At 43.3% G+C, this 288,358-nt stretch overlaps 1 protein-coding gene and 2 non-coding genes across 3 annotated transcripts; 2 read left to right on the top strand and 1 right to left on the bottom strand.

Annotated features, from left to right (window-relative positions):
- Window positions 1–11,567: 11,567 nt before the first annotated feature.
- Trnar-gcg lies at window positions 11,568–11,642 on the bottom strand. Its single transcript has one exon. It is a non-coding gene; the product is annotated as a tRNA-Arg (tRNA).
- A 59,558-nt stretch (window positions 11,643–71,200) lies between these two features.
- Window positions 71,201–208,150, top strand: LOC124804812 (RNA-binding protein MEX3B). Its single transcript, XM_047265151.1, has 3 exons — window positions 71,201–71,315; window positions 198,520–198,773; window positions 200,847–208,150. Exons 1-3 carry the CDS (start codon window positions 71,255–71,257, stop codon window positions 201,951–201,953), a joined length of 1,422 nt encoding a protein of 473 aa, XP_047121107.1. The 5' UTR covers window positions 71,201–71,254; the 3' UTR covers window positions 201,954–208,150.
- On the top strand, window positions 181,967–182,040 carry Trnat-ugu. Its single transcript has one exon. It is a non-coding gene; the product is annotated as a tRNA-Thr (tRNA).
- Window positions 208,151–288,358: the final 80,208 nt, after the last annotated feature.

Here is a 288,358-nt window from a genome sequence, read left to right as displayed (position 1 = left end):
AAACACCCAAATAATATCAACCGAAAGGAGGAGGGCGTGAAATTAAACGGTATATGGATGTCGGTGTTAAAGAAGATGTGTACCATCCGTCCACTACTGGGTGATGGCAAAGGCGATCGACGGCGACGGACAACGGCCAATTGCACTGACGTTTTCAAAACACGTGACGTCACGCCGCGGCGCGGGAGCGGGCGGACATGGAATTTAGCGGCAGTCAGTAGCGAGCCAGTGGGTGTGTTGGACCTTCCATCGAGCTACGGACCCCCTTGAAGATGTCTCCCGCAGTCGGAGACGAAACGTTGGGAATTGACACATAATTCATCAACCGACCACGGTATAACAGCCCGGATAATTATAATGGACATGACACAACTAACTGTTACAAATACGTAGCTTACTTCAAGGACACCTACAAGCCTACTCCCTGTAGCGTGCATTCCACTGACCTCAAATCACCGCAATTTGCTACTTTCGTGCCGACCGCTGTGGCCAAGCGGTTCTAGCCGATTCAGTGCGGAACCGCGATGCTGCTGCTGCGGTCGCAGGTTCGAATCCTGCCTCGGGTATGGATGTGTGTGATGTCCTTAGGTTAGTTAGGTTTAAATACACTCCTGGAAATTGAAATAAGAACACCGTGAATTCATTGTCCCAGGAAGGGGAAACTTTATTGACACATTCCTGGGATCAGATACATCACATGATCACACTGACAGAACCACAGACACATAGACACAGGCAACAGAGCATGCACAATGTCGGCACTAGTACAGTGTATATCCACCTTTCACAGCAATGCAGGCTGCTATTCTCCCATGGAGACGATCGTAGAGATGCTGGATGTAGTCATGTGGAACGGCTTGCCATGCCATTTCCACCTGGCGCCTCAGTTGGACCAGCGTTCGTGCTGGACGTGCAGACCGCGTGAGACGACGCTTCATCCAGTCCCAAACATGCTCAATGGGGGACAGATCCGGAGATCTTGCTGGCCAGGGTAGTTGACTTACACCTTCTAGAGCACGTTGGGTGGCACGGGATACATGCGGACGTGCATTGTCCTGTTGGAACAGCAAGTTCCCTTGCCGGTCTAGGAATGGTACAACGATGGGTTCGATGACGGTTTGGATGTACCGTGCACTATTCAGTGTCCCCTCGACGATCACCAGTGGTGTACGGCCAGTGTAGGAGATCGCTCCCCACACCATGATGCCGGGTGTTGGCCCTGTGTGCCTCGGTCGTATGCAGTCCCGATTGTGGCGTTCACCTGCACGGCGCCAAACACGCATACGACCATCATTGGCACCAAGGCAGAAGCGACTCTCATCGCTGAAGACGACACGTCTCCATTCGTCCCTCCATTCACGCCTGTCGCGACACCACTGGAGGCGGGCTGCACGATGTTGGGGCGTGAGCGGAAGACGGCCTAACGGTGTGCGGGACCGTAGCCCAGCTTCATGGAGACGGTTGCGATTGGTCCTCGCCGATACCCCAGGAGCAACAGTGTCCCTAATTTGCTGGGAAGTGGCGGTGCGGTCCCCTACGGCACTGCGTAGGATCCTACGGTCTTGGCGTGCATCCGTGCGTCGCTGCGGTCCGGTCCCAGGTCGACGGGCACGTGCACCTTCCGCCGACCACTGGCGACAACATCAATGTACTGTGGAGACCTCACGCCCCACGTGTTGAGCAATTCGGCGGTACGTCCACCCGGCCTCCCGCATGCCCACTATACGCCCTCGCTCAAAGTCCGTCAACTGCACATACGGTTCACGTCCACGCTGTCGCGGCATGCTACCATCCAAGACTGCGATGGAGCTCCGTATGCCACGGCAAACTGGCTGACACTGACGGCGGCGGTACACAAATGGTGCGCAGCTAGCGCCATTCGACGGCCAACACCGCGGTTCCTGGTGTGTCCGCTGTGCCGTGCGTGTGATCAATGCTTGTACAGCCCTCTCGCAGTGTTCGGAGCAAGTATGGTGGGTCTGACACACCGGTGTCAATGTGTTCTTTTTTCCATTTCCAGGAGTGTAGTTCTAAGTCTAGGGGACTGATGACCCCAGATGTTAAGTCCCACATTGCTTAGAGCCATTTGAACCATTTGCGACTTTAGTGGTGTCAAGCAAGAGTTCATCGGAGGTCAGGTTGGAGGTCTGTTGTGTTGTGTGATGAATGCTGGTTTTGGCCGGCGCGGCGACGGTCACGTTTTGGCTAGGAGAAGGGCAGTGGGGCCCTGCAATCAACCTGTCTGCACGCTGGACACATTAGTTCTCCCTGCACTTTACGGTCTGGGGTGCGTATTTGTATGACAGCAGGAGAAATCTCGTGGTTATCTCACGCTCACTGACTAAAAATTTGTACGTCAGTTCGGTGATTCGTCCTGTTCTGCTGGCATTCATGAACAGCATTCCATGGGGTGTTTTCCAACACGATAACGCTCGCCCACAATCCGCTGTTGTAACCCAGCATGCTCTACATAGTGTCGACATGTTGGCTTGGCGTCCTCGATCAACAGATCTGTCTCCAGTCGAGTACATATGGGACACAATCGAGCGAGAACTCCAGCGTCATCCACAAACAGCATTAACGGTTCTTGTGACCTGCATTGGCCGGCCGAGTGCAAATGGCATGTAGCTCCATCCCACAAACTGACATGCGGCGCCTGCACAACACAAATCATGCACATTGCATATTTCTGGCCGCTACAACGGTTATTACCGTAGCTGCATTTCAGATTTTCAATGGCTTACCTAGCGCTTACATTAACCTGTGATCTTGTTATCTTAATCGCTTAAATATGTTACCTGAACAAATATATTCCCGAACTTTAATCGCTCTACATTACTTATTTTTTGGTGTTACGATTTTTTTCCTTCAGTGTATTTACAGTCATACAGGGACCCTAGTGGAATCCTGAAGAAGACGTCTTCAGAAGTATCGAAACGCCGAGCATTGGATAAATTTGAACGACTCAGAGGATTTTACAATCAGTGCCAACGTCTACGAAAGTCTTCACAATTATGCTAATATTGCATATTTATAATGCGCTGGTGAAACAAATTGACAATGTCTGATGTGAGAGATCGGAAGTGTGTATTATAACGCGATTTTTGGAATAGTCGCGGAAATCCATCCACTCTCGTTTACTTTCTACGAAATGCTACTGAACGCGAATTCGTAATTACGAAATAAATCCTAAAAAAAATGGTTCAAATGGCTCTGAGCACTATGGGACTTAACTACTGAGGTCATCAGTCCCCTAGAACTTAGAACTACTTAAACCTAACTAACCTAAGGACATCGCAAACATCCATGCCCGAGGCAGGATTCGAACCTGCGACCGTAGCGGTCACGCGGTTCCAAACTGACGCGCTTAGAACCGCACGGCCACACTGGCCGGCATAAATCCTATGTGCTTTGAGTGCGAATATTACTAGAGTTTCCAATCGCTCTCTGCGTTCTGTTGATCGCCAGTTTCAACTGTATTGGTAAGCTTTCTCGAAAATTACAGTCTGAAACTGCAATGCAATGAACTGAGAGCTCGGTGGATGTTAGGGTCCGCAGTTACCGGGCAATCAAACTACCCAACAAACTATACAATCGACAAATGGCGCACACGAAACCACAGGACCCACAACTGTGAACTATCGACGGTAGTTAATCTCTGGAAAGTGCTCGGTGGAGCGTGCTAACGTGTCCGGCAAGTTGGAAACATTCGCTAAGCTCCCCTCCGGTGGCCAGCAGAATTAACCCGTGGAGCTCTACGAGTGCTGCAGAGCCACGATTTGCTGTTTGCACGCGCGCAGACGTACTTTCTGCAGGAGTTGAAACCGGTGGGCGACGGTGCCTGTAACCAGTTTCACCGACAGATTCTGCACCGAACGGACAAGCACGTCTCCCCAATAACGGTTACGTTCTACAGTGGACTACAGAACACGTACATGGTGCAGGTGAGAGCCGTAACGTTCAGATTTCTGTCCTGCTGTGTCCTGGAACGTGTATCAGCGTACACTGACCTAAAAGTTTTGGGCGGTTATTTAGTTTGCTTGTTACACATTCCACAGATCATTCAACATTTCTTTGTAATCGAAACGATTGGAACGAGCCAGTTTACAGGTTATGTGTACCTGACTAGTTTTAACATTCCGAGCATATTTTTTTCAGACCTGCTCATGCAGTTACGCTTAAGCCTGGTCTACACATACCGTTTCGTCGTCAGTCTTGCATAATCATGCTGACACAAATCGCACAGCTACACCCTTTTTTTTTTTTTTTGCTTAGACGTTCCGAAATCAATCATCATCCTATCATGGAGGAAACACTGTGTAACGTCGCGAGTCAATCCGCGGTAGTGTTTTAGTGCAGTACGGGCTCGTAGCTTTGGAGCCGGTGGCGGTGACAGCCGCTTGTATCTAGGCGTGATTCACTCGCACCTGTCGCTAGCACGGCCGTGGGAGGTGCTGCTTGTGTCAGTTCCAGCAACAGAATATTCAAGCCCCTAAGAATCTAAATAAACTATACTAAATATTATTCAATTTTGATAAAACTTAATATGTAGCCTTTTGTTAACAAAAAGTAGCTGGCTGCAAAATCTCAGCTTTCTGGCTGGGGTATTTTCAAAATTAGAGAAAATTACCTAAAATGCCAAAAACCGAGACTTAGGGAATTAAATTCAATTAGGAACTATAATAGTTTATATTCTGGTATTATTTTAAAACATAAACAGAACTCTCAGTGTGCAAAATTAATTAATTGAGACTTTCATATTAAAACTTTAATTTTCATTTTCGTAATATAAAAGTCAGACAAAATTATTATTTGTGTCTTATGTCGTTGTGGGAGTAAATGAGAGTGAGTGAGAGTGTGTATGTGGGACATACGTTAAATCTCAAGATAAATTTCATGTAATACATTACGCAATCATAGCGTGGGAAAGATGTTTGTACCCACATTGCTGATGACGTATATCCAAGCGTACGTGTTTTTGTAAGAAGGCAGCCAGAATGGTTATTTGTAGGGTAATGTTTTCCTAAAGTTATCTCAAGATTAATTTTCGTTTAGTTTCGATTAATAAACGTTATAGTAATAATTTGCTTGTCGAAGTGACGCCAATGAATCTTATGTAGTGATTGGCTCAGAATAGTTTAGGCGCGAATATGATCTTGAAAGATTGATCTGACTGACTGTTCATTTGATCAACCAACCAGAGCGAAATCTTTCTCGCGCTCTATCAAGTAGTATATGCGCTGTGAGCAACGGCACTGAGAGAGTCGTGGACTATCTTTTCAGACGCGAAGGTTATGTTAAATGTGGCCGTCCGTAAAATGTGTAAGATGAAGAAAAGTTCGGTCCTTCACGTTCAGATGGATTTGTAATGGTAGCTTTTGTTGCTACGAACATTTTGTAAAAGTTTGAGAGTCGTGGGATATTTTGTTCGGGAGATATACGCGTGTGACTTGTTGGACTTAGAAAACTCCGCGTAGCGATGTTCTGTGTTCTACTACTGAATATATTTGGCGAGCAATCTTTGTGAAAGAAATCCACTGAATGACTTATGTAAGAAATCAACGTCATGTGCGGAAAGTGACTGTATATTCGCTTGATTATTCTCGGTATGGACTTAGGTGAATTCTGCCTGCTTTACGTGCGACATAAACTGGGAACTTGTAATAGCAGTTTTGCATACTAAATGTGGCCTGATGGCACATGTTTTTTCAAAGAAAATAGAACCCACTTTTACCAGATTTCCGAACTTTCAATGAAGATCAGGACTCCGTTCTCCGCCCGAAAAGTTATTATGAATATTTACAGGAACAATCATAACGAGATTTACGCGGCCTTAGTAATTATAGATATTAGGTGCTGTTTTCATCAACGCTGCTTTTTCATCACCTTGTAAGTATCTACGTTGCAGAGTGAAGGAACACTGAGCAGGCGGCGATCTGAAGTAGGTGAATATCAATTTGCAGCTTGCTTCAATGACAGTGAAACTCAGTTAGCTCGCAACTGCTATTGATGACTGCTGCACTACGTGTTCTTAAACGGAACAAGAAGAAAGTCTGCACGTCGTTCATGATGGTCCCAAGATTGATTATTGAAGAGAGGGACATTCACCCACGTGATTCTTCTCCGAGAACTACGGCAGGAACCAGAAGACAAAAATGGTTCAAATGGCTCTGAGCACTATGGGACTTAACCTCTGTGGTCATTAGTCCCCTAGAACTTAGAACTACATAAACCTAACTAACCTAAGGACACCACACACATCCATGCCCGAGGCAGGATTCGAACCTGCGACCGTAGCAGTCGCGCGGTTCCGGACTGAGCGCCTAGAACCGCTAGACCACCGCGGCCGGCCCAGAAGACAGGCACAATTACTTACGTATGGACATACACTGAAGCGTCAAGAAAAATGGTACAGGCAAGCGTATTCAAATACAGAGATATGTAAACAGGCAGAATACGGCGCTACGGTTGGCAACGCCTATATAAGACAAGTGTTTGGAGCAGTTTTTAGATCGGCTAGTGCTGCTACAATGGCAGGTTATCAAGGCTTGAATGAGTTTGAACTTGGTGTTGTAGTCGGCGCACGAGCAATGGGACCTAGCATCTCCGAGGTAGCTATGAAGTGGAGATTTTCCCGTACGACCATTTGACGAGTGTACCTTGAATATCAGGAATCCGGTAAAACATCAAATCTCCGACATCGCTGCAAGAACGGGACCAACGACGACTTAATAGAATCGTTCAACGTGACAGAAGTGCAACCCTTCCGCAAATTGCTGTAGACTTCAGTGTTGGGCCATCAACAAATGTCAGCTGCGAATCATTCAACGGAACATCAGCGATATGGGGTTTCGGAGCCGAACGCCCACTCGTGTACCCTTGATGACTGCACGACACGCAGCTTTACGCCTCGCGTGGGCCCGTCAACATCGACATTGGACTGGATGATGACTGGAAAAATGTTGCCTGGTCAAACAAGTTTCGTTTCAAATAGTATCGAGCGGATGGACGTGTACGGGTATGGAGACAACCTCACGAATCCACAGAGCCTGCATGTCAGCAGAGGACTGTTCAAACTGGTGGAGGCTCTGTAATGGTGTGGGGCACATACAGTTGGAGTGATATGGGACCCCTGACACGTGTAGATACGACTCTGACTGGTGACACGTACATAAGCATCCTGTCCGAACACTTGCATCCATTCACGTCAATTGTGCATTCCCACGGACTTGGGAAATTCCAGCAGAACAGTGCAACAGCCCACACGTCCAGCATTGCTACAGTGTGACACCAGGAACACACTTCCGAGTTGAAACATTTCCGCTGCCACCAGGCTGCCAAGAAATGAATATTATTGATCATATCTAGGATGCTTTACAACGTACTGTTCAGAAGAGATCTTCACTCTTACGGATTTATGGAGAGTCCTGCAGGATTCATGGTGTCAGAAACACATTGATGATCTGCTGAAACGTTTGAGTTCAGCTACTTATGCAATAAGGGTCATTGCAAATTTTGGTGATAAACATCTTAGTAAATTAGCTTACTACGCCTATTTTCACTCATTGCTTTCATATGGCATCATATTTTGGGGTAATTCATCACTGAGGAATAAAGTATTTATTGCACAGAAGCGTGTAATCAGAATAATAGCTGGAGTCCACCCAAGATCATCCTGCAGACATTTATTTAAGGATCTAGGGATATTCACAGTAGCTTCTCAGTATATATACTCTCTTATGAAATTTGTTATTAACAACCAAACCCAATTCAAAAGTAATAACAGTGTGCATAACTACAATACTAGGAGAAAGGACGATCTTCACTATTCAAGATTAAATCTAACTTTGGCACAGAAAGGGGTGAATTATACTGGCACTAAAGTCTTTGGTCACTTACCAAATAGTATCAAAATTCTGACAGATAACCAACAAGTATTTAAGAAGAAATTAAAAGAATTTCTGAATGACAACTCCTTCTACTCCATAGAGGAATTTTTAGATATAAATTAAGAAAAAAAATATTAAAAAAATAAAAAAAAAATAAAAAAACACAGAAAAATAAAGTTGTTATATTAACTTAAGTATGTTGTTAAATTAACCTAATTATGTCATGTATTGGAAAATTCGACTCGTTCCACATCATTACGAAATATCGTATTCATGATCCATGGAACTAGTATTAATCTAATCTAATCTAGTTCCCTCCAGCAGTACTTTAGATATTAGTCGAAACCATGCCACGTCGTGTTGCGGTACATATGCGTGCTTACGGCGGCCCTACACGACATTAGGCAGGTATACCAGTTTCTTTTTGTTTTCAGTGTAGATGCGTACTGTAAACTGTGAGCGCTTGTAACCCCAGAAATTGAAAAAGATGACATGTCATGAAGGTGGCTATCACACCCCCCCCCCCCCCCCCCCCCCTTTGGGGGATAAGACTGACGTGCGTCTACTTGTGCAGATTTGTCGGCAGTCTTGCATGTAGACGGAGCTCCAGCCCAGCAGCCTTTCAAACTTCATACACGTCACGGAAGACCGTCAGACTTCCGTCCACACTTGGCGTTTTATTTGGCAAATCTGGCACGATCATGCAAGACTGACGACAAAACAGAGCGTTCGACCAGGCTAAAAAATACTTTTTTCAGGCAACTAATTTTAAAATAAAAGTCTGTTTATGGAAGCGTTGGAACTATGCACAATAAATGACATTAAGTTCGATTTAAAACCTACTTTGCTACCTGCCAGACATTTTATGTTATTGAAAACAACGAACAAACATTTGTATTGAGCCACACTGAACTACACTACTGGGCATTAAAATTGCTACACCACGAAGAAGACATGCTACAGACGCGAAATTTAATCGACAGGGAGAAGATGCTATGATATGCAAACGATTAGCTTTTCAAAGCATTCACAAAAGGCTGGCGCTGGTGGCGACACCTACAACGTGCTCACATGAGGAAAGTTTCCAACCGATTGCTCATACACAAAAAGCAGCTGACCAGGGTTGCCTGGTGAAACGTTGTTGTGATGCCGCTTGTAAGGAGGAGAAATGAGTAGATACCATCACGTTTCCGACTTTGATAAAGGTCGGATTGTAGCCTGTCGCGATTGCGCTTTATCGTATCGCGACATTGGTGCTCGCGTTGGTCGAGATCCAATGCCTGTTAGCAGAACATGGAATCGGTGGGTTCGGGAGGGTAATACGGAACGCCGTGCTGGATCCCAACGGCCTCGTATCGTTAGCAGTCGAGATGACAGGCATCTTATCCGCATGGCTGTAACGGATCGTTCAGCCACGTCTCGATCCCTGAGTCAACAGATGGGGACGTTCGCATGACAACAACCATCTGCACGAACAGTTCGACGACGTTTGTAGCATCATGGACTATGAGCTCGGAGACCACGGCTGTGGTTACCCTTGACGCTGCAACACAGACAGCATCATGATGGTGGCATCCGAGTGTGGTGACATCGCGGTGAACGCACATTGGAAGCGTGTATTCGTCATTGCCATACTGGCGTATCACCTCGCGTGATGGTATGGCGTGCCATTTGTTACACGTCTCGGTCACCTCTTATTCGCATTGACGGCACTTTGAACAGTGGACGTTACATTTCAGATGTGTTACGACCCGTGGCTCTACCCTTCATTCGATCTCTGCGAAACCCTACATTTCAGCAGGGTAATGCACGTCCGCATGTTGCAAGACCTGTACGGGCCTTTCTGGATACAGAAAATGTTCGACTGCTGCCCTGGCCAGCACATTCTCCAGATCTCTCACCAATTGAAAACGTCTGGTCAATGGTGGCCGAGCAACTGGCTCGTCACAAGACGCCAGTCACTACTCTTGATGAACTGTGGTATCGTGTTGAAGCTGCATGGGCAGCTGTACCTGTACACGCCATCCAAGCTCTGTTTAACTCAATGCTCAGTCGTATCGAGGCGGCTATTACGGCCAGAGGTGGTTGTTCTGGGTACTGATTCCTCAGGATCTATGCACCCAAATTGCGTGAAAATGTAATCACATGTCAGTTGTAGTATAATACATTTGTCCAATGAATACCCGTTTATCATCTGCATTTCTTCTTGGTGTAGCAAATTTAATGGCCAGTAGTGTACTTCCTTAGCCAGCTTTGATCATGGGTAACAAAGACAATTTTTCCTTTTGGAGTTGCAGGTATAGACATCAAATTCTTATCAGGTTATCAAATATTATGTGTGACGAATTTCATTAGCAGCTGAAATGCCTAACTCCTTGAAGAGTTGATTGCAGTTGAACGTGACATGTTATTTTTACCGCTCGCTTTTGTGCAATCGGTGCTTTCTTTCTGCGTGGCAAGCTACACCAGAAAATTATTCCATAAAACATTATCGAGTGGAAATACACAGAAAATGTCAGATTCGAATGGTGTAACTAGGCTCAGCAACATGGACATTGTCCCGGGAGCTTCGAATATGAGGGGCCTCGGCGTTCGAGGAGATTACAAAGAAAAATTAAAATGTAAAGAAAGAAGCTGGCCAGGTATGAGTAGGACTCGCACACTGGGGATTTCGTAAACACTTAATTACGCACGTAGACAGTTCATCCATTTCGCGTATCGAGGATATTGACGATGTCTGCCAATTTTCGACGTTTACACTGGCAAGATATCGGTCCCACATACTTCAAGACTTTCAAGAATGTTTCTGTTTCACGTATGACGTCGGATAACAAATGCCAAATGAAATGTTTTTTGTGATAATAACAAATTAACAATTTCGGATTTTTCCCTTTATTTGTAGTGTGAAACCTTGCTTCTTGCCAAAATTTATGATTCTAGGTCAATGGGAAGTGCCCTATAAGCTTTTATGAGTTAGTTTTCCAGCATCAAAATATGTGACATAAATGTCGTATCTTTTCATTGAATTGACTTAGAATTTTTACACCGTCAATGCATCGTACAGCTTAACACGTGAAATAAATTATAACCTGATAAGTCAACTCGTTCCTGAGCAAAAGGGTACTTAACACCTGGACCAAAAGGCAGACACGCAGACATCGTAGCGACGCTGTAAAGGTTCCACTTTCTACAGATTGATGCACAGAACAAACTTCAGAGGTAAAGACATATATATCACATACGGCCTTCTCAAAGATTGATTTGCATTAAGACTCTAACATCAGTGAATTAGATTTATAGAGCGAAGGGGATCAGTTGGAGTACATGATACGGCCAAGGCTTCGAAATGTGTTTGCGAAATACACACTGAAAGGATCTCCACAATACATTTGGTATGAATGAAAACTATAGTATATAACTTAGACACAAGCTTCTTATTTTTGAAAAGAGTTGTCCTAAGCATTAACCTGTGCAACTAGATTAAATGCTACTAAAAGCCGGCCGGCGTGGGCGAGAGGTTGTAGGCGCTTCGGCATCGAACCGCGCGACCGCTACGGTCCCAGGTTCGAATCCTGCCTCGGTCATGGATGTGTGTGATATACTTAGGTAACCAGAATGAGATTTTCACTCTGCAGCGGAGTGTGCGCTGATATGAAACTTCCTGGCAGATTAAAACTGTGTGTCGGACCGAGACTCGAACTCGGGACCCTTGCCTTTCGCAGGCAAGTGCTCTACCAACTGAGCTACCCAAGCACGAGTCACGCCCCCTCCTCACAGCTTTACTTCTGCCAGTATAGCACTTGCCCGCGAAAGGCAAAGGTCCCGTGTTCGAGTCTCGGTCTGGCACACAGTTTTAATCTGCCACGAGGTTTCATCCTTAGGTTAGTTAGGTTTAAGTAGTAAGTTCTAGGGGACTGATGACCTTAGATGTTAAGTCCCATAGTGCTCAGAGCCATTTGAACCATTTTGCTACTAAATCCCAGACTGCATATAGAATTAAGCAACCATGAATAATAAGCATCTAAAGACATGCACGATTGCAGTGTTTAGTCACTTTACAGATTGAACTGCAAACTTCGAAACAAAATTGTCATTGAAACAACCTTCATGCATTTTCAAACAAGCAAGAAAGTTTATGATTTTACGTCCGATAGACGACGAGTTCGTTAGAGACGGAGAATAATCTGGGATTGGGGACAGACAAGGAAGAAAATCGGCCTCGTCATTTTCAAGGGAAGCATCCCAGCATTCGTCTTAAGCGACTTTGAGGAAGCAAATAAAATCTAAATCTGGAGGATACAATGGCGATTCGAACCGCCGTCATCCTGAATAGGAGTCCTTTGTGTTACATCCACGTACTTTCATGAAAAAATAAATTCGTTCAGTAACAACATAAAGATTATTTAGAATGTAATACAAAAGTGAGGCAGGAAAACAAAGAACAGGAATGCGAGGAAAAATTTTAAGGCCAACAACAAAGTGATCAAAGGAAGTCCCAGAACTTTGGACATTTTCAGTAAGTTTTTTTTTATTGTAAACATTAGATAGTGTAAGTCCGAGAACTTCCTTAGACAATAAATTACAGTTTCGAATTAAAAACATTCCAAAATACATTTAATACCTTCAAGTTCTAGTTTTCAACGAGTATTAGCCAACATACGCAATTTTGCTATAGACAGCAGACAACTGTCGATAAATGAACCTTCCGACGTTACAGAGTTAGGAGTATTGGTTGAGGTAGCTTGGTAAAACCCACGTAAGTTATCGATTTCAGGCGATATTTCCCGCGAGATTGCCGGCAATATATCGTTCGAGTTTGGGGAGCTTAATGAGTTTGTCGCCGATGGAACTACACTGACGGGAAAAAAAGCTCATCAAGAAGTCGCGCGAAATAAACGAAAGTCTCTGCTCAAATTTCACTCCAGTGGGATAAGAGTAACGCCAATAGCGCCACCATAAGTACGCAAATCAGGTTTGCCTTAAATGCACGCTTTGAGGTTGAAACTTTCCCCTAGAAAACTTAATGAATTACTGTGCTGATAAACCTCTTACATTATTTGATTTTCAAACAGCTGAGCAGAACTGAACGTACTCAGACATTTCGCTCTTTACCTATTCTGATCAACACTAAACTGACACACAATATTTTCAGCGCAACGCAATCTGTCTTTCAATAACCCATACAAAAGAATGACCCTGACTAACATTAACCTATACCTTTCACAAATCACTTACCTCACAAAAATCTTCGTTACTCGAACTACTGCAATACAGCGAGCGCCACTGCTGCCAGCTAAATAAAAGATTCAAACTACTGAAGGCACTAACAACTGATAGGCATAGTTAGCAAATGAAAGATTTTGATAGAGAACAAACAATGTATTTACCTTAATAGTGTGTAAAAGTCAAAATATATATATTGCAGTTCATGACATCCAGTCCTACAAATTTACTGTCTCTGATGGACACACATCCAGATCATCCGCTCTCAAAACTCCGCCATTTCTCTCCCCACATCCACCACTGCTCGCGGCTCACCTCCAACTGCGCAACGCTACGCGCTGTTAACAGCCAACTGCCCAGCACTACAATAGCGAATATTACAACAATGCCAACCAGCCACAGACTTCACACAGCACAGCCAGTGATTTTCATATAGAGCGCTACATCGCGTTACCAACATAACTACCTAAACAGCCTATTTACAGTGTGTAAACTTTTAGATGGCAGACCTCTCCCTAGTCCTGAATCGGTAGAAGTCGGTAAGCGTCGGCAGGCTTCGGTAGGCACCCAGTGTCGACTGCTGCCAACATTACGTAGCTGACTGTGTTGTACAAGGTAGCCATTGTCGTCTGCTTCGTTATTGTTTTGCGCTGTACTGTTCTGCGTGTTTTTATTGTGCAGGTGTGCTAAACATAATCAAAATGAGTGAAGAGGCAGTTTCTGGCCCATCTCGGGAGTCGCCAACAACCCCTACCGGTAGCCCTACGGTTAGAAGGTAACCAGTATTACGTAGCGATGCTCGCAAAATTACCGGATGAATGGTTTGTGAGTGCATAGTAGACAAACATGCATACATTCATTTATATATATACACTCCTGGAAATTGAAATAAGAACACCGTGAATTCATTGTCCCAGGAAGGGGAAACTTTATTGACACATTCCTGGGGTCAGATACATCACATGATCACACTGACAGAACCACAGGCACATAGACACAGGCAACAGAGCATGCACAATGTCGGCACTAGTACAGTGTATATCCACCTTTCGCAGCAATGCAGGCTGCTATTCTCCCATGGAGACGATCGTAGAGATGCTGGATGTAGTCCTGTGGAACGGCTTGCCATGCCATTTCCACCTGGCGCCTCAGTTGGACCAGCGTTCGTGCTGGACGTGCAGACCGCGTGACACGACGCTTCATCCAGTCCCAAACATGCTCAATGGGGGACAGATCCGGAGATCTTGCTGGCCAGGGTAGTTGACTTACACCTTCTAGAGCACGTTGGGTGGCACGGGATACATGCGGACGTGCATTGTCCTGTTGGAACAGCAAGTTCCCTTGCCGGTCTAGGAATGGTAGAACGATGGGTTCGATGACGGTTTGGATGTACCGTGCACTATTCAGTGTCCCCTCGACGATCACCAGTGGTGTATGGCCAGTGTAGGAGATCGCTCCCCACACCATGATGCCGGGTGTTGGCCCTGTGTGCCTCGATCGTATGCAGTCCCGATTGTGGCGCTCACCTGCACGGCGCCAAACACGCATACGACCATCATTGGCACCAAGGCAGAAGCGACTCTCATCGCTGAAGACGACACGTCTCCATTGGGGCGTGAGCGGAAGACGGCCTAACGGTGTGCGGGACCGTAGCCCAGCTTCATGGAGACGGTTGCGAATGGTCCTCGCCGATACCCCAGGAGCAACAGTGTCCCTAATTTGCTGGGAAGTGGCGGTGCGGTCCCCTACGGCACTGCGTAGGATCCTACGGTCTTGGCGTGCATCCGTGCGTCGCTGCGGTCCGGTCCCAGGTCGACGGGCACGTGCACCTTCCGCCGACCACTGGCGACAACATCGATGTACTGTGGAGACCTCACGCCCCACGTGTTGAGCAATTCGGCGGTACGTCCAGCCGGCCTCCCGCATGCCCACTATACGCCCTCGCTCAAAGTCCGTCAACTGCACGTACGGTTCACGCCCACGGTGTCGCGGCATGCTACCAGTGTTAAAGACTGCGATGGAGCTCCGTATGCCACGGCAAACTGGCTGAAACTGACGGCGGCGGTGCACAAATGCTGCGCAGCTAGCGCCATTCGACGGCCAACACCGCGGTTCCTGGTGTGTCCGCTGTGCCGTGCGTGTGATCATACAGCCCTCTCGCAGTGTCCGGAGCAAGTATGGTGGGTCTGACACACCGGTGTCAATGTGTTCTTTTTTCAATTTCCAGGAGTGTGTATAGATTTTAATGTACATGACGATTTCAGTTTCGTTTACGAACAACATTTAAAGCGAGTTTTACTTCCAAGCCTTTCGTCTGCTTTCGTGTAAGCATGACGCGCAATTTGTAGTGCCAGCACTGCAACTGGTAGGCCTGCCTAGCCCCCTCCCCCCCAACGGCTCCACTCCCCTCTCCAGACAATGCTTGCTTCCTCCTCTCCCCGCACTCCCCGCGCAACTCTGCCGTCTTTCAGTTAACACACCGTACAACCTTCGTGAGCGTTAGTTACCTTTGAGACTGGACGCGGTGAGATGATAGTCAAGAATGCGCTTAAGGCGAGAAAGAGACCGTTATGAACTCCTCACTGAGTTTGAACGGGTTCGTGTAATAGGGCTACGAGAAGCTGGATGTTCCTTCTGCGATACTTCAGAAAGATTTGGCAGGAATGTAACCACTGTACAAGACTGCCGTCAACGGTAATCACGAGGATGTACAGTCGCAAGAAGACCGGGCTTCGAACGGCCACGTGGCTCTGTCGACAGGGAAGACGGCCGTGTTCGGCGTATGGCTGTGGCGCATCGTATACTGCATCTGCAGCAGCAACCTGAGCAGCAGTTGGCGCCACAGTGACATAATAAACTGTTACAAATCGGTTACTTCAAGGGCAGCTCCGAGCTAGACTCCCTGTAGCGTGTCTTCCACTGACCCGAAACCACCGCCATTTGCGACTTCAGTGGTGTCAAGCGAGAGCACATTGGAGGGCAGGGTGGAGGTCAGTTGTGTTTTCTGATGAAAGCTCGGTGCCGGTGATGGCCGTCTGTTGGTTATGGCGAGGCCAGTTGAGGGCCTGCAACCAACCTGTCTACATGCTGGATGCACTGGACCTGAGGCTGGAGTTAGGGTCTCGGGTGCGATTTTGTATGACAGCAGGAGCAATCTCGTGTTTATCTCACGCACCCTGACTGTAAATTTGTACGTCAGTTGGGTGATCCGACCTGTACTACTGCCATTCATGAACAGCATTCCACGGCGTGTTTTCCAACACGATAGCGCTCACCCACATACCGCTGTTGTAACCCAATATGCTCTACAGAGTGTCGATATATTGCCTCGGCATCCTCGATCGACAGATCAGTCGAGCACATGTGGGACATAACCGTACGATGACTCCAGCGTTATCGACAAACAGCAGTCGTCTCTGTGGCCTATACTGACCGACCAAGTGCAAATGGCATGCAACTCCATCTCACAGACTGACATTCCGCACCTGTGCGGGTCAGTGCATGCGTGTTTGCAGGCTCGCATTCAATATTCTGGCAGTTACAACGGTTATTACTGTAACAGCATTTCAGAATTTCAATGGTGTATCTCGCTCTTACATTAACCTGTGATCTTGTCACGTTAACCACTTAAATATGTTACCTACACAAATGTATTCCCGAAATTTCATTACTCTACATTAATAATTTTTTGGTGCTGCAATTTTGTCCCGTCAGTGTGTTTGTAGTGTCATATCAGACGGAACACAATGGTACATCATGTACAGATGCTGCTTACCGTTACAGATCACTCATCACTGCACTGAAGCAGCGCTAAGGAATGGTGACTTTAATTTCGGGGCAATTGCGCACAGTATCACTCGATCGCAACACAGTGTAAAATAAATGTCGTGTGACTAGGGGCGCCGGCCGGGGTGGCAGAGCGGTTCTAGGCGCTACAGTCTGGAACCGCGCGACCGCCACGGTCGCAGGTTCGAATCCTGCCTCGGGCATGGATGTATGTGATGTCCTTAGGTTAGTTAGGTTTAAGTAGTTCTAAGTTCTAGGGGACTGATGACCTCAGAAGTGAAGTCCCATAGTGCTCAGAGCCATTTGAACCATTTGATTTGACTAGGGTCCTCCCGTCGGGTAGACCGTTCACCGGGTGCAAGTCTTTCGATTTGACGCCACTTCGGCGACTTGCGAGTCGATGGGGATGAAATGTTGATGATTACGCTAACACAACACCCAGTCCCTGAGCGGATAAAATCTCCGACCCAGCCGGGAATCGAACCCGGGCCCTTAAGATTGACATTCTGTCGCGCTGACCACTTTTTTTTAACTCATTTTGTACGTTTCCATTCGTTGTATCTGCTCTTGGCGGACGTCGAGACACCCGTTTCAGTTCGTTATTGATCCATTGACTCAGTTTTTTTTTTTATTACAGAGGGCAGGTAGCCCTCTGACCGAACACGCTGAGTGAGCTACCTTGCCGGCCGGCCGTTTTTTTTTTTTTTTTTTGTTCGTTTTCGTTCGTTGCATCTGGTCGGGGCGGACGTCTTAAGGCACCCTTTTAAGTTCGTTGTTGATCTATTAACTCAATTTTTTATTACAGAGGGGGGCTAACCCTCTGTCCGGGCACGCTGAGCTACCGTGAATTCCAAACAGCGTGAAACTTCCTGGCAGATTAAAACTGTGTGCCGGACCGAGACTCGAACTCGGGACCTTTGCCTTTCGTGGGCAAGTGCTACCCAAGCATGCTGACCACTCAGTTATCGGGGGCGGGCATCGCAACACCATGATACGTACTAGTGGTGGGCAGGAAATCGCGTATGTTAGAAATCACAGTGACTGAGAAGTCGCAGATATCACAATAACAACTTTACAGGATCTAACTGCGATTTCAGTCACAGTTAGCAGTCACAAGAAGTATTTCACATTCAAAGATGTGAGCCATCTATTGGTCGAATTTAGCACTGCTTTCTGCGATTTCAGTGACAAGTCGCAACTAAGAGTCGCAAGAAGAAACTAAAAAGCGCAGTTAACAGTGCCATCTGTTGGCGAAAGTTCGTACTACGTCCATCTCTGCGATACGATATCGAGTCTAACTGCGATTTCCGTGACAAGTCGCAACTAAGAGTCGCAAGTAGCAACTAAAAAGCGCAGTTAGCAGTGCCATCTGTTGAGCAAAGTTCATACTATGCTATTCGCTACCGAGAAACTGCGATTTCTGTGACAAATCGTAACTAAGAGTCGCAAGTAGCAACTAAAAAGCGCAGTTAGCATTCTTTTCCTAGTGCCATCTGTTGACCGACGTACGTACTTCGTTATGAGATTGTGCCTCACGAGATCGGTGTGCTGTGTGTGCATATGAAGCACTTATTTCATTAGTGGTACAAGTCCATTTTTGTTCATTTTGAGATACAGAGTCGTAAAGTTAAATGAGCGCTGAAAAATCTGCAGTTGAGATACCAGAAATATTCAAGCATATGGCTTCTTGCTAGAGATGAACCTTTATTTATGTTTGTTTGGATCATTAATTTCAGAAGCATTATAGACAGAAAAGTGGAGGTAATGGACTTGTACGACTATTGAAATAAGCCCTTCACATTATATAACGACATGCACATTCAGCATCAGTTATGGTTGGTCAAACACAGCTGTGACTCTGAACGTATTATATTAATAAGAAGCAACATTGCCTTTTTCTCCTGAAAATATCAAGTAACGTAACAAATGTGTTTTATTCTGCTTCCAATATGACAGTTTTGCTTAATACTCCACATGCCTACAGGACTTTGCAGTGTTAACACAGAGGAACTCAGACATCTGTATAAAGTAGTGAAATGAAAACAGTATTATTGGGTCATATGAATGCCCCGCTTTTGTTCCGACACAGTTAAAGACTCGGGATAAAAGTTTTACACCTGGTGTTCTACATGGCAACTTCACACACAAGAACTTTTTGCCAACACTACTACCACCTACATAAGTAAGCTTTTCCTGTGTTACTTTCAAGTAATGCACATAAGCTATTACTGATTTAAATGGAAGATCTGTACTTCCCACTTTCATATCAACAGCCTCAAAATGCATATTGTAGACTTTGGGATATGTTACAGGTCAGTGTCACACCAAGATTGTGGAGAAGGGGAGGGGGGGGGCGGCATGTCACTCTCCAACTAGTGTTTACCAGTAAATAAGTGGCGGAAAATTACGGGTATAGGACGGCTTAAACATGTGGAAAATGAGATTTTCATTATTCACTCACTGTATTTAACATTTATTATTCCTTTAAAATCGCACAACAACTTCAATAAAACACAGTTTAATCACTCATCTGCACACTTATTTCACAATTATGTCACTTTTAAACTGCAAAATCTTCTAAGAGCTGTCTTGAATCTTCACGAGTCTCTCTCAACAGCCTTGATGTGGATAGATACGTACAGCAACCAGTAATCAGTGTCTGCAAAATCACAAGGATTATTAAACAATTTTTGCTGTCACTAACTACGAGCAATATAATTGACAGAGTAGATTGCTAAAATTTGCTCTAATGAAAGCCTCTCAATGGGGTATATTTCACATTTGCAAGAACGATCTCACTGAAGTAATTAAGTCCATCGAAACACTAGAAACTAACCTCTCGTCTGACGAAAACGGTCTAAAGACGCAGTGGCAATTTCTCCAGATATGTTGACAATGATATTTTGAGTTATCACTTTACTGAGTGACTGAAATGTAGTTCGGTAACCTGTGAACATAACAATATGTTAGAATTCATTTTATAAACACGAACTATTACGCTACTGTATGGCTACTTACATATTAATTACACTATTAATATTTTCACAGTTGTTTCTTTAATACAAAATTAAAGCCAACGGAAGAACAAACGTAAAACATACTTACCAATGACAGGTTTGTTGAGATGAAATTTTCTGTGCTACCAGGCAACAATGTTTCCAGTCGTCAACAGTCCAGTGTCGGTGGTGCTGGGCCCAGGCGAGGCGTAAAGCTTTGTGTCGTGCAGTCATCAAGGAAGCACGAGTGGGCCCTCGGCTCCGAAAGCCCATATCGATGATGTTTCAATGAATGGTACGCACGCTGGCACATGATGGCCCAGCACCGAAATCGGCAGCAATTTGCGGTAGGGTTGCACTGGTCCCGTTGGGCCGCAGCGATGTCGGAGATTTGATGTTTTACCGGATTCCCGATATTTATGACACACACGTGAAATGGTCGTTTGGGAAAATCCCCAGTTCATCGCTACCTCGGAAATGCTGTGTCCCGTCGCTCGTGTCCCGACTATAACACCACGTTCAAACTCACTTAAATCATGAAAACCTTACATTATAGCAGCAGTAAACGATTTAACATTTGTTGACTTATATAGGCGTTGCCGACAGCAGCGCCGTACTCTCCCTTTTTTCATATCTCCGTATTTGAATACACATGCCTATACCAGTTTCTTCGGCACTTCGGTATATAATGCGAATTCACTTCAAAAACGGTCGCATACATGACAGTTCCGAACGTTCTGAACACATCTGACGGTAGTAACGAAGAATGTTGGAACGTGGTGCGCCAGGAAGTCACGAAATGGCGGCGAACTACTGTAATAGGATGCCTCCAAATTGTACGTTTCGAGAACACTCCACCGTGTGGTTTCCTTTGCTTCTTTATTACCGTCACGCCGTTGGTTTCTGAACAGTTGACGTTAAGCATGTAACTCAGAAAAGTTCAGAAAAGGTTTGCAATTACGTTTAAAGAATGTTGGAAGCCGCTACGTGCTCTCATTATCAAACAGTGAATCAGTGTAGTCTGGGTAATTTGCCCTTCGTTTTAAGCAAAAGCTGGTTTCCCAGGCATCTCACAGTTTATGGCTAATGTCTACTGAGCAATGTGTCGTACAGTGTTATGATTTTGCAAGTATATTTAGTGGTACATGTTGCTACCGTCTGCAAAATGTTGGCAGTGGAGAAGTAACAAACTAAAACGTCGTGACTGATGCATGCGCAGCCAAAATTTATTACGCGATAAACTTTTCTCCTTAATTTATGGGCGACTCAGCGAGGAAAACGTTTGTACAGATTCGAAATTTTCTTACATTGAGTAGATATGTGTTCTCATTTTCAAACACTTGATTAATGTAGTCTGGGCGATTGGTACACCAAGTATAATGCTGCCTCGAGACGTATACAGAGTTTCTACTGTCATATTTGTCTTCCTGTGTTCCATCTTTAGCATAAGATTATACCTCTTAATAAGTACATTATGACAGCATATTAAACTTTCCGACAATAAAAGAATGAATTATTTGTAAATCAAACCTTTGTTGTCCGTGGAGGCCGATAGATGGGCAACCTGCAAGTGGATCCGTGCACTCGGTTAGCCATTTGGTAACATACAGCGGTTGGATAAAAATTGGGAAACACCAAAACATAACAGATTACTGTGGTGTAGGAAAACCGGTAGCATTCAGAAGAGCTTCCAGTTTTCTCTGAATGGATAAATACAGGACGTGTATGGTTTTCAAGGGAGTCTCATAGCATATTTCCTGCAAAATGGTGGGAAGTTCTGCTAACGATGATGGAGATGGATAGCGGTCACGGATCCTTCTATCCTAAGCAGAAGACAAAAGATCAATAATATTGAGATCTGGCTATTGTGGCGGACAGGGTAGACGCGAAGATTCGCCCTCGTGCTCACAAAACCAGTCCTGGACAATGCGACCTGCGTGAGCAGGGACCCTTTCGTGCTGGAAACTAGTATCAGTACTGGGACACCAGTATTGCACCGCGAGATGAACCTGATAAGCCAAAATGTTCACATAACCAACGGCAGTAATACGACCATGAGTAGTAACCATGGAGCCCACGGAATACCACGATATGGCCGCCCAAATCACGACCGAACACCCGCCAAGTTTCAGTCTCGACTGCGACCAGTCTGCGTCGTAGGCTCGGAACGGCGTGAGCCGGACTTAAACTCGGCCAGAAGTTGGAAAGTGTGAAACAAGGGTCTACGTGACTTCCTTCCATCGCTCTACAACCCAGGTTTTCTGGCTTCGGCACCACATTTTCCTGTTACAGGCGTTTGCATCACTGCTCAGTGCTTCTGGAACACCAGCACGCCCTCCAGTTCCCAGATTATGGAGCTCCTGTCGTGTTGTTGTGGTGCTGACAGGGTTCCCCTGTGCGACATTCAGTACTGCAGAGGCTTCAGTAGCTGTTTTCCTCAGTTTTCGTCACGATCACTGAACACGAACTTTCGTCCGCATTGTGATTTAGGTAATGATGTTTTTCCAATTTCCCCGTACGCGGTACAAATCTTCATACAGTGCCTCTTAAAACGAAATACTGCTACTGCCTTAGTTACAGAAACAGCCACCAATTGAGCATCAACAATTAGCTCTCATTTGAATTCACTTAGCTCCAACATAATGCACTAACAACTACCCAAAAAGTGTTTTGATAACAACCGATACTTACAAATTTATTGAGAACATTGCACAGGTACCTTTCATTGTTAAATACAACAGCCCCACTTTGGTATATAATGCGAATTCACTTCAAAAACGGTCGCATACATGAATGTTCTAGTCACAACTGAGTTATAACCGGTTTCTTATCTCTAAATACGACAAGGACTTCCGGTGTCAGGTGAAGCCCCTTTCGCCTCTGCCCAGGGACTCGCGGCCAGCCACGCACTTCAGGCAGTTGTACAAGGTCACCCCGGAGAACCACCGTCCTACCCTTGCTCCCACCACCCCGCTCTTCCCCTCTGCACCACGAACATCGAGCATCCACTACATCTATGTTTACATCTACATACATACTCCATAAGGAACCGTGTTGTGCATGGCGGAGGGAACTTGTACCATTATTACTTAATTCTTTTCCTCATCAACTCACAAATAGAGCAACGGGAAACTGATCCTCTATATGCCTCTGTATGAGTCCTAATTTCTCTTACCTTATGTTTGTAAGCTTTATGTGAAATGTATGTTGGCAGCAATGGGACCGTTCTGCAGTCAGTTTCAAATGCCGATTCTCTGAAATTTTTCAACAGCATTTCTTGAAAAAAACCTTGCCTTCCCTCCAGCGACTCCCATTTCAGTTCCCGAAGCATCTTCGTAATATGTGAATGTCGATCAGACCTACCTGAAACAAAAATGGAAGCCAGCCTCTGAATTGCTTCAATGTCTTCCTTTAGTCCAACCTGATGGGGATCCCAAACACTCGAGCAGTACTCAAGAATGAGTCGCACTAGTGTTCCGTACGTGGTCTCATTTACCAATGAGCCACACTTTCTCAACGTTCTTCCAATAAACCGAGGTCGTCCATTCACTTTCCCCATTACAGTCGTTACATGCTTGTTCCACTTCACATTATTTTGAATTGTTACACCTAGATATTTAATTGACCTGACTGTGTCAAGTAAAAAACTACTAATGCTGTATATAAACATTATGGGGTTGTTTTTCCCACTCATCTGCATTAACTTACATTTTTCTACATTTAAAGTTAGCTGGCATTCATCACACCAATTAGGAATTTAGTCAAAGTCATCTTGCATCCTCCTACAGTCACTCTGCGTCGACATCTTACCATACACCACAGCATCATCAGCAAACAGCTGCAGATTGGTACTTACTCTGCCCAAAAAAAAGCAGTCCTATCATACTTCACAAGGGCACTCCTGACGATATCCTTGCCTCTGATGGATACTCGCCACCAGTGGGCAACATACTGAGTCCTATTACTTAGGAGGTTCTTGAGCCTCTCATGTCTGGAAACCTACTCCATATGCTCATATCTTCCTTAAGAGTCTTCAGTGGAGCGCAATGTCAGACGCTTTGCGGAAATCTAGGAATATGGAATCTCCCTGCTGCCTTTCATCCATAGTTTGCAGGATATCATGTGAGAGGAGGGCAAGATGAGTTTCCCACGAGCGGTACTTTCTAAAACTGTGTTGATAACTTTATTATGTTCGAACTAAAATGGTTCAAATGGCTCTGAGCCCCTAGAACTTAGAACTACTTAAACCTAACTAACCTAAGGGCATTACACACATCCATGCCCGAGGCAGGATTCGAACCTGCGACCGTAGCAGTCACACGGTGCCGGACTGCGCGCCTAGAACCACGAGACCACCGCGGCCGGCCTATGTTCGAACTGAGAATATTATCAAGTGTTCTGTAAGAAACCAATGTTAAGGAAACCTGTCTGTACTTCTGTGGGACAGTTCTTTTACCCTTCATATATACATGAGTCACCTACAGTTTTTCCAGTTGCTTCGGACTTTGAAGTGTGTGAGACATTCACGATAAATGGAAGCTAAGTAAGTCGCCAGTACCCTAGAGAACTCCTTGTCAAACTGAATTGGGATTCGTTGCATGCATGTCTGAAGGAACGTTGCATCATTCGTTTAAACAACACAGCCACTGCAGCATCGTATTTATCCTGTGATACCAGACAGTGGCTTTCAATTAAAATGCCCTCCCCTATACAGGAATTAGACAATGTTTTTATGCGTACAGGTTGTGACCTAGGAACTCAGACATATGGGCCGTGAGTCGTGCATGGCTAACCAAAGAGGTCAGTAAAACAGGAAACCTGGGTTCAAGTTCCATTCCGACACAAACTTTCGCTGTCGCCACTCCCTTATACACAGTCGTGGTTTTTTATATCCACAACTGCGAATACATGTCAGGTGCTTATTACTTTGTCCTCTGTGTCGGAGACACTGTCCACATCCTTTACAAGTACGGCAATTGCAGAGGCCTCTTCATTCGAGGCCTGTGCACCATAGAGATAGATTAAGGTTTGTTTGGCGTCATGGTGTGGGTTTTATTACAAAAAATAGTAATAACAAATTAAAATCATTGTTATTCCACTTACATAAGTTTCGTCATTGTAAGTCAGTGCCCCATAATGAGAGGACCAGGCCTTTGGTATTTGTTATAAATAATAATAATAACACCAAATGAATTTTATTATTATTCCAATTATGTGAGTTTCATCTCACTGCACTCAACGTTATGTCAAAGTCATATCTGAATTATTGATCAGCCATGCGCAGTTGCTTCCTATTGGATGTATGTGTTCTGTGGTGAGAAGTGGATATTTGTTATAGAATACAAATTCATTTTATTATTATTCCAGTCGCGTGAATTCCGTAATTTGAAGCTCCAGCAGAGACTAGGCACCACACCCAGGCAGGATAAGATGACGTGTAAGTAATGTTGTACACTACTGGCCATTAAAATTGCTACACCGCGAAGATGACGTGCTACAGACGCGAAATTTAACCGACAAAAAAAAGATGCTGTCATATGTAAATAATTAGCTTTTCAGAGCATTCACACAAGGTTGGCGCCGGTGGCGACACCTACAATGTGCTGACATGAGAAAAGTTTCCAACTGATTTCTCATACACAAACAGCAGTTGACCGGCGTTGCCTGGTGAAACGTTGTTGTGATGCCTCGTGTAAGGAGGAGAAATGCGTACCATCACGTTTCCGACTGCTGTCCTGGCCAGCACATTCTCCAGATCTCTCATCAACTGAAAACGTCTGGCCGAGCAACTGGCTCGTCACAATACGCCAGTCACTACTCTTGATGAACTGCGGTATCGTGTTGAAGCTGCATGGGCAGCTGTACCTGTACACGCCATCCAAGCTCTGTTTGACTCAATGCCCAGGCGTTTCAAGGCCGTTATTACGGCCATAGGTGGTTGTTCTGGGTACTGATTTCTCAGGATCTATGCACCCAAATTGCGTGAAAATGTAAACACATGTCAGTTCTAGTATAGTATAGAGGGTGTTACAAAAAGGTACGGCCAAACTTTCAGGAAACATTCCTCACACACAAATAAAGAAAAGATGTTATGTTGACATGTGTCCGGAAACGCTTAATTTCCATGTTAGAGCTCATTTTAGTTTCGTCCACCTACGCTCAATGGAGCACGTTATCATGATTTCATACGGGATACTGTACCTGTGCTGCAAGAACATGTGCCTTTACAAGTACGACACAACATGTGGTTCATGCACGATGGAGCTCCTGCACATTTCAGTCGAAGTGTTCGTACGCTTCTCAACAACAGGTTCGGTGACTGATGGATTGGTAGAGTCGGACCAATTCCATGGCCTCCACGCTCTCCTGTCCTCAACCCTCTTGACTTTCATTTATGGGGGCATTTGAAAGCTCTTGTCTATACAACCCCGGTACCAAATGTAGAGACTCTTCGTGCTCGTATTGTGGACGGCTGTGATACAATACGCCATTCTCCAGGGTATCAGGGATTCCATGCGACGAAGGGTGGATGCATGTAACCTCGCTAACGGAGGACATTTTGAACATTTCCTGTAACAAAGTGTTTGAAGTCACCCTGGTACGTTCTGTTGCTGTGTGTTTCCATTCCATGGTTAATGTGATTTGAAGAGAAGTAATAAAATGAGCTCTAACATGGAAAGTAAGCGTTTCCGGACACATGTCCACATAACATATTTTCTTTGTTTGTGTGTGAGGAATGTTTCCCGAAAGTTTGGCCGTACCTTTTTGTAACACCCTGTATTTGTCCAATGAATACCCGTTTATCATCTGCATTTCTTCTTGGTGTAGCAATTTTAATGGCCAGTAGCGTAATTAATTTATATTCTGAATTAATTTCTTACAACTTTTACTAATTGTTTCCACAACCAACATCTCTGTGGTAAATACGATATTAAGTAATCACCGCTTTATTCAGCAACAAATATGCTCAAGCAAAGGCTTTAAATGTTAAAGACTTACTGTAGTGTTGACAGATTGCCAACACTACGCACATTATTTAAGGGAGGCGGCCGTTAAGCAAGCAGGCGGACTTGATGGTCTGAAACAGGATACTTATAAATGCTGTAAAGAAAAGTACGTTTCTTTTGGAATACTTAACTTTAATCCATCCTTTTGTATACAGCGTTCTTGATGAGACATTTCATACGATAACTATCAAACTATGTAAGGCTAATGGCGCCTTGCTAGGTCGTAGCCATTGACTTAGCTGAAGGCTATTCTAACTATCTGCTCGGCTAATGAGCGATGCTTCGTCAGTGTAGTCGCTAGCAATGTCGTCCGTACAACTGGGGCGAGTGCTAGTCCGTATCTCGACGCCTGCCTTGTGGTGGCGCTCGGTCTGCGATCACACAGTGGCGACACGCGGGTCCGATATGTACTAAATGGACCGCGGCCGATTTAAAGCTACCACCTAGCAAGTGTGGTGTCTGGCGGTGACACCACACTTACCACAGAGAAATATATAAACAAATTAACTCTTGGTAAGTCATCCCTACATTACTAGTGCGTGTGACATCATAGTGTATAAGTTAAAATAGTACGTTCTCCTGTTTGTTCAAATAATGACGTCACAGCAGAATCCGCAAATTTTTGGGAAATATTAACACGCCACTGATTGCCTCTATCTCCGGCCCACTTGTTCGTTCCGTGCTTTAGTTTGTAGTGAGCAAAAAACCGTAGGAGGCAGCTCACTCTCAGCTGTTCGCACAATACTCTCAACGTTCTCAGTTCATTTACTCATTGGAAATACGACTGGTAAGTAATTTATAGAGTATGAACCTACTTCGAAACACAGTAAATAGAAACAATTTGAACGGAACTACATGCTAGTTAGGTATGAGGATCTTCAAAAAGTAAATTACTCGTGTCGTCAACCATTAAAGATCATTTGCGGAAGAAGAATGCCCCATTGCAAGAACAGAGAACGTTCCAAGGGGTTCCTGCAGACGCTGTTCTGCGACGATACGGATAAACTGTGTTCCACAGTGTGAGAGTGAAATAGCGCAGCAACTGGAAACGCACTCAAGAAGTGGAAGTACGCGGGCCAGTATGATTCTTGTGGGAGAAACGCCTAAACTGAAAACAGAAATACTGTGGAATTCTAGTGTTATATTTAAGATATGCAATGTCGAATTCCGCCGTAGTGAAATGATGCCAACAATTTGTCCAAAGCCATGAATGTTGTTGATGGAGAAGGAAGTCGTCGATCTCGGCCACAGACAACGTCCAGGCAGTCGCCGAACTGATTCGCAGCATTCGCAGCATGGTTTTGTGATCAGGAAGCAGACTTTTGTCGTCGAGAAACCGGACGATTGGTAGAAAAATGGTTCAAATAGCTCTGAGCACTATGGGACTTAACTTCTGAGGTCATCAGTCCCCTAGAATTTAGAACTACTTAAACCTAACTAATCTAAGGACATCACACACATCCATGCCCGAGGCAGAATTCGAACCTGCGACCGTAGCGGTCGCGCGATGATTGGTAGAACTTTTCGATCGTTGTTAAGTCTTGGTGACTATGTTGTCAAATAGTGTCTCATATCTGTGTGACTTTGAAATGTATTGCAGCATTCAAAAAATGTTACTTGGTTTGCCATAACAGTGTGTAACTTATTTTTTGAAGTCCCCTCACACATTAAGTAACTTCACTAACAAGCCTAAGTATCGATACGTGGTATGTGTTAAATTTTCGTTATTTTTTTCGAATGTGTAATCCGTTCATCGTAAGAACAAACTTGATGTAAACTAACACAAACGCGATGATTGGTCAGAAGCCGTAGCACACGTACTCGCGTTGTTACGCTCTTGGAAGTAGGTCGTACTTATGTATTAGATATCTTATTACTACATTACGTTAAATAAAACTTTAAGATATTCAAATGTTTTAAGAGACATCAACATTTTTCTTAATTACGCTTTAGCTACGTGGTTTTTATTTCAAAAATTTTGTACAGTCACAGCCATTGCAGCGTTGTGCTCTGATTGTCGCGCTGTTAATGCGAAGTATGAAAATGGCTGAGGCTGCTTTCTGTTCCGTAGTGATACACGCGCGTGGAACGCGGTTAAAAGTGCCGAGAAATAGGCTGTTCCTAATGTTTTTCGTAAGTTTACGGAGAAAATCGGCTTTGAAGTTTTCCCAGCGTTGTATATACTGCAGTACGTTGAACGTGTAGCCGCGCGGGATTAGCCGAGCGGTCTGAGGCGTTGCAGTCATGGACTGAGCGGCTGGTCCCCGCGGAGGTTCGAGTCCTCCCTCGGGCATGGGTGTGTGTGTGTGTGTGTTTGTCCTTAGGATACTTTAGGTTAATTAGTGTGTAAGCTTCGGGACCGATGACCTTAGCAGTTAAGTCCCATAAGATTTCACACACATTTGAACATTTTTTGAACGTGTAGCGTAGTTTGTAGGGTAATGGACTGTGAGCGATATGCGGTTATTCGTGCGTTGGTTCAAACTTTCCCCCAATTATTTTCTCGTTCAATTTGAAATACCTGTATCCCTTAATTATAAAATTCATCATCATTTTTAACGAATAATGCACATCTTGTTTCTAATTACATATTGGACGTGAACTTCCTGTTTCAATTGCAAATACAAATTGTTAATTATCGATGTTTTATGAATGACTGTTCATAAAAGTTGCTTGAATTAAGAAGACATAACAATTTATTTTTTTAAGGCAAAAATTAAAAACATATCCTCTTTATTTGGACTATGTCCATCTTTTTACACCACAGATGTAGATAAGTATCGTAGAAACATGAAAAACAATCATTTTCACAGCATCGAGCACATCATACAAATGCTGCATTTGTACATTTGTTACTGTACCATTACAATATGAACCCAACAGAACTGGCATGGAGCAAAGCTGCGGGATTTGGCCCGAGAAGTGACAAAGACTGTTAAGCTGGCAAACGTACTGGAACTAACGCACGCATCTTTTTCACACGTCACTTCCGAACGCTGGCGGGATATAGGACGGCTCGTCATAAAAAAAGAAGAGAAAAATGCTGCGCCTGGTTGGCTTCGTGGATTCTGTTATTGATGGGCTCGTTACCAACGTAGCAGGTGACACTTCCAGGACTGAAATGTATTTCACGGATTCGAATAAGGATGGAGCTAAGAGATTGCCAGACAACTGTAAGCAATACCTTCAGTGTCTTTAATATTTAACTATACTGTGAAATCCTTCACTACTCTCTTACAATTAGCCTGTGGTTAAGTAAGGAATTTTCATCATCCTTGTTTATAATTACAACAGTACGTTAGCTAAAAACGATAACGTGTTGCAGTTTTCGTATAGTGTCTAAGGAGAGTATTGTGGGAGATTTGCAGTGTATTATTTCATTCTGCTTGAAAATTAAATGACATTCGTAGCTGCATTGCTCCTCCGCTCGTCTCTTTCTACGTGTGAACTGCAGCTGGCCATTTCACTGCAGGCTAACTGTACCAGCTGACCGGCCAGTGCTGTCCAGGTTAAATGCGCCGGTAAAGCTGTTGTCCCGTATTATAGATGTGCGCGTAACGCCGCTTTCACACTATACGGTTTTGACCGTACGGCAAAAAGCCGTACGAGTTTTAGCCGTGCCTGTGTTGCTTTCACATTACACGGCTTTTTGACGTGACCAGTTGTTGGTGTCTATTCAGTTTGCTTAATGTGTGTATCAAGATGAACCGTAAACGAGTTGTTGCTTTGTGGTTGCTTCATCGTCGCCGCAAAAGAAAAGGTCGTCTTTTGTGGGTACACCCCATTAACCAGAGAAGAGACGAAGTGGGTTTATTTTATACACTCTTTGAAGATTTGAGGAACGACGGAAATAAATTCTTTAACTATTTCCGAATGTCTATTACCTCGTTTGACGAATTACATAGAAAACTAAAGGATGTGTTACAACGACAAAACACACAATTCCGCAATTGCATCCAACCTGTTCAAATGCTGGCTATCACGTTAAGGTAATTTAATACATAAAAACTAGTTCTGTTTATTTACTTATTTATTTGTGTTTTACATTTTTATTACGCTCAGATTATGAAGTAGAAAAGTCAATATCAATATCAGCAGTTGAAACCAAAGAGTTTGTAGCAGGACTGACTGTACTGTCACTTTGTGGCGACAGGCTCTCTGCAAAAACGTTGTAGAACTGCGTTGTTGATGGTGGGCCTTCATGGCTACTTGTGGAAGGCGAAGGGTATGGTGGTGGCACTTTATTAATTCGTTGATAAGAACTGCGACCTTGAGAAGTCTGTAATGGTTGTTCGAGAAAAGTAGTTGGGTTTGGTGCAGCTGGAGGAGGACGAATCTGATGCGTATGGTAAGAGGATATTGGAGCAGCATTTTCCATAGGTGAATAAGAATAAGCTTGAAATCTATTATTATAGGGCATGGGAGGTGTGTAATGGGTAAATGGAGGAGGTTGAGCTGTCAATATATTTCTCCTTTCATATATATTTTCTATAACTTTGAGGACTCCCATCTGAAACTGAAGATAATCCTGTTCATCAAATTTTTCCAGATGAGGCTTCAGACTAAGTAAAAATGACATTTTGCTGCAAGGTTTGTCTTCTTCCAGAGCTCGTAATATTTTCATTTCGATTGCATCAGGTTTTCTATGTTTTCTGTTTGTATGGCACTCGCTTTTGGATGTTTGTTGTGTGGGTGCTGTATCAAATGGCCCAGAAACATTCTCAGTATTTTCGACGGAGCCCTGCGTTTCTATATCTTCTTCCAGTCTGGCGGTGCGTTCCGATTGAAAACTGTCCTCCGTCTCTCGAGCATCATACAGCTTTTTTAGAAACTGCAGCTGATCAGAATATACATACTTTTTCATTTTCTTTGCTGCTGAGCCACTTTTTTTCGCAGCTTGAATTTTTATGTTTGACTTCACAAAGGAGTCTCGTAGATTGGTCCACCTCCGTATTACTTCTATACCTACATCAAAAGAAAACAAAACTGTATGAAAACATTTTAATTTTGTATAGAAAAAAGCAAAACTGTAACAAAAAATGTCCACTGCAAACTAAATGTCACTGATTTTTTTTCGTTTTGTTCAGGTATCTGGCAAGCGGTTGTTCCTTCACTGACTTACATTTCCAGTACAGAATTGGGATTTCTACAGCAAGTAAAGTGGTTAATGATGTATGCACAGCAATTTGGTCATCACTGCGGGAAGAATGTATACAAAGACCGACCAAAGAGGTATGGGAATCAATAGCGGCTGGATTTGAACGTACTGCTAATTTCCCCCACTGCTTAGGAGCGGTGGATGGAAAACATATCCGTCTTACTGCCCCATTTAATAGCGGATCAATGTACTTCAATTACAAAGAATACTTTTCTGTGGTTCTGATGGCTGTAGCGGATTCCAACTACAGGTTCATTTATGTCGACGTAGGAAGTTATGGCAAAGACTGTGACTCTTCAGTGTTCAGACGGTCCAGTTTATGGAAGTCAATAGAAAGTAATTCCCTGGAATTTCCAGACGTCCAATGTCTGCCTGGTACGGAAGGTCCAAAAGTACCCTACTTCTTCGTGGGAGACGCAGCATTTGGCCTACACACGCATTTGCTCCGGCCTTTTGGGGGAACAAACTTGACAGTTGAGAAACGTGTATTTAATTACCGTTTGTGCAGAGCAAGGAGGTATGTGGAATGTGCTTTTGGCATCCTCACCAATAAGTGGCGGTTGTTTCACCGACCTTTAAATGTTCATCCAGATTTTGCAGTAAAAATGGTTAAAGCTTGCATTGTTTTACACAATTTTGTACGTCAGAGAGATGGATTTATAATTGAAGACACCACATCCTTCACTGGTTTGGAAGACTTAGCCCAAGATGCCAACATAAGAGGAGGACTGACAGCCAACGCCATAAGGAACACTCTTTGTAAATATTTTATGACAAATGCTGGAAGCGTGTCATGGCAGATGTCAAAGATATAAATTAACAAGCCTTTTCCTTTTTGTAGATTGTTTGTGAAAGCCTGCGACTGTATAGTAAATAGTTTTCTTTATAAATAAATTACTGCTACCACTCACGTTTTTAATCGTTTTGTTTATATTTTGTACGACGCGTTTCGGGAAATAATTCCGATCTTCAAGTGCGTTTTTTTCTCTAAGTTTTCATTATGTGTAGTGTTTTTTTATTTGTGAGGTCTTGTGCGTGTTTCTCTTATAAATTACAGTAAAGAAAACAGAATGCAAGACCTGACACATAAAAAGACACCACACATGATGAAAACTTAGAGAAAAACGCACTTAAGGATGGGAATTATTTCCCGAAACGCGTCGTGCAAAATATAAACAAAACAAAAAAAACGTGACTGGTAGCAGTAATTTACTTATAAACAAACGATTTACTTTTAGAATAAAATTTATAACGTTAAATAAAAACTGTTTAAAACGTATTAAATGTAATATTAATATATTAAATAAATACTTACCAAACGCATTTTTATCTTTGTCTTCCATCTCATCAAAATCTTGCTTCAGTGCTACGCAAACTTCCCGCCAAGCATTCTTTGTAGCAATACGATCTCTATACGCATCTAGAGTTTTGTCCCACAGAACAGGTCTTACTTCCACCAAGGTTATCAAAAGTTCAGTATCAATTTCATCCATTCTTCTACACTTTTCAGTAAACAAGAATAAACACAAATGAATAAAACGACACTACAACGAACTAGTCGACGCCGTACGGCTCAAAACCGTCCAGTGTGAAAGCATGCACTTAGTCACGTAGGCCACTGTTGTCGAACTTGCCGTACGGCGACCGTCTGTTGTAGTGGCAAGACACGGCTGCAGCACGGCACGGCAGCGGCATTTTGCCGTCGCCGTATAATGTGAAAGGCGCCATACATTTCTTCACACCTACAGCCGTACGGCTTTTTGCCGTACGGTCAAAACCGTATAGTGTGAAAGCGGCGTAACACACAGCACAAAACGTACCCTTATTATCTTACTTGACAGTACTCGAGACAGCTTGGCTGGTCCCACGTGAAACGGAAATGCAATGAGGTTCCAGCAAACGCGGAAGAATACATAGTGCACTGTTTACATCAGGTTTATTCTTGTCATGAACGGATTATAGTAACAGAATGGTACATTTAATTCAGGCCAAACATCCACTGGAGCGGAAAAGCGTTAACCGGCTACAGTTCCTAAAAAGTAGTTGTTTTCACGCTTGTTTGACACTACTTTCAAATGGTGACAATGTAATAAAATGTAGCAACGCTGTAAGAACTAACATATAGCACTTGTCGATCCGTGCACGACAATGTACGATACCAAAATGTTCAACAAAGCTACGCGCAAAAATGCGATTTTTCAGGGGGTCATATCTCTGGATCAGAGAGGTAACGGGTCAATTATTTTGGATAGCCTTTGGCATAGAGACTATTTGTACACCTTTCGGAAGAACGGGCATACTATGGCTATCCCACATAACAGGGTAAAAATTTAAACACTATACACTTCTGCCAGCCCACGCATCTTGAACGTTAGGTGTGATCTAGGGTGGACCTCAGGCGCATTATAAAAACACCATTTTTTCATGGGCGGTTCCTGAGGAAACCAAAGAGATAATGAAGTCTGGTATATTGTTGGTAATATTAAGCGCTACTTCTTTGTTGTTTATATATGTGAAAGTCCCCCCAAGAACCATGGACCTTGCCGTCGGTGGGGAGGCTTGCGTGCCTCAGCGATACAGATGGCCGTACCATAGGTGCAACCACAACGGAGGGGTATCTGTTGAGAGGCCAGACAAACTTGTGGTTCCTGAAAAGGGGCAGCAGCCTTTTCAGTAGTTGCAGGGGCAGCAGCCTTTTCAGTAGTTGCAGGGGCAACAGTCTGGATGATTGACTGATCTGGCCTTGTAACACTAACCAAAACAGCCTTGTTGTGCTGGTACTGCAAACGGCTGAAAACAAGGGGAAACTACGGCCGTAATTTTTCCCGAGGGCATGCAGCTTTACTGTATGATTAAATGATGATGGCGTTCTCTTGGGTAAAATATTCCGGAGGTAAAATAGTCCCCCATTCGGATCTCCGGGCGGGGACTACTCAAGAGGATGTCGTCATCAGGAGAAAGAAAACTGGCGTTCTACGGATCGGAGCGTGGAATGTCAGATCCCTTAATCGGGCAGGTAGGTTAGAAAATTTAAAAAGGGAAATGGATAGGTTAAAGTTAGATACAGTGGGAATTAGTGAAGTTCGGTGGCAGGAGGAACAAGACTTTTGGTCAGGCGAATACCGGGTTAGAAATACAAAATCAAATAGGGGTAATGCAGGAGTAGGTTTAATAATGGATAAAAAAAATAGGAGTGCGGGTAAGCTACTACAAACAGCATAGTTAACGCATTATTGTGGCCAAGATAGACACAAAGCCCACGCCTACCACAGTAGTACAAGTTTATATGCCAACTAGCTCTGCGGATGACGAAGAAATCGAAGAAATGTGTGGTGAAATAAAAGAAATTATTCAGATAGTGAAGGGAGACGAAAATTTAATAGTCATGGGTGACTGGAATTCGGTAGTAGGAACAGGGAGAGAAGGAAACGTAGTAGGTGAATATGGATTGGGGGGGGGGGGGGAAGAAATGAAAGAGGAAGCCGCCTGGTAGAATTTTGCACAGAGCACAACTTAATCATACCTAACACTTGGTTCAGGAATCATAAAAGAAGGTTGTATACATGGAAGAAGCCTGGAGATACTGACAGGTTTCAGATAGATTATATAATGGTAAGACAGAGATTTAGGAACCAGGTTTTAAATTGTAAGACATTTCCAGGGGCAGATGTGGACTCTGACCACAATCTGTTGCTTATGAACTGTAGATTAAACTGAAGAAACTACAAAAAGGTGGGAATTTAAGGAGATGGGAACCTAAGGTTGTACAGAGTTTCAAGGAGAGCATAAGGGAACAATTGACAGGAATGGGGGAAAGAAATACAGTAGAAGAAGAATGGGTAGCTTTGAGGGATGAAATAGTGAAGGCAGCAGAGGATAAAGTAGGTAAAAAGACGAGGGCTGCTCGAAATCCTTGGGTAACAGAGGAGATAATGAATTTAATAGATGAAAGGAGAAAATACAAAAATGCAGTAAATGAAGCAGGCAAAAAAGGATACAAACGTCTCAAAAATGAGATCGACAGGAAGTGCAAAATGGCTAAGCAGGGATGGCTAGAGGACAAATGTAAGGATGTAGAGGCTTATCTCACGAGGGGTAAGATAGATACTGCCTACAGGAAAATTAAAGAGACCTTTGGAGAAAAGAGAACCACTTGTATGAATATCAAGAGCTCAGATGGAAACCCAGTTCTAAGCAAAGAAGGGAAAGCAGAAAGGTGGAAGGAGTATATAGAGGGCCTATACAAGGGCGATGTACTTGAGGACAATATTATGGCAATGGAAGAGGATGTAGATGAAGATGAAATGGGAGATACGATACTGCGTGAAGAGTTTGACAGAGCACTGAAAGACCTGAGTCGAAACAAGGCCCCGGGAGTAGACAACATTCCATTAGAACTACTGACAGCCTTGGGAGAGCCAGTCCTGACAAAACTCTACCATCTGGTGAGCAAGATATATGAGACAGGCGAAATACCCTCAGAGTTCATGAAGAATATAATAATTCCAATCCCAAAGAAAGCAGGTGTGGACAGATGTGAAAATTACCGAACTATCAGTTTAATAAGCCACGGCTGCAAAATACTAACGCGAATTCTTTACAGACGAATGGAAAAACTAGTAGAAGCCGACCTCGGGGAAGATCAGTTTGGACTCCGTAGAAATACTGAAACACGTGAGGCAATACTGACCCTACGACTTATCTTAGAAGCTAGATTAAGGAAGGGCAAACCTACGATTCTAGCATTTGTAGATTTAGAGGAAGCTTTTGACAATGTTGACTGGAATACTCTCTTTCAAATTCTGAAGATGGCAGGGGTAAAATACAGGGAGCGAAAGGCTATTTACAATTTGTTCAGAAACCAGATGGCAGTTGTCAGAGTCGAGGGGTATGAAAGGGAAGCAGTGGTTGGGATGGGAGTGAGACAGGGTTGTAGCCTCTCCCCGATGTTATTCAATCTGTATATTGAGCAAACAGTGAAGGGAACAAAAGAAAAATTCGGAGTAGGTATTAAATTCCATGGAGAAAAAATAAAAACTTTGAGGTTCGCCGATGACATTGTAATTCTGTCAGAGACAGCAAAGGACTTGGAAGAGCAGTTGAACGGAATGGATAGTGTCTTAAAAGGAGGATATAAGATGAACATCAACAAAAGCAAAACGAGGATAATGGAATATAGTCGAATTAAGTCGGGTGATGCTGAGGGAATCAGATTAGGAAATGAGAGGCTTAAAGTAGTAAAGTAGTGGGGAGCAAAATAACTGATGATGGTCGGAGAAGAGAGGATATAAAGTGTAGACTGGCAGTGGCAAGGAAAGCGTTTCTGAAGAAGAGAAATTTGTTAACATCGAGTATAGATTTAAGTGTCAGGAAGTCGTTTCTGAAAGTATTTGTATGGAGTGTAGCCATGTATGGAAGTGAAACATGGAAGGTAAATAGTTTGGACAAGAAGAGAATAGAAGCTTTCGAAATGTGGTGCTACAGAAGAATGCTGAAGATTAGATGGGTAGACCACATAACTAATGAGGAGGTATTGAATAGGATTGGGGAGAAGAGAAGTTTGTGGCACAACTTGACCAGAAGAAGGGATCGGTTGGTAGGACATGTTGTCAGGTATCAATGGATCACCAATTTAGTATTGGAGGGCAGCGTGGAGGGTAAAAATCGTAGAGGAAGACCAAGAGATGAATACACTAAGCAGATTCAGAAGGATGTAGGTTGCAGTAGTTACTGGGAGATGAAGAAGCTTGCCCAGGATAGAGTAGCATGGAGAGCTGCATCAAAGCAGTCTCAGGACTGAAGACCACAACAACAACAACATATGTGAAAGTATGTAAATGTGTCGAAGTATATAAATATACTGACAAAACTTTACTGAGCTACAGGTTTCGTTTTATATAAGCAGCACCCCTGCTGTAGCATATAAATGTGTCGAATTATATGAATAAACTGACAAAACTTTACTGAGGTATAGAATTCGTTGTATATAAGCAGCATCCCCTGCTGCAGCAGGGAAAAAAGAGGAAACAGCGGAAAAATGCTCCTTTCGGAGTAAAAAAAAGGTGAATACTCCTTTAAAAGACTCTGACAGAAACGTGGGAAACCAACTACCTCAATCCCCATTCTGCCCTCCTCACCAAAAATTTTGACATGCTAACATATTCGCGCTTTTGTGCTGAAAGAGAGTAGCAGCAAGACAGTAAAGATGAAAGAGAGGGGAGACAGTACCAGCCTTACAGAAAGAGAGAGGAGACACTAATGGTGCGACAGAAAGAGCGGCACTGAAGGAGAAAGAGAAATGGATCAAGACTATAACAGTGGGAGCAAAAGGGAGAGGAGATATTGATGGCCAATGGGAGATAGTGGCAGTAAATGAGGAAGAGAGATGGATGGGGATGCAAGCAGTGGGAGAAAACGAGAGAAGAGGCAACGGAAACGAAAAATACAGGTGAACCGAGACCATACAAAGGCTTTGGAAGGGGAGGGGGGGGGGGGGGGTTCTGGATCCTCCCAGACCGAAATTTGAAACATGTGGGTATAGGAGAAAGGAGCAGTTGGATACCCCAGAATTTTCGAGCTGCCGACGTATGGTGGATTCAGTGGCAGACAGAAAGAAAGACAAAATGAGGCAGTGTAACAGAGAGGAGACAATAACAGTGGGATATACTGTATATCAGCGGGGAAGAAGAAGATGGAGGGAGAGAGACATACAGACAGAGTAAGTAAGAGGGACGTGCTGAGTATGAAGGCTTAACTACAAAGGGAGACAGGTTAAAAGGATTTAGAATGTTCTGTGTGTTAAAAGAGCGCAAATATGTTCGATGTCAAAATTTCTGCTGAGGGAAGTGGACTGAAGATTGAGGCGCCTGGTTCCCTCTTTTTTGTAGGAATCTTTTACAGAGGAACGCACACTGACGGAAAAAAATCGAAACACTAAAAAGGAGATGTGCGACTTAAACGATTACTGGTAGGCGTGTTTCTAAATCTGAAATATCATGTCTACACAAATTTTGCGGCAGTCACATAAGAGTTGCGCTAGCAGCGCAGGTGTTGACAGATGTGAAAATTACCGAACCATCAGTTTAATAAGTCACAGCTGCAAAATACTAACGCGAATTCTTTACAGACGAATGGAAAAACTGATAGAAGCCGATCTCGGGGAAGATCAGTTTGGATTCCGTAGAAATGTTGGAACACGTGAGGCAATACTGACCCTACGACTTATCTTAGAAGAAAGATTAAGGAAAGGCAAATCTATGTTTCTAGCATTTGTAGACTTAGAGAAAGCTTTGGACAATGTTGATTGGAATACTCTCTTTCAAATTCTGAAGGTGGCAGGGGTAAAATACAGGAAGCGAAAGGCAATTTACAATTTGTACAGAAACCAGATGGCAGTTATTAGAGTCGAGGGGTATGAAAGGGAAACAGTGGTTGGGATGGGAGTGAGACAGGGTTGTAGCCTCTCCCCGATGTTATTCAATCTATATATATTGAGCAAGCAATAAAGGAAACAAAAGAAAAGTTCGGAGTAGGTATTAAAATCCATGGAGAAAAAATAAAAACTTTGAGGTTCGCCGATGACATTGTAATTCTGTCAGAGACAGCAAAGGACTTGGAAGGGCAGTTGAACGGAATGGACAGTGTCTTGAAAGGAGTATATAAGATGAACACCAACAAAAGTAAAACGAGGATAATGGAATGTAGTCGAATTAAGTCGGGTGATGCTGCGGGAATTAGATTAGGAAATGAGACACTGAAAGTAGTAAAGGACTTTTGCTATTTGGGGAGCAAAATAACTGATGATAGTCGAAGTAGAGAGGATGTAAGTTGTAGACTGGCAAGGGCAAGGAAAGCGTTTCTGAAGAAGAAAAATTTGTTAATATCGAGTATAGATTTAAATGTCAGGAAGTCGTTTCTGAAAGTATTTGTATGGAGTGTAGCCATGTATGGAAGTGAAACGTGGACGATAAATAGTTTAGACAAAAAGAGAATAGAAGTTTTTGAAATTTGGTGCTACAGAAGAATGCTGAAGATTCGATAGGTAGATCACATAACTAATGAGGAGGTATTGAATAGAACTGGGGAGAAGAGGAGCTTGTTGCACAACTTGAGTAGAAGAAGGGATCGGTTGGTAGGTCATGTTCTGAGGCATCGAGGGATCACTAGTTTAGTATTGGAGGGCAGCGTGGAGGGTAAAAATCGTAGAGGGAGACCAAGAGATGAAAACACTAAGCAGATTCAGAAGGATGTAGGCTGCAGTAGGTACTAGGAGATGAAGAAGCTTGCACAGGATAGAGTAGCATGGAGAGCTGCATCAAACCAGTCTCAGGACTGAAGACCACAACAACAACAGAAGCGCCACTATGAGGATACAAATCAGGTTAGCTTTAAACACACGCTTTAACGGTCGTGAGCGTTAGTTACCTTTGACATTGGACGTAGTGAGTTGATATTCGTGAAGAATGCATTTAAGGTGACAAAGACGCCGTTACCTGCTTCTCACTGAGTTTGAACGTGTTTGGAAGAGAAGCTGGATGTTCCTTCTGCGATAGTACAGGAAGACTTGGCAAGAATGTAGCAAATGTGCATGACTGCTGGCAGCGGTGATCACGAGAATGTATGGTCTGAAGAAGACCGGGTTGCGGACGGCACGTTACACTACCGAGAAGGGAGACCATCGTGTTCGCACTGTATCTGCAACAGCAATTTGAGCAACTGTTGGGACCACAGTGACATAACGAGCAGTTACAAATCGATTACTTCAACGACAGCTCCGAGCCAGACTCCCCGTAACGTGCGTTCCACTGGCCCCGAATGACAATCATTTGCGACTTCAGTGGCGTCAAGCGAGAGCTTATGGGACATTAGAGTGGAGGTCTGTTGCGTTTTCTGATGAAAGCTGGCTCTGTCTCGGTACCAGTGATGGCCGTGTGTTGGTTGGGAGAAGGGTAGTTGAGGGCCTGCAACCAACATGTCTGCATACCGAACACACTGGAGTTATGATCTGTGGTGTAACTTCGTATGATAGCAGCAGCACTCGTGGTTATCCCATGCATCTTGACAGAAAATTTGTACGTTCGTTCGGTGATTCGATCGGTCGTGCTTCCATTTATGAGCAGCATTCCACAGGCTGTTTTTCAACAGGATAACGCTCGGCCACATACCGCTATTGCAACCCAATATGCTCTACAGAGTGTCGACATGTCTTGGCCTGCACGATCACCATACCTGTCTCCAGTCGAGCAATTATGGGACATCATTGGATGACAGCTCCATTGTCATCCACAGACAGCAATAACCAACCCTTTATTGACCGAACAAGTGCAAATGACACGCAACTCCATCCCAGAAACTGACATCCGACGACTGTGCGACACAACGCATCCACGTTTGCACGCTCGCATTCGACATTCTGTTAATTACACCGGTTATTAATGTAGCAGCATTTCATATTTGCAATGGCGTATATTGCGCTTCAATTAATCTGTGATCTTGCAGTGTTAATCGCTTAAATATGTTACCTAGACAAATGTATTCCCGAAATTTTTTGGTGTTGCTATTTTTCCCCGTCAGTGTGTTAGGCTTCTTTTGTGTTCCGACAGGAGCATTTTTCTGCTGGTTTAGAATATGTCACAAAACGGCGTTTAACTCTGGTACAATTTGATGGGTGGCACTTGGTGTCCTAAACCTAATACAATGAAATTTAGATAATTTATGATCCAAGGGCCTGCAGCGTTGGAGATCTCCCTTAGAGACATTGTGTAATGAAATCCAAATTTTTGCTGTATTGTGATGAATCAATATCGGCTAGCAGTCCATCTTCAGACCACCTGCGAAAGTTACATAATATTTTTATTTTATTTTATTTTAATTTTGGTTATCTTATTTTCAGATATACAAATTTTGTACATACGTCCATACATCATTAGTGGTAGCCATCACTCTGTATTCTTTGCAGCGTGGTGTACAGTTAGATGTTTTATGGTTTGCTGCTGTTAACCGTTCGTTGTCGTTATTTTTATAGTTTAACGTTTTATCCTCTGATTTAACAGCGTGACTGTTGTGACAGTTGGCCAAAGATGCTATATGGTTACAGCTGCTATGATTTGTTGATGTTATCATTCTGGGCTGTGTGTATGAACTTTGTAGTCGATATGCCTGTGGGTAGTTGTTTGTATCTATTCGTTTTGTTTGGTTAGGAATTCATGAAATTTTGTATGAAATGTTTATGTTTTAAATCCAATTGTTCATTTAAAATGGCATCAGGGCGTTGTATTGTGTGTATGTAGATTTCTATCTCTTTAATTACGTTTATTATTGAACCTTCAGGTAACATGTGTAAAATTTTCGTTGCTAACTCAATTCGTTCTGCATTGTGGATATCGTTTTTTAAGTGGTTGATGAATGTAGAGGGATTATTTTCGCTAATTCTCGTGTGCTCTAGTCATCTTATACAGAAGTTGCGCCCTACCTGTCCTATGTAAAATTTATTGCAGTCCTGACATTCAGTTTTGTATACGCCTGGGTTTGTGTATTGTCATAAGTGTGTTTTTCATCAGTGAAGTTTACGTAATTTCCAAGAATGATTGCCTATCGAAGTCGCTGGGTCCAAACGATACATATCGAACATGTGACCGCAAATCGATCATGCGACTCTGGTGGTGGGCGTTATGAGTATGTTTACGTTGGTCGCTACAGCAACGACAAAAGAAGAGCGTTACAAAAATACTTGTAATTGCAAAGGAGACGACTTACCTTATTCGTCGTCGGTGTTGTTGTCATTTGGAAATCCATTACGGTGGTCTGGATGGATAATTTGGAAGAGTCGAACCATGTATTCTTCCTGAAACTCTTTCGTATGCCAATTTGATACTTGTGTTCTCCGTTAGTGCGTGCCATTTGTTTGCTATTATACCTAAATACGCTGCAGGTGTTTATCTCGGTTTAGTCTTGTTTTCTGGATAATTGTATGTCCTTCTGAATTTTTGGTTGTATAAGTGTAGTTTTTCTTCCGTATGTCTGTATTACTGAGTCTGGATTGAAATTATTTTGTTGTGGTTCATATTCTAATGTAACGAGTTATCTTTGTATGGCAGCTCGGTTTAGTGGTACATTTGGTACTCTATTGATTAGGGCGTGGAAGTATGCGTGGTTCTGTGCCTTTGGGTGACATGAATTAGCATATATGATGCGGTTAGTTGTTGTGTGCTTTCTGTAAATTTTGAAAAATTTGTGAATTATTGTTGTTAGTGATTGTGAGGTCCATAAAATTAACTGATTTGTTCGTTTCTGTTTCCATGATGAAGTGTATTTTAGGATGTAGTGCTTGCTGGATATGTTGGATGTCAAGTTCATCTAAATCTATAAGGGCAAACGTTATTCACATCTCTAAAATAATATATAATTTTCTTGGTTAGGAAATTTGTGAGTGCAAACGATTTTTCTTGTAACGTATTCAAGAAAATATTTGCTAAGGTGCCGGCATTACAGTAACACGTGGCTATTCCATCTATTCGGGAGTAAATATGTATTATTGTTGAATCCAAAATAATTTCGTGTTATAACTAAACTGAGTAGGTCTTTTATTTTTTGCATGCTTACGACTGTGTTGTGAAAGGCTATTCCAAGCTATGATCAACAGAATAGCTACAAAATACACCACTAAACAAAGCTGCTGTACAAAAAGATCTCGATACATTACGATATATAGCAGACCTCTAACACTGTCAAATCTGACGATAAAACATCAAACTACAAAAATTACGAGAAAGCACGATTAACAGCAGTTTATGTTGTAAGTGTCCTAAATCTGCTCCACATTGTAATAGAATACAGAGTGACAGCGACCCTAATGATATATACAGATAAGTACAAAATTTGTATATTTTAAAATACGTGAACCAGCATTGTAATAAAATAAAAATATTGTGTAACTTTCGCAGATGGTCTGAAGATGGCAGTCTAGCCGAAATGGGTCCGTCACGATAAAAACACTTAACTCCTATACCAGAAATTTTGATTTCATTACATAAGGTCTCTAAGAGAAGTATAAGTAATTTCATTTATATTATCAGTATAACTGATAGTAGTGATTACAGACACTTTTGATAGACGAATTACCCTGTAAATAGCGACTGCTAAGTCGGAAGGTAATCAGAGGACTGTACTGAGCTAGCTGTGGGCACTCAACTCAGTTGCCGAACTGCTGGTTGGTAACTGTCTGGTGTACACGGAGCGTGCTGTTTTGGTACCTTCTGACGGAAGGATTTCCATGTCTGTCAGTACAAGGCAGATAGTGGTTGACAGCGTTCCTTGTGGCGGTTGCCTAAACTATTGGCGGACATACATGTACACAACGCACTGAAGAAAGTAGGTATGGGCTAGACTGCGATTTTCAGATATCAATGAGTTCTGTGAATGCTTCTTTTCGGTAACTGCGAGTCTTAACGGCGATTTGTCGCAGTTGAGAATCGCATTTAACGAATTCACAACGTAATCCCTCCGCTATTTCTGCGATTTTTGCTACTTCTGTGGTATCTGTGACTTCTGAGACTTCTACGCTATACGCGATTTCTGCTATTTATCACCGTAGATGTTACACTATCATTAGTCGCAAGTAAGAAATGAACTGTGTCAGCGCAATCGAGAAATATGTTCTCGCCTGTATAGGCGATTATTTGGCAGTGCCTAAGGTTAACGTTTCAGTAACTCAACTCAAAAAAATTACGTGAAATGCTATTATTAATATTTCCAACAATTCTTCCTCAGCTGTTACATGATGTACGAAAGATACGCTTGCCCACTGACAAAATTTCATCGCAACATAATAGTCAGTAGTAAATATATTTTTCCTACGTTCTTCCTTTGGCTTTAATTTTATATTAATGGGACAAGTGTGAAAATATAGTGTTACGTTGAGAATTATAACACAAATTACCGTACAGTACTATAAGAGTTTATATTTACAATACGGATTCTAACCACTTTGTACGTTTACAAGTATCTGAACCACATTGTCAGTCACTCGGTATAGCAATAATACAACATAGCAGTGACAGCAGGGCTGGAATTGTTGCCACAGCGTCTTTACGCATTCTTCGTCAGAAGCAAGGTTAGTTTTTAAGATTGTGAATGCATGTGGGGAAATCATTTATGCAACGTGTTAAACCTTCCCCTACTCAAATGCTTTCATTACCAGAAATAGCAGTTGTATAATGTGAATTATATTTTTAATAATTAGTAGCAGTATAACATTATTAATCCTCATGGTTTTCCGTACGCAGTTCCCATTTCGATTACTGGCTTATCTATGTACGCATCCACTCTAGAAGAGATAACCGTGAAGATTCAAAACGACTCTTGAAGAACTCGCAGCCTCGAAGAGCCATAATTGATAACATAACTATGCAAAATGAGTACTCCATACTCATCTTGTATAAACCATCCGATACCCCAAAATGTTGTGCAGAGCATTTAGTGACAAAGACTTGCTAGAGTGTGATATTGATCCGTCCATCCCACCCGCCTTGAATGTTGGCTGTGAAGACAAACAGAGCTGTAGGTCCAGGTTAGGCTGGAAGGTTGTGTGTTTGACGGTAAAAACAGTGGAAAGCACTGATCTTACAGTTAAAAATTGAGATTGGAATAGTATTAATGCAATATTTGAAAATACAGACAAAACTTTAACTGTATACTGTCGGAAAAAAATATCCGTCTTGTGAATACTGTTGTTAAACTTTTGGTAAAAGTTACATAGGAGACATCGTATTGTACAGGGTGATTCAAAAAGAATACCACAACTTTAGGAATTTAAAACTCTGCAACGACAAAAGGCAGAGCTAAGCACTATCTGTCGGCGAATTAAGGGAGCTATAAAGTTTCATTTAGTTGTACATTTGTTCGCTTGAGGCGCTGTTGACTAGGCGTCAGCGTCAGTTGATGCTAAGATGGCGACCGCTCAACAGAAAGCTTTTTGTGTTATTGAGTACGGCAGAAATGAATCGACGACAGTTGTTCAGCGTGCATTTCGAACGAAGTATGGTGTTAAACCTCCTGATAGGTGGTGTATTAAACGTTGGTATAAACAGTTTACAGAGAATGGGTGTTTGTGCAAAGGGAAAAGTTCTGGACGGCCGAGAACGAGTGATGAAAATGTAGCACGCATCCAGCAAGCATTTGTTCGCAGCCCAGGAAAATCGACTCGCAGAGCTAGCAGAGAGCTGCAAATTCCACAATCAACTGTATGGAGAGTCGACTGTTTGGAGAGACTACCCGAGACGATGGATCGGCCGCCAGGCAGCCCGTGACAGAGCACTTCATCACTGGCCTCCAAGAAGCCCTGATCTTACCCCCTGCGATTTTTTCTTATGGGGGTATGTTAAGGATATGGCGTTTCGGCCACCTCTCCCAGCCACCATTGATGATTTGAAACGAGAAATAACAGCAGCTATCCAAACTGTTACGCCTGATATGCTACAGGGAGTGTGGAACGAGTTGGAGTATCGGGTTGATATTGCTCGAGTTTCTGGAGGGGGCCATATTGAGCATCTCTGAACTTATTTTTGAGTGAAAAAAAACCTTTTTAAATACTCTTTGTAATTATGTATAACAGAAGGTTATATTATGTTTCTTTCATTAAATACACATTTTTAAAGTTGTGGTATTCTTTTTGAATCACCCTGTATTTTAGTAGAGTGTAATAGGCATCAAAATACTCATTAGACCCTTATCCATTGTATGTTTTCTGAAATTGCTCTGCAGATTTAGCTTTTATGATGAAAACGGTGTTTAAATACATCACGAAACTTCCACGCCACGCTATAGGTCTGCACAACCTTTATTCGACGTTCAAGTTCTCAGCTGCACTATTTCTCACCGAGTATAAAATTTTTCTCAGAGCAAATTAGCTTCTTGGTTCATTTCTTCGACTGTAAGTATGTAATACAACCATGAGACACAAGGTTCTTAGGACGAAGTACGGAAGTAAGTCATCAGATGGCATACGGCTTCTAATATTAACTGCGGGTTTTAGTTGCGATTTGCCACAGAAATCGCAGTTAAACTCGATAGCGTGTCAAGTACGAACTTTGGCCGTCAGACGGCACACGGCGTTGAACGTTAACTACGCTTTTCAGTTGCTGCTTGCGAGTTGTCACTGAAATCGCAGCCAGACGGAAGGTTCTCAGGAAGAGGTATGAAATCGGACCAACAGATGGCACACGGCGTTGAATGCTACTTGCGACTCAGTTGTGACTGAAATCGCCGTCTTTCTTCTTTTAGTGTTCAACCCTGAGGTTGGTTTACAGCAGAGCGCCATTCTTCTCTTCTGTCTGCCTTCCTTTTCATTTCCACATATATGTTACGTCCAACGTCATTCATGGTCTGTTGCATGTATGATATCCTCGGTCGCCCCCGCCGATTCCTTCCCTCAATAGCTCCTTCTGCTATTGTTCCAATGATATTGTGCCGTAGGATGTGCCCTACAAGTTTCTCTCTTCTTGTTTGGGTGTGCCTCCACAGACATCTGGTTTCCTGTACTCTTCTAAGCACCTCTTCATTTGTTACTTTGTCTCTCCAGCTGATCATCATCCTTCTATAGCACCATATCTCCAGGACCTCTAGCCGTCTTCTCTCTTCTCTTCCAATTACCCAAGTTTCACATCCGTATAGCGCCACACTCCAAACGAAACCTTTTTGTGAAACGTTTCCTTATTTTCGGACTGATGTTGTTGCTGGTAAGTTCCTTCTCCGATTAAATGCAATTCTGGCCTTTTGTATTCTGGTCGCAATTTCTTTCCGGCTTCTACCATCTCTTGTGATTTTGCTTCCCGGGTAAGTAAATTCCTCTATTACTTCCAGCTCCTCTCTTCCAATTCTTATCCTCAGAGGTTCATATTCTTCTCCTGTATTGCATACCATCACTTTAGTCTTTTTCTTGTTTATTCTCATTCCATACTAATTGCATAGAATTTTTTCCATTGTTCTGAGGACTTCCTCTAGATCTTCTTTTGTCTCCGTGGCTATAGCAATATCATCTGCATAACGTAGCATGTCTATCTTCTGCCCATTAATTTTGATCCACACCTCAGTAGCATCCCGAACTTGGTCTATAGCTTCTTGGATGTAAGCATTGAATATAAGAGGAGAGAGACCACATCCTTGCCTTAACACCTTTTCTAATATTTGCTTCTTGTTCATGGTGACAGTTCCTAATCACTGCCACTTCATTCTTATAGAAACTGTGTATCACACAGATGTCTTTGTACTTTATTCCACTTTTCCTCAGCACTCTGAACATCTCTTGCCAGATAACGTTATCAAATGAATTTTCTATGTTTAAAAAGGCAATATAAGTTGGTATATTTTTCTGTAATTGCTTTTCGATAACGAGTCTCAGAGCCAGAATCGCCTCCCTTTGAGAGGTGGCATGAGCCCCCTCTCATATTTCTATCTTACGATTTTCCTCTCTAATTGCATGCGGTGAAAAGTTGCTATTCCTTCACACGCGGACTACCCACGCAGCGTCTCTCGTCACCCGGGTGGTCCGGTGACAGTCGGGCTATGCTGATCTTGAAAGGGTAAGCCGACGGGTGTGGGGAGTCGAGTGAATGCTTTCCAGACGCTGACATTGTAGAATAGCGGCGGAGACACGCTCGCAGGGGCCTGAAGTAGCGGCTGGGCTAGAGGTTCCGTTACTTCGCAGAAACTTAGCGAAAACACTTTCTGGCGGGCTACCAGCGAGGCGTGGGAATGATTTGTGTACCCAGGCAGTTTTGTCGGGCAAATTCCCGCGCTTTCTGCAAAATCGTAACTGTGATTGGCTTGCTCAGGACATAACTCCGTGACGTAGCAAAATCGGCGCAGAAATTGGCGCCAAGAATCTCCATTGGTGGAATAGTAGTGCTCTGGCAAGAGAGTGGAATTTCCCGCCGGTTTTCGAGTTGCTGATTGGAACAGTTAACAACAGCCACTGTCGTGGGGGCGGGAATGTTCTGTGTTCGGTTTGTATGGGTGCTCTTGTGGGGAGTCGGCTCTCGCCTTACAGTCAGAGTAGGTTACAAGACTGATCTCTCGCTGCTCTGGTCAGCCTGCCTTCTGTTGGCTGTCTAATATACTTTTATTTAATTGTAACTGTTTGACGAAGTTGCTGAAGTTTCGACTTCAACGTAACTTTCCGAGTACAGTTGCCAATTGAGCATTCTGCGTACAAGAGGCCTATGTTGTCTGTCTTGAGCAGTTTTGGCTAAAGTTGACTCTATCGGAGTTACTGGGTGTCTTCGCTTGTTAAAATCAATCACTATACCGTCAGTGATTGTGTGGCGAGCCTTCTTCGTCTCCCTCAGAGGCGAATTTGTATTGCTAGGAAGTCTTTACTCTGGAACAACCAGGCCAGGATAATTTGTTTCGGGGTATACTCGCGACATTATCATCACCACGACGGAACGTCGAAGCAACCAACCATCGGCTCTGGTATGCCAGATCGTGTCCGTGCAGTTAAGAAGACAGCTCGGTAATGTACATTCACAGCACCAGCAAAGCAGGCAATTTTGCTAGGTGATAATCCGAGCTCAGCAGAGCGCGCCTGTTTGTCTTTTCTAACTTTGATCTGTCTTGGGTGTTCATTGTCTGAGTTCTCACTAATGTAGCAGCAATTAATGCTGGGTTGGCTGTGTGTCTCTCTTAAGACCTGAGTTGCAAGGAATTGGCTCCACATACCACTTCGTCATAAATGTCACAATCTAGTTTAGGGACAACTTCACCTTCACAGCATTTATTTGAGTATCCAATTTGAGCCAATTTGATGTATTGTAAACGTTTCATGTGTTTTTGTTTATTATTTTGAGTTATAATAAATCATATTGTTATTTTGGACAGAACTTTCATTGTGTTAATCGGTAGAGCAACCCTATCATTTCTCACTACGTTAATGAAACTTTCCTTTATTTAACTTATTTATCAAATGACATTATTGCAGGTGCCAAACTCTTTTCTACTCCACTTGCAGTGTTGATTACAGTCAGTTCGCGCTTCTTTTTAATCCATGTGCAACAGCAAAAGTCGGAGTTAGAATAGGGGGGGCTTAGAGCATAATTTACATATGTAGATTCTAGAAGAATTTAGTGTTAAATACACTGCTAGCCCCGGCACCTCGCATAAAATGGCGACCCTTAGCCTCGGATCTTTCCTGTGAATCACTAATAAGCTAACAGTGTTCTTAGTAGGAACATTCAAATTTTTTTTCTCAACTTTTTTTTATTGATTAGTGCCCAAGTTCTTTTTCTTGTAATTCCAAGATTAGTTTTTATTAGCGGCGCATGATTTCAGTTTTTGTTTTCAGTGTATATATTTTTTGTTTGTTCATTGTTTTTTGTGTTTCTTTGATGTGGTGTCCGTACCACATCACACTTTGTCGGGTTTGTGTGCAGTTTCTGTACCACAATAAATCGTGATTGTAGTTACAGCGCTGGAACGGCGTTGTTGAAATTTTATGTCTATGTGGAAAAATATTGGGAGTAGATGATTTTTATTGTGAATTTTAGATAAATTTGTTTTTTCATGAATGATCACGAGAAGTAAGGCACGACTACTAGCGAGCGAAACTAAAACAAAAGAGAATAGCATAATGGATAAGAGGCAGGTTACTGACGAGGATAGGTTCGGAGATGAGATGGGCACATTTTTAGCAGCACCGGACGACATGGTCATTGATGAGGAAGGTCGCGACCATGATAGTGAGGTAGAGGATGAAACAGAGACAGGCACACAGGTCGAGACGGCAGCAGAAGTTTATAATCAAACGAACGAGTACAGACAGAGGCCAGCTCGGTCACGCCAGAGCTCTAGCGCCCAGGTGTCCAGAGTTACATCACTCATGTGTGACGAGGATCAAAATGATGACATTAACCCAATACAGAGCTTCCTACGATCAATGAAAGAAGAAGCTGACGATCAGCGTAAGAAGGAGAAGGAAGAAGATGAGAAACAACGCAAGAAGGAGAAGGAAGAAGATGAGAAACAGCATAAGAAGGAGAAGGAAGAAGCTGAGAAACAGCGTAAGAAAGAGAAGGAAGAAGCTGACGAACAGCGTAAGAAGGACACTCAGGCAATAATTTCGCATATAGGAGAAATTCGAGGAGAATTACTAACAATAAAGAAAGAATGTGGAGAAGTAAAATAAATGTCAATGGCTGCGAAGCAACTTCTAAACTCGCAGGGCGCTTGCGACGTACAACACAATCCCACTCAAAATCCCTAGCGTTCTTAAAAACTCAGGGTAATATCGCGGTTGCGAACAACACGAAACGAATGGGAGAAGTAGAGAGTCGGACAGCAAAACTAGAGCAAATCGGGCACACGAGCACTGCGCGTTCGGATACCAATGATGGAGTACACAGAATTGTGTCTCCGAGGAAAAGCCCGCCGTGCTCTAGCCCAATGACCGAGTGCGGAACTAACAATGCACACGCAGAAACAGCGAGTAATAGCTCCAATAATTGTAGCCCACTTAGGAGAGTGAATTCTGAGTGTCACTTCCACTGTGATACAGAGGTAGCAGATTACAGTTATCAGCAAGATAGAACAGGACACTCAGCAGACGTGCAAGTATCGGAAACGAGTGACAACACCAGTGCGAGGATCAGACAGGATTTTGATCACAATCACTTCCTGTCGATACTAAAATTCCAGAAGTTCAAAGAAAATGGAGGGTCGATGCATCCGAAGAGCTGGGTGATGCAGTTTACAAATTCATTTCCGGCATCATGGCCAACCCAGGAAAAATTAGATTCATGTGTGGACACATCGAAGGCCAAGCCGCGGAAAAGATGCGAGGTGTGGCAGCGACGTGTCGGACTTATCAGGAATTTGTTGGTGCATTCCTGCGGACCTACTGGTCAAAGGAAACGCAAGACAGGATTAAAGAGGAAATAATATTTTGTCCTGAACTGGAAGTGTCCGGGCATAGGAGTGCAACGAAATTTCTTGATGATTTACTCAAGAAGAATCAATTTTTAGATAGTCCATATAGCAACGGAGAAATCATTAAATTTTGCTTTTCCAAATTGCCAGTTAGGTACCAACAGACACTTGTCGGGAAGTGTGGATCTAACATAGAAGCATTCAAGAGTCTATTGCGCGAACTCGAAGTAGTCTTTGATAAACAAGACGCAAAGGACAGGAAGAAAGGGCAAAGTAACAAATACCACGGGCCCTGGTCAGTTAGGAAACCAGGGTTACGGAAGTCAAGGTTACGCTATTCAAGGTTATGGAAACCAAAGACACGGAAACCAGAACATCAGGGAGCAGGGTCAATCTAGACAAGGAAACTGGGATAGGAGGAATAACGAACGGCAAAGCGGCTGTAATTGGAGAGAGCGAAATCAAGGACAACAGTGGAGCCAGGAGATTGAAACTAGACCCGCAAATCCTAATGCACGTCAGAGGAGGGGGAGCTTAACAAGGGATTGTCGCCAGACTAGTGCGAACACAGGTCGCCGGAATTTCGCACGTAATCTCGGACCCGGCCAACTACGGATCATAAATTATGAAGATTTATCAGAAATCCTGCTCTAAGAACATAAAACAACTCCTCGACAGGATCGGCAGCCTCTTATCACAGTAGCAATAGCTGAAAAGAGTATGAATGCGATAATTGATAGTGGAAGCTACATAACAGCAATATCTGAGGCAGCATACAAGAGGTGCTCTCAGGAGATGGACTGGCCTGTCCTATCGGTTAAGAAAACCAAAATAAAAGGGGCATTAGCGGGTAAATGTACGGAGGTCACCCAACAAACAAGACTGGTATTCTCCTGCCAAGAACACAAAATAGAGTCTAACTTCTGGATCGTGCCAAAGCTGGCGATCGACATGATAATAGGAACGGACTTCCTAAATGAACATGAAGCGACAGTTGATCTAGGACGAGGTGAAGTGGTTTTGAGGAAAGGGAATCCTGTACACATTAAGTTCGACGACCAGTTGATCCCAGCTCAACTACCGTCTAACTTTGTACGGATAAACTATGCGTGTCTGAAAGACAGAAAGGAAGATCAGGTTGACGTTGCGGGTAGGGGAGAGGACACGGATGAGAATGAAGTCGGAATAATGGGAGAAATAAAGGAGAAAAAGTGGAAGCAATAAAGAACATAAGGTGCGACCACCGCAAAGAACTTCATAAATTACTAGTAGAACATGCGGAGGTCTTCATTCCCAAGACATGATCAATAAAAAACTTCCAATATGAATTCCGTGTACGTCCGCGCAACCAGTTTCGTGTGCCACCTATGGCATATCGACAGAAAGTAGCAGCTGAAATTACGCGAATGCTGAGTGAAGGAATAATAGAACCTACGGCTTCAGCCTATAACCCGTTAAGAGTAGTCGAGAAGGCAGATGGTAGTATTCGTTTAGTCTTGGACTCGCGACAAATTAATACCATAATAGAACCCGAAACAGACAGACCGGAACGATTAGAGGAACTCTTACAAAACTTCAATGGAATATCAATCTTCTCATCAGTTGATCTAAAATCGAGTTTCTGGCAGATCGAGCTCCATCCAAATTGCAGACAGTACACAGCCTTCTTAGCATTTGGAAGATGTTACCGGTTTCGTCGTCTACCATTTGGTTTGAACATTTCGTCTGCCGCATTCATTCGGGGGCTGGACGACATACTAAGCGATAATTTGAAACGTCATGTCACCAGCTATGTGGACGATTTGCTGATCGCGGGGAAATCTTGGGGAGAGCACAATGCGGTCCTCGGTGAACGCCTTGCGACATTCAAGGAATACGGAGTGACTATTAATATCGAAAAATCGAATTTTGGGACGTCCTCTGTCAAATTTCTAGGACATATCATCACGAGTGAGGGCATTGCGCCCAATCCCGAAAAGATCGAAGCGATTGAAAAGTTTCCCATTCCTACGACAAAGAAGCAGTTAAGGGGGTTCTTGGGGATCATAAATTTTTACAACCGCTTTATACATGTCAAAACTCAGAGCAGTCCTAGGTTGCATCAACTTACTGGAAAGAAGGTTCCTTGGGAATGGGATGAGGCGGCCGAATCCGAATGGAAAGCATTAAAATTCGCATTATTACAAGCACCCATCCTCTCACACCCTAATTTAGCAGAAGAGCTTTGCATAGTCACGGACAGTTCATACTCAGGGCTGGGTGTCATGGTGTTCCAAGACTATGTACATGAGGGAAACAGGGTGTGGAAGACAATTGAGTTTGGTAGCAGAGTATTAGCCAAGAGTGAGAGGAATTACTCAGTAACCGAGTTAGAGGCGCTGGCTATTGTATGGGCGTTTGAAAAATTCAGATACCTTCTGTTTGGTCGCAAGATGAGGGTCTACACTGACCACAAGGCACTCGAGTTCCTGATGACTGCAAAGCTTAATCACAGGCGGGTCATTAGGTGGGCATCATATCTGCATCAGTACAATTTTTCGATAGAATATATCCCCGGAAGTCAGAACATTGTTGCAGACGTCTTATCATGGTCACCGATCGGATTTGAGCACAACATGAAAGATCTGGAGGAAAATCAGTACTGCCTTTTCTATATGCAGAAAGTAGCCTTTGAAAATTTTATTACCTGTAGTATGCAGGACATCAAGAAGGAGCAAGACAAGGACCCTGCCCTAGTGTTATTGGAACAGAAATGGATAGACAGAAGACACGCCACCGTCAGGCAGTTCTACCTCTTGCGGAAAGGCATAATTTTCCACCGAAATTATGCCAATGACACTGAATGGGGGGTATGCATCCCTGAATACCTAACAAACAAGGTTATATGGCATACCCACCTCAGCTATGGACACTTCGGACCACGTAAGTGCAATCTCAAGCTAAGGACCATGTGTTACTTTCGAAACATGGAGCGTCGAATTCGGAGGGTACTGTCGGTGTGTAAAGACTGCCAAAAGGCTAAGCACACCACTGTGAGCATGCAGGCACCATTATACCCAATCGTACCGACCAAATTAAGACAATTAGCAGCAACAGATTTGATGGGATCTTTGCCAAGAACAAGAAGAGGATATACTTACGTATTAGTGTTTGTTGAATTAACGTCCAAATACGTTACCTTTACGGCACTGAAGAGGGCGACAGGACGAATTGTATCACGAGCCCTAATCCGTGATTTCCTACCACAGGCTGGTCATGTGACTAGAATTATTTCTGATAACGGACCACAGTTTAAGTCAAAAACATGGAGGGAGACGTTGCGTCGATGTAAAATTGACCCCATTTTTATATCTTCACACCATCCGAACTCGAATGCTGCAGAACGGGTTATTAAGGAACTCGGAAACTTGTGCCGGTTGTACTGTAACAAACAGCACACGACATGGGACGTTTTCCTTAAAGACTTCCAGGAGGTGATCAATGTGGCACCCCATGGGATAACAAAATTGGCACCCATTGCAGTACTGAAAACCGGATTCCTAAGGACTTGATAACCGAAGTCGTAAACTTCCCACCAAGGGCGCGAACACAGCACCGAGCCATAATGGATTTGGCTCTCAAGAGGATACGGGCTGCAGCAGAGGTCAGGAAGAGACGTGCCGACGGGGGAGCTCGTCTACGACACTTCCAAATTGGACAAAGGGTGCTCGTGAAGTCTTTCCGACTCTCTAACAAACAAAAAATGAAATGCCAAAAATTCTATTCTGTTTACAACGGCCCGTACCTATAAGGAGAGCAGCTCACCACAATGCATATAAATTGGAGACGCTGAAAGGAAAGAAGTCCATAGGACTCCACCACATCTCTCACATAATCCAATCCCCTTCTGAAACCAAACTGATCTTCACTCAGCATATCCTCCACCTTCTCTTCAATTCTCTTCAGAACTATTTTTAAGAGAATTTTTGATGCAGTGATATTAGGCTTAGAGTTCGGTACTGTTCGCATTTTGTAGCTGCTGCCTTCTTTGGTACAGGAACAATGATACATTTCTGGAAGTCTGTCGGTATCTCTATTGTGTTATAGATGGACCTAATAAGTTTAAGCAGCATCGTTTTCATGCTGTCACCAGCATTCTTTATTAGTTCTGCAGGGATGTCATCAATACCCATTGCTTTGTTGTCCCGTAGTTCTTTGAGAGCTCTGTCACATTCTTCTTGCAGAATGTCATCTCCCTTGTCATCTTCGTATACTTGCTCTTCTCTTCCTATTACTTCCTCCGAAAGAAGTTTTCCGGCAAACAACTCCTCTATGTATTCTTTCCGTCTCTTCACAATGAGCCGGCCGGTGTGGCCGAGCGGTTCTAGGCGCTGCAGTCAGGAACCGCGCGACCGCTACGGCCGCAGGTTCGAATCATGCTTCGGGCATGGATGTGTGTGATGTCCTTAGGTTAGTTAGGTTTAGGTAGTTCTAAGTTCTAGGGGACTGATGACCTCAGAAGTTAAGTCCCATAGTGCTCAGAGCCATGTGAACCATTTTTCTTCACCATGTCTTCACCAAACAGCATTTTCCCCTCTTTATTTTCTATTGTGCCTGAGAGTGTTGCTTTACGTTTGCTAAAACATTGATTTGCTGTTCTGTAGGCTAAATCAGTTCCGTTTTGCATATTTTCTTCCACTTCTCTGCACATTTCTTCAAGAAAATTTTCTTTTGCTTTCCTAGCTTTTATATTAACTAAATTCCTTAGTCTTCTGTATACAGCTTTTCCTTGTTCATCAGTTGCATTTTTGTATAATCTCCTGTTTTCTATAAGCTCAATAATATCTGCTGTAATCCATTTCCTCTTGTTTTTGGGTTCAGTTCTTCCAACTATCTTTTCTGCTGCTTTGTATATACCAGATTTAATTTGATCCCAGTCTTCATTTACTCCACCATGCTGAAAATTCTTAGCTAGGTTGTTTGTTTCATGAGCATAGCGCTTTGTCAGTCCCACAGTTTTTAGTTTTTCTAGTTCCCATTTAAGTTTTACTGGCTTCTTCTTCAAACGTTTGAATCTCAGTGAACCAGGTTATGATCACTGTCTATGTCTGCACATGGATAGCTCCTGCAATCTTTTATCTGGTTCCTAAAACGTGCTTTCACTAGAATGTAATCAATCTGTTGTCTCCTCAGGTCCTTCCATGTGTGTCTTCTTCGTTTGTGATGTTGGAAAAATATGTTTGCAACAACTAACTGGTTCCTTGAGCAGAACTCGGTAAGTCGATCTTTTCTTTCATTTCTTCTTCCAAGTCCATATTTGCCAACAATTCCTTCCTCCGGTTCTTCACCCACAATCGCGTTCCAGTCCCCTATGGCAATCAGGTTTTCATCTCCCTTAACATTTCTCATTGCATTATTTATTTCTTCGTATATTTCGTCACTGACTGCATCTTCTTCTTTGGATGTTGGCATGTACATTTGTATTATCACAGTGTCCTTTGGTTTAGTTTCAAGTTTGACAAGTATTATTCGAGAGCTGTCTTGCGAACCATGGATGAAGGGCATCAGACGGATGCCATATTTCTTGACTTCCGGAAAGCGTTTGACTCGGTGCCCCACTGCAGATTCCTAACTAAGGTACGAACATATGGGATTGGTTCCCAAGTATGTGAGTGGCTCGAAGACTTCTTAAGTAATAGAACCCAGTACGTTGTCCTCGATCGTGAGTGTTCATCGGAGGTGAGGGTATCATCTGGAGTGCCACAGGGAAGTGTGGTAGGTCCGCTGTTGTTTTCTGTCTACATAAATGATCTTTTGGATAGGGTCGATAGCAATGTGCGGCTGTTTGCTGATGATGCTGTGGTGTACGGGAAGGTGTCGTCGTTGAGTGACTGTAGGAGGATACACGATGACTTGGACAGGATTTGTGGTTGGTGTAAAGAATGGCAGCTAACTCTAAACACAGATAAATGTAAATTAATGCAGATGAATAGGAAAAAGAATCCTGTAATGTCTGAATACTCCCTTAGTAGTGTAGCGCTTGACACAGTCACGTCGATTAAATATCTGGGTGTAACATTGCAGATATGAAGTGGGACAAGCATGTAATGGCAGTTGTGGGGAAGGCGGATAGTCGTCTTCGGTTCATTGGTAGAATTTTGGGAAGATGTGGTTCATCTGTAAAGGAGACCACTTATAAAACACTAATACGACCTATTCTTGAGTACTGCTCGAGCGTTTGGGATCCCTATCAGGTCGGATTGAGGGAGGACATAGAAGCAATTCAGAGATGGGCTGCTAGATTTGTTGCTGGTAGGTTTGATCATCACGCAAGTGTTAAGGAAATGCTTCAGGAACTCGGGTGGGAGTCTCTAGAGGAAAGGAGGCGTTCTTTTCGTGAATCGCTACTGAGGAAATTTAGAGAAACAGCATTTGAGGCTGACTGCAGTACAATTTTACTGCTGCCAATTTACATTTCGCGAAATGACCACAAAGATAAAATAAGAAAGATTAGGGCTCGTACAGAGGCATATAGGCAGTCATTCTGTTTGGGAGTGGAACAGGGAGAGAAGATGCTAGTTGTGGTACGAGGTACCCTCCGCCACGCACCGTATGGTGGATTGCGGAGTATGTAGGTAGATGTAGATGCACATATCCCTAGACACGTGAGCCATAGTTTTTCCTCAAAATTATTCCAACTCTTCCCATTCCTGGTCTACCTTGCTCAGTTCCGGTGTGAATGACTGTATTCTCCAGACCAGAAATCACCTGGTTGTGGCCATCTCATCTCCGATATGCCTAGGATACCGATTTCCACTCGTTCCATTTCAAGTTTTACCTTTCCTAGCTTGCTACACTGAAGCAATGTTCTCATTCCAAGTGGCTATGTTAAAATTGGGATTATTTTCCTTCACGTTGTCTGTATCTCTTGCACTCCCCACCAGGAGATCCGATTGGGGGACTATTTTATCTCTGGAAAATTTTACAGAAGATACTGACAGATTCTGTAAAACTGTTTTTGTGATATCTGTGACTTCTCAATCACAGTGATTTATAACAAATACGCGATTTCTCGCTCAGCGCTAGAAGCAAGTGATGCTGAAACAGGAAGAGGTCTGGGATTGTGAGCGCCATCTGGAGGCTGCTGCAACGAACTGAGGCGTCACGTGAGGTCGTGGTATTTGTTGTGTCTCTCTTACCTGGTTCACAATAATTAGTAGTCTTAAGAAATGCAAAGCGTATCATTGTAGTTATGGTGCTGCATACATAACCTGTTAGGCCACGCTTCTTGTATTCGGATTTTTTTTTGCAGACAAGCTTATGAGTTATAGACGTAAAGACAACTAATGAAAAAATCCAATTTTATGTTTTTATATTGGTGCATTTGATAAACAGAACAGTACTTTAGGGCACAGCTGTACCAGTGTACTAGCTTTGTTCGTAATATTCCTTAAAGAAATAGTTACCTAATGATTGAGAATACATATCTTTCTTGTCTCGACTTTTTGTTTCTGTCTCGATTTTTAAAGGTATCAGTCGTTAAACTTAGAGTTTCTGTAAATTCTGTCTGGCGCCTCTAATAGTCGCGTACTTAAATTTGAGTGTGTGGATAGTGAGTCATATGCGGGTGGGCCAGTCCGTACTGTAAAAGGCCAGTTCCCAGGTTCCAGTCTACATCTACATCTACATCGACACTCCGCAAACCACGGTACGGTGCGTGGTTCAGGGTACCCTGTACTACTACTAGTCATTTCCTTTTCTGTTCCACTCAGAAATAAAGAGAGGGAAAAATAACGCCTCCGTATGAGCCCTAATTTCTCGAATGTTATCTTCGTTGCCCTTACGCGCAATGCATGTTGGCGGCAGTAGGATTGTTCGATAGTCAGCTTGAAATGCCGGTTCTCTCAATTTTCTCAATAACGTTTCTCGAAAAGAACGTCGCCTTCCGTCCATGGATTCCCATTTGAGTTCCCGTAGCATCCCCGAAACACTAACGTGTTGTTCGAACCTACCGGTAACAAATGTACGCGTGGTGCCTCCCACGGATTGCGTCCTTCATTGGGCCAAACATATGGAAATCCGCCGGTGCGAGATCGGGGCTGTAGGGTGCATGAGGAAGAACAGTCCACTGAAGTTTTGTGAGCTCCTCTCAGGTGCGAAGACTTGTGTGAGGTCTTGCGTTGTCATGAAGAAGGAGAAGTTCGTTCAGATTTTTGTGCCTACGAACACGCTGAAGTCGTTTCTTCAATTTCTGAAGAGTAGCGCAATACACTTCAGAGTTGATCGTTTGACCATGGGGAAGGACATCGAACAGAATAACCCCTTCAGCGTCCCAGAAGACTGTAACCATGACTTTACCGGCTGAGGGTATGGCTTTAAACTTTTTCTTGGTAGGGGAGTGGGTGTGGCGCCACTCCATTGATTGCCGTTTTGTTTCAGGTTCGAAGTGATGAACCCATGTTTCATCGCCTGTAACAATCTTTGACAAGAAATTGTCACCCTCAGCCACATGACGAGCAAACAATTCCGCACAGATGGTTCTCCTTTGCTCTTTATGGTGTTCGGTTAGACAACGAGGGACCCAGCGGGAACAAACCTTTGAATATCCCAACTGGTGAACAATTGTGACAGCACTACCAACAGAGATGTCAAGTTGAGCACTGAGTTGTTTGATGGTGATCCGTCGATCATCTCGAACGAGTGTGTTCGCACGCTCCGCCATTGCAGGAGTCACAGCTGTGCACGGCCGGCCCGCACGCGGGAGATCAGACAGTCTTGCTTGACCTTGCGGCGATGATGACACACGGTTTGCCCAACGACTCACCGTGCTTTTGTCCACTGCCAGATCACCGTAGACATTCTGCAAGCGCCTATGAATATCTGAGATGCCCTGGTTTTCCGCCAAAAGAAACTCGATCACTGCCCGTTGTTTGCAACGCACATCCGTTACAGGCGCCATTTTAACAGCTCCGTACAGCGCTGCCACCTGTCGGAAGTCAATGAAACTATACGAGACGAAGCGGAATGTTTGAAAATATTCCATAAGAAATTTCCGGTTTTTTCAACCAAAATTGGCCGAGAAAAAAAAATGTGTTGCATTACTTATTGAACTGCCCTCGTAGCAACCCGCCTCTGAATTGCGCCGATGTCTTCCTTCGATCCAACCTGGCGCGGATCCGAAACACTCGAGTAGTACTGAAGAATACGTCGCATCAGCGTCCTATATGTGATCTCCTTTGCAGGTGAACCACATCTTCCTAAAATTCAACCAAAAACCATTCGCCTTCCCTACCACAGTTCCCACATGCTCGTTCCATTCCCGGTTTGATTCCCGGCAGAGTCAGGGATTTTCACCAGCCTCGAGATGACTGGATGTTTGTGTTGTCCTCATCATTTCATCATCATAGAGAGATTGGACTGAGCAAAGGTTGGGAATTTGTACGGGCGCTGATAACCGCGCAGTAGAGCAACCCACAAACCAAACATCATCATCAACGTTACGCCCAGATATTTAAAGGACTTGACTGAGTCAAACAGGACACTAGCAGTACTGTATCCGAACATTTATAGGTTTGTTCTTCCTACTCATCCGCATTGACTTACAATTTTCCAAATTTAGAGCTAGCTGTCATTCAGCACACCAACTGGAAATTTTGTCTAAGTCGTCTTGTATCTTCCTACTGTCTGACTTTTGTTTAAATACCATTGGAAGTCTGAAAACAGCACGTACTCCGCTGCAGGGAGAAAATACATTCATGTTCTTTCTGCATGTATTAGGCATTAGCTTCTTAGCCCTCTTAGTTGAAATCATTGATCTTCATAAAGATCTTTTTCTCATCGAGTAATAAGTCATCATTTGTGTGACATGACCCAGTTTTTCAGTATTCCTTAATCTGCTCATTTAGGCCTTCCACTCTTAGTTTCTCCGTGATGTCAGTATTCTCCTCCTGCTGGATAGTGTGTACCCAGCTACTCTTCTCGGAATTCGCATCTCCGATGCTGGTATGCCAATAACATCGAATTTTTATTCAAGATACTTCAAGAAAATAAAATAGATATAGTTTCAACAACAAGAAGAAAAAAGAAAATTCATTCTGGAACCCTTAAGGAGAGATTCCGTCCAAAAAATTTAACTCTTCTTCTACTTTACCCATATAAACCTAATATTAGTCATGTCTATCACGTACAGATTTAGCAAATACCCGAGATTGTAAGTCCAGTACTTCATTAGATTTTGAATTTTTGATATTATTGTAATGGTATTTTTGAAAACCAACTTTTGATACTCAGACCTTAATTTTTAATTCCAGATTTTTTAGGAACATTCGCAAGACGTTGTTCAACACCTGTAAGCATTCGTTTTATGAGAAATGTTATTAATACACTCAGTATTTTTTTTCAAGTTTCAGACATACGTTTTCTGTAATTGTCGGCGCGTAAATGTGATAATAAAATAAACACAGTTTCGTAATGTTAATGCATAAAAGCGTCGAAATACCGCAAGAGTAGTTCCTGCAAAAATTTCATTCAGAATTTTAGGATACAGAAGTTGGCATTGAACTCAGAAAAATAAAGTTACGAGGAGAGAGATTTTCAAATTGTATTAAAAAATGAACTTTGGTATAAGACACAAAACCCACTAAAATTCACAAGCACCTTCTTGGTCCTGTAAGGTTTCTTCTATTTGCGATTTCAAGACCACGATAGCCTTTTTTCCAGGGTGGATCTTGTGGACTGCTTGACACTCGTTGATCTCTAGATACGGAGATCTTCTTCTTGTAGGGTGATAAAGGAGCGCTGGGACTCCTGCTTTCTCCAGTTTTCAAACATCTCATATCGAACAGAGAAATGTCTTTTGCGAGACCGGAAATTTATTTATTTATTTACTTATTTTATTATTTAATTTTTTTTTTTTTTGCAAACTTCCATTTGCACAATGTGTCGTGCCATTAGTGTATCTTGGCACTAGTGCATCAGATGCAAATCTCTGATAGACACTTACTATTCTAACCACTTTGGCAGCTGTCTGTCTACCACGGCCCCCGTGCAGTCAATATTTAATTTTTTTCCCTTAAACGTACTTGCCATTCATATGCAGCCAGATTGTTTCGGGATCTGAGACTAAACATTCCAAAGATATGACTATCCATTAGTTTTTTTGTAATTGAAGTTTTAGGGTGGAGTCTCCTCTTGAGGTTGGTTTGCTACCGCTAACCACTTGAGGACAATATTATGGAAATGGAAGAGGATGTAGATGAAGATGAAATGGGAGATATGATACTGCGTGAAGAGTTTGACAGAGCACTGAAGGACCTGAGCCGAAACAAGGACCCCGGAGTAGACAACATTCTATTAGAACTACTGACAGCCTTGGGAGGGCCAGTCCTGACGAAACTCTACCTTCTGGTGAGCAAGATGGGTGAGACAGGCGAAATACCCTCAGACTTCAAGAAGAATATAATAATTCCAATCCCAAAGAAAGCAGGTGTTGACAGATGTGAAAATTACCGAACTATCAGTTTAATAAGTCACAGCTGCAAAATACTAACGTGAATTCTTTACAGACGAATGGAAAAACTGATAGAAGCCGACCTCGGGGAAGATCAGTTTGGATTCCGTAGAAATGTTGGAACACGTGAGGCAATACTGACCCTACGACTTATCTTAGAAGAAAGATTAAGGAAAGGCAAACCTACGTTTCTAGCATTTGTAGACTTAGAGAAAGCCTTTGACAATGTTGATTGGAATACTCTCTTTCAAATTCTGAAGGTGGCAGGGGTAAAATACAGGGAGCGAAAGGCTATTTACAATTTGTACAGAAACCAGATGGCAGTTATAAGAGTCGAGGGGCATGAAAGGGACGCAGTGGTTAGGAAGGAAGTGAGACAGGGTTGTAGCGTATCCCCGATGTTATTCAATCTGTATATTGAGCAAGCAGTAAAGGAAACAAAAGAAAAGTTCGGAGTAGGTATTAAAATGCATGGAGAAGAAATAAAAACTTTGATGTTCGCCGATGACATTGTAATTCTGTCAGAGACAGCAAAGGACTTGGAAGAGCAGTTGAACGGAATGGATAGTGTCTTGAAAGGAGGGTATAAGATGAACATCAACAAAAGCAAAACGAGGATAATGGAATGTAGTCGAATTAACTCGGGTGATGCTGAGGGAATTAGATTAGGAAATGAGACACTTAAAGTAGTATAGGTGTTATGCTATTTGGGGAGCAAAATAACTGATGATGGTCGAAGTAGAGAGGATATAAAATGTAGACTGGCAATGGCAAGGAAAGCGTTTCTGAAAAAGATAAATTTAACATTGAGTATAGATTTAAATGTCAGGAAGTCGTTTCTGAAAGTATTTGTATGCAGTGTAGCCATGCATGGAAGTGAAACGTGGACGATAAATAGTTTAGACAAGAAGAGAATAGAAGCTTTCGAAATGTGGCGCTACATAAGAATGCTGAAGATTAGATGGGTAGATCACATAACTAATGAGGAGGCATTGAATAGAATTGGGGAGAAGAGGAGCTTGTGGCACAACCTGACTAGAAGAAGGGATCAGTTGGTAGGACATGTTCTGAGGCATCTAGGGATCACCAATTTAGTATTGGAGGGCAGCATGGAGGATAAAAATCGTAGAGGGAGGCCAAGAGATGAATACACTAAGCAGATTCAGAAGGATGTAGGCTGCAGTAGGTACTGGGAGATGAAGAAGCTTGCACAGGATAGAGTAGTATGAAGAGCTGCATCAAACCAGTCTCAGGACTGAAGACCACAACAACAACAACAACAACAACAACAACCACTACTCCTGTCGCTTGCTAGCCGTTCCCTTCATTTCGGTGTTACTACTGCACTCCACATGACCGACGATCTGCGTTATATACTCACATCCAGATCTGCCCTTGCGATCCTTTCAATTGTTGCTTTCAGCGACGACTCGTAACGCAATATGTACAGAATCATCCTATCTCGTCATTCCATTATGTTCTGTATTAACCATTTTTACCGATGACTCATTGCAGAGCTGCTGAGACTAGCAGTCTAGTGGTTCTAAAAGGAGTGGTGAAGAGGCTGGAAACCGACAGGTCGCTCGATCGCGTCCCAGTCGCACCACGGAAATTATCAGTTTGCCTTCAAACTAACCTTTACATCTCAACGATGTAAGGAGTCGCCACGAACGGGACGTGTTTCGAATTCCACTTTAAACTGTGTGTCCCCTTTCCCTCGTTGGATAACTGCGTTAGGGAAATGCTAGACGGCGAAGTGGGGCCCAGTTGAAACACACTGGTGTCAAAAATCGAAGCAACAAACCACCGTTTTCCCGTCCCGCATCTGATTCACGATGTATTCATACAAACTGTCAACAGAAGTCGCCGGCCGCGGTGGTCTAGCGGCTCTAGGCGCGCAGTCCGGAACCGCGCGACTGCTACGGTCGCAGGTTCGAATCCTGCCTCGGGCGTGGATGTGTGTGATGTCCTTAGGTTAGTTAGGTTTAACTAGTTCTAAGTTCTAGGGGACTGATGACCACAGATGTTAAGTCCCATAGCGCCCAGAGCCATTTTTGAACAGATGTCGTTACGGTCGCGTCCTGCACGGAAGATGGCATTCCGGTCAACGGACAACCACGCCAACGATGACATCAGGGCACCTACCAAACGAGAGAGTGTTTGCCGGGTAGTCCAACATCCATAGTCGCTGTGTACACAGTGACAGACGGTGCAGTATGGATGGCCCTGCGATGGAGGGCCGTAGGAAGAACGGAAGCAGGACAGTCGCAGACTGATGCGGCCCGATGACTTAATGTGAATCGTTCTGTTGTTTCTCTGATGTGGCGACAGGTTACAGATATCGAAAATGTATCCTGATGACCAGGGCGGGGCCGATCACGTGTAACAACAGAAAGAGAGAACCGTCATTTGGATGTAAAGGCCCGACGGTATTGCCTCAGTACCGCACGCCAACCTGCATCTGACCTCGCAGCATCCACTGGGTGTGTTGCAGCGAGGCAAACGGTGCACACAAGGCTTTGGCAGAGTTGCTTTTATTACCGGAGACCTGCTGTATGTGTACTTCTGATGTGTCTTCACAGAAGAGGACGTCTAGAGTGGAGCCGTCAACATCGAACAGGCCAATGCTCTTTACACAGGTGAGTCCCAATTTGGCCTGGACAGTGATTCGCATCAAGTGAAACACGATTTCGGGACTCGAACGTTGTTGAAAGAGGCCGATATCGAGGAGGATCTGGAATGGTGTCTTCATGAATTTGTACTCTCAAATCGGCAATGTTTTACTGCTGCCAGGAATCGTGACGAGATCTCATATGCGGTTGCTGCGAGGTGCTGTGTTCCCAGACTTCGTATTGCTGGACGATAATGCTCAACCTCGAAGAGCATGTGAGGTTGATGTTTCCTTGGAAACGGAAGATATTACACGCATGGCGTGGCCTGCTCGCTTCCCCGATTTGAATCCCATAGAGCACGTCTGGGATGCACGAAGGACACGGGTTGCATCACGTAATCATCCACGAACCATTCTCCAAGACTTGCGAACAGCCCTGTAGAGCCGGCCGCGGTGACCGAGCGGTTCTAGGCGCTTCAGTCCGGATGCTATGGTCGCAGGTTCGAATCCTGCCTCGGGCATGGATGTGTGTGATGTCCTTAGGTTAGTTAGGTTTAAGTAGTTCTAAGTTCTAGGGGACTGATGAGCTCAGATGTTAAGTCCCATAGTGCTCAGAGCCATTTGAGCCATTTTGAGCGCTGCAGAAAGAATGGCTGTTATTGCCTCAACATGAGATTGATGGCATCATTCACAACATGCTCCGTCGTTGTCAGGTCTGTACGGCTGCCAGAGGTAGTCAGATCCCATACTGAGCGCATTAAACAGTTGTCGGAATGTGTGTGTAACTCCTCTAAGTTGGAAAAAACGAAGAACATTTTGGTCTAGCGTTATGAATGTTGCGGTTGTTTACATTCTGTGTTCTTTATATTGTTTCTACTCTACTATCACCTGTTTATACCGTTTTGTGGCAGAATAAACGCAACCCTACAAAATTTAGGTTTGTTGCTTTACTTTTGGTCACCAGGACATTGAGCCACACGCAGATTATCACAGGTTTTCTTCGTTCCTTATACAGGCAACCGGATCTTGAGTAATTTCCTTAACACCAAGTTTGAACGGTTCCTAATCGTTTCATTTCTGTTGCTCCTATTGTCCACCTTTCGACTCGACCGATGCATTTATGCGCGTTCCCGGCAGCCCGATTTACCAAAGTTCAGTCAGCGTGCGCTAGTCTCTACTATCTGTCACCAGCGCGCGGGTTGAGTTGCCTTGTTCCCTCGAAATGGATGCTCATTACGACTTTTTTTCACATGATCAAATATTACTCTGATGTTCGATGTGTTTTTTATAGATGGATGCCTCTTCAGTAGCTAGCTGTAGGTGGCAACTTTACATGGAGGTGAATGATAATCATCATAAAAGTATTCAAGAAGTTCTTCCGGAAGTCCAAAATGTTCCAAATGGCTCTGAGCTCTATGGGACTTAATTTCTGAGGTCATCAGTCCCCTAGACTTAGAACTACTTAAACCTAACTAACCTAAGGAGCGCCTAGAACCGCTCGGCTACTCCGGCCGACTCTTCCGGAAGTTCTGTTAATACTTCACTGTTGGTTTTCTTTACTGGTGAAGGTTCATAGTCAGCAGAACTGTTGGCTTCTCTTTGAGGAGGTTTCCAACATTGCCACTAACGCTTCAATCTTGAATACTATTTTAATCGCGTTGCGTCCATAAAATCGTTTTCTTCGTCCACTGTCTGACCCAATGCAACTTCAGTTGAGCAGTCAAATTACTGTTCATGTTTCTGAATAACTAGATCCAGCAAAAACATTGTGAAAGTTTCACCATTCCTACACCGTCTTCCGTTGGATGAGAGCTTATTAACATGGTTGCCACAATACTTAAAACGCTCCAAACATTAGTAGTCGCGTTCATTTTTGCTGTATATGTGTGAAAATGCTGACACAGATACAGTAAACATGTGAACTACTTGCCTGACCTGCTAAGCCCCGTCCTGCAACACAGCGAACACTGTCGAGTACAAACCAAGAGCAACACTATCACCTGTTGACGCAGGCGTGGTTAAAAATCTGAGATCGATCTGTGTACAAACATTTAAAGAAGAATTCCTGTTCGAGCTGAGAGACTTCCCTTGTAAGATCAACCCCCGTCGAAAGGTAGCCGATACTAAGCCATATTCTGCCCCCTGGCCTCCAACGAAAAGTGGCCCTTCTGCGTGAGTTTAAACGCATACAAGACAAGCCGCAGCTCTCTATACATCAATACACGGTTATCATAGAAAGAGACCAACTTCATTCAAGAAAACCATTAAAAAAAGAAAAAAGCTATGGAAATGCACACGTCTCAAATCAACCTAATCGACTCATGAGAAATGAAACAGGGCAAAACCTTGACATCCAGACTCTCAAAACATGTCCTGCAGTAGAAAAAGAAAATCCTGTCTTCCATCACTCGCAAAGAACATGGACAATGAGCAACAGAATACGCGCCAATCATTGCAGAAACGCAGACACTGTCCCTAGGTGCGGTAAAGACTCCACTCCAAAATGCGATTACAGGACAGCCAGGCAAACCGTTCGCCGCATTGTTACGGAGGCTTACCGTAGAGCCGGCCGGTTCTAGGCGCTTCACACTGGAACCGCGCGACAGCTACGGTCGCAGGTTCGAATCCTGCCTCGGGCATTGATGTGTGTGATGTCCTTAGGTTGGTTAGGTTTAAGTAGTTCTCAGTCCTAGGGGACTGATGACCTCAGATGTTAAGTTCCATAGTGCTCAGAACCAATTGAACCATTTTTGAGCTTACCGTAGACTTTCGACGACTTCCTGATGGCAATGACCGACGCATTTGATATTTAAATGTCTACTTGTAAATTACACGTGTTACTGTTCGTATTTCGTTTAATATTCTGCTTAAAAATTATTTGATAAATAAATAAATTTAATAATACTGATTTGTAACTACACCAAAAATTAATTTGTAGGAATGTCTTTGTTCTCTTCCAACATCACTCTTATTTCCTGGTGTTAAATACCGGATTAGATCGCGCAGAAGTGGGAAAGAGTAGTATTTATTTCGGAAAGTTCATGCGACTATGTCTCAATAGGCGCAGATTCAGTGATTTTGTACGGAAAGAGGAGATACTCAGTTATTAAAACTGTTGGCACCGGGGACGTGTAAAATGGAAAATGCTTTCATACGATATACAGTGCGCAACAATTCGTACTACGCATTCAACCGCGACCCAATCATTGACTCATGAGAGATAAGTGTTTGCCATTGTCCTGTGGTCTTTGGAAGTTCCATGTATTCACGAACTTCTACGTGGGGATTTAAAATCGTGCCACCGCTTAACACTTTAGTACAGCCATACTCTGCAAATCGCTGTCAAGTGCATTATTTGGGCTTCTTTCCGTCCCTGTCACGTATAGAAATGACTGTGTGAAATGCCTCTGTGCGCGCTGTAATTCATATGACCTCCTCAGAATCACTGCAGCAGCGATACGTAGTGGGTTGTGGTTTATTCTCAAAGCAATCATTTAAAGACGATTCTTGAAACGTTTTAAAGTAGACTTTCTCTTCTGGTGTCTGCCAGTTCACTTTCGAAGCCATTTCGGCACAAGTGATTAGTAGGCAATCTCTCTGTACACTGCATTTCCCTCGTATTCTACCAGAAGTCTGGCACCTGCTTTGCCTATGAGAGAGCTTACGAAATCGTTACATTCCATACACCTAAAAAGCGTTACGTCCATATACAGCGTAGTTGACACACGTAGTGAAAATAGGTAACAAGAAACAATGGTGTTATCCGTACGTCGCTGGGCACTATCGGTGGTGAAAAATCTGAGTGGTCACGTGGAGATCGAAGAAAGCAAACGCCCATAGCAGCGAGTGTGTCAAGGGGAGTAACGTACACTAACAAGTGAAAGTGTTGTGCGTGTCTCTCTCCTCTTAGCTCTCGGTTGCGTAACGGAAGAGAACTGCCTCCGACGAAAATACCGGAACGGATATGTCCAGCTTTGCCGTGGGCTCCCGAAAGAAATATTTTTTTCCGCAGGAGGAGGAAGCAGCTGCACAGCCAGCAACAGGGGATCCGAGCCTCCGACCTATTTACTAGGAAATTCTTACAAAACGCCGGGTCCACCGAAGACGGCGCGTACGCACACCGACAGAAAACACGTGTTCGGGCCTCCTTTGTCTGCAGGCTCGGTAATTTTAGCACCGGCCCTAGCGCCCCCTCTGTCGGTTCCTCCTCTCCCCTTCCTCGCCCCTCCCGCAGCCGGTCCACGCTCACGCAGTGCCGCCCATAAGCGAGTCCAGCGGCCCGCAGCAATGGAGGGGGCAGGTGCCGGCGCGGTGCATTGCGCGTGCGCGGGCCGGGTCACGTGGCAGCGGCCTACCGCCAATGGCGAGGCGCGCTTCGAATTTGCCGCCGCGGCGCTACTGTAGCACATGCTGCGCAGCCGGCCGGGCCGCGACGGGACAGTCGCATTGCGTCGCCACCGCAGGGTAGGGGCGCACTCAACTCCTACGTTCATTCGACCTCGCACGCTGTCGACAAACAGACGGGCGACCGGTGCACCTACAGGAGAGACACGACACGCGGTGCGCCAGAGCATTTATATTTTTGTACAGGAGAGTGACAGGCAATCGGACTGGAAGTGCTGTATATTTTTTCGTTCTCTCGCTGCCGAGCGAGCGATTTTGTTTCTACGTGCATGTCATCGAAATAAGGGGTGAGCACCCCCGTGCTTTGAGAGGAGGGCCACTGCCGAACTCCCCTCGCGACCGAGCAGCAGTGTGTCGCCGGACGCCGAACGAGCTCTTCCCGACGACGCCCCCGTTACCCGGTCGGCAGCTGCAGTAGTGTGCGGCGATGCCGGCTAGCCTCTTCTCGGACATGGAAGGCGGCCGGGGTGCCGGCGGCGCGGGCGGCCTCGAGGACCAGCGGGCGCTGCAGCTGGCCTTTGAGCTGTCGATGCTGGGCTTCACGACGGACGTGTCGCCGCCGCCCGGAGTGGTGGGCGGCCCTGCGGGGGCAGGGCCCGGCGGGGGCGGCGCCGCCCCCGACACCTCGACGACGGCGGCGGCCGTGGCCGCAGCAGCCGCCGCCGCCGCTGCCGCCGCCGCCGACGCGGCGCACCACCATCTGCTGGCGCCGCCGCCGCCCGCCGCCGCCTTCCCCGACGACGCCCGCTGCCCGCCGGGCAAGAAGTCGCAGAACATGACGGAGTGCGTGCCCGTGCCCAGCTCGGAGCACGTCGCCGAAATTGTTGGCAGACAAGGTAGGCCACCGCCCTGCTCCTAACTTCTCTATTACTGTGGCAAATCCAGAGCAAGATGCTGATCAGACTGCGGGAGTGATCTTCCTTGACGTAGATCTGCTGTAGTGGCCGTGCACGAGTTAAAGTTCAATCGGTAGGAAGGTATATTTTCCGCTCAGTTCTTTCATCTCGATTCCGCCTAGATCTGCTCTATGTCCATTGTTGCTGGGTAGTTTCCACTAGGTTGACGGATATTGCTCAACTTCCGCGGTTGTTACCAGTGTTAAGTGGTATAACATGAACTGCCGGTTACTTTTCGAATGAGCAATTTTGGTTCATATCTACCCGTTACTGCCTGGTGCACAACAACTGCATTACGACTCTTTCATGAGTGGAGGGGTATTTTGCAGTAGTGAGATGAATACTTGGTCTTCAAAGTTGTCCATTAGTCAGCACGTAGTTTGGATGTAATACTTTTGAGCGTATCATTTGAGTTACAAATGGGTCAAAAGTAGCGAACGAATTATTTATATCCATTGCAGTTGTTTGTAGACTTTTTTTATACCGACAGTGACTTCTCAACACTTGTATCGATGATGTTGCCTTTTCACCCAGCATACAACACTTTGCTTGCCAGCTATTAGGTCAGAGTTGATTCGAGTAATTAGATGTACCAACGGAAGAGTTGCCCATTCCACTGTAGTTTACATTGGGGTAGCGAAGCTTTTAGACTAGGCAGATCAGTTTTGTGCAGTGCGCTGAAAGACTTTTCCTCGATTGTTCCTTTCGATGATAAAAAGGTTTTTCAGTGTCAATTTGGAAGTAGTCATTCTGAGTTTCCGCGTTGCCTATAAATGAAACGTAATTTTTCACATGATACAAATATATGGGAAGTTTTTCAGACGTTCGGGACGGTATGTTAGTGTCATGTAGATGTTCCATTTAAAACGTAGGTCTTAGCGGAGTGCAGTTTCGACTGCAGTCTGAAAAAGCTGTCACATGCAAGCATTTTGCATTAGCCCCCACAATTTGTCATTACCGTGACACTAAAGGTGGTTTATAGCTTTCGTACTGAATACGTAAGTTGGGATGACAATATTGCTACTTTGGTCACGAAAGAGGAAGCGATGTCGTCGTAATGTGGTTAATGGAAAGTTTTAATGGGATCCCTCGTATACTTAGCGAATTGAAATTTTTTTCTGCTATTGCCTTGTTTCGTGAAGAAAACTAAGCAGAACAGTGTCGGTTTATATTGATATACATGTCACTAAAATCATTTTTCCGTTCTCGTCTGTTTGGAATGTTTTTCATGACGGTGGCGCGGATGGATGTTATTTTGACAGGAGTACCGCTCATTGCGACTTGCATACTCTTAACATCGAAGCTTCTTGGGAATATGAGCTCGTACGGAAAGATACAGGTGTTCGTTCTTTCCGTGCGCTATACGAGATTGGAATAATAGAGAATTGTGAAGGTGGTTCGATGAACCCTCTGCTAGGTACTTAAATGTGATTCGCAGAGGATGTGGATTTTGTCTTTTCGCTCATTGTTGGCTTCTATGTTATGGAATAAACTCTTCAATACAGGTGCCGGCTCGTGTTTGAGGTTGCTTACCACGTTTCCACTTCGAAAATATGCTTGTTACGGATCTTTGTGGGTACAAACGCCCACAGATTTGTGACACAAAAGATGTTTTGGTAGGGTTTTCATTGTCGAAAATCGGTTAAGCCTCAGGCCACTCGAATAGCTCGAATGCTAGATCACTTCATCACAGGGGACGATCGGGTACGCTTAATGAGCTTGCAGTGACAGTCTGGTATCAGCTGTTGATGAGGTCCTCGGTGTAGGTGAAGCCGCGTGGCGGCGGCGCGCCGGCGACCACGTGGTCGCGCGGGCAGCTCCGTCTGCTGCGTTCGCCTCTCCTCTCCCTACCTAGCTTCCCCGCCGTCCGCTCAGACGCCGACCTTGGAAGCGTTCAGCCAACTTTCTCTGTTCCGCTCTCGTCCGGTGCACCGGGCCGGTCGCCACGGCCGCCACACGAGACCAGAGACACATTGCGTAACAAAAGCAGTCATCGCCGCCGCCGCCGTCTGCTCGCTGCCTCGCCGCGGTAGGTCCCCAGTTCGCGTCCCGACGACCTGTTCTTTTTTTCAATTGTCGAACGTTCTGGGTATGGACTGGCGTATTCGTCGAGGCAGTAAATCGACAACGCTATTCGCTTCAAAGACTATCAGCTCGGAATTGTTAGACATAGCTAGAAGCCACACGATTCTTCGTGTCACGTAATGTCATAATTTCTAAACTCGGTCGCAGCTAGCGGTGCCGTCGGCCGACCTTGCGCTCCATTGAGCGCAATGAACAACTTCCTTATTTTCAGCGAAACTCGCGAGCGATAGGAGGCAACCGCTGTATGCTAGTACAACTCTGCGATGGCCGCAATAAAACACAAACATCTCGTTCGATGCTCGAGCTCTGTCGTCGGCTTCTGAAGCCTCGAAGTAATCCACACAATTCCTTGCAACGATAGAAACTGGCAGCACCGAATATTGTTCCGGCTGCGTAACCATTCACAAGAAGAATATGAAGCGTTACGTGCCCTTACTTGAGTGGTGCAGACAGGTGACCTGTCTGTAAACCAAGCATGTCTGTTTAACGTATTATAATCTACACTTAAGAATGGGTACGCAACCGAAACTGCATTATAATGAACATTATAATAATGGTTTAACCTTAACAATAACAGCTACTTTGGTAGATGTAATTAGACATACCTGTATAGCCTGCTGCAGCTGAAATACGGTAGCAAATTTCATAAAACTTAATGAATTTATTGTATCTAGCGTGTGTATTCACCACAAGTTCAAAGGCAGAACTAGTGATTGAAGTACCATTTCTTTTTGTAGTGGACATCGTAAGATATCCCCCGATTTGTGTACGCAACTTTTCAGCCGTAAGTGGTCCTATATTTCTTTGCTTAGTGCTACGCGCAGGGCCGAATGTCTTGCAGAAGTGATTCCACACAGTTGTGCGTCTGAATTTATACGAAATAACGTGACGTGCGCGTTCCTGCTGATCTTTCAACGAACTGACTGCAGGTTCAAGTAAACAGTGCGCCAGATCAGGACGCACTCCGTTAATCTTCTGCGCAGTACCATCTTCTACGCAGTGCCATTTAGTATGTAACACGTGAACGTAGAAAGTAATATGACGCGGGTCCCGCAATACAGGTAAAACTTGTATGCAGATAATTGTTCCTTCATGTCGTAATGTTACAAACATGGTTATAGATGTAGGATAACTGACTTTAGGCGGCAATAGCCACAACGAAGTTAATAATTCGGTTGTGTCAAGGCCACGCCACTGGCTCACTTGCACCACAGCTTCCGAGGTCCCACGTACTCTTGACCAGTCAGTTTCCACGGCGACCCTGGCGTCGGAGGGCCGGCTGGCACCCGTTGTCAGACAACAAAGGAGCAGATGGCCGGAAGAGCGGGCCTGCTAGCAGGCACACACGATACCCGAGCTGGCCGGCGTTGTTCGGTTAGGCTCGCCGAGCGACCCCCGAACAAAGCAGCAGATGTTCCGACCTCCGGGCGCTCCTTTTTCCCTTTTTCGTCTTCCTATTCCTTGTGCCCCTTATGTAGGACCTTCTCTTCCTGTCGTCCCGCGCTGCGCGCCAGGTTCTTTGTGTGTTAGTGCCCGGTGGAGGGGGTTCCGACATCCGTTTACCGCCGCGTCGTCTCTACCGGGGTTCCTCTCGTCTCAAAGGACCTTTCAGGTCGCCGAACCAGTCATCTCAATCTCCACGTACGTCGTTAATACCAAATATGAGTGGCTTAAATCTATACTAAAGGTGGACGTATACACCTACGAACTGCAAGCCGGAGAAGCATTTACATGACAGTTCTACACATAAGTCAGTGTGTGGCTGACGGTTCGTTGAACCACGTTGAGACCCCACAATTCTAGAGTAGCACTTGGGACAAATAAACACTGAAATTCCGTCCGAGCTCGAATTTTATTGCGGTGCCCATTTGCGCAAGGTAACTGGGAATCTTCAAAATAGCGCGGTATGGACACAGTAGTGGAGGCCCTCTAGGCCGTCTAATAAGGTCATCCGAAGACCAGTATCAGTTGCAAAGCGATTTAGGAAAGATTGCTGTATGGTGTGGCAGGTGGCAGTTGACGCTAAATAACGAAAAGTGAGGTGATCCACATGAGTTCCAAAAGAAATCAGTTGGAATTCGATTACTCGATAAATAGTTCAATTCTCAAGGCTGTCAATTCATCCAAGTACCTGGGTGTTAAAATTACGAACAACTTCAGTTGGAAAGACCACATAGATAATATTGTGGGGAAGGCGAGCCAAAGGTTGCGTTTCATTGGCAGGACACTTAAAAGATGCAATAAGTGCACTACACTCGTTCGTCCTCTGTTAGAATATTGCTGCGCGGTTTGGGATCCTTACCAGGTGGGATTGACGGAGGACATCGAAAGGGTGCAAGAAAGGGCAGCTCGTTTTGTATTATCACGTAATAGGGGAGAGTGTGGCAGATATGATACGCGAGTTGGGATGGAAGTCATTAAAGCAAAGACGTTTTTCGTCGTGGCGAGATCTATTTACGAAATTTCAGTCACCAACTTTCTCTTCCGAATGCGAAAATATTTTGTTGAGCCCAACCTACATAGGTAGGAATGATCATCAAAATAAGAGAAATCAGAGCTCCAACAGAAAGGTTTAGGTGTTCGTTTTTCCCGCCCGCTGTTCGGGAGTGGAACGGTAGAGAGATAGTATGCTTGTGGTTCGATGAACCCTCTGCCAAGCACTTCAATGTGAATTGCAGAGTAGTCATGTAGATGTAATAGATTCGTTATCACTTTCTACCGTCTGGAACCACGCGACCGCTACGGTCGGAGGTTTGAATCCTGCCTCGGGCATGGATGTGTGTGATGTCCTTAGGTTAGTTGTTAGGTTTTGGTAGTTCTAAGTGACTGATGACCTCAGATGTTAAGTCCCGTAGTGCTCAGAGCCATTTGAACCATCACTTTCAACCAGTAAAACGCAAAATTTGATTCGCCTTCCCCAGTACATTTTTTATGTGATGGTTCCAATTTGTTGTTAGTGATAAGCTCCAGGTATTTGGTTGAATGGGCAGTCTTCAAGAAACCTTGTCCCCATAGTTTTGCAATTCGTTCTTATCTTCTGACGACTTTGTTATACAAATGTGACAGCATCACCTGCAAAAAATTAGAGCTGCTCAAATTGTTGTAAATAGTTCCTGTATATTTGGAGCGGCAGGGGCGTCTAACATTTCCATGCGGAACCGCAGATATCACTTTCTCGGTGACTTCCCGGCAATTACAACCAATCCAGTCGCACAATTGGGACCATGCTCATTAGAAGCTGATTGTCAGCAAAGGCGTGAAAACCCTCCTTCGAATTTAGAAACATGATAGCAACCTCACATTCCATCACGATAACTGCCATTACATCGTGTGATTTAAGATCCAGTTTTTTGATAACAACGAAATTTTCTGCGCCAGTACTGGTTGTGATAGTTTCGGTGAAGTATTTCGTACGTTCGAACGCAGTAGATGTTCAAAAATCCCACTGAAAATAGGTACATCAGGTGCAAGCGTACGCGACCGTCTGTAGGATAAGATTTGCGCTGTTAAAGCTGCTTTTGACTTGAGATTTTGAGTTATGCAAGCTCGTGAACGTACACACTTGCACGTGTTTGTATGCAGGCTTGTATAAGCAAACGTCAGTTGTGAGGCAGTCTTCGTAGCAGAAAATGTCCAGCGATGTTAGCAAATAAATTGCAGATTGCTCCTAGAGGTTCTTTTGGAGAATTTTGTACGTGTACTAAATCGAAAGCGTTTGACGATAAGCGAAGAGCATTTCCGCATACGTTGTATTTGGAAAATTATACAAAACAATTGGCCGTCGCAGACGTATCGTTATTAAAAAGTGGAATGAACGTACGGCCTGACCATGTAAACGTGAACCGTGAGACCGTTATAAGCAGTTCTTTCAATTATCTTGCTCAAACACCGAAGGACCGCGATACACGTTCCTGGGAGCTTTGTCAAGGTTCCATTGTCGTAGAGCAAGCATGAGCTATTAAATGTGCTTGAAAACACTTTTGGGCGAAAAAGAAAATGTAAGATAACTACAGATATGTCGCATCACAGGCCTGTATGATGTCAAACTTTCATAAAGAAAGTGACATAAGGTTCAAATAAATTTTCCGTATATCCTAACATAATTCTGCTAATAACTTAAGTTGGCATAGGAATCTGGACAGAGCTGTACTGATTTGAAAACAAAGGCAGTTAATAAATTCTCTTGTTGTTGAATATCGTCAATTTCTTTGTGTAACAGTACTCGCAGATGTATTGCAGCATGTTTCCGGTAATTTTGACTAATGTAGTGAATTTAACTTGCACCACCCTTTGCACATTTATTAAGATCCATTGACAGATAGTGGACAATGTTCCCTCTTCACCATACCTTAATTAGCCGTAAACGGCGATACGTCAATGTAGATTCAAAATTCTGTAACTAAAGGGTGTAGAAGTTTCTAAGAGGTATTCTACTCCTGCCATTCTGATGTCTTCTTTTGCGGGATTTTTGATAATAAAAAATACTTTAATGTTTGGCTGACCCTTCAATAATTGTAGGGATTGATATGCCCTCTTCAGCAGTTTACATGTTAATGAGACTTGAAACAGATTGTAAATACCTGATTGACCTCCATTTCAGATATTTACTACCTATCTTCCGGTACAGTTCTATTATAGATAACTCTAGCTAATCCAGAGCTTCCTGGTGCGATATTTTATTTACATGTTTATTGCATAAAAACTTTCGTGTGATCAGAATTACGTAGTAAAAGGATAGCTGCTGGTTTAGGGAAATCATACGCACACTGACATTACGTGTAATGCGATGCTTTGTCGTACAGTTAATTCTTTAGATCTGGACATGTGCATTCCAGATCGTTATATGCTCGCGCCTTTTATTTTAAAATATGCAAATATCGCTGCGAAAGTTCTCATTTGCTTTTGGCGGCATTCAGTGGATGCGCCGTTAATCTCGCACACTGCGGTCTGTTGCTGTACAGCACTCTTCTTGTGATAAAGCCTATGCCAACAGCTTTTCGAAACTATAAAGTGCGTTTTCTCGATGTTTTTCATTTGTCGTTCCTACGAAGGGTCACCCTTCACGGATCATCTTAAAGAAAACGCCAGTGTTCGAATTCTGTCATTGTTGCGAAACATTTACAACCTGAAAAAATAAATGACTGAGAAATAATCCACACGCACTTACCTCCATAATCTACTAACCAGTGTGAAGTGCACGGAGTACGGGAAGAATATGTAAACATGACTGTACGAGCTGTACACGAGATCTACGTAGAGGTTGTAGTAATTCTATATTGATCAAATAAAACTGGTGAACATCCCGTATTAGTCATATTTGGTACGGGTCCCCATAGACTTAGGGACGCACAATTACCATGTACGCTATCTCCTTTGTAGACAGGCGTTTTCCTAGTATTCCACTGATTTTGCACCGCTTTGAAGTCCTATAATAATCCGTGAATGTTATTGCAGTGATTTAAGCGAATGATTGTAAAACTGTCACCGGTGAAATGTTGTTACTGTTAAGTGCCTGGAAGGTCATTAATATACAACACGAACGAGAAGGGTCGCAACACAAGTGAAGTTCGTCTGAAACTTTCCATCCAAGATCATCCTGCGTCCCCCTTTCCAAGAAATAGTGCAGTAAGAAATTTCGCTTGATAAGAGCAAAACGAGGATCATTGAATGTAGTCGAATCAAGTCGGGTGATGCTGAGGGAATTAAATTAGGAAATGAGACACTTAAAGTAGTAAAGGAGTTTTGCTATTTGGGGAGCAAAATAACTCATGATGGTCGAAGTAGAGGAGATATAAAATGTAGACTGGCAATGGCAAGGAAAGCGTTTCTGAAGAAGAGAAATTTGTTAACATCGAATATTGATTTAAGTGTCAGGATGTCGTTTCTGAAAGTATTTGTATGAAGTGTAGCCATGTATGGAAGTGAAACATGGACAATAAATAGTTTGGACAAGAAGAGAATAGCTTTCGAAATGTGGTGCTACAGAAGAATGCTGAAGATTAGATGGGTAGATCACATAACTAACGAGGAGGTATTGAACAGAATTGGGGAGAAGAGGAGTTTGTGGCACAACTTGACTAGAAGAAGGGACCAGTAGAGGGAGACCAAGAGATGAATACACTAAATAGATTCAGAAGGATGTAGGTTGCAGTAAGTACTGGGAGACGAAGCAGCTTGCACAGGATAGAGTAGCAAGGAGCGCTGCATCAAACCAGTCTCAGGGCCAGATCACAACAACTGCATATGATAGTACTTTCGTTAATAAGCGTACAAAGTCAAATGCCTTTCGAAAATAAAGAATTAGTGCATATACCTTGATCCGTGGCTTTCAGGATGTCTTGAGAGATTTCACGTGATATTTTCGGAACCGATAATTGCCATGGGGAATATATATAGACGTATATCATTGTCTGAGCAGAAGTTTTTGTGTAGCAGCGATTTTATTTGGGTTCCAGCATAAATTATTTGCAGCGTGGTGCTCAACATATTGTGGCACGGACAGTGTGTCAGATGCAGTGGGTTAGTTTGGCTCCCGGCCGCGGAGCCGGCCGGCGCAGACAGGTCCTTTATTCCGCAGTCAAGGCCGCCGGCGAGGAGAAACCGCGTCCGTGGCGCACACGTGGGAGGAATTCTGTTAACGCAGAGTCGCGGGTGCGAGACTTCCTGCCCCCGGACCCCGGCCCTTATCACGCAGATAGCCCACCCGCTCCCTGTGCATACTTGTTTTCGCGTACTGCGAGGCCCTAATCTTCCCCGTTCCAGGAATCCGCCACCTGCCTTTTGCTGGGCCCTGGACGCCGCCTCCAGCGTGCCGGCGTGTTTGGCAACAGCGCGGCGTCGATTCATTGCCTCTATCCTGTCCGCTGATAGGATTGCATCGCGCCGATCCCAGTAGCTCAACTCGGCCCGTGCCACACGTAGGCTGCGCCCGCATTCGTGTCGGCGCAGTTCGGAGCAGTCTTCTGCTGTGTGTCCCATCGGCTGACCTCCACGACTGCATAAACACATCGTACAGAACCTACCGAGCGAGGTCGTACGTTCGGGAAAATGGATTCGGCCATCCTGATTTTGGTGTACCTTAATTTCCTTAAGTATTTTCCACCTTAATTCCTTAAATACCGGGTGATCAAAAAGTCGGTATAAATTCGAAAACTCAATAAATCACGGAATATTGTAGACAGAGGTACAAATTGACACTCATGCTTGGAATGACATGGGGTTTTATTAGAACCAAAAAATATAAACGTTCAAAAAAGTCACACATGGCGCTTCATCTGATCAGAATAGCAATAATTATCATAACAAAGTAAGACAAAGCAAAGATAATGACCTTTACAGGAAATGCTCATTATATCCACCATCATTCGTCATCAATAGCTGTAGTCGAGGAATAATGTTGTGAACAGCACTATAAAGCATGTCCGGAGTTATGGTGAGGCATTGGCGTCGGATGTTGGCTTTAAGCATCCCTAGAGATGTCGGTCGATCACGATACACTTGAGACTTCAGGTAACCCCAAAGCCAATAATCGCACGGACTGAGGTCTGGGGACCTGGGAGGCCAAGCATGACGAAAGTGGCGGCTGAGCACACGATCACCACCAAACGACGCGCGCAAGAGATCTTTCACGCGTCTACCAATATGGGGTGGAGCGCCATCCTGCATAAACATCGTACGTTCCAGCAGGTGTTTATCAGCCAGGCTGGGGATGATGCGATTCTGTAACATATCGGCGTACCTCTCACCCGTCACGGTAGCAGTTTTGCTGTCCAGCGCAATCTGTCGGACATTTAGTGAACTTTTTTTTTTTGTTCTAATAAAACCCTATGTCATTCCAAGCATGTGTCAATTTTTACCTCTCGATGTACATTATTCCGTAGTTTATTAAGTCTTCAAATTTATACTGACTTTTTGATCACCCTGTATTCTCCGCAAAAAAAAAGACGGTTGGTTCCTTCCTGCATTCCTGTCTCGATTTCACTTACCGACAGCTGATGGGAAGGAAAACCCCAATCTTGGTACTTTCCTCAGTCTCGTGTATGCTTTATGGTCCCTTATCTGTAAGCATTACGATCTCTGGTGCTGCTGTTGGTTTTCAATATCCACTCACCTTCTGTTACGACGTTCCGTTCTTTTAACTACTGGAATCCGGCAAACCACTTTATTTCGGAAGAAAATTATCTTACGTTCCACAGATACCCCTATTTCGCTTCACTGGCTTCGATAAATCAGTAATCTTAAGAAGCCTGCCAAATTAGAGGTATTACAGATCATTAGATCTTAGCTTCGTGTAAAATATAGTAAGTCTCGCACAGAAACTATCTGAGCAGTCGTCAATAACTTATTCACAGAAACATTGTCATATGTTCGTATTGCATGTAATTATTGTAACCACCGACAAATTAATAATTTAGAGGATGAATCACATTTGTGTATACGTCGAGCGGTTGTTCCAGCAGTGGAAGTTGTAATTATCCGTTCTCCTGGTTTTATGACCTGTACTGCTCAGTATCTTACTCATTATCCTTAAGTCTTCTACTCGAACATGTTCCTTGACACGTTAGTTCATTTTCCTGTTTCGTAAAAATTAGCAACATGCACAGCTCCAGTGATTTGCAGAGCAACCTTGTTTACAGAATAGTTTTCATACCGGAAGCCCCGGTCTGCCTTTTGTCAAAACAGGTGATGAACAATGATTTTTAATTGTGATTGACATCTTAGATGTACGGCATCAGTATTTATAGTTAGTCTGATAGCCTTGTAAGCCGGAAACAGTTTGACTAAATAAGTTCTCTAGGACATGTACAATATTCTGCTTTTCATTTGTAGTTCTGTTTTCCCAAGAAGCGATAAGACAGTTAACATACTGCATTCAATTCAGACGAGAAAGGATATAAAATTACAATTACATCAGAACATTCTATCAAATGTTACACCTGCGACAAATGTTGGCCAAATTTAACCCCCGACGAAAGCTTGTCACTTTTGGTAAATTCTAAACATGTTCTGTTTCCAGAATCCTGCACATATATTGATGTGGATTGTTGTGTTCCTCTGTTAAGATCTAAATAAAGGTTTATAAATGATCAAAAGTAAATCTTTTGAAATTTCTAGCCCTTGTTTTGCCAGCATTACCTCTAGTGTGGTGCACAACACGAATGTAAATGTAAACCCTTAAAATAATTACCCGGAAGGGAGGCGTAAAGTCACTTTCAAACATATAATTATGTAACAATCAAAACTATACTAAGATATAATGTGTGTACGTAAATTAAATGTTTTGTAGAGTGATGTATTTAGAAATTACAAGGTGAGCCGTAAGGCAAAACAACTATTGAATTAGGAATATTGTTGGACGTGCCGTTTTGTGTCGGTACGTCGTAGCTTATTGTTCAGGTAACAATTACATTTTGTAATGTACCCAACAGTAACTGCGACGCAGTTAATATCAAGACTGGCAGCTTTGTTGAAATGCATATGCTTTATTAAATGGTCAGAAACATTCGCCGAACTTACATGTTAGTTTTGATGGATTTGTCACAACCATTCATCTTTAAAGCGAGAGTAATGAAGATTCCTGCGACGCTACGTTCTTCTAAGTTGCGTAGGAATTAAAATACTCAGTTGTGAAGGAACAGCTAGCCCTTTATAAATGTCACCAAGCTATATCTAGAAAAGGATTAATCTTAAGTAGGCAGTAATCATGCTACGTTTAGCAACCATAGGTTGGCTGAATATGGGAGTACCGTTTCACTATGCGCGTATACACACAGGTCGCAGAAATTATTGAACTTTTGTCTCATTAGTGCAGAGAACATTGATAGGGAATGATGTCTTAACTTTCACCGTTTGGAAATCTTTCTCTTCACGAAATTGCTGATAAAATTTTGTATCTGAACTTTTTCGGCTGAGATATGGTCTTACGTTATCGGTGCAGTTAGACATTCTCATCTAACCAGAGCTGCTTTAGGCTGCCTTCAAATTGATTACCACGTATATACCGTTTAATCTTGCTTCCTCGCAACTAGAACATTTGTACAGTGCTTTGCTCGAAGGGAGTGTAATGGGGTCGCCAGAGCTGCTTTAGGCTGCCTTCAAATTGATTACCACGTATATACCGTTTAATCTTGCTTCCTCGCAACTAGAACATTTGTACAGTGCTTTGCTCGAAGGGAGTGTAATGGGGTCGTAAAGTTTAATTTACTTAGCGTGTAGTATTAGCGACAAACTGAGGCTTTACGTAGATGAAATTACCGGGAATTCTGACGTGTATGAAATAAAAGCAATACGCAGTTAAGACATCGATGAAATAGCTATCTGGTACTGAGCAACCAACTGTGGAAAGGAACGCGTAGCTGTTGCACGAAATATACAAGCGTAGTGTCATTTCAGTAGTGAGGTATAAGAACTCGTGTCATGAATATGTAGGATTGGCTGTGTATAGAGTAAGTTGAACGATTGCATCGAGCAAACGGGCGACTAAGAGTAATTGCAGTGTGTCTACAAGAGGGGTTACCAACTAAACGCGGGTACAGCTCACACATGATTACTATTAGTGTAAATATCTTGCAACACTTCACCCGTAGACATCATGCAGAATAGCTCGAAAAGAGGCGTTCAGTCTCTTCCCAAGCCCCGTCCTTAAGTAGAACAGCAGAAATTTTAATGTGTAACGGTTTAATACATAGCATACTACAAAGTACCACTGTAACGCACTTAACGTTCAAGGGACTCCGTGAAAAAGAATAATTGAGTTAGCTTAAATGAATCTGACTGATACAGGAGGAATAGTCTAAGGGTATCTGTCTAAAAAGTAAAAATATTATTGTAGTTTCAATGACATGCCGTATTATTGCTCAAAGGATCAGTCAGAACTCTGATGTATATTCTTCAGTAAGTTTATTAATTTTTATTTTCAAATTTCAAACTACTACTACTACTACTACTACTACTACTGCTACTGTTACTACGGATATCCGGAAAATAAGAAAATCCAGTCTTCTTCTGCTTCCATGTCCTCGAGTTTGCTTGGTCAATCGCATTTTCTATTGCCACCAGTGCCGAAAATACTCATTCGCAGTGTTTCCAGTGACGACTGAAGAAGTTACAGATGGACTCTACTCTTTTAATTTGCTTCTTCAAAACTCCGAATACGTTTTCGATTTATCATTTAATTCGATGTGAGGTTCGAACTAAGAGTTTGAAACACCGCTTCTCCTTCCAAAACTCATCTGTCAAACAACAAGACTGCGACACAGCTAGACTTATTATTAGTACTTTCTCGTCACACGATTCCATGTCTTTGCGGACGGGCAATATTTGCAAGGTGTACACTTTAGAGTGCGAGGCAGACTAAACAGTCGCGTGAAGTTCACACGAGAGCTGGAATAGTATGGACGTAGCGTCGGTTGCCGCCGTATGCTAAGTTAGCGCAAGAAGTTACTTCTTTCATTGTCCATACAAGTAAATGTTTTATTATGCTATACCACGATTATTGAGGTTAAGCTTCACAGCTTTAAAGTTCACCAGTTTCGTGAATTTATCACTAAGAACACGAGGGTTATTTAATACCTCGAACCCAAAAGTATGCATATTCGCCTGTGTAATTTAAGTGCCATAGTGAAATCTATGAACCGTACAGTAACGGTCGTCGAGAACCTAGCTGAAAGCACGACCCCCGTAATCCTGCTCTTTTCGGGACGTATTGCCCGTTTCTGGAGCGGAGCAGTTTGGCTGGCCGGGTTTTGGGCCGAAGGGGGCGTGCGTCAACGAGCTGTAATCCGGATGCCGGCGTCAGCACCGGCTGGCGCCAGTATCGCCTGGCACGACTGCGGCTCGCTCCGCGACCTTGGCCGTGGTGGGCAGAGGGAGGGGTTCAAGACCCGGTCAGCGCCAAGGCCCTCGTCTGAGCCGTAGGGCTCCGGCAAGCTGTACTAGCGTGACGGTAAACTGTTAAACTGCTTGAGGCCTAATAGTTTGGGCAAGTATTACCAACGTGCACAATGTTAGTACCGACAATGTGCAGGCATTTTACAAGCAAATACCATTTGTGTCGTAATGTTCACTATGGCACTTTCAGAACAGTGTGGGCCACATCAGTTGTAAATGTTAGTGTCTGCGAGGCAGCCTTCCATCATGAACACCAAATCTATGGCCTATTGTGGGGAGGCAAAGTGCGATGTTGAGAACGTTATACTTCTAATGAAATAAAAGCCTTTGTTAAGAGTGTCAGGTGATTTATTAGGAAGATAAATTCTCGTTAACAAACTACTCGAGGAAAAACGGTATTAATAAATGTGGCACAGGAGGCAGATAAAACACGCAAATTGTTTCTGTGGTGTTAGCTGCTTTTAAAGTGTTAAGTGGTTCGAGGTTAAAATGTTTCTCAATTGATCGTGATACTATTGTACCAATCCTGTGCATACATCTGAACCCAGTCAGTTCCTAACATTGTTTCATCAACAAAACAGACATGTTCGTGATGTCCGACGAGGACTGATAAGTACTCATGGATACGAGAAGAAAGATAATTCGAAGCAAGAAGTCTAGTAATCATGGGCTCTAGAATACACACCTTACGAGCTATGAGCACTTGTTCATCTTGGCTAATATTAAACTCATCTCTTCTACTGAAAAAAATGCCATAGCTCTTGAGGTGTGCATTTTAGAGGCCATTTCACTAGGTTTTTTGTGTGTGTGTGTGGGGGGGGGGGGGAATCGTTCCTGTAATATCCCTAAATGGTGCCATTTTCCTTGTACACCCTTTATAACTTGTCATTTCTTTTTTCGCGTCACAGTAGCAGATCAGGCCAAAATTAGCAACTTGGTTTCAGAGCGCCATAATCTGAAGCACACAAAGTTGAAGTATTCTTAAATCATGTGGCTGTGAAGGAAACTGCATGCGTGTTACGTTCAGTCGCCATTATGCAATGTTGTGTTGACTCGTAGAAGCAAATGTCAGTGGAACTTAGTGATTTTTCTGAAAATAGTTTTAATTTACTTGCCAGCCCACAGTAGGTATTTTCTAATTCTGACCTTTTTACAGAATGGTTATTTTCACAGAATGGTTATTATATCTGTTGCCTTACTTCGTAGCAAACATATCAAATCTTAATGTGTCGTATCAGTAGGTACGTGCTATTGTGGTAAGTAGTCTAATTGGCATTTGGAAGTTGCCCATTCAGCCAGCTCAAGAGTGGACTGTCGATTACGCCGATATGAATGTAAGGACAACAGAACACACTGGCACGAGCGGAGAAAATCTACCCCGCATGGAACTGAACCCCTGTGGTAATTTCTCAGAACACAGCCAATAAAACAAAATTGCTGCTACGGGGAGTCGAATCGCGATAGCAGGGTTCCGGGAAAGCCCCAGTCCGGTACATAATTACAACCTGGCAGGAAACTTCGAAACAGTGCTGACCCCGCTGGAATGCTAGCCAAGAATCTTAGGTCTGAAAGATGTAAACCGACCATAGTTTTTCAGTACTATAAAAAAATCATTGTGATATTTTACACCTAGGGCAGCTACAAACAACTCGCAATTTCTATAGCTTCCGCACATTTGTACTTCACGAAAACCACTTGAAAATGCAAATCTTAATTTGTCGTAAAAATTCAGAGCCACACAGCTGTGACAAACATTCTACTTAGCTCTTGTGCTGACAATAGAGGCACAGTGGTTTTATGTTGATGCGTCACAGAGATAAATCAGTATTGACGATAATATAACAGATTCGCGTATTCGAGTCCTATCCGAGGTGTGTGTGTGTGTGTGTGTGTGTGTGTGTGTGTAGTATAATTGGCCAGTCGAGCGAGTTCTTTGTTTCGGAATTAGGTGTAAACAGTTTAGAAACAGCGAGACTAAAAAAGTTCATGCGGGAGGGTACTTGCGTTATCAAATCGTTAGTTAAGTGGTTTTGTTAAGGTCCATATAGGTGTCAGGGAATAGTTCTTTCGAGAAAGTTGGTGGATTTTGAGTTTTGTTTGTGCAATTTGCCTTAGAAAATACTGGGAGAGAACCTGATGTTCAGAAGGGCTGAAGTGAAAATCGTTGCTCTCTGATTCAATAAACAATCATTGACACTAAAAAGAATTGGGCTAATTCTGGTCAACTCCATCCCGTAGAAGCTTCGTCATCTCTTCTGAGGCAACATCAACATACCTAGTTCTACTTGATTATTGTATTCATCCCTTCGTCTCCCTCTACAATTTTAACCCCCCCTCCCCCCCCCCCCCCCCACACACACACACACACACACACACACATATACCAGATTTGTAGAGTCATTGAGTCCTGTCAACAGATCATTTATTTCCGTCAATTTACTTCCTTTTCCCAAATTCAATTCAGCACCTCCTCATTAGTTATTCGATCTACCAATCTAATACTCTGCATTCTTTTGTAGTAAGACATTTCAAGAGCTTCTATTCTCTTCTTGTTTCAGCTGCTGACTTTGACGCGTTACATGCGCACAAGGCTAGTCTCCAGACACTTAGCTTCAGAAAAGAATTCTTAAAGTTACTTTCACTTCTGATTCCCAGAAAAGTTTTTTCTTGCTAGAACGGTTATTTTGCTGCGCAAATAGCGGAACTCCTCTGTTTTTAGTGTCCAATACAGCGAACGGCGTTACCGCGTTGGTAACACCCGATGGATGACCGCCCAGGGAAAAATGGGCGCCATTGGCTAACGGACTCGCAACTCGACCAACTGGCATCCTATTGAAAGACTTGTACCAGGCCTTGTTGTCACTTGCTGTTGTTGTTGTTGTTCCCAGTATCTTAATAAAATTTCCTCCATACCTCCTGGTTTAATTCAACTAAAACTCATTATCTTTGTTTGACTTTTGATATCTAACAACCTCTTTCCAAGACACTATCCATTCCGTCCAACTGGTCTCGAAAGCCCTTTCAAGTCACTTGACATAAATAAATATCACCGGCAAACTTTAAAATTCTTATTTGTTCTCTCTGCACCTTTAAGTCCCCCACCTTGGTCACCCTTACAGTTTGAAAAACATCGGCGACGCGCTGCAACTCTCTTCCTAGTCAACAAGTGCTTGGTTTCTGTAGGGCTAAAAGTTGTAAACAATCTTTCGCTCCTTGCGTATTATGCCTCACGCCTTCAAAATGTCACTGTATTCCACTCGACAAGCATTTGTCGTGGTCTAGAGGCTAGCGTTGCCTTTTTCTCGATCATAGGATCCCGGGTTGGATTCCCGTCCGGATCGGGGATTTTCTTCACCCGGGGACTGGGTGTTTTGTGTTGTCATCATTTCATCATTCGGGAAAGGGGCAAGATCGGACAGGGAAAAGATTCAGACTTCGTACAGACGCTGATAACCGCGCGTAGTTGAGGCCCCCCCCCCCCCCCCCACACACACACACACACACACACACACACACACCAGATGACATCGACAAGCATTTCTCTAAATTTACAAATGCCATAAACGTAGGTTTACCATTCCCCCCAACCTATCTCCTAAGAAACTCTTAGGGTGAATTTTGCTTCACTTGTTAATAAATTTCGCTGGAGCCCAAACTTGTAGTTCTCCGGTGTCAACATCTACCAGCTCTTCTATTCCTCTGTAAATAATTCTCAGTGTTATGACTCATTAAAGTGATAGTCTGGTAATATTCATATGCCAGAATGAAGTTTTCAATCTGCAGCGGAGTGTGCGCCGATATGAAACTTCGTGGCAGTTCAAAACTGCGCGCCGGGCCGAGATTCGAACTCGGGTCCTTAGCTTTTCGTGGGCAAGTGCTCTACCATCTGCTAGTTCTGCAAGTTTCGCAGGAGAGCTTCTGTGAAGTTTGGAAAGTAGGAGACGAGGTACTGGCGGAAGTAGAGCTTTGAGGGGGGGTCGGAGTCGTGCTTCGGTAGCTCAGTTGGTAGAGCACTTGCGCACGAAAGGCAAGGGTCCAGAGTTCCAGTCTCGGTCCGGCACACAGTTTTAATCTGCCCGGAAGTTTCATTATTCATGTGTGTCAGAGCTTTGTTTGGAATTAGATTACTATTTTCTTCTTGAAGGCTGAGGATATTTGGCGCGTCTGATGTCTTCAACAGGCGTAATAGTTCCCTAATGCTTAGAGAATAGGGGAGAAAATGGATTGGAATAAGGTAACGGCATACTTTTCCCGAGTGGGTCACGAATTACTTACGGCAAACACAGCGAATCGGTATTTATTCAGTGGCGACTGCATACGAGCTGCAGAATCGGAGTAGTGAGGGCGTGACGTGATGTGGTGCGGGCAGGGCTGGCTGCGGCGCGCTGGCCCGGCCACGGGCGGGCAGGAAGCGCGGCGTGGGAGGAGGTATTTTCCGGCAGGCTGGCGGCTGTAGGATCAATGTCCTCGCGCCAGCGCCGAGCCGCGCCGAGCCGACTGCGCTCACGGGCGGCGCCTCTCCGAGCAAGGGGTTTAACCCCGTGTGTTTAGTCCTCACTGGAACTACTACTAAGAGGGTCGTCAAATAAGTAACGCTCCACTTTTTCTCAGAACGTATTTGTTGTTGTTGCTGTTGCGGTCTTCAGTCCTGAGACTGGTTTGATGCAGCTCTCCATGCTACTCTAACCTGTGCAAGCATCATCTCCCAGTACTTACTGCAACCCACATCCTTCTGAATCTGCTTAGTGTATTCATCTCTTGGTCTCCCTCTACGATTTTTACCCTCCACGCTGCCCTCCAATGCTAAATTTGTGATCCCTTGATGCCTCAGAACATATTCCTACCAACCGGTCCCTTCTTCTTGTCAAGTTGTACTACAAACTTCTCTTCTCCCCAATTCTTACCTCCTCATTAGTTATGTGATCTACCCATTTAATCTTCAGCATTCTTCTGTAGCACCACATTTCGAAAGCTTATATTCTCTTCTTGTCCGAACTATTTATCGTCCATGTTTCACTTCCATACACGGCTACACTCCATACAAATACTTTCAGAAACTACTTCCTGACACTTAAAAATCTATACTCGATGTTAACAAATTTCTCTTCTTCAGAAACGCTTTCCTTACCATTACCAGCCTACATTTTATATCTTCTCTACTTCGACCATCATCAGTTATTTTGCTCCCCAAATAGCAAAACTCCTTAACTACTACTTTGTGTCTCATTTCCTAATCTAATTCCCTCAGCATCACCCGACTTCATTCGACTACCTCCTATTACCCTCGTTTCACTTTTGTTGATGTTCATCTTATATCCTCCTTTCAAGACACTGTCCATTCCGTTCAGCTGCTCTTCAAAGTCCTTCGCTGTCTCTGACAGAATTACAATGTCATCGGTGAACCTCAAAGTTTTTATTTCTTCTCCATGGATTTTAATACCTACACCGAATTTTTCTTTTGTTTCCTTCACTGCTTGCTCAATATACAGATTGAATAATATCGGGGAGAGGCTACAACCTTGTCTCACTCCCTTCCCAACCACTGCTTCTCTTTCATGTCCCTCGACTGTTATGACTGCCATCTGCTTTCTGTAGAAATTGTAAATAGCCTTCTGCTCCGTGTATTTTACCCCTGCCACCTTCAGAATTTGAAAGAGAGTATTCCAGTCAACATTGTCAAAAGCCTTCTCTATGTCTACAAATGCTGGAAACGTAGGTTTACCTTCCCTTAATCCTTCTAAGATAGGTCCTAGGGTCAGTATTGCCTCACGTGTTCCAACATTTCTATGGAATCCAAACTGATCTTCCCCGAGGTGGGCTTCTACCAGTTTTTCCATTCGTCTGTAAAGAATTCGTGTTAAAATTATGCAGCCGTGGCTTATTAAACTGATAGTTAGGTAATTTTCACAGCTGTCGAACACTTGCTTTCTTTGGGATTGTAATTATTATATTCTTCTTGAAGTCTAAGGGTATTTAGACTGTCCCATACATCTTGCTCACCAGGTGGAAGAGTTTTATCAGGACTGTCTCTGCCAAGGCCGTTAGTAGGGTGATTGAATGTTGTCTACTCCCGGGGCCTTGTTTCGAATCAGGTCTCTGTGCTCTGTCAAACTCTTCACGCAGTATCCTATCTCCCATTTCGTCTTCATCTACACTCCTGGAAATGGAAAAAAGAACACATTGACACCGGTGTGTCAGACCCACCATACTTGCTCCGGACACTGCGAGAGGGCTGTACAAGCAATGATCACACGCACGGCACAGCGGACACTCCAGGAACCGCGGTGTTGGCCGTCGAATGGCGCTAGCTGCGCAGCATTTGTGCACCGCCGCCGTCAGTGTCAGCCAGTTTGCCGTGGCATACGGAGCTCCATCGCAGTCTTTAACACTGGTAGCATGCCGCGACAGCGTGGACGTGAACCGTATGTGCAGTTGACGGACTTTGAGCGAGGGCGTATAGTGGGCATGCGGGAGGCCGGGTGGACGTACCGCCGAATTGCTCAACACGTGGGGCGTGAGGTCTCCACAGTACATCGATGTTGTCGCCAGTGGTCGGCGGAAGGTGCACGTGCCCGTCGACCTGGGACCGGACCGCAGCGACGCACGGATGCACGCCAAGACCGTAGGATCCTACGCAGTGCCGTAGGGGACCGCACCGCCACTTCCCAGCAAATTAGGGACACTGTTGGTCCTGGGGTATCGGCGAGGACCATTCGCAACCAGTCTCCATGAAGCTGGGCTACGGTCCCGCACACCGTTAGGCCGTCTTCCGCTCACGCCCCAACATCGTGCAGCCCGCCTCCAGTGGTGTCGCGACAGGCGTGAATGGAGGGACGAATGGAGACGTGTCGTCTTCAGCGATGAGAGTCGCTTCTGCCTTGGTGCCAATGATGGTCGTATGCGTGTTTGGCGCCGTGCAGGTGAGCGCCACAATCAGGACTGCATACGACCGAGGCACACAGGGCCAACACCCGGCATCATGGTGTGGGGAGCGATCTCCTACACTGGCTGTACACCACTGGTGATCGTCGAGGGGACACTGAATAGTGCACGGTACATCCAAACCGTCATCGAACCCATCGTTCTACCATTCCTAGACCGGCAAGGGAACTTGCTGTTCCAACAGGACAATGCACGTCCGCATGTATCCCGTGCCACCCAACGTGCTCTAGAAGGTGTAAGTCAACTACCCTGGCCAGCAAGATCTCCGGATCTGTCCCCCATTGAGCATGTTTTGGACTGGATGAAGCGTCGTCTCACGCGGTCTGCACGTCCAGCACGAACGCTGGTCCAACTGAGGCGCCAGGTGGAAATGGCATGGCAAGCCGTTCCACAGGACTACATCCAGCATCTCTACGATCGTCTCCATGGGAGAATAGCAGCCTGCATTGCTGCGAAAGGTGGAATACACTGTACTAGTGCCGACATTGTGCATGCTCTGTTGCCTGTGTCTATGTGCCTGTGGTTCTTTCAGTGTGATCATGTGATGTATCTGACCCCAGGAATGTGTCAATAAAGTTTCCCCTTCCTGGACAATGAATTCACGGTGTTCTTATTTCAATTTCCAGGAGTGTACATTCTCTTCAATTTCCAGAATATTGTCCTAAAGTACGTCGCCATCTATTTTCTGCTTTCCCTTCTTTGCTTAGAACTGGGTTTCCATCTGAGCTCTTGATATTCATACAAGTGGTTCTCATTTCTCCAAAGGTCTCTTTAATTTTCCTGTAGCCAGTATCTATCTTACCCCTAGTGAGATTGGCCTCTACATCCTTACATTTGTCCTCTAGCCATCCCTGCTCAGCCGTTTTGCACTTCCTGTCAATATCATTTTTGAGACGTTTATTCCTTTTTGCCTGCTTTATTTACTGCATATTTATATTTTCTCCTTTCATCAATTAAATTCAATATTTCTTCTGTTACCCAAGGATTTCTACTAGCCCTCGTCTTTTTACCTACTTGATCCTCTGCTGCCTTCACTACTTCATCCCTCAGATCTACCCATTCATCTTGACACTTTCGTGATCTTCAAAGTGTGTTTCCCGTAGAGAATCTTAAAGCGCCGCAGAGATGGAAATCCGAGGGTGCCAGACCTGGACTGTTGGTTGGATGAGGCGATGATGTCCAACCCAATTTGGTGGTGTTTCCCGGGTTCTCAGACTTGTGTGTGGGCGTGCATCTTCCTGTTGGAGTAAGCTTTCTGCTGCATTCTTGTCCGATAGTTGGAGTCATTTCTTGAGTCTTCACGTATGCCTCAGAATTGATGGTTGACCCTCTTGGTATCAGATCCACTAGAATGACGCCATCACAATCCCAGAAGACTGTCACCATGACTTTTTCGGCAAAGGGGTTATCTCGAATTTCTTCTTCTGAGGTGAATTAGGATGATGCCGCTCCATGGACTGCTGTTCTATTTCCAGCGGAGACTGGTGCACCCAGCTTTCGTGCCCCGTAATCATCCGTGACAATATCAGAGTTTAGACCATTGCAGACGTACTTCCAATGCTGACCGACAACTGAAGAGCCAATTGTCGAGTTGTGATGCGCCAGTCGGCACGAATAATGGTATCTGCACGATTCAGCACGACTCGAGCAGTGGCTGGGAGAGGACGTCCTAAATGTGGCTGGAGCTCTGTTTCAGCGTTTCCTGGGGCCGGAACTTTCTTTACCCACCGCCCAACTGTACTACGGCTCTTATCTGCCAGAACGGTTCGAAACTTCACTGGCGCACAAAACAAACATCTATGTGAAGCACCAAGAAGGGGCTTTTGTCTATGTATATCAGTGGCTTTTTAAAAAATGCGGGGCATTGCTTATTGAACGACCCTCGTAGACATGGAATGGAAAAAAGTGAAGATACTTCATGATACCGAGTACATTTACTTAGATACTGGGACTTTTGTCACTCCCCCTCGGCGGGACTTTTTCACTCCCTCCTCCCCCCCCCCCCCTCACCCCAGGCGAACTGCTTTGTTCGCTGACGCAGTTACTGCGATTTTACGAATCAGTTGATGAACTGCAGGTTGCAGTGCGCAGAAGCAATAGGAAAGTAATATCAGAGATAGAAACAGCTGCTCACGATGAGATCCACGTCAGAATAGCCTATAAATGGAGAGGACGTTGTAATGGGGTGTTAAAATAAGTGGTAGTCACTAGCGAAAACCTCGTAACTCTATTTTCTTAAATTGTTCATGTGAAGCCGAAACGGTTTCTTAAAAGATAGTGATACATAAAGATGCTATAGCGTAACTGTATAGTAGGAGCCTAGTCATTGACAAATTAGATAAATCCATGCACTTTCAAATCTCCTTCGTAAAAACTTGTAATGCCAGTAACTCCATAATCGGACAGATGCAGTTATGAGGTTTAAATTGCCTACGATCGGTATGTGCTTCGTAGCATGTGGCGGGTGATAGAAAACGTACAGGTTTGTGTACCAGAAGCCCAGATAGCCCTCCTTTGGGACGGCAGTAAGGTAAGGCGAGACGCAGAGGTCGCTGTAGAGGCCACCGAAGCTCACCAGCGGCGGTAATGGGATCGCGGGGGTGGAGGCCGTTCTGGACGACGAACTGCGCCGCCTCTTGTGCTCTGCCTCTGGCCTGCGTGTGCCGAGGTAAGGTGCACGTAAAGCACGACGGAAAAAATCGTAAAGTCATATCGACTGTCTTGTCACTGTTGTGCCATCAAATTATTGTTGAACTGAAACTTCCTGGCAGGTGAGAACTGTGTGCTGGACCGAGAATCAAACTTGGTACCTTGCCTTTCGCGGGCAAGTGCTCTACCATCTGAGCTACCCATGCACAACACACGACCCGTCCTCACAGCTGCAATTCTGCCAGTACCTCGTCTCCTACCTTCCAGACTTCACAGCTCCTCTCCTGCAGACCTTGCGAAACTAGCACTATTGCGGAGAGGGTTGGGTTGTTTGGGGAAGGAGACCAGACAGCGTGGTCATCGGTCTCATCGGATTGGGGAAGGAAGTCGGCCGTGCCCTTTCAAAGGAACCATCGCGGCATTTGCCTGGAGCGATTTAGGGAAATCACGGAAAAGCTAAATCAGGATGGCCGGACGCGGGATTGAACCGTCGTCCTCCCGAATGCGAGTCCAGTGTCTAACCACTGCGCCACCTCGCTCGGTATTGCGGAGACATGGCTTAGCCACGGCCTGGGGGATGTTGCCAGAATGAAATTTCCACTCTGCAGCGGAGTGTGCGCTGATATGAAACTTCCTGACAATAAAACTGTAAGCCGGACCGAGAATCGAACTAGAGACCTTTGCCTTTCTCGGTCCGGCATACAGTTTTTAATCTGCCAGGAAGTTTCATATCAGCACATACACTCAGCTGCAGAGTGAAAATTTCGTTCCGCTGTTAAACTGTCGGTTGACGGCCGTATGTATATGGCCATATATTGGCTGCTGCGTACACTCTCCGAAATAGCCGATCCGCTGTTCAGGTGCGTTGTAACTGTCGGAGCTGAAGACAAATCTTTGTCAAAGCTCTCAGCACGGCGAGAATCAGCGCCGACTGGGAGATATTTTAGGGAAAGATTGTATACGTAGATTTCAAATCCGTTGCGTATTTCAAATGAGTGCAAGGGGAGTAAAAACTGACAAAGGTTGAGAAATGTCAAGCTAAGATAGTAACCCGTCAATTAATGCTGCACAACCATTTTTTAGATGCATGTCTGCAGAATGAAGCAGCTAATGAAAATTTGTTCAAAGGCCGGGATTCGAACCCGGGTCTCCTGCTCAATAGGCAGATGAGTTAACAACTACGCCAACCTGGCACAGTGGCTTTGCACAAGTTCTCGGATTACTGTAGCATGCCTCAGCCTGCTGTGTGTACACATCAGATGTTCTGAGACTTGAAAAGGTCTCTGTAACTGTATAGTTTCATTTAATGCTTGCTTTTCAACTACATAGTCTGAAAAATTTGCTCTCAGGCTTTGGTGACTAATTACCCAACACTAAAAAGTTTTATACTTCATTGTAATGATTTGCAATATTTTTGATTGAATTAATAACTAAAATATTCGATTTACCTTAAGAATAACAATCTGTCCTCAGCGGGGGCAGAGTATAGCTTAATGATGTGTTAAGATGTTCCGTTTATGGACTCATTACTGACAGTATCCATAAAATTTTTCTTGAGATTGAAAAGTAACGTGTGGAATTTTGCGTCATGTCACTAATAATTGGATATATCTTCATCTTATTTCTTTCGTTTTGTGGGTTATGCAAAGCATAAATAAAAGATATAAGTTCGTTTCAGCTTATGAAGAAGACAATTTCCTAGCGTTCTATTCTCTGTACCTGTAATGTAGTGTCCTCGTCAGCTAAAAGCACGTGAATGTTAGTAGCGTGTAGAGATGTCTCTGTTCAGAAAGTGGTCAGATACCATGTCATTCAACTCACTGCTCCGTTTCAGTACCAAAAACTCATTATATAAAAAAATTATTCCACCCGGCTGTATTTGAAAGCTGACCTTTGTTCAGCACTATTGATTTCGGGCCTGGCCCTTTTTTCAGGTGCGTCTCTAACGGATGTGGACACATCGCCCACACGACGTCACATAAAAATCGCAAGGCATGCGTAATTGTACATAGCACGGTCGTCAGTGTAATCCCGTAAGGCATAGCTACAACACGCAATTTTTTTAATAGCAGGTACTACAAATAGTTTTCATATTTGCTATGTGTAACTACACATGGTACACGATTTCTGTATGACGAGCCGAGGGCGATATATTCACATCTGTTCTAGATGCAGTTGAAAATGGGCCTTCCTGGAACTACTTGTGCTGGATAAAGTACAATTTTACAACACAGCATCTTTCTCAGATTTGTCGAAGATGAGGTGCCCACCCAGAAGAAAACTGATTACTTACCCCACGGAGGAGCTAAAACGTTCCGAAAAAACTAGCAGTCGTGTTCCTCGTGCAAATAACATAACTGACAGACGGAAAGAAGAAGAGAATAAGTATTTATATCGAAGTACCTGTGGTGTAGGGATTTTTACGCCTCACAGTAGCAGCTTATCAGTTTTTGAATATATTTGAAGAAAGGCTGTACAGCTCTTATGCTCAATTTATTTTACTTAATACTACGTGGTAAAAGCCTGAGTAAACACTACAGCTTTTAATATTTTAATGTTCCGATAAGTTGCAGTCTCTTTAATCTAAAAATAGATGATCAGTGCAGCTAGCCGCTATCTCTGTGTAATGTCTTGTCTGTATAGAGGTGTATCTGTTGTCTTTAAGAACCCTTCACCTTCACACACAAATCTGTACAATAAAGTAAGGCCCTCCCAGTTCTTGGCTGATCCGTGAGATATATATATATAATATATATATATGTATAAGATTTCATTACGTGATATAGTGATAATCAGCCAAACAGAATCTTTGGTGGAGTCCTTCGTCTTGGTAATCAGCGGCTGGCTTGCTGTAAGAGATCTTTACATTTATTATTACTGTTAAACACTGCAGTCAGTCGGGAGAATCAATCGTTTGGACAATTTGTTCCTTTTACGAAAGATTGCGAATTCCAGATGTGTACGAAGCCTTTTTGGACGATTTAACACTGTGATTGCAGGCCCCCTTCGACACAGCTGAAACTTCTCCACTAATTACAGGGCCAACGTGATGAACAAATGATTCAGAAAAAACTCTTTCGTTCATTCACTCCATATCAAAAAAGTCTCCAACTTTATTTATGGAGGAAATCGTGTATTAAATCCATCTCTATTACATGTCCAGATCTCCGGTGATTCCACGTCTTAATTATTTTCCTTTTACTATCTCTTCAAAACAGACCGCTAGCGGCACAAATGTTAATTGGCTCACTTTAGCGAGAAGAAAAGCAGAATATGTATCTCTCAGAAACACGTCAATCCCTCAACAGATACTCCAGAGGCTGTCCTAGCTACCCCTCTAACAACCATGGAGAATGCATATATGCATCTGTTACTTCAAAGAATAAATGCACTAGAAAATACTTTGGCGTCGACGAGCTGTCGCCGCATATATTACGAGAAAATCAGATCAGATAACTTTTCCAAAGTGAATGAATGTGGATGGTTTGATTGAAAATGATTAATTGGTGCGTGGTAGAGGGTATTTGCTGTGGGGACATTACAACCTGTTGTGCAGAAACACAGTTCCGGCGCTAAGGAACGGAAAATAGCAACGATTTGTGCTGTAGGGGAGGAGGGATAAAACGGCAGGGAAGATAAACCCTGGCAGATGACGCTTGTGTCGACTGACAGGAGCTGCGCGGCGGCATCCGGCGGGTGGGCGTGTCCGCGCGCCGCGCCGCTGTATACATATGACGTCATCGCGGTGACCTTGACCGGCAGCGGCCCTGTTGCGGGACTAAATAGTCACAGCGCCACCCTCCCAACAGCGGGGTGCCGACGCGGTCATTATTTCGACTTAAACTACCGGTGTGAACGCGGCACCGGCCGTTACTACGTCCAGGGAAAGCATATCACAGAACGGTGTGTGGAGGAGGGTGCAAACTGCGCTAGTGTCATTCCCCTTCCATTCAAAGATGGTACGCGAGAAGGAGCGCTACCAGTATGCCACCGGGTGAGCCAAAATTTCTTAAATTTTAGCAGTCTGGTCGTTACGGGATATTGTTGCCGGACAGTCCTTGAAACGGAGTCTATTATTTTTGTATGTAATGACCAGCTGTCTTGTAACGTCTGCTACTGCCGCCCGGTTAGCCGAGCGATCTAACGCACTGCTTTCCCGATTGGGAAAGAACGCCTGGTCCCCGGCACGAATCTGCCCGGCGGACTTGCGTCGAGGTCCGGTGAGCCGGCCAGTCTGTGGATGGTTTTTAGGCGGTTTTCCATTTGCCTCGAATGCGGCCTGGTCCCCTTATTCCGCCTCAGCGACACTGTCGGCGACTGCTGCGCAAACACGTTCTCTACGTACGCATACACCACCATTACTCTACCACGCAAACATAGGGGTCACATTAGTTTGGTGTGAAACGTTCCCTGGGGGGGGGGGGCGAACCATAGAGTAAATATCTATGGAGTGAGCATTCGCATGCGCTGAACAGATTTTGTGTTGTCAACATACATTGCCGGCCTGGTCACGTGTTCTCGGGACGTCGTGACTTATTTGTCCGTATAGCGCCCTATATATGTAGAATGTCACAACATCCCTAGTACAGACGGATTCTTTTCGTACGTGTCGTGGATTATTTATATATGTTGCGCAGACATTTTAACAGTATTCGATACCGAAAATAAACCAGCTATGTAACTTTTTAAGGGCAAGTGATATTACATGTTGCTTCTTTGCGATGGGTGTTACAGTTCAGATGCAATCGATTTTTGGTAGTTATCGGTATGATACGGCACGTAATACAGAGCATGACGTACATTTTTGCAGTGGTAGTCTTGCAAAACGACTTGACAGTACGCTAGTACTTTTGCAAGTGCCCGAAAAACACCGAATTTGTCACACATTGGCGAGTATATCCCTGCTAATTCGCCCTTTTTTCTGCCATTTGTGCCTATTTTCTCGTTTTTGCGACCTAAAGCACAATTTTTATTACTGGTGACACTTTGAAGTATTTAACGAGTTTTACGTACTTGCTCCCAGTTTATCAAATAGTAGACCGAGTAATCTTTATACATAATCGACAAGTCACTGGTAAATGCATGGAGGATAGTATTTGCTGAAACAACCAACCAGTCCCTTTCCTGTTCCACTAGGAAATTTACGAGAAGAAGCGATTGTTTGTAAGCTTTTGTACGAGCCGTAATATCTATTATATAGTCATAAAATCGTAGAAAAATAGGTCTAAAGTATCAAGCCTTAATTATAATGCGTCTCGAAATTTTTAAACATATACAGTATCTCTTACTAATATGATAACTATAATTAGAGCTACATGGTATGTACCCATGAAAAGTTACTATCCCTCCTTTCACATATTTTTCTTTGCATCCGTAGCAACAACAGTAATTCACCATCGCTATTACACTATCAACAAACGGTGAAACACAACAAAAAACTCTTGATATTATAAACTTCAAACGCTGCAGAAAGCGCACACGCACAGCCAAGTCCCGAAAACACGTGGCAATCCTAGTTTGATGTTGACAACATGCGCAGAGCGCAGTGCTCACTCCAGAAATATTTACTCTATGGGCCGAACCGCACAATAACCTTGAAAGAGTTGTTCGGTGTGGATCACTGCAGCTACGGCGGGGACGGAGCCTCTCCGTCGTTTCTAGGTCGCAGGTTAACATACAATACGACAACGTCTGCTGTTGCTGTTTGATTTTTTTGCCAGTGTCACTGCTACTATTTTTGGTCACTATTATTGCTGACTACCCGAGCAGGTGATGAATCGAGCAGCTGTTCTTTGAATCGTAAGTTGGTAAGGGTGCACTTCTTCATTCTTAACAAGAGACTTTGCAACTATTCTGAGTGTTCACTTGGATTAATTTTTCATACGATGTTTATTGGACCTCTGCAGTAACGAATAATATAAAACAGTCTGCGAGGTAATTCGACGATCTGGTGAAGCATTATCCGTCAAAATAAGTTCATCAAGAGGTAAAAGAGTAAATACAGAAACAACTTAGTAGCTCAATAAACTAGAGGAACAATTGTATCCTGATGACGTTTTATATTTGCTATCGTCGTTTACAGGTCAGCATACTATTTATAACAAAAAGACTATAGTATTAGAGAAAAGAAAAGTTAATAACATATTAAGTCTATATTACATGAAACTGGGTGCCACTAATACATTTCACGTGTCGTCCTATAACAATTGTGGAAGTACCAAATTGTAAGTGGACAGAATGTCAACATGGTGCGCTTACTTCCAACCTAATGTAGTGGAGAGACATATAGAATCCTGCACTTGACACGACGTAAAATTGGACCTGTATTGACATCTAAATTGTCGTACAGTACATAACAGGAAAGAGAAAGGAAAAAAGTTAATGCTGTTTCTTTTTTCGATGCAAGTAATTAGTCAGTTAACTTATGGTGTACAGGGACTTAAAGTTCTGTAAGAGACTGCATACGTAAAGCCTGTGCAGAGTATATTGGAATAGTATTAGAATGTAGACTCCTCACTAGCTTGTACTAATGTGGAATGATGGATGTTTGCTGATTAAATATTTGGCGAGAACATTGTTCAAAAATGTAAAACAGATACGAACAGTACTGGTCAACAAATACTTTGGAAAGGCGTTAAACAGTAAGGCACATGGATGGTTACGAAGGCAAAGATTATATCGAGTATCTTGAGGTGACTGATTAGCTACAATATTTCTTTTTTGGTTGATAGAACAATGAATGTTAGAATCAAAAATGTATAATAGCCGTTAAAGTTGGATGTATACATACACAGTAGATACTGTCTGAAACGCTCTGTTTGTGCCGGAAGTATCATATGCGCGTGAATAAAAAATAAATAGTATGAGTTTGTGGCGTTAGTGGTTGACTTTGTCAGTAATATCACCGCCATACCTCGTAGTAACACTATGAAACGGCTGAAATGTAATTATCAGTTGTCTCCGGAAGGTACGATGTACCTGTTAACGGGGCGTACACAATAGGCCAACGAAGACAAACGACGGAGACTGGGTTAGGCCGAATGTTGGTCGCCAGTGCTTTGGGGTTCGGCTTGTCATCCACACCAAACGGAGGGCTTGGGGCCAAGGGATTAGACTACGCGTAATCACAATTGGCTCTGATAACTTGCCGACGTCACTCTCGTCTTGTTACTGGTATAAAGTGGCGTTTCAATTAAAATTTCACGGGCAGAAATTAAGAGGGAGGAAGGGGATTCAGCAATCTCGCATGTGCAGCATTTATTTTACTGCAAGAAGCTAATCATAAGTAGACATTGGTGGACGACCTGTCTTTCAAAACATCGGAGCAGTGCTGTGGGACAAAATTACTCGTAAAATCTACCGTAAAGCTGAATTGGAATATGCGGTATGCCATAACTTTCCCTAACGAAAGCTGCAGACGTCTAATTGTTGAACATTGTAGCCCTCAAATTCCCAAAGATAACCTCTTTTAGGACAGCAGAAAGTTAAGTCGCTCTCAGTTTTATATGTTTCTCTTTGTCGTTCACGGCGATAAGATGAATCATAGGTTGTAGTGGCTCATAAATTTCACGATAAAACTCTATCGGAGTTAATGCTCTCTCCACATTTCACTCTATACTACAGTATTTTTACACACAATAAATACACGCCCTTAGTTGTTTGGCAAACCAGTGGATAGTGAATTTGACAGAGATCGATCGTTACCGGCCGCCTTAGCGTTAATGTAAAGCTAAACTCAATAGGCTTCGCCAATGTAAAAGATCTTACAAAATTGAGTTCGTTTTGCACGAGCGACTTCCTGGTGAGAATAGACTACTCGAAGAGCGTGCGCCTTTAGTGTCTGCCCGCAAATCTTCAACCAACCCCGACGCGAGTCAATCGTGTTTAGATTGTGCGGTGTGGACTTCCAAATTGTCGAGTGTGCTGCACGCTACGCACGCCCAGGAACAAGGACTTGGCGGCGACTGACGTAGCTTCAGCCTGTTTTGGCAGGGCTCATTCCTATTTTAGACATGATTTTGTGCTTTTCTTGGTTGTTTTTTGCTTTGTATTCTTGCCTTTCCTACAAAAAGGAGCAAAATGATATTTACGTATTACGAAGAAAATGCCTACTCAAAGCATAAATAAGAACGTAAATACGTACTTTAATGTAATTATTTCAACATTTAAAATCTGAGTCCGACGAAAATAATAATTTTCGATGTTATTTGGCACTTAGCAAATAAGCAAGGTGGAATGTACAAAACAAAAAGGCGTCGTTCGCTTGTTCTGGATATTGTTTGATGGGTATAAAAGTATATATTTACCCGAGCAAATATATATCTCCTGAAATGTTTGTATGACAAAAAAATGGCTCTGAGCACTATGGTACTTAACTTCTGAGGTCATCAGTCACCTAGACTTAGAACTACTTAAACCTAACTAACCTAAGGACATCACGCACATCTATGCCCGAGGCAGGATTCGAATCTGCGACCTAGCGGTCGCGCTGTTCCAGACCGTAGCGCCTAGAACTGCTCGGCCACTGCGGCCGGCTATTTGTATGACACTTTCCATGTACTTCCAGTTCTCAAGGGTGTAAAGAATTAAACACACGACCTATGACAGAAACCACTTTGGTCATTATTTACCTTTGTCATTACTTGCCCCATTTTCTTACTCTATTTAGATTTTTTCGCAAAAAGGGATTCTCCCTCATAACCTCACTTCCTCAAACTTTCTCACGTGTCATCAGCTGACGGATTTCACGCCACACGCAATTTTGATGCTGACGTGTAAACGAAAATGATCACGGCAGTAAATGCGCGTACTCACTAGGTCAACGAAGGCCAGCGATAGACAGCCAACCGCTTCGTTGGCAGATTTTCATTGTGTAGTGGCGGCAAATCGGAGGCAACGAAGCGGTTGGCCTTGGTTGCGGTTCGGTCTACTGGCGGTAACATCAAAGCGTTGGCGGTTGATAGGAGCTGAGACCCTCCTTATTGTGGACGCCGGGTCGAGTCTTCGTTGGCTCAGTAATGAGTTGTCTGTAGAACGGGTATGCATTTAAGTTTTTCAGGACAGCAAAAGTCACTTACTTGCATTGATCGGTTTCGCTCTTCAATAAGAGCATCACCAGAAACTCTTTAATCCAGTTTTAAATACAGTAATTAGGTGTTACAGCTAAACCAGTCAATAAATCTGTTTCTCCTGCAGACAGTACCTACTCTGGCTAGGGATGTGCATTTGTGTTAAAAAATAATGGAGTGGAATCTGGAGAGAGCATTAAGTTGGAGTTATATCGTGAAAGGGAAAGTTTGAGCCCCTATGAGCTGCGATCGTAAAAACAAACTGAAAATACTGGATGCTTGCAGGAAAATATCTCGGCTATTAGAAAGTGATACACACTATGTGAAAAAGAAAATCTCCATCGATATCTTTTCGCCGTGAACGACAAAGAGGAACATACAGAACTGGAAGTAACTATTGGCTTTCCGCTGCAGGTACAGCTCTCTTTAAAGAGGTTTTAGCTTCGGAAATCTAGACAATTTTTTTAAAAAAATTGAAATCTGTGGAGAAGAGGTGGCCCACCAGCGTCGTTTCTTTTTCTGATCAGCTTTTTGCAGTGAAATAAATGCTGCTCATACGAAGACTGCTAAATCCCGTTCTTGACTCATAATATCGGCCGGTGAAATTGCGTAATTAAAACGCTACATTAGAACAGTAACAAAACGGGAGCCGTGTCGGTAGGTTATTAGAGCCAACTGCGATTCCACACGGTCGGAACCTTTGGGCACAAGCCTTTAGTTTGTTGTGGATGAAAAGGTGAACGCCAACGCATTGGCGGTAAACGTTCGGCCGAATCCAGACTCCGTCCTTCGTTGCCCTAGTTATGGTATGAACGCCCCATCAGACGAAACGCAGTACGTGAATAAAACGCCAGGAGCGCTGCAGTAGACTCACGTGACAGTGGATTGTGTAAAATTGGCCAGGCAGCGTTCGCGATGCTGACAGATTAACATCGGCGCGGTGTGGCTTTCCTTTGTCTACGCGTGGCGCACCTGCGGCGGGGACTGGGCGGCTGGAGGCGGCTGGCCAGCCGTGACCTTGGCGAGCGCGTCCTTGAGACGGTAGCGGCGACCAGCTGTGGCCAAACTTGGTCGCGGCCCGCCCCGCCAGACACCTCACCGCTCGCTCCTCGTGCCGACTGCTGCCGGAATGTCGGCCGCGCCGGCGCCGCTGTCCGTAGGAGGAGAAATGTAAAAGTAGGTCATTCCGCCCTAAAAAAATTCACCGATTCCACTCACTAGCCTGCTACTGAGCAGTGGATCCAGAAGCGTGCAGCAAAACTAGCACACTGTCGAGACTAAATCAAAATTACGATGTTGGTGCTTGAAATATCGATATTTCAAACATTGCAATATCGATTTTAAAGTATCGATCTTCGATGCAGGCAAGAAAACAAGGCTACTCGGTACAGATGCCAATACTTGTTTCCGTTGAAAGGAATGTTTTATCGGAAAAAATCATTTAAAGACACCAGTGCAGCGCATCCACGATTTGACAAGCATGGTCAAGGGGGCGGGGGGTGAAAAGCAGTACTGTTTTTGAAGGGACAACGCAAGATCATTGGATATGTACGTGGCTCAGAATAACAAAGCGATTGTCAGTTGAGCGTGGAGCGGTTGGATGTTGCCTGTTCGCCATTACGTGCAATCTCGACAGGGCTCCGGCAGCGTCAGCTATTCAGTTCCGTGCTGATGGACTCCTTACGTTTACCATCAACGTGCAGTACTGAGTTTCCTTTGCAGGACGAGAAATCGTGTTACTTTCCTAATCAGTTTATCAGCTTCACAGATTACATAAATGCACTGAGAAACAAAGCACACAGCTAAAAATCGTAGCAGTTGTTACAGACCGCAGTTGTCCGCAGCTGATTGTGATCTGCACCCGCGGTCTAGACCGATATGAGAACTGTGCACAGGACAGAAGGTACGACCAAACTCGTAATCTGACTGTTTCTATGGTAATGTCCTGTAAACAATTGTCCGCAGCTAGCTTTGCTGCGTCTTGATCACGGGGTCTCGAGTTCGATTCCCGGCCTGGTTGGGATTTTCTCTGCCCAGGAACTTGGTGTTTGTGTTCATTTCATCCTCATTCATCGATCGGATTCTGTAAAAAAAATTGTAATGTGTAAAAATTGGAACACCATCTGTAAAGAATTGCCATTCACTCATTGTATTCTGATCCAGGTACAGGTATGGACTAAGAACTTTCGTTGTTCTTTCATTTAATGCTTTCGTGGTGTCCAGTAGCGTAGACAACATTTAGGCGATCAGAGTAAAACTCTACGAAAACTGTCCAGAGACGAGAGGCGTAGTACACTGTGAGTTGGACACTTTCCCGCAGACTAGTGAATGAAGTCACTATTTGAATTGTATGGTGCCAGGTGGCAGCAGTTTACTTGGCAGCTGACACACTTGTTAATTATTTCATACAAGTGAAATATGTCCACACTACTTGCTGCATTTCAAACTGTTCATAAGAATATGAAGGTAACCTAATGAAATCCAAAACATAAGCCACGTTTTTTCACTTACACCACTTACTTGTATACGTGGTTTGACAACAACATAACCTGTTTTGAAATGGCTAATGCAGTATAATCCACTTACTTGTCTCGCATTTTTCTTTTGAGGTTTGTAATAGCTATTGTTGTTATAGGGCTGAGAGACGCAGTGGCAGAGAATACTCGGTCACCATTAAAGCATACAGGAAGAAAACGTACACGGAATGTGGAGATCTGGAAGACAAACGAAAGGAAAATCCTCCGAAATACTAGACAAGAGTATATAACCAGAAAAAGGGCAGTTCGTTAAAGGACAACATTTTACCAACAGAATCGTATAAAATAGCCTGCAAGAACAACGGAAGAACAATCTAGGAAATTCTTTGATTCATTCTGGAGCCTAGGTAATATTCACAGCAAAATATTTCTTCGGGGAACAGTGCAAGCATTCATTGTGTAGAGGAGACGCCCACGAAGCAGAAATCAATGCCATTGAGGTATTTCGTAGAGGTGGAAAACCAGAGCGTTCCAGGTTTGTAAAGCCTTCTTCCCGAACACATTTCAGATATCCGATGGAAGACTCAACTAGTGGTCTGCAAAAGAGGGTTGAAGACGGCTTCGGATTAATCCATAAGATCTTTTCTTATTTCGTTTCTTCATTTATACCTGCAAGTTTCAGTGGAACAAGTGAAGCGAAAAAGAAAACTTGCTTCTGAAATATTCGAATCTGAAAACCTCATTTTATACGTGGTTTGCCCGGAAGCTCCATTGAAGCCCCACTTACAAATAAAAGCCATATTAGGTATTTCTGAATCATTCACAGGTACAATGTAGTCTCGTTTCAGCAGTAGAACACGTTTAACGGTGTGGTCTAACAAAGCGTGCAACCGTACCTCAGCTTTTGATTCGGTAAAAGTGAGGGTTTCGTCTGGAGGACAGCAAGCTTGTTTTGCTGCCAAAACGGCTGAGTACAGTGGATAGTGTGTGTTTAAGCCTTTTCCTTTAGCTCCGTTTGTCAAATGCTGGTAAGATTCTTTAGACAATTTGAAGTCTAAAAGAAGTGTAACCTAAATTTGCATCATAAGAGGATGGCGACGGTGTTGACAATCGCAAGCCTGCCTTGTAATAGGGTTATTACAAATGATTGAAGCGATTTCACAGCTCTACAATAACTTTATTATTTGAGATATTTTTACAATGCTTTGCACACACATACAAAAACTCAGTTTTTTTAGGCATTCACAAATGTTCGACATGTGCCCCTTTAGTGATTCGGCAGACTTCAAGCCGATAATCAAGTTCCTCCCACACTCGGCGCAGCATGTCCCCATCAATGAGTTCGAAAGCATCGTTGATGCGAGCTCGCAGTTCTGGCACGTTTCTTGGTAGAGGAGGTTTAAACACTGAATCTTTCACATAACCCCACAGAAAGAAATCGCATGGGGTTAAGTCGGGAGAGCGTGGAGGTCATGACATGAATTGCTGATCATGATCTCCACCGCGCCGAAAATTCAAAGCGTTTGACTTTGTCATCGGGTGTCAGGGCTTGTAGCAATTGTAAACGGTAAGGCTTCTGCTTTAGCCTTTTCCGTAAGATTTTCCAAACCGTCGGCTGTGGTACGTTTAGCTCCCTGCTTGCTTCATTCGTCGACTTCCGCGGGCTACGCGTGAAACTTGCCCGCACGCGTTCAACCGTTTCCTCGCTCACTGCAGGCCGACACGTTGATTTCCCCTTACAGAGGCATCCAGAAGCTTTAAACTGCGCATACTATCGCCGAATGGAGTTAGCAGTTGGTGGATCTTTGTTGAACTTCGTCCTGAAGTGTCGTTGCACTGTTCTGACTGACTGATGTGAGTGCATTTCAAGCACGACATACGCTTTCTCGGCTCCTGTCGCCATTTTGTCTCATTGCGCTCTCGAGCGCTCTGGCGGCAGAAACCTGAAGTGCGGCTTCAGCCGAACAAAACTTTGATTTTTTCTGCGTATCTGTAGTGTGTCGTGACCATATGTCAATGAATGGAGCTACAGTGAATTTATGAAATCGCTTCAATCATTTGTAATAGCCCTGTATTTTTTCGCCTTGAATGGACTTGAGAGTGTGACGTTCACAATCTTGGCAGCATCTGGGTGCCCCGAAGATCGAAGACTCATTTGCGCATCGACCGATAATTCGACAAGACTGATCTTCGTACGAATCTCCTCAGTTCTCATCCTTTTGGGCCTATCAGAAGCTTCAAATTTTGTAGCAGGTCGGCCTGTCGATTTAGTCAGACTTACAGATTTCGCTTTAATCAGAACATATACTATTGAATTTAATCAGCTCTCGTTCTTCTTCAGAAAATCTTGTCGAAGAGTTGCTTCCCTATATTTGCTTCTGAACTTTGTCAACAGACCGAAATGGTACGCCTAATATCATCGGGAACTGTAATTATATGTCCACTTTTCTCTCAGACTTTTCCAAATGTTCTGTGACCGCCTCTGAATCGTTAAACGAATGCTCTTTTTTTATTAGAAAAAACCTTACCGCGAAAATCCGATTCTGTAATACGCTGGATCAGGTGAAACTGAAATTTATAAAAAAAAAATCTGGTACAGTTTGTCTTTTTCTAATTATTTTATTCTTTACAATTCTACGCGTCGATTATAATTTAAATCGTACAAATGCAGCTCATAATTAATTGTATTGTCGTTTTTGAAGATGTCTCAATAATGGCATTTTGCAAGTGTCGTTTAAAACGTGGCTCAGTCATAGTAGCAAGCAGTAGCAAGATTTGAAGCTTAATTTACAGGTACTGGTATATATTTGCGGACACAGCGCAAAAGAAAGCGGAATGTCGTGGAATTCATAACTCGTCTCTTTTTAAACGCAATTTACAATTTTCTCGTCCATTCTCAGTAGTACGTTAATTGAAAGATAAACATACATAATTGATGAGTTAATGTTTTTCATTACTACATACCTCCTGGAATACCTTCCATATAGAAAGTATTGGCTTCACTTGCACACAAAACACACAACTATCTTCAACAACAGGAAGGTTTTTGTAGTCTGGCCAGCTGCATTCGCGCTAAGAATGAACTGCCGCATTTGACCTGAGATATAACCGAAGAAATGAATATGTGGTTGTCCGCACAGGCCGGCGTTCAGTTGTCCCAGCATTGCTGCAGTCAACCTGATAGTTCAGAATTTCCATCTATAAACTTTTTTCCTAATTGGCCACGTTTTCAAGATTCTGGCCCACTGTACGACGCAGTTATTAGTTGCGCGAAAAATAGATGTAGATACATACAGCGGATAGCAATGTTGCCTACGTAGGGTGTGTGTGTGTGTGTGTGTGTGTGTGTGTGTGTGTGTGTGTGTGTGTTTAGGGAGGTGGTTTTTTAAGGTCGCAAGCGACGTAGCTTACGCACAGTGCAGCAGCGCTAGCTGGCAGTAGCGGTCGTATATGACCACTCGCGTTCATCTGTCTGAAAATTGGACAGCGTGGCTAGGTGAGCGAGCGGTGGTGCAGCGGGCTGCGCGGACCGACGTCGAAGCAGATAACCCAGACTGTTGCTGCCCGTCTTGTAAGGGTACACATTAGCAGCTCGTGACTTGAGAATACCGTATGCTTAAAAGGCATTACGCAATGTCTGTAGGTCTTGTGAAAGATTACAGGCGCGCGGATTGGGTAAAATGCTTCAAGAAGTATCAGATTGATGAGCTTCAGCGAGAATCCCGCAGAAACGTTACCTTGTGAATGTTTCATGTATTAAAAAGTAGCTCTGGTACCAATCAGTGTGTGTTCCGTACGTCGCGTATGCCGTAGCGCATCTTTCGTGACCTACGTGTCACGTACTTCTTAACGCTCGGGACCTTCCTAGATACGCCACTGCACCGCTCTCGGCGCATGAACTCAAAACAATAACGTGCGTGAGTTTATGGCGTAACGCACCTATATGAGTGGTACTCATTGTGGCCACGCCAAGAAATTATCTCAAAACACGTGTTTTTGAGAGAACATTCATTTTATGTTAGCTCCCTCTCCAGATGCTTACATTTATTAACGCTTCGTGAAAATTCTTTAATTGCTTTGTACAACAGCTGCCTTCACAATTTCCGTGCAAAATTCTGTGCCACTTCGCTCTCTGTCCCACGAATTTCTTTCACGGACCGGATTGAAACCTGTCGTGGGCTAGATCCGGCTCGCACGCCCCCAGTTGCCCACACGTGCTATCCGATCGTCTCCCCCTTCCCCATCAAACAGTGTATGAAGAATGTTAAAGATAAAATACCAAACTGTTTCACATGCCTTTTCAGTTTCTTCTTATACGATCGACGTTCCGACTCGTCGAATGGTATCTTCAGCGTCTTAGTGTGTTTCTGGTTAGTTGAACACAGAACACTGTCCTGAAGATTCCAAGTTAGAGGGCTCGGAACGTTGATCACGTAAGAAGAAACAGGATGTGACGTCGACGAAGAAAGTAAAAGTTTTAGACTCGAATTACACTGACCACAAAAGCCTCCAGGCTTAACATAAATTATATATACATATCATCGAACAGCTGTTGTCGTCACGGCAAGTGGAAAACCCCTGACGGTAAAGTATTGACATCTGCCGCTGCCGAAGAGTACCGCCATTGCTTTACGTTTCTATGGCAACGTCTGTATTGCAGCGTTGTGATTGACTGCTACACCGTCAGTAGTACTACAGGCTACAGTAATATTATTTTACGATGTACCGACTGTTCGTCTAAAATATTGTGCAGTATTTATTATGGTCCGAAATCTTGGACGATCAACCTGCTGCTGCTGCAGTCACTTCACCTTGCTGCAAGCAAAGGAAAAGGTTGAATTAACGTGAAAAAATGCCATGTGTTGAGAGAATTGACGTCGAGATTATCTTTTCACACGGTCATGGCTGTGACAAGCGCTTTCGAAATCTTAAATTCCGAACTTTGTGCACTTAAAGAGGCCTATTTTTCTTTCTCCTGAGCAACGTAATATGGCGCGTTATATTTACACAGAGGTGTAAATCTGTTTCACTGCCGTGCAGGAAGAACGTAGAATTTAAGTAACGGAGGTAGTAAGAAAGATAGCGTGCTCGTGGAGAGAGGTGAGTTAGTCCACCACTTAAATGCTCAGCAAATCAAACTGAACTCGCCAAACGTAATGGAAGCGACTTACTGGTTCAGACACTGGGATGGCAGCATGCAACACAAATGCGATTGTATCGTACAACTCTGCTGGTTGCTGCACGCGGCTATATCGTACGGGGAGGGGAATTGTCATGTGATGTGCGTCAAATGTTCGTGGATGATACAAAGCTATATCCATCTCCGTAGTTAGTGAAACTTCAGCTTTTCACTTAAAAAAATTAAAAACCATTGTTTTTGGATTCACGCAAGTTCTCTGCTGTGCAATTTTCCCCTTCGGTTTCGGAGAAACTATTAGCTATAAACTCTTTTTTCCGCCTTTAAAGTCACATGTCGCAGCTTGTTAATTAACTGGTTTCATTTTCGCTGTTACTGTTGTACGTTTCGGAAAATTGCAATAAAAAATGTTCGCTGAACATTCTACATTTAGTGCATTTTAGGTGGTAACGACGTTGCGTATCAAATATAGTTAACATATCAACATAGTTTTTAATGCCGGAAGGAGAGTCCTGCCTCCTTCCAGTCTCTAGTGAATTTGTGAGGACAGGTTGCCGGACACTTGTAGTTTGAGCAGCGAGCCCTTAGGCAGGGGAGGCCCTTCCTTCCTCGTACTTAGTGTCTGCTTTCAACCCGCCGACTCCGCATCTTACCGGCACAGTCAGTACGTAATGTGCCCCCTCCTAAGACATCACGACTTCTTGAAATCACGTTGCTAAATGAAAATACTGATATAATTATTGATGGTGCTCCACTACATATAATACTAGATACCGTAGTTGCATCTACTACCAACCTATTTCCAACTAACGTTCCCCTAAACTGCAATATAGAGTTCTTTTCAATATCCACAAATAGAAATACTAAAATTTCTGGAAAACGAAAGCAATACCATCGACTGTTTGTATGTAATCAGTTCTGCCAACCATAAATACAGCTGCAGCCTCCCTCCGTCTGTACGGTAGGACCTAGCTTCTTTCAACACTTGACTAAGATAGGAACAGCATCTCCATGGAACAGTATAAGAACGATCTTAAAAGAATGCGAATCATTTTGAGCGCTACGTTTGTAACTACTTTAATTACTATGACTGACAGTCCAAAAACAATAAGGAAAGAAGAAATAGTTGACGTGCTCCATGTTGATGTACTCGTCCCTTGCGGCCCAAAATTAATTTATTTGTCGTGAGACAACGTTCAGAGCAGGAAAGTAAATGTCACTGAGTAGGATATTAAATTAATTTTAAGATCTAAGGGCAATTTCAGGTGCCAAGAGGGTGATTTTGAGTGACGTTTACTGCTGGCTTAGTTGAACCAAATCCGTGTTTATTTATCAGTTCTACGGCCAACTCGTATCATCACCGATCTAGTTAGGGATACTGTTGAGGTCTGAAGGAGTCTCTAATTTTTGTAACTAATAAACGCCGATTGCAAGCACACTTTCTCAGGCTTTGAACTGTCACAATGACAAATGATAATTTATGATTTTGGCGTGTTAAAATAAGCCTAAATAGGCTTCACAGTAATTGGGTATCGTGGAATGCTCGGTGCTCGTGCGATGGCTTATGTAAGTCAGAAGGGTGCGTCGCCCATTGTGGGAGACTGTGCGGATTCTGTTTGTGTGCAGAATTTGGCTCCCTCGCTGTGGTCCGCTGAGTGGGTGTCGCTAGACAAAGCTACCCGACGCTTCGGAGCAGGTAAAACCGCAAACGTCCGAGGTCGCAAGTGTCGGAACACACGCAACGAATGTGTCTACAATTTGGTTGACCTTGGGACCACGGTGCCCCTTTTATCTACATACTGTTCCGATCCCAAGGAAAGCAGGTGTTGACAGATGTGAAAATTACCGAACTATCAGTTTAATAAGTCACAGCTGCAAAATACTAACACGAAGTCTTTACAGGCGAATGGAAAAATTGGTAGAAGCCGACCTCGGCGTAGATCAGTTTGGATTCCGGAGAAATGTTGGAACACGAGACGCAATACTGACCCTACGACTTACCTTACAAGAAAGATTAAGGAAAGGCAAACCTACATTTCTAGCATTTGTAGACTTAGAGAAAGCTTTTGACAATGTTGACTGGAATACTCTTTCAAATTCTAAAGGTGGCAGGGGTAAAATAGAGGGAGCGAAAGGCTATTTACAATTTGTACAGAAACCAGACGGTAGTTAAGAGTCGAGGGACATGAAAGGGAAGCAGCGGTTGGGAAGGGAGTGAGACAGGGTTGTAGCATGTCCCCGATATTATTCAATCTGTATATTGAGCAAGCTGTAAAGGAAACATAAGAAAAATTAGGAGTAGGTATTAAAGTCCATGGAGAAGAAATAAAAACGTTGAGGTTCGCCGATGACATTGTAATTCTGTCAGAGACAGTAAAGGACTTGGAAGAGCAGTTGAACGGAATGAACAGTGTCTTGAAAGGAGGATATAAGATGAAAATCAACAAAAGCAAAACGAGGATAATGGAATGTAGTCGAATCAAGTCGGGTGATGCTGAGGGAATTAGATTAGGAAATGACACACTTGAAGTAGTGAAGGAGTTTTGCTATTAGGGGAGCAAAATAACTGATGATGGTCGAAGAGGAGAGGATATAAAATGTAGACTGGCAATGGCAAGGAAAGCGTTTCTGAAGAAGATAAATTTGTCAACATCGAGTATAGATTTAAGTGTCAGGAAATCGTTTCTGAAAGTATTTGTATGGAGTGTAGCCATGTATGGAAGTGAAACATGGACGATAAATAGTTTGGACAAGAAGAGAATAGAAGCTTTCGAAATGTGGTGCTACACAAAAATGCTGAAGATTAGATGGGTGGATCATATAACTAATGTCGAAGTATTGAACAGGATTGGGGAGAAGAGGAGTTCGGGGCGCAACTTGACTAGAAGAAGGGATCGGTTGGTAGGACATGTTCTGAGGCATCAAGGGATCAGCAATTTGGTACTGGAGGGCAGCGTGGAGAGTAAAAATCGTAGAGGGAGACAGAGATGAAAACACTAAGCAGATTCAGGGGGATGTAGGCTGCAATAGGTACTGGGAGATGAAGAAGCTTGCACAGGATAGAGTAGCATGGAGAGCTGCATCAAACCAGTCTCAGGACTGAAGACAACAACAACTGTTCGTGTAGGGGTCGTGAAGCTGCAGTGTGGCACAGTCTGGACTGGAGTGCGGCTGGGGCCCGCACGCTGTCACCTCGCGGTCGCCGGAGTTTTTTGTGGGGCGGCGGCAGCTGGCGGCGGCTTCCGCTGGGTCTGGCCGGGCCGGGCGCGTGCTGCGGCAGCTGCTCAGACCAGGTCCGCGGAGGCGCCCCTCTTTGTCCTCGCCGTTTTCCGGACTTCCTCAGACCTGCTAAGTGTCCACCAGTCCAAATATACACGTCTGTGCGTCGCTCCCCAAAGCCACGTACTTACTACACCAAAATCCACAACTAGGATGTTAGACAGTTTGTAAATCTGGTTACGTCGAGTTTTTTTCCATCGGTTTACCAAGTAGGCCATCCCTCCGTACTGTATCGTGTACTGTTAGATCCGTCAAGACGACGCCAGATTCTTTTTATCGACGTAGCCATTCTCGATAAAATTTGAGGGTAAATTTCTTCTAGGTCAAAAACTCTACCACCACCGGTACGGAAGGCTTTATGTTTAAAGTCAGCCTGATCATCAAAATTCTCTCAAATAATTTGTAAACAGAACATAAAAGGGAAGTCGGTCAGAAAGTTTGGGGTTGATTCCAGTCTTCCCACGTCTCATGATGGCGAATATCTTAGCCTCTTTCCAACAGATACAGCACGCCCTGAAATCACAAGTCGTTCACTGTTCAGAGAATGTAGTAAAATACTGCCGAACCCAAGTCATGCTATACACCAGGAGCCGAACCAAATAACCGCTTGAAAACAAGGTCATCCCTATGACAGTGTGTTTCTCTACGAGCCAGGAAACGACTTGCTTAAAAGTGTCTTAGTGTGCAAAATTTTATGTAATGCTGAATCTGTTACCTTGTAATTTAATCTTCTTTAACATTCCACTTTCAAATGACGAACGAATAAAAAAATAATAATATTTATTATAATAGTATGGCCATAGGATTGAGTAAACGGACCATTAACCGAACTTAACATTATGGTGGTTGTTGTGCAGAACACCCCACGCTATTCTGTTGTGTGCCCCTTCATCTCTGCACATCCTACATCCACCTAAACATGCCTCCTGAATTGAACCCTTCAGTTTCCCTCGACATTTTTGAACCCTCCATCACCAAATTGATGATTCCTTGATGCCTTAGGATGCGTCCTATCAACTTACCCCTTCTTTTAGTCAAGATGTCATAAATTTTCTGTATTCGGTGAGCTATTCGATCTACTCACCAAATCTTCAGCAATCTCCTGTAGCAGCGCATTTCGTTTTTTGACTTGTTGTCTGAACTGTTTAGCCACGTTTCGCTTCCGCCCAAGAAGACTCCAGTAAAATAACCTCAACAAAAACCAAACATTCAAATGCATGTATTGGATGTAAACAAACTTCTCTTTTCAGAAATATTTACCTCGCTATTGTCAGGTTTCATTTTATCTCCATTTTACGGTGGCAGTCGTCACTTAGTTTGCCGCCCAAATAGCCGGACTCACCTAGTTGTCCGACCCCGGTAGCTGAGTGGTCAGCGCGACAGAATGTCACTCCTAAGGGCCCGGGTTCGATTCCCGGCTGGGTCGGAGATTTTCTCCGCTCACAGACTGGGTGTTGTATCGTCCTAATCATCATCATTTCATCCCCATTGACGCGCAAGTCGCCGAAGTGGCGTCTAATCGAAAGACTTGCACCCGGCGAACGGTCTACCCGACAGGAGGCCCTAGTCACACGAAGACATTCGTTACCTAGTTGTAATTCTCGTTTAGAAATGACACATTTTTATCGCTTGCTTTTATTACAGTACATTCCAGTGATACCTGGTATATCTTCATTGATACTTGTAACCTACCAAGGTGCCATCTTTTCCATCCAACTGCTCTTCAGAGCCAGTGTATTTAAATCAACATTCTCAAATGTTGGATACTGCCGTGCCTGTGTTGGATTGCACCCTAAATCAGAGCCTTAAAGTCCGATCTACCACAATGGTCCACAGTAAAATTTCACTATTATTGCCATCTTCTTAGTTTATAAGGGTCGTCTTTTTATGTTAATGAGGTACTTAATTCATATAATTTATGCAGATCTTTAAAAAACCGCATGATCCAATGTGATCGTAAATTACTTGCAATTGGTGGAATCTTAATAAAAGTTACTACTCGCCCCTCGATAATATGATGCGAAAAGGAACATCTACTAGTTTGTAACTAGGTGAAAGCTGAACGTTGGCTTTCTCTTTCTGAGTGACAATACTTTCAACGACTCTGAAGTGATGACTTTGTCTCAAAACGATAATTGCTGAGGTTAGTGAAATGTATCGCGAATCAGACGGAAGTTCTTCGATTTCTTTCGGGGTCCGTTTCACAACAGATTAACTTAACCGTTTCTCTAGTGGAACATAGTAAAGAAAGCCTAACAACAAATAACATGTTTCGTCGCAGAGACTAACCTTGCTTTCCTATGACAAAGTTAGCTAGTAAGGGATGACCGAAGATATTATGAAAGTACGTTATTATTGTCCATTTGGCTTATCGCCGGACACGGCTTAAGAGATATTAGAAACGAATGAGGAAAACCGTCGAAAACCTGAGTTCAGTCGGTAAAGCAGATGGTCGTTAAAGAAGTGGGATCGATATCGCTGTGACTCAGCGCGCCGCCTCGCTAGTTGTCTACGCGTTACGTTTCAATCGCTGAGTAAATGTTTTGAACTAGATTCAGTGTTCACATGGTGGACATTGTGCAATTGTTCGTAAACAACACATCAGTCTATACTTAAGTCATGCCATAAAGTTTCGTTAATATTCTAGTCTCACTTACGAGGTCGATCTGTACTGTTTGGTGTGACTATTTCCCTTCACATTCACTGCCTGGTGTTTCGGTTACTTGATATTTGAATTAAAGGTAGCAAAGTTACTTCCGTACGATGGTTACAGCATGTCGTCGTATCCTTACATTCCACAGCATACAAATTAGCTTATGGTTGCTCCTAATTGACTCTGTTCTTGAGTTTCCCACTCAAATGCGTTCCCTTCGCCAATCTTTTACCTTTCCTCTGTCATGGTGTCTGGTGGACTGCTTGCTAAGGCTCGTCCGCCATATTTTCAGATTGCAACTCTCGCGTCTGCTTCGCACGGCCAGGAGCTTATGGCATATCGATCGTGGGCTTATGGCGGTACTGATTGAACGTCACTTATAAATACTTAGTGCTTGGCATAACTACGTCGATTGGGTTGATTGCACCTAGATTTCAGTGGTTCAGATGTGTCCTTCGTCATCTTGGGATGCAGAACGTCAGCAAACGCTGAATGTATTCATCTCTACGCAACGATGTCTCTAGATGGAATTTGAATTGGATAAGAAGAGGCGTGGAAGAGGATCGGAAAAAGTTGTATCCTCAAAATTGATGGGAATCAAAGCGTAACTTCTTAAATTTTGTCCCAAGTATTAGGTTGCTTCGTTTACTGAAACCACTAATTTACATACTCAGTTAGTCGCTTTTAGTGCTAGGAGTACTGGCCAGAAAGCAAACGCGGGATAAACGAAGAGACGAAAATAACCCTAGAAAATAGGATCAATAAAGTCGTTTCAGTAACGAATGTAATCTCAAATCTTCGTAATTCCTAAACAGTCGTTTTGTTAATGTCTTGTGAAGCGCAGGCTCCCCTTGACTGGGCGGAAACGCTGTTCGAAAGTCTCTCAGGACAGAATTGTGACGAGAGAAGCGGACACTGACAGGCAATGGACAAGAGGCGGAGTAGACGAGAAGGAAATTAAGTCGTAATTCAGTGATAAGATAGGTAGGTGGCAGTGAAGCAGCTGGAAGGAAGTGGGGAGTGGGCCAGTTTCTCGGGAAGCCGCGTGCGAGGCAGTCGTTGTTCCTCGCGCCCCCGGTTGGGGTGTGGGAGGCAGATGCGCAGCGGCGGCGTGGGGCGGCAGATAGCAGCTGCCGCCGCCGGAAGTGGTCGGAGCTTCCCTCCTGCCCCGCTGTCGGCGCTGGCGTAGCCCTGTCCGTGACCTTCCTTCCGTTGCTCGCCTGCGCGTTCCAACTGCGGAGAAGAGCCTAACGCCGTGTCGAATATCGGCTGTCTGGGCGTGCGTCGATCAGAGCGCTTCTACAGGGTGACCGCCGTGTCGTAGCTAATCGAGGAACGATGTCAGTAGAACATAAGAGATAAAGCTTAACCGCTTGTGCACCTAGATTAATTCATTATTTCGGGTGTTCCCGGATTTCTGAAAAACGAAAAGTTTCAAAAACGGTTCATATATTGAGAGAATAAACGACTAATGTCATAATTTTATAGACTGTGAAAGCCAGTCACTAAAAATAAAGACAGGTGTCTTGGGAAACATTTTTCTTGTTGCATATGTGGTCTGCAACATTACATAGCATCAGAAAACACGTGTCTGACACACATTTTGGGAAAAAGCGACGACAGAAGCTATAATTTCTAACAGTGAAGTTTCTAGTGAAACTCCCGTAGCGAAAGGCCCTGTCTTGATATTAGTAATGATTGACGTGCCGACCACTTTATAGTGGCGCCAGGGATCCTGCGGAAAGGATGTGAGTAAACAGCGAGGTGTCCGGCGCAGCCGTGGAAACAATCCCAGGAAACGGTCTGCGTGCGCCGCATCCCGATAACCGCGTCTTTTAACAGGCTGCGATAAGGCCGGCAGGTCGTTCGTCTTTCTCATTCTGTTGTGCGAACGGCACAGCTTTACCTGAGCTGTAGACATGTTGACGTCATTCTTGGCGCGTAACTGAACAGTAGTAGTAGTACAGTGCGGCGTAAAGAGCGTGCGCTAAACTGCAAATCTGAAAAGTCCGAGGTTCGATCATCCGTTTTTGTCACATCGACTCGTGTATTAGTGTGAAAACAGCCGAGTTGTACAGTGCTTGAAAACCATGGTCAGTGCCCTCGCTACATCATGGCAGTGTTCAAACCTACCTTAGAGTTGAGGGATATCTTCCCGTTCAATATGAGAATTTCTCGGTGATGGAAGTGTTACTTCAGGGCGATTCACAGAAACCAAATACTCGTAAACTGCTCCTGAGGAACTGTAAAATTTCATGATTTGTGAATGGTCCCTGGTCGATGACTGTGATAAACTGATTCGCACTGAAATTATTTGGACTGCGTAAAACGGATCACTTTTATTATTTGCGTTACACTAATTCGTTTTCACTTATTAAAATAATCACTGGCAAATGCCAGTTACACGCCGCTATTGGTAATTGACTTTGTGAATTTCCGTAGACGGTGGCAATTAGCTTACCTTTGGCAGACCAAATGTAGTTTACCACTGTTTGTAATCGCGTTCGTGAACCCTTAGGTTGCTGTCATTATCGGTGAATTTGCGCCACTAAAACCTAGATTTCATAAACATTAAATTTTTCATACAAGGACAAAAACTAGTATAATTTTCAGGTGATTCCGCCTGTAAAGCTTCCGGACGATTAACTATGTAGAGTTCATCGTTGTGCCAGCGAAAACCTTGTAAATGCCAATGTTAGAAGAATAGAACTAGTAGCTGCTGAACTACCAGCTTTTTGGAATGGCTAACAGACTTCGTCGTCCACCAGTAATACGACGCTGCCGTGAAGTGATGAAAAGATCTTGTTGACGAGGCACACTTCTTACCGTTTAGAACGATATATTATAAGCTTGTAACAGCTCATAAACTGATTCTCTCGGCGTTGTCTTCATTCTTAGTCCCTTTAATCCCCATAGACAGCTCGAACAAGAACATCAGACACGCAGTGCTCTTTTGTATGGCGCGAGCACTGACTAATCGATACTTCAGCCCAGTGAACATTCCAAACGATGTGAAAGTATTATGGGTAAATAAAGTAGTAGGGCCGGCCGGAGTGGCCGAGCGGTTCTAGGCGCTAGTCTGGAACCGCGCGACCGCTACGGTCGCAGGTTCGAATCCCGCCTCGGGCATGGGTGTGTGTGATGTCCTTAGGTTGGCTAGGTTCAAGTAGTTCTAAGTTCTAGGGGACTGATGACCTCAGTTGTTGAGTCCCATAGTGCTCAGAGCCATTTGAACAATTTTTGAAAGTAGTAAGACGGAAAACTAATAGTTGTTTTAATAACGTACTGCACGGCATGAACATTTACATATACACGGATACTCTACAAATCACATTTAAGTGCCTGGGAGGTGGTTCATCGACGGAGAAAGTTAGTGATGGACATTTCGTGAGAAAATTCTGGCGCAATGAGAAACGCCTTTTACACATGTCCACCCCAAGTCCTGTATCACGTCACTGATACTTTCCCCCCCCCCTCCCCCCCATTTCGTGATGATGCAAAACGTGTTGCCGTTCATTGCAATTTCTCGATGTACTCCGTTACTCCTACCGGGTATGAATCCCACACCGTGCAGCAGTGTTCTGACAGTAAATCGGTGGTTTCCCTTCTCCACAACATTTTATATAGGTTCTTTCAGTTTAAATTGTTCGTAATTGTAATTCGTAGGTATTCAATTCAATTTACGACCTTTAGATTTCATTGATGTATCGTGTAGCCGAAGTTGAACGGATTCATTTTAGCATTCATGTTGACCAACTCTCACTTTTCATTATTTAGGGTTAGTTGTAAATTCCACACCAAAACCATATCTTTCTAAATCGTTTTGCATCAGCGAGAAGTTTCGTAAAGATTTTAAATGGTGTGTGAAGTCCGTTGGAAGTCGCTACTCTGATACAGGATAAATAGTCTTGGAAAATGGCATGCCGGGAGTTAACAGTGCATAAAGACGTATACACAGTTTATAATTGTAATATTTAACTTACTGTATTAAACCGGCGGCATAGGATTATAGGTCTTGAAAAATGACAGCGTTTATATTTTTTAAATTCGGACAGTGTGTGAAAACAAAATTAAAAATTTTGTTGCCTCTAGAAGCCATTAGGTACGCAACTTCAAACTGGGACTTTGTCCAGGATTAGCCGTTTGGTAGTATAGACGTTGTGGCAGTTGCATTGTCTAAAATCTTGGTGAGAAACGTGAAACTCCTTGATTCATATTTTACATGGTATGAGTAAACACGGAGGGTGTGGCTGTGAGAAACTGCTGGCTCTGCTTTGGAACACACGGACGGTGATCGTGCCCGGAAGTGCCACGGTCGCGCGTGGCGCAGCTTGGGCGACCATTCCGCTGCGTGCGCTGGTTGCGACTGCTGGATCGCATGTACAGCCGCTGACATCCGCCTCCCCACCCCTCCCCAAAGGAGCACTTCCCCTCCCGCGCAGCTCCCCACTCCCCCATTAAGCTTTGTCGGTCGTTTATTAGCGGGCGTATGGCTCTGATACGCGATACACCAGCTCTGCGGGACGCTCGCAACACTGCCGTCCCCGCGCACTCTTCCCGGAGTAAACTGTGCAAGCAGGCGCGTCCCTCGCCAGTTTCTGTATCCTCGGCGTTCCGGGCCAGATAAGAGGCGCTGCCGGCTGTATCGCTGTTTGTAACCGCAAAGTGTTCCTGAGAACGTGAATGCTCGATGCGCACATGCGCCGTTTTCCGCTACCGGGTGAGATTACACGCGCCACGTGACGCAATATGTACCGAGCTGGCTGGCAGTGTGAGAGATAGAGCAGTAATGTATCAGTATGTTGCGTCTCATTCAGTGCGCGTGATTCCATCTTTTTTCCGAGGTTGGCACAGCTCTTGTCAATGTTTTGACTCTCCCCGAGGTTTGTAGAGCTGAAAATGAATGTTCAAGGTGTGTTTTCCGAGTTGTGATTTTCCGACCGAGTAAGAACTGCGTGCCAAACCGGAAGTCGAACCCGTAACCTTTTGCAGGCACTGGCCATAAGAACTGTTAATAGCTGTGGTGGTGCATTGGTTACCACGCAGGACTCCCGTCTTATTTCTGAAATTTTTCTGCTTCAGCAGGTCGCGCACACAACCTCTTTCCATGATGTGTCGGTGATCTTCCACTTGGTCGTCTTTTCAAATTATGTCCATTCCAAAGCTTTTCTTGGCGTTCTTTTATCGTGGAGAAACCATTACAGCCTATTTCTCTCCATAGTTCCTTCGTTTTGTATTCTTTCATTTCCTATCGTGTCCATTCTTTCTGTTAGAAAGTGCGTCTCCGTCACTTTTGTATTGTACTCGGCTCTTTTTGCAGGTCCAACAATCTTATCCATAGTTCAAAATTCTTATATGATAATACAAATATTATCTCTGCTTTGGCTGTATTTACCATTCCCTAATTATGTCTGATACAAAAATTCCTTCCTCAGTGTTTCCGTGATTTGCGTTTATGGGACAGTTCCTTACTAAGACGAGACAGATTTCCTGCAGCATATAATAATTCAAACTTATTAACTGTTCCTGATGACCCTGTCATTCATTTTCTGAATTATGCAGGTAAATACAGCTATGATGCTGTTATCCCCTTAACTATCAAACACACAAGCTACTCTCCTGCAAGGTACTAGTGTTTATCTAGACAATGTTAACTATATCACACTGTCTTCTTAGATATAAATCTTCGAAATGGCTTCCACATCAATAACGAGACACGATGCGGCTTTGACGCCAGAATCTGCTGCCCAGCTACCAACCACAGGTGTATTCTCCAACTGTTGCTGCACCTAGATTCGCCAACTACCGAAATCTGGGACTACGTCCCTCAAATAGATACATGCAGCGTTGCGAGAAAGAGAAGCCTGGTTAGTATTTCACTATTTAGAAAAGAATGGAACGTGGATTGATTGGAGTGTTCAATGGAGAAAGGGTGCGAAGGGGGAGTACACAAAGAACTAAATATTGTTAACATCTCACTTCGATCGATTAGCAGTAACATACATGTAATATCACAGGTGTAAATTAATGAAAGTTTGTAGTCTAATTAAGTCGGGTGACGCTGAGGGAATTGGGTTAGGAAATGAGACAAAGTAGTGAAGGAGTTTTGCTATTTGGTGAGCAAAATAACTGATGGTCGGAGTAGAGAGGATATAAAATGTAGACTGGCAATGGCAAGGAAAGCGTTTCTGAAGAAGAGAAATTTGTTACCATCGAGTGTAAATTTGTCAGGAAGTCGTTTCTGAAAGTATTTGTATGGAGTGTAGCCATTTACGGAAGTGAAACGTGGACGATAAATAGTTTAGACAAGAAGAGAATAGAAGCTTTCGAAATGTGATGCTACAGAAGAATGCTGAAGATTAGATGGATAGATCACATAACTAATGAGGAAGTATTGAACAGAATTGGGGAGAAGAGGAGCTTGTGGCACAACTTGGCTAGAAGAAGGGATCGGTTGGTAGGATATGTTCAGAGACATCGAGGGATTACCAATTTAGTATTGGAGGGCAGCGTGGAGGGTAAAAATCGTAGAGGGAGACAAAGAGATGAATACACTAAGCAGATTCAGAAGGATGTAGGTTGCAGTAGGTGCTGGGAGATGAAGCAGCTTGCACAGGATAGAGTAGCATGGAGAGCTGCATCAAACCAGTCTCAGGACTGAAGACCACAACATCACAATACACTTCAGACCGTTCGTTGCACGATGAGTGAGGACATGAAGCAGATGACAGGCGTCTCGCCCAACGACTCGTGTTTCTGTTCACTGCCAGATCTCCGAAGCTCCTAACGTGATGCTCTGGTTTTCCGCCAAGAGAAACTCGATGACATCTCTCTGCTTATAACGTACTTCAGTTATAGACGCCATTTTAATCTGCGTATAGCGCCGCCACCTATCGGAACTTCATGAAACTATAGGGTCTGAAGTGGTAATATTCCACAATAAATTCCGCATTAGTTCAACCGAAATTGGTCCAGGAAAAACGTGTTGCATTACTCATTTAATGCTTCTCGCACAAGTCGCCAAATCACGCACAAGAAATAAATGAAATTACACTGTCCGATTCCACGAACGATGGCGGTTCGCGCTTGTTGAGGCACATTGTTGCCGATTCCAACCGACAGTTGCGACCCGCGCATGGGCGTGCTATGCGCTTGAAGAGAGCGTATCTCCTGCAAATTGTCTCTAGCTTCCTTACGCTGAATTAGCGACTTACTGCCACCATCGGCGATGGCAACACGCAACAAATTGAATAAATAATGCTCTAAACAACTCGCTACGATCACGTTTAATGCTCGGATCTGCTACGGCATTCACAGTAGAGCGCTGAGAACACTATTGAACGTTCATTGGCTATCGGAGAATGCGTGACGTAGATGCGCAGAACGAGCCTAAAGGCGACCGCCATCGTTCCTGACTCAGAGTATACAGGGTATTTAAAAAACAACTTCACAACTTCAAAAAATATAAATTCATTCAAACAAGATATAGAACTGAGTTTACTGCTGTTTTGTAGGCCAGTTTTTTTTTGCCCTAAACTAAGGATGGTGTATGTGGCTTCTGTTGGTTATCGTGCACATATCCTATAGGAATTAAGTTTCTTCCAAAACTTACAAGGCTACAGCAACTTGCTCAGTGGCGGCGTAAATTCTTGCTCAAAGTTCAGGTAGAGAAGACGGCACAGGAGGTAGAAACTGAAAGCTGTCACTGAGCAATTCCCGGATATCAGCCAGGTAGTGGGGTGGTGCACCATCTTGCGTGAAGTGAACATTTCGTTCTTGGTCATCCTCATCGATTTACGTTAACAAGTTGTTGTAACACATTCAGGTAATGTATCCCCTTGACGGTTCTGTGACGGAAAAAAAGGGGCCGTACACTTTGTTCTTGCTCAACGCACAAAAAACGTTCAGTTTAGTGCTATCAAGTACATGTTGCAATGTTTGATGTGGATTTTCACTGCGCCAAATGCTACAGTTGTGTGTGTTAACATTGCCACGTAAGTGAAAAGTCGACTCGTCAGAAAAGTTTATTTTGTCCAAGAAATATTCATCCTCATGTAAGCGGTTTAACATCAGCACAGACTTCCTTGCGAGCAATTTTATCAGTGTCTTTTATTGAATGTACGATCGTCAATCTGTACGGTTTCAAATGCTAGCGGTTTCTCAACATACGCAAAACAGTCGTATGTGGGATTTACAGTTCACGACTTGCACGCCGGGTCGATTTCGTAGGGCTGTTGTCAAAACTGTTTCGCTCGCTCAACGACGTCGTCAGATGTGCTCGGACAACCTGATCATCTCTCATTTCTTACCGAGCACCCTGTTTCTGCAAAATATTTATGCCACTAATAAATTGTAGGCCAACTAGGAGAATGTTCAGCGTATTCGGTACGGAATTTAAGCTGAACTGTTGTCGCCGACGTCGATTCTTCAAACACACACACACACACAGCTTGCACATAGAGTAAATATCTCTAAAGTGAGCATTCACATGCGCAGAACAGATTTTCTGTTGTCAACGTACATTGCCGGCCTGGTCACGTGTTCTCGGGACGTCGTGTGTTTGTCCGAATAGCGCCGTGAATATTTAGAATGTCACTACATCCCTAGTACAGACATTATTTTCGTACGTGTCGTCGATTATTTATATATGTTGCGCAGACATTTTAACAGTATCCATTTGACACCAGGAATAAACCAGCTACGTAACATTTCACGGCAAGTGATATTCCACTCTGCTTCTTTACGATAGGTGTCACAGTTCAGATGCACTCGATTTTTGGTAGTTTTTGGTATGATACGGCACTTTATAGTATTACAGAGCCTGGCGTACATCATTTTCTCGTTTTTGCGACGTAAAGCACAATTTTTCTTACTGGTGACATTTTGAAGTATTTATTTAACGCATTTTACGTACTTTCTCCCAGTTTATTAAATAAATAGTAGACTGAGTAACCTGTACACATAATCGACAAGTCACTGATAAATGCATGGAGGATAGTATTTGCTGAAACAACCAGCCATTCCCTTTCCTGTTCCACTAGGAAATTTACGAGAGGAAGCGATTGTTTGTAAGCTTTTGTACGAGCCATAATATCTATTATAGTCATAAAATCGTAGAAAAATAGGTCTACAGAATCAAGCCTTAATTATAATGCGTCTCGAAATTTTTAAACATATACTGTGTCTCTTACTAATATAACTATAATTAGAGCTACATGGTATGTACCCATGAAAAGTTACTATCCCTCTTTTCACATAATTTTCTTTGCACCGGTAGCAACAACAGTAATTCACCATCGCTATTACACTTTCAACAAACGGTGAAACAACAAAAACTCTTGATATAAACTTCAAACGGTTGCAGAAAGCACACACGCAGAGCGAAGTCCCGAAACACGTGACAATCCTGGTTTAATGTTGACAACATGCGCAGAACGCAATGCTCTCTCCAGAGATATTTACTCTGAGCTTGCACGCTCGGATCCAATGAAAGCAGCCATCTTTAACCCAATTGCCGCTAGCGCTCCTTACGGTGCGATTCGGCACTAGCGAACTACGCGAGACAAGACTTTGTATGTTCCCTTGCAAACGGGCACTAAAATCGCCACTGTAGGTATTACGAATTAATTTGTATGAATTCCCAAGGCTGTAAAGGCCTTTTTGAAATACCTGTAGTTGATGCAATTACCGCGATATTATTTGTCGCAGCAATTCGAAATGTGCACCAGGTTGCGGTTACAAGCCTAATCTGTCGCCGGTCGTAGACAGTCCTCCGAAATACATTCGTGTAGTTGAGTTTGGTATCAGCAATAGAGGGGAGAGGGCTGAGGGGTGAGAGCAGTGGCAGTGGGACAGCCGAGGCGTGTCTGGTGCTGTGCTGCATTGCGGCTCGGCGCGCCCCTGCCGCCTATCGATCGTCAGCCAAGGGCGACGGCGCCGCAGTCGGCAGTGACTGCTGCAGCCGACCCTCGCCAATAACGTGCAACTGGTCTGTGGGGAAGAAAAGCTGCATCGTGGAAAAGCGACCGTTTTCGTCAAGGATACCATGGTATTACGTTAAAGGAAGGTTGCTGGGTGGAGGAAAAAAAAGGTTGCAGATCTGGAACTTCTACATATACACGATTACTCTGCAATTCACATTTAAGTGCTTGGCAGAGGGTTCATCGAACCACAATCATACTATCTCTCTATCATTCCACTCCCGAACAGCGCGGGGGACTGATAATCCGCATTTCGCGATCGAGAAGTCTCCTGACGCTCAACAGATGACTGTGGTGTGCAATGTCCAGTCACGGAATAATCGGTGCGGTATTCCTTGATGGCACCGTAACTACCTAACGGCACCTGAAGGTTTCGGAAGATGACTTCGTCCCCATTATCCAAAGTGTCCCTGATTTCGACAAGATGTGGTTCATGGAAGACTGAGTTCGACCCCTTTGAAGCAGGAGTGTTTTTCATGTCCTGGGGAGCACTTCAGGGACCGCATTCTGGCTCTGCGGCACCCGGAGGTCACTGGAGTGCGCCTCGATTTGGGTACGAATATTTCCTCGAGCTAGCGGCTGTATATAAATAGTATGGAGATATTGCCTCAGGAAACTTAGGAGGGAGCGTAATTGGTATACAGTCAGGACCGGAAGACTTGCTTTTATTGAGTGATTTAAGTTGCTTGATTACGCCGATGACACCTACTTCTAAATTACTGATGGTGGCAGATGTTCTTGGCTAGAGTTCTGGAATATTTACTTTGTCTTAATTGGTGAAGAAATTTCTAAAGGCTGTGTTTAGTAACTCTTTCGCAGCACTGTCGTCGATAGTGTTTGCATTGCTATATAAATGTATATGGTATATAAATAAACCACCTATTATCTCTCTTTAAAAAAAAATAATGTAACTTTTTGAGAGGAAACACTCCCCTAGTAAATTTGTTTCTTTGATTTATCGTGATCTGTTACTGATTTTTTGTGAAGTGTTGAAGTTTAGCTTTCAAAAAAAATACAAAAGAGAGATAATAAACAAAATAATGAATTTCGTAGGTTGCCAATTACGTATATCTGGTTTTATCGAGCGCCAGGCTCCCTACAAATTACTGTAAATGCAGTAGCGTAGTATTACTCAACTCCAGTTCACTGATTTGAAATTATTACTATCACAGAAAATAGGCAAGTTTTAATAAAATAATCTCACTGGATTCCTTCAATTAATCTCCCTGAATATTTTTACATAATTTCTTCCGCTCCGGCTATCAGACATTGTGTTGTGAAAAAATATTTTTATATGTACCGCGTAATGGCGACTAATTGTTAAGTCAGAGATCACTGTTACTCGCTCCGCAGCAGCTGGAAGCATGCTAAATAATTTTCATTAAATATTCTTTTCATAAGATAAATGTGGCGTAGGTTCTGGAAATAACACACGGAGTTCACTTTATACTAATATATTCTTACTAGGACACAGTTTACACCATTAAATATTTGCAATTACGTTACGACAGAAACAAATGCTAGCGCAGCACAACAGCTTGCGTACCATATTTCAGCTAACATCAGAACAAAACAGACTAGACAGAAGAATGAGCATTGCATTGTGTTTTATACTCTTACAAAGATAATACTTCTTTTAATTACTTACAAATTATAATCTCATACAATAAAAATGTCTTTTCTGCATCTACCGATCTGTTTGTTGTTGTGGTCTTCAGTCCTGAGGCTGGTTTTATGCAGCTCTCCATGCTGCTCTATCCTGTGCAAGCTTCTTGATCCCCCACTACTTACTGCAGCCTACATCCTTCTGAATCTGCTTAGTGTATTCATCTCTTGGTCTCCCTCTACGATTTTTACCCTCCACGCTGCCCTCCAATGATAAATTGGTGATCCCTTGATGCCTCAGAACATGTCCTACCAACCGATCCTCTCTTCTAGTCAAGTTGTGCCACAAACTCCTCCCCAATCCTATTCAATACCTCCTCATTAGTTATGTGATGTACCCATCTAATCTTCAGCATTCTTCTGTAGCACAGTATTCCGAAAGCTTCTATTCTCTTCTTGTCAAAACTATTTATCGTCCATGTTTCACTTCCATACACGGCTACACTCCATACAAATACTCTCGGAAACGACTTCCTGACACTTAAATCTATATTCTATGTTAACAAATTTCTCTTCTTCAGAAACGCTTTCCTTGCCATTGCCAGTCTACATTTTATATCCTCTCTCCTTCGAGCATCATCAGTTATTTTGCTCCCCAAATAGCAAAACTCCTTTACTACTTTAAGTGTCTCATTTCCTAATTAATTCCCTCAGCATCACCCGACTTAATTTGACTACATTCCATTATTCTCGTTTTGCTTTTGATGATGTTCATCTTATATCCTCCTTTCAAGACACTGTTCATTCCGTTCAACTGCTCTGTATGTTTTTACAGTTAGTGTTATTACCTTTCGTAGATAGATGTTCGCAGTTCATTTTGAGTCTCATACAGTCATTTTTATTTGTTTCACCTCGATAATGATGAATATTGCAAAAGGGACACTACACACTCATTGGAATTCTGTTCAATCCATGTTGTAAGGTAAGTTGTACGGTCAGTATCGCGTCGCGTCGTCCTCCTGCATTGGTTCGAACCCAAGTCGACGCTCCCCACATACTGTCAAAGTGTCGTCCCAGTCTTGTGGCAGCCCTCAGATTTCTCCTGCCGACTCGGGTCTGTCGAGCGGTCGGGCAAACAGACGGTTGCAGAGCGGTGTCGCGCTGAAGAATCGATAAAGCCGCAGAAGGCCCTGCGCGCCTTGTTACGTAAGCGGCGCGGCTCCTGGGATGGGCGCGTGCATTCCTTCCGGCACAAAGCGCTCTTGTCAGCACCGCGCCTCCTATCTCGCCCGCTCGTGTCCACAGCACGGCGAGCTCTGCCGTGCCGGTTTATCGCGAATCACGGCGCCAAACCAGAACACACACACACACACACACACACACACACACACACACACACACTCCGTCAGCGCTAGTTTGCGCCCCGCCCCGAAGAGCTCAATGATACACCTCGGCTTCACCGAGATATTGTCGCTCGTAAGAGAAGATACCTCTGTGCGTATTTACACTTTTCCTTTTAACGCACAACAGGAGTCTGGCGAAGATGGCGCAGACTGCCTTCAAACATTCTATCCCAGCGTTGTTGCGTGGTGCACGGAACTGCGTGAGAGAACGCACAAGGTGTTGCACTAACGCTGCCGATAGAAGCGGAAGCGTCGCTTACTCACATGCGTGTCCTAAAGATTTAGATTCTAACGTACTGCTTTTGCGAAAAAGGAATAGGTACAATTTTTGAGCGAACTTCAGTGGTGAACATCGGTGTGGTCTGTGTAAATAATTAGTAAATTCAGAGGAGAGATCCAGTATTGTAAATTTGGTTAGCCATGTACGTGAAAATCATTTGTCTCGAAGCTGTTCTCTTGATTCCCATCATTTAATACTTGATTTTGAAGACCGCGCGTCACACGATCTTGAATTTAAAAAAACTCTTGGGGGCATGAAAGGGAAGCAGTGGTTGGGAAGGGAGTGAGACAGGGTTGTAGCCTCTCCCCAAAGTTATTCAATCTGTATGTTGAACAAGCAGTGAAAGAAACAAAAGAAAAGTTCGGAGTAGGTATTAAAATCCATGGAGAAGAAATAAAAACCTTAAGGTTCGCCGATGACATTGTAATTCTTTGAGACAGCAAAGGACTTGGAAGAGCAGTTGAACAGAATGGGCAGTGTCTTAAAGGGCGGATATAAGATCAATATCAACAAAAGCAAAACAAGGATTATGGAATGTAGTCGAATTAAGTCGGGTGATGCTGAGGAATTAGATTAGGAAATGAGACACTATTTAAGTAGTAAAGGGGTTTTGCTATTTGGGGAGCAAAATAGCTGATGATGGTCGAAGTAGAGAAGATATAAAATGTAGACTGGTAATGGTAAGGAAAGCGTTTCTGAAGAAGAGAAATGTTAACATCGAGTATAGATTTAAGTGTCAGGAAGTCGTTTCTGAAAGTATTTGTATGGAGTGAAACATGGGCGTTAAATAGTACGGACAAGAAGAGAATAGAAGCTTTCGAAATGTGGTGCTACAGAAGAATGTTGAAGAACAGATGGGTAGACCACGTAACTAATGAGGTATTGAATAGGATTGGGGAGAAGAGGAGTTCGCGGCACAACTTGACAGGAAGAAGGGACCGGTTAGTAGGACATGTTCCGAGGCATCAAGGGATCACCAATTTAGCATTGGAGTGCAGCGTGGAGGGTAAAAATCGTAGAGGGAGACCAAGAGATCAATACAGCAAGCAGATTCAGAAGGATGTAGGTTGCAGTATGTACTGGGAGATGAAGCAGCTTACACAGGATATAGTAACATGGAGAGCTGCATCAGTCCAGTCTCAGGACTGAAGACCACAATAACAACACCCCCCTCAAGAAGAAAAAACTTAAAACGCGGCAAAAAGACTAAAGATCAGTGCTGTATTTTCCTGTACAAAGTACGTATAAAATGTTACTTTTAGTATTTCACTCTTGTGCGAAATTACTCATTACATGTTTTTTATATATGAGTATGACCAAATTAAACTTCACCAATCGTTTAAAACGTAAATTGAAATTTTCTGTTGTGCGAAAAAAATGTTTCGGATTGGGACTTCCTGAACGTATAGAACTGTGTACTAAAGTTAAATGTCTCTGACGAGTTGCATTGTAAACTACACACTTCAGAGCTCCCGCTTCGTTCTCAAAGTGGTGTCGAGGAGAAAGGAACTAGAATATGCAGACTTGATGCTAAGAATCAGTCAGTATTTTAACAGACTTGAGCTGTAGCGGTGTATTAGAATAGGAACTGTAGCAGTGCCTGACAACATAACAGGTACAAATGTATACAGGTTCAAACATAAATACGATTTATGTTACAAGCAGCCGCGCGGAGTGGCCGGACGAACTGGGACGCCTTTTCACGGATTTCGTGGCCTCTCCCGCCTGACTTTAGTCCTCCCTCTGGCGCGTGTGTATGTGTGTTGTTCTTAGGATAAGTTAGTTTAAGTAGTAAGTGTAGGGACTTCCGACCTTAGCAGTTTGTCCCTTAGGAAATCACATACATTTGAACATACGTTAAGAGCAAACAACAGTAAAGGAAATAAAAGCTCTTCCCGAGAGACACGATATTCAGGCTTCGAAGAGTATTGTTGGTGCTGCAGTGAGAAAGCTTACGTACATTTTTGTGTACCTGTATAAATGACTTCGATTCACTGTGACAAAAACTGATAACTTTTAGGCAGAAGTAATGCTTTTTTTCTCGTCAGTCTCATGTTCGGTAAATTTGTTGTAAAAATAAATCGATAATTATACTCGCGATTCCACAATTTCGGAAGAGTTCTTGGCATCGTTAGAACTTAACAAGGAAACCTGCCAAGCTTCTCCTCTCGTCCCATCTGCTCATGGGTTCACCTCTGCTGTTCGCATTAACAAGAATTAATTGCGTTTGGCGCGGTTGGCCTATTTCGCTATTTGGACCTTAACAGGTCATTAGCAAGTAGTGCGGCTACCGGCAGCACCGCCGCTTGATCACCGAGCTCAGCACTTGGCAATCGTGTGTAAGGGCGGAATTGACGTATCGTGTGAAACGCAACAAAGCAAATACGTGTCAATTAAGCTGCAGCTGACGTGGGACTATCGCACAGTTTCAACATATTCACACGGCTGTGGTATCCTACAATGACCGAAAGCGGTAATTGCTGATTTCCTTTCAGCTGTGGAGGCCGCGATAGCTTGCCCCCCCCCCCCCCCACCCCCGTGAGTGCAGTATCGACAAGCGCCTCGTGGCGCTTATAACCACAAACCACTTTATCCCTTTTGCTTTGGCACGAGGTTAACGTGTAAATAGGCCCTGCAGAGGAAACTGTCCGCAACTGGAAGGTTGGTTTCCTCACTGTTCTGCTTTCGTTAGGCATTGTCCTGTTGCAGACCCATGTTACTTACAGATGGGATACAGATAAGCGAACGTGGACCCAGGATGCTACTTGGCATTTTCACGTACACGAATAATTGCCAGAGACGAAAGAAGCGTTGACAGAACGAATTCTGGAACTTTACTGGTAATAAAACTCCGAATATTAGGCTCTGTAGCCCTACAATACAAAACAATATTACACACCAAATAGAAAAAAAGATGTCAGTGAGAATGTAGCCTCTACTAATGCAAAAATTAACACCAGTTTGGAATCAAAATCAGTGGAAAAAGAGAATCAAATGACGCCCCACACGCCTGTCCCTACACATTTATAATGGCGCTGAAGATCAAATAATGTAAAAAATAAGTTTCCTTCTGGACTGACAAAATTGCGGTTAAGTTCGCGTATTGAAATAGTACTGTAGCTTGTTATGCAGTAAGATGAATATGCCCTGTGTGCTGTCTGTTTCTTTAGGCCCTAATATTCCAACCACTTTGCGATGCGACGTAGTATTTAATAAAAAATTACTTATGTAAAACAGCGACGGTTAAAACTCGACGAAATGCGAACAATGTATATGAGTGGGGCATATCGCAGGTACTCAACTTGTGATAAGCTCGTTGTCTTTTCATTGCGTATTTATTGCACAACATGACATGGGTGGTAAGCCACAAAACCTCTAAAACATCTGACCAAAAATAAGTCAGCGAGCTGGCTTTCTCCCATATATATCACATCAAACAGTGTTTTCATTATTGCTGTTACAGATTTTCCGTATTACAATTAAAAATAATTAAGTCCAGTCGAAGTAGCTCGTGTACATTGTAGTTCTAAATAGTCTCATCAACTTAACCCACACAGTTCAGCCAAATTACAGGAATTTATATGAAAGATATGACAAACAGTGAATTTATTGGTTTCCATAACTACGTGAAGACTAAATTAGCATGAATCTCTTACCATGTTACAGAGATAAATTTTAATAGCGCTTTTTGGTAGCGTTAACAGCAATGCTCTTTTTACACGGAAAGTATTTTTTTGTTTCGTTGACATGTCAGGTTATATAATACCATAAATTGACTTCATTTGATATCAGCTACTTTGGTTGCGGCTAGAGATTACTGATTAATTGCTCTGATATTATAATTATTTCGTTAATGGAAATTTGGACGATTTCTTGGCCTAAATGAAATGTTGAACAGTGCAGTATGCTTCCAAAACTGGTTTGTTATGTATCATCACATTTATCAGTATAATTTCTCCAATGCAAGGCTGCTCGATGGAGAAGCTTCATAAACTTTAACCCCTTGAAGACGGATCTTTCCCTCCGAAGTGCATATAGGCTCATTGACAATAAATTTCAGGCGGTTGACTGGATTTTACTGAGACATATATCACGCTGTTTGTTTGCCAATTGGGATGCGGTTTTGCTTCAGACCCTATTATGGAGCTGGATTCTTAAGCCTGTACTGCAGTATTTAGAACATACGCGGACTTTCTTGCGTCGCTTGCAGCTTCTTTCGTCCCTGGTAAATATTTCTCTATGATGGGTTTGGAATAAGCGTTAGCGTGAAGTTCCCCCGTAGCTGGCCAGTCAGTTCAGAGACGGGGGAAGGCTCCCCTAGTAGAACGACCGTTAGGACACCAGTGCGGTGTTCCGGTTGAAGACAACAGACGATTAACTGAGCTCCCTTAAAAAGTTAGCTGAATAGTTTGTGTCGGAGGAAGCATTCATGTTAGTATTTCCCACAAAACACTTCGTACTTTGGTGAACTGTAACAGTTGAAACGAATAAATGTAGCCATACTTGTTAACCCCCTCGTATTTAATCTCCCATTTAGTGATACGGTATTGGGTCGTCAATGTAGGAAAGGCTGTAATTAGGCGTACTTCACCTGAATCTGTTTCGTCCGATCTGTTTCGTGTGCTGTTTCGTGTGCTGTATTGTGCGTCTCTTTTGTAGCGGCGGAAGTGTAGAGCTGAACCGCGTTGAAAAGACCAAAAAATGGCCCCCTTTGGCCAGCGCGTATGGTGCCGGCCGTTAATCAGCCTGGCGCGTCCCGTGCCAACTATTTAAGCAGAGGGCTGCGTTGGCCGCGACTCCGCTAAAGTGGATGCCTCAGTTTTCCGCCGCAGACTTCTGTCCCTTCTCACGTCTGCAACACTCCGTACCGCAGTTTTCTGAGGTTGGCAGTTGTGCACATGGAATACGGGTGATGGTTTTTATCAGAGCGTAGGAACAATCTTCTGTACGATTAATGCAAAACTGTCGAGATTTCTCTTTCCCGACACGTAAATGCCACAATTGCTGTTCCTATTCGCAGTCCACGGAAGTTTTTCACTCAAGTAATAATAGATGTCGCTTTTTGTTGGTTAATAGACAAATAACTTTGACCTAAAGTCAGTGTTTTGGCACAAACTGCCTGAGAAACTTTCAAACATTATACCAAGTTTTCAGTGTGAGCTTGTGGACTGTAAATCATCGATGTCGAAAAGTGGCGAGTGCGCAGCTTGTACACTGTAGATTCGCTACAGTCGAAGGGAAGTATACTTGGCAATGTTTGGCGTTCTGCGTTGGAGGGAAGCAGTTGGCGCTGTTTGTTTTTGCAGTTGGCATTTGTCACACCAAAGAGGGGAAAATAAAGCTCAAAGTGACAGCGGAGATCCTAGCTCTGCAAACAGTTCCGCAGTGCTCAGCATTGCTTCCATCATGATCCTTCCTCGGACAGAGCAGAAACTGTCAGTGTATTCTAGCTGCCCCTGTAAGGCAACTGCAACTTTACTGCTGAGTGATGTTGCAGAAATTAACGCGAGAAGTTCCAAGGCATTGTACAAGAGCGAGATGCAGTAGGCGCAGGCGATTGGCTTCCCTGTTAAATGGAAGTTCTCAGTCGGAGGCCGGTTATCGATCCCGTGGGCCGCAGCTGCGAGCTCTCGCTAAGTATCGATTTTCGCCCTCCGTCGCCGCCTACTGCTCCCTCGAGCAACGGCGGGGTTTGTCTCGCCACGGCACAGTTGCCGCGCCTCGCAACGTGCTAGTCGCACATTATAGCACCTACAGATCGACGTTTCTCGCCAAGTTTAAAACTACGTTAATTTCTGTAACCATAAACATCTTTTAGAGAAGGTTATCGTCTTGACTCACAAAAGTCAAATGCGTTTTTGGATCTGTTTGTTGACGTACTGTCAGTTGCCAGGGTTCCGATTCGTCTTAATTCACTATAGATATAATACTGTTCTGTTTTCCTAATTTGATTGTTGACTTGGATGCAACAACCTTAGACTTCCACTGCTTTACACAATTTATGCTCGAAGGAAATGCAAATACATAAACTTGTACTTTACCTTAACAATTGTTCTGACACACACATGTGTGAAAACATTTAGTACTTACCAGATAACAAGACTTGAGTTACAATATTCAACTCTGAACAAGACTTGAGTTACAATATTCAACTCTGAACAAGACTTGAGTTACAATATTCAACTCTGAACAAGACTTGAGTTACAATATTCAACTCTGAACAAGACTTGAGTTACAATATTCAACTCTGAACAAGACTTGAGTTACAATATTCAACTCTGAACAAGACTTGAGTTACAATATTCAACTCTGAACAAGACTTGAGTTACAATATTCAACTCTGAACAAGACTTGAGTTACAATATTCAACTCTGAACAAGACTTGAGTTACAATATTCAACTCTGAACAAGACTTGAGTTACAATATTCAACTCTGAACAAGACTTGAGTTACAATATTCAACTCGGAAATACAAAGTAGTTCATTTTACCTAACATGAAGGATTCAGAAAGAAATTGCGATAGACGGTTAATTTGTTGGAGTATTAATTCAGCCATTGCCACGGTGTCTTTGGTTTTTTGTGAGGATGACAGGTTTATCCAACGTAGTTCGCCGGTTCACGGAGTTCCTACATTGCGCCCCTGCGCACATAGTTTCTATTGCCATCCCACCTTGAAGACACGCCTCTGCCCTTGGTCTGGTTCGCCAGATGCAAATAAAACAACAAATCAACAAAGTAGTTTTGCTATATAATTAATTTTCATTATTTAGTTTGCAAGTCTCGCTTCGGTAAGAAAAATGGTTAAAATGGCTCTGAGCACCATGGGACTTTGAACCTGCGACCGTAGCGGTCTCGCCGTTCCAGGCTGTAGCGCCTAGAACCGCACGGCCACTCCGGCCGGCGCTTCGGTGAGAAGTACGTAAGGACGGCATCTCTCCTGAAGTAATATTTAATAGTTAACCATTCTTTTGATAGCTAAATGTTTCTTCCACACTTGTGAAGAAACTTGAGCGCTTATTTCAGAATGATCTAACGTTGCCATGCAGCCGTTGTTACTACGAAGAGTGGTACGATGCAGCTCTGCACACTAGCTTATGCTGAGCAAATCTCGTCATCTCCCCGTAATTACTGCAACCTTCATAAATTTTAATCGCCCTGAGTGGGAAGATGTACTGGTAAGGTTCATAATACTCAGCAAAATGACTTGCCAAATATTTCTTGGATAAGAGGCTGTCTAAAAAACCTTGGACTGCGCACTGGAACACTTTCATATCCGTTAAAGAAATTAGCATGTGCTCAAAGCTTTTACAGAAGATCCGTCAGATTGTTCAGTGTTAGGGGCCAAGACGTTAGTATGGTGATTCGAATTCCTCCGCAGCTCCCCCCCTCTCCAGCCATCCAATTTTCGGTTTTGCATGGCGTTCTTACATCGCCAAAAGCAAAGGCAGGGATCGTTCCTAAGGAAAGGCGCCGTCTCGAAAAGGTTAACATAAGGACAAAACGAATAAAACAAGAACAGAACAACCGCCATATTTTCAGTGACTTGAAAACCCTGCCACATTACCCGTCTTAACAGATCTTACGATGTTACTGCGACTGGAATCTTCCTCAGAAACAAAAACATTGTCATCCGGATCTTCATTCCAATTAGGAACATCTCGGTAATCGTCATAATCCTCAAAGTACTTCATTCGTTATTTCCTTCAGTTTTCTGAATGTGGCCATCTAAGTTAAAGGGCTAAGTTAAAAGTCGAATGCAATAACTGTTCCAAACATAAAGCTAAATAAGCAAAAAGAACATGAAGGTAGTAAAGCTCGATACACTGAATACTGGTGTAAATACCAACACAAACAATAGTTCGAATATATCACAGCACATGTCATCTACAGGCAGCATGTAGAAAACTATTTACCTCGAGATCCGCCCAGAACGGATGGGTGAAACACGAGTAAACACGGGACCTGCCCACACTGTGTTAATCTGAGAGCCTTGGTCTTGCCCGGTAATTACACCACTGACTCTCCTCAAGGACAAATTTACCTGTCGATGCCTTGGTATGACTTGCCAACTCCTCTCTCTTCCTGTCGTGTAATAAAGCTCATGTCAATAAAATTCTATTCAAGCAGCACCCGTTCTGCGGTTACACGATATACAAATGGTCTTGTGTCTATATAAGTCTGTATTGTCTTTCCGTAGTACTGTTCCCTGTTGATCAAACAGTAAGAGTAATACAGTACAAACCTAACCGTTGGTGGGGGACATAGAGCCCCTGATAAATACACTTGCTGCCGAGCTGGTAGTAACAGCTGCCGTACGTGGAAATGGGACTGCACATAAAATTCATAAACCAGACGCTCGATTTAGTAAATTTGAACTCGCATGGCATAATCGTGTTGCTACATGGAAGAGCTCATAACGTAAATTTTATTTTTTGCGTGAGGGTTGCTAATAGGTCAGACTTTCTTCTTCCCTGTTGTATGCGAAGTTGTGCTCAGTCGTCAATGATAAGTCGTGGGTAGGAAGTGAACCCCTAATCCTTCCTTTGGACTGTTGCTTCAAAGTTGGTAATAGATTTCATTCTAACTCGTTTGTATAAGTCACGGATTGTTTGTCCGCAGGTTTCGCCTGCACGATCAACTTCATACTAACATTACGACCGCTCCCCACCGCGGCTTTGGATGCTGCCTGGAGGCGTTGACGCCGTAACAAAAGTATGTAAGCGTAGCAGAAACGAACGGGGATCACCCTAGCGAAGATATGAGCTGTAAATGGGGAAATACATTGAAATAAAAGACTTTGACAAAGAGCAGATTATTATCAGGCTGAGACTGTGAAAGAGTATCACGAAAACCTCGAGACAGATCGAATGTTCGCGTGCTTCTAACGTGACCATATACGGAAAGAGGTAGCATAGAGAAATGACCACGGTTCTGAATGGTTGGACGTCACGACTCTTCACAGAACATTGCGTTCGGATGCTCGTCTGCCCTGTAAAGTAGGATAGATTCTGATATGTGGCATCTCTACCGAAAGAGCGCAATGCTGAGGCACGCAAAAGTGTTTCGGTGCACACCGTTCATCGTTCATTGTTGAACATAAGGCTCCGCAGCAGACTACCCCCCCCCCCCCCCCACCCCTATTACGTGTTTACGTTTTGACCCGACGACATCGTAAATTAAGACTAGTGGGCTCTGGGCCATCGGGATTCGACTGTCTATCGGGAACTACCTGTATGGCTTGATGTCTTTCCTGACGGCGGTGTAAGATTTCAGCAGTATAGTCGTCATTCGCAGACATTCACTTCAGTGGTTTCTCTGGGTCACGTCTTTCAAGTGTGTCCAGTGCAAGCACTGGTTGCAATATTGACTGATAAAGCTGCCCATTAGTGCTGCCGGGAAATGGAAGTGCACGTCAAGGATTAGATGTAAATAGAAAATGTGTATATGAAACGAACGTTGTCATACAAGGTGCGTCTACCTTTGCAGTGGAATTTCGTTCGGGTGGGGGAATAAGCAGAACACACAAAATTAGCCTGATAGAAGTGCAGTTTCACACCCACTGGCATAAGAAAATCAAACGGAGCAGGGAACGTGATAAACCTGTCGATTTCTGCAGACCATTCGGAAAGTAGCGTCAGATCTAAATGAAGTGCCGGCCGCTGTGGCCGAGTGCTTCTAGACGCTTCAGTCCGGAACCGCGCTACTGCTGCGGTCGCAGGTTCGAATCCTGCCTCGGGCGTGGATGTGTGTGCTGTCCTTCGGTTAGTTAGGTTCAAGTACTTCCAAGTTCTAGGGGACTGATGACCTTAGAAGTTGGGTCCCATAGTGCTCACAGCCTAAATGAAGTATTAAGTTTGTTAAAAACGTGGGTTTGCCAGTTGTATAAGTAACGCGTATAATGGTTTTGTACATAGGTCCTCACTGGTGTGAAATACGCGTAATGACACGCCGAAATAAAGTGAGAAGCAATCCGACCAGTGATTGAAGGTTTACAGTACATAACCACTTAATAACCAAAATTTCAGTAAGACAAGATCCCATCGGCTACATCAGAAATGTGCTGATTCATTGTTGCGCAATAGACTAAGGTGAAGGTAATACATATTGCGTCGCAAACACAGGCCGAACTCTATTCTAAAACATATTCTGCACCTACTACCTGTAGGTGTTGTAGCATAAAAAGAGAATCAGTGAATTACATGAATAATCTTATTCCTGAAACAGTGCATCGGCAAGTGTTGTTAGAAGCAGCCCGTGCCTCGTGATGTTGTAGCAAGTAAACATGCAGCAGTATTCTTTGTTGCCAGCTGTACAGACAGCAGACACCCGCCGCCCACAGCGGCGGTCCGGCCTCGTACCGTCCCCCGCGCGCTGCGCTGAGTCACACACGTGTGTGTGTGTGTGTGTGTGTGTGTGTGTGTGTGTGTGTGCGCGCCTCCCGCTGAGCAGAGGGTCGCAGCTGCCAGGCGCCACTGTCCCATACGACGGGCGAGCTTAATGGTGCCGTCACAAAGTACTCCACATCCAATGCCGGGTAACTTGTTGTTGTGTCCAGTCCTGAGACTGGTTTGATGCAGCTCTCCATGCTACCCTATCCTGTGCAAGCTTCATCTCCCAGTACTTACTGCAACCTACATGCTTCTGAATCTACTTAGTGTTTTCATCTCTTGGTCTCCCTCTACGATTTTTACCCTCCACGCTGCCCTCCAATGCTAAATTTGTGATCCCCCTGATGCCTCAGAACATGTCCTACTAACCGGTCCCAAACTCCTCTTCTCCCCAATTCTATTAAATACCTCCTCATTAGTATTGTGATCTACCCATCTAATCTTCAGCGTTCTCCTGTAGCACCACATTTCGAAAGCTTCTATTCTCTTCTTGTCTAAACTATTTATCGTCCATGTTTCACTTCCATACATGGCTACACTCCATACAAATACTTTCAGAAACGACTTCCTGACACTTAAATCTCTACTCAATGTTAACAAATTTCTCTTCTTCAGAAACGCTTTCCTTGCCATTGCCAGTCTACATTTTATATCCTCTCTACTTCGACCATCGTCAGTTATTTTGTTCCCTAAATAGCAAACCTCATTTATTACTTTAAGCGTCTCATTACCTAACCTAATTCCCTCAGCATCACCCGAGTTAATTCGACTACATTTCATTATCGTCGTTTTGCTTTTGATGATGTTCATCTTATATCCTCCTTTCAAGACACTGTTCATTCCGTTCAACTGCTCTTCCAAGTCCTTTGCTGTCTCTGACAGAATTACGGTGTCATCGGCGAACCTCAGTTTTTATTTCTTCTCCGTGGATTTTAATACCTACTCCGAACTTTTTTGTTACCTCTACTGCTTCCTCAATACACAGATTGAATAACATCGGGGATAGGCTACACCCCTGTCTCGCTCCCTTCCCAACCAATGCTTCCTTTTCGTGTCCCTCGACTCTTATAACTGCCATCTGGTTTCTATACAACTTGTATATAGCCTTTCACTCCCTGTATTTTACTCCTGCCACCTTCAGAATTTGAAAGAGAGTATTCCAGTCAGCATTGTCAAAAGCTTTCTCTAACTCTACAAATGCTAGAAACGTAGGTTTGCCTTTTCTTAATCTAGCTTCTAAGATAAGTCGTAAGGTCAGTATTGCCTCACGTGTTCCAACATTTCTACGGAATCCAAACTGATCTTCTCCATAGATTTCCACACCCTCGAAAGTCTTCAGCCACAAACACGTTACTCCTCGATCTTTTTCCAACGCTAGCCCTCCATCTTTCATTTGGTCGTCGTTCAATGATTTCCTCATATCTTGAATCCATGGTCCATATACCATCCATCTGCCCTGCTAAATGTTCCACCTACCTCCATTTTTACTAAATTTCCATTAGTCGTCCTCGTCTTCCACTCTCGTCTGTACCGGAATGCACATACATGTCTGCCTGTCCGCATATTTCACACCGTCCACATCTCCATCCACGTTTGGGTCCTGTTGGACCGAGCGATGTAAAAGTAACGAAGCAAAGCTATGGTGTTCTGGCCACAGTCGGTCCAGTAGGAACCTACCGCTGTGTCAGCGTCAACCAATGGTGTCGCTTGAATGCAGTTTGGAAGGTCACGGGCTCAGCACACAGCTCTCCCGACTTTGCCGCTACTTCTCATTGAAGTACCTCCTCGGTTAGCATCACGTGGCTGAGTGGACACCAGGTTAACCTGGTTGGTTCCATGCTTCTAAAATGCCTGTAGAAACGTAGCTGCGTTTTTCCTTACTTGAATAAATGGTAGCGTATGTTTAAATTTAATTCCTCGTAGTCTGCTTTTTCGTTCTTCAGCACAATTGGGATCTAAATTACTCCTGATTACTTAACGTTCTCTTCTGGATTTCTTCAGTTTCCACTTTCAGTTCAAAATGACTGCTACAGCTCCATGAAGATGCTCTTGTTTGAGGACCACCGTATTATCTACTTTCGTTATAGATGTCTTAAAGTTGAAAGTTGTTTCCATTTTCTGACAATTAATTTCGTAACTAATTACTTGAAAGTTTCTTGGATGGTGTGGCCTAAATATTTTTCAGACACACTCCAGTTTCTCCTGCAGTTAGTTTTTACGATTTTGGGTACCAGACAGTTGCTGGACATGCTTCGTTTCTTTCAAGTGATATTTGGATCTCGTTTGATGATCTTTAAGAACATCTGATTGCTCTAGCGTTGTTTTTGTCCTGACATCTCCCGCAGTGTGTCAGTTTCTTCTACCCGGCGTCAGATGGCGCTACACGTTCACCAGTCGTGTATCAGCGTTGGCGCACGACATTCTACCAAGATCTGTACGCTGTAGTTTCTTTATTGGCTTCTGGAACATATCCATACAGCCACCCTAACACTGGAAATGACGTAGTACAGTTTGTTTCGACAAATCAGGGTGTACATCAGTATAAGTCGTTCCCTGGTACGAAGTTACATAGGCTTATCAAAGGACAGATTCAGACATGAAATATATTCGACATACACTGGATATTAAAGAGTAAACAAGACGAAAATGTAACATGGGATACACGGATGTATTATGCCATAAAAATTCTCGTTACTAGCTTTCTCCTCTGAATGCGAAAATATTTTGTTGACACGGACCTACATAGCGAGAACCGATCACCACGATAAAATAAGGGAAATCAGAGCTCGTGGAGAAAGGTGTTCTTTCCGCGCGCTATAAGACATCGGGATAATAGGAATTGTGAAGGTGGTTCGATGAACCCTCTGCCAGGCACTCAAATGTGATTTGCAAAGTATCCATGTAGATGTACTGGGAACAGAATAAGAAATGATGTATCGCCGTTGGGACGCATTTTGGGTCTTTCCAATACAATCCATAGTAATGACTATGTAAATTAACAATAAAATGTTCTTTTTTTATGTCGTGTAAGAATTGTTTCAGAAGCTGCGGAAAGGTAATTGAATTATTGTTCGCGTCCGTAAGCATCTATAGACCGAACGTAACAGTGTAACAGACCCAGATTTTGATATAGTTACACTAGTATTCTGCAAATACATACAGGAGATAACGTATCCACATAAATTTATAGACTGAACGTTTCACATCCTGCTGATAAGCACGTGAGAATGTAGTCGCTTAATTGTGCGTTGGTCTTCTGGCGTTGTCATTACCAAGAGCATTATATTAGCAGCGCAGGGAGTTGTATCGGGATGTTAGTGGTCTAGACGAACTGCACAGTATTCAAACGTTGCTCTAGCGTTGGATGCTAGGGAACTGACGACCAAGAGCCCGAAGATTACTTGAAAGTACGTTTCCAGAGGACCTAGTAGAAATAGTGAGTAATAAGGACTTTAGTTTTGTAGCAAAGAACCTCAAGGTTCACGTGAAGTGTAAAATGTTCTTCTTCGATGTGACCGCATTTGTAATGCGGCGAACATTCTACCGGTAGTAAATTTCGTCCCACACTCGTTGTAACGGCAGCGTAGATTAGATTTCCCACGGCAGCTAAATTGTTCAATAGGGGAGGAACATACACACGCTGTTTAATGGGGGGATATATATATATATTCACTAGTATCAAGTCTAGGGAGCGAGGTGGCCAAGCGATTCTAAAGCTACGTGGTTGCTCTGCAATTCACACTAAAGTGCCTGGCAGAGGGTTCATAGAACCATATTCATACTACTTCTCTACCATTCCACTCTCGAATGGCGCATGGGAAAAAGGAACACCTAAATCTTTCCGTTCGAGCTCTGATTTATTTTATTGTATTATGATGATCATTCCTCCCTACGTAGGTGGGTGTCAACAAAATATCTTCGCCTTCGGAAGAGAAAGTTGGTGACGGAAATTTCGTAAATAGATCTCGCCGTAAAGAAAACAGCCTTTGTCTAAGTTTTCTGCCAACAAAGCGCAGTCTTTGTTTCGCCTTCCCCACAGTATTATCCGTGTGGTCTCTCCCATTTAAGCCGGCCGCGGCGACCGAGCGCTTCTAGGCGCTAGTGTGGAGCCGCCCGACCACTACGGTCGCAGGATCGAATCCTGCCTCGGGCATGGATGTGTGTGATTTCCTTAGGTTAGTTAGGTTTACGTAGAACTAAGTTCTAGGCGACTGATGACCTCGGAAGTCGCATAGTGCTCTGAGCCATCTCTCTCCCTCGGACTCCACACGTGCCGTGGAGGTATGTGGCATTCCCCGTAATTGTTTCTTCACCCTAAGGCGGTGTTCACAGCAGCGATAGCTGTGGCCTGTAAGGACGATGAGCGGCGTGTTTGGGAGAGAGCAGGCAGACGGACGTGGACCTGCCTGCGTGGCCTTTGTCTGCGCCGGCCGGCCGGCCGGTATACCTGCCGCTGCTGGCGGCGCTCGCCTCGGCATTCGCGGAATGCGCACAAGAAGCGGCCGTGAACGTGGGCCCAGCGCCCCGCAGTCACTGTTCTCACTGCGGCTGCTGCTGCTTAGCGCAATGATGCGTCAGGCGGGAGGGGGGGGCTAACTAGCTGGCGGATTCTGCAGTGTGGCGGGCAGAGATCGGCTGTAGCCTAGCTGCGATATGGCGCCAAGCGTGAACCGATGGACTGGCTTTTAACTAACGTGCCTGCTGCCTGCGTGGGAAACTGCAGTTGTACTAGCGTAACGTGAATTCATCACAGCGAAGAAATGCCGAGGTGAGAATTTTCGCCCAAACGTTTGCCAGAACGTAGCAATTTTTTATTTCTTCTTTTTTAATCTACTGTGCAGTGTAGACGCATTGGGTTTGGAGATGGAAAATGTCATAATTAATAAAATGTTAAGAGCTATTTATGAAAGGGAGGAGAAGGGTAATCAACCTCAAAAACCTGGAAGAACATTCCTCGAAATTCCAAGAAGTCCTCCAAAGCAAGTTACTCGTAACTAAAGATGGTGATTTGGCGGAAATGATTGTTTAAAGTGCCCAAGAAGTCAGTGGCCAATGCAAAAAAAAAAAAAAAACCAAAGAAATTCAGTGCCAAAACTGAAACCCTTTTACAACAGAGGAGAGAAATGAAAATCCAAACTGATCGTGACATGGTAGCGTATTCCGAACTGTGTAAGGCAGTGCGAAGAGAGATGAAAACTGACACACAGAAATTCACTGAAGACACCTTACGAGCAAGCTTGGAGAACAAGACAAGTTTAAAATCAGCCAAACGCAAACTCACTATCGGCAAAAAGCAGATTATAGCACTCAATGGAAACGAGTCGAATCGCTGAAAAGAGGTGGTTTTGAAGTTCATCAGAGACTTTTATAGCTATTTGTATAGCAATCCAAGGGAAAATTTGAGTGTATTTAAATTAAATGATGTACATAGTGTTCCAGATATACTCCCATCGGAAGAAAAGTGTGCTCTAGATAGCGTGAAGAAGGGAACAGTGCCGGGTGATGGCAGTGTCGACATCCTCAAACTGGCAGGAGAGGTAACAATAAATCACTTGGCAAAAGTATTTACTTCCTACCTGCACTATGCTTCAATCCCACTATCGTGGAACAAGGTTAAGATTATTTTGATACACAAGAAAGGAAGTATTCACAATATTAAAAACTACCGTCCTGTTAGCTTGCTCTCAATTTTGTACAAAATTTTCACAATCTTGTTAAACCGAATTAGTTCCACCCTAGACTCTGCCCAACCTATAGAGCAAGCAGGATTCCGAACCAATTTTAGCACTATTGACACATTCTGACCGTTAGTGGAGTAATAAGCAGAGCGAATGAATACCAACTGCCTCTCTGCATTGCCTTTGTTGACTTTGAAAAGGCATTTGAGTCCGTTAGCCATGTAGCTGTCTTCCAAGCTTTGAGTGAGCAAGGAGCGGGAGCAGCATACATTGAAGTGCTCAGGAAAATCTACGGGAATTCTTCAGCTTATGTTAACATCAGCGAATCAACTCAAGAATTCGGCATCATGAGGGGTGTCAAGCAAGGCGATCCCATCTCCCCAAAACTGTTCTCTGCTGTATTGGAAATGGCTATGTCAAAGCTGAACTGGGAAGGTAAGGGAATTAGAATTAATGAAAGAAGGCTTACCAACTTGAGATTTGCTGATGATATTGCCTTACTGGCCAAAGACTTCGCTGAGCTCCAAAACTTAGTTACAGATCTTGCATCGGAATGTCCACTGGTTGGCTTGAACATGAACCTTTCCAAAACAATAGTAATGCCCGACAAATGGGTCCCAGCCGGAGATGCGAAAGTCAAGGACACTATTAGAAGAGGTCAGTGAATATGTCTACCTTGGCCAGGCTATAAATATGAAGGGAGACATAAGGGCAGAACTCTATCGACGCATCAAGCTTGGCTGGCAAGCATTTGGGAAGAATTAAACAGTATTGAGATCCAAAATGCCAGTAAATCTGAAGAAAGCAGTATTTGATCAATTAATTCTTCCTGTGATGACGTATGGCTGCGAGGCATCGACACCGAACTCATTTACAAAAAAACTTAGAACAGCATGGAGAGATCAATGCTGGGCTATACAAGGAAGGATAGGAAAACGGCAGATGACATCCGGTCTGTGACGAAGGTTAATGACACCTTAGAGACAGTAGGTTCCTTGAAATAGCAGTGGGCTGGCCACGTCGCAAGAAGAAAAGACAACAGATAGACGAAGCTAGTACTGGAGTGGAGTCCGAGAGAGCACCTGAGGCCTAGAGGAAGACCACCAGACAGATGGAACAAAGACATCAAGAAGATCGCTGATAACACCCGGCGGAGAACTGCCCGTCCCACTTCGAGAATTAAACGCAAGCACGTGAATCGAAACGTCGACGAGTAGTGGATTTTGATGAGGCTTAACGTTCCGCGAACGAAGAGGTCTTAAGACTGAACAGAAGATTTGATGGAATTACGGAGGACGTAATGCGCCCAGACCTTTTGCAAGTAATTGACCGTACTGGCCTTGATATATGCAAGGTACGTGAGTTAGAAACTGGCGTTAGTTTCACTCTCAAAAGATGTCGTCTTGCAACGTGCGCCTCCTTTAAGGTTTCCTTTAGGAAACCGTGAATAAAAAGTGAGCATCCCCAAGTTAGCCGTCGTTACAACTTACAAGGGAACCTCCCCATCGCACCCCCATCAGATTTAGTTATAAGTTGGCACAGTGGATAGTCCTTGAAAAACTGAACACAGATCAATCGAGTAAACGGAAAGAAGTTGGTGTGGAACTACGATATATATATATATATACACACAAACTGAGTAGTTCATGCGCAGCACCGTGGTCCCGTGGTTAGTGAGCAACTGCGGAACGAGGGGTCCTTGGTTAAAGTCTTCCCTGGAGTGAAATTTTAATTTTTTTATTTTCGAAGTTATGATCTGTCCGTTCGTTCACTGACGTCTCTGTTCACTGTAATAAGTTTAGCGTCTGTGTTTTGCGACCGCACCGCAAAACCGTGCGATTAATAGACGAAAGGACGTGCTTCTCCAATGGGAACCGAAAACATTTGATCGCAAGGTCATAGGTCAACCGATTCCTCCACAGGAAAACACGTCTGATATATTCTATACGACACTGGTGACGACATGTGCATCACATGACAGGAATACGTTGTCGACCCACCTAGTCTGCACACTTGGCGAATGGGTAAAAAGATTCTACCTTGCCTGATTTAGGTTTTCTTGTGTATGTGATAATCACTCCCAAAAGTGATGAAAACATAAGGTTGTCAGATAATAATTGTCTGAAAATAAAAAATTAAACTTTTCACTCGAGGGAAGACTTGAACCAAGGACCTATCGCTCCGCAGCTGCTCACGCTAACCACGGGACCACGGCGCTTCTGGGCTCATACTGTCGTTGAAGTTGCCTATCTTGCCATGGACTACCCAGTATGTATATTTTGCGTATTTTTTTCATAGTTCCACACAACTTCTTCCTGTTTTCTCGATTGATCTGTGTTCAGTTTTTCAAGGCCTATCCACTGTGCCAACTTATAACCAAATCTGAGGGGGGGGGGGGTGATGGGGAGGTTACCTTGTTAGTAGAGGTCGCCTCTGTAGTCTTTCAGGGCAGGCCACTGACAAGTTTCCGACTTGGGGCATAAGCCGCGATGGCAACGCGTGTAACAGTGCTACAGGTCCAGTTTGTTGTACACTCGTAGTACTAGCTACTTGGCGAGGACCACATCTACCTCGGAGGTTCTAGAGGCCGGAGCTTGCAGCCTCCACTCGGACGGAAAACGTATTAGCACCTGACTGCTACTAGTTTTCGGAGAGGCGCCTGTGTCTTCAGTGACGCAATCCGTTGATGCTCTTCTGCTTACGGTGAAAGTGGTCGGCACTTCGAAGAGGTGGTAGCTTCGCAGCGCTAGACGCTCACCGACTCTGGTCATCGTCGGTTTTTTCCTTCGAATGGTCTTCTCTACATCCATACGTACGTTCAGCACGACACTGTGAAGTGATGGCGGAGGCATTAAATACCGGTATTAGCGAAGTTCGGGCCTAGTCCATTAGCGTATGAGGGGAGGACAAGAGACTGATAGTGGTATACTTCGCAATCCATCATTTTGGATCCGAGGCGCCACGTAAGATCGTTGGCAGCTAAATTGTCACGCAGTATTCATAGAAAACTGCCTCCCCGTTTTATTTATTCAACAGGATTTTACCAGATCTTCCATTAGTTTTTTACACTTTCGTACCGACCATATCGATCAGATAAGATCCCAAATTCTTTCGACGTTGGCTCTCGTGCTCCAAACGATGAGCAGTACTGTTGAATTGGTCCCACCAGCGTCTTGTACGAGATTATTTACAGTACAGATCCTAGACATTTTCTCAAAAGTCTGCGGACATACATCTTCCATTTGCCTCTTTCATGCTTGTTTCAGTTTTTGTTCTCATTTCATATTGATGTTTTATTGTGGTGCTTTATAATGCACCGCCGGCCGGTGTGGCCAAGCGGTTCTAGGCGCTTCAGTCTGGAACTGCGCGACCGCTACGGTTGCAGGTTCGAATCCTGCCTCGGACATGGATGTGTGTAATATCCTTAGGTTACTTAGGTTTAATTAGTTCTAAGTTCTAGGGGACTGATGACCTCAGCAGTTAAGTCCCATAGTGCTCAGAACCATTTATAGTGCACCAGTATTGACGTCACGGTTTATATAGCTGGATGTCACGGATTGGGTATTACCGTATACCTACAATTACGGCCGCAGTTCATTTCACTTAGTGAAAGTATGTTCTTCAATCTTTCTGCGTTGCTTACAATAATTGTGCACATACAGCACTGATTATATGAATGTGATACTATAACCCCGGGGGGGTCTTTGTTGTGGAAAGGGATCTTCACAAGCGAAACATATTCGTGACAAACATCCTGTGGATTTTGGTGTTAACAGACAAAACAACCAAATCTCGCCCGAAGGTATTTCAAAATTCTAGTCAGCCAGCAATTTTGCAGCAAGTTACTACTGTGGAATTTGATGTCACTAAGGAACGAAGGCATGAAAGATGTTTCACAGCTGTCCATGCTTGCGTTATAGAGCGTGACCCCACGACAGCTACATCATTACTGTTGGTCTGCAACGTGCTGTTTAACAGAGTAGGGGAAGAAACAGAGGACTGTCGTTGTCTCGCCAAAGGAACTGCCGCAGCATTCATCAGCTGGTGTGTTGAGGAATCGTGTAAACAAGTCAGGATGTTGAAACGATTGTTGAACTTTCTCGTATGTCACCGTAATAATTTAAGGACGACGTAACGGTATTACTTTCCACATGGAGAAGTGAATCGAGGCAGGATCTTAATTTGAAGTATGGAAGACGGTTAAGTTGAACCGGTTGCCAAACTGATGTAGGCCTGTGGCAACCGTGAGAGAGACTACATTCATAAAGCTCGCAATGCCACGAGGTCTAGACTGGCGGATTGATAACTTCTAGGAAAAAGATATCGTTGTCGCAGATTGTGCGTAGTTCCTTTGGCCGAGACTGGTGGAAGTAGAGATAAAGCGCTGTGTTGATGCGGAGGCTTTCATTCGGTTTTCCACTGTAGTTAACGCTTTAAAGTATCTGGAAGTAAACCATCATGCAAGCGTAACTGCTTTTAACATTACCTATGTATGGACAGTTATTTGGCTGTAAATCGGAAGGATTCTTACCGGCTGCACTGTGTCGCAACCTTAACTTTATTCTAATTTCCTACTTAGTTTACCATTTTTCGGATGCAGGTTTGCTAATATACAGGGTGTATCAAAAAGAATTATCCGATTTGGCACTTCTATGTTTCTGAAACTATTAAAGATACGCAATGAATTTTGTTTTTTCGATGAACGAAAATCAGCTTTTTCATACTTTTTCATAGGTGCTCAACATGCCTCCCTTGAGATGCACGGCATATATCTATGCGGTATTCAAATGTTCCCACGCTGCATCGAGCATGTCTTGAGTTACAGCCTCCACAGCTGCTGTTAAGCGATATCTCAGTTCATTCATTGTTGTTGGTAATCTCAGTTCATTCATTGTTGTTGGTAATGGAGGCACATATACAGTGTCTACTATACATCCCCACAAAAAAATTAGTCAGGTCTGGTGACCTTGGAGGCCAGCAATATAAGGCTGAATCGTTTGGTCCAGTGCGATCGATCCATCGTTCAGTAATCCTTTGATTTAAAACTTCCCACATTAGAGATGGCAGTGTGGTGATGCTCAATCATGTTGGTAAATGAAGCCTTTCGAATGTCTCCAGCTGTGGGAAAAGAAAGTTCACAAGCGTATCGAGATATGTGCTCCATGTAACAGAAAAGAAAAATGGACCATACACTTTTCTCCGTGAAACTGCACAAAACATTAAATTTTACCCCATATTCTCACATTAGGACAGTTCCTTCCCATTTAAATGGAATGTTGCTTTGTCACGGAGCACTAAGCGTGGAAGCAGACTTTCATCCTCCATCTTGTCAAGGACAAAATTACAGAACTCTACAGGTTCTTTGTAACCTTCACGGAGAGGTTGCAGTAGATGAATTTTGTATGGTTTCATATGTAAACAGCGACGCAACACACGCCAGACGGACATCGGGGGCATGTTGAGCTGTCTAGCTGCACGGCGAACGGATTTCTGGGAAGTCGTTGTGCAACTACAGGGGATGTGTTCAACGTCTGTATCAGACACTCAGGGACGGCCCGGCGATTTGTCTTTACACGAAGAACCTGTTTCTCGGAATTGTTCATGCCATCTTCTAATGCACTGTTCTGTAGGAGGGTCCGTACCATACCTACTACGAAAGGCAGGCTGGACAATTATTTATTACTGGCGTGATTTGTACTAGAACTGAAGTGACCTCTAGCGGGAACCATGTAAAACTCGAGTTTGCTGCTTCCAACGCTAAGTTGTTGACGCACATACCTCAAATAACGTAATAGTTCCGATATTTTGAAATCGGATAATTCTTTCTGATACACAACGTATTGCGTAGCGTTGCCTATTTGACGAAAGGAACTGGAAAGTAGAAGTGTGCGAACTTTGGTGCATTGTGGCAGGATGACTTCCCAACCTTTCATGCAACACAATGTAAAGTAGGCAACAAGACAATGAGGATTTCAAACAAATTTTCGTAATTTTTACTTCCTTGCCGAAAAGCTTGTTAATCAGACAGTAATTATGGTGTAACCTTCTCTAGAAAGTAGTTCTGTAAAGTGCGTACTACTTTCTAGAACCGTGCAGCAGAAGGGAACAATCCGAAAAATCGTCAACTTCGTTGATATGCTGAGCAGTTTTGTCTGTATGGCTATTTAAAGTAGGTGGCGTCCCCTTAAAGTGAACCATAGTAGTATGCAGTCATAAAATTTTATATCTTTCTAGTTTATCAACATTGCAAGGTTTAGGAATCGGCTCCTGCACTTTCAAGGAGAAATATGAACGCGTCTGTACTTCGCGTTCTCATTCCATATGAAGAGATCTGGAATTTTAAATAAGGCTATTACCTGCCTACGATGTGGCTGAGTCAATACACTTAAATATAACACGAATTAACTATTGAGCCAAATGTTGTGCAATGTTGTTATATTGTTAAATGAAGATAAAAGCATTTGAATTAAGAAAATTTAATCTGTTACGTTTGGGATCTTTTTAAGCAGTTTGCAATTAATTTTGACCAGATTTTACGGTAGACGATTGTTTGCAGTGCCTAGTACTACAAACGAAACAACACTGGGCGGAAGCCGCAGCCCTCCCACGTAAAGCGCCAATGGTTGCAGGGGTGCGAAAGAGATTCATCTTATGCCGTAGCAAAAGCTTTGTCTATAAAACAAGCGGAGCGTTTACCGTAAGTAGAGGTGATTTGAAAATACGCATTGATATCTGAAGCAAGGAAAAGTTACAGAAGTGTTAGATCCTTAAAAGAATTGACGGCTTTCTGGTGTTCCGCTAAGTGTAGTGTACATGCCCAGTTTCGACCGTTTCGGACGGCTATGGAATTTAGTAGTTATATCAAGGGAGCGCGGTGAGCTTTCAGTGGAACGGTCATCAATCTTGTGTTCACGGAGAGGCAATCTCTGCGTTGAGCCTAGTCTCTGTTTCGCTTGGGGGCTTGCACTGTCGTTGTGTTACTACATGCCAACACCTACGAAACATTTTTGTAGTAGCAGTATAGTGACTGGTTGCTGTTTTCGATGCCGTGCCAGATGATTCCAAAGCATGAAAGTAATGGACAGATAACAAGGTTATGTTCGTGGTCTGCAAATACCGAATCACTGTGTGTGTGTGTCGATCGATAGCATGCAGGAATTCATATTTTTTTTTTGTACATTCGTTGCTATTTTGGAAACTAGTCTTCGCCTTTCTTTGTGTATTACGAAAAGTACTTAAAAGCGTCCCTAATGGTGTAAGTGCGCCAGCTGTGTGAAAAAGAGCTGCTATTTTAGCACTTGAAAAGTGAAAGTGAGAAAAAACAGCAGGTACATTCCTGTACCAGGCCCACACACATTTCGTCTACATATGTGAAAGATATTCGTGTTTGGCAAAGAAGTCTCCTGGAATTACCAGCTTGTAAATTTTCTTTTATACTTTATAGATGACTGGGATGTTACCTTTCAATTTTTTTTCATGTGTCTTTCTCTGCTTTTTTTTTATTGGTGCTTCGGTTGGTCATCTGGTAAAACAAACTGTTTCGAATATTTACCGACATTTTCGTCTTTCGTGCTTAATTTCGAAATTGACAGGGACAACACACTCGTCGGGGAGCGCTTTTGTCTGTATTGTGTAACACTTCACTTAAATTAATGGCCCGGAGCGAAGGGGGGGGGGGGGGGGGGAGGAGGGAGTAGCAGGACGCGAACCGATGTACCAGCTATACTTTGGTTCATAACCCTACGTACCGGCCGCTATGCTACTGTAGACACATTCTGCTTCGATGTCTTGTTTCCTATTTAGAAACTGTTGAGTTTCCAGCTTAAATATAGGAGATACGGTGTAACTTAAAACGTATCAAACTGTGCTTCTTCGACAACTGAAAATTCCATACGACCACGAAAGTCTATAGACGATCGTCGACGGTCGAAAATGGGCGTGTACAAGTCATAGTGACGTCACCGAACTGAATCTCGCGTCTCCATCGTACAGTCGGGTCTCTCCGCTCGCAGCCGGCGCTGTCAGTTTGGCAGAACGAGTGACACATGGCGTGGTATCGACCCGGCCCCGAGGGTGGCTGGGATTTGGCAACAGCGCGCGGCCGCGGTACCTGGCTAGGGTGCTGCCAGAACTGGAGGCCCTCAAACGGCGCCGACAGAATGGTTGGTGGTTCTCCTCTCCGGAACAAGGCATTCCTGCCTGGGTCCCGCAGCGGCCTTGCCCCGTTTCTCCCCAGAATCCGGCCTCGGTCCCCCCACCGCCCGCGGACGCTTTGAACGGACCCCATGTAGCGCCTGAGTACCTGCCGGCTTGTCAATGGCATTGTGTTCGCTGTCACACTGGTCATCTGGACCCACGGGCGCTTAGCCAACCAGAGACGGAAGGTCACCAATCGGGGATGGGAAAAACCTACCAGTTAAAACCGATACCGGGTATCTTATTCTGAATAATTGGTATTTTTCTGTGTTTAGTGCGGTTATATCAAGTGTTTTTATTTAAAGCCAGGTAAAAAAAATCGAAATATCGATCAGCCACAACAGTGATCAAATTTTGCGTTTTTAAATAAGCCTTTTTAAAAGAACGAGTGATTCTTATTAGTAACATTTGTATTACTTTGAAATATTGATATTACAGAAAAAATTGGAAATGTTATCAGCACTACTAAATAACAATGCCAACAGAAACGAGCAACAAAAAAATGGTTCAAATGGCTCTGAGCACTATGGGACTTAACGTCTGAGGTCATCAGTCCCCTAGAACTTAGAACTACTTAAGCCTAACTAACCTAAGGACATCACACACATCCATGCCCAATGCAGGATTCGAACCTGCGACCGTAGCGGTCGCGCGGTTCCAGACTGAAGCGCCTAGAACCGCTAGGCCACACTGGCCGGCCAAACGACACACACACACACACACACACACACACACACACACACACACACACACACACACACACGGCATAAGAATGGGTGAGACAATAATGTACGTGTTAGCATGTGGCATGGCCTATTAGATAGTACGGCTGTACATTTTTCCCATCTGGTCGGTAAAATAGTTTCTCACTGATGTCGTCGGACATCAGTTAGATTACAAAAGACAACTCTAGTCTGGAAATACTTCAAAGTGTGATATCCGTGAAGTACAACGCACCATATGCTTTACAAGTTAAACGGAGAAGCAACGACCAACTTGTGGCATAATATAAGGAGAGAACTTGAACAGTTCATACTATGCAATAAAAACTGAAACCATCTGATTTGCTGCTTGTGTGTACATAACATGTCTGTATCTGCCTGAAGCCCTTGAGAATGCACAAATTAATAAGAAAAATACAGTACAGCCTCAGTTTTCATCCTTTAGTACTGACTATTCTTAATCAACAAATAGTGGTATGATCCCCGATGACATTTTTGAGCAGAGTTTCAAGAAATTTAATACGATATTTTAGAGCTTATTTTCAGCGGTTTTAAGCCCAGTTTAACTGGCGTTGGAAAAATCGACGTAGCCGAAAACCGGTTGTTTCATTAGTAACCAACCGCCTTCCCTACTTCAACGTGCATTGCACAGACATGGTTAGTGAACTCCAGAATAGGGGTGGCTGTTCTCTCTGAAACAACTGGTTTTCGGTTACACCGGTTTTCTTCCCACAATCTAGCCTGACTGTTACAACCGCTCAAAATAACCAGTCCTTCAAATCGATCTACGGTTTTTGAAAAAATCTTATTGAGATGAGAGTACGAGATCGCCATCTATATAGTGTTGAGACTGTAGCAGAAATGTGTGTCTCCAGCAGATATTGCGAAGGTGAAGGAGATGAAAGACATAGTGAAAGAAGCTGACGATTTCCCGGCATAGTTACTATTGGATGGCATAAATTTTTCACCCTAAAGCAAGCACAAATTGAGGGCTCAGTTATTATACCAAGTTGTAGCCTGTCAATAAAATTATAGGTATATCAATTAACTTTACCTTCTCTCCCAAGGGATATTGTGGTTAACTTCTTTCTCCTTGTATTATGTCGCAGTTTTGTAATGCCTTCCTCCTATTTACAGCTCCTTTTACAGCTAATGAAACATTTTGTTTCATTGCCATTGCTCTTCGTAAAATATTTCCAAGCTAGAGATGGTTAATTCCGCAATACGACGGGTGTTAAAGGACCTACAGCGAAAAGAAATGGCCTCGTAGATAGTGGGGACGAGGCTTGCACCGTGTATGTGCACCTGTTCCGTCTCATAGGCTACACGTCATCTGGTGGTGTCGTTGGTTTCTAACTGTGGTAGGTCATTAAAATAGTGCTGATCGCTTTTCCCAGTTTTCATAATCCAATACTCCAAATCAATAGAAATTTTACGAATAAAAATTAATCATTTAACAAAAGTTAAATATGGTAACCAAATACTTTTGGCAAGCTGCTGTGGCTATATGCCACTTACTTAGCCAGTTATTAGGGTAATCAGTAAAATATGAAAAGACTTATTATAATAGACCAAAAATCTAAAAATATGTTATGCAGGACTAAAATACAGGTATCGGTTTTAACCGGTCGGTTTTTCCCATCCCTACTACAGAAACGTTCGCACGGCAATCGCGCAAAGACGTTCAGTGTGCTGGAGCTTTTGTCAAAGGTAGATTCACACTGCGCCACTGGACCAGGAACCAAACAGAAGGGAAGGGAACGGAAAGGAAGAGAGGAAAATGACCGTAAGAATTTGTATGTGCATTCCGTCTAGTTTGAGCACACCTAAACGTCAAACGATATTTAGGGGACAGTACATACTGGCATTTTACTTCATCGTGTTCTCGAAATGCCAAATTACAAACTTCCCTGCCTTCAGTAAAGAGAATTTCATTCATCGATGAAAGGTGTTACTTTTATTAAAAGTTGTCTAACCCAGTTATCCACATTGAAGACTATTCCTTTATCCACACATTATAAAAGCATAAGATTTTCGCTTTCCTATATTTGGCGATACTTGTATAAGGACATTAATAGGGACAAAGTATTAAGTCCTCATCGTACCTTCGCAGGGTCAAGACAAGAAAGCGAGCAATAAAAATTAAGACAAATTAGCAGCTTCAGTTTCAGTAGGGAGAAACTGAAATCAGTAGAAGTACTGAGAAAGGGGGATGGGAGGAGGAGAGGGTATCACCATAAAAAACCTTAACAAAAGCGGAAACGTTGAAAGTAACACTATACTGGCGTGTGTGGTGTCCTGACAACGCTGCCTGGGGAGCGCGGGTTATTTCAAATAAGATTGCATTCGCTATTGGGTAGATATCTACCTAATCAAGGGTTAGCTGGAATCTGATAACAGCACTGACATCTTTTAGAAATATATAAAGGAAAAAAATGACTTTCGGCATACGGTACCCCGTCATAGTATTTCAAAGTTTAAAAAGTGGTTCCCCGTTTACTGCGTCGTTTTCAGTGACTTCACGATTTAGATAGTATGCACGGGAAAAAGACGCCGTATATGCTCTTGTTTACTCGCAGGCGCGTTTGTCGATAATATTTCTTTCACATATTGCATCTGCTTTGCGAGAAAATACTAGGATTTAACACGGTCGAGAGAACAGAAAGCAGTGACATAAAAATTAACAAAAGATGAAATCTTCAACGATAAGAAATCGGCGGCGAGACTGACGTGGCCGAAACAGCGCTTTTATTTCCGTTGAAGGCTACAGCGAAAACAGCCATTCAAAGCACTGTTGATTTGTTTTACGTTCGCGGTGGCGTGACGAGACTGCAAGTTTGAACACACTTGGTACAAAATTCCATGAAGAGTATTCATACCTGATTCAGTGATAGGATTTGAAACGAATTCGAAACAGCAATGTAGTATAGACATTAATTTGCTCGGCTTACTGAGAGGACGGGGCAGCTATGTTTGGCTGTTATTAAGAATCTGTAAAGAAAGTGACTTTAGTCTTTACAAAATTAGTAAGAAACAGTGCCCTCATGACTAAAACATCCTTGAAGCAACCGCGAATTAAGTTTGGAGAAAAAGGTCGGTTGCATCCTTAGTCGTAGCGAGGCTCACATTGTTTACATAACCAAAACTTTGTGCCGAAGACTATATGTGGCGGGAGACAGTGATGGATGCCTTGAACTGCAGAGCGGATGGAGGACCGCGGACTAGCTCCGCCAGTCCCTTGCGGTCGTGCACTCTGCTTCGTCAGTTACTGTCTGTTCCTAATGTTTTATCTACCGCTGGATGTTACTTGCATGGGACGTTTCCAAGAAAAGTCTCTGAGAAAGCCGTTCAACTTCGACTGGCAAGTGAGTCGTCCTGTACTTTCCTCTGGTTCTTAAATCTCGGACCAGATACGTGACACTACTATAAAAATCTTCGCTTCACATACATTTTTAGCGTCTCATCTTTTTTGTCAGTCACATTAAATTTAATCATTGATATAGAGCGCGAATTCCTTAGACGAATGGAAAAACTAGTAGAAGCCGACCTCGGGGAAGATCTGTTTGGATTCCGTAGAAATATTGGAACACGTGAGGCAATACTAACCCTACGGCTTAAAGGCAAACCTATGTTTCTAGCATTTGTAGACTTAGAGAAAGCTTTTGACAATGTTGAATGGAATACTCTCTTTCAAATTCTGAAGGTGGCAGGGGTAAAATACAGGGAGCGAAAGGCTATTTACAATTTGTACAGAAACCAGATGGCAGTTATGAGTCGAGGGGTATGAAAGGGAAGCAATGGTTGGGAAGGGAGTGAGACAGGGTTGTAGCCTCACCCCGATGTTATTCTATCCGTATATTGAGCAAGCAATAAAGGAAACAAAAGTACGGAGTAGGTATTAAAATCCATGGAGATGAAACAAACTTCGAGGTTCGCCGATGACATTGTAATTCTGTCAGAGACGGCAAAGGACCTGAAAGAGCAGTTGAATGGAATGAACAGTGTCTTGAAAGGAGGATATAAGATGAACATCAACAAAAGCAAAACAAGGATAATGGAATGTAGTCGAATTAAGTCGGGTGATGCTGAGGGAATTAGATTAGGAAATGAGACACTTAAAGAAGTAAAGGAGTTTTGCTATTTGGGGAGCAAAATAACTGAATATGGTCGAAGTAGAGAGGATATAAAATGTAGACTGGCAATGGCAAGGAAAGCGTTTCTGAAGAAGAGAAATTTAACATTGAGTATAGATTGAACTGTCAGGAAGTCGTTTCTGAAAGTATTTGTATGGAGTGTAGCAATGTATGGAAGAGAAAAGTGGACGATAAATAGTTTAGACAAGAAGAGAATAGAAGCTTTCGAAATGTGGTGCTATAGAAGAATGCTGAAGATTGGATGGGTAGATCACATAACTAATGAGGTATTGAATAGAATTGAGGAGAAGAGGAGTTTGTGGCACAACTTGACTAGAAGAAGGGACCGGTTGGTAGGACATGTTCTGAGGCATCAAGGGATCACAAATTTAGCATTGGAGGGCAGCATGGAGGGTAAAAATCGTAGAGGGAGACCAAGAGATGAATACACTAAACAGATTCAGAAGGTTGTAGGTTGCAGTAGGTACTGGGAGATGAAGCAGCTTGCACAGGATAGAGTAGCATGGAGAGCTGCATCAAACCAGTCTCAGGACTGAAGACAACAACAACAACATAGAGCGCTTTAACCCTTTCTTGGCGAGACTGAAAAACTGCTCCAAAAGTTTTAATATCTGGGGAGAATACTGCCAAAGCAACTAAAAATATATTTTCAGTTTATTTGCAAAAGTAACGAAGTGGGACTTTAGAGCTCAATTAGGCTGTAAACATCGTATCTGATAGGGTTATTTACTTATTGCATTTGTAATATCAGTTTACATTACCCAAAACAAGACGGAACCAAACTATAATAATTAAAAAGCGATTAAGTTCTTTCACTTTAGAAGGATACGCATAACACCAATAAGTGTGTCGTATTTGTTTCTCTTTTTTTGAGTGACACTTATATATTCCAGTCACTTTGGGTCGTAAAGTATTATTCTTTAAATAAAATCTATTCAAGTAATCGATGAAATATGAAGTCTGTACGGGTAGCGTAACTCAGTATCATAGAACACTCGAGATACGCTCGTTGTCCTGGAATTCTTGCCGAGAACGGTTTTCACATCGTAGGTTCGAACTGTGTGTAATGTTATATAGGGGACAAATACGTCTTTTTATTTCTCATTGTAAATTTATTGCAGAAAATGATTATTGCGTCACAAAGCGTCGGATCAACAATGATCCGCCAGCGAAGTATTTAGTTCTCTTAGAGCGCCCTAAACAATGTTTTCATTATTGCTGTTGTAGATTTTCGATATTACTCTTTTAAAGAATTACATCCAGTTGATCTGACTCGCGAACATAGTAGTTCCAAACATTCTCATCAGTTGTAGATACACAGTTAACCAAAATTTCGTGTTATTACAGGAATTCGAAGTAAATACGTAATCTGTTAACTCGTGTTTTCTTAATTACATGAAGACTAAATTACATTGGAGATTCTACGATGCGTGTGGCTTATGAAGTTTTGTTCTCTTACATAAAGGTTCCGTTTGACAATTTGTTCATACATTTCAGTGTGTATTATTTAGTGAATTATTTTAATTATATCCACAATTGACTCATTATATACATTCGTATAAAACGTTGACACTACCAAATCACCTGTTACTTCGGGTGTTTAGACCAAATGACGAAAATTAAAACATTCCATTATACGACGTTATTCGATAATTAAAGCAGAATTTTCAACTGTAACTACCAGTCAACCAACCTCTATAGGTTTGTTATTGAAAGGTAATATAAATTTCATATCATTCACAATGTAGGAATTACTGGTATGAACATTGTATTTTCGTTATCATATTGTTAATTGGAAATTGACTTACTATGCGTCGTAAATGAACTAAGGGTTCAATAGGTGTCAATAGGTGTAATAAACCTCCTAAACTGGTATGTGACCCATCGTGTGCTTACAGACAGGATGCCACAGCAACTCTATGCTGTTTTCAGATTCTAGAAAGTGGCGTGACCTAGGTACCGGCGGGCAGGAAAGAATTAAAGCAGAGCTTCGTTATCCTCGGATCCTATGTCAATTGTTGGGGTACCCAATTGCAGCACACATTACGAAACAGTAATATTTTAGTTACCTTCTGTATTTTGCAAAGTATGTTTACGAAACCACAACCTGCTTGTGTCAAAATCAGTGTTAAACAGAACAAAACATTTACAGCCCTCCTGGTCGCATAAGGATGAGGAATGAAATAATAAACTACGCAAAACGGTAAAATATGTTCTTGGGATCTTCCAATATCAGATTCGCTGTAATATCTGGCATAGATACTTTAAATGGTATCAGTACTTAGACGTCTGTACAAAAAATAGGTATTTCACAATATTGAATTCCGCCCTATGTTTTAAAGTAATTTCTTGAATGCAAACGGTTCCATTTAGAACAAGTGAAAATACGAGTTTTCAGAAACGAACTAGAGTGTAAAATAAGTCATGTGTCCAACATCAGAACGTCCCTGTCCAGTATGACACTTTTCGGCTCGCACACCTTTGACGGATCTTGTGTGCCGTAGACAGGTTGCAGCTAGTGGCCTACGCTGCACCAGCCCTTCAATGTTGGTGACCCCTGCTGTAAACGGTACATGATAGGCTCGTTAGTGACGTAATCTCCGTGCGCCATCTGTAGCCTTCGGTGGATATCTGAGCAGGTTCCACACGTCACGCGCCACTGACTCGATGACAGAATACTGTCTGCTGGAAATCCATTCTTCGCCTGCAAAGGGTGGAAGACCGAAACACTGGTGAACACTGCTAACAAGTGCAGCACATTAAAGGTGCCAAGCAACAAACGTCAAACTGGCGAGCTTAGATATGCAAATATTATTCAGTGCAATTGGACAAATTAAGTAGGAGTATATCCATCCATATATATTGTATATGACATGTTGCGCAGCGGATTCCTCGTTGAGAAGTCGCATTGGAATGTTTCTGAAAATGTGTTGAATGTGTTAGCACTGGTGCAAGAACGTATATTTGAATCAGAGCGCGCGGAAATCGTGCACTATAGAGAATTCAGTTTCTCTGCTCGCGTTGTTTGTAACCCCACGACTGTCTTGGGATTATGGACTCGATGGATTCAGGAGTGCCACGTTCACCATGTAGGGTCTCAGTGGCCATCGCGACTAACGCCCACTTTCTGCTGGGATGAGCAGGATCGCACAGCCGCGTTACGCAGTTTGCTTCCGACAACCTGACCCTCTGACAAAGTATTGACGCTTTGCTTCCAGCCGGGAGCTCGCCGGGACATCCTGAGGTGCGGCTATGAAACGAAGTGAAAAATAATTAATAACATTCTCGGTAAACAATTACATGAAACTTGTTGCGGCAAAAGTAGTGGTATACCGAATTTTTCGGAAGATTTCACCCTTTCCAGCAAGTTCCCCCCCCCCCCCGCCTGTGCGTATTTATAAAATTCCATACCAGTGTGCTTGCAGCTGAACTGGCACTCTTAAGAAAGATTCATTCTACAGTTACTGGTAGCAGTCCATTTCTTTAGTCAGTCCACTGGACCGACATCAGCGAAAGTACTCATTCCACAGCGGCGTTGTGTGCGAGAATAGAAAACAAACACTAGCATAATTTGCAGTTGGCATTTGTGTTGAGGATTTTTGGTTTCCTTAAGAAAGTAAATCCACCTTTCTCACACGGAGTATTTGGACACATTATTCAGAGTCGTGCTTAGTTTCTAAAAAGCTCTTGATCGATATACATATGATTCATATATTTCTGAAAGTCGCCTGAAATCTTTACACCATTTTTTGTCAGGTGTAGAAGAGTTTTTAATCACCCAACCTGGGGTTTCAGGTGGCGTCATCCAATCAAATACTTTGTTTACTAAAAGAAATAGCCCATTTAATACCAGCCCCATGTGCAAGACGACCTTGTCATCATAAACTTGTTGACGTAAATAAAACTCAGCTGAGGCCCCATTTACAATTTACACAATAAAATATATATATATATCACACCATAAAACACTCTCTCTCTCTCTCTCTCTCTCTCTCTCTCTCTCTCTCTCTCTCTCTCTCTCTCTCTCTCTCTCTCTCTCTCGCGCGCGCGCGCATACACGAACAGACCACAGATACTTCAATAGTTACACTCCTAAGTTTGGCAGTAACATTCGATCTTTGGCAAAAACATTTGACAGTCGGTAAAAGAAAAAAAAAACATTGCTTTAAAACAAGCGTTCAGTGCATAGTGTTGTGGAATGGGGAAAAAAACCGCAAATTGGCGTTCATAAGAACAACACCAAAAATGCAACAGGAGCGTAATATGTAGGAAATTGTCCACGCAACCTGTAAGTACAGTTCAAAACATTACTACTTAATAGGAAATACCAAACCACCAGAACTGTTTATAACCTATAGGCACAATGACAAAAATGTAAATAAAATAGCTAACATATGTACATATTCCAGGCCACTGATGATGCCTTGCGGAAAGTAAAGGCGAAACGCGTATGGCACTAAAATTGTGTTTTATTCAGTTGCTGTCAGACGGTCCATAAGTAAAAATTGATATACCCCATTTACATGTTGCGCTAACAGACGGTGTTACTTCAGTACTCCAACCAAGCCCGTAACAGTATTTTGCAAAACTGGCTCACGTCGGGGGAAGATGACTCGTAGCGGCGGGTCCCGGTACATTTGGACTGATGGCAACCCTGGCTGTGCTACGATGCCCGCAGCACCACTGCGACATTCGTGCGGCTTCCTTTGCGACCAGCAACAAAATTGAAGCGGTAGCAGCAGCAGCATGCCTTCTTTTCGGAAGAGTCCCAGCTCAGTGTACAGAATCACGATGGACCACCCGTGTGTGGAAATTCAGAACGAACGAACGTTGCGAGACTGCACTCGTCATGGTCATATGGCCAACACTAGCTGCGATGGCATGTGTAATCACGGAATACACGAGAACGACCACTTCTGGTTCGCATAGCCGACATTGTGAATAGCAGTGGTTAAGCTTGCGACGCGTTTAGGCTGGGGAGCTTGCCGTATCCTCGCGGTCTTAGTGACATCTGTCAGCAAGGTAACTAAAGCCCGCCTGTTTCCGTACTGAACTGTGCTGTGCTGTCGATACAGAGGGTTTTCTGCTGACGCACTGTCCACATCCCTCGCGCACCTGGTCGTGTGATGCAGAGACCAGCTTGTCACCACTCACCAGGCTGTGTGGGTTTCAAGCGACATGGAGTGACGCACCAGTATTCTTCACCAAAGCTCTGTGAAACTGTACATCCAGCTAGGTAACAGCTGCTGTTGCTGCCAAAGGCAGCAGCTCTGGGTACTAAATTTTGCACTCTGTATACTACCAAATCACTTGATTTAACCATTTGCACCTATCACTGTGCTGTACACGCACAATAAGATAATTCTCGTCATTTATTATCCTTCCCGCGGTCACAATTTTAATGGCTGGCCATGTACAAGACACCACTCACAAGGGGACTATACGACAAGCTGATTTTATAATTTTTTTATGTTTGATACGTGAAGTTCAGAACTCAAATATCAGTCCCCAAAAATAGTTCAATGTAACTCTCACATTTTCTGGGAAATACTTTGAAAATTTCAATGTGCTAAAGAAAGGCGCATTTTTCTAGACATGCTGTGTGGTAGATTGGTCGCCTGCGCGTTAGGGCTGTTAGGTTCGATTTCCCAGCTGATCAGCCTCTAAGAAGGGGTGTCCTAGTAATAATTCTGTGAACTTTAAAATACGTAAGATGGAAAGAAATCAGTAGCGGTCGAGATTGGTAATCGCTGTTTAGAGCATTTTTTCGGTCATTATTTTTTCGTGTTCTCTGTTGAATTAGAATGCGTACGTCATTAAAATATAAAATTTATCGAATGTATGCTATCAGATATCACAATTTCTAATAGTATGGAAAGAGCTCGTCTTCTTTCTAATTATATATTGCACAGAGAAATTCATTTTTCGTTGCAAGTAAAGACTTCATTACTGCTCCTTTATAAAAGATTGCTTAAATTAAAAAGACAGAAATTAAATTTTGTTTCAGCCTTACTATGGTCGGAAAACTTCAATGTTCTCGAGAACTTCGAGCTGCATGAAGCAGCTTTTGGTGACTGATACTGGAGATTTATACTTCGCGTCCCATATATATACTGTGGTCTACTTGTCAAACGTCGTTTTCAATTCTAACGATCGAAGCGTTGACCAAGAGTTGCAAGGGCGATCATAACTTGTTTATTGAGGCCAAGTTGTTAAAAGATGTGATCAGGGAGACAACGATTGTCTTGCCCACACCGAAAGTAACTTGGTTGCTCGGTATCTCTCCGTCATCTAGTAAGGCCAGAAGAAATATCTCCCCAGGAATTTGTAATATAAAAAAAAATTCTCTTTTAGTCTCCAGCGCTTAATTTAATATTAAATTTGTTACGGTTTCATCCCCCATACTAGAAAGTCTGTACTCGAAGGCTTCATTCTGCATAAGTTTTTAAAGTTCGCGTTGCCGCTTTGAAGTTCGCGTTGCCGCTTTGAAGTTCGCGTTGCCGCTTTGAAGTTCGCGTTGCCGCTTTGAAGTTCGCGTTGCCGCTTTGAAGTTCGCGTTGCCGCTTTGAAGTTCGCGTTGCCGCTTTGAAGTTCGCGTTGCCGCTTTGAAGTTCGCGTTGCCGCTTTGAAGTTCGCGTTGCCGCTTTGAAGTTCGCGTTGCCGCTTTGAAGTTCGCGTTGCCGCTTTGAAGTTCGCGTTGCCTTTCATTATACCTACCTGTCCTGCCTTCTGTTGAAGCCGGAGATTGCAAAATCTCTGTTAAAACGTGGTTTCGGCATCATTAGATTTCCATGTTTTCGTTTTTGGGTTTTAGACTAATTCTACGTCCTGCCTCTTGATGTAGCGAAGTAGTTAGATTTTACCAACACATTAGTGATGGGTTCAGACAGGTTCCATTCCAGTAAATGGAGTCGTCGCCCCTGCCTTGATCAGTGTGGATGTTTATCACCTGACTACTGGGTGACCAGTTCACTGTGTCGTTTTCTCCTAGTCTCATTGAGGATTGATTCCATTGTACGCCGCCCAGCGATCTCGTTGCAGGGGCTGATAGACTGCCGAGCTGCCTGGCCGTTGAGCCTACTCGCTAGCACGACATTTAGGTTGCATGCCGGTGAGGAGTGGGGGAGACCTAGGCGCTGGGCGTGTTGATCGCCGTGGAGCAGACAGCGGCGTGGCGTCGCTGTCTGTGTACGGGTTTGGCGCCGGCCGTCTGCGGCCTGAGCCTAAACAAGAGGGGCGGCTGCGTGACGGCTCCCAGCCTGCCCTGGTGGTGTCATAAGACACTGCTGTCCAAAATTAAAGCAAGAAACCACTATTTCCCTGTACTGTTGTCTAATTCGCGATCTAACCATTCAGACTGCCAACGGATGCCCGTACGATCGTATCCTGCACGGAAGATGGCATTCCGGTCAACGGACAACGACGCCAATGATGACATCAGGGCACCTGTCAAACGAGGTAGTGTTTGCCGGGTAGTCGCACATTCACAATCGCAGCGTGGCAGTCACAGATGCTGCAGCATGACGCAGAGAAGACACCCACGAGGCGCTCTGCTGTGGAGGGACATACGAAGAATGGAAGCAGGACGGTCGCAAACTGACGTGGCTCGAAGGCTTGACGTGAATCATTTATAAAGATCGAAGACGAGGGGGGGCCGACCCCTGTAACATCACAGAGAACCGTTATTTGGCTGTAAGGGCACGACGGTGCCACCTTAGTACTGCACGGCAACTGGCATCTCACCTCGCAGCTTCCACTGCCCGTGTTGTTGCGAGGCAAACGGTGTACACAAGGCTTCGGCAGAACGGCCTTAATTGTCGAAGACCTACTCTGTGTACCACTGACGCCTTTTCACAGGACGGGACGTAGAGAGTGGAGCCTTACATAAACAATGAAACAGTCAGATGACGTTGTACTTACATAAACAAAGACAGTTAAACGGCGGTGTGTTCCTTTAAAAGGACTGTGATCCAAGTTTGTTATGCATTAAAAAGTTACGTTATGTATTGTTCGTCGCGTATGTAAGGGGAAAACGCCGAAAGCTCCTCATTTCAACCAGAGATTGGAAAATGTCATGAGGGTAGCGCGGAGAGAACGTCGCTTCAGCTCCACTTGGCACGGAGACAATGGAGTCTTCGTCTTGTTGTACAGAAAGAAAAGGACAGGACATTCCTCGGAGCACGCTCACCTGGGCTAATTTAGAACGGAGCACACGCGGAAGAGCTTTCGAACACACACAGGCAACAAACTGGCTTACACTGCAAGGTCAGCCGCGAAACAAGCTGTAGCACGCGGCTTGTGAACTCGCAAGTACTGCAGAAAATGTTGGGGCAGTTTAGATACGAGGCGATGCCTAAATACTTCGTGCCAATAAGGCAATCTGTAGTATACGGACACCTATTAATGGACCTTAATGCGGGGAGTGTCAACGGTTCGCCTTTATGACGGCTCAAAGTCCCCTGGGAACAGTGTTCATTGTCTGGCAGTCCATTCTTCCCCCAGAGCCAAAAACCAGGGGTGGTCGTGATTTTGGACGCTACGATTTATCCCAAAAGTGTTCCATAGGGTGAAAGTTCTGGACTTACTGTAGGACAGTCCATTTAAGGAATGTCACTGTTAACGAAACATGCTGGTTTGACGCGGCTCAGTGTCATTCTGGCACATTCTGTCCTCAGCACCTGAAGCGTCGCTTAGCATTCACTTCGGAAATGTGTGCATTATGAGGAATTGTTCGACCCTGTACCCCAATTTTCTTAACTCCCTACGCACAGTCAATCCGGTAGCTGGACTTTCGGTAGCATATGACTAGCTAGTGATACCTTACGCTGATATTTTTGCTTTCCGTCCGTCACTAAACGTCTGATTCTTCGTAGTATCGCTGCGGTTACCCTTTGAGTTTCCACGTCAGACGTATCACAGTGTCTACGTTGTAGTTTTAAATCGTAGGGTTCGCAGGCTTGTCTGTTCTATAAAGTGGGACAGACAGTGATATGTGGCATACCTGCCTAAAGAGCACGATGCTGGTGCATGCAGAAGTGTTTCGGAGCACACCGTTCTTCGTACATTGTTGAACATCGAGCTCCGCAGCCGACCACACTTGTTTTTTGACATGTCTGTTGAATGACATTGTCAGTTAAGATTGCAGTAGGCAAACATTGTCAGTTAAGATTGCAGTAGGCACAGAACCATCGGGATTCGAGCGTCGATCGATGAAAACGTGCCGGTTCTTTGGATGAATAATATCTTCGCTGGAGTAGGTGGCTGGGCGTCTCCATGGCAGCGGTCATTCACGTCAAGGGCGGCTTGAAACGTGCAGTGCGCAGTGGTCACAGGCTGGTGGGAGCAGTATTAACTCTATGGGTAACATTCTCCTTCGCTTGCGTGGGCCCTGTGGTAATAATCGAAGACACGTTGACAGTTGCGAACCACCTGCTTCCCTTCATACTTAATGTCTTCCCCGGCGGCGATGTCTTTCAGCATTATAATTGTTCGTGTTCCGGAGCCAGAACCTTGCTAAACGTGCGACAGTGGTTTGACGAGCATTATAGTGATGTCTCGGCGACCAGATTCTCCTGATGTAAATCGTTGGAACGCGTATGGGTCACTATCTAGCGCCTGCACCGTGTACGCGAATGGACGGCCCTTTACGCGAATTTCGTGACCTGTGCGTAGACTTCTGATGCCAATAAACTTTGGGATCCCTGATAGTCTGTGATGTATTTCGTTCCACCGACGGACAAACAAGGTGTTAAGCAGCTGGTCAAATGTGTATTTGATATGCGTAGCGGCCTGTAAATTATTGAATTGCCTTTCGCAGACATACAGTTCCTTGGGGTCTTCGGGTTACGTGTTCCAAATGAGTCTGCTACTAGCACTGGTTGCAATGTTAACTGAAAAAGTTGGCCATTAGTGCTGCCGGGAATTTAAGTGCACGCCTCTTTTTTTCCGAAAACGTGCACTAAATTGCAGCTGAGAGCTATATAAAAGGAACAAGGCGTGTGTATCTTGGCAGTGGAATTTTGATCGGGGTAAGGGAGTAAGCAAAACTCAGATGTCTAGCCTGACAGAAGCACCAAAGAAATAGCCATTGGTATTCAAATACAGAGATGTGTAAACGGGCAGAATACGGCGCTGCGGTCGGCAACGCCTATATAAATAAAATGTCGTGTGACTAGGGCCTCCCGTGAGGTAGACCGTGCGTCGGGTGCAAGTCTTTACGTTTGACGCCAATTCGGCGACTTAAGCGTCGATGTGGGTGAAAGGATGATGATTAGGACAACACAATCCCCAGTCCCTGAGCGGAGAAAATCTTCGACCCAGCCGGGAATCGAACCCGGGTCCTTAGGAGTGACATTCTGTCGCGCTGACGACTCAGCTACCGGGGGGCGGACAACGCCTATGTAAGACAAGTGTCTGGCGCAGATGTTAGATCGGTTACTGCTGCTGAAATGGGAGGTTATCAAGATTTACGTGAGTTTGAACGTGGTATTCGCACGAGCGATGGGACACCGCATCTCAGAGATAGCGGTGAAGTGGGGATTTTCCCGTATGACCATTTGACGAGTGTACCGTGAACATCAGGAATCCGACTAAACGTCAAACTCAGACATGGCTGTGGCTCCTGCAAGAATGTGACCAACGACGACTGAAGAGAATCATTCAACATGACAGAAGTGCAAACTTTCAGCAAATTGCTGCAGATTTCAGTGCTAGGCCAGCAAAAAGTGTCAGCGTGCGAACCATTCGCCGGCCGGGGTGGCCGAGCGGTTCTAGGCGCTACAGACTGGCACCGCGCGACCGCTACGGTCGCAGGTTCGAATCCTGCCTCGGGCATGGATGTGTGTGATGTCCTTCGGCTAGTTAGGTTTGAGTAGTTCTAAGTTCTACGGGACTGATGACCTCAGAAGTTAAGTCCCATAGTGCTCAGAGCCATTTGAACGAACCATTCAACGAAAAGTCATCTATATTGACTTTCGGAGCCGAAGGCCTACTCGTGTACCCTTGACGACTGCTCGACACAAAGCTTTTACGCCTCGCCTGGAACCATTAACACTGACATTGCACTGTTGACGACTGGAAACGCATTGCCTGCTGGGACGAGTTTCGTTTCAAATAATATCGAGTGGATGGACGTCTATGGTTCTGGAGACGACCTATAGAATCCACGGACCCTGCATGTCAGCAGGGACTGTCGAAGGTGGTGGAGGCTCTGTAATGGTGTGGGGCGTGTGCATGTAGAGTGGTATGGGACCCTTGATACGATAAGACTGACAGGTGGCACGTACATGAGCATCTTGTCTGATCAGTTGCATCCATTCGCGTCCATCGTGCATTCCGACAGATTTGGGCAACTCCAGCAGGACAGTGCGACACCCCACGCGTCCAGAATAGCTACAGAGTGATTCTAGGAACACTCCTGAGTTTAAGCACTTCCGCTTGCCACCAAACTTCCCGACACGAACATTGTTGAGGATATCCGGGATGCCTTGCAACGTGCTGCTCAGAAGAGATCTGCACGCCCCCGTACTCGTACGGATTTGTGGAGGGCCGGCACATTCGTGACGTCAGTTCTCTCCAGCACTACTTCTGACATTGGTAGAGTCCATGCCACGTCATGTTGCGGCACTTCAGCGTGCCTACTGGGGCCCCACGCAACATTAGGCGGATGTACCAGTTCCTTTGGCCCATCAGTGTGTTACTGTTGACTAGCTGTAGTACAACCTGCAGTACCAGAGAGGTGAGATTTGAAGATACCGAGCAGTGGTGTGGTTCGGTGTGCTCCACTGTACTGGACAAGTAGCGTTTCCGAGCCGGCGATCAGCTGTGCTGTGCCAGACGGCACGTGGTGGCCGTCAGCTGAGGTGGGGGGACGGCCGCTGCTAATATTAGGCACCTGGCTGGCCGAGCCGGAAGGACTTCGCCACTGTACACAGGAGGAAGTGGCGTGGTGTAGATTCAGGAACTGTCTCATGTCTTGGGATATTGTACGATATTTGCTGAATATTTTGGTGTAACGGACAAGTGGTCTCCAGTGGCTCCGTTCAGAGTAATGATGTAATTATGAAACTTTTGAGTAGTCACCCAAACAACCTTCACTTTTGTTAAAAAAAAAAGATGACAGGAGTCAGAAGCCCGACTCAATGCCGACTGAAGGTGGAAATGTGAAGTGGGCATTACAGTTGTTAGTAGCAAGTATCGTGAATGATGGAACTATTTTGTTCAAAAATAAGACGCGACGCAAAATGTGGAAATTTGCACGATTGTAAAGATACGGTATTCAGTTAGGTGTAGATAAAGCTGCCTTTTCTTGTGTCCTTGACCTTACATCGGCGCAGGGTCGCCATACTTAGAAACTCAGATTTAGTGGTAAGATGGACCAGTGGATGGCCCGTCAAATACTTATCACAGGTAAAGCAAGAAAACAGGAAAAATGTGTACAGAACCGTGAAAAAGAAGCAAAATAGAAACAGTGAAGGGTCATCACAGTGATGGACTTGCAAACGGGGAGATCCGTGTTAGCCCTCGTGATATACAGGGTGTTACAAAAAGGTACGGCCAAACTTTCACACACAAATAAAGAAAAGATGTTATGTGAACATGTGTCCGGAAACGCTTAATTTCCATATTAGAGCTCATTTTAGTTTCGTCAGTATGTACTGTTCTTCCTCGATTCACCGCCATGATTTCATACGGGATACTCTACCTGTGCTGCTAGAACATGTGCCTTTGCAAGTACGACACATGTGGTTCATGCACGATGGAGCTCCTGCACATTTCAATCGAAGTATTCGTACGCTTCTCAACAACAGATTCGGTGACCGATGGATTGGTAGAGGCGGACCAATTCCATGGCCTCCACGGTCTCCCGACCTCAACCCCCGTGACTTTCATTTATGGGGGCATTTGAAAGCTCCTGTCAACGTAACCTCGCTACCAAATGTAGACTCTTCGTACTCGTATTGTGGACGGCTGTGATACAATACGCCATTCTCCAGGCTGCATCGGCGCCTCAGGGATTTCATGCGACGGAGGGTGGATGCGTGTATCCTCGCTAACGGAGGCCATTTTGAACATTTTCTGTAACAGTGTTTGAATTCACGCTGGTACGTTCTGTTGCTGTGTGTTTCCATTCCATGATTAATGTGATTTGAAGAGAAGTAATAAAATCAGCTCTAACCTGGAAAGTAAGCGTTTCTGGACACATGTCCACATAACATATTTTCTTTCTTTGTGTGTGGGGAATGTTTCCTGAACTATCCGTCCGGTTATTGGCGTATCTGTTCGCTGAATGCAGATTTGTGTCTGTTTCGTGGTGTAACGTCAGCTTGGATCAGTGAGGTATAAGGAAGGGACCTGTAGACGTACTTGCCTCCTATTTCTTCTTCACGAGTGTCACATGTTGTACGACAATTGCTACATTTTCCTTCCTGTGTTTATGCTTGATCTGGGTTCAGTTTTTGACGAACTTTTGAGGGGCGGGGGGGGGGGGGGCGGCGGCGTTCGGATATCCTTGATATCGCGACACTGTTACGCTCGCCCCCCGACGCGAATGTGTATGGTCCTACTATCTGCATGTCAGAGGGAGCGAAAGTTCTCTGAACGTTGGCGAATCGTGTAACTGAGGTGGGGTTGGGTATTAGCTCGGTACTCACCCAGTGGGATGTGGAAAACCGCCTAAAAACCACGTGCGGCCATCCCAGCACACGGACCCTCTTGGTATATTCGATCCGGGGCCGGCGCACTTTACCGTTCCGGAAGCTGCTCGTCACACGCACGCCTACCCGAGCGGGTGCACTACGGATGGATAAATTAACGAATTCGAGTTAACACTGTAACGAGCCACGGGAGACAAAGGCTCCGTTACACGAAACTTTAGGTAATTATTGGAACTCGGATTCACTCAGAATTCCTACCTGCATATCTCTCTCTCTCTCTCTCTCTCTCTCTCTCTCTCTCTCTCTCTCTCTCTCTCTCTCTCTCTCTCTCTAGCGCTTGTGCATTCCAGAATGGTGTACGTGATAATATAGATGAGCCTGCGAATGCCTTCAAATTTTTCAGTTTCCTGTCCTGGTCATTTCGAGAGAGACAGGGTAAGACAACATGTCGCATGATACTGTCTGAATTTTCACCGAAGACCACTCCGTGATGAGCAAGACATGTTGTTGTTGTTGTTGTTGTTGTTGTTGTTGTTGTTGTTGTGGTCTTCAGTCCTGAGACTGGTTTGATGAGGCTCTCCATGCTACTCTATCCTGTGCAAGCTTTTTCATCTCCCAGTACCTACTGCAACCTACATCCTTCTGAATCTGCTTAGTGTATTCATCTCTTGGTCTCCCCCCTACGATTTTTACCCTCCACGCTGCCCTCCAATACTAAATTGGTGATCCCTTGATGCCTCAGAACATGTCCTACCAACCGATCCCTTCTTCTAGTCAAGTTGTGCCACAAACTTCTCTTCTCCCCAATCCTATTCAATACTTCCTCATTAGTTATGTGATCTACCCATCTAATCTTCAGCATTCTTCTGTAGCACCACATTTCGAAAGCTTCTATTCTCTTCTTGTCAAAACTATTTATCGTCCATGTTTCACTTCCATACATGGCTACACTCCATACGAATACTTTCAGAAATGACTTCCTGACACTTAAATCAATACTGGATGTTAACAAATTTCTCTTCTTCAGAAACGCTTTCCTTGCCATTGCCAGCCTACATTTATATCCTCTCTACTTCGAGCATCATCAGTTATTTTGCTCCCCAAATAGCAAAACTCCTTTACTACTTTAAGTGCCTCATTTCCTAATCTAATTCCCGCAGCATCACCCGACTTAATTCGACTACATTCCATTATCCTCGTTTTGCTTTTGTTGATGTTCATCTTATATCCTCCTTTCAAGACACTGTCCATTCCATTCAACTGCTCTTCCAAGTCCTTTGCTGTCTCTGACAGAATTACAATGTCATCGGCGAACCTCAAAGTTTTTATTTCTTCTCCATGAATTTTAAGACATATGGTACCGTAACTAGTCTGAATTGCCGCACCGAAGTGTGTCAAGAAAAGACAGTAAACGGGAGCTTTCCGGCAGCACATTTTGTCAACACAACAGTGTGAAAAATCGTCCTGTTATCGACTTGCTTGCGTATGTGGAGTACGTAACGCTGAGCGAGACAGTGTGCGTTAAAGTAAATCATTTGAGAACGATTATACGCAATAAACGGGAACTATTATGAGGTCTCGTAACTCGAGAACATTTCCGTACCTGTCGTAGATAAGAGCTCATTTTTGCACAAAGCTGTTGTTCCGTAATTATTGATCACTATTTTATTGTACGCCTTGTACCTGAACAAGCATTTTTTTTTTTTTTAGAGAACGGCTTGCTTGAATTTTGATGGAACTCTCTGATGGTGCTAGGTGACGCACTACAGCCATGTGGCCAATGCCCTCGACTGTGGACCTTAAGACCTTCCTGCGAAATCCCATAAAAACGTCGGACGATCGCCCACGCCGTTTCACTGCTGAGAAAACTCGTTGCGCGTCCGAGAATATTGTGATTGCTACACGGACCTCGTTAACGGTGGCGCTTAAAGTTGAAAGCTGCCGCTGCAAGCCGTGGTGGTGGTGGTGGTGGTCGTGGTGCCTTTTAGTTCCTCCAGGTGGTACATTCTGGACAAAGCGCGAGTTGTGTGCTGAACACGGGGCTATTCGGTTTGTTGATAGCGGGCGGCAGGCGGTGCTGGCGTGTGACTGAGCTGCAGCGGCGAGAGGCGCCGGTGCTGCCGCTGGCGGCCGCCGCGCGAACTGAGCGTGTCAGCTGTCTAGTGGAACCGCGCACGTGTTCCCTCCGCCGGCCTAGTCATAATATCGCGTGTCGTGCGCGTTGTTCAATTCATTGGGTCCACCGCAGTGGCGTTTCATGCTGAATGGAGAAAGTGATTCAGCGCGTGATTACGCAGTAACTTGGGCGGAACGGGGGGGAAGAGTGAGAGAGAGAGAGAGAGAGAGAGAGAGAGAGAGAGAGAGAGAGAGAGAGGGAGGGGGGGGGGGGGGGAGGAGTAGCAATTTCCGCTGTTCGTTTGGATTTTGAGAACCTCTGTGACCTCAGCTTCGGGCTCGGTGGCTCATCGAGATGGTAGAATTAGACGGGCAACGCGTTTGCATGAAATTTTGCGTGAAACTCGAGAAAACCTTCGCAGAGACACACCCAGTAATACAATAAGCGTGCTAGGAGTCTCGAATGGCTAACATGGTTTAAAAATCGGCAGACAGAAGTTAAAGATGACACGCATTCAGGACATTCTTCGGCGTGTACCGGCGACGCTTATGTCGAGGAAAGTCAACGGAATTGTGTGCGCCAATCGAAAACTGATTGTCTGAGAAATTTCAGAAGAATTTAATGTTTCAGTTGAATCGTGTCATGAAATCCTGACACAGCATCTTGGAATTTGTCGTGTTACCGCCAAGTTCGTCCCACGGCTCATGAGTCAGGACCAGAAAGACATTCGCCTCGCAATCTGTAAAGAGTTTTTGGATCGCTCAAGTGAGAACGAGATGATCCTTAAAGAGAACCATACGATCCCAGCCGACTTCGGAAATAAGAAAGTTGAAATAACTCGTTGAAATGATGATTTGTAACGATAGAAGAGAGAAAAAAGAATTCGCAGAGGGCGTTTTGCGCGATCCAGCAAGAGGCGTACGAATACTGCTTCCGAAAGTGGAAACGGATCTGGTACTGGTGAATCAATTGTGGACGAAAGTGTTTACGAGGAGGCCATGCACAAGAAGTAAAAGGTAAGCGTAGAAAAATTTTGAGGACAAAATTCCAGAATTTTTTGAATAGACGTATCCGTACTCAGTTATCTTGTGAACGGATAATACCACTTTGCAATGAAATTTATGTCGTCTAAAGACTGAAGTATCACGACGAAGGTCTCATGAACGGTGGTAATTCCACAGTGCATACACGAGAATGACATCCCGTGGTTAAGCAGAAACTGACGCATTAAATTTATCCAAAACAAATGTACAGAGAACGAAGCCTTTACACGGCTTTCGCAATGTCTTGTGTGAAGCACAGCTTGACATTGTACTGAAACTTTCAACATTGAATATTTAAGCATAACATTTCCTGTATGAAAAGGGACTTGTTTCTTTTCTTCTGTGGCTAGTGAAGAAATGTGTTGAAAAACGTTCATGGAAATTGAAGGGTATAATTTGCATTTGCTTTTTTTTATAATGGGTCTACTCAGCCATAATTACCAGTTCCTGCCCAGAAATTCATGTTACTACCCACTATAATAGATTTCACGAAGTTCATTTGCCTGAAATTTACCACAGATCAGCACTACGTTTTCTGTGCGAATTTGTTAGTTTCCTTCACTTGCAAGTTGCTCAGTTGCTTCGATTTTATTGAAAGTAAACATTTCACACATGGATGAAAAAATTTGTTCCTATATTTCAACATTTTCAAAGATTGTGCGATGTGTTAAAGCTGCGACCTAACAGTCTGAATCCAGGTACGCAGGTTACGGTAATATTCGCGCAAAGTTGGCATTCGCCGCGCTGGCTGATGGGAGCGACTGTAAATGGGGAAAGTCTTTACGGTCGCTCCCGTGCGCCAGTAACTTCACACGTGGAGTATATCGGTTGTTTACACACCATGCGAACGCTAAGCTTTTCTCCGCCATAAAGTTCGTCTGATCATCGCCGCACTTGACGAGGCGTGTTAGAAATGGAGTGGTGCGCCCTAGCCCTTCCTCGAACGTTTTGATCTGACGTACCCAGCAAGTTATTGGGGATCTCACCTGAACTTACATTCCAAACTAAGGCGTTGCCAGGGTTGAAAGAAGCTGTGTGTGATAGAATTTGTGGCTGTGACAATATGGGTTTGGCATGTCCAGTGTGTCATTACCTGCTGAGCCGCAGAGTTTACGGCTTCACACACGTGTTGTTCTCTGGACCGGCGTCGCGCTGTGGACATCCCTGTGCGCCTGTGAAAGGCGCCGCGGGGGCACGGAAGGGCCGGTTGTGGGCTCTTGCGAAACGGTGCCGCGCCGGCTCCCCCAAGGGCGCGGGAAGGGCCTGGCTGTGGCTGGGTGCTGTCGCCTGCAGCGTGCTGTAGCCGATGCCACACGTTCGCGTCTATTTCCAGCGGCCGCGGTAAAAATATGTCGGCTCCCCCAGCGTGGCGTGGCGTGGTGTGGTGTGTCGCTCTCTTGGCGTACACAGGCCAGCAGCTATACAGTCCCTGCTAGTAAACGAGTGACTGGGGGCGCGATCCTTCTCTCCTTGGCCGTCCCTGGAAGTACGCACCAGCCGAGCAGCGTCAAATGGGGCGGGCGACGCAACTGAGCACTGCTGTTGTGGTTGCAGAATCTCGAATAAAATGGGTTGCTGACTGCAGCTGATGTGAACACAACAGTGTTGCCAACGTGCTGCCAGCCGTTCTTAGCAGGAATTGCATTTGCCTACGTAGCAGCCAACACGGGGAGTACGCGGCGCCCGAGAAAGCTTTGAGCTAGGTGGCAGCTGGTCCTCTACCGCACGATATGCTGAAATGTCACTCATTTTCCTTAAAATTCGGCATTCATCTGGTGCCGAGCGATGACTGTCCCTTACGGAAGAGCAGTCACATCAGTCAAGTTAGTTTGGCATGCGGTGACAGAAAATATTCGTCCACGGTAATCTTGTTTGTATTAAGGTGTCTGTCAGGTCCCGACACATTAAACTGCTCTTCTTTGTTCGTTATCAGTTAACAAACTGATAGCACAGTGTTCCGGTAGCATTTTCTGGTGATCGGCCCGTGGTGTGTTTGGATTGTTTCTGGATGGCCCAACTCCTACCTCGTCGTCTTAAGTGGCTGAATGAGTGTGTAGTGTAATGTACTTAATCTGCATACCTACATATTCTGCAGGTCACCACATGTTGGATTGCGGGCGGTTCTGGTTCCACTGGTACTCACTTTCTTTTTCGGCTAGTAAAAAGACTGTCAGATATGCGTCAGTTTCTCTGGTCCTAACGGAGGTGCATAGCCCGCGCAGGATACAGTGCAGTGACAGATTTACGTCCGAAGCGCTGTGAGAGTTCATTCATTCATTCGTTCATTCATTTATTTGTTTGGAACGGGAAGCCAACACATTGCTGGTCAACTACCGGCCGGTCGGCGACACGTTGCGGAGCAGAATCGATGCGCGCGCCCTGCAATCATTCTCAAACGATTTTACAAAATCTGTTTGGTTAAAAAAATCGAATTTTTGCGTTTGTCTTTTTTGGCAACTTCATGTTGACATGCCCATCATTTACGTAATGGTCATAGTAATTGTGCGCGAAATTCGAAAAAGTATGCAATGAAAAATAGAGGTCGCTATGATTTTGCGTTTGATGCATAATTTTTAATATGTTGCCGTGTATGGAATTTAGCCGAGGTCTTACATTTTTCTTAAGACTTTGGTGAAGGTTTGTCTGTCGCCTTTCTCGAGAAAACTGACCTGTTGTAGCACACTCATTTGCGATCGCGCGGGCACCAGCGATAGAATGAAGTAATCACAACATTCCTTATATTTCATGAACAGTTTGACGTAACGAAATGATACTTTGGCAAATGATAGCGTGCCAAGAGGACGGTATTTTGTCATATTATACAAAACTTGTTAATCCACTTATTACAAACTTTTTCGGTGGAGGAATGTAATTTTTAAGGGCCATTTATAGCTGGTGAAATGAAATTCTGTGGGCTTCGGAACAGCATAAGTTATGACATTACACATATATTTTTGTACCAAGGATGTGCATTTTCGTATGCTATTGATCTTACTTGTCAGTTTGTCAGCTGACAAACAAAAGTTCCAGAATTCTCTCAAAATTGCTTCGGCACGACATTTTAGTGAGGTGACATTCTGTGAACTCCGCCGTGTTTTGGCAAAAGATGCAAATTTTAACATGGCGACAAAATGCAGGTTTAACTAAAAAGTACGCCATTCATGACGTTTCTCTAAAAGTTACAAATTATGAAAAAGCCTCCGAAAATAGATTGCTGCTTTTGTTGCATTTTCACCGGAATCCTTGCTAGTACCAACCAAAGTAGAGGTGGTGTATTTCCTTTTGAAAGGTCACCATCTGAGGAGCCTGTGCGTGCAGGGGCTCCTCTTTATATTTACAAAAAATGCGAGCATGGGCTTCAGTTTAGAACGGTACTTGTCATGTCCAGCGCTCGGTATCTGCTCTTCCTATAGCATCCAAATAACACCATTGAGAGATGAAGGCACGGCGGTCCCCCTGCACCAGAACGCGGAACCTTTTAAATGATACAGTGTCTAGTTGTACTCCGGAACATACACTGAACAGCCAAAGAAACTGGTACACCTGCCTAATTTCATGTAGGGCCTCCGCAAGCACACAGAAGTGCCGCAACACGACGTGTCATGGACTCGACTAATGTGTGTGTAGTGCCGGAGGGAACTCACACCATGGACTGATGACCACAGCAGTTGAGTCCCATAGTGGTCAGAGCCATTTGAACTGACCATGAATCCTGCAGGGCTGCGGAGAGTACGAGGGGGTGGATATCTCCTCTGAACAGCACGTTGCAAGGCATCCCAGATACGCTCAATGACGTTCGTGTTTGGGAAGTTTGGTGCCCAGCGGAAGGGTTTGAACTCAGAAGAGCGTTTCTGCAGCCACTCTGCAGCAATTCTGGACGTGGGGGCGTGTCCTAGGAACCAATTACCTTGTTACACGTAGAGAAGTTACAATGAAATGAACACCCTTAGCTGCTTACAGGCGTTGACATACGTCAGCGGGGACAGATGGAAATGTGTGCTCCGACCGGCACTCGAACCCGGGATCTCCTGCTTACAAGGCAGACGCTCTATCCATCTGAGCCACCGAGGACAGAGGATAGCGCGACTGCAGGGATTTATCTCTGGCACGCCTCCCGCGAAACCCACATTCTCAACGTACTGTCCCTCACTATATATCCTACAAGGGAACCTCCCCATCGCACCCCTCCCCCCCCCCCCCCTCAGATTTAGTTATAAGTTGGCACAGTGGATAGGCCTTGAAGAACTGAACACAGATCAATCGAGAAAACAGGAGGAGTTGTGTGGAACTATGAAAAAAAATTATCAAAATATACAAACTGAGTAGTTCATGCGCAAGATAAGCAACATCAAGGATAGTGTGGGCTCGGGAGCGCTGTGGTCTCTTGGATAGCGTGAGCAGCTGCGGTATGAAAGGTCCTTGGTTCAAGTCTGCCCTCCAGTGAAAGATTTCAATTTTTCATTTTCAGACAATTATCTGCCCGTCCGATGCGAGGTAACTGCGCCGTAGTATGGGGACGCTACGCCTAAACAAACATCGAAACACACGATGTCAGTCGACTACAGCGCACGGAAGAGATTATTCTTGCTAACGAGGCTCCCTGGCTGGCAGTTGACAGTTGGCTACTTTCGACGAGAGTGCATTAAATACGTGCGATGTTTTCCGTGGGCAATATGAATCCAGCAAATAGAGCGGACGGATGGACAGATAATAATTGTCTGAAAACTATTCACCCAAGGGAAGACTCGAACCAAGAACCCCTCGTTCTGCATCTGCGCACGCTAACCACGGGACCACGACGCTCTTGAGCTCACACTCTCCTCTCTTGCGCATGGACTACTCAGTTTCTATATTTTACTTACTTTTTTTCATAGTTCCACACAACTTCTTCCTGTGTTCAGTTCAAGGCCTATCCATTGTGCCAAATTATAACTAAATCTGAGGGGGGTGCGATGGGGAGGTTCCCTTGTTAGTAAATACATAGTTACGGCTGACCGGCCACTTGACCATATTCTTCTTCTGTGCGAATGCACAAACAGTGCCCGAACTCTTACGGGAATCGGCAACGCGCCGCGAGTAATGTGTATAATGGGCGGGGTCACTACGAATATAGTGCGGGACAGTACGTTGAGAATGTGGGTTTCGTGGGAGGCGTGCCAGAGATAAATCCCTGCAGCCGCGCTATCCTCTGTCCTCGGTGGCTCAGATGGATAGAGCGTCTGCCATGTAAGCAGGAGATCCCGGGTTCGAGTCCCGGTCGGGGCACACATTTTCATCTGCCCCGTTGACGTATGTCAACGCCTGTACGCAGCTAAGGGTGTTAATTTCATTGTGGTTTCATTCTAACGAGCTGCTTGGTCACCGATAGTATCTGTTCTTTCGGACATGTCCGACAGAACAGATACGTATCTTAGTAAATGCGTAGAGAAGTTTCTCAGTTTTCTCGGTTCACAAAACATTTTTCTCGATCGGACGTTAGGTATCCACCGCTTCATTGCCTGTATGCCGCCGCATCAGGTGTGGAGACTTTGGTGGCGTATGCTGTGCCCCCGCCGGGCAGAGTGCGTTCGCCCAGGCCGGCCGTTGAACGCGCCGCCTCACGTGGGTTCGCTTCCGCCCCGACGTCACCAGCGCGAGACCACCGACCGGCGCCCGGAGCGAAGCCGCGCCGCAGACAGGCCGGCTGCAACTGCAGCTGTAAAAACTAAACTACGGTGAAACTCTTAGGTGGCGCCGTGTCGTTTCTCACTGCCGGGGACGAAGGAAGCTGCACATGGCAACAGTAGTGTAGAAACTACTGCGATGGAACCACGAGTATCAAAAATGAACACCTGGATTCAGGGACGCCTCTAGTCCTTATATCTTTTAAACGGCCGCATAACTATGTTGTTGTTGCTGTCTTCAGTCCTGAGACTGGTTTGATGCAGCTCTCCATGCTACTCTATCCTGTGCAAGCTTCTTCATCTCCCAGTACCTACTGCAGCCTACATCCTTCTGAATCTGCTTAGTGTATTCATCACTTGGTCTCCCTCTACGATTTTTACCCTCCACGCTGCCCTCCATAGAGTAAAACTGAAGTGATATCGGCTGTTCCCCAGGGAAGCGTCCTGGGACCTCTGCTGTTCCTGAGCTATATAAATGACCTGGGTGACAATCTGAGCAGTTCTCTTAGGTTGTTTGCAGATGATGCTGTAATTTACCGTCTAGTAAGGTCATCCGAAGACCAGTACCAGTTGCAAAGCGATTTAGAAAAGATTGCTGTATGGTGTGGCAGATGGCAGTTGACGCTAAATAACGAAAAGTGAGATGATCCATATGAGTTACAAAAGAAATCCGTTGAAATTCGATTACTCGATAAACAGTACAGTTCTCAAGGCTGTCAATTCAACTAAGTACCTGGGTGTTAAAATTACGAACAAGTTCAGTTGGAAAGACCACATAGATAATATTGTGGGGGGAAGGCGAGCCAAAGGTAGCGTTTCATTGGCAGGACACTTAGAAGATGCAACAAGTCCACTAAAGAGATAGCTTGCACTACACTCGTTCGTCCTCTGTTAGAATATTGCTGCGCGGTGTGGGATCCTTACCAGGTGGGGTTGACGGAGGACATCGAAAGGGTGCAAAAACGTGCAGCTCGTTTTGTATTATCACGTAATAGGGGAGAGAGTGTGGCAGATATGATACGCGAGTTGGGATGGAAGTCATTAAAGCAAAGACGTTTTTCGTCGATCAGTTATTTTGCTCCCCAAATAGCAAAACGCCTTTACTAGTTTAAGTGTGTCATTTCCTAATCTAATTCCCTCAGCATCACCCGACTTAATTCGACTACATTCCGTTATCCTCGTTTTGCTTTCGTTGATGTTCGTCTTATATCCTCCTGTCAAGACACTATCCATTCCGTTCAGCTGCTCTTCCAAGTCCTTTACTGTCTCTGATTGAATTACAATGTCATCGGCGAACCTCAAAGTTTGGATTTCTTCTCCATGGATTTTACTACCTACTCCGAATTTTTCTTTTGTTTCCTTTACTGCTTGCTCAATATACAGATTGAATAACATGGGGGAGAGGCTACAACCCTGTCTCACTCCCTTCCCAACCACTGCTTCCCTTTCATGTCCCTCGACTCTTATAACTGCCATCTGGTTTCTGTACAAATTGTAAATAGCTTTCCGCTCCCTGTATTTTAGCCCTGCCACCTTTAGAATTTGAAAGACTATTCCAGTCAACGTTGTCAAAAGCTTTCTCTTAAGTCTACAAATGGTAGAAACGTAGGTTTGCCTTTCCTTAATCTTTCTTCCAAGATAAGTCGTAAGGTCAGTATTGCCTCACGTGTTCCGACATTTCTACGGAATCCAAACTGATCTTAATGACTGACACACTGTTTTATACAAGTGACGTAATTTATTGTATTCGTACGATATATAAAAAGTTGTTCAGACTGTCAGTATTCTCATTAGAAGACTACCGTGTTGACCAATGATCCATCATGAGGAGAAAGACTGCTGCGGTCAGGTGGCGCTCGATGAGTGTGTGGGTCCGCCGTGAGGCCAGCCGAGGCGGTCCGTGCAGTTGTTCCCGCTCGTGCCTAGTAAGCGGGCGATCCCGGATTCCAATCCCGGTCCGTTACAGATTTCTCTCGTCGCCACCAATTCTGTGTAATGTGCCGATGTAGCTGACACTAGTGATGCCTTTCCTATCCACCTTCAATTTACATATTAAGACAGCTTAAGCTGTATCGTACATATTTATGATCCCACTTAGTTCATAGCGTTAGAGCCACATCTTCGGCGATACGTCAGTGTATAAATAAGAACAAGAACCTGCTGTGGTTAAAATTTAGTTGAACTGTGTGAGGTAGGAAAGGCAACGGCCTTGCCGCAGTGGATACACTGGTTCCCGTGAGATCACAGAAGTTAAGCGCTGTCGGGCGTGGTCGGCACTTGGATGGGTGGCCATCCAGGCCGTCATGCGTTGTTGCCATTTTTTCGGGGTGTACTCAGCCTCGTGATGCCAATTGAGGAGCTACTCGACCGAATAGTAGCGGCTTCGGTCAAGAATACCATCTTACGACCGGGAGAGCGGTGTGCTGACCACACGCCCCTCCTATCCGCATCCTCCACTGAGGATGACACGGCGGTCGGATGGTTCCGGTAGGCCACACGTGGCCTGAAGACGGAGTGTATGAGGTAGGAAAACTGTGTACCCACATCTACTTCGTAACGTGAAAGCGATAATCAGTACACGACCCACCGTTCTCTGTCCAGTAGTAATAAAAATGTTCGGCCGTCAGAGAGGTTGGTGGGCAAGTTAAAATACGGCACAGTTTAGGGAAAATCATTGCGGTAACGGAAGCCTGGAATAGATCGAATTGATTCAATGTCTAACGGATTCCATTCCTAATAACTATTAACTGTTGAGTATTCGAGATCGAATGATTTCTGATATTGCATTTCAACTCTGTGCGCTAGTCCATCTCGGCATGAGCAAGCCTCTCCATTTCGACGTAACTACTGCTACCAGTTTACTTCATTAAAGCCGTGCTCTCCTTCCGCAATTTTAGCACCCCAAATTCACGACTGATTCATTGCTGCTTTCTGTGCCGGCCAACATTTTTTTTCCCAAAAATTTTCTGCTTTTGCTGTTCAATCTGTTCACCTATAGAGAACTGAGACTTGGACGATATAGGCTCCACTTAAAATACTTCCAGAAGAGACTTCCTAACACGTGCAATTTATTCGCTGTTAAAATTCTTTCAGAAAAGCTTTCCTTTCCAGTCTAACAGAATCAGTCTATTTTCATCGAGCTATTTCCTAATTCTTCAACTCCTGATTTAATTCTACTGAGGTAGATTTACATTTCCAATCGGAGTAATAGTTAAAAAAATGGTTCAAATGGCTCTGAGCACTATGGGACCTAACGTCTGAGGTCATCAGTCCCCTAAAACTTAGAACTACTTAAACCTAACCAACCTCAAGGACATCACACACATCCATGCCCGAGGCGGGATTAGAACGTGCGACCGTAGCGGTCACGCGATTTCAAACTGAAGCGCTTAGAACCGCACGGCCACACCGGCCGGCAATAGTTGATAACTGTACATGTCCACGAAATGTCTAGTCCTGTTAGCCTCTACCAGATCGCTGTAGTTTGGTTACATGGCGTGAGTCGAACGAGCTGACGATGTCTGCAGGCCAAATTGCTATGAGAAAAACCAGATACGTAGTTCACATTTTATATTAAAGCCTAACGTGATTAACGAATCAATTCAAAATTCAGATGCTTGACTAACTATAACGGGTCGCGACTTTTCCGTGCTTGCTGCACATTGGGAAGCTGACAGCTCTACCAGTAGATGGTGTTATTTGAACCGGTTTCGATTTACAGTTTCTGCTGAACCATTCGCTCTGCCTGGGCTTGCCGAAACAGTAGTACGTGACTCCATAACGTAGTTTCCCTTTTACATTTTTTGGCCTTTTCCCTTTTATCGTTCAGACTTTTCTGAGATGATACACTATCGGAATGGACCACATTTGAAACAAGGGACTGATGACCTTGCTGTTTGGTCCCTTCAACCCAACCAACCAACCATAACGTAGTTAGGTGGATGCCTTCTTGCGTGAGTGAATAGTGGTAAGTCTGTGGTCGCAGGCACTATTTCGCTCCCCCTAGAATTCCTTTCATGTGCCGAGCGCTCAACTTGTAATATTGACGGACATTTACACAGAGTTATCGGTGGCATTCCGTTCCATATTTTCCGATTTTGGACAAGTTTTGGGCACGGGTGGAAAACTTTACTGCCGCGACAGTGGCTGTGTAGCATGTTAGCGCCGTGCGTTAGTGCGTGGTGTAGGTGCGGTGCCGAGAATAAATCCGACCTTTCTGTGGGCGGCGGCAGAGCCCTCGAGACAGCCATCTGTCTGAGCCGCGGCATTCCAAAGATAGCCGCGCCTCGATCCAGGAAACGCCCCGGCGTCGCATCATTGTGCGCCACCAAGAGACGAGAGGGCGTGGCCACAGCACACGCGCGTTCGCAGAAGCCTGCTGGCTACATCGCTCGTATTTGTGTGCGTGCGGGCACGAAACTGTCAGCGTGAGTACACAGCAAACCGCTTCAGTCACGGAATTGCAGAGAAGCGTGTTTTGTATTACCAGTAGCTTTGGAAAGATGAACGGAAATGAACTGCTCAAAAGAATTAGGGGAACACAACTTTGTGTGTGTGTGTGTGTGTGTGTGTGTGTGTGTGTGTGTGTGTGTGTGTGTGTGTGTGTGTGTGTGTTCACTGAGAAATTACTGAAGACTGGGTGGTTGTTGTGGTCTTCAGTCGAGAGACTGGTTTGATGCAGCTCTCCACGCAACTCTTATCCAGTGCAAGCTTCATCTCCAAGTACTACTGCAACCTAGGCCCGCCTGCTTACCTGGATGGGAACGTGCTTGCCTCCCATGCACTGGGCCTGGGTTAGATTCCCGGCCGGGAATTTGTTACCGAATTATACCTTTACATTTCACAAATTGATTAAATTACATCCTACATCGTTTATGTAAAAAGAAATTTTCGACGCGTGTTCAAAACGAAATGGAAAGACCCATTCGACCCATCATCCCTCACTACTGCGTCTCCACACACGAACACTGCCATAATCTTGCGTCAGAGAAAATGTAGACCACTCTGTGAATAACTAGTTTCCCCAGTAACAAAGCTGTCGGTTGATACGGAAACGGCAGAACCTGAAGGAGTAGTGCGAGATGTTGCCGCGTCAGCAGGGACAGGGACAGTCTGGGTCCTAACCTTCCTTCCTCGTAACCTCTCCATTACGGTCTGATAGGACGCAGCAGTTCCAGTAGCCCATCAGAGATGCGGTACTCTGGCAGTATCAGTACCACGCCGCATCACAGATACCGCCAGATATTGCTCTTGACGTGGGGTTGCAATGCGTTACAACTTGCCTACTGTACTGACCTATAATCCTGTTGCATATTCACAACCTATGGATGACACACGGCGAAGCATTGGCATCTACAGCGAAAGGGCAAAGTCCATTTTTGATCGAACAGCTCGACCTTGCAAGTTGCACTTAAAAGATGTCGCATTGCACGCGCTTGGTTGAATACAACATTCACAAATAACTGGCATGTCTCGGCCTGCCTCAGCAGAGTAAACTGGGACACCTGTACTTCTGAGTGAGTGTGGATTTGAAATCGTCTGCAGCATAACCCACCTCCCCACCAGCACACGATTAATAGCGTACGTTGTGCCTTCTTCCTCACCCCCCACCCGCGTCAAAGCAAGGTTATTAAAAATACGTAGGAACACACCAGCTAAAACTTGCAGGTATGTTTACAAATACATTACAGACGTCGGGTAACTGTAGCGATGCCACCGCCTGAAGCTGTTAATTCCACATTGCGGTGAACGGGGAACAAACGACTGTTTTGATCAAACGTTGGCGAGGCCTTTTAAGGTACCTGATTGCAGATCATAGACATGGTGGTAACAAGCAAATAATACTATTTCTAGTTTATTGAAGAAAACCGTGAAACCGGTTTTACTGTTGTCGTTCTCTTAAATTTACCCCCTTAATCCTCGGTTTTCTTCTCTAGTACCACATTTCGAGCCGGCCGTAGTGGGCGTGCGGTTCTAGGCGCTACAGTCTGGAACCGAGCGACCGCTACGGTCGCAGGTTCGAATCCTGCCTCGGGCATAGATGTGTGTGACGTCCTTGCGTTAGTTAAGTTTAATTAGTTCTAAGTTCTAGGCGACTGATGACCTCAGAAGTTAAGTCGCATAGTGCTCAGAACCATTTGAACCACATTTCGAAATTTTCTATTCTGTTGGTCTCAGAACTGCTTATGGTCTGTGTTTCACTTTCTTTAAAGGCTCACTCCAGAGAAATACCTTCAGACAGACAGAAAGAAAGAAAGAAAGAGAGAGAGAGAGAGAGAGACGAATACTAACAAGTTAACGAAACATTAGTATCTTTCTGTTTGTGCTATACCCCCGAAATATGCATGTCGTCATCGTAAGGCGTTAAGAGATACAGATGAAGAGACGGCGGAGGCAGCGGAGCGCTCGCCAGGCGAGAACAAAGATGTGAATGGCGCCAGAGTTGAAAGACACGCTCCAAGGTGAGCTGTGTTGTGGTTTGCTGAGTCCTGAAGGGCATCGCTAGGACGTCGGCCTGCAGCGCCTCCTTGGCCTCCGCCGCCTTTCTCCCTCGTGCCCGCGTCTGCGCTGTGACGTCACCACCTCTTCGTTGCTCGAACGTGTCTGCGGCACTTACTCGAGTTCATTACCAGCAGTTTCCGAAAACGTGTCGTGCCTTGGTCACATCTTGTGGCCGTCGATTACGCAAATCGCTCGAAAAGTTGCATACAAGTATAAATAGCCGGAAGAAGTATGAAATGAATACAGAGGACAGAAAATACATCCGTGAAACGTGCAGATTTCTCCGGCTAGTACACACTGAAGCGCCAAAGAAAGTGGTATAGGTATGCGTATTCAAATACAGAGATACGTAAACAGACAGACAATACGGCGCTGCGGTCGGCAACGCCTATATAAGACAGTGTCTGACGCAGTTGGTAGATCGCTTACTGCATCTGCGATGGCAGGTTATCAAGATTTGAGTGAGTTTGAACACGGAGTTAGTCGGCGCACGAGCGATGCGACACAGCATCTCCGAGGTAGCGATGAAGTGATTTCCCGTACAACCATTTCTTCAGGAATCCGGTAAAACACCAAATCTCAGACATCGCTGAGGCTGGAAAAAGATCCTGCAAGAACGGGACCAACGACGGCTGCAATTCAATGTGACAGAAGTGCAAACCTCCCGCAAATTGCTGCAGATTTCAATGCTGGGCCATCAAAAAGTGTCAGCTTCGAACCATTTAATGAAAAATCATCGATATGGGCTTTCGGAACTGAATGCCCACTCGTGTACCCTTGGTGACTGCACGACACAAAGCTTTACCTCGCCCGGGGCTCTCAACACTGACATTGGGCTGTCTATGACTGGAAACATGTAACCTAGTCGGAGGAGTCTCGGTTCAAATTGTATCGAGCGGATGGACCTGTACTTGTATGGAGACAACCTCATGAATCAGTATTCCCTGCAGGTCAGAAGGGGACTGTTTAAGCTGGTGGAGGCTCTGTAATGGTGTGGGGCGTGTGCAGTTGGAGTGATACAGAACCACTGTTACGTCTGGAAACGACTCTAGTGACACGTCCGTTAGCATCTTGTCTGATGACTTGCATCCGTTCATGTCCATTGTGCATTCAGACTGACTTGAGTAATTCCACCAGGATAATGACACCCGCTCCCCCCCCCCCCCCCACACACACACACACACACACACACACACACACACGTTCATAATTGCTACAGAGTGATTCCAGGAACACTTGTCAGAGTTTAAACGCTTCCGCTGGCCACCAAACTCCCCAGACATGAACATTATTGAGCATATCTGGGCTGTCTTGCGACATGGTGTTCAGAAGAGATCTCCACCCACTCGTAATCTTACGAGCCTTGCTGGATTCATGGTGTCTGTTCCCTCCAGTACTACTTTGGACATTAGTCCAGCCCATACCACGTCGTGTTGCAGCACGTCTGTGCTCCCGGGGGCCTTGAGCAATATTAGGCAGGCGTACCAGTTTCTTTGGCTCTTCAGTATAATTCAGTTTACGTTAGTTGAATTCCACTGTCGCGTCCATAACCCAGGCTCATAGACATGTGTGGTTCCATGATTTGGTTCGAAGAGAAAAAGGGGAGGGGGCTGTGTGGTTAAATCATGTTACCGTCGTCTTCGCCGCCCCCCCCCCCCTTCCAGTAGTACTTGTTCTCCCCCCCCCCCCCTTCCTTTAACATCAGTCTGTTACATGTTCCGTAGATGACCCTTTTATCGAAATGTCGGACGAAGACGTATTCATGATTTGCGTTAACATTAATGAACAGTTATTTAGCCCCCCTCCTTTGTATTGGCTACTGACTTCACTGTTGTCCAGGACAGACGATTCTTAGGTCAGATTCAATACTTGCTTTGCAACCTGTGAGACATTTTATATTATTGGGCAAACGATTAAAGATTTTTGTGCTGTATATTGAATTCCTTTGAGGGAGTGACAGTTTTAATAAACAGCTTTAATAAACGTAATTTTCTTCCGCTAATGATGTAGGTATGGAATAACTTCTTCTAAAACTGTGATGCGTTATTTGTGACGAATTTCAGTAGCGAATACGAGGTGCTATCCATAATTTTCGGGATTGGTGCTACCATCTGTTGAAAATCTTATCTTTGGACTAATGGTCACATCACACTTGAAGTAGTTTCCATCCGCACGTACACACCGGTCCCAGCAGCACTTCTGCCACTTGTCAAACGTTTTCTGGAAGTCCAGTTCTTTGAGGGTTATCACTGCCAGCGTTGCTTCTTGAATCCTCTCTCGAGTGTCGAACCGACGGCCATTCAACTTGAGTTTCAATTTGGGAATAACGCGAAGTCGCAAGGCGCCAAATCGGGCGAGTACGGTGGGTGGGGTACAACCGCCATTTTTGACAAAATGGTCCTGGTGAGCAAGGACGGGGCGCGTTGTCGTGATGCAGCAGCCACTTCCCTTGACGCGAAAGTTGGGGCTTCGTCGCCGCACGTTTTCACGGAGCCGTCGCAAAACGTCACTGTAGTACGCGGAATTCACTGTTCGGTTGGGTGGGACAAATTCTTTGTGCACAATTCCCTTGGTATGAGAGAAAACGATGATCGTTTGCTCTTCGCCTGTCTCGCCGCTTTGGGTCTTGGACAGCCCAGGCTCTTCCACTGGGACGATTGTTGCTTTGTCTCTGGGTCATAACCGTAAATCCAGCTCTCGTCGCCGGTGATACCCCGTGACAAGAATGTTGGATCAGATGTGGCCTGACGAAGGTCCGTGCACACTACGCTGTGCCTTCTGATCGCCAGTCAAGATCCTTGGCACAAATTTTGCGGCAACACGATGTATGCCCAATTCATCAGTCAACATTCGTTGACATGTCCCATAACCAATACACATTTCATCCGCAAGGTCTGGAATGGTTCGACGTCGATCTGCAAGAACCAATTATTGAAGTTTGGCACCAATGTCTGGCGTTGTGCGGCTAACGGGTCTTCCAGTCTGAGCATCATCTTCGAAGTCTGTACGGCCGGCCCTGAGCCGTGCATGCCACTCAAAACACACGCGTACGGCTCATGCTGTGTCCCCCAAACACTTCTCGAATCATTTCAAGGGTCTCCGTAGCATTTCGCACAGAATTTGATACACACGCGCTGTTCTGTTTCCATCGTAAAATCGTCACACACTAAACACGGAGTATTACAGAAGTCACTGCGGACACGCAACACGCGCTCCAGCTGAATGGCACTCCGCACTCTGACTCATCAGATACGCAGCTCTCGCCACCTAGCGAACTAGATGCAAAGATTTACTACTCCTACTTTGCAGATGGCAGCACCAGCCCCGAAAATTTTGGATTCCACCACGTATATGTATTGTGACCGCGCAGTTAAAATGCTTAGCTCCTTGAATGGGTACCTACATGACGTCAGTAGACGAACACACATTATTCTTGACACTCGCTTTTGTGCAATGCGAATTTTTTTCATTAAGTGACGAACGCCACAAAATTATTCCATAAGGCGTTATGAAGTGGAGATATGAAACTGCTTCAGGAGAATCGATTCGTTTGTTTCAGAGATTAGCGGGTAACACGAAGAGCAAAAGTAGCTCAACTTGTTTGAGAAGCTCACTGACTCTTGCTCATGGGCTACATCGATTGTTGGTAAGACTTAGAAAAACACACTATTATTATTCCTGTTCAAAGGTTATGGATAATCCATTTTCTGATAACCACTTTATAATTCTTCGGAAAACGTAATTTACCATATCTTCTTTTGCTTTGTCTCTGATGAGCCAAAACATTATGACCACCTACTTCCGATTGTGCGTGCCGTGAATTCGACAATACTTGATCGGTTTCCAGACATATGCGCACACTCCGAATTTATGGGCGGTCGGTTTGTGGGCGCGGAGATGGCGTCCGATGGCGTACCAGTTGGGTTTCATTGGATTCATGTAAACGGAATCTGATGGCGAAGACATCAACGTGAGTCTACTGTCATACTCCTCAAGCCATTGTAGCGCGGCTGTGGCTTTCTGACAAGAACAGTTATTCTACTGGGAGATGCCGTCGTTGTTGAGGACGTTCGTCTGGGTGACGGCGTATCTGCACACGGCCATCGACATGGTTTAACAGTAAACGGGATTCATCCAATCAGGCGACACCGCGGTCCAATCTCGACCATCCCGTGCCCACAGTAATCATGTTGTTGAGTCAACACAACACATCGCAGTCCTCTGCTGCGGAACGCCAAGCTAGTATTGTCATATCTGCCGCAGATAGCTCCTATCGTGCTTCAGAAAATGGGCGAGCCTCCGACCCGTATATTCTGTGATGTGGTGCGAATGCCCAACTTCTCGTCGCCTGCTCGTGGTTTCAGCATTGTTCAACCACTTCCCGTAGATGCTCACGGCAGTGACACGCGAACAGCTGACCAGCTTTGCCATTTCAGATATGCTTCCCCTCCCCCCCCCCCTTTTCCCCTTTCCCCTTTCCCCATACACCAGACAACAGTCTGGCTTAAGTCTACGGATATTCGCATTTGCGCCACTCAACGTGCCCTCAGCGCCAGTGTTCATAATGTACAAATTCTACTTGCTGAAAGGGGGAGTTAACACACAATTGAACCTTTTTAGACGCCTCTTGCGATTTCTTCCCAGCCACTAAAATTTTCTGATCTGCCAACCTTGTTTGAATTATTACGTCCTTATGTATTATGTTAAGTATGTTTCAAACTAGCTGTCCGTAAAGCCGTATATTCCATAAAAGTTGTTTTTCCAAGGAAGTAACGTGACCTGAAGAGTCAAAAATGCTTTCAAAGATAACAAAAATATCAACTGGCGATGTATTATTATTTAAGGCTTGTACTATTTGACGAGTCAGTGTGGAAACGGCTTTCTCAGTCCAGCAAACCTTCTGGAACCTGAACTCCGATATACTAAGTTTTGTGGCGGTGTTCGTAGCGACAAACACTTGGCTGTAGAAATGGCTTACGAAGTCACCGCCACACTTTTAATAGCGGGCCGACCGGTCCGCTGGAACAGTGAACAGAAAGATGAAAGCCCAAACACTCATATTAAATAAAAGTCGGTACTTATCTTTTATTAATGAAGATACAGTAACACAGTAGTGAACTCGGTGTCGACAGAAATCTGTCTAGTTCAAGTCGGAGCGGCTAGGTCAGCGTCGGCTGACGACAAACAACTACTCTGCTGCGATGAACACACGACTGACTCGCAAGTACACAATTCGGTGGCGAGTATACAACTGAGCGGCGAATACAGAACTGTCCTAGCGCTCGCGACTCCAGCGCTTAAGAAGTCAGAAGCCAGTGGTGGCGCGCGCAGACTTGCGGCGATTTGCTGTCTCGCTGGCGCTGCTTATGCGGACGGCGTCCGGACTTTGATACTGCCAACCTTTTGGTAGCGGGCTCGGTTGGCATTACTGGCTAGGACATAACACTAAGTTACTTCTACTTACGCGTGAGACTAAATGTCGAGTACGTCTCGCTAATGTCAGTAATGAAATGGACTGTAATTGTTCGTCACTTACCTTCGGAAGAGGTTTCAAATGGCTCTGAGCACTATGGGACTTAACTTCTGAGGTCTTCAGTACCCTAGAATTTAGAACCACTGAAACCTAACCAACCTAAGGACGTCACACACATACATGTCCGAGGCAGGATTCGAACCTGCGACCGTAGCGGTCGCGCGGTTCCAGACTGTAGCGCCTAGAACCCCTCGGCCACTCCGGCCGGCTCAGAAGAGGTTTAACAGCTGATATTGTACCTTGTTTGGAAAAACCCCCTAAGATAATCATCTTTCATCCCAGAAAAATGTAGTATGGCCCATTCAGATGAAAAACTGCGCACTACCACTGGACACGTCTGAATGATAAACTATTCAAAGTCTAAGGCTGTCGTTACTCACTTCTCCGGCTAAATGGCTAAAGCCAGAGGCCAGTAAATTACGATGGTGGTTTGAAAAGTTCTCAGAACAGAATAGGAAAAAGTACTTCAAACACAAACTTTATTTTTCAATGTAGTCTCGTTGTAGATTAATGCACTTGGTTCAACGATGTTCCAGTGCCTTGATCCCACCTCGAGAAAGAGTTTACTCCAGGCCTGCAAAATAGTTGTCAACTCCGGCCATCAATTCCTCGTTTGACGTGAATCTTCGTCCACCAAGAAAAATTTTCAGTTTTGGACAGAGATGGAAGTCTGACGGAGCCATATCAGGTGAATGAGGCGGGTGTGCCAACAGTTCATACCTTAGATCGTATAATTTTGCCATGGCGACGGCACATGCGATTTTGATCAAGCGTCAAGAGTAGCGGCTCCCGTCTTGCAGATCATTTTTTTTTTTTCATTTCTAATTGTTCAGTTAAAATCTCATATACCGTTTCAGATGACATGTGGCAAATGTGAGCAATTTCACGCTTTCAATCGGTGATCCTCCATGACCGTTTTGTTCACTTTTGCATAGATTTCTGGAGTGGTGACTGATCTTGGCGGACCACCGCGCGGATCATCTAAGCCCTTCCGACCAAACTTAAATTCATTTGTCCCCTTGGCAACAGTTGAATATGGAGGAACAGTCCCCCAGTGTGTTCTGGAAATCGGCATGAATGTCTTTTACTTTCATACCTTTCTTTAGGACGTACTTAATCACTGGTCGAATCTTTATTTTTTTCAGTCTTCGCAAATCATTAAGCGGGAACAAAAGAGCCACGTCACCGCCAGCTCTTTTCGAAGAGTACTGACATGGCACGTGTTTACAGGCTACAGTCCAATGAATATCACTTGAACAATTTGTGGCGTTAGCGCTGACCTCTCGTGGTGATTTCAAGAACTTCCCAAACCACCCTCCTAAAAAACAGTTACATATATAATTCAAGGTCTGATAGGGACACGAGTAACGCAGAGAAACAAAATATCGATATAATAGGACCAAAACACACATTTCGATGCTGTTTGTACTCCCTATATTTCATCCTGCTTCAAATTAATCGGAACAAAATTTTTTCTACTGACGTGGTTGTGTGGTATAACCATTCAGTCTTCAAAGTGCAGGTGTGGCATTACAATCAAAGGTTCAAAGTAAAGTTCAAACGAATAATACGAACACACCACTGAAGTACGATGCTCTGTTGAAGATAGGTTATGACATCGGTGTGGCAATGTCATCTTTGAAAATTCAGTAAGTGCAGCATTTGATACCGCATTGCTTGGATGTACAAGTGTTGTACAATGTGGAAAATGTGGCTTCAGTCAGATTTGCATACTCCGATTTGCTTTGACTAAGTTATTAAAATCCCACACCAGCACTTTGAATATCCGTGCAACACTATAAAATCAGTAACGAAAAATTTAAAGGTAGTGCATTTATTTCAAACAGAGGGATAGATTTTGGTGCTGCACTGAGCGGTAAAGGTCATAAACTCATTAGTGGAGGAACTTCCCGTTTCTGTCTTTACTATGCTCAATTTCTGGTCGTTCGCGGGTTTTGCCTTTAGACTGAGTACCTGTGTTGGATTGGCAGCAGGTGTGGGGGAGTTTCCGTATTATATATAATTTTCTGCATTGAAGACTAGGTATACTGTGCCATACCCAAAGTAGTTTGAGGTACATTGCAATTACGTTGTGCTCATTACGAAGTGTAATTCTGGCCATCTAGAATACATTCCAAAAATGCATTTATTTTGGCAAATACAGTGAAGTACCCAAACTTCAACACTCAAGGCATCAATAAAATAGTTTATTTTGCCTAAGGAAAATTGTGTTACTGATAGAAAGATTGTCCTCAGAAACAATATAAGATCCGTTTTGTCATACTGATTTTTGTCTTGTTGGAGCATTATCTAATGTGCTAATCCTGAAGCAATTGTCTTGTTTCATGCAACATCTATCGCTCGTTCATATTCACATGTTTGACAGCTAGTTCTCAACTATGTACAGAGTTCCGTTCACTTGATGATGCTATTGACAGATGCGTGAAAAGTAAATGAAGTGTTCATCCAACATCTGTGGTTAGCAAGGCAGATACTGCACTGCAGTGTCTTGAGAGTAATATCAGTCAGCAGTCTGTTTGCAGTTGCCCTCAACAAACATCTTCGAATCATTCACCGTATGATACTTACTTCACATCTGTCAACATCATGGATTATACCCTGAGGTGACAAGTAATGGGGTACCTCTGAATACTACGTTCGATCTCATTTTGTCCGACATAGTGCAGCAACTTGACGTGGCATGGTCTCAACAAGGTGTTGGAAGTCCCCTTCAGAAATACAGAGCCATTCTGCCTTTGCAGCCGTCTGTAAATGTGAGAGTGTGGCCAGTGCAGTATTTTTTACACAAACTGACCTCTAGATTACGTCCCATAAATGTTCAGTGGTGTTCACGTCAGGTGATCAGGGTGGCCAAACCGTTCACTCCAGTTGTCCAGCATGGTCTTTAAACCATTGATGAACAACTGGGTCCCAGTGAAATGGTGAATTGTCATCCATAAAAATTCCATCGTTGTTTGAGAACATGAAGTCCACGAAAGGCTGAGAAAGGTCTGCTACTACCTGAACCTAACCATTTCTAGTCAATGATTGGTTCAGTTGGACCACTGGACTCAGTAGATTCCATGTAAACATGGACCAAACCATTATGGAGCCACCATCAGCTTCACAGTGGCTTGTTGACAACTTGGATCATGGTCTCGTGGGATCTACACCACACTTAAGCCCTACTTCGAGCTCTTGCCAATTGATGTTGGGACTCGTATGCCGGGCCACAGTTTTCCATGTAGGATTCAACTGCAGTCGTGGTTATGTTCGTAACATTTCCCAAAATTGATTTCTGCTGTTATTTCATGTAATGTTGCGTGTCTTACCACCGACAAATCTAGGCTAACGCCAGTGCTCTGTTACGTGAAGACTGTTGGCCACTACTAATTCCTGAAATTTGGTAGTCTCGGCGCACTACGCTGTGGATCTCAGAATATTGAATTCTCTAATGATTTCCAAAATGTAATGTCAGATGTATCTACCTCTGACCACCATTCCGCATTAAAAGTCTGTTAATTCCTATCGTGCAGCCATAACAGTGTTGGAGGGCTTTTCTCGTGAACCACCAGAGTACAAATTACAGCTCTGCCATTGCACTGCTGTTATACCGTGTGTGCATAGTACTACTGCCACCTGCATACGCGTATTGCTGTCCCGTGAGTCTTGTCACCTCAGTGCATTTTGTGAACATATAAACTAGAAGTGGTTGTTGAATTTAAAGATGGTGAATTGAAGATGTTTGGCATAGCCTTAACATACCTTATTGGCAGTTACCTGAAATGAAATGTCCCATCAGCTGAGTCTTAAAACATTATGCTTATTATGAACTAAGTATGAATATTACGTGAAACATGCTGAGTGCGCGGTTCCACATATACATATCAAAAGTAAAGGTAAAAAATTTCTTCTCAGCAGTTTTGTACACTTGGCTATATTTAGGTGACACTTCCGAATATTCTGTAGATATATTTAGCGATATCAATTTTAGCAGGAAGTTGTTAGAGCTGATGCTTGAAGGATTGTGTTGTTCTGTATGTGCAGGGTGCAAGATCAAGGCACTGCGGGCCAAGACGAACACTTACATCAAGACACCCGTGAGGGGCGAAGAACCGGTGTTTGTTGTGACTGGCCGCAAGGAGGATGTGGCCAAAGCAAAGAGGGAGATCCTGTCTGCAGCAGAACACTTCTCGCAGATTCGTGCTTCGCGCAAGAGTAATCTTGGGGGCGGTGGGGGTGGGTCTGGCTCTGCACCCCCAGGACCCCCTGCTGCTGTGCCTGGGCATGTCACTATACAGGTGAGGACCACTCCTCTCTCTCTCTCTCTCTCTCTCTCTCTCTCTCTCTCTCTCTCTCTCTCTCTCTCTCTCTCTGCCTCCACTTTCTGTAATGGTAATATCATCTGTTCCAAATCTTGGTAAATGAAAATTATTGCTGTGTAATAAATAGTACACTAAATCTGTAGGTTCGCTTGATTTAGTGTACTATTATCTCTTTTGTACAAAAATGGGGAATTTATGAAACTGCTGGAGGTTATCATTAAACCACTTTTTTTTTCCAAGTACTGCTTTAAACTGTGTACTGTGCAGGCGAATCCTCTGGATAGAAATATGGCAGCACTGTGTTGGGGCTGTATGGGCTGTTAATCAGTAGTGTCCCAACAAGCTGGCAACTCTTCTGAACTGTTGTGACTGTGTGCACAGTACGCTGTCTCGAATTGTTGTAGTTCAAGAGATATTCCTCCTCTCTGTTTTTTTTTTTTTTTTTTTTTTTAAAAAGTATAATGTACAATGCTTCCAGAGCGACCACTTGTTTTTGGTGGAAGGTCAGCACGAAGCAACTCCTGAACAGGAGTGATTCTGTATGGATAGCAGTACAGGATGTTCTGTAGGATTTTATGCATCTTGCTCACAGGCATGTCCAGTGTTCGGGCAATTACCTGTGTACAGCTCGTTTGCACCACTTGTCTGTTTCTGCAGTTCTCTGGCTACATCTTCGCCAGACATCAGATCAATTGCTTTCCTCCCTTTTCCACATAGCACTTCAAAAAAACATTCTCTCAGTTTTTTGTGATAATTTTCTTCAGACCCTCAGACTACAGTCAATGCCTCTTACTTTCATACCTTTGAGTGTTGGAATTTTTTGCAGGGTTAGTGGCACACAGTCGCCATTCTTTTAAGAGCGTTACCGGTAGCATGTGATCCTTCATACAATCAGTCAAGTAGGCATCTGGGATGCAAACTGAGGAACAGCTGTGTGCTGCCTATCTGTTCGTGTGCATATCCACCTGCTTACATTACCATGTGTTGGTCAAATTCCCACTGCCCCTGCCAAGCACAGTTTCCCTGTGTGAATAATATGCTGTTAAAGTTTGATGTCATTCTGAGATGTGGTTGTCTTTGTACAGCACGGCCAGTAAATGTATCTAACACTGTTGCAGTAGACCATTACGCATTATCCCTAATGTGAATCATTTCCTCTGCCAAGAACATTCAGATACAACAACAACATTTAAAAGATCCAATACAAGAAAAATGGTTGTGGCAAAAGAAATGGCATTTGTTGACTGTGCTCCGTGATGATGGAAACCAGTGAAGTTCCACTAGCAAAAGCTTATTGCTAGTAAATGCTATTGCTAGATTTGTAGACTTAAAATGCATCATATTCATCATATTAAGACATAACATAGCAAAGCAGCTTGTTACTGCATTGAAAGATTTCAAGAGTTCAGTCAAACATAAAATTCTTGGAAGCTGCATTAGGATTGTCCCTCATGTCTAATTTCGTCATCTCCAGTGGCTCATGTACTGTAAACATACAGAGCAAAAATGAGTCACATTAATTTTGATTCATCTCAGCCTTTGATTTTTGATTGATTTCATAATTTCGGTCAGTTGCCATACATTGCACAAGTTTACCTAATGCTGACATCTGGGCCACATATTGTATAATGAATACATTTATATTTATATTGATAACTTTGATACTAGTTTTCTGCAGTGTCATCTTCCTAAAAGGTAGTGTGTGTGTGTGTGTGTGTGTGTGTGTGTGTGTGTGTGTGTGTGTGTGTGTGTGTGTCGCGCATCTGCATGTTGGGGGACACGCATAATTAGTTTGCATCATTTGTTCACAAATATGTACCTTATGTAACAAATATGTCATAATTTGCATGCAGGATGATAATAACAAAGTTAAATCAGTTATTATAAAAAACTTTTATCAGAATATACAATATGCTATTAATTACACAGTAAGAAACCTGCTTCACTGTAGGGAGGCAAGAGTTAACATCTTTCCTGTAAAGCATAAGGATACCACAAATAAGCTCCACAGTCTCACTCATTTAAGGTGCTCTCTGTCTCTTTGAACAGGTTCGTGTGCCATACCGTGTTGTGGGCCTGGTGGTGGGCCCCAAAGGTGCCACAATCAAGCGTATCCAGCATCAGACGCACACATACATCGTGACACCATCTAGAGACAAAGAGCCCGTCTTTGAAGTTACGGGGCTGCCAGACAGCGTGGAAACGGCACGTCGGGAAATAGAGGCACACATTGCGATGCGCACTGGTGGCGCTGCCGGAGCAGCTGTAGGCGTCGGAGGTGGTGTCGGCGGTGGGCACGGTGCACTCGCCGGTGTCGGCGGTGTTTCTGTAGGCTCTCTGGTGGACGATTCGCCAGACCTGCTCGCCTCGCTGTATAAATCTGGCCTCGGCTCGCTCTTCAACTACCTTGACGGCGGTGCAGATGCGTCGGGCCTGGGCGGCTTCCACGGGCCGGCAAATGGAATTGGCGGTGGTGGCATTGGCGTCGGAGGTGGTGCCGGCATCAGTGTCGGGGGCGGTGGAGTCCTTCCCGGTGGGTCGGCTTCTTCAGTGGGCAGTTCCTCGTCCTCTGGTGCTTTCTCGTCATGTTCCAGCTCTAGCTCTTCCAGCAGTGGAGGTGGCGGCGGTCGTCTAGGAGACCTGGTGTCCATATGGGGTAGCAGTGCCGGCTCAGTCGGAGGCAGTGCCGGGGGTGGCAGCACGGGATCGGTGGGTGGCAGCGGCAGTGGAGGTGGTAGCCTCGAGCGAGACGAGGGTTTGGGCGATTCGCCGTCCTTCGAAACGGCGCCTACATCCATCTGGTCTTACGGCACGACGGGGCTGGCGGGGCGGCCTTCACCTGCTACGTCTGTGTCTCCCGACTCTGCCGGTGGAGGTAACGGCGGTCAAGTGCTGCCACCCGTGACCTCTACCACCGGAGGTGGTGTAGGTGCCATCGTGTCCACCGCAGTGACGACTGCCACAGGTGGCGGAGGTGGGCAGAGTGGACGGCGCGACTGTGTGGTGTGTGCGGAGCGCGAGGTGGATGCGGCACTGGTGCCGTGCGGTCACAACTTGTTTTGCCTGGACTGCGCGTCACACGTGTGTGAGCGTGGAGATGCGCTCTGCCCGGCGTGTCAGCTGCCAGTGGCGCAGGCCATCCGCATTTTTTCATAAGTCGCCACAGCCGCTCCTCCCCGGCCTTCGGCTCGGCTCTGCTTGGCCCGGCCACACTCACACACACAACCTTTCGTACAACGAACGAGAGAAATATTTAAATCTATATCTTATGTTGAGTTATAGTTTGTGTGTTTAAATTTTTTCTTTTTTGAATGTGTACGTCCGCTTCCCGGCTTCCTCCACCTCGCTCCCGGCACTGACAACCCGCCCGAAAGGACCCTTCCCGCCCAATTTTCCCACCCCCGGGATTCGCCGATCCCGCCACCTGCGTCGGGAAAAGTCCGCCGGGGGGTCGGCATTTCTAGCAGATTGTCTATATTATATATATATATATATAAATATCGATATATCACACATTTTAAGAGTATTAAAAATATTTTAACGAGATTAGATTTTTGTATTATGTGTAAAGGATGTATGCTGTGTGTGTGTGTGTGTGTGTGTGTGTGTGTGTGTGTGTGTGTGTCGGCTCGTCGAAGCGGGGTGAATGGAGATGGCGTTTCTGAGGGCGGAATGCAAATTCAGAAAGAGGTGGTTGCAGAAGAAGAAAGCTGATGTGTCCTTCGGAAGATATCTACTTTGCCGATCTGTAAGTGTTAGTGTGGAATTTTGATGATTATTAGCACTCTGGAGAGGCCGGGATGGTGAGGTGGGAGCGCATCAATTGCATTCCTATCGGTGTGTAGCCTTTGCTGTCAGATATTTAGTTTCCGCTGCACATTATAATTTTGCCAAATATCTGAAAGGGAGTCCGAAGGTACAGCAGCTCGGTCGTGAGTACTATTTTCGTTGTTGGCGGAGCTGTCCCTTCTCCTATACGTACACTACTGCCTGCACTCCTACCTCCTCACTTTGCCTGTATCTCCTCCCGAGTGCAATGTGCCTCACAAATGTTCAGTATTTGTTTTTTATTACTATTATTGTTCACAAGAGAAGATTATATTGTATATTATGTTCTCTGCTAAATGTAGTTTGTACTGTCATGTGTTGAGATTTTTTGTGGAAGCTGAAAATCCACTGTAGGAAATGTACAAGATCTTTATTTTTATTTTTCTTCTCATTGTAATTAAATAAATAAATTTTTATTTTTTTATGCGTATTGTAGTTTTTCACGTGTTCTTCTAAATATGAAAATAGGTAAAACTCAGTTCGGGGGTAAACGAGGAAATTGCTAAGCTCGTCACTTGGAAACAGAGGGTTGAGGTCAGATGTATGACCGTGTGTGCACTGTTCAGCCCCTGGTAATTTTTTGAAGGTCGGGCACCTGCTTCATAAAGCTTTTACTTTTTCTCGAGTGTATGCCATTACTGCAAAGAATGTGCCGATATCGGCTGCACTATTTGCGGAGTTTACACTGTTTACTTTAAACTTGGAAGTGAGAGGGATAGGTGTTAGATCTCCAAAGGAGAAAAGAGGCGAGAGTTTGCATTTCCCCCCCTCCCCCCCCAAACAACTTTTGAGGAGAAAAATCTTAGCGAGAATTATGCATTTTGTAGATATGGAATTAGGAAAAATTGCAGAATGGTATACTGTTATTTCTCCCCCTTCATGAGTTTGCACAATATGTAATAATACATTGAGAATAGTAGTGGTAGTGTTTTTCTATTTTATTATGATCCTAAATACATATATATATTATACTACTATATATTATATAATGACATAGCTAGAAAGAGAAATATAGACACTGGAGAGTTATTTTTTATGTTAGTCTGCTCAAAATGAGAAGGGCCAGAGTGAAATAATAGTTTAATTTGATGAGACTGTGGTGCCCATCTAGTATTGAATTTTAAGTTTTTTTAAATATGAAAGGAACTATTTTTGTCTTCCCAGAGGTAAACCCTCATTTCATTGTTTAATACCAAACAGGTTTTTTAGTTAAGAATTTTCATGAAAGTCAGGGTTTGAATTTTTTGTTATTAAATTGTTCCTTTTTATTTATGAAGGGTTATAATGACCTGTGGACTTTCTTTAAATTTTCAGGCCCAATTATGTACATGCTATTTTCTTTCCTTTAAAATAGATGAAAATCATTACTACTTTTCACGCAATAAATGAACGTCAGAACAGCTGTTCGTGCAAGTAAAATTTATTTAAATACTAGAGTTTGCTATCCAATTTGCATCCCCCATGAAATAAAGTTAGTCACAAGGTATTAGACAATTTTCGTATTCTTGGGCCCCGTTATTGTGAGGAGGGGAATAAGAATAAATAGCTTTGACTGATTGAGGTGTCAACTTTTAGCATTGTTGTCATTATTTGTGTAAAGGTCCAGGCCTAATTATATATAATATATTTAAATAAAAGAAAATCTTCAAAGAAATGTTAATACTGTGTTTCCCAAACCTGGAGGCACAAAAATGACATTTACTAATATAACAATTCTTATAGACGTCTGATGTTTTTGTTAACTTGCTACCGAATGTGCCAGCATTCATACCTACTGCCCATATAACCAGGAATCGGCAGCATTGTGGGTTCTTGCCTTGCAAAATTGATATATATTTAAAAAGTAACATTTTTCTATCTCTGAAAGCAATAATTACATAGTGAGGGCTGTTGGTTTGTTTGCTGGCATGTGAGAGTTATCAAAGATGAAACCTGCTCAGCATTATAATATTTAGTGAATGTTTGGAGAGTGTATGTGGGCGCGTGTGTTGTCATTGTATGAATGCGTCATAGACTGTTTTCATATACAGTACATTGTAGTTGTAGATCTTGTGTTTAAAGAATCTTGACCGGAATGTAGTTTTCGAAATGGAAAATAATTATAACAGTTGAAAATATATGTATTTTCTCTTTTATACAATTTTAAAATATTGTTTTCCATATTTTTTCATTTTAATATATATTTCATGTTTCAAGAATATTTCAATCTATGCTGCATGCCAAAAATAGTATATTAAGGTGATTTAGTATTGAAACCTGTGTGTTAATTTGAATTTCGTGTAAACCTTATTATATCAAACCATCATTCCAGACATAAGACTTATGTTGACCCACAAAAGTTAGCAAATGCCCACAGCCAAGTTTTTATAAACACAAGGTCCACGGGGAATCCTGTATTTGTATAGCTGCCTTATAACAGGGGTCAGGAAATTGAAGACCACCTTGCTGTTGGCAGAATGAAATTGACACATTTTTGCCATGGAAATGTTAGAGGTTGTGGATTTGCTGAAATGAGACAACTTTGGTTACAGAGAATAAAGCATTTATTACCCCAATGACTTCCCCTCCCTGGACAGTGTGACACTCATTCTATGAAGAGCTAAATTCCTAAAATAAGATATTTTGAAATACAGGTCAACTCTGCTTACCTTGGAGCCAATCTAGGCATTTGAATTCAATAATTTCCTTTGCATTAAGATAGACCCATATCAAAGCTTCACTGTGATTGGAAAGACTGATTATGTGTTTATTTTCCTGAGGAATAAGATGAAAATGTGAAATTGCCAGTGTTTGTGGACTTAAGAGATTATTCCTCGCATTGCTGAGTGAATGTTGTGCAGTCATCTTCTCTCAATAAGACTTTCTAGATAAAATATTTTTAAAATGCGCCAACAGCAAAGATGGGTCGGTTATTTTCTGCTTAAATGCCATTTGAAGAAATTGAATACAGTAGTTGGGAGACTTTTATAATCGTGGAGAATAGTTATAGATGTTAAAATTTTGCACTATCCCAGATTTTTTGGTAACGAGAGTTTCTAGTTTTGTTCAGAAATCTAAAAAGAAGCCTCCAAATTCTTTTGAACAATAAAGTACTTGTATGCTGTGAACTGATATGCTGAAATCTAGAAACTTTGAAGCATACACTGCAATAATTCCTTAAATGTTACGAGAATTCCTTACTCATCCTTTTTTCCCACGTTTGTCAGTTCCGTGCATTGTGCTGATTTCTCCCAGTCTCCATGTCACGGTTGTAAAAAGTGCTGATAGATTATATATAATATATTAGATTGGAAAAGAAACTACTATAAAGCAAAAGCTTATGTGTTCTGAGGTGCATTGTTGTGGCAAGTTTGCTTGTTCAGATTTAATATAATTATGGATTCTAGAGACCAGTTTTTTTATAGCTAAAATTATCGCATTTTCAGTCTTGTTTTATATATATATGAGATATAAATGAGATATTAAAGTTGGGTTTGGGATTGTGTGAACTGGAAGTCTTTTGTATTTTTGTTATTTTTGTGAAACATATTGAAAGTATTTTATGTAAATGGTATGCATGTGGCAGTTCTGCCGTACATTCTCAGCCACAGATTCTAAAAATGAATCGGGTGCCAAAACAAAGTAATATATTATTATAAGTGTATCCCAAGCCTGGCATTGTTTTATCTCTTAAAATTCTATGGTGAATAATATTTATCTGAGGATAGTGATTTCTTCCTTCAATCTGTTATTCGGCTGGGAGAGATGATTTCTGTCCCTCTGCTCCCTCAGTTTTAATTTCACAAACTCGTTATAACCTACTTTCAAAATTACTTTAATACAAATGTACATTCACAGAATACAAACTTGGATGTTACAGATTGAAGGTGGAAACTTGATACTTGGTTGTATTATTGTGCGTTTTGAGAATGATGTGATTGTCTTCATACTTAATAAATAAATATATATTTACACTCATCACATCTAGATTGATGCATTCTCTCATAATATTAAATATATCTATTACCACATTGAAGAGTTAAATAATATTCCCTAATGTGCTCAGTATAATAAAAAAACATCAAGTATTTTCCCTTTTTAAAACTCAAATCCAGAACTATCAGGGTTGTGTGTTTCATGTATTTTACAAACAAGAGTTTTATGTATTTAATGAAAAATAATTAAAAAATTGTAAAATAGGTTTGTTCATTTGAGATATGTTTATACCCGAAGAGAAAGAAATATACTCAGCCTAATACCTAGATAGTTCCATGCAAAATTCTTCACATATATTTTTATTATACATGTTTTAATGTGCGTAAGATAATCTTTGAACAAATGTATTTTGAAGTTCAACATATTACCTCCTTTTTGGGTAAAAAAAGAGTACTTAAAAAGATACTGTATGTTAATTTTTCATGTTTGCTGATATTTTATTTTCAGAATTGTGAAGAAATATTCAGTAGGATTGATTCTCTAGAAAATAAATTGTATTTGTAATTGGATCTGTTATTTTCTTTCCCTTGTAATTCCTGGAATGTCCTGTTGTTCTTAACTCCTGTTGAATCATTCTTTAGAGGAACTAATCTTCGGTGTATTTTCACATTGTATTTTAAACTTTCATTCTGATGAAAGCAGCACAAATAAACTTGGCCAGTTGTCTGAGCAAGTTGCAAAACGTTCTGCAGTTCATGCACTGGGAAAAAGTTTCTCTAATTTAGCTCTTTCACTGGAAGTGTACAGTGAGCTTGAAGTGGTAACATTAAGCTTCCATATTTTTACATTTTGTGTAAAAGTTCATTCTCAAAATACAGCAGCAGAACGAAACAATTCGTGATGATTTCTCAAAATTTTTGCTTTCCCAGAAGCACTAATTGAGAAGGAATGTGTAGGTACTATAGTAGTAGGTCAGGTAACGTATGTCACTTGCTTTTAGAATTGGTATGTGCTATGATTTATCTGACAAGATTAAAATACGAAGCTGTATATTGGAAAGAAATTATGTAAGGCTCTGTGGTTAACGAAATGTTTGCCGAGCTAAAATTTTGCAGCTCGATTTAATGCTGTAGACGATTTCTCGATGCCAGCTGCTACTGCCTATGTATTCATTCCGTACATTAACTACAACAGGAGTGCCCTCTAAAATAAATAAAACTGCAATGGAAATATTTTTAAAATCCGAAATGTTTGTAATGGAAATGCAGTTATAAAGTCTTCAACACTCAATGCTTTCTTGCTGTTAGGTAGCTGTATAAATATAAGAACAATAGCTGTACGATACAAAAGGAATTGCAAATGTACTAAGTAATTTGTAAGTAAATCTCATTAAAGATTATAAAGTATGTAACAAAATATAAAGACTGCATGTTTCCAATGTACTGCACGCTAGATTTAGTGATTGCCCCCCCCTGAACACATCAAATATTTGAATTTCAGAAGCCAACCCAATTTTGTAAAATGATTGTATATCTTGTCATATTTATTTTATATTCTTAATGGATTGATATATAATTTATATAACTAATGTTTATATTTATAGCAACAGTTGCAATACTTTTGAATATAATTAATTTATTCTAAGAATAAAATGTCATAGTAATCAACAGAGATTTATACTTGTATCGTAGTAACCTGTTAGTCATCCCTTAATGTTGATAAGACTGCCATACCGTACCTAGAAAGTGTGTAGTTTTGAGCTACAAGGGTGTGAGTGAGTGAGTGCGTGTGTGTGAGAGAGATTCAAATACTTCGGTAGTCAACTTTCATGTCTAGGAGTGGAGAACTTCACAAAAAGAAGTAATTTTTGCAAGGATTACAGCCAGGGTTGACTCCTGTTAGGAACAGAGAACAAGCCTGGAATTGACTAAAATAGACCAGAAATCACAGTTTTCTTAGATTTTGCAGTGTCCTGAATGAGAATGGCTTGAAAAACATTTGACATGTCATGCACCAGAATGGGATGGGTAGATTCTGGTTTAATCTGTGAGAGTTTGTTTACTCTTTCCCTTTCAAAAGTACTTTAGTTCATAATACACAAGATATCTTAACAATATCTGGCAAAAAGTGACATTAAAAAGAGTGCAATATAGTTGATTTGAAAGTACTTGAATTTTTACATAGATAAAAAAATGTGGCAGCACAGTTGTTTTAGAGGTCAAAATATACTCACTTTTGATAAAAGTTCGGTCGTGTGTTTGCTCACAAGAATTGCAGAAACTTTAAACAGAGCCTGTATCGGGGCTCCAAATTCAGGGCAGATCCCTTGCCTTAACGTACAGCATCTGTCGTGTATAAACTGCTGTGTCGATCTGACACACTGGTGACTTCTCAGTCGAGAAAGTTGTGTGTTAAGGGGTAGTGTCAAACATGGAAGTGGGTACTGAACGGAGTGAGGTTTGACGTCCTGCAGTGGTAAAGATACTGAATGAAAGTTGTGTGATAGTAGTCATTTTATCACGGGATGTCTGTGACTGTAGCTTCTAGCTTAGTCATCTTTTTATTAATGATGTGTGCCCTTCAGTCATAATATTTTTCACTAAAGTCCAACACTTTAGGTGCTGCAACAACCATTTCAAGGATGTCACTGACGCTTTTTGTCCTCCGTATCTCGTCCGCTGAGTACCCGGCCGAGGGTGACGACGTGGCAATTCACGGGGAGAGTGGCTTAGACCTGGGGGCACGGAGTACTTTTAACATTGTGGAAGACGAATAGTGGTTTGTAAGTAGCCACCAAAGTTCCACTTACGACCTCATGAAACATCTGCGTAAAACTTGCTTCTAAATTTTCTCGAAAAGCACACACAACACTGTTCCTTTTTCGTATCCCAGATAGCTGGGAAGAGGAGGGGGAGGTGGCACTTGCCTGCAGGTCTGGGTGTCCTTATTCTCGAAAGTATGTATGTATGATACCAGTATGAAGAAATATGAAACTACTCTCACAGGATACTGACTAGTATTAAGTGTATCAGAAACTTCTATGCCAGCCATCGCAAAATTGGGTTTGTCGTCGGGCTGCTCACATCTGACCTACCCCCCCTCCCCCCCCCCCTCCTCCTCCTCCCCCTCCTCCTCCCGAACTTCAGATCCTGGGCAGGTTCGTGGCTGCCTTTGTTTACCTTCTGGCAGTAACCTCTGCAGCCCGCTTACAAATGTGGTTCCAAGTATTTTAACTGTTTTATGCTGACAGGAACAAAATTTCATTAAATCGAGAGCACGATCTTCTGCTGGTAACTATTGACTTCATCGACAAGATTAGCCGAGATAGTCAGCATTCCTGTAAAGCTTGCATTCCCATATTGGGAGTGTATTTGAACATTAATTGTCGTTGCGGCTGAAGAGGCTAGCGTTCTGGTAAGTTCTTTTACTTAAGTAACAGTTAAGTCATAAAGATGTCAAAAGAGGGCAGTTTTGTATATTTCGTTTTTCTTTCTTCCCTCCATCCCTTCGCAATAACGTGACGGTGTAAATGTTAATGCCGTAATGCAGACTACGTTGATACGCGATATCGCTTACTTGTCGAGACAGGCTAGCTATTGTGGCGTAGTACGTGCAGTGGGTGTTACCAGGCTGGGAGGGGAACCCCTGCGCAAACTTTTCAACCAGGGTGTGGCGCGGGAGTCGTCGCCGGGCGGGTCGATAGCGGACAGCCATGCGCAGCCCGGGACGGACTTAAAGTGGATGGCGTAGCGCGCGGAAGGGAGCCTATGGTTTGTGTGTGTGTGTTGCGTACATGAAGGGCAGGCCCGTTTACCAGGTATCGGCAGGCTGCTGAGCTCGTTCAAAACAATCAGAATCTAGAATCTGATGACAATTTAGAGGCAACCATAAGCCACATCGAAGAGTGACGTGTACGAAATCAGCTGAAATTAAATTTAACCAAGTTTTTATTGCCCATATAATTTCGTGTATTTTGCGGTTTCGTTTGCAAACAAACTTTATAGTGTACAAACCCTGTCCTTCGATATAGAGAGATCTATACACAAATCAGTAAGTTGCATTAGTGCTACGTCCACACATTTAGGCGTTTGTATTAATTGTGTACGCCGTTTTGCAACCAAATATCTTACAGTTGATGGTCGTTGTGCAACTCGATTTTTTATTAAGGTTTCTTTTCGTTCCTGAACGGCTGTAGGGATAACCTACATTCGTTGCAAATAAGTTTTTGTACTAGACAGATTCAGCAGAAGTCTGCATACCAGTGATAACAGTACAAGAAATAGAGGAAATACAGTGTAAGTTATTTGCGTTTTTAGGTTATGATGGAAACTGGTCCATCAGATAAATTGAAAGCAAATGTCGTCCACCTGAGAAACGCAAGCAGAAACGGAAAAAATTGTGGATATGTGTACTGTAGAAATCTGGAGTTACTGAAGAAGTGTGTTAGTGTAAAATCTTTGAATAAAAGTCTGAAGTTTAAAGGCAGTGGGAGTCTATAAGTAAGATACTTACGTCCTACACCTAACAACTGCGAAATTGAAGTTATTTATGTGGACATTGACTCTATCTACTTAAGGCAATCATGAATACGAGCAGTATCTTTCTGACTGGATGGATCGTAGTAACAAATTTCTAGTTAAAAGCAAATAAAAAATTCAAACTCATTTTTATTTTCAAAATTGTGTTGAATCTCTTCTAGGTATCATTATTTCGGGAACTATGCATAAGAATACCGTTTTCAACATTCTTTCATAGAATCGTTATGAATAAATCGTTTTTTAAAAAGAAAAATCGTAAATGTGCGCAGATCTAGTAAACCTGGAATCTACAGTAGACTGAAGTAATACCTGCATACTATTGTTTCCATCCTATGTTTGACGGGTTTGTACTTTTTTTTTTTTTTTTTTTTTTTTTTTTTTTTTTTACGTAATGCTATCTGAAGTCTGTAGGGATTAAATTGCTAGCACACACAAATCCACAGACCTTCAAAGAACGTCAATACGTCCGAAAATTTGCACCTTAAAGAGAAGTTTGTGACAGTCGCAGGCATTACGCAGTACTGAACGACGAATGCGAGTAGACCATTCATTTGGATTTCGTCCAGCGTTAAGGAATTATCAATGGTACAGGTTATATTTATTAAGGTCCAACAAAAAAGCCGTAAGAGATGTATTTCTGTGGGAAATTCTACACATTGCAACGCTGCGAGAGGGGAAACGTGATGGAAAAAGAGAAAAGTAAGACTCAGGAAGTTCATTTGTTTCCTAAAGTACTTCACTAGTGCAGGGGATAACAATACTTCGAAGGCAGGCAGCTTACGACACTTTTATGCCCTGCTTCTTGTTTGTTCCTTCGTCACTGGCTGTGACAGTTGCTGTAACGAAACAATTTCCACAAAAAAAACTTTGTTTTGAGTTCTGTCCCATGTAAAGGCTTTTTCTTTCATGCTCTTGAACATGTAAATAATCTCTCTTGAAAAGTTCAAAACAGGGATCATATAGCAGACTAAAGGAAGCGTTTCCCATGCCCATCTTGTGAGAATGACTTCGAGCCCCCATCTATTACAAAGTTCTTTACATGTTACATTCATCACTCATTGTCATTAGGGGATTATGTCTGTGACATGTTACCACTGAATAGTGATCACGTAGATGTTTCCTTGCAAATGAATAGCGCGACAGTTTAAAGGAATGGGGCGGTTTGCGGTAAACTCAGTATCATAACATTGTCGGCACTGGTTCATCACCACCTCAACTACCAGCGGCTGTAAGTCGCTAAAACCAATTTATTACTTGCATGTAACCCTTTTTGTACCTCGCAGTGGTCTACCCATGCCTTGTTGCAAATTAAACTTGATTTGCTCTTAAAATGTCTCGTCCAAAGCATGAGGAGTTCCACAAGTTTCACAGAATTCGACCCTATAAGGAAGTAACGATGGACTGTTCCAAGAGACATTTAAGAAGTGGGGTGTTTAGCATAGCAGAAGTTCCATATACAGGTGTATTAAAATCAGTTATGTGGGATACATGGTGCTCCTTAAGCGGCGTAAAGTTTTGTGCTCCCAGTAAATCTACTGCATAAGAGGAACAGGTACAACTCACTCTCTTACATACCTCAAACACAACTTACGTTCTCTTTGTTGATGGTTTATAGTTAATACACACAGAATACATAGAAAGTTTTATTTAAGAATTTTTATTTTGTTGAAGAGAAGATACTCCTTAGGCATCCCAGAAAGTCTTCCAAGAACCTGAGGAACCTCATGACTGAACTAATGGAAATCGATATTGTAGATGAGAGCAATTATTTTTAAAAGCTATCTGCGTCTAGTAAAAGCGGAAATTAGTAAATAATATCAGGATAAATTGCGATAACTGCTTGATGGATTTCAGCATTAAAGCTGATGCCAATAGAAAAATTCCCCTGTCTTTAACAGAACGTAACATATACATTTTCCACTGGTTGTCGTTTTGATGAAAGTTAACACTGGAAGTATTCGCCTCCAGTAACATTGCTTGTTACGTAAAGATACTGTATCTTGAGGCACTTCCATTCATTGCCCTCGTTTGATGGAAAACGTAAAAGGTATGCACCTTTAAGCTCAAATGTGCACGGATCTGTGGTGGCTCCATGTGGCCATGTTTGTAGATTCCTAAGGTCACCAGAACACAGTCCTTATGTGTGCGAATTCATCTGGATTTTATCTTTCTTACTGACTGCTTGTCGGATCGCATTTTGACGTATCGGGCATTGTCTTAAATAAGAAAAAAATTAATCCGAGCAGTGCGACTGCAAGACAGAGACAATGTTTCTGTATTTTAACATAGGCTTCAGTGTTTTTGAAATTACACCCCCATCTTAAACTGCATATTTCTTAACAATACGATTTAGCTGAAGTATCACGATGTTTAGTTCATGAATAACACACAATCAATAAACATTTGCTAAGAATATAAAAACGTCAGATTTTATTTTAAAGTTCAGCATACAACAATATAAAAATATGGAAAGCGACAATGCTGCAAAAACTTAAGTGCACAACAGTGTGTACTTTATCGAGAACTCGAAGGAAAGATTATGAAAGGTAAGTGGTACGAGACAGACGCTTGGAAGTGGAATTGACAGTTTGGTGCACAACCTCCGCTCACCGAAACAAAGTTACATGTGAGAAAATTGGACATGAAGACAAAACAGTGAATTATTGGCCATGTATTTACAGTCGTGTTCACAATAAACACACACAATGAATAACGTGCATGAAATGCAATTATTTTTTCAAGCCTACTTGTCACATAAAACCAGTAAAATTGTAGACAGGCCGTGCTATCATTTCAATACGGCATTGGGCGTTAAGGTGCTGTGAGTAGAGGGCAATAAAACGAGAAATCGCGAGTGAAAGCTCGACCAAATCAACAGCTCTCAATAAATGGCCACTGAAAGGTACTATGCGTGGCAAATGGATTACTAAGAATAAATTTTGTAGGAAGTAAAACCTACCCCTTTACCTGGGGTTGTGAGGTGTTCACTGCACCACAGGTGACAGTTTACTGAAGCATGTTGGTCACTCTGTCCAGCACCTTTTTACCTTTGTTCAAAGGGATTCACATTGTTGCGAAACCATTGTTCGTGTTTTTAAAAGTACGCAACACTGTACACAGCACGTTTTAAACGCTGGGGTGCTGATAACTCCCCACCTACCTAGCGGTGCGACTTTCTGTGTTGAGCAGTGTACATCAGGAGGAGCAAAAATGTCTTAGGTTGTTGGAGGAAGTTTCTAAAGAAGATGACCGTGAGATACCAGAGTTTGAAGATTCTGATGACAATAACGAAGAACAGTGCGAAGAAAGCAATCATGCAACTGCAAGTGATCAATCTGATGACTATGCTAGTGAAGATACGGCTTCCTCCTTTCCAACAACACCGGAGAAGTTTATGCTTGGTAAAGACAATGTAACTAAATGGATGACTACACCTAAGCCTAATAATATCAGAACAAGGAAGCAAAATATAGTAACTCAGCTTCCTCGTACCAAACTAATTGCTAAAGACTGCTGTAGAATGCTTTGATGTTCCCATAAATGAGGAAATAATTTGCTCAATAGTAGAGTGCACCAACCTTTATATTGATCGTATTGAGGCCTTCTACAAGAACAAAAATAGATGCCGGAAAACAGACGTAATAGAAATACGCTCTTTCATTGGACTACTTATAATTGCTGGTTCTTGTAGAGCAACTAAAATGAATTTACAAGATCTGTTTTCTTCACAGGGACTAGGAGTAGAAATATTTCACACTACTGGGTCGTTGGACAGATTTTTGTTCCTTATGAGGTGTTTGAGATTTGATAATTTCATGAGCACAACGTAAGGAACTGGATAAAATGGCTGCAATACGGGAAGTAATGACGTTGTTCAACGAAAACTGCAGAAATGCATACAGCCTTGGAATATGCCACACTTGACGAACAGCTGGTTCCCTTCAGAGGTAAATGCCCCTTTTTGGTGTATATTCCTAGCAAACCTGCTAAATACGGAATAAAAACACAGACATTACCTGATGCAAGGACATGGTATACATCTCAAATGGGAGTGTATGCGGGAAAACAGCCTGAAGGGCCTCTCCAAGTTTCTGATTCAGGTAAAGACTTCGTTTTGAGACTTACTGAGGGGTTTCAAGGAACTGGACGAAATATAACAGATAACTGGTACTCTAGTATCTTGCTTAATGAAGAATTACTGAAAAAGCGCCTAACACTTGTTGGCACGATGAGAAAAAACAGGCCTCAGCTTCCTGCTGCATTGACTGTCATAAAAGGGAGAGAAACTGAAAGCATAAGTTTTGCTTGCAAAGGGGACATCACTTCCCTTTCGTATGTACCTAAAAAAGGTAAAAATGTTATACTGCTGTCAACATTGCATCCAAATTCCAAGAGTATTGACACTTCAGCAGGTGACAAAAAGGAACCTGAGATCAGTATCTTCTACAACCTTACAAAAGGCGGAGTTGACAAGTTGTGTGCAACATACACTGTAGCAAGAAGAACAGAACGATGACCATTAGTGGTATTCTTTAGGATGGTAGATATTGCTTGCATTAATGCTCAAGTTAATGAAGAGCAAAATCTCCAGCTTTGGTGTGGAAAGAAGGCAATTTGTAAGACAGGTGGAGCAGGGGGTTGTGCATCCTCAGGTTTTAAAAAGAGCTTCAAACTCGGCTGTACCAAGATCCATCCGGCTAAAGGCAGCTAAGATCTCAAATACGGAAGAGTTTATTGCAGCAGTTCAAAGTAGTAAAGGCACGTAAGGAGGATACACAGTTTGTCCAAGAAATGCTGACAAAAAAACCAAGTTCTTCTGCTGCAAATGTAACCAATTTATATGTGTAAATAATATGAAAAACATCTGCTGTAAATGTATCAATTCAGGATCTTCTTCCAGTGATGATGAAAGTGTTCAGTGTTGAAATGTGATTTTTTTTCTAGACTTCTGACATGAATGATTGCTTTAAGCTATTTAAATATGTCTGTTGCTTTGTCTGTTAACATCTCCCTATAATTTTAAAACGGTTAAAGCTTTGCTTATTGGATTAATTTGAAAAATGGTATATATACGAACATTTGAAATCATTTCACACTTGTTATTGATTTATCAGTTACGGATAATTATTCGAGTACCTCAGTGATTAAAATTGCACTTAAATCAATTAATAAAAGCCTAAATGCAATGTTTATTGTATAATAAACAATTTAAGAAAAAATCGAGACATCAGTATCAAATTTATGTAGGGTGCTGTGAACACCCCACGTCCCTAGTTATGTTATGAATGCGCACTTCCGGTGCCTATTTGCAAGTTCGTGTTTATGATCCAATGAATTTCTCCAGACATTTTGGGGATACTTCGCAACTGTGAAGTATCATTTATCTAAAAATTCTTGTTCTCGTTTTTTCCATTGTTCTTGATAAAGGCACAAATAAGCTCAGCAGCGTTGAGTACGCAGTGCGCCACAGTAACTACAGAAGTTTAATTTCCTTGTCCACAGAGTGCAACACACTTTTGAAGAGGTGTTGCGTGTTGTTTGGACCCTAACTGTAGCGGTGCAAGTTCCAGGAAGCCTGCTTTAGTGAACTGAACGTACTACGTGGAAGCCCTACGTTACTTATTTCCATCCATCCAATAGCAGAATCGTTCCTCCATTTCACAGTTCGATTTCGTGATTCTGGACTTACCGTATGAAGCCTGATTTGTAACATTGGTAGACCTGTTTGGTAATTTTTAGAGAACGCTCCTAATGACTCTTTGTAGTGTCTGGCATTAATTTCAGAATGGTGATCGACTGCTCCTATTTGCCAAATAAGACATACGCCAGCATTTTCGTTGTCAATGTGGTACATTATAATCCTGTGTCCAGACCTGGACGGTGTCTGTATTTCTCCTTTCCATCCATTCCACTTTTGAGTGCTTCCTCTGTGGTAAACCATGTTCTGATGCATAATGTCATTTTTTGTTCCTGCCTTCCAAGCTTTCTGGGATGATTTGCATCACACAAACTCTCACGAGTGTAATAGATAGTCAATCCAGTGTTTCGCAACTGTCTTTATTTCCAGCAATAACTCGTCTCTTCTTTGGTGCTACTCGGTTATTTTCCACCAGCACAGGTTTTTGTTGATTTTTTTGTATCTAAGGTCAATTTCCGAATAGCACACCTATCGATTGTTTCACTCATATCAGTTTTTAATCTTTCCAATACAGCTGCTACTGTTGGAAACTGCTTTTCCGCATAGATGTCGCAGATTTTCCTTCTTATAAATGGTTCAAATGGCTCTGAGCACTGTGGGACTTAACTTCTAAGGTCACAGTCCCCTAGAACTTAGAACTACTTAAACCTAACTAACCTTAGGACATCACAAACAGCCATGCCCGAGGCAGGATTCGAACATGCGACCGTAGCGGTCGCGCGGTTCCGGACTGTAGCGCCTAGAACCGCTCGGCCACCCTGGCCGGCCTTCTTATAAATCCCCGTGTAAACTCGTCCAGTGCAAACTTCGGTTGCCCTTTATTTATTTATTTATGTTTAATGGTGCCAGACATGAAGTTCCTCTATGTTCTTACGAAATTCGCTTAACTATACTTTCACTAATACCGAGATATTAGAAAGTTCTCTGTACTGGCTCTGATACGGAACTGCAAACGGCCTGTTCTTCTTCGGCCTCGAATGAGCACGTGCGGTGATCACCACGGACTTTTCACAACTCCGTGAATATTGCACAGTTCCACACAACTACAATGGAAGTAATTAAATCACGAAGACTGTCCCACGCAAGTACACAACAACATACGGCGCTCCTGCCGCTAAGCGGCGCGTGACGACCTGATATTAACGCTCTACTTACAAGGGAACCTCCTCATCGCACCCCCCTCAGATTTAGTTATAAGTTGGCACAGTGGACAGGCCTTGAAAAACCGAACACAGATCAATCGAGAAAACAGGAAGAACTTGTGTGGAGCTATGAAAAAAATAAGCAAAATATACAAACTGAGTAGACCATGTGCGACATAGGCAACATCAAGAAAAGTGTGAGCTCAAGAACGCTGTGGTCCCGTGGTTATCGTGAGCAGCTACGAAACGAGAGGTCCTTGGTTCAAGTCGTCCCTCGAGTGGAAAGTTTACTTTTTTTATTTTGGCAAAGTTATGATTTGTCCGTTCGTTCATTGACGTCTCTGTTCACTGTAATAAGTATAGTGTCTGTGTTTTGCGACCGAACCGCAAAACCGTGCGATTAGTAGACGAAAGGACGTGCCTCTCCAATGGAAACCGAAAACATTTGATCGCAAGGTCATAGGTCAACCGATTCCTCCACACGTCTGTTATATTCTATACGACACTGGTGACGGCATGTGCGTCACATGACAGGAATATGTTGTCGACCCACCTAACTTGTACACTTGGCGAATGGGTGAAAAGATTCTTCGACTTTGCCCGATTTAGATTTTCTTGTGGATGTGATAATCACTCCCAAAAAGTGATGAAAACATAAGAGTTTGTCAGATAATAATTGTCTGAAAATAAAAAATTAAACTTTTCACTCGAGGGAAGACTTGAACCAAGAACCTCTCGTTCCGCAGCTGCTCACGCTAACCACGGGACCACGGCGCTCCCGAGCTCACATTATCCTTGATGTTGCCTATCTTGCCATGGACTACTCGGTTTGTATATTTTGCTTATTTTTTTCATAGTTCCACACCACTTCTTCCTGTTTTCTCGATTGATCTGTGTTCAGTTTTGCAAGGCCTATCCACTGTGCCAAATTATAACTAAATCTGAGGGGGGTGCGATGGGGAGGTTCCCTTGTTAGATTGAGATGCATAAAAACAACAGAGCTACGCTTTACTTATTTCGTCTTGTTCATACATTGACGGAAAAAAGTAACATCCGAAGAAGAAGTGGTGCGACATAAACAAAAAGCTGGTATGCGTATTTCTACATATGAAATATGATTTCTGTTCAAATTTCGCACTAGTCACTTAAGGGTGGCACTAGTAGAGCCCCGATGAGGATGCAAATCAGGTTTGCTTTAAATACACTCCTGGAAATGGAAAAAAGAACACATTGACACCGGTGTGTCAGACCCACCATACTTGCTCCGGACACTGCGAGAGGGCTGTACAAGCAATGATCACACGCACGGCACAGCGGACACACCAGGAACCGCGGTGTTGGCCGTCGAATGGCGCTAGCTGCGCAGCATTTGTGCACCGCCGCCGTCAGTGTCAGCCAGTTTGCCGTGGCATACGGAGCTCCATCGCAGTCTTTAACACTGGTAGCATGCCGCGACAGCGTGGACGTGAACCGTATGTGCAGTTGACGGACTTTGAGCGAGGGCGTATAGTGGGCATGCGGGAGGCCGGGTGGACGTACCGCCGAATTGCTCAACACGTGGGGCGTGAGGTCTCCACAGTACATCGATGTTGTCGCCAGTGGTCGGCGGAAGGTGCACGTGCCCGTCGACCTGGGACCGGACCGCAGCGACGCACGGATGCACGCCAAGACCGTAGGATCCTACGCAGTGCCGTAGGGGACCGCACCGCCACTTCCCAGCAAATTAGGGACACTGTTGCTCCCGGGGTATCGGCGAGGACCATTCGCAACCGTCTCCATGAATCTGGGCTACGGTCCCGCACACCGTTAGGCCGTCTTCCGCTCACGCCCCAACATCGTGCAGCCCGCCTCCAGTGGTGTCGCGGCAGGCGTGAATGGAGGGACGAATGGAGACGTGTCGTCTTCAGCGATGAGAGTCGCTTCTGCCTTGGTGCCAATGATGGTCGTATGCGTGTTTGGCGCCGTGCAGGTGAGCGCCACAATCAGGACTGCATACGACCGAGGCACACAAGGCCAACACCCGGCATCATGGTGTGGGGAGCGATCTCCTACACTGGCCGTACACCACTGGTGATCGTCGAGGGGACACTGAATAGTGCACGGTACATCCAAATCGTCATCGAACCCATCGTTCTACCATTCCTAGACCGGCAAGGGAACTTGCTGTTCCAACAGGACAATGCACGTCCGCATGTATCCCGTGCCACCCAACGTGCTCTAGAAGGTGTAAGTCAACTACCCTGGCCAGCAAGATCTCCGGATCTGTCCCCCATTGAGCATGTTTGGGACTGGATGAAGCGTCGTCTCACGCGGTCTGCACGTCCAGCACGAACGCTGGTCCAACTGAGGCGCCAGGTGGAAATGGCATGGCAAGCCGTTCCACAGGACTACATCCAGCATCTCTACGATCGTCTCCATGGGAGAATAGCAGCCTGCATTGCTGCGAAAGGTGGATATACACTGTACTAGTGCCGACATTGTGCATGCTCTGTTGCCTGTGTCTATGTGCCTGTGGTTCTGTCAGTGTGATCATGTGACGTATCTGACCCCAGGATTGTGTCAATAAAGTTTCCCCTTCCTGGGACAATGAATTCACGGTGTTCTTATTTTAATTTCCAGGAGTGTACGTGCAGTAACATGTGTTGTCTGGTGTCAGAGATGGCCGTGTGTTGGTTAGTTGAAGGCCTTAGATTAGATTAGATTAGTACTTGTTCCATAGATCATGAATATGACACTTCGTGTTAATGTGGAACGTGTCAGGTTAATAAAAGGTGTCTATACAAGATATTACATTCGACAAAATATTACATGACACTCAATAATATTTTTTTTTTTTTTTGTGGAGGTTGGGAAATTACCCACTTACTATATCCAAAAATTCATCTAATGAGTAGAAGGAGTTGCCATTAAGAAATTCTTTTAATTTACTTTTAAATGCTATATGGCTATCTGTCAGACTTTTGATGCTATTAGGTAAGTGTCCAAAGACTTTTGTGGCAGCATGATTTACCCCCTTCTGAGCCAAAGTTAGATTTAACCTTCAGTAGTGAAGATCATCCTTTCTCCTAGTGTTGTAGCCATGTACACTGCTATTACTTTTGAATTCGTTCGGATTGTTAATAACAAATTTCATAAGTGAATATACGGGGTGTTACAAAAAGGTACGGCCAAACTTTCAGGAAACATTCCTCACACACAAAGAAAGAAAATATGTTATGTGGACATGTGTCCGGAAACGCTTACTTTCCATGTTAGAGCTCATTTTGTTACGTCTCTTCAAATCACATTAATCATGGAATGGAAACACACAGCAACAGAACGTACCAGCGTGACTTCAAACACTTTGTTACACGAAATGTTCAAAATGTCCTCCGTTAGCGAGGATACATGCATCCACCCTCCGTGGCATGGAATCCCCGATGCGCTGATGCAACCCTGGAGAATGGCGTATTGTATCACACCCGTTCACAATACGAGCACGAAGAGTCTCTACATTTGGTACCGGGGTTGCGTATACAAGAGCTTTCAAATGCTCCCATAAATGAAACTCAAGAGGGTTGAGGTCAGGAGTGCGTGGAGGCCATGGAATTGGTGCGCCTCTACCAATCCATCGGTCACCGAATCTGTTGTCGAGAAGCGTACGAACAGTTCGACTGAAATGTGCAGGAACTCCATCGTGCATGAACCACATGTTGTGTCGTACTTGTAAAGGCACGTGTTCTAGCAGCACAGGTAGAGTATCCCGTATGAAATCACGATAACGTGCTCCATTGAGCGTAGGTGGACGAAACTAAAATGAGTTCTAACATGGAAATTAAGCGTTTCCGGACCCATGTCGACATAACATCTTTTCTTTATTTGTGTGTGAGGAATGTTTCCTGAAAGTTTGGCCGTGCCTTTTTGTAACACCCTGTATATACTGTGTTTTGTCAAAGTTTAATGAGAGCCCATTTGCAGAGAACTACTTAATGATTTTCTGGAAAACATCGTTTACAATTTCACTAGTTAATTCTTGTCTGTCGTCTGTGATAGCTATACTTGTATCATCGGCAAAAAGTACCAGCTTTGCATCTTCGTGAATATAGAATGGCAAGTCATTAATATATATTAAGAACCCGTCTGCGTGCCAGACACATTGGACGTACACCTGGACCTGTGGTAATGGGAGCTATTTTGTGTGACTGCAGGAACACTCTCGTGGTCACCCCACGCACCCTGACTGCAAAGTTGTACGTCAATCTGGTGCTTCGACCTGTTGTGCTGCCATTCGAGAACAGCATCCCATCGAGCGAGATGGCGCAGTAGTTAGCACACTGGACTCGCGTCCGCCCATTCTTATTTAAGATTTCCGTGATTTCCCTAAATCGCTTCAGGCAAATGCCAGGATGGTTTCTTTGATAGGGCACGGCCGGTTTCCGTCCCTCATCCGATGGGACCGGTGACCTCGCTGTTTGGTCCCCTTCTCCAACCAACCAACACCTTTCCAGCGTGTGTTTTCCAACAGGATGCTGCTCGACCACGTAACCGTTGTTGTAAACCGGCATGCTCTACTGAGTGTCGACAAGTTGCCTCGGCCTGCTGGAGCACCAGATCATTCACTAATCGAACACATGCGGAACTCCAGTGTCGTCCACATACGGCACTGACCGTCCCTGTATTGACCGACCAAGTGAAACACATATGGAACTCCACCCAACAAACTGACATCCCCTGGGCAACACAATGCATTCTTGCTTGCGTTCAACATCAAATGGTTCAAATGGATCTGAGCACTATGGGACTTAACATCTGAGGTCATCAGTCCCCTAGAACTAAGAACTACTTAAACCTAACTAACCTAAGGACATCACACACATCCATACCCGAGGCAGGATTCGAACCTGCGACCGTAGCAGTCGCGCGGTTCCGGACTGAAGCTCCTAGAACCACTTGGCCACTGCGGCCGGCCATTCAACATCCTGGCTGTTAACACCGGTTCTTAATGTAACAGCAGTTCACATTTGCAATGGCTTATCTCGCGCTTATATTAACCTTTGGTCTTGCAATATTAATCACTGAAATATGTTACCCAGACAAATTTATTCCCGAAATTTCATTACTCTACATTAATTATTTTGTGGTGCAACGATTTTCATTCTGTCAGTGTGTCACCAGTGGGTGAACTGCAGCAGTCTACATCCGCAGTTGTTATGACTATTCAGAAAGCAAGAAAAAACCGCCTTTAAGTACAGAATGGTGGTATCTTTAAATTGTGCGAAGGAAATTGTTAACATAATTAGCGTCTTGCTTGTGAGATTCATCAAAGTTGACACTCGCCAAAAGAAATGCTCGAAAATGCACACTTTCTCTTAAATATTACCCCCGTTTTTAAACCAAAAAATTATATACATAAAATAAATAAAAGCAGATATTTCCACGATTTCGGCAAGGTACAACAAAGCGATGTAACCAGCTCGAAGTCGTTATGAAGTGGACAACAGTCCACATTCGAAACCACGGAGCTCTCCTGGCCGTTACTGCTGCTCTGCTGACGGCACAGTGCTTCCAGCACCCTTCTATATTGCTGGATCCGCCGCTCTAGACGTCTAGTGGGCAGTGCCGCATTACATAGGAGTATCCGATACTTCTGATGAGACAGTGCATCGAACTACTCTCGGGGAAGACTGCAAGGTCTGACCACTGCAGTGGGATACGTTCGCCGGTAACGGTCCATACACCAACTCCCGCCGGTTCCTAACAATTTCCGCCTATTACAAAATAGGAATACAATTTAAAACCAGTAGAAAATAACTGCTTCAATAAACCTCGCCAAGTCTGGCTTCGGACAGCGAACTGTTCTACTCTCTGATACAAGACGCCCCATCTTACTCGCACTGTCACTAAAAGGCAACAGTCGCCTAGAAAACCGAGCATTAACTAAACAGAATTACATGCCCGTAATTGGGAATGTGCTTCGGATTCTTGTAGTCTTTCAGTACATGAAAAGTAACTTTACTGAGCGCAAGGATCACTAACTCCTTACTTCAGTATTTTAACAGTTAAAACCACTAACTCTATCCTCTAATGCCCACGACTTGTAACATCAAACGCCGGCCGCGGTGGCCGAGCGGTTCTAGGCGCTACAGTCTGGAATCGCGCGACCGCTACGGTCGCAGGTTCGAATCCTGCCTCGGGCATGGATGTGTGTGATGTCCTTAGGTTAGTTAGCTTTAAGTAGTTCTAAGTTCTAGGGGACTGATGACCTCAGAAGTTAAGTCCCATAGTGCTCAGAGCCATTTGAACCATTTTTGTAACATCAAACCCATGGTGCGGATGGGTTTTGTGAACTCCATACAAGCGTCGCGAAAATTATTTCAATAGTCAGGCCTTTCGGTCAGTCATGGTACTCACATACAGACCATTCCTTACTCACACTAATAATACTCAACTGCAGAATGCTGTTTCTTGTCAAGGCTTTTAAAAAGCCTCGTATGCGCCCACCACAACCTATTTAGGAGGATTAGGGGAATACTGACACATCATCTCCAGCCCTGTCATCTCCAGGCTGAAGAAAACTCGTCCACCACGATAACGAACATGTCTTTGGCTTATGAGTAAACATTGTCAAGCACACAGTCAAGGCAAGGAAATGTTATTTCTAGGGTAACAAATGAAAAATTTTTCTTAGCCTATTGTACGAGTACAATATAGTAGGAAGAAACATTATTAAATTTGGTAGGTTATTTAGGGATGTACAAAGTGCGAAATATAGTATGCAGAACTGCCACTTCTGACAGCAAAATGGCTTTGACTTCTGATAGTCACAGCTGTATCATTCTATATTGTTTCAACTCTCAGCTAGAGTCCTTGTATCATAATGGCTGGGAATCCCTCAGCAACCCATGACCAGATGATTTCAATGGTTCACTGATCTGGAGAACATACTGGCCATAGCAAAAGTCAAACACCTCTGTATTCAGGTAAGTTAAGACAGCAAGACATTCTTTTGCATCTTCGCAGAGACCTCTAAGATAGGACACAGACAGCAGCCTTAATGTATTAGAAATGTAACACCTGCATTCCATATTACTGGGTCTATAAACCAGAGGTGATCGGATTGTGTACCCGACTGACACCCTGTACCGTCATGCCAGATGCGCAGTACCACTGTGAAAATGACAAATGCAATGTGGCAACGTTCAATCTCCTCAAAACCATCACAAACGGATGAAGGCATTGTGCTGCTGCACACATAACTGGGACCATCTGAAAATATGATGTGGTGATACTCTTGTGTCCAGACTGGCCATGGCATTCTCAGCTGCCATATCGAGAGGAGCTGTAGCAATGATCATTTGGTGACAGTCCTTGGCATTCCTGTGGGTACCTGTATAGAGGGCCAGAGCTGTGGTGTCTACAGTTGCCAGGATGACGTGGAGCAGAGTGCAATGGTGAGGATTTGCCGACTGCTGGGAGGCACTAGCAAGACATTTAACAGAACACACATTTATTATTCATGAATCTACAGTCATCTTCTTTCGTGGCTGCCAGTAGCTGAGTGAGCAGAAGGGCACTAGCCACGGCCGTATGTGCTGACGTCTTCACGTTGCGGCCAGCACAATGATGGCGCTCTACACGCAGTACTGTGAAAGTTGCCCTAGTTTCCTGGTGGCCAGCAGCGTGGTTAACAGATTACAAGAGTGCTCTCACTCAGGTCTTAGGTAGTCCCCTTTAAAGACACCCAACAGCTCTGTATGAGGTGGCCGTGGTCGTGGAGTCACACGTGGTCTCTCAACCAGTGTCTGCTCAATGATGCGGGTCTGTTGAGGCAGCTACTGTACTTCCCTAGGGTGATGGTAGTTTTAGCAACCAACCAGGTAGCATTAGCTAGGCCTCCAGGGGGCCTGGTCATAGAAAACACTCAAGTTGTCTCATCAGGGAAGGTGGCAGAAGCTCATGACCCATGCCAGCCAAGTCCTTCAGGCCAGGGTGGCAATTGCATCAAAGACTGAAGTGATCTAGGTGGACTGTGGATGGAGTTTCTCAGGTCCCATCTTGGGACTGATAAGCTGCAACTGGGAACTGGGCTTTGGAATTCAGATTATTCGTAGCAGTCGGTTTATGACAATGATGTTATCATGTGGTAAGAATGACCAAATGCGGCCTAGTTTTCTGGACCTGTCAGCACTCTTCACCACACTGTTGTGTCACAACTACTCTCTTCAAGCTTTCAGTTTCGTTGTTTCTGCAGTGTGTGTGCTGAAAAACGACTCTTGCATACAACATGTGCACTGTTACTTCACTGTGGATGGTCAAAATACTGACATTATATTTCCATCCCTGTGTGGTCACTCTGTTGCATTGGTAACTCGGTTATCCAGCTTGGGTGGTTTCTGGCAATTAGCTCAGTGGTGAGCCTATACTACATGCAATATCAGCTGTTCTTCCTTGTTGGCATTCCAATCAAGCATGAAAGCAGTAAGGTCTTAGTAGGTCGATGGAGGGAGTTGGCCCCACATCTACACAAATAAGTCACCTAAATCCACTAATACCACAGAGGGGACGATGAACTCTGATGCCACGTTCAATCACATCCCAGATCTGTTCGATTGGGTTCAGATCTGGCGAGTTGGGAGGCCAGCACATCAATTGGAACTCGCCACTGTGTTCCTTGAACCACTCCAACGCACTCCTGGCCTTGTGACATGGCACATTATGTTGCTGAAAAATCCCACTGCCATCGTTAAAGCTTATCATCATGAAGGAGTGTATGTTGTCTGCAACCAGTGTACAACACTCCTTGGCTGTCATGGTACCTTGTATGAGCTTCACCAGAGCTGTGAATGTTCTCCAGAGCATACTGGAGCTACCGGCAGTTTTTCTCCATCCAGCAGTACGGGTGTCAAGGAGCTGTTCCCTTGGAAGATGACAGATTCGCGCCCTCCTATATGCATGATGAAGAAGGGATTGGAATTCAACAGACCATACAGTGCTCTGCCCCCGACCAACATCCAGTACCGTGCACATTTCTGTCGTAGTTGCCCTCGTCAAGGTGTTAACATTGGCATTTGCTCCGATGAGTCTTGTGGCCGAGTTTACATCCCAAAAGTGAAAGACGGCGGGGATTCGGTGCTGATTTGGGGAGTCATATCGTGGTACTCCGTGGGCCCCATGGTAACTCTGCAAGGTCGAGCATTCGGTGACCACTCTGGCTGATCAGGTACATCTCATGGTACAGTTTTTGTTCCCCAAAGGTGGCGCTGTGTGCCAAGACGACATCGCCTCTGTTTACACTGCACTGGTTTTGTGAGCACGAGGATGAATAGCTGCATCTCTCCTGGCCACCAGTCATAAGGTCACTCGTATTATTGAGCCTCTGTGGTCATCTTTGGAGAGAAGGGTCTATGATCGCTAGCCACCTCCGTCATCGTTACCTGAACTTGCCACTATTTTGCAGGAAGCATGTTAAAAAAAAAAGTGTGTGAATTCCTAAGGGACCAAACTGCTGAGGTCATCGGTCCCTAGACATACACACTATTTAAACTACCTTAAATTAACTTAAGCTAAGAACAACACGCACACCCATGCCCGATGGAGGTCTCGAACCTCCGGCGGGAGGGGCCGCGCAGTCCGTGACATGCCGCCTCAAACCACGCGGCCACTCCGCGCGGCGAATGTTATAAGATTACCTTGAAAACACACATCTATTTATCCGTTTCGAGACGACTGGAAGGCTGTTTTGAATGCCAGTGTGTTTCCTACCACGGTATTAGGTATAGTAGTATGATATGGTTTTCGTGTTTCGGTATTTTCGTCCAACCTCTGTATACATTTCACATGTATTTAAGATATTTGACGTACATTTGTACACATATTTCACCGTGTCCGCCTGTTTAGCTGGATGGTAACGTGCTTGCCTCCCATGCAGCGGGCCTGGGTTCGATTCCCGGCCGGGTTGGAGATTTTCTCCGCTCGTGGGATAGGTGTTGTCCTCATCATCATTTCATGCTCATCACCGGCACGCGAGCCTCCCAATGTGGCGTCGACTGCAACGATCTGTCGGCGCAGATGTCTGTACATGCAAAAGATCGCTGCAAATGTGTTGTGTTCACACGACACAAACTCCAATCTACTGCTCGCCTGCCATCTGTCGGTGTAGAAAAGAAATATCAGTGGCAAGCAACTACGTTCGCCGAAAATGTCAGAAGTTTAATTAATTTATTTTGAAATTTAGGAATTGAAGAAATTCTGTTGTGGTCTGTGTTCGCAACTTGTGTTGCAAAAAAACATTCAGACAAAAACGCAGGAAACAGAGAGAGCGGTCAAAATGGTATACACAGTGGCTGCTAAAGCGAAAGCATTTTTCGCACGTACATTTACTGCAAGAATTGCAGGGCCACCCTAACGACTGGCGTAATTATTTACAGATGGATGTCGAAACTTACAATTGTCTCTTAACGCTCGTAACCTCTCATATTATACGAAATAATACTTGAATGAGAAGATCAATTTCTCTCCATGAACGGCTGGCGGTAACATTAAGATTTCTGGCAACAGGAAGGACCCACGCCCGGGTTCCCGGGTTCGATTCCTGGCGGGGTCAGGGATTTTCTCTGCCTCGTGATGACTGGGTGTTGTGTGATGTCCTTAGGTTAGTTAGTTTTAAGTAGTTCTAAGTTCTAGGGGACTGATGACCATAGATGTTAAGTCCCATAGTGCTCAGAGCCATTTGAACCATTTGAACAGTAAGGAGCTATAAGGACTTTAAATTTTCAACTGCAATTTCTAAACAAGCATTGAGTGAAATTGTACCCAACACAAGTGAAGCTATTTACGCTGTCCTGAAGGATGAGTTCATGAAGGCAAGTCAAGTGCATTAATTCTGTCAAGTTACAAATAATATTTTTGCTAATGAAGAATCACAATATTTTTGCTGTTTTAGACGTGTTTAAATCACAAAATACCACAAACTTGTGTGGTATATTTCATCCACTCCAACACCAGATCTTCGAGATTTTTGAACTTTTGATAATTATTTACAGTATACAGTCCACAACAATTTTTATTATTACCGTTTCTCAGTTCGCCGGTGCGTCAACCTCTCGTAATTTTCCAATTAATGCATTGTATGCAGCTGTCTTTATGTTCCTGTCACTGTAATCTTTACTTTTAATCTTCCACAAACATGGGTCATTTCTACAAAGTTCTGATAAACTGTCTAGAACACTGACGAGCGTCAGCCATTTTAATGCTCCGTGCGCACAAAAACAAACACTGGACTGAACAAGCAGCTGTTTCGCGCCAGATTTGCGGCGATCTACTGTCCACACGCTCCAACTTGTCTGCGCAGATGTGGTTTGAACCCACAGATTTGAGACGATTCGCTCAAACCTCCAACTCCAACTTCCAGGTTTGCACACACCTCATGTCGGTGCAAATCTCCTGTCCGTACGCAACGATCTGTCTGCGCAGATGTGATGTGCACAGACATTTGCGCAGACAGATCGTTGGAATGTCAGGTCTTAAATGGCTACACAGGATAATTGAAATGGCCTGGGAGTCGGGACAGGTTCCATCAGACTGGACAAAAGCAGTAATCACACCAATCTTTAAACATGGAAACAGAAAAGATTGTAACAACTACAGAGGTATCTCTTTAATCAGCTTTGTGGGTAAAGTCTTCTCAGGTATTGTTGAAAGGAAAGTGCGAGTATTAGTTGAGGACCAATTGGATGAAAATCAGTGTGGGTTTGGGCCTCTTAGAGGTTGTCAGGACCAGATCTTTAGCTTACGGCAAATAATGGAAAAGTGTTATGAGTGGAACAGGGAATTGTATCTATGCTTTATAGATCTAGAAAAGGCATATGACCGGGTTCCTAGGAGGAAGTTATTGTCTGTTCTACAAGATTATGGAATAGGAGGCAAACTTTTACAAGCAATTAAAGGTCTTTACATGGATAGTCAGGCAGCAGTTAGAGTTGACGGTAAATTGAGTTCATGGTTCAGAGTAGTTTCAGGGGTAAGACAAGGCTGCAACCTGTCTCCACTGTTGTTCATATTATTTATGGATCATATGTTGAAAACAATAGACTGGCTGGGTGAGATTAAGATATGTGACACAAAATAAGCAGTCTCGCATATGCGGATGACTTAGTTGTGATGGCAGATTCGATTGAAAGTTTGCAAAGTAAAAAAATGGTTCAAATGGCTCTGAGCACTATGGGACTCAACTGCTGAGGTCATGAGTCCCCTAGAACTTAGAACTAGTTAAACCTAACTAACCTAAGGACATCACAAACATCCATGCCCGAGGCAGGATTCGAACCTGCGACCGTAGCGGTCTTGCGGTTCCAGACTGCAGCGCTTTTAACCGCACGGCCACTTCGGCCGGCTTGCAAAGTAATATTTCAGAGCTAGATCAGAAATGTAAGGACTATGGTATGAAGATTAGCATCTCCAAAACGAAAGTAATGTCAGTGGGAAAGAAATATAAACGGATTGAGTGCCAAATAGGAGGAACAAAGTTAGAACAGGTGGACGGTTTCAAGTACTTAGGATGCATATTCTCACAGGATGGCAACATAGTGAAAGAACTGGAAGCGAGGTGTAGCAAAGCTAATGCAGTGAGTGCTCAGTTACGATCTACTCTCTTCTGCAAGAAGGAAGTCAGTACCAAGACTGAGTTATCTGTGCACCGTTCAATCTTTCGACCAACTTTGTTGTATGGGAGCGAAAGCTGGGTGGGTTCAGGTTACCTTATCAACAAGGTTGAGGTTACGGATATGAAAGTAGCTAGGATGATTGCAGGTACTAGTAGATGGGAACAATGGCAGGAGGGTGTCCACAATGAGGAAATCAAAGAAAAACTGGGAATTAACTCTATAGATGTAGCAGTCAGGGCGAACAGGCTTAGATGGTGGGGTCATGTTACGCACATGGGGGAAGCAAGGTTACCCAAGAGACTCATGGATTCAGCAGTAGAGGGTAGGAGGAGTCGGGGCAGACCAAGGAGAAGGTACCTAGATTCGGTTAAGAATGATTTTGAAGTAATAGGTTTAACATCAGAAGAGGCACCAATGTTAGCACTGAATAGGGGATCATGGAGGAACTGTATAAGGGGGGCTATGCTCCAGACTGAACGCTGAAAGGCATAATCAGTCTTAAATGATGATGATGATGATGATGATGATCGTTGCGTGCGGACGGGCCTTACGACTCGCAAGAGGCGAGCGAAACTCCCCGGTCGGGGTCTCGCGGCCAGCAGTGCCAAACGATCATTGCATTTTTCAGTTCATCCGTATCTCTATCGAATTTGCCAGGAACTGAGTGCCGCTGGCAACAGTCTGATTCTCCGCTGTTTCGTACCATGCGACTCTAGAGAGCTCCCTATATGTATCTGAGTCATTCAGCCGTGTGGCCGGCCGCGGTGGCCGAGCGGTTCTACGCGCTTCAGTCCCGAAACGCGCGACCGCTACGGTCGCAGATTCGAATCCTGCCTCGGTCATGGATGTGTGTGATGACGTCCTTAGGTTAGTTAGGTTTAAGTAGTTTTAAGTTCTAGCGGACTGATGACCTCTGATGTTGAGTCCCATAGTGCTCAGAGCCATTTGAACCATTTTCAGCCGTGTGGCAGGATCTTTGACACCGAAACACGATGTGGGTGATACGCCGAACAACATAAATGACAGGTCGTTTTCGAACCCCTTCTTATCGTCGCCTCTACTCCTAGCGTTGGCAGGAATACATGACTTACACAGCATTTTTATCCAAATAGTGGCTCAAGTATATAACAAGTTTGGTTGAATTTATTCCAGACATTCCTGAGCTATGCTTTTGTGCGACGGCTGTTTATCCCAGTCTTTCAGGCGTATAGGGTGGTGGGAGTATCTTACTATGACACAACATTTTTCCAGACAGCGAGTGAAACGTGAGCCAGGTTTGGTAGAAATTCCTTCAGTTGTTACACAGAAATGCCACTGTCTTTGCACTTTCCCCCTTCCGCCCCCTTTACCTTAAGTGCAGGGTGAAACGTCATCACGAATTTCGACAGTAAATCTAGTGACACCGAAAACAATGGATTTTATATTAATATAATCGTTATTGAATATTTTTACGTGTATTACCACCACAGTCTTTTTATAGAGATAATTAGTCATGTACGTAATACATTTGATTAAAATTGCTCCAGATACTGCCGAATGAACCTTCTATCATGTATTTTCCTCCCCTACCGTATGGGGGGTAGGTGGTTTTTACTCGCGCAGAAACCTTCGCGGACGTGAGCGCAAAAATTTACCGAAGTTCATCGTAATCGGATGCATTGTAAAGGAAAACGTAGAACGTTAACAAACAAATACTGATTTTTATATGTTAGACATACCTTTCCTTGCTATACATTCTATGTCGGAATTAAATGTTCAGTGTTCTTATGTATTTATATCAGCATAAAAATGGTTCAAATGGCTCTGAGCACTATGGGACTCAACTGCTGAGGTCATTAGTCCCCTAGAAATTAGAACTAGTTAAACCTAACTAACCTAAGGACATCACAAACATCCATGCCCGAGGCAGGATTCGAACCTGCGACCGTAGCGGTCTTGCGGGTCCAGACTGCAGCGCCTTTAACCGCACGGCCACTTCGGCTATATCAGCATATATCCACCGCAAGCCACCCTGTGTTACAAAACAGAGTATCTTGCACTGGTAGTCACTTCCTTTTCTGTTCCATTCGCAGATGGAGCGAGGAGAAAACGGCTGTCTACATGCCTGAGTTCGTCTTTCCGGCCGTTACAAAAAATGTTCGTTGGCGGCAGTAAGCTTCAAATGCCGGTTCTCGAAGTTTTGTCAGTAGCGTTCCGCGGAAACAACCTCTTCTATCCAGCGATTCCAGTTCGAGTGACGAAGCATCTCCGTTACACTAGCGTGTTGATCGAAGCCACCGATAAAAAATTTCGCAGCACGCCTCTGAATTGCTTCGCTGTCTTCCTTTAATCCGACCTGGTGGACGTCGCAGAAACCCGAACAGAACTCAAAAATAGTTCGCATTATTGTTCTATATGGGTCTCCTTAATAGACAAGCTACAATTCCCTACAATTCTGCTAATAAAGCGTGTCGACCATTCACCATGCCTATTTCCGATCCTACTTGCTCGCTCCATTTCATACTGCTTTGCAACGTTACGCCTAAATATTTAGTTAACGAGACTGCCAAGCAGCACACAATTAACACCTTAATCGAACATTACAGGATTTTTTTCCTACTCATGGCATTAACTTGCGTTTTTCTATAGTTACAAGTTGCCATTTGTCATACGAAATATAAGTTCTAAGTTACCCTATACCTCAAAGACGACAGTTTCCCATCATAAGTAAACATTCGCTGATTGGTGCTGACCCTATCTACCATATAATTTATGTACCTAGAGAACGGGCGGTCCTACCACATTTCACTGGGGGATTGCATAAGTCTAGTTAGTCATATGTCTCTAAGCGACGATAAAGAAATTCTTTGCTCTTGAATTATCCTAAATTTCCTGGATAGAGGAAAAGGGCTTGTGACATCTGCATAATGAGCTCGTTACATTACCTGTTGGCTGGAATATGGTGAGAAAGGCCAACTGCAAGCGCTAAGCGTTGGATGTTCGAGGAACGGATTTTCGGGAGGTTTCCCCGAATTCTTTCCAGACGGTGGAGCTGCGTGAGAAGTCCGCCGCAGGTAAAGGTGCCCCCAGGCGGAGGCAGCCCAAAGAACCTTTCCACAACTATGCGAACTGCGTGGGATCCTTGGGAGGGGGGGTAGCCCGAAGTGCCCACGGAAGCATAAATGCAAATGCTGAGTCACCGCCACTGTGCCCTGCTCAGCATGGTAGACGAGCTACATGAGAGCCCGTCCAGTGTCAACTTCAAGTCAGATTACGGAAAAACAACAAGCGCAGCGCTTCCCCTGCTTTTTAGAAAGTGCAGAGAAATTCTCGGTTGTCATGGTGGCAAAACTTGCGAATCCTCTACTCCAACTGGTGGCGTTGAGGTACAGGGTGGAAGGTTCACAGGAGGACACAGTTTGATGTTTGGTTTGTGGGACGCTCAACTGCCCGGTCACCAGCGCCCGAGGACACACTTTGTGCTCACTGTTCAGGATCGCAGGGACAAAGTTTCGTCGCGGAGACATCGAGAGGTGTCCGGCCCAGGCTGGATCCTCTTCCGCTACTTTTTTTGAGTAAGTGTCGCGTTTAGCATTTGCGCTGCCTTTCTTCTGTGCAGCTCACACCTTGCCTGTTGCCGGCCGCGGTGACCGTGCGGTTCTAGGCGCTCCAGTCCGGAACCGCGCTGCTGCTACGGTCGCAGGTTCGAATCCTGCCTCGGGCATGGGTGTGTGTGATGTCCTTAGGTTAGTTAGGTTTAAGTAGTTCTAACAAGGGGAGGCCGCCAATTGTGAAATTCAGATTCAATTCATACTGCGCATAATAAAAGCTCTTGGCCAGAGGTGTAATGTGGCAAAGCACCAAGATGCACTTATCAGCCGTTGTCGAGAAAATCGACAGTTAAAATGAACCGTTGCTGTGAAATACTCTCTACGATTAACGATTTACTACGGCGTCGTTGCGCAGCGGTAAGCGCTCGGATTCTTAACCCGAATGTCGGCGGATCGAATCTCGCCCCATGCAATTTTTTTTTTTTTTAGTATTTGTTTTTTGTAATTCAAATGTGTATACACACACACACACACACACACACACACACACACACACATATATATATATATATATATATATATATATATATATATATATATTAATTCCCGGCAATCAGTTGCAACAATTATGCATATAATAAGTTGTTGAAAGTCGTTTGTTGTGGAAAAACTGGCGACTTCGAACATCATTATGTTTTCCGCAAACAAAGTTGCATTTCACAAACGTTATTAATTGTCTTCATAATGGTAACCATGTATAGTTAACGGAAGACGTAGAAACGATATTCCGAAACGAATATGTATAGCGTAAGTCAAACGTTCCAATTAGAATAGAAACCCCACGAACACAAATTTTCTGTGGCAGGTATGAAATGTTAACTCCGTTGCTCGCTCGTTACACTTGAAGGACAGATGTTGAATGGGCCGAAACGAGCCGCCGCATAACAGCGTAGTTGCCTGCTAACTTCGAAAGAAGGTAGATGCGGTCCCTAGCGCAACTTATAACATCGTCGAAAATCAATGCGGACGTGAGAGCTTTGGTACACCCTGTTAAACAAACGGAAAAATGGAGGCGGTACAATTGGAGAGCGATCCGCCTTCACCAACATGCATACGCAATTCATTAATAGTTTATATATATATATACTGATTTTCGACGATGTTATAAGTTGCGCTAGGGACCGCATCTACCTTCTTTCGAAGTTAGCAGGCAACTACGCTGTTATGCGGCGGCTCGTTTCTGCCCATTCAACATCTGTCCTTCACGCGTAACGAGCGAGTAACGGAGTTTATATTTCATACCTGCCACGGAAAATTTGTGTTCGTGGAATTTCTATTCTAATTCGAACGTCCGCTATACGTATTCGTTTCGGAATATCGTTTCTACGTCTTCCGTTAACTATACGCGGTTAACATTATGAAGACAATTAATATACACTCCTGGAAATGGAAAAAAGAACACATTGACACCGGTGTGTCAGACCCACCATACTTGCTCCGGACACTGCGAGAGGGCTGTACAAGCACTGATCACACGCACGGCACAGCGGACACGCCAGGAACCGCGGTGTTGGCCGTCGAATGGCGCTAGCTGCGCAGCATTTGTGCACCGCCGCCGTCAGTGTCAGCCAGTCTGCCGTGGCATACGGAGCTCCATCGCAGTCTTTAACACTGGTTGCATGCCGCGACAGCGTGGACGTGAACCGTATGTGCAGTTGACGGACTTTGAGCGAGGGCGTATAGTGGGCATGCGGGAGGCCGGGTGGACGTACCGCCGAATTGCTCAACACGTGGGGCGTGAGGTCTCCACAGTACATCGATGTTGTCGCCAGTGGTCGGCGGAAGGTGCACGTGCCCGTCGACCTGGGACCGGACCGCAGCGACGCACGGATGCACGCCAAGACCGTAGGATCCTACGCAGTGCCGTAGGGGACCGCACCGCCACTTCCCAGCAAATTAGGGACACTGTTGCTCCTGGGGTATCGGCGAGGACCATTCGCAACCGTCTCCATGAAGCTGGGCTACGGTCCCGCACACCGTTAGGCCGTCTTCCGCTCACGCCCCAACATCGTGCAGCCCGCCTCCAGTGGTGTCGCGACAGGCGTGAATGGAGGGACGAATGGAGACGTGTCGTCTTCAGCGATAAGAGTCGCTTCTGCCTTGGTGCCAATGATGGTCGTATGAGTGTTTGGCGCCGTGCAGGTGAGCGCCACAATCAGGACTGCATACGACCGAGGCACACAGGGCCAACACCCGGCATCATGGTGTGGGGAGCGATCTCCTACACTGGCCGTACACCACTGGTGATCGTCGAGGGGACACTGAATAGTGCACGGTACATCCAAACCGTCATCGAACCCATCGTTCTACCATTCCTAAACCGGCAAGGGAACTTGCTGTTCCAACAGGACAATGCACGTCCGCATGTATCCCGTGCCACCCAACGTGCTCTACAAGGTGTAAGTCAACTACCCTGGCCAGCAAGATCTCCGGATCTGTCCCCCATTGAGCATGTTTGGGACTGGATGAAGCGTCGTCTCCCGCGGTCTGCACGAACGCTGGTCCAACTGAGGCGCCAGGTGGAAATGGCATGGCAAGCCGTTCCACAGGACTACATCCAGCATCTCTACGATCGTCTCCATGGGAGAATAGCAGCCTGCATTGCTGCGAAAGGTGGATATACACTGTACTAGTGCCGACATTGTGCATGCTCTGTTGCCTGTGTCTATGTGCCTGTGGGTCTGTCAGTGTGATCATGTGATGTATCTGACCCCAGGAATGTGTCAATAAAGTTTCCCCTTCCTGGGACAATGAATTCACGGTGTTCTTATTTCAATTTCCAGGAGTGTGTATATATATATTTGAATTACAATAAACTAATAATAAAAAAATGTTGTATGGCGCGAGATTAGATCCGGCGACCTTCGGATTACGAACCCGAGCGCTTACCCCTGCGCCACGACGCTGTAAAAAATCATTAATCGTAGAGTTTCTTTTAACTGTCGATTTTCTCGACAACGGCTGAGAAGTGCATCTTGGTGCTTTGCCACATTACACCTCTGGCCATGAGCTTTTATTATGTGCAGTATGAATCGAATCAGAATTTCACAATTGGCGGCCTCCCCTTGTAAGTTCTAGCGGACTGATGATCACAGCAGTTGAGTCCCATAGTGCTCAGAGCCATTTGAACCAACCTTGCCAGTTCATTCCGGAACGTGAGTTTGCTTTTTGTAGTACGTTTTTGTAGTGCGGTCGTTAGTCGACCTGCCACAGTATATTACTGCAGTTGCGAGGTGCTAAGACGATGAAAAGTCATTTGCTCGCTCAGTAGCAGTCTCCCACATACCATTCAGGTGCCTTCAGCATTTTTACAGGCGTTTCAGAATAGACGGGATTTTGTCCCACTACTAGTTACTGTAGTTCACCTTGATCTGTGAATGGTTTTTAAGTACCAATAAATTAAAGATTAATTTTAACGACTATTATCATTTTTCTGTTCTGCAACTGGGCCTATCTGATGAGGCGACTTTCTCTCTCTCTCTCTCTCTCTGTCTCTACCTCTCTCTCTCTCTCTCCCTGTCCCTCTCCCTCTCCCTCGCCCTCTCCCTCTCTCTCTCTCTCTCTCTCTCTCACTCTTATACGCTATACGGAGAGACAGGTAATATCCAATATGTACAAGAGCCAAGAGGGAATAGTAGGAGTGGACGACCAAGAAATAGAAATGATGGAAATAAAAGAAAGGTCCAGCAGAGGAACTAAAATTCAAGTTGAAAGAATATCAACGATACGGTTGATCTGCAGCGGATAGGCACTTGGTGCAGGGAGTGGCAACTGTCCCTTAACATAGACAAATGTAATGTATTGCGAATACATAGAAAGAAGGATCCTTTATTGTATGATTATATGATAGCGGAACAAACACTGGTAGCAGTTACTTCTGTAAAATATCTGGGAGTATGCGTGCGGAACGATTTGAAGTGGAATGATCATATAAAATTAATTGTTGGTAAGGCGGGTGCCAGGTTGAGATTCATTGGGAAAGTGCTTAGAAAATGTAGTCCATCAACAAAGGAGGTGGCTTACAAAACACTCGTTCGACCTATACTTGAGTATTGATCATCAGTGTGGGATCCGTACCAGATCGGTTTGACGGAGGAGATAGAGAAGATCCAAAGAAGAGCGGCGCGTTTCCTCACAGGGTTATTTGGTAACCGTGATAGCGTTACGGAGATGTTTAATAAACTCAAGTGGCAGACTCTGCAAGAGAGGTGCTCTGCATCGCGGTGTAGATTGCTCGCCAGGTTTCGAGAGGGTGCGTTTCTGGATGAGGTATCGAATATATTGCTTCCCCCTACTTATACTTCCCGAGGAGATCACGAATGCAAAATTAGAGAGATTAGAGCGCGCACGGAGGCTTTCAGACAGTCGTTCTTCCTGCGAACCATACGCGACTGGAACAGGAAAGGGAGGTAATGACAGTGGCACGTAAAGTGCCCTCCGCCACACACCGTTGGGTGGCTTGCGGAGTATAAATGTAAATGTAGATGTAGATGATGACATTGCTATCTTGAGTGAAAGTGAAGAAGAATTACGTGATCTGCTGAATGGAATGAACAGTCTAATGAGTACACAGTATGGACTGAGACCAAATCGAAGAAAGCCGAAAGCAATGAGAAATGGTTCAAATGGCTCTGACTACTTTGGGACTTAACTTCGGAGGTCATCAGTCACCTAGAACTTAGAACTACTTAAACCTAACTAACCTAAGGACATCACACACATCCATGCCCAAGGCAGGATTCGAACCTGCGACCGTAGCGGTCGTGCGGTACCAGACTGTAGCGCCTAGAACCGCTCGGCCACCCGGCCGGCGAAAGCAATGAGAAGTAGCAGAAATGAAACGAGCGAGAAACTTAACGTCAGGACTGATGGTCAAAAGTAGACGAAGTTAAGCAATTCTGCTACCTAGGCAGCAAAATAACCAATGGCGGATGGAGCAAGGAGGACACCAAAAGCAGACTAGCACAGGTAAAAAGGGCATTCCTGGCCAAGAGAAATCTACTACTAGCAAACATAGGCCTTAATTTCAGAACGAAATTTCTGAGAATGTGTGTTTGGAGTACAGCATTGTATGGTAGTGAAACATGGACTGAGGGAAAGCCAAAACAGAAGAGAATCGAAGCATCTGAGATGTGGTGCTACCGACGAATGTTGAAAATTAGATGGACTGATAAGGTTCAAAAATGGCTCTGAGCACTATGGGACTCAACTGCTGTTGTCATTAGTCCCCTAGAATTTAGAACTACTTAAACCTAACTAACCTAAGGACATCACACACACCCATGCCCGAGGCAGGATTCGAACCTGCGACCGTAGCAGCAGCGCGGCTCCGGACTGTAGCGCCTAGAACCGCACGGCCACCGAGACCGGCGACTGATAAGGTAAGGAATCGGAGAGGATAGTAATATTTGGAAAACGCTGACAAAGAAATGGGACATGTTGATAGGACATCTGTGAAGACATCAGGGAATGACTTCCGTGGTAGTAGGCGGAGCTGTAGAGGGCTGTAGAGGAAGACAGAGACTGGAATAAGTCCAACAAATACTTGATGACGTACGTTATAACAGCTGAGATGAAGAGGTTGGCTCACGAGAGGAATTAGTGGCGGGCCGCATCACACCATTCAGAAGACTGAAGACTCAAAAGAAGAAAAAAATCTTCAGTTGGTTCCATATTACGCTCCTGTTGCATTTTTGGTGTTGTTCTTCTTCCTATGAGCGCCAATTTGCTGTTTTTTCCGCATTCCACAGCACTGTGGAATGCGGAAAAAACAGCAAATTGGCGCTCATAGGAAGAAGAACAACACCAAAAATGCAACAGGAGCGTAATATGTAAGAAACTGTCTACGCAACCTGCCACTGATGATGCCTTGCAGAAAATAAAGGCGAAACGCGTATGGCACTAAAATTGTGTTTTATTCAGTTGCTGTCAGACGGTCCATAAGTGAAAATTATCAATATACCGTATTATTACGCGCAACTGAGGAGGACAGGACCACAAAAGTTGAAGATATACATGGGAGTTTACATAATATTACTAGATATGCGCGAGGCTGCTTTTTTTACCTTATACAATAATACCCAGGCTCCGGCATCGCTGCACCGCGGCCGGCCCAGCCAACATGATACACCAGACTGGACTGACAAGCGCAGACAGGCGACTGCTCGCTAGCAACAACTTACTGCTACTGCTACACAGTTCGTACTGCAGTCAACACTGCTCTCTGGTCTCAGATTCTCTTATAGCTTACATATCGCAGGCAGCGCATACCTCTTACATAACCCTCCACTTGGAGGGGGGGCAAAAATTTGGCAGCGATGGTGAGTCAATTGGACTTGCCATGAGCAACAAATTTTTCTAAAATCCACTTAATTAACTAAGTTGACAGTCACAGAGTATATACATATATATAAGTACAGAACATAAAATGAAATAGAGTGCACATGCACTGAGTACAGAACATATCAAGAAATCACAAAATGTATACGCAATGAGTACAAATCATATTAACAAATGACATAAAGGGCATACACACTGTAGTACAGAACATATCAAGCAATGACAAAATGTATATGCAATGAGTACAAAACATATTAACAAATGACATAAAGTACATACGCACTGTAGTATTTTTTGTTACTATTTTACTAGAACTAGGATAGGAAAGGGAAGGATTGCATCATGGTTGTAGCACATTAGGTTGCATGTAGCTGCACTGAAAGTCCATATCTTTCTACAGAAGCACAACACCAAGTGAGACAATCTGAAGTTCTCCTCCCTGAAATATTAATCAGTGTAGCCAAGACACTGAAATGTCGTATTAATATTCCATGTTATCATTTTGGTAGTACCTTAGGTACACCAAACAGTGGAACCATAGTAACATCTACATTGTTCAAGGTGGTGGACACCATGATGTGTCAACACCACACTCATTCACCAACGTAGAATTAGTGCAGAAACCAAATATAGTGCTCCATGATCATAAGGATAGACAGGACAAACGTATATTGCAGTAATTTCTGGTAATTAGGTCAGAAGGTGAAGGACATTAAGTCTCATGCTAGTCATCATTGAGAATTACACTAGTCTATCAACCAATTTGACTAATTGTTGGCACTCATCGCCTAGTTACTGAACACTTCTGTACTATGTATGAAGTATTACAGAATAATGTTCATAAATCATCTGATTATAGTGAACATTGGCACTCATTGGCCAGTTACAAACCATTTTATACATTATTTAAAAGTGATCATTCAAAGCAAGAGTTAATTAATCGCATACCATTTACATAATGCATCTAGTTATAGTAATCATTGGCACTCATTGGCCAGTTACAAACCATCAGAAGTGATCATTCAAAACAGGAGCTAATAAATGGCATAGTATTAACATAATTCACCTAGTTATAGTAATCATTGGCACTCACTGGCCAGCTACAAACCATCAGAAGTCATCATTCAAAACAGGAGCTAATTATGGCATAGTATTAACATAATTCACCTAGTTATAGTAATCATTGGCATTCATTGGCCAGTTACAAACCATCAGAAGTCATCATTCAAAACAGGAGTTAATGAATGTAGCACCAAGCTACTGGTATTAATACATAATAGCATGTAGGTGACATAATACAAAATTAAAATAAGAAACAGGGCATTCATTGGCCAGTTACTAAACATATAGCAAGTTTTGAGTAGTACAAAACATTTTTCATCATTCAAGTGACATACAACATATTTAAAATAATTATTGGCACTCATTGGCCAGTGACAAAGTATTCTTATATTTTTATAAAACCTTATTCAGTATTATTCAGAAGTTATCATTCAAAATGAGAGTTAATTATTGGCATAGCATTTATAGAGTATAACAAAAATATTATTTACAGAAATTATTGGCATAGTATTTATGCATTATTACAAAGCATCATTCAGTATTACTTAGAACTCATCATTCAAGTGACATAGGACATATTGAAAATGTAACACACTGTCTATTACTCAAGGTCTGTGATTAGAAAACATCATTCAGTATTACTCAAAACTGATCATTCCAGTGACATAGCACATATTGAAAATGTAATGTACTGTAACTATTACTCAAGGTCTGTGATTAGAAAACATCATTCAGTACTACTCAGAACTGATCATTCCAGTGACATAGGACATATTGAAAATGTAACATACTGTAACTATTATTCAAGGTCTGTGACTAGAAAACATCATTCAGTATTACTCAAAACTGATCATTCCAGTGACATAGGACATATTGAAAATGTAACATACTGTAACTATTATTCAAGGTCTGTGACTAGAAACCATCATTCAGTATTACTCAGAATTCATCATTCAAGTGACATAGGACATATTGAAAATGTAACACACTGCAACTATTACTTAAGGTCTGTGATTAGAAAACACCATTTAGTATTACTCAGAAGTCTCTTAAACTGGTAGCATTATTTGGGACTGGTAATACATTTTTTTTGCTAGCAATGCATTGCGTTGGGATCGATAATTAATTGCTGGGTCATGAAAATATTTGCTTTTGACTTATTGCTGCAAATGAGGATAGGTAACGTCATTCGTCATGAGTCAGCTGTAGCAAGGTTATGAAACAAGTAGAGTATATGTGATCACATTCATGAATGACACACACAAATGGGTAAAAAAAAATGCAAGTACTAGAACAGGTTTAATGATTAACTGCTTATAGCATATTAATTTCGTGAATAGCTTCTCCTAGAAAAAATACAAAATGGATTATTAAGCTGAAAGAAGAAACGCATATTATGCTGAAAAGTAGTGAACTTCGAATTAACAGGTAATGAAATGTGTACTCAATATATATGTACTCTAGCTGTCCTTTCCAAAACCTTCAGTCATTATACCATGCGACATAAGACATACTGTCAGAACAAACTGCAACAAATACTTAAATAACTACATAGCATTTCTTAACTAACAGTAAATATATAAACTACATCATTATTCTCATCTGCAAAGAAAAACTTAAAAGTGGTGCGTTTAGTGGCCATATAAAATTTATCACTATCATCACCTGTAAACAAAAACTTCATTATTCATATCATCATAACTTCATTATTATTATCACCTGTGAAGAATAACTTCATTATTCATATTACCATATTCTTCATCACTATTCATCATCATTCATTATCATCTGCAAAAAGACACTTCATTATTCATTATTCATATTACCATTTACTTCATATAACTATTCATAGTACAGAGTTCCTTATTTCTAGCATATTTCATCACTAAAACTAAGATGTGTAGTTCTGTCTGACAGCCTGCATCAATCGCCTCGTATTCTGAAAGAAAAAATTAGTTAAGACTGCTATCATACGATGTGTATAGTATATTCATGTTAATGTTTGTTAATTCTGATCCATTTACTGTTCGTGACGAGGTATTGCATCTTCTTTCGTTCATTCCGAAGGTGAAATTCCCATTTCATAGTAATCCACTGTGGTTTGTTTCATTTATTTCTTTTACACGTTATTGCTTTCTGAAAATGATGAACAATGATTAATGTCTTGCATTTAAATCATATACTCATTAAATAAAAACTGGTTTCTAGTGATATAATTAAGCATACAGCATAGCATGACGGAAAACGTAATATGGCAAAAACACAGACAGTGTGCAGGTGCAAAAATGTACACAGAGTATCATAATGTAGTAGAAAAAAATGTAAAATAGTCACTATGTTGAGACATCATAAGGCAAAAATGTCAAAGTCAACTGGTGTTTGTTATATCTTAAAGATTTCATAGTGCATACAAAGAAACAGGAAAACAATCATACATACATAAAAAATGGAAAATGTGCACGGTCTGATATATAACGACAAGAAATGACTTTCTTTGTGTTCAGCTTGTATGTTGTGTAGTTGATACAGGCGAGAGTTGAAGACTTTAATGGAGAGAGAATTTGATAAAATTAATATGTCACTAGATAGAATTGCATAATTGTTCATAAAATATGTAAGTTTATCTGGAAAAATGTGCACGGTCTTATGTGTAACGACAAGAAAAGCGACCTACTAACCTTACCTTGCCGGGCACTTGCCAAGAAAAAAATATAATAATCAACAGTAAGTAGTCACATTAATATAATTGCATAAGTGGTCATAAAATGTATAAGTTTATCTGGAAAAATGTGCACGGTCTGATGTGTAACGACAAGAAAAGCGACCTGCTAACCTTACCTTTCCGGGCACTTGCCAAGAAAAAATATAATAATTATCAGTAAGTAATCACATAGATATAATTGCATAAGTGGTCATAAAATGTGTAAGTTTATCTGGATAAATGTGCACGGTCTGATGTGTAACGACAAGAAAAGCGACCTGCTAACCTTACCTTGCCGGGCACATGCCAAGAAAAAATACAATAATCATCAGTAAGTGTTCATATAAATAATTGCATCATTTGTCATATAAAAATCAAGAAAAGGCATTACAGTGTGATAAATCATAAAGTATGTTCATTCAATAAAGGGTTTAATATTGGAGACATGGTGATTGTCTTTACTTTTTCTGGTTCTCAGAGTTTCGACGTGCACTACATTGGGGTGACGAATGCTGCGAATTCTGTATGGACCTGCATATAGAAGCTCAAATTTACTACATCTATTCTTTCCTCTGTTAGATAAATAGTATGTACGTACTAATATCTTCTGTCCAATGTGAAAGTCACGGCGTGTACAAACCTGTTTTTGCTGTCTTCTTCGGCGCTCTGCGGCACGTTTGATGTTGTTCAGCGCAATGTCAATTATTTCATGGTGTCGTAGTCGACGAGATGTAGGAAAGGATACTAATTCTTTAATTTTGTTAGGTGGTTCAACATTTTTCAGTATAACAGTCGGAGATAGCATAGTAGATTCATTTGGTATGGAATTAATTACATTCTGGAATGAGAGTATGTGTGTGCCCCAATCAGTATGTCTTTTATGGCAGTATATTCTACACAGTTTACCAATTTCTTTCATTAATCGTTCACAAGGGTTCGAAGAAGCGTAATACTTGGATATATAGATCGGAGAAATGTTTCTTGTTCGTAACATACATGTCCATATAGCAGATCGAAATTGTGGTCCATTGTCGGAAATTACTTTCAATACATGCCCTACATGAAATAAAAAATGTTTTACAAATGCTTTCGAAACAGATTTAGCAGTAGCTTTGCGTAACAGAGTGAAGGTAACAAATTTTGAAGTGAGTTCAACAGTGACAAAGATGTAGCAAAAACCTCTATTAGTTCTGGGAATCGGACCAAAAATGTCTACAGCGGCCATGTGTCTCAGATTAACAGGTACAATGGGATATAACGGAGGAATATGTGAAGTCGTGTCTGACTTAGCTTTCTGGCAGATTTTACATGACGCTAAAACTCGTCGAATACGTTTCTCCATGTTGGTAAAATAACAGTTCTGTCTCAGTACTAGAAAACATTTTCTGGCTCCATAATGTGCGTAACTTAAATGAGTATACCAAATTAATTTGTTAACAAGCTCGTCAGGAATGCATAGTAACCAGTTGTTGCTGTCAGGGTGAGAGCGGCGAAACAGAATATTATTGCGTACAGTGTAATGGTTTCTAATGGTAACATTATTCCTATCTTGCCAAAGGTGTTTTATTTCTTTCCATACGTTGTCTTTACTCTGCTCTTGTGCTATGTCTCGTAATGACGACGAAATGAAATTTTCAAATGCAACTTTGTTGAATATACATGACGCTGAAATTTGCTTTGCAGAAGTTGGTTGCGATGTCTTGCTGATTGTTGCTGAGAGAACGGGATAGTGCGTCTGCTACAATATTTTGTGTGCCGGGAATGTGAACAATTGTAAAATTAAATTCCTGCAAATAAAGTTTCCGTCTGCTTAATCTGTCGTGTGTAAATTTTGCAGAAAGTAAAAACTGTATAGCTCTATGATCTGTGTAAACGGTAGTGTGTCTTCCATAAAGAAAATGCCGAAATCTCGTAAATGCCCGTACAACACATAATGTTTCAGGTTCTGTAACAGAGTAATTGCGTTCAGCAGGTGACAGAATGCGACTCGCAAAGGCGATGTTTTTAATTACTGTAGTACCATCTTCTTCAATTTCCTGAAAAATGTCTACGCCCAAAGCGGTATTAGAACTGTCGGTAGCAATGGAAAAATTTCTAGCAAGATCTGGATGTGATAAAAGTGGTGCATTCAACAAAGCTTCTTTCAGATTTACAAATTCAAAATGTGCTTGGCTATCCCGGGACCAAATAGTGTTTTTACCCGTCAACTGACATAATCTAGGGGTGTCTAAAGCAGAGTAATGAATAAATTTACGAAAAAAGTTAATTAATCCCAGAAAGCTGCGTAATTATTTCTTCGTCGTAGGAACAGTAATGTCACGTAAAGCTTGAAGTTTTTCCGGGTCAGGCGCAATGCCTTCTGCTGAAATTACATGTCCAAGAAATTTTATAGAAGTTTTGCCAAAGTGCGATTTGCTGAGATTAACTGTGAGTCCTTGTGCACGTAAAGTTCGTAACAGTTGTTCAAGAATCAGATTGTGTTCAAACCAGTTAGCTTCTGCAATAAGAATGTCGTCTACATACGTTGTGATTCTGTCTTTAAGTTCTGTCGGAAGTATACTATTCAAACCGCGAATAAATGCTGCTGAAGAAATAGTTAAACCGAACGGTAATTTACAAAATTGATAACAGTCACCAAAACAGAGAAAAGCTGTGTACTTTCTGCACTTCGGATGGAGCTGAATGTGCCAAAATCCCGATTTCAAATCTAACGTGGAATAAATAGCAGTACCATGAAATTTCTGTAGAAGTTCTTCTAGTGTCTGTGGGCGATCTGTTTCATTAATAATAATGTCGTTGATGTGACGCGAATCAAGTACGAGACGAAGTGAACCATCCTTTTTCTTAACAGTATGGAGTGGGTTTATGTACGGACTAACTGCCGGTTCAATAATTCCTTGGTCAAGCATAGCTTGCAATTCTTTCTTAACTTGTTCTCTGTGAATATACGGAATGGGATAATGTTTGAAATTCATACATAAAACCGGACATAGTACCAGGGACGTTGTCAAAACCTGGAGCTTGCTGTAAAAGAATTTTGCGTAGTTGCGTGCGTTCGTCGTCTGTATTTGCACTGCTCTGTTTAACTTTATCAGCAATCATTTGTATAACGTCATAGTCGGCTTCGTCTGGAGTATTATAGTTGTGTACGTACGTATCTGTGAATAATGTGGAATGACAGTCTATGTTACGTGATGCGGAAATGACCTCTGTACGATTAATTGTTTGTTCTTCTACAGATAAAGAGTGCTGAAATTCTAAAGCCAGTTGTACATTTTCATCCTTTAACATTAAATAGGAGTTTTGAAAGTCAATAATTGCGTCGTGTTGTACCAGAAAATTCGTACCTAAAATAACATCTGTTGTCAATAAGGGAACAATCCAAAAATTTGAGTGAAATGTATGACCTGCAATACAAAATGATAAATGTGTCTGTAATTTTAGATCTACTCCTTTACCAGATACTGCTCCTTTTACTTTAGTTTTGCCTAATGGTAACGTAGGATAGGTATTCTCTTTGTTACATTCGTTGAAAGTTTCCTCATTTATAACTGACATAGGTGATTCAGAATCGATTACTACTGAAAATTTGGATGATCCAATCTTTACCTCAATGACAGGGTGGGAAATGGTTTTTTGAATAATTGGTCTTTCCTGCAAGAGAGTGTCTCGGATGTCGTCAAAAGTAATAACATTTTCGTGAACGAGATTCTGCGTGTCAAAAGTATTACTTGCGTTGCTGGAAGATGCAACCTGTACTATATCTAGTCAAATTCTATCTGACGTGCTATCATTTGCGGGAGGATGCTGTGGCATTTCCACTATTTGTACTGTTCTGTAATTTCTTCCTGACGTATTATGTTCGGGATGATATCTACTGTCTGGTTCATTCATGATAATATGTTGTTGCGGATGATTTTGCTGCTGATAAGACCGACTGTTATGCAGAAAACTGTGCTCATTACTTTTACGTCTGTCATAATAATCATTGCTATACTGTGCATTGCGATAAGAACTGAAATGATGTGTCTTCTGTACGTAGTGATTTCCTTGTTGCTGTGCGTTACTATTTGGCGGAGCCGACGCTATACGTGTAGGCGGCGAAACATTAAAGTTTGGTTGACCTTGCAGTCTACATTGTTGGTTAGGTATGCTAACCGGTTGGTTTTGTTGCTGTTGCGGAGAAAAACATGTATTGTTACCAAAATGTGTTTGCGACTGTTGGAAATTTTGTACATACTGATGCTTAAAATTTTATCTGATATCAAAATTACGCTGGTAGTTCTTGAGTGTCTAATGAAAATTGTCACTTTCGGTAAAACTTGTCATATCAGGTTTTCTTTACACGTTTCTAATCCTAGATAGATCGATAGTTGAAGAGCTCTTTTGATAGATATAAAGGATAGTAGAAGAGAAGGCAGCAGTGCAGAAAACTAAAGATGAAATAGCACTACTACGGCTCGGGGCCCTGTGCACGCTACGGCACATATTCATCGAAGTGTAATGAATCCCCTGAGGTCTCTTACGCGCTGCAAATAAATTTTAGTTTCTGCGTTACAGGCAATGCCGATGAAAATTCAAAAGCAAATTGTTGTATCCAGTCCAATTCTAGTTTCTGCATTACAGGCCAAGCTGATGAGAATACAAAAGCAAATTGTCGTATCCAGTCCAAAGCGTGTACCTGTGCTCTGTCATTTTTAAATATCTTAAATTTTCTCACGGATAAAAATAGCTTATAATCAACGTTATCGTCTCTGAATGTGTGAACAGGTTCAGGATTGAATGAGAATCTATTTGTCTATGTCTGTTCGGATTCTAAGTCACGTAGTCTCTGTAAATTACTTAAGTTACACTGGCTGTGTGAGTGTGACAAATGTTCGGAATGTGGCATATGCTGTGACGTGTTAGGGACTGAAACATTTTTCATTTCTGTCACTTTAATACGTTTGTCAATTTGGCTGATCTGTTGTTCTAATTTCTTATCGACTTCCGTATCCAGAGTGCGTGAAACTTCTGCTGACATTAATTTAAACTCGTCGCGTATCTGTGTTGCGTTTTCTGAACATTGTTCAGTGACTGCATTAATTTCATCTCTAAGTGATTCTGTTGTGGCTGCATGTGTATTATTTAATTCTTGTGCAACAGATCTAATTTCTTCACTACTGTTGCTAGTAGAAGCCTCAATTTCCTCACGTAATTGTTCTTTAGTATCATAACGTTGCACGGAAATGGCTGTAATCTGTTCACTAAGTTGTTTGTTCTGTTCGTTAAGGTTGTCGTGTTTTTCATTCGACAGTTTGAAACTTTCATTAAATTGTTTGCTTGATTCATTAAGTTGTTTATAATTACTGTCTAGTTTTTCATTAAGTTGTTTGAAATGATTGTCGAATTTTTCATTACGTTGTTTGTACGATTCATTAAGTCTGTCGTATTTTTCATTGAGTTGTTTGCACGATTCATTATGTTGTTTAAAATGGTTGTCGTATTTTTCATTCAACTGTTTGGAATTGTTGTCTTGTTTTTCATTAAGTTGTTTGAAATTGTTGTTTAGTTTTTCATTCCACTGTTCGAGAGTTTCATTACATTGTTTGTACGATTCATAAATTCGTTTGAGATTTTCATTAAGTTGTTTGTGCTCATTGTCTAGTTTTTCATTGAGTTGTAGTAATAATGCCATAACTTGATCCCAGCCAAAATTACCTACTCTATTCTCTGTGCTGTTTAATTGTGTATCTGCTTTTGTCGCGTTTTGTGTAACCATTTGGTTATTCTGTGATTCTTGAAAAGGTTCGCCACTCGGATGTGCACTGTGGGTCACTACCTCGGAATCAAATGAATCTGACATGTTTTGACTACATTGTTCATCTTCATTATAAACAATTATCTGTTCGCTACATGAATTTTGCTAATTAGATGTGTCAAACTGGGCAGCGTTCATTGTAATGGAATGTGCCGCGTCATCAATTGTCGTTAAATTAACAGAGGACACAATTGAATTTGTTTGCTCATCATTAGAATTAAAATCATTACTAGTGGTCGCTATGCACTGGTTGTCAGTAAATGGAGGATTATCGCTCTTACACTGAGTGTTGCAAGTATTATCGGTCAAGCTATTTGAGTCGGCTATTTCACTCATCGCACATTGCGATGTACTGTTAACAGTTTTTCGTGGCATTTTTCACAAATCAAAATTAAGCACAAATGAAACAAAGATGAAGCAAAAATGGAACAAACACAATTACAACAAAGAGCAACAAATTGCCGATGATCTGTGAAAGAAAGAGTGACAAATTAGTAAATGCGTTGTGCCAGATGCAAACTGCATTTAAGTAAATAAGAGCAGATATATGACTACTTTTCAGAGATTCACAAAGAAATACGATCCTGGCAGGGTCGCCAAGTGTAACCCCCCCACAAAAATTTCTAAACCTCATAATAAAAAATAAATTCAGTAACCTGGTAAAATTTGGACGACAGCAGTGCTGCGTCATGGCCCTGTAAGATCATTCTGAATAAAAAGCAAAAATTCTCACCTCGATAAAGTCGGCAAGTATCTGCTCTTACAATAGCTTTTTCCGGCACAGCTCTGTGCAATGCTGGCCTATACATTTGTTATTTATGAAAGGAAGTAAATGATTTTTCTTTTGCAACAATCGGAATGATCATGCATTGAAAAAAAATTAAATTCTTTAAATTGAAATTAATACTTATTATTATTAGGACATTTTTAAAAGATATAAATGGGAGTTTACATAATGTTACCAGATATGCGCGAGGCTGCTTTTTTTACCTTATACAATAATACTCAGGCTCCGGCATCGCTGCACCGCGACCGGCCCAGCCAACACGATACACCAGACAGGACTGACAAGCGCAGACAGGCGACTGCTCGCTAGCAACAACTTACTGCTACTGCTACACAGTTTGTACTGTGGTCAACACTGCTCTCTGGTCTCAGATTCTCTTATAGCTTACATATCGCAGGCAGCACATACCTCTTACAGTGTTATGGTCTAAAAAAGTTGCCGTCACTCGGAATGTTGATTAATCGGGTAAAGTAGTCAGTTCACTTCTTAGTCGTGATTTTTTTAGTTTAGTAATTAAACTTCACCTGCATCTTGAGCAGTGTGAGTGGTTATAATTGCCAATGACATTCTGTCATGTTGTAAATCTACAAGGTGCAGAATGGCTTCTAATCGTGCGAGGTGCCGGGGCTAGCAGTGTATTTAACACTAAATTCTTCTGGAATCTTCATATGTAAATGATGCTCTAAGCCCCCCTTTTCTAACTCTGACTTTTGCTGTTGCACATGGATTAAGAAGAAACACTAACTGACTGTAATCGACCCTGCAAGTGGAGTAGAAAAGAGTTTGGCACCTGCAATAATTTAATTTGATAGAAATTAATTAAATAAAGGAAAGTTTCATTAACACAGTGAGAAATGAAAGGGTTGCTCTACCGATTAACAGAATGAAAGTTCTGTCCAAAATAACAATTTGATTTATTATGACTAAACTCAACATAATAAACAAACCACATGAAATATTTACAATACATCAAATTGGATCAAGTTGGATACTCAAATAAATGCTGTGAAGGTGAAGTTGTCCATAAACTAGATTGTGACATTTATGACAAAGCGGTATGTGGAGCCAATTCCTTGCAACTCAGATCTTAAGAGAGACACACAGCCAACCCAACATTAATTGCTGCTGCAGTAGTGAGAACCCAGACAGTGAACACCCAAGACAGAACAAAGTTAGAAAAGACGAACAGGCACGCTCTGCTGAGCTCTCATTATCACCTAGCAAAATTCCCTAATCTGCTGGTGCTGCGGACATACATTACCAAGGTGTCTTCTTAACTGCAAGAACACGATCTGGTGTACTGGAGGCAATGGCTGGTTGCTTCGACGTCCCGCCGTGGTGATGACAATGTGTAAGTAGGCTGTTTATGTTTTCTCTATGTAAGTAGGCTGTTTATGTTTTCTCTATGTAAGTAGGCTGTTTATGTTTTCTTATTGGCAATGTTACGTAGCGCTCAATATGAAAATCACTGGCTGTGATGTGGGCAGTCTGTGTCTGCTTTGCATTGTTGTAATACTCGCCATTGTAGTGTTGGGCAGCGGCAGCTGGATGTGAACAGCGCGTAGCGTTGGCAGTTGGAGGTGAGCCGCCAGCAGTGGTGGATGTGGGGAGAGAGATGGCGGAGATTTGTAATTTGTCATGAACTGATATATATATTATGACTTGTGATGATATTAAGGTAAATACATTGTTTGTTCTCTATTAATATCTTTCATTTGCTAACTATCCCTATCAGTAGTTAGTGCCTTCAGTAGTTTGAATCTTTTATTTAGCTGGCAGTAGTGGCGCTCGCTGTATTGCAGTAGCTTGAGCAGCGAAGATTTTTGTGAGGTAAGTGATTTGTGAAAGGTATAGGTTAATGTTAGTCAGGGCCCATTCTTTTGTACGAATTATTGAAAGTCAGATTGCGTTGCGCTAACAAAATATTGTGTGTCAGGTTAAGCACAGTCATGTAGAAATGTTCAAAGGGGAAGTTTCATATGTCGACCCTTAGCCTAGGATACCTCACTGGAATCTTCTGATTTTTCTTGTAGTTTGTGTATTTAGTGTAGATTTTGTTTATTGCTAGCACGTAATTGTAGAGAGAATCTCCTTTGTAGTTGTAGCCTTTCATTGTTGTACAGTAAAACAGTAGTGGCATGCATGTAGATTTGCACCAAGTATTTCGCAGCTGCGCTGGCAATTAAGTAGACATTATTTCCATTGCTATGTTATTTTATTTTGCTCTTCAAATTGTGCTTTTCTGTGTTATCGTGTGAAATATTGTGACAATTATGGCGTGTGAAAAACGTAATACTAGGCTCCAAAGTAAACTGAGAAATGACAGTGAAGACGAAGGCAGTGTGTTAGCGCCGCAGAGTAATGAATTAACTAATGTTCAAAGTAGTAATTTGGTAATTGCGCATAGGGAAATGGAGCGGGCGGCAAACAATGGTGTAGACAGTGAAACAGGTAGTGAACAGGGAAGCGTTATCGATCGATTGGTCGGCAACAGCTCGCCTCAGGAATCGCGAATGACAGAACACAATATCGCAAATACTGTAGATTCAGGTTTTTGGTTCTCGCCGTTTTCTCAAATAAGTCAAGACACATTTTCTGCATGTCAAAATGTCAATGTTGCCGGTGCAAATTCACTGCCGAAAAGCACTGAGGAACATGTTTCAGACACCAGTGCATTGTTATTACAGTTAATGCAACAAATGGGACAAAAGCTACAAAAGTTAGACACAACACTTGAACAAAATCAGAAACAAATGGGACAAAATCTTAAAAAGTTAGATACAGTGGAACAAAATCTTAAAAAGTTAGACACAATGGAACAAAATCAGAGACAAACACAGCAACAGCTTCAAAAGTTAGACTCATTGGAACAAACTCTTGAACAAACGCGTGAAGATTTAACTACTGAGTTACATAACATTGAATCGAAATGTCAAAAAGTCTGTAATGACGTAAAAACACAAATTTGTGAGCATTTTCAACCTATTTTTTCGCGGCATGAAAATGCATTACAGAATCACGAAGCAGCCATAAAAGAGCTGCAAACCATTGTTCATGAAAATCATGAGACCTTGTGGGCTAAATTTGACTCAGTTGCATCTACCGATTCGGTTACGCAACTTGCAAAAGCTCAGGAAAACTTAAAGGACAAAGTAGATACTCTGAAACTTGGTTCAGAAAAACACGCTGAGGAAATAAGTACACTATCGGAGAAAGTAGCCGAACTTTCGGATCAATTCACTAACTTATCTACAAAGGTAAATGATACTCTGAATGACACAAAACCGGTAGTCTTTAATGACACAGAAGAGTGCGAACAAATTAGGAAACTGAAACAAAATCAGAATCAAATTAATACACAACACCAAAGAGAAATCCGGGAAGTACAAGATCAGCTGACACAGGTAATACAAGAATTACGTATTTCAGAGGACACTCGCGCTCCAACACGGGAAGAGGGACTTAGAAACACGGAAAAGCTGCAAAATAATAACACAGGGCATTTCGGAAGTAATGAAAGAAATTGGGAATGTGCACCGAATTTTGAGATGGAACGGCCGACACGACCTAACAATGACCGATATGCGACTCGCCGACATGATGATTTTGACTATAAGCTGTTCATTACTACACGTAAATTCAAAACGTTTAAGAATTCTGGCAACGACATTCATCCACAAGCATGGCTCCATCAATTCTCTCATTGTTTCCCTCCCAACTGGTCATTGGAGCACAGGTTAGAATTTATGTGTGGCTACTTAGAGAATGAACCAGCTGTAAGAATGCGATCGGTCATTCACGATTGCCACAGTGAAGGAGAATTTTACCATGCCTTCCTCTCAGCATATTGGTCTCAAGCCACACAAGACCGCGTAAAACATGGCATCATAATGATGAAACATTTCGAACAATCTGAATTTTCCAGTCTTGTGAAATATTTTGAAGACATGTTGCACAAGAATCAGTACCTGTCAAACCCATACAGCCCCTCAGAACTCATCCGCATTTGCTTAATCAAACTGCCTGAACATTTACGACATATTATTTTGGCAGGACGTTGCAAAGACGACATTGAAGCTTTTCAGGGACTGTTACAAGAATTAGAAATTGACACAGACAGTCGCGGGATGCGAAAACAGGAACACAATCACTACAGGTCACATCCGTCACAATTCCGTGACGACAGAAACAATAACTGGACACGACAAGGCTATTCTTACAACGTAAATCGCGACCAAAACAGACACCACCCGTATGATAACCGTTGGCAGAGTAAAAATAATTACAGAGAAAGATCGCATTTCCGTAGAAATGAATATGACAGAGATAACCATAGAAATAGACAATATGGTAACTAGAACTATTATTGTCAAGGGAGGCAGAATAATTTCAGACGCAACAGTTCAGCACGCAGTTACGACTCAGGGAGAAATTCTCCACCACATGACCGACAAACAAGAAATTATGTAAACTACCGACAAAACGACAGACGTCAATTTCATCAGAACTGGCGGGATTCTAACACGGCTGGGCCCTCTCGGCACGGTGAATTTGTAGAAGTTAGGTCTCCAAACCCCAATAACGACGCGCGCCAACAAAGAGACAGAAAATGACTCGCACAGCAGGCAGCCGCGTGCGCCAGGTGGCTCAGAGAAAAATAACATAGACGCTAACCTTGAGAAAAATTCCAGTATTCTTTACCGACGTATACCACATGATAATTGCGTTGAAGTTGAAACTCTGCGTACTAGGAAGAGTAAAGGTTTACACCACATTTCTCATGTAAAACCATTTATTGACAGATAATCTGCCTTTTAACTTTGTCTTTGCCATAAAACGTTTCACTTCACGTTACTAGTATGCTTTAGAAACTGTTAACATGTAACAATGTTTGAAGTTAAATATCCAGTCTAGAACCTAGGGAACATTTTTAAACAGAAATTACGAATGCATTGTTATAGTGAACAGACGACACAGTGCTGTATTTGTACATTCTTGCTTGTTAGTTGCACGATTACGTAACGACTATCAGGCTTACATACTTAGGACACATACTATATTGGTACTGCTAATGAGATTTTAATGCAACATTTTGGTTTACTTGAAAATACATTCTGGGTTTAAAGTACTTTCTGTGAGATACCAGACGACAGAGTGATTAGTTTATGTGACAGCTACACGATTTTTATCACGACGCTACTAATGAGTGACAATTTACAATGTTGATTTTGCGGTGTTTCTGTTTTATATCTGCACAGTTTTTCTGTATTATTCCGGAAAGTAAAACATGTTTTAGTAGTAACTTTTATGGTGTAGCTACAAGGAGACAGCCTTTTCTGTAGCACAACAATACGTTACAGCACAGTACTTTCTTCATCACAACAATAAGCGTAATAACTAAGATATCTCTACGCAAAGCATTTCACTTTTGTTTATCATGAGGTAAGTACATTGACTTTAGCAGAACTTTGCTTACAGAGGACGATAACTACGACAGTTCCACAGAATTATCTTACAGCAAGACGCACATTTAGCGCTACAGGACACGTATTAGAGTGATTAATTTTGTACTTAAAACATTTATTTTTAAAGATTTTTTGAATTACAAAGAAAGTTTTCAGTGATACATTTCATTTCATTGCTGTAATCTGTAACACCTGAGGGTATAATTACATTAATCCTCAGGGGGGTACACGCTTACTTTGTGTACCATGTGTGTGGCAACCACAAGGAGCCCTAGCTAATATGGTATTTGCTTACACAACTTTACACATCGGTACCATATTTCTCTAACACATAATTACACAGCTATCTGATCATGTAACTGAGAGAGACAAACATTTATTTTACTATATCAGTGACAGATGTTTACGTAATTACACCGTTGGATAACTTCACACTTACGAAATTGTATTTTGTCTGTACTGTGTGAACTCTTCATATTTTTTCGAACCATTGTGATACTATGAGAGCTTTGAATGATGTATTTGGTATGAGATCATGATTTTTAAAGTACGTTTGAGGCAGCTGACACTTTTGACATGAGCAGAGAATTTTTTTAGGCTTAGAAATTATTGGAGGAAGTTACGACGATTTTGAGATTTGACTGAGGTGTTATGATGTTATTATTACGACGACGATGTGTATTATGTTGTTGAGGAATGTTTATTATGCTACGTATTTCTCATGATGAAATATTGAAGAAGTGTCGACGAATATGTATATGTATAATGAGGTAAGGAATAATGAGTAGTGTTTAGGGACTCTGATTTATGAAAAGGATGTTGGAAACCAAGAAACGTACTTTAAGAGTTATGAAATGTGTGTGTATATTCGTGAATGTATTACAATGCAGACGAAAATTTTTTTTGGACACTGTTATATCAATAGCATTTTGTTTCTACAGATTTGTAACGCAAATTCTTGACCTGTGAAATATTTTTATATGCGACTGTCTCTGTAGCGGAAACTGCTGTCGTAAATATTTCCGTAAGAAAGTTAACGGACCACCTACACATAATGCGTCGTGGGCACCCAGCTGTGTCAGACGCCTGGAGAAAAAGCCATTAGCGCGTGCCTTTCAGAGCACAGGAAAACACCTGGAGAACAAGCCATTAGGGTGTGCCTTTCATCGCTAATGCGACACCCTCGTTACTTGAAAACATATGATTACTCGCACTTTGTGCTAATTGCTGAAATGCTTATGAATTGATGGGAAATATTCGTACATCTGCACACCTGATTATGACAAGTGTCTTTCTATGAGAGTTGAGAGCTACTGACTTACGAAATGCCACATGACTATTGAATGATGTTTTTATGCTTTGGTTTGCGTAATTGCTTATTTCACTTGATATCTGGTTTCCAGCTGTGTTGCAGCATTGCTTTTATAAAATAAAATGCATTTGCTAATGTGAACACTTTCTGTCAACAGATCTATTAAATAATTATTTTATGATCCACATTCTTTAAAAAAGGAGCACTTGGAAAGGAAAGAACAATAAGAAGGAACTAGTAACTGCATACATAATATTCTTTTCAAGTACATGGTAATATTTCTTTTACAATAAGTTGTTGTGGTGCACCACTTTAATTACATAGATATTAAGATGTGAATATACATTTCCCTTATCTGCATTGTTGTTTTTACTGTATTATTTTTTCTGCTTGAGCTATGTCATGTTTAGATATAAGTTATTGCATTTGCTGTTGCTGTTTGCCAGGCATAGTGCTACTAAATTTCACATTACATTACTCTGTTAAGCCAGTTTTACAACTGATTTTTCTTTGTTGCTGCTCATTGGCTCATGTTAGTTGTAATTTTGCATTTTATCTGTTAATTTAGATTTACTGTAACTTGCTTTGCAATTTTCCAATTTTTTGGTCATTGCTGTTTGTGTTACTTATTTTGTGCTGCTGCATTGCCTCGTCCCTTAGTTTAGCATCTGAGCTCAGTAGATTTAAGTTAGCTTAAGAGGGGGTAGCCTCTAAGAGAATGAGTTGCGATGAATTGGAAGAAATGCATTGAGAAAACAGGTTTAGGTAGGATTTTCTTGGAAATAAATGATGAGGTAAGATAATGGAAAATAAAAATGAGGTAAGAAACGTGTGAACATATAAACACAGAAAGCATGCTTAGTTAGAATTTTTTTTGGTGGAAACAAAGGATGAAATAAGAGGAAAGATATATGAAGTTTTGGGTTGGACTGCAGTACCAAATGTTACACTGAAAACGAACCCTGTCCTTTCCTATTGGTGTTATCCCACTATGAGTTTGTGTACCCTTGAGTATTTGTTTTCTTCCTGTCTCTGTGTAGTTTCATAGAATTTTTTCTTCTTTTAATATTAAGCTACATTCACTATGATGAGGAATACTGTTATCCTCAAATATAATTGGCATTAATAATATGTTATTTACTTTGTAAAGATATTAGACATTATTCATTCTGTTTAAATGCTCATGTGTGAAGTTGATGTTTCACAAGTTATTCTGATCTTCTATGTATGTACTCATGTCATAATTCCACTGATGTATATGTTTATTTCTATTCTTTTGTAAAGCCCCTATTACTACAAATGTTATCTGTATTATTATGTTTTTAATGATGTATTTTGTACCTTTGTTATTGTATTCTTATGTTATAAAATTGTAATTGTCACCAGTTCATGATATTATTAACTTGTTAGTTACATTTCACTGCACACGTTTCTGTTGGTCATAGTATATGGATAATATGTGAGAAGTTGGGACTGTGAGTGTTTGCACGTGTGTTAATAACTCAGCAAGGGACTGGATAACAGCATTGCTGGATCTAAGGACAATTCCAGAAACTTTGTGAGTGCACAAGTGGTGGTTTATGGACTTGCTATATTCTCCGCAAGACTCTTCGATGGTGAATGTGCACCTGCACAATCGCAACAGATGGCTGCTGGCCATTTCTACAAGGACTGCAGTGGGTCTGCACCTCTGGTGGCCCACCAATACCACAATCTCTACCAGGACTACAGTGGGTCTGCTCTGTGATGACCTACCTACCAATATTCTTCCAAACTACGACTGACTCTGCTGTGGGTTTGCTCTGTTGTGGCCCATTACCTGCATGCATGTCGAGAGTCAGCACTGTCTTTCCATTGGAAGGACAACACTACTTCTTCAAGACTGCATGGAAATCCACTACTTCCGTGTGCATTTTCTTTTACTGCTCAGACTTTGAGAAAAACACTGCTATTCTACTGTAATGAATGATCAGGACTATCTTTATGGACTGTGAGATAATTTTAGCTTTTGACCAACATTGTATCAATAAGTGTGTGCATTTGATTTCTTTGTTATTGTAATTATGAAAAATTTTATCAAATCATTATTGGCCACTGCCCAAAAAAAATTTTGTAAAATTTTTTGTGGGGAGCATGGGGGCTATGTAAGTAGGCTGTTTATGTTTTCTCTATGTAAGTAGGCTGTTTATGTTTTCTCTATGTAAGTAGGCTGTTTATGTTTTCTTATTGGCAATGTTACGTAGCGCTCAATATGAAAATCACTGGCTGTGATGTGGGCAGTCTGTGTCTGCTTTGCATTGTTGTAATACTCGCCATTGTAGTGTTGGGCAGCGGCAGCTGGATGTGAACAGCGCGTAGCGTTGGCAGTTGGAGGTGAGCCGCCAGCAGTGGTGGATGTGGGGAGAGAGATGGCGGAGATTTGTAATTTGTCATGAACTGATATATATATTATGACTTGTGATGATATTAAGGTAAATACATTGTTTGTTCTCTATTAATATCTTTCATTTGCTAACTATCCCTATCAGTAGTTAGTGCCTTCAGTAGTTTGAATCTTTTATTTAGCTGGCAGTAGTGGCGCTCGCTGTATTGCAGTAGCTTGAGCAGCGAAGATTTTTGTGAGGTAAGTGATTTGTGAAAGGTATAGGTTAATGTTAGTCAGGGCCCATTCTTTTGTACGAATTATTGAAAGTCAGATTGCGTTGCGCTAACAAAATATTGTGTGTCAGGTTAAGCACAGTCATGTAGAAATGTTCAAAGGGGAAGTTTCAAATGTCGCGAGTATAGCCCGAAACAAATTATCCTGGTCTGGTTGTTCCAGACTAAAGACTTCCTAGCAATACATATGCGCCTCTGAGCGAGACGAAGAAGGCCCGCCACACAATCACTGACGGTACAGTGACTGATTTTAACAAGCGAAGTCACACAGTAACTCCGATACAGTCAACTTTAGCCAAAACTGCTCAAGACAGACAACATAGGCCACTTGTACGCAGAACGCTCAATTGCCAACTGTACTCGGAAAGTTCAGCATCTTCGTCAAACAGTTACATTTAAATAAAAGTGTATTAGACAGCCAACGGAAGGCAGGCTGTCCAGAGCTGCGAGAGGTCAGTTTTGTAACCTACTCCGACCGAAAGGCGAGAGCCGACTACCCCAAGAGCACCCGTACAAACCGAACACAGAACAATCCCGCCCCCACGACAGTGGTCGTGGTTAAACTTCCCAATCAGCAACTCCAAAACCGGCGGAAAATTCCACTCTATTGCCGAAGCACTACCATTCCACCAATGGAGATTCTTGGCGCCAATTTCTGCGCCGATTTTGCTACGTCACGGAGCTATGCCCTGAGCAAGCCAATCACAGTTACGATTTTGCAGAAAACGCAGGAATTTGCCCGTCGAGACTGCCTGGGAACACAAGTCATTCCCACGCCTCGCTGGTAGCCCGGCAGAAAGTCTTTTCACCAAGTTTCTGCCCAGTAACGGAACCTCTAGCCCAGCCGCCCGTTCTGGCCCCTCTGGGTGTGTCGCTCCCGCTCTTGTGACAATGTCGGCGTCTGGAAAGCATCCACTCGACTCCCTCACACCCGTCGGCTTAACCCTTTCAAGCTCAGCAGAACTCGCCTGTCACCGGACCACCCGGGTGACGAGAGACGCTGCGTGGGAAGTCCGCGTGTGAAGGAATAGCAACTTTTCACCGCATGCAATTAGAGAGGAAAATCGAATTACTCAGAGTAAGATAGAAATATGAGAGGGGGCTCGTGCCACCTCTCAATCGTGTTTTTTGAGGCCGCTAGTGTAGCGGACAGATTGCACTCAGCACTGCCGAAAGCCAGTCGACTCACACGAACCGTAACGAACAATACGCGTAAGCCCCTCCATTACGGTCTTCTTCGTACTCACATATCTGGGAACCTATTTCGTATGCTCGGACCTTCGTTGACCATCTGCCCTGGGCACTAGAGAGCGAGCGAGAGAGAGAGAGAGTAGCAGAGAGAGCAGTTGCGGCGAGTGTGATTGAGCCCAGCCGTGTGGCCGCAACCCCCCGCCGCCACGGCAGTGAGCCGGTAGCTCAGCGAGCCGTCTGGACCAGACGCGGCGTGCAGTTGCCCCGCCCGCCTGCAGCCTGTGCGCCGTGTGGCTGGGTAACCGGGCCAGCCATCGATTGGCAGCCCTGCTGCTCCCGGGACGCCTCGCCGCCGTTCCTCGCTGCCCTGCTCACACACACACACACACACACACAGGCTGGTGCCTGCTGCACACACCTGCCGCCTGTGCAAGCCGTCCCATTACACCTTGCGTCCAATATCCCTAAGGCCGGTATTACACTATCAAATTTCTTTGTCAAATATCTTTGTCCAATATCTTTGTCAAAGATATTTGATGGTTAATAGGGAACTTTGTCAAATGTCGTCCAATATTTGATCAAATCTAGGGCCTCGCTGTAGATTTGATCAAAGAAGTCGCTTGTCTTCTGTTCACTGCAATGTGACATGTTACCACATGGAGTGCTAGCATCGCTGCATTCTGTCGTCTGTAGTGTTTTTATAAACATTGCGGGTAAGTACAATTGGTGTGTGCCGACAACTACAAAATTAACAGAGATGTATGAAGCTGATGAGGCGCTTTTCAACGTGAGGCACGCTGAATACAAGAATAGATTACGAAGATTGGAGACCTGACCTAACCTAACCTAACCCTCTCCTGTAGAAAGGAATTGGAGTGTTACAGTGAGCCTGAAGATGTAGCAGTTCTTAAGTGAATATTGTGCTTTGTGATATGAGGATACATTTGATTGAGCACATACAGAAATGGATACTCATCCATTCTTAAGTAGTTGATGTACGACTTGACGTCCTTCACTATAAGCTCACGTAACAAGTTTTGTTGAATGCTTTTATCGTGTCGTCGTGAAACCCACGGCTTCACCCAGGTATGTTTCCTTTTTTTTCCCGCTTCTCTTCCGCATGTGCACACAGTGCAATTGTGGTACATGCAACCGCTGCGGTTAATAACAAGTTGTTGTGGTCAGCCATCTTGAACTTCGACGAAAAATATGATGACAGTGTAATACTCCTTCTAGCGCTACGTCAAAGGTCTTTGTCAAATATATTTGACAGAATATTTGATCACATCTTTGATCAAATCTTTGACAGAGAAATTTGATAGTGTAATACCGGCCTAACACCTCGAAGGACTGCATTTTAGGCGGATATTACTAGACTTCGGATTTTAGGTAAAAACCTATTTTGTTCCTCATTAAGTAAAGGCAATTACGACAATTTATGATCGAAAGCGCTACTTTTATAGCACCTAAAACCACATATTTCAGGTAATTTTAAAAATCCAGTTAAATAAAACTTTTTATGACTAATGTTCTCTCGTGGTCTTGCCAGCTAAGAATTACGCAAATATTCTATCGAAAATTGTAATTGTATAGCCTCTCCCCGATGTTATTCAATATGTATATCGAGCAAGCAGTAAAGGAAACAAAAGAAGAATTCGGAGTACGTATTAAAATCCATGGAGAAGAAATAAAAACTTTGAGGTTCGCAGATGACATTGTAATTCTATCAGAGACAGCAAAGGACTTGGAAGAGCGGTTGAACGGAATGGACAGTGTCTTGAAAGGAGGATATAAGATGAACATCAACAAAAGCAAAACAAGGATAATGGAATGTAGTCGAATGAAGTCAGGTGATGCTGAGGGAATTAGATTAGGAAATGAGACACTTAAAGTAGCAGATGAGTTCTGCTATATGGGGAGCAAAACAACTGATGATGGTCGAAGTAGAGAGGATATAAAAGGTGGACTGGCAATGGCAAGAAAAGCGTTTCTGAAGAACAGAAATTTGTTAACATCGAGTATAGATTTAAATGTCAGAAAGTCGTTTCTGAAAGTATTTGTGTGGAGTGTAGCCATGTATGGAAGTGAAACATGGACAATAAATAGTTTGGAAAAGAAGACAAAAGAAGTTTTCGAAATGTGGTGCTACAGAAGAATGCTGAAGATTAGATGGGTAGATCACATAAATAATGAGGAGGTATTGAATAGAATTGGGGAGAAGAAGAGTTTGTGGAAGAACTTGACAAGAAGAAGGGACCAGTTGGTAGGACATATTGTGAGGCATCAAGGGATCAGAAATTTAGCATTGGAGGGCAGCGTAGAGGGTAAAAATCGTGGAGGGAGACCAAGAGATGAATACACTAAGCATATTCAGAAGGATGTAGGTTGCTGTAAGCACTGGGAGATGAAGAAGCTTGCACAGGATAGAGTAGCATGGAGAGCTGCATCAAACCAGTCTCAGGACTGAAGACCATAACAACAACAACAAATAGTTCTAAAATACCTAATTTCGTATTAGGACCTGACTGTACTTAATTTTTAAAAATCCAGTCAAATAAAACTTGTATGACTAAAACTACTCTTCGGGTCTTCCTGACAGTAATTGAATGGTAAGTGGTTTATTCGCATGATGCCAGACGGCTCCGCAGAGCGTTGTCGCTCGCTATGGACCCCCAGATGGGCCGGCTGGGCACGGAGCAGCCTCGTGATCTGCCGCTGGAGCCTTGCTGCCCTGTGGGAACAGCCTGTTTAAAACACCTGCACCGTCTTCATTCTGTCGGTCAACCTGCTGCCTGGATATGGTGAAATATTTCACAGCACCGTGTATTTGTGGAAAGTGAAGCCAGCTCCAAATCATCTCTCATTTGTCAGCGGTTACAAGAATTTCCTGATTTCTCTGCCGACGGATGTCTGCAACAAAGACGTAAGTAAAATAACCTCTATCTGCTACGCCCACTCAGAGAACAGTGATGCCTCTGTTTTTTCCGAGTTAACTTGGACCATACACATGCCAATGCAAAAATATTTTTAATATAGGTTAATTTTGCTAAGCAGATCTCGTGCGTAAATTCTTACACAACGTATTTCTCATTTCTTTTTGTTTTTAGGTATATTCTGAACAGAGGCCGCATTTAAGTCAGCATGTTGCAGGGATTAAACACCAGGTAAATTTAAAAAATAAATCAAACTTGAAACAAACGTTTGTAACTAAACCAAATGCAACAGACAAAAACCGATTTCATCTTGACCTGCATCGAGCCACTGTTGGAGCAAAAATTCGTACCATTCAATGCAGTTGAAAAAAGCCAGTTCAAAAGTTTTCTGGAGATATACTGTCACAGCACCGTTCCATCAGAATCCACACTGTGAAAGAACTATTTAGAAACCTTATATGAAAATACATCGAGGAGTATAAGGTAAGATATAGGGGATTCATACATGTGGATCTCTGTCGATGAAACAACTGACAGACACGGTCGATAGGTGGCTAATTGCATTGTTGGAAAGTTAGATCCTGACACACGCTCTGCACCTAATCTGACCTGCAGCAACGAGCTAAAAAGGACTAACCAGGAAACAGTTGCTCACTTTGTTAACAAAGCCCTCAAGTTGCTTTTCCCCAACGGTCTAAATGACAAAAAGTACTTGTAATCTACACTGATGTTGCCGCATACATGACTGCTGTTGTTAAATTATTGAAACTATTTTACCCAGCATTGCTCCAAATCACATGTCTTGCCCATTCCATGAATCGTGTAGCTGAGACGATACGTCTCGAATTTCCACATGTAACCATCGAAAAGGTTTTTATTAAAGCATCTACAAGAATCTAATTATTTCGAGAAGAGCTTCCCAACGTACCACTTCCACCAGAACCCATACTTACTCGGTGGGAATCGTGGCTAGAGGCCGTGGAATATTACACCGAGAATTTGGAAGACATTAAGAACACTGTTCTTAAATTGCGGGAGGAGGCAGTGAGCTTTATATTAGCTAAAGATCTTCTAAAGGACCCAATAATTTCCAACGACATTGCATACAGACAATGTCATTGTGCATTTTTGGTCCCTGTTATTAAAGCTCTAGAGTGTTCAGGGAAACCAGTCTACACACAATTACGATTGATAGAAGAGGTGACAGAAAAAATCAACTTGGTCCCATGTTCTATTAGTATGAAAGTTAGCGAGAAACTAAAGACGGGGCTAAAAAAAAAAAAAAGACCACTGGGCTGACCACCCTATGTACTGTGGCTGACATCAGGTCAATCAACAAAACATGAGTGTGCGGTTCCATTTCGCCCAATACCGTCATTTACATATGCTCCGGTCACATCTGTTGACGTGGAACTCTCATTCTCGGCATACAGGATGCTATTAACAGAGAAGAGATGCAGTTTCTCAGTGGAAAATCTGGAGAATGCGTTACTTATTTACTGTGACTTTAATTATGAACATGGACAATAATATAATGTGGATTTTTGTCAATCTATTTATCTTTCTAGACAAAAAAATTTCAGATTTTGGTCACCTGTTTTCTGATTTTTATAACCTATTTTTGCAGGTGATAGAACCTATTTTAGGTACCTAATTTAAGATTTTTATAACCTAAAAGTCCGAGACCTAGGTATTACACTATCATATGTCTTTGACAAAGAAATATTATCAAATATTCGTCAAATTTCTTTGGCAAAGCTCTTTGACGTGACGCTGAAAAGCGGTACAGTATTAAAATGACGTCATATTTTTCATCAAATTTCAAGATGGCGGACAACAACGACTTGTTATTGCGCTGCAGTTGCTTGTACCATAATTGAATTGAGTGAGCATTGGAAGAAAAGCGGCGGAAAAAAGGAAACATACTTAGGTGACACCATTGGTATTACGTCGAGATAATAAAATAATAAAAGCATTCACCGAAATTTGTTACGAGAACTGCTAGTGGAGGACGTTAAGTCTGATATAGATTACCTACGAATGGATGAGAGTATGTTTCAGTATTTGCTCACCAATGTGGCTTCTCATATTACAAAACAGAATACTCATTTCAGAAATGCTACATCTGCAGAAGACAAGCTCACCGCGATAATGCGATTCCTTGATATAGGAGAGAGCTACTCTAATTTACAATACAGCACTCGAATACCACAGTGCACGTCAGCCAAAATAATTCCAGAAACGTGTGAAGCGATTTATAAAGCAGTGAAGGGGAATATCTGAACGTAAATAAATGTCTAGTGCACTCAGTATGGGCAATACGAACTATTTTTATTTTTGAGTAATTTAATTAATAGAATTAGTGTTCCAACTACTACAAAATTAATAAAAAATCCGAAACAGATGAAGCACTTTTCAACCTGTGGCAGTCAGAGATCAAAAATAGACAAAGTAGAATGGAAAGTTAAGAAAAAAAAATATATTTTGGAGTGTGATCACCACCTCTATTCCGGCTTGCTGAATAGCTGCCTGGATGTTTCCAGATGTAGAGATGGATGGCTGTAGCTATTATTGTGGATACGAAGTCGCCTGCAGCATATTAACAGCCCGCCAGCACTCAATTAATAGCATGCATTGTGTCCCTTTCCCACCCCCGTCCAAGTCGAAGCAAGTTTATTAAAAAGCGTGGAAGGAACACATCAACTTTGAAGCCATGTTTACCAACACACTACAGAGACATGTAGCTGTAGCGATGCCAGCGCTCCAAGCGGTTACATTTCGCATTGCAGTAAACAGAAGACGGACGACTTTTATGATGAAATATACACCGAGGCTCTAGATTTGATCATATTTCTTTGACGAAAGGCGAGATTTGACAAACTGACAAATTTCTTTGACATGAACACTTGACATATCAACTTGACAAATAAGTATGATAGTGTAATACCGGCCTTAGCTGTCAGCTACACGAATTATTCTTTACCGGTTTCAGTTGTAGCGACCATCGTCACAGGGAGACTATCAGCAGAAATGAAATACGCGACGCACACATAAGGTCAAGTACATAGTTTAAAGAACAGACCAAATAATTATGTGAAGATACTTACAAAAGTAGTACATCAAATGGAAACGCAATTCATCTTTCCTTTAGATTAATGGAAATTCATGAGAATTACAAGACGTTCACATGACCATGTGTCATACACCATGACTCTAATCAGCTTCACAATAACTCACAACTGTGTATGGAAGAAATAGCGTGAGGACTGATTTCAGTGAAAAAGAGAACGTTCGTGAGCTTAAGCATATACTAGCTGGTCAGAAACAGTCTGAAAGGTTGTAGAGGTGTTGCATGGGAGGTTGTGCTGGGACATAATTTTTAAGAAAAAATTCGATACGTTGCGCCGCTTCCGAGTTATTTAGCATTGAAGTTAGCCAATTAGATCGCTATGCCCGAAAATTCAAGCAATTGCACGTCCTAACAAGCGGTAATGCACATACATCTGTGGGTCCGTGAGTTACCACTTGTTTCAATGTTCATTACTAGTTAAAAGGCTCCTTTTTCGGAACTGATTAATTTATGCTAGGTGAGCAAAAGCTACGTTCGTTAAGTATGAGGAAACCAAAAGAAGAACAAGTTTGGCGACGCTGTACTGGCAGGCTGTTTGAATTTGAGCACACTGCGAGCTGACTGGCTATCTTCAATGTTGAATAACTCGGACAAGGCGCAATGCATCGAATTTTTTTATTAACAACTATTCCTGAACTCAGCCTCCCCTGCAACATTCTTACAAGCTTTTGAGACTGCTTCTGACTACCCAGTCTTAACACGACCAAAGAATACAACGCAAAGGACATCCTGTCATACTCGATATGAGTTATATACAAAGATATACAGTCACAAACATATATCAACACTGTGAAGAGAAATACGATAATATCATCACTCACAGATTGAAACTTACAAATAATAGTGTACGTAATGTGTAATATGCTAGGTTAAATCCCATGAATACGTATGTCCTATCAGTGAGTGTATAAAGTTTTATAAATCGTAAATATCTGGACAAAACGTTAATACACAATCATTTAGTAATCGGTAGGATGGACATCACGAAAATACATTATTTATATAAATCTTAGAGCCGTGAAATTAAGTCAAAAATACGTAAACAAAGCCTAGTGCACTCATATGGTACAAGATAATGTAATCATACGTTGGGTACAGTACAATATATGAAATTACATGAACGTATATCTGTTAATTTCTGAAGGAGCACAATGCCGATAAACGGCAACAACTCCAAGTTGTATTGCTACACAACTTAGCCCTCAGGTGCTAGTCAGCAGACGTGTAGCCCACACCTCGGGTAGTAATAATTTACGTTACAAGCATCGACAAATCTGAACCTCGGTATACGGTTGACTTAAAAGATCAGTTACCACACAACCTAGGATAACTAATATGCAAGAGTTGTTGTGTATGTTACCGAATGCAGAGGCAATAATCTTATAAAACATTGGTATTATATTACTAGACTGTCTCACTGTATCCCTGGACAAGGTGCAGAATACAGTTTCTTTTGTTATTAAGTAAACATTGGTTCCTCTCGACAGATACCTGTATAAAAGAATGAGAACAAAATGACATTGCTATGTATTCTGTAAGAAAAGAGTTTCCAAGCTTGAGCAAGAAAGTACTGAAGGCATTAATTCCTTCTGCAACCTCCTATCTTTGCGAGAATGTTTTCGGCAGAGGCTGTCGTTAAAACCAAGTACAGATACAGACTTTTTGCGGAGAAGAAAATGAGGGTAGCTGTATCTCTTCTGGTGCGAAAATTTGACACTTTGTGTAACAAGAAGCAAGCTCAGGCGTTCGCACTGAGGTGAGTAATATTTCATTCGTAACTTTTTTATTAATTATTTCAGTTTTTACAAGGTTAGGGGAGCCATGGAAGCAACGTGCAGAAGATGGTCAGTGGAGCCATGAATTCAAAAAGGCTGAAAACCATGGGATTATGTGATTTCACCCATTCCTCTGAAGAAGGTCCAGTCAACTATTCCGTGGCCTACCCCTCTGTCTCGTCTCTTTAGGTTTGCTGTTAAGAACTTTTTTTGGAAGTCCCTGCGTTTTATCTACTTGTTGCCACCATCTGTTCCTATTTACATAAATTTTCTTTTGCATTGTATTCACTTGTAATTCGTCCCTAACCTCTTCATTTCTGAAGCGATCTTCTCTGGTGCACAGTTTAGCATTCAAAAATGGTTCAAATGGCTCTGAGCACTATGGGACTCAACTGCTGAGGTCATTAGTCCCCTAGAACTTAGAACTAGTTAAACCTAACTAACCTAAGGGCATCACACACATCCATGCCCGAGGCAGGATTTGAACCTGCGACCGTGGCGGTCTCGCGGTTCCAGACTGCAGCACCAGAACCGCGCGGCCACTTCGGCCGGCACAGTTTAGCATTATGGAGAAATCAAATTTCTACATCCTAGACCCTGCTCATATTCTTTCAAATGTGAACTCAGGTTTCGCATCCATAGAGCATAACAGGCACTGACACGACTTACTAAAACTTCATCTGTGTCTCTTTCGTGGCTTTCTTTGTAGCGTAATTCTAATTGTTCTAAAGTTCGCGTTATAAATTATACATATGCAGCTACATCTGTGCTCCGCCAGCCGCCTTGCGGTGTGTGGTGGAGGGTACTTTGTGGGTGACTTGTCACTTTTACCTTTTCCTTCTACAGTCGCGTATGGTTCGTGTAAAGAACAATTGCTGGTAGTCCTCCGTGTGGGCTGTCATCTCCCTAATTTTGTCTTCATGGTCTTTTTGCGATATATATGTAGTAGAAATAATAACGTTCTACGAGTCGGGCGTGGACTGTCAGGAGCTTGAACGTGGCAGGGAAACTAGAAAATCTGGAAAAGGAAATGCAAAGACTCAATATAGATATAGTAGGGGTCAGTGAAGTGAAGTGGAAGGAAGAGAAGGATTTCTGGTCAGATCAGTATAGGGTAATATCAACAGTAACAGAAAATGGTGTAAAGGGAGTAGAATTCGTCATGAACAGGAAGGTAGGGCAGTGATGTGTTACTGTGGACAGTTCAGCGATAAGGTTACTGTTATCAGAATCGACAGCAAACCAACACCGACAACGATAGTTCAGGTATACATGCCGACGTCACAAGCTGAAGTTGAAGAGATAGAGAAAGTGTGTGAGGGTACTGAAAAGGTAATACAGTTTTTAAAGGGAGATGAAAATTTAATAGTCATCGGGGACTGGAATGCAGTTGTAGGGGAAGGAGTAGAACAAAAGGTTACAGGAGAATATAACCTTGCCACAAGGAATGAGAGAGGAGGAAGGTTAATTGAGTACTGTAATAAACTTTAGCGAGTAATACCGAATACTCTGTTCAGGAATCACAGGAGGAGGAGGTATACTTGCAAAAGGCCGGGTGATACGGGAAGATTTCAGTTGGATTACATCATAGTCAGACAGAGATTCCGCAATCAGATACTGGATTTTATGGCGTACCCAGGAGCAGATACAGACTCAGATCACAATGCAGTAGTGATGAAGAGTAGGCTGAAGTTTAAGACATTAGTCAGGAAGAATCAGTACTTAAAGATGTGGGATACGGAAGTACTAACAAGGGAACCTACCCATCGCACCCCCCTCAGATTTAGTTATAAGTTGGCACAGTGGATAAGCCTTGAAAAACTGAACACAGATCAGTCGAGAAAACAGGAAGGAGTTGTGTGTAACTATGGAAAAATAAGCGACATTTACAAACTGAGTAGTCCATGTGCAACATAGGTAACAACAAGGAGACTGCGAGCGCAGGAGCGCCGTGGTCCCGTGGTTAGCGTGAGCAGCTGCGGAACGGCAGGTCCTTGGTTCAAGTCTTCTCGCGAGTGAAAAGTTTTCATTCTTTATTTTCGCAAAGTTATGATCTGTCCGTTCGTTCATTGACGTCTCTGTTCAGTGTAATAGTTTAGTGTCTGTGTTTTGCGACCGCACCGCAAAACCGTGCGATTAGTGGACAAAGGGACGTGCCTCTCCAATGGGAACCGAAAACATTTGATCTCAAGGTCATAGGTCAACCGATTCCTCCACAGGAAAACACGTCTGTTATATTCTATACGACACTGGTGACGACATGTGCGTCACATGACAGGAATATGTTGTCGACCCACCTAACTTGTACAGTTGTCAAATGGGTAAAAAATTTCTTCTACCTTGCCCGATTTAGGTTTTATTGTGGATGTGATAATCACTCCCAAAAAAGTGATGAAAACATAAGAGTTTGTCACGTAAACTGCAACAAATGAATGCAACAGTTTCACAGTCGCACAGTTTTCCCTGTGCTCTGTCAAAACATATGTTTTTAACGTTTTCAAATTTTTCCGTGTGTAGACCGCCAAATCCGGCATATGTCCAAGCAAATCTGAACATGTCCTGGAATTTTTGAGAGCGAAGTTGATTACGTGTGAGTGCCTGAACTTTGATAACTGTCTGAAAATAAAAAATTAAAATATTCGTTTGAGTAAGGACTAGAACCATGGACCTCTCGTTCGGCAGCTACTCACCCTAACCACGGGACCACAGCAATCCTCAGCTTTTAGAGTCCTGGATATGGTATATGTTGCGCATAGACTACACAGTTTGTATATTTTGCTTATTTTTTTCATAGTTCCACACAACTTCTTCCTGTTTTCTCGATTGATTTGTGTTCAGTTTTTCAAGGCCTATCCACTGTGCCAACTTATAACTAAATCTGAGGGGGGTGCGATGGGGAGGTTCCCTTGTAAGTAATGACGAGATACGGTTGAAGTTTCCTAAGGCTGTTCTTACAGCAGTAAGGAATAGCTCAGTTGTCAGTACAGCTGAAGAGGAATGGACATCCCTAAAAAAGGGCGATAACAGAAGATGGGTAGGAAAACGTAGGTACAAAGAAGATAACTGCGAAGGAACAATGTGTAACGGAAGAAATACTTGAACTGATCGATGAAAGGGGTAAGTACAAAAATGTTCAGGGAGACTCAGGAATACAAAAATACAAGTCGCTGAGGAATGAAATAAATAGGGAGTACAGGAAAGCTAAGACGAAATGGCTGCAGGAAAAATGTGAAGAAATCGAAAAAGAAATGACTGACTCAGCATGCAGGAAAGTCAAAACAACCTTCGGTGACATTAAAAGGAAAGACGATAACATTAAGAATGCAACGGGAATTCCACTGTCAAATGGAGACGAGAGAGCAGATAGGTGGAAAGAATACACTGAAAGCCTCTATGAGACGGAAGATTCGTCTGATGTGATAGAAGAAACAGGAGTCCATTTAGAAGATGTAAATAGCTTTGAAGGACTTAAGATCAAATAAGGCAGAAGGGATAGGTAACATTCCATCAGAATTTCTAAAATCGTTGTGGGAAGTGGCAACAAAAAGTCTATTCACGTTGGTGTGTAGAATGTATGAGTCTGGCGACATACCATCTAACTTTCGGAAAAACATCATCCACACAATTCCACAGACGGCAAGAGCTGACAAGTGCGAGAATTACCGCACAATCAGCTTAACAGCTCATGCATCCAAGTTGCTGACAAGAATAATATACAAAAGAATTGAAAAGAAAATTGAGGATGCGCTAGATGCTGATCAGTTTGGCTTTAGGAAAGGTAAAGGCACGAGAGAGGCAATTCTGACGTTCCAGTTAATAATGGAAGCAAGACTAAAGAAAAATCAAGACACGTTCATAGGATTTGTCGACCTGGAAAAATCGTTCGACAATGTAAAGTGGTGCAAGATGTTAGAAATTCTGAGAAAAATATAGGTAAGATGTAGGGAGAGACGGGTCATATACAATATGTACAACAGCCAAGAGGGTATAATAAGAGTGGACGACCAAGAACGAAGCGCTCGGTTTAAAAAGCGTGTAAGACGAGATGTGGTCTTTCGCCCCTAGTGCTCAATCTATACATCGAGGAAGCAAAAATGGAAATAAAAGAAAGATTCAGGAGTGGAATTAAAATTCAAGGTGAAAGGATATCAATGATACGATTTGCTGATGACATTGCTATCCTGAGTGAAAGTGAAGAAGAATTACATGATATGCTGAACGGAATGAACAGTTTAATGAGTACACAGTATGGACTGAGACTAAATCGAAGAAAGACGAAGGTAATGAGAAGTAGTAGAAATGCGAAGAGCGAGAAACTTAACGTCAGGACTGATGGTCACAAAGTAGACGAAGTTAAGGAACTGTGCTACCTAGGTAGCAAAATAAGCAGTGATTAATGGAGCAAGGACATCAAAAGCAGACTAGCACAGGCCAAAAGGGCATTCCTGGACAAGAGTAGTCTACTATTATCAAACATAGGCCTTAATTTGAGAAAGAAATTTCTGAGAATGTATGTTTGGAGCACAGCCTTGCTTGGTAGTGAAACATGGACTGTGGGAAAGCCGGAACAGAAGAGAATCGAAGCATTTGAGATGTGGTGCTACAGACGAATGTTGCAAATTAGGTGGACTGATAAGATAAGGAATGAGGAGGTTGTGTTCAGGATCGGAGAGGAAAGGCATATGTGGAAAACACTGGTAAGGAGAAGGGACAGGATGATAGTAAATCTGCAAAGACATGAGGGAATGACTTCCATGGTACTGGAGGGAGCTGTAGAGGGCAAAAACTGTAGAGGAAGACAGAGACTGGAATACATCCAGCAAATAATAGAGGACGTAGGTTGCAAGTGCTATTTTAAGATGAAGAGGTTACCACAGGAGACGAATTCATGTCGCCCCCCCCCCCCCCTCCAGAATGAAGTACGTAGTTATAAACTGATCGGCCAGAACATTATGGCCACTTGCTAGTAGTCAGTCTGTCCAGCTTTGGCACTGACAACACTGGCAACGCGTCGTGGCATGAAAGCAGCGAGGCCTTGTTACGCCGATGGGTGGAGTTAGCACCACATCTGCACACACACAAGTCATGTAATTCCCGTAAATTCTGGCGAGAGGGCGATTAGCTCAGACGCCAGATGTGTTCGATCGAGTTCAGATCTGACGAGTAGCGGGCCAGCATATCTTGGAACTCACCACTGCATTCCTGGAACTACACCTCACACCCCTGGCCTTGTGACAGGGCACATTATCCTGCTGAAAAATGCCACTGTGGTCGGGAAACAAGATCGTCACGAAGGGGTGTACGTGGTCTGCGATCAGCGTACGATGCGCTCCATGGCCGCCATAGTGCCTTGCACGAGCTCCAATGGACCCAAAGATGCCCACGCCAGCTTGTCTCAGTCCCGCGGTACAGGTGTCGTGGAGTTGTTCCCCTGGAAGATGACGGATTCGCACCCTCCAGTCGCTCTGCCACTGTGCCTATTGTCACGTGCCCATTTCAGTAGTAGTTGCCTTGTCGCAGTGTTAACATTGGCACATGCACAGGCCGTCGGTGCACTGTGTGTTCAGACGAATTTGTACTCTACCCAACATTGAAGTCTGATGTTAGTTCCGCCACAGTTCGCCGCCTGTCATGTTTTACCAGTCTACCTAGCTTACGACGTTCGCCATCTGAAATGAGGGGTGATCGACCAACCCCACGACACCTGGACCTGGTTTCGCCACGTATAGAAGACACTCACCACAGCACTCCTCGAACGCCCGACAAGTTGTGCGGTTTCCGAAATGATCGTGTGGAGCCTCCGGGCCATCACATTCTGCCCTCGGTTAAACTCAGATAAATGGCGCGCCTTCCCCATCCTACACAAGTATAGCACGCTGACTGTTACTAGGAGCACCGTGCGTGTGTCTGACTTGGAATCATTCCTCGCCAGGTGACGCTGGTATCGCCAGGACGGGTTTATATCGATAGTAGGTCGGTAGCCATAATGTTCTGGCTGATCATCCCATTGCTTGACTCTTCTAGGAACGTAAACTCTTCCAATTTTAACAGTAGGCTACACACACAGCTGTCACAGTGCATGCTGCTGGAGCTGACTGAGCATCTATGTGGCGCTTTCGTGCCTACTAAATGAATCTGTAACGAAACGCGCTACTCTTCTGTGTATCATCTCTTTAGCGCTTCCTTATACTCGCATCTGTCTGGATTCTATAGATTTCTAGGAATGAAAGTAAAATGTTTCCGGAATAAGGCCACACCACATTGACGACAGCAAGAGAACAATGTTGTTTCTTGTTGTTGTGGTATTCAGTCCTGAGACTCGTTTGATGCAGCTCTCCATGCTACTCTATCCTGTGCAAGCTTCTTCATCTCCCAGTACCTACTGCAACCTACGTCCTTCTGAATCTGCTTAGTGTATTCATCTGTTGGTCTCCCTCTACGATTTTTACCCTCCACCCTGCCCTCCGGTAGTAAATTGGTGATCCCTTGATGCCTCAGAACATGTCCTACCAACCGATCCCTTCTTCTAGTCAAATTGTGCCACGAACTCCTCTTCTCCCCAATCCTATTCAGTACCTCCTCATTAGTCATGTGATCTACCCATCTAATCTTCAGCATTCTTCTGTAGCACCACATTTTGAAAGCTTCTATTCTCTTCTTGTCTAAGCTATTTATCGTCCATGTTTCACTTCCATACATGGCTACACTCCATACAAATACTTTCAGAAACGACTTCCTGACACTTAAATCTATACTCGATATTAACAAATTTTTGTTTGTCAGAAACGCTTTCCTTGCCCTTGCCAGTCTACACCTTATATCCTCTCTACTTCGACTATCATCAGTTATTTTGCTCCCCAAATAGCAAAACTCCTTTACTACTTTAAGTGTCTCATTGCCTAATTAATTCCCTAGGCATCACCCGAATTAATTCGACTACATTCCATTATCCTCGTTTTACTTTTGTTGGTGTTCATCTTATACCCTCCTTTCAAGACACTGTCCATTCCGTTCAACTGCTCTTCCAAGTCCTTTGCTGTCTCTGACAGAATTACAATGTCATCGGCGAACCTCAAAGTTTTTATTTCTTCTCCATGGATTTTAATACCTACTCCGAACTTTTCTTTTGTTTCCTTTATTGCTTGCTCAATATACAGCTTGAATAACATCGGGGAGAGGCTACAACTCTGTCTCACTCCCATCCCAACCACTGCTTCCCTTTCATACCCCTCGACTCTAATAACTGCCACCTGGTTTCTGTACAAATTGTAAATAGCCTTACGCTCCCTGTATTTTACCCCTGCCACCTTCAGAATTTGAAAGAGAGTATTCCAATCAACATTGTCAAAAGCTTTCTCTAAGTCTCCAAATGCTAGAAACGGAGGTTTGCCTTTCATTAATCTTTCTTCTAAGATAAGTCGTAGGGTCAGTATTGCCTCACATGTTCCACCATTTCTACGGAATCCAAACTGATCTTCCTCGAGGTAAGTTTTTCCATTCGTCTGTAAAGAATTCGCGTTAGTATTCTGTAGCTGTGACTTATTAGACTGATATAATCATCAAAATATAATCATCTCAATATAATCATGAAAAATATCGTAAGCTTTGAAATTAATTGATGGAATTAAACCTTTCCTGCTTCATCGAATAATCTGAAGATTAGTTAGTACCTGTGTGATTAGTATAATTTTATCAGGCACTGAAGTCGTTGTTGGCGAATGGAAGAGCTCAGCGACACAGGACAGTGGTAATGTCAAGTTCCAGTTCAACAAATGGTTTGTATGATAATAAAAGTGACAATGGGACCTCGTAAAGAACTTTATACTGCCAGATCTACTTGTTAGAACGAAAATGCATAAACGAAACCGCTCTGATGGCATATTTAGCTGACTCAAACATACAAACAAACTTTAAATATTATTAATAGCTGGAATTAACCATGCTTTCTTATTATTCAACCAGATTACAGATAAAAGGACACAGGAGCTTAAAGCTTGCTGTCTGGATACAAAATGGATGCAAAAGAATACTTATCGTTAAAGTATTTGTCGAACGAGTGTTTCGTAAACTACTTTCTTTGCTGATGGACCTCATTTCCTGGGGATTCCTCGAATGAATCTCAGGCTGGCATCTGCCTTACCTGCGCTTAATTTTGCGTGGTCATTCCACTCCAGATCGCCTCTTACGCATACTCCTAGATATTTTATGGAAATAACTGCTTCCAGTGATTCTTCTGCACTAGTGTAGTCATACAATAAAGGGTCCTTCTGTTTGTGTATTCGAATTTTATTATCAATTTAACTGTCGTGTTTTCGTCCTGTGTCACAATTGAGATACTGGATCTGGGTTCCCTGTTCCACTTTTACGTTACCTATTACACTTGTATATCTTATAGGCCATTTTCCCTTAAATGCCACAACCTTTGGTTTATTACTGGAAATGTTCATGTTATATTTAGGAACCGACAAATTAAGATGCTAAACGGTTCTTTGAAGGTTGTCTTCATTTCCTTAAACTATTTTTTGATCATTTGGGTTTATCAGAATATTAAAACATTTCTCGCTGTTGATCTAAACCCTCCCGTTACCAAGCTCTTTCACACCTCTATTTTACCAAGCGGGGTATTTGGACTACCCCAAAAGAGTTTTATGGTTTATTGTAATAATTAATCTCAGATTTCATTATTTCCATTGAATGGGTTTATTTAGTATTGAAAAACTGCTTTTCAGGTTATTATAAGTATTTAATCAGATCACAGATACAAAGTACAAATTTTTTTTATATCTTTCACTAAATTCAGGACTCAACGAACAGAAAATTAATAACCTATGTACCTCAACAGTCACTGCAGTAAAATAACACAAGAAGTTTTTCAACGTATCAGTCAAGTACATTTTTGCACTGCGTGCACTTCACAGTAACAGTTTCTTCTCTGTGTGTATTACAAATAGGTTTCTTGCATGTTACACAACAGAGTCCTGTTTTCCGATCTTTGTTTCTCTTGGAATCTTGACATCATTGTGGCGTTGGTAACTTGGAACACTGGGTCTGGATCACTGCTGTAGGAATTCCAATACCACAAGCTTTCAGTGCATCTTGTACATCTTTATGAAGACCGTTGATATTTTTGGCTCTTTCTCCAATGTTGCCTTTGCTGAGTCCAAATGCCAGTTCAGTCGTGAAGAGTTTGCAAGGTGCCGGAGCTAGCAGTGTATTTAACACTAGATTCTTCTAGAATCTACATATGTAAATGATGCTCTAAGCCCCCCCCCCCCCATTCTAACTCCGACTTTTGCTGTTGCATATGGATTAAAAAGAAATGCGAACTGACTGTAATCGACCCTGCAAGTGGAGTAGAAAAGAGATTGGCACCTGCAAGTTAAATAAAGGAAAGTTTCATTAACGTAGTGAGAAACGATAGGGTTGCTCTACCGATTAACAGAATGAAAGTTCTGTCCAAAATAACAATATGATTTATTATAACTCAAAATAATAAACAAAACCACATGAAACATTAACAATACATCAAATTGGCTCAAATTGGATACTCAAATAAATGCTGTGAAGGTGAAGTTGTCCCTAAACTAGATTGTGACATTTATGACGAAGTGGTATGTGGAGCCAATTACTTGCAACTCAAGTCTTAAGAGAGACACACAGCGAACCCAGCATTAATTGCTGCTACATTAGTGAGAACTCAGAAAATGAACACCCAAGACAGATCAAAGTTAGAAAAGACAAACAGGCGCGCTCTGCTGAGCTCGGATTATCACATAGCAAAATTGCCTACTTTGCTGGTGCTGCAGACATACATTACCAAGCTGTCTTCTTAACTGCACGGGCACGATCTGGCATACCGGAGGCGATGGCTGGTTGCTTCGACGTCCCGTCGTGGTGATGATAATGTCGCGAGTATAGCCCGAAACAAATTATCCTGGCCTGGTTGTTCCAGACTAAAGACTTCCTAGCAATGCAAATGTACCTCTGAGGGAGATGAAGAAGGCCCGCCACACAATCACTGATGGTACAGTGATTGATTTTAACAAGCGAAGTCACCCAGTAACTCCGATACAGTCGACTTTAGCCAAAACTGCTCAAGACAGACAGCATAGGCCTCTTGTACGCAGAACGCTCAATTGCCAACTGTACTCGGAAAGTTACGTTGAAGTCGAAACTTCAGCAACTTCGTCAAACACTTACAGTTAAATAAAAGTATATTAGACAGCCAAGGAAAGGCAGGCTGTCTAGAGCAGCGAGAGCTCAGTCTTGTAACCTACTCCGACCGAAAGGCGAGAGCCGACTACCCCAAGAGCACCCGTATAAACCGAACACAGAACATTCCCGCCCCCACGACAGTGGTCGTGGTTAAGCGTTCCAATCAGCAACTCCAAAACCGGCGGAAAATTCCACTCTATTGCTAAAGCACTACCATTCCACCAATGGAGATTCTTGGCGCCAATTTCTGCGCCGATTTTGCTATGTCACGGAGCTATGCCCTGAGCAAGCCAATCACAGTTACGATTTTGCAGAAAACGCAGGAATTTGCCCGTCAAGACTGCCTGGGAACACAAGTCATTCCCACGCCTCGCTGGTAGCCCGGCAGAAAGTGTTTTCACCAAGTTTCTGCGAAGTAACGGAACCTCTAGCCCAGCCGCTACTTCAGGCCCCTGCGAGCGTGTCTCCGCAGCTATTCTACAATGTCGGAGTCTGGAAAGCATTCACTCGACTCCCTCACACCCACCGGCTTACCCTTTCAAGATCAGCAGAGCCCGCCTGTCACCGGACCACCCCGGTAACGAGAGACGCTGCGTGGGAAGTCCGTGTGTGAAGGAATAGCAACTTTTCACCGCATGCAATTAGAGAGGAAAATCGTAAGATAGAAATATGAGAGGGGGCTCATGCCACCTCTCAAGTTTACGTCAGCTTCGGTTATTCTTCTGCCATTCAGGAAATCTTTGAGTGTACAGAATATATGCATTCAGTGCTGCAATATCTATCATTTCCACGAAGATTCTTAGTGGCCACTGCCTCGTTCCTCTAACACAACTGTATTCTCTTGTCATTTTGTTCCCATTATCTACAGCACCTTTGGTTTTGTTGTAGTGCAGTATGATTTCGGGCTTGCGTTCGCTTTCTTCACCACTCACTTGTCTCTCATTATGCTGAGTAGAGAGTAGTATTACTGCCTTTCTCCTCTTTGGAACATTGGAAACTAGGGTCAAGTCATTTGTGAAACCAAACATTGAAATGTGAACTTCTCTCTTTCTGTTTGGCAAGAATTCCTTGGGAATCTCTTTCTTATTGGAACGCAAGGTACCAACCAGCGTCGTGTTTTGTTGTAGTAGTTCAGCAGCCAATGGAAAACTGGTGAAAAAATTATGAGTTGTTACACCATGACCGTTATTCAGAAATGGTTCCATCAGATCCAAAACAAATCTCTGTCCTTGATTCAATTCCCGAGTATTGTCCACCATTCCTGCGTAAATTTGGATCCGTAATAAGTAAGATGTCTTGACATCAGCACAAACCCGAATTTTAGTGCCATACTTGCCAGGCTTGCTCTTCATATAAACCTTAAAAGGACAGTTTCCTCAGTACGTTACTAATCGTGCACCAATAATTACATATTCATAAGGATAGAAGTTCTTGCACAAGTTAGATTGAAATTTGTCGAACACTACCCCGATGGCACGTAGCTTGTCCTTGGTATCTTCAGTTCTCTGTGCTCTTGTGTCTCTGTTGTCAAATTGCAAGACTTTCAGTACAGAAAAAAATCGGTTTCCTGACATGGCAGCAGAAAAGAATGATTGCCGAAAGGCAACATTACCTCCCCACAAGTCGGAAGCACTTGTGCGGTGTCCATGAGTTTGACTAGCTCCTATTAGAATTGCTAATACAGCGTACACTGCAGTTGCATTTATATCTCTCCATGTCGTTTTGTTCGAAGAATGAGTTGCATTCCACAAAGAAATTACTCGTTTGGCTTGCCTGTTCGTTTATTCTACAATGATGCTCATGATTTCTGGTGAGATAAATAATAAAAATGACTCTGTTATTGTTTTGATTGTTTTTCCATCATTGACTGGACCAGGTGTTACGTTCAAACTGTTGCGACGTCGACGCCACCCACCTTTGGGTGGTTCCCTAGAAAATTGTAGTCCACTTCTAGAAACAAACAAATCTCTAGTGTCTTTGTCTTCTTCTTCATCATCATCCTCTTCTTCTTCTTCTACTTGTTCATGTGAATGTGTAGTGTCTTCTGATATTTCATCATTAGCTTCATCTATGATATAGTCTTTGTCAAGACTTTCCATATATTCATTCATTTCTTTATCAATGTCCCATTCATTTTCATCGTCACTGACATCAGAATTGTATAGAATTTACATTATCTCTTCGCTAGAAAGTCCTTTGGACATCCTTACTTGCAGATGTAATACTGACTCGTGTAATGTCAGCTCAACAGTGAATGTCAAATTCAACTCAACAATAGTAACCAGCAACAATAACAAACATTGGATCTATGGCAAAACTCAGCAAAGAAGATGAATGACAGATATATTTCCCAAAATCATATTTTTCTACAAATAAGAAAATAAGACGTTCTATACCACCAATAAATGACTTGAATAACCATGATAACGCCAAAAAAATTAGACAGTCGTGAGTGTGAAATAAACATCAATCATTTTAGTACAAAGTCATGAAACCACAGGCATGTGGCCCTTCGGATACCATTATTATAGGAAAAAAATCAACCTGGGGTAGTCAGAAACCCCTCTTGGTAATGCGAGGGTTAAGTAATAGGTGATATTTTGTTTCCAAGCCCAGACCAGATCATCTATATCGATGCTGAAAATGTGTTGGAGACAGGCTACACCCTTGTCTACCTCCCAGTGTTGTTGTTAATTGTTTAGAAAAGGTGTTTTCTTCTTCTATTATATTTTTTGTCTGTTTGGAAAGAGTTTGGAGAGCGTTAATAACATGCAGTGGGAAGCGCTTTTTCCATAACACCGCCATATCTGGTCCTAAGCATGGTTGTGAAAGGAGTAGGGGGAGGAACGTCACCGTTTTAAAAACCCTTGGTTCACCTTGCTCTGGTGATCTACATTTACATTTACTTCTACATCTACATGAGTACTCTGCAATTCATAATTCAATGCCTGGTAGAGGGTTCATAGAATCACCTTCTAGCTATTTCTCTACGGTTCCTCTCGAATTGCATGTGGGAAAAACGAACACTTAAATCTTTCCGTGTGAGGTTTTACTCTCTTGTCTCACGACGATGACCACTTCACCCTATGTAGGTGGCGCCAACAAAATATTTTCACAATCAGAGGAGAAAACTAGTGCGTCCCCTTTGAACAACTATACATGACTGTGCATAAACTGACACACAATATTTTTAGCGCAACGCAATCTGACTTTCAAAAATCCCTACAAAAAAATGGCCTGACTAACATTAACCTATGCGTTTCACAAATCGCTTACCTCACAAAAATCTTGGTTACTCGAACTACTGCAATACAGCGAGCGCCACTACTGCCAGCTAAATAAAAGGATCAAACAACAGAAGTCACTAACTACTGATAGGCATAGTTAGCAAATGAAAGATTTTGATAGAGAACAAACAATATATTTACCTTAATAGTGTTGAAAAATCGTAATATACATAGCAGTTCATGATATCCAGTATTACAAATTTCAAAACTCCACCATCTCTCTCCCCACATCCACCACTGCTGGCGGCTCACCTCCAACTGCGCAACGCTACGCGCTGTTCACATCCAGCTGCCGCTGCCCAACACTACAATGGCAGACAACAATGCAAACTAGCCACAGACTGCACACAGTATAGCCAGTGATTTTCATATAGAGCGCTACGTAACGCTGCCAGTAAGAAAACATAAACAGCCTACTTACATAGCCCCAATGCTCCCCACAAAAAAATTTACAAATTCTTTTGGGCAGTGGCCAATAATGATTTGATAACATTTTTCATAATTACAATAACAAAGAAATCAAAGGCACACACTTATTGATACAATGTTGGTCAAAAGCTAAAGTTTTCTCACAGTCCATAAAGACAGTCCTGATCATTCATCACAGTAACATTGCAGTGTTTTTCTCAAAGTCTGAGCAGTAAAAGAAAATGCACACGGAAGTAGTGGATTTCCATGCAATCTTGAAGAAGTAGTGTTGTCCTTCCAACGGAAAGACAGTGCTGACTCTTGACATGCAGACAGGTATTGGTCCACAACAGAGCAAACCCACAGCAGAGTCAGTCGAAGTTTTGAAGAGTATTGGTAGGTAGGGCATCACAGAGCAGACCCACTGTAGTCCTGGTAGAGATTACGGTACTGGTGGGTCACCAGAGGTGCAGACCCACTGCAGTCCTTGTAGAAATAATGGTACTGGTGAGTCAGCAAAGGTGTAGACCCACTGTAGTCCTTGTAGAAATGGCCAGCAGCCATCTGTTGTGACTGTGCAGGTGCACAATCACCATCGAAGAGTCTTGCGGATAATATAGCAAGTCCATAACCACCACTTGTGCACTCACATTGGAATTGTCCTTAGAACCAGCAATGCTGTTATCCAGTCCCTTGCTGAATTATTAACACACGTGTAAACACTAACAGTCCCTACATCTCACATATTGTCCATATACTATGACCAACAGAAACGTGTGCAGTGAAATGGAACTTACAAGTTAATAATATGATGAACTGGTATGAATTACAATTTTATAACATAAGAATATAATAACAACGGTACGGAAAGATCTCGCCACAATGAAGAACGTCTTTGTTTTAATGATTGCCACCCCAACTCGCTTATCATATCCAGGACACTCAGTCCTCTATTTTGCAATAATACAAAATGAGCTGCGATTCTCTGAACTTTTTCGATGTCGTCAGTCATTCCTATCAGGCAAGGATTCCTTACTCCAGAGCAATACACCAAAAGTGGACGGACTGAAACGTTCCTTTATAAAACATTTATGAATTACTGTGCTGGAAAACCTCTTACATGATTTGATTTTCAAACAGCTGAGTAGAACTGAACGTACTCAGACATTTCTCTCTTTACTTATTCTTGTTGTTGTGGTCTTCAGTCCTGAGACTGGTTTGATGCAGCTCTCCATGCTACTCTATCCTGTGCAAGCTTCTTCATCTCCCAGTACCTACTGCAACCTACATCCTTTTGAATCTGCTTAGTGTATTCATCTCTTGGTCTCCCTCTACGATTTTTACCCTCCACGCTGCCCTCAAATACTAAATTGGTGATCCCTTGATGCCTCAGAACATGTCCTACCAACCGATCCCTTCTTCTAGTCAAGTTGTGCCACAAACTTCTCTTCTCCCCAATCCTATTCAATACCTCGTCATTAGTTACGTGACCTGCCCATCTAATCTTCAGCATTCTTCTGTAGCACCACATTTCGAAAGCTTCTATTCTCTTCTTGTCCGAACTATTTATCATCCATGTTTCACTTCCATACATGGCCACACTCCATACAAATACTTTCAGAAATGACTTCCTGACACTTAAAAATCTGTATTCGATGCTAACATATTTCTCTTCTTCAGACTCGCTTTCCTTGCCATTGCCAGTCTACATTTTATATCCTCTCTACTTCGACCATCATCAGCTATTTTGCTCCCCAAATAGCAAAACTCCTTTACTACTTTAAGTGTCTCATTTCCTAACCTAATTCCCTCAGCGTCACGTGACTTATTTCGACTACATTCCATTATCCTCGTTTTGCTTCTGTAGATGTTCATCTTATATCCTCCTTTCAAGACACTGTCCATTCCGTTCAACTGCTCTTCCAAGTCCTTTGCTGTCTCTGACAGAATTGCAATGTCATCGGCAAACCTCAAACTTTTAATTACTTCTCCATGGATTTTAATACCTACTCCGAATTTTTCATTTTGTTTCCTTCACTGCTTGCTCAATATAAAGATTGAATAACATTGGGGATAGGCTACACCCCTGTCTCACTCCCTTCCCAACCACTGCTTCCCTTTCATGTCCCTCGACTCTTATAACTGCCATCTGGTTTCTGTACAAATTGCAAATAGCTTTTCGCTCCCTGTATTTTACCCCTGCCACCTTCAGAATTTGGAAGAGAGTATTCCAGTCAACATAGTCAAACGCTTTCTCTAAGTCTACAAATGCTAGAAACGTAGGTTTGCCTTTCCTTAATCTTTCTTCTAAGGTAAGTCGTAGGGTTAGTATTGCCTCACGTGATCCATTATTTCTACGGAATCTAACTGATCTTCCCCGAGGTCAGTTTCTATCAGTTTTTCCATTCGTCTGTAAAGGATTCGCATTAATATTTTGCAGCTGTGGCTTATTAAACTGATAGTTCGGTAATTTTCACATCTGTCAACACCTGCTTTCTTTGGGATTGGAATTACTATATTCTTCTTGCAATCTGGGGGTATTTCGCCTGTCTCATAAATCTTGCTCACCAGATGATAGAGATTTGTCAGGACTGGCTCTCCCATGGCCGTCAGTAGCTCTAATGGAATGTTGTCTACTCCCGGGGCCTTGTTTCGACTCAGATCTTTCAGTGCTCTGTCAAACTCTTCACACAGTATCATGTCTCCCATTTCATCTTGATCTACATCCTCTTCCATTTCCATAATATTGTCCTCAAGTACATTGCCCTTGTATAGATCCTCTATATACTCCTTCCACCTTTCTGCTTTCCCTTCTTTGCTTAGAACTTGGTTTCCATCTGAGCTCTTGATATCCATACAAGTGGTTCTCTTTTCTCCAAAGGTCTCTTTAATTTTCCTGTAGGCAATATCTATCTTACCCCTAGTGAGATATGCCTCTACATCCTTACATTTGGCCTCTAGCCATCCGTGCATAGCCATTTGGCACTTCCTGTCAGTCTAATTTTTGAGACGTTTGTATTCCTTTTTGCCTGCTTCATTTTCTGCATTTTTATATTTTCTCCATCCATCAGTTAAATTCAATATTTCTTCTGTTACCCAAGAAGTTCTACTAGCCCTTGTCTTTTTTCCTACTTTATCCTCTGCTGCCTTCACTACTTCATCCCTCAAAGCTACCCATTCTTCTGCTACTGTATCTCTTTCCCCCATTCCTGTTAATTGTTCCGTTATGCTCTCCCTGAAACTCTGTATAGCCCCTGGTTTAGTCAGTTTATCCAGGTCCCATCTCCTTAAATTCGCACCTTTTTGCAGTTTCTTAATTTTTAGTCTACAGTTCATAACCAATAGATTGTGGTCAGAGTCCACATCTGCCCCTGGAAATGTCTTACAATTTAAAACCTGGTTCCTAAATCTCTGTCTTACCATTACATATTCTATCTGAAACCTGTCAGTATCTCCAGGCTTCATCCATGTATACAGCCTTCTTTTATGATTCTTGAACCAAGTGTTAGCTATGATTAAGTTGTGCTCTGTGCAAAATTCTACTAGGCGGCTTCCTCTTTCATTTATAGCCCCAATCCATATTCACCTACTACATTTCCTTCTCTCCCTTTTCCTACTACCGAATTCCAGTCAGTCATCACTATTAAATTTTCGTCGCCCTTCACTATCTGAATAATTTCTTTTATTTCATCATACATTTCTTCAATTTCTTCGTCATCTGCAGAGCTAGTTGGAATATAATCTTGTACTACTGTAGTAGGCGTGGACTTCGTGTCTATCTTGGCCACAATAATGTGTTCATGATGCTGTTTGTCGTAGCTTACCCACACTCCTATTTTCCTATTCATTGTTAAAGCTACTCCTGCATTACCCCTATTTGATTTTGTATTTATGATCCTGTATATGCCTGACCAAAAGTCTAGTTCCTCCTGCCACCGAACTTCACTAATTCCCACTATATCTAACTTTAACCTATCTATTTCCCTTTTTAAATTTTCTAACTTACCTGTTCGATTAAGGGATCTGACATTCCACGCTCCAATCCATAGAACGCCAATTTTCTTTCTACTGATAAAGACGTCCTCTTGAGTAGTCCCCACCCGGAGATCCGAATGGGGGACTATTTTACCTCCAGAATATTTTACCCAAGAGGACGCCATCATCATTTAACCATACAGTAAAGCTGCATTCTTATCAACACCAAACTGACACAAAATATTTTTAGCGCAACACAATCTGACTTTTAATTATCCCTACAAAAGAATGGCCCTGACTAACAATATCCTATATCTTTCATGAATCACTTACCTCACAAATATCTTCGTTACTTAAACTACTGCAATACAGCGAGTGCCACTACTACCAGCTAAATAAAAGATTCTAACTACTGAAAGCACTAACTACTGATAGGCATAGTTAGCAAATGAAAGATTTTGATAGAGAACAAACAATGTATTTACCTTAATAGTGTTCAAAAGTCATAATATATATATACCAGTTCATAACAACCAGTCTTACAAATTTACTCTTTCTGGCGGACACACGTCCAGATCATCCGCTCTCAAAACTCAGCCATCTCAGTCCCCACATTCACCACTGCTGGCGGCTCACTTCCAACTGCGCAACGCTACGCGCTGTTAACAGCCAACTTCCCAACACTACAATAGCAAATTCCAACAATGCCAGCCACAGACTGCACACAGTACAGTCAGTGATTTTTATATAGAGCGCTACATGGTGTTACCAACATAAAAACCTAAACAGCCTACTTACATAGCCCCTGTGCTCCCCACAAAAGCATTTTACTAATTGTTTTGGGCAGTGGCCAATACAGATTTGAAATTTTTTTTTATAATTATAATAACAAAGATATCAAATGCACACACTTATTGATACAATGTTGGTCAAATGCTAAAATTTTCTCACGGTCCATAAAGACAGTCCTGATCATTCATCACAGTAAAATTGCAGTTTTTTTTCTCAAAGTCTGAGCAGTAAAAGAAAGTGCCCACGGAAGTAGTGGATTTCCATGCAGTCTTGAAGAAGTAGTGTTGTCCTTCCAACGGAAAGACAGTGCTGACTCTTGACATGCAGACATGTAATGGGCCACAACAGAGCAAACTCACAGCAGAGTCAGTCGAAGTTT

Source organism: Schistocerca piceifrons, chromosome 7, assembly GCF_021461385.2.
Source record: "Schistocerca piceifrons isolate TAMUIC-IGC-003096 chromosome 7, iqSchPice1.1, whole genome shotgun sequence".
NCBI lineage: Eukaryota > Metazoa > Arthropoda > Insecta > Orthoptera > Acrididae > Schistocerca > Schistocerca piceifrons.
The sequence above is the reverse complement of the archived record's forward strand: the minus strand, read 5'-3'. Positions and strand labels throughout refer to the sequence as shown.

Coding starts and splice junctions, on each gene's coding strand:
- LOC124804812 (XM_047265151.1), top strand. CDS start 71,255: ATGACGGAGTGCGTGCCCGTGCCCAGCTCGGAGCACGTCGCCGAAATT. Junction 71,316..198,519: donor CGAAATTGTTGGCAGACAAG/GTAGGCCACCGC, acceptor CTGTATGTGCAG/GGTGCAAGATCAAGGCACTG. Junction 198,774..200,846: donor CTGGGCATGTCACTATACAG/GTGAGGACCACT, acceptor CTCTTTGAACAG/GTTCGTGTGCCATACCGTGT.